Source organism: Epinephelus fuscoguttatus, linkage group LG12 (genome assembly GCF_011397635.1).
Source record: "Epinephelus fuscoguttatus linkage group LG12, E.fuscoguttatus.final_Chr_v1".
Classification (NCBI taxonomy): Eukaryota; Metazoa; Chordata; class Actinopteri; order Perciformes; family Serranidae; genus Epinephelus; species Epinephelus fuscoguttatus.
Window position 1 is genome coordinate 149,387 of NC_064763.1, and position 277,653 is coordinate 427,039.

General features: G+C 40.8%; 5 protein-coding genes and 7 long non-coding RNA genes across 21 annotated transcripts; 5 read left to right on the forward strand and 7 right to left on the reverse strand.

Annotated features, from left to right (window-relative positions):
* Positions 1 to 20,553: 20,553 nt before the first annotated feature.
* bhlha9 (basic helix-loop-helix family, member a9) lies at positions 20,554 to 21,420 on the reverse strand. Its single transcript, XM_049591610.1, has one exon. It carries the CDS (start codon positions 21,418 to 21,420, stop codon positions 20,554 to 20,556), a length of 867 nt encoding a protein of 288 aa, XP_049447567.1.
* Positions 21,421 to 46,946: 25,526 nt separating this feature from the next.
* On the reverse strand, positions 46,947 to 63,224 carry LOC125898042 (uncharacterized). Its single transcript, XR_007450564.1, has 5 exons — positions 61,994 to 63,224; positions 60,826 to 60,985; positions 52,414 to 52,594; positions 52,246 to 52,300; positions 46,947 to 51,865 (listed from the first exon to the last, which is right to left on the reverse strand). It is a non-coding gene; the product is annotated as an uncharacterized LOC125898042 (long non-coding RNA).
* Positions 63,225 to 70,747: 7,523 nt separating this feature from the next.
* Positions 70,748 to 163,279, reverse strand: acer3 (alkaline ceramidase 3). 4 transcript variants are annotated; one of them, XM_049591601.1, is made up of 12 exons: positions 161,793 to 161,931; positions 153,836 to 153,976; positions 109,494 to 109,604; positions 109,231 to 109,283; positions 108,915 to 108,967; positions 97,356 to 97,437; positions 97,210 to 97,245; positions 92,547 to 92,605; positions 92,305 to 92,406; positions 89,282 to 89,386; positions 89,145 to 89,190; positions 70,748 to 73,290 (listed from the first exon to the last, which is right to left on the reverse strand). In XM_049591601.1, the coding sequence occupies exons 1-12, from the start codon at positions 161,893 to 161,895 to the stop codon at positions 73,237 to 73,239; spliced, it is 945 nt and encodes a 314-aa protein (XP_049447558.1). In that variant the 5' UTR covers positions 161,896 to 161,931; the 3' UTR covers positions 70,748 to 73,236. The 4 variants fall into 4 exon arrangements, with proteins under 4 accessions (XP_049447558.1, XP_049447559.1, XP_049447562.1 ...); XM_049591602.1 differs by lacking the exon at positions 89,145 to 89,190; XM_049591605.1 differs by lacking the exons at positions 153,836 to 153,976; positions 161,793 to 161,931 and adding an exon at positions 162,969 to 163,279 and having other exon boundaries at positions 70,749 to 73,290.
* On the forward strand, positions 104,365 to 108,905 carry LOC125898031 (uncharacterized). Its single transcript, XM_049591642.1, has 4 exons — positions 104,365 to 104,632; positions 104,776 to 104,989; positions 105,096 to 105,248; positions 105,351 to 108,905. The coding sequence occupies exons 1-4, from the start codon at positions 104,544 to 104,546 to the stop codon at positions 105,498 to 105,500; spliced, it is 606 nt and encodes a 201-aa protein (XP_049447599.1). The 5' UTR covers positions 104,365 to 104,543; the 3' UTR covers positions 105,501 to 108,905.
* On the reverse strand, positions 115,742 to 120,706 carry LOC125898040 (uncharacterized). The gene is made up of 5 exons (XR_007450562.1): positions 120,084 to 120,706; positions 119,254 to 119,367; positions 118,132 to 118,218; positions 116,284 to 116,427; positions 115,742 to 116,023 (listed from the first exon to the last, which is right to left on the reverse strand). It is a non-coding gene; the product is annotated as an uncharacterized LOC125898040 (long non-coding RNA).
* Positions 123,571 to 124,611, forward strand: LOC125898041 (uncharacterized). Its single transcript, XR_007450563.1, has 3 exons — positions 123,571 to 123,775; positions 124,057 to 124,217; positions 124,479 to 124,611. It is a non-coding gene; the product is annotated as an uncharacterized LOC125898041 (long non-coding RNA).
* LOC125898044 (uncharacterized) lies at positions 125,721 to 126,219 on the forward strand. The gene is made up of 3 exons (XR_007450566.1): positions 125,721 to 125,760; positions 125,854 to 126,040; positions 126,141 to 126,219. It is a non-coding gene; the product is annotated as an uncharacterized LOC125898044 (long non-coding RNA).
* Positions 163,280 to 163,458: 179 nt separating the features above from the next.
* On the reverse strand, positions 163,459 to 179,223 carry LOC125898039 (uncharacterized). Its single transcript, XR_007450561.1, has 7 exons — positions 179,176 to 179,223; positions 175,241 to 175,295; positions 170,853 to 170,948; positions 166,202 to 166,220; positions 165,959 to 166,036; positions 165,687 to 165,842; positions 163,459 to 165,590 (listed from the first exon to the last, which is right to left on the reverse strand). It is a non-coding gene; the product is annotated as an uncharacterized LOC125898039 (long non-coding RNA).
* Positions 179,224 to 181,912: 2,689 nt separating this feature from the next.
* LOC125898037 (uncharacterized) lies at positions 181,913 to 183,950 on the reverse strand. Of its 2 annotated transcripts, none has more exons than XR_007450558.1 (3): positions 183,885 to 183,950; positions 183,446 to 183,525; positions 181,913 to 183,323 (listed from the first exon to the last, which is right to left on the reverse strand). It is a non-coding gene; the product is annotated as an uncharacterized LOC125898037 (long non-coding RNA). The 2 variants fall into 2 exon arrangements; XR_007450557.1 differs by having other exon boundaries at positions 183,446 to 183,530.
* Positions 183,951 to 225,632: 41,682 nt separating this feature from the next.
* Positions 225,633 to 227,937, forward strand: LOC125898015 (G2/M phase-specific E3 ubiquitin-protein ligase-like). Its single transcript, XM_049591618.1, has 5 exons — positions 225,633 to 225,658; positions 226,052 to 226,230; positions 226,331 to 226,503; positions 226,593 to 226,807; positions 227,262 to 227,937. The coding sequence occupies exons 2-5, from the start codon at positions 226,087 to 226,089 to the stop codon at positions 227,504 to 227,506; spliced, it is 777 nt and encodes a 258-aa protein (XP_049447575.1). The 5' UTR covers positions 225,633 to 225,658; positions 226,052 to 226,086; the 3' UTR covers positions 227,507 to 227,937.
* Positions 227,938 to 228,532: 595 nt separating this feature from the next.
* LOC125898034 (uncharacterized) lies at positions 228,533 to 232,873 on the reverse strand. Of its 3 annotated transcripts, XR_007450552.1 has the most exons (5): positions 232,485 to 232,873; positions 231,288 to 231,384; positions 230,840 to 231,076; positions 230,560 to 230,744; positions 228,533 to 229,805 (listed from the first exon to the last, which is right to left on the reverse strand). It is a non-coding gene; the product is annotated as an uncharacterized LOC125898034 (long non-coding RNA). The 3 variants fall into 3 exon arrangements; XR_007450553.1 differs by having other exon boundaries at positions 230,560 to 230,760; positions 231,288 to 232,873; XR_007450551.1 differs by having other exon boundaries at positions 231,288 to 232,872.
* A 19,630-nt stretch (positions 232,874 to 252,503) lies between these two features.
* Positions 252,504 to 261,539, forward strand: LOC125898013 (uncharacterized). 4 transcript variants are annotated; one of them, XM_049591613.1, is made up of 8 exons: positions 252,504 to 252,556; positions 255,776 to 255,900; positions 257,323 to 257,406; positions 257,769 to 257,933; positions 258,732 to 258,828; positions 258,936 to 259,051; positions 259,392 to 259,596; positions 261,017 to 261,539. In XM_049591613.1, the coding sequence occupies exons 2-8, from the start codon at positions 255,838 to 255,840 to the stop codon at positions 261,118 to 261,120; spliced, it is 834 nt and encodes a 277-aa protein (XP_049447570.1). In that variant the 5' UTR covers positions 252,504 to 252,556; positions 255,776 to 255,837; the 3' UTR covers positions 261,121 to 261,539. The 4 variants fall into 4 exon arrangements, with proteins under 4 accessions (XP_049447570.1, XP_049447569.1, XP_049447572.1 ...); XM_049591612.1 differs by lacking the exon at positions 252,504 to 252,556 and adding an exon at positions 254,898 to 255,224; XM_049591615.1 differs by lacking the exon at positions 252,504 to 252,556 and having other exon boundaries at positions 254,898 to 255,900; positions 259,476 to 259,596.
* Positions 261,540 to 277,653: the final 16,114 nt, after the last annotated feature.

The following is a 277,653-nucleotide window of genomic DNA, read 5'->3' on the forward strand; positions in this document are numbered from 1 at the left end:
ACTAAAAGTCACATCCCGCTGTTTTCTGGCCAACTAGTGATGGAAACCAGAGAAAACTGCCTTGCTACTGCAGAATTCACCAAATCACATGTTTCTGGCTTGGAAACTTGTTTCTGTGTGCTTCTGGTCAAAAGTAACAGCCTAAGTGACAACATGCTCTCAAAATGCTTTTCGGGCCCTGAAAACACTAAAAGTCACATCCCGCTGTTTTCTGGCCAACTAGTGATGGAAACCAGAGAAAACTGCCTTGCTACTGCAGAATTCACCAAATCACATGTTTCTGGCTTGGAAACTTGTTTCTGTGTGCTTCTGGTCAAAAGTAACAGCCTATGACAACATGCTCTCAAAATGCTTTTCGGGCCCTGAAAACACTAAAAGTGACATCCTGCTGTTTTCTGACCAACTACTGATGGAAACCAGAGAAAACTGCCTTGCTACAACAGAATTCACCAAACTACATGTTTCTGGCTTGGAAACTTGTTTCTGTGTGCTTCTGGTCAAAAGTAACAGCCTAAGTGACAACATGCTCTCAAAATGCTTTTCGGGCCCTGAAAACACTAAAAGTGACATCCCGCTGTTTTCTGGCGAACTAGTGATTGAAACCAGAGAAAACTGCCTTGCTACTGCAAAATTCACCAAACCACATGTTTCTGGCTTGAAACTTGTTTCTGTGTGCTTCTGGTCAAATGTAACAGCCTAAGTGACAACATGCTCTCAAAATGCTTTTCGGGCCCTGAAAACACTAAAAGTGACATCCTGCTGTTTTCGGACCAACTACTGATGGAAACCAGAGAAAACTGCCTTGCTACTGCAGAATTCACCAAACCACATGTTTCTGGCTTGGAAACTTATTTCTGTGTGCTTCTGGTCAAAAGTAACAGCCTAAGTGACAACATGCTCTCAAAATGCTTTCCGGGCCCTGAAAACACTAAAAGTGACATCCTGCTGTTTTCTGACCAACATCTGATGGAAACCAGAGAAAACTGCCTTGCTACTGCAGAATTCACCAAATCACATGTTTCTGGCTTGGAAACTTGTTTCTGTGTGCTTCTGGTCAAAAGTAACAGCCTAAGTGACAACATGCTCTCAAAATGCTTTTCGGGCCCTGAAAACACTAAAAGTGACATCCTGCTGTTTTCTGACCAACTACTGATGGAAACCAGGGAAAACTGCCTTGCTACTGCAGAATTCACCAAACCACATGTTTCTGGCTTGAAACTTGTTTCTGTGTGCTTCTGGTCAAAAGTAACAGCCTAAGTGACAACATGCTCTCAAAATGCTTTTCGGGCCCTGAAAACACTAAAAGTGACATCCTGCTGTTTTCTGACCAACTACTGATGGAAACCAGAGAAAACTGCCTTGCTACAACAGAATTCACCAAACTACATGTTTCTGGCTTGGAAACTTGTTTCTGTGTGCTTCTGGTCAAAAGTAACAGCCTAAGTGACAACATGCTCTCAAAATGCTTTTCGGGCCCTGAAAACACTAAAAGTGACATCCCGCTGTTTTCTGGCGAACTAGTGATTGAAACCAGAGAAAACTGCCTTGCTACTGCAAAATTCACCAAACCACATGTTTCTGGCTTGGAAACTTGTTTCTGTGTGCTTCTGGTCAAATGTAACAGCCTAAGTGACAACATGCTCTCAAAATGCTTTTCGGGCCCTGAAAACACTAAAAGTGACATCCTGCTGTTTTCGGACCAACTACTGATGGAAACCAGAGAAAACTGCCTTGCTACTGCAGAATTCACCAAACCACATGTTTCTGGCTTGGAAACTTATTTCTGTGTGCTTCTGGTCAAAAGTAACAGACTAAGTGACAACATGCTCTCAAAATGCTTTTCGGGCCCTGAAAACACTAAAAGTGACATCCTGCTGTTTTCTGACCAACATCTGATGGAAACCAGAGAAAACTGCCTTGCTACTGCAGAATTCACCAAATCACATGTTTCTGGCTTGGAAACTTGTTTCTGTGTGCTTCTGGTCAAAAGTAACAGCCTAAGTGACAACATGCTCTCAAAATGCTTTTCGGGCCCTGAAAACACTAAAAGTGACATCCTGCTGTTTTCTGACCAACTACTGATGGAAACCATGGAAAACTGCCTTGCTACTGCAGAATTCACCAAACCACATGTTTCTGGCTTGAAACTTGTTTCTGTGTGCTTCTGGTCAAAAGTAACAGCCTAAGTGACAACATGCTCTCAAAATGCTTTTCGGGCCCTGAAAACACTAAAAGTGACATCCTGCTGTTTTCTGACCAACTACTGATGGAAACCAGAGAAACGTGCCTTGCTACTGCAGAATTCACCAAACCACATGTTTCTGGCTTTGAAACTTGTTTCTGTGTGCTTCTGGTCAAAAGTAACAGCCTAAGTGACAACATGCTCTCAAAATGCTTTCCGGGCCCTGAAAACACTAAAACTGACATCCTGCTGTTTTCTGGCCAACTACTGATGGAAACCAGAGAAAACTGCCTTGCTACTGCAGAATTCACCAAACCACATTTTTCTGGCTTGGAAACTTGTTTCTGTGTGCTTCTGGTCAAAAGTAACAGCCTAAGTGACAACATGCTCTCAAAATGCTTTTCGGGCCCTGAAAACACTAAAAGTGACATCCCGCTGTTTTCTGGCCAACTAGTGATGGAAACCAGAGAAAACTGCTTTGCTACTACAGAATTCACCAAACCACATGTTTCTGGCTTGGAAACTTGTTTCTGTGTGCTTCTGGTCAAAAGTAACAGCCTAAGTGACAACATGCTCTCAAAATGCTTTTCGGGCCCTGAAAACACTAAAAGTGACATCCCGCTGTTTTCTGGCCAACTAGTGATGGAAACCAGAGAAAACTGCTTTGCTACTACAGAATTCACCAAACCACATGTTTCTGGCTTGGAAACTTGTTTCTGTGTGCTTCTGGTCAAAAGTAACAGCCTAAGTGACAACATGCTCTCAAAATGCTTTTCGGGCCCTGAAAACACTAAAAGTGACATCCTGCTGTTTTCTGACCAACTACTGATGGAAACCAGAGAAAACTGCCTTGCTACAACAGAATTCACCAAACCACATGTTTCTGGCTTGGAAACTTGTTTCTGTGTGCTTCTGGTCAAAAGTAACAGCCTAAGTGACAACATGCTCTCAAAATGCTTTTCGGGCCCTGAAAACACTAAAAGTGACATCCTGCTGTTTTCTGACCAACTACTGATGGAAACCAGAGAAAACTGCATTGCTACTGCAGAATTCACCAAACCACATGTTTCTGGCTTGGAAACTTGTTTCTGTGTGCTTCTGGTCAAAAGTAACAGCCTAAGTGACAACATGCTCTCAAAATGCTTTTCGGGCCCTGAAAACACTAAAAGTGACATCCTGCTGTTTTCTGACCAACATCTGATGGAAACCAGAGAAAACTGCATTGCTACTGCAGAATTCACCAAATCACATGTTTCTGGCTTGGAAACTTGTTTCTGTGTGCTTCTGGTCAAAAGTAACAGCCTAAGTGACAACATGCTCTCAAAATGCTTTTCGGGCCCTGAAAACACTAAAAGTGACATCCCGCTGTTTTCTGGCCAACTAGTGATGGAAACCAGAGAAAACTGCTTTGCTACTACAGAATTCACCAAACCACATGTTTCTGGCTTGGAAACTTGTTTCTGTGTGCTTCTGGTCAAAAGTAACAGTCTAAGTGACAACATGCTCTCAAAATGCTTTTCGGGCCCTGAAAACACTAAAAGTGACATCCTGCTGTTTTCTGACCAACATCTGATGGAAACCAGAGAAAACTGCCTTGCTACTGCAGAATTCACCAAACCACATGTTTCTGGCTTGGAAACTTGTTTCTGTGTGCTTCTGGTCAAAAGTAACAGCCTAAGTGACAACATGCTCTCAAAATGCTTTTCGGGCCCTGAAAACACTAAAAGTGACATCCTGCTGTTTTCTGACCAACTAGTGATGGAAACCAGAGACAACTGCCTTGCTACTGCAGAATTCACCAAACCACATGTTTCTGGCTTGGGAACTTGTTTCTGTGTGCTTCTGGTCAAAAGTAACAGCCTAAGTGACAACATGCTCTCAAAATGCTTTTCGGGCCCTGAAAACACTAAAAGTGGCATCCTGCTGTTTTCTGACCAACATCTGATGGAAACCAGAAAAAACTGCCTTGCTACTGCAGAATTCACCAAACCACATGTTTCTGGCTTGGAAACTTGTTTCTGTGTGCTTCTGGTCAAAAGTAACAGCCTAAGTGACAACATGCTCTCAAAATGCTTTTCGGGCCCTGAAAACACTAAAAGTGACATCCTGCTGTTTTCTGGCCAACTAGTGATGGAAACAGAGAAAACTGCCTTGCTTCAACAGAATTCACCAAACCCCATGTTTCTGGCTTGGAAACTTGTTTCTGTGTGCTTCTGGTCAAAAGTAACAGCCTAAGTGACAACATGCTCTCAAAATGCTTTTCGGGCCCTGAAAACACTAAAAGTGACATCATGCTGTTTTCTGACCAACTACTGATGGAAACCAGAGAAAACTGCCTTGCTACTGCAGAATTCACCAAACCACATGTTTCTGGCTTGGAAACTTGTTTCTGTGTGCTTCTGGTCAAAAGTAACAGCCTAAGTGACAACATGCTCTCAAAATGCTTTTCGGGCCCTGAAAACACTAAAAGTGGCATCCTGCTGTTTTCTGACCAACATCTGATGGAAACCAGAGAAAACTGCCTTGCTACAACAGAATTCACCAAACCACATGTTTCTGGCTTGGAAACTTGTTTCTGTGTGCTTCTGGTCAAAAGTAACAGCCTAAGTGACAACATGCTCTCAAAATGCTTTCCGGGCCCTGAAAACACTAAAAGTGACATCCTGCTGTTTTCTGACCAAAAAGTGATGGAAACCAGAGAAAACTGCCTTGCTACTGCAGAATTCACCAAATCACATGTTTCTGGCTTGGAAACTTGTTTCTGTGTGCTTCTGGTCAAAAGTAACAGCCTAAGTGACAACATGCTCTCAAAATGCTTTTCGGGCCCTGAAAACACTAAAAGTGACATCCTGCTGTTTTCTGACCAACTAGTGATGGAAACCAGAGACAACTGCTTTGATACTATAGAATTCACCAAACCACATGTTTCTGGCTTGGAAACTTGTTTCTGTGTGCTTCTGGTCAAAAGTAACAGTCTAAGTGACAACATGCTCTCAAAATGCTTTTCGGGCCCTGAAAACACTAAAAGTGACATCCTGCTGTTTTCTGACCAACTACTGATGGAAACCAGAGAAAACTGCCTTGCTACTGCAAAAATCACCAAACCACATGTTTCTGGCTTGGAAACTTGTTTCTGTGTGCTTCTGGTCAAAAGTAACAGCCTAAGTGACAACATGCTCTCAAAATGCTTTTCGGGCCCTGAAAACACTAAAAGTGACATCATGCTGTTTTCTGACCAACTAGTGATGGAAACCAGAGAAAACTGCCTTGCTACAACAGAATTCACCAAACCACATGTTTCTGGCTTGTAAACTTGTTTCTGTGTGCTTCTGGTCAAAAGTAACAGCCTAAGTGACAACATGCTCTCAAAATGCTTTTCGGGCCCTGAAAACACTAAAAGTGACATCCCGCTGTTTTCGGGCCAACTAGTGATGGAAACCAGAGAAAACTGCCTTGCTACTGCAAAATTCACCAAACCACATGTTTCTGGCTTTGAAACTTGTTTCTGTGTGCTTCTGGTCAAAAGTAACAGCCTAAGTGACAACATGCTCTCAAAATGCTTTTCGGGCCCTGAAAACACTAAAAGTGACATCCTGCTGTTTTCGGACCAACTAGTGATGGAAACCAGAGAAACATGCGTTGCTACAACAAAATTCACCAAACCACATGTTTCTGGCTTGGAAACTTGTTTCTGTGTGCTTCTGGTCAAAAGTAACAGCCTAAGTGACAACATGCTCTCAAAATGCTTTACGGGCCCTGAAAACACTAAAACTGACATCATGCTGTTTTCTGACCAACTACTGATGGAAACCAGAGAAAACTGCCTTGCTACTGCAGAATTCACCAAACCACATGTTTCTGGCTTGGAAACTTGTTTCTGTGTGCTTCTGGTCAAAAGTAACAGCCTAAGTGACAACATGCTCTCAAAATGCTGTTCGGGCCCTGAAAACACTAAAAGTGACATCCTGCTGTTTTCTGACCAACTACTGATGGAAACCAGAGAAAACTGCCTTGCTACTGCAAAATTCACCAAACCACATGTTTCTGGCTTGGAAACTTGTTTCTGTGTGCTTCTGGTCAAAAGTAACAGCCTAAGTGACAACATGCTCTCAAAATGCTTTCGGGCCCTGAAAACACTAAAAGTGACATCCTGCTGTTTTCTGACCAACTACTGATGGAAACCAGAGAAAACTGCCTTGCTACTGCAAAATTCACCAAACCACATGTTTCTGGCTTGGAAACTTGTTTCTGTGTGCTTCTGGTCAAAAGTAACAGCCTAAGTGACAACATGCTCTCAAAATGCTTTTCGGGCCCTGAAAACACTAAAAGTGACATCCTGTTTTCTGACCAACTACTGATGGAAACCAGAGAGAACTGCCTTGCTACTGCAAAATTCACCAAACCACATGTTTCTGGCTTGGAAACTTGTTTCTGTGTGCTTCTGGTCAAAAGTAACAGCCTAAGTGACAACATGCTCTCAAAATGCTTTCCGGGCCCTGAAAACACTAAAAGTGACATCCTGCTGTTTTCTGACCAACTACTGATGGAAACCAGAGAAAACTGCCTTGCTACTGCAGAATTCACCAAACCACATGTTTCTGTCTTGGAAACTTGTTTCTGTGTGCTTCTGGTCAAAAGTAACAGCCTAAGTGACAACATGCTCTCAAAATGCTTTTCGGTCCCTGAAAACACTAAAAGTGACATCCTGCTGTTTTCTGACCAACTACTGATGGAAACCAGAGAAAACTGCCTTGCTACTGCAAAATTCACCAAACCACATGTTTCTGGCTTGGAAACTTGTTTCTGTGTGCTTCTGGTCAAAAATAACAGCCTAAGTGACAACATGCTCTCAAAATGCTTTTCGGGCCCTGAAAACACTAAAAGTGACATCATGCTGTTTTCTGACCAACTACTGATGGAAACCACAGAAAACTGCCTTGCTACAACAGAATTCACCAAACCACATGTTTCTGGCTTGGAAACTTGTTTCTGTGTGCTTCTGGTCAAAAGTAACAGCCTAAGTGACAACATGCTCTCAAAATGCTTTTCGGGCCCTGAAAACACTAAAAGTGACATCCCGCTGTTTTCTGACCAACTACTGATGGAAACCAGAAAACTGCCTTGCTACTGCAAAATTCACCAAACCACATGTTTCTGGCTTGGAAACTTGTTTCTGTGTGCTTCTGGTCAAAAGTAACAGCCTAAGTGACAACATGCTCTCAAAATGCTTTTCGGGCCCTGAAAACACTAAAAGTGACATCCTGCTGTTTTCTGACCAACTACTGATGGAAACCAGGGAAAACTGCCTTGCTACTGCAGAATTCACCAAACCACATGTTTCTGTCTTGGAAACTTGTTTCTGTGTGCTTCTGGTCAAAAGTAACAGCCTAAGTGACAACATGCTCTCAAAATGCTTTTCGGGCCCTGAAAACACTAAAAGTGACATCCTGCTGTTTTCTGACCAACTACTGATGGAAACCAGAGAAAACTGCCTTGCTACTGCAGAATTCGCCAAAACACATGTTTCTGGCTTGGAAACTTGTTTCTGTGTGCTTCTGGTCAAAAGTAACAGCCTAAGTGACAACATGCTCTCAAAATGCTTTCCGGGCCCTGAAAACACTAAAAGTGACATCCTGCTGTTTTCTGACCAACTAGTGATGGAAACCAAAGAAAACTGCCTTGCTACTGCAGAATTCACCAAACCACATGTTTCTGGCTTGGAAACTTGTTTCTGTGTGCTTCTGGTCAAAAGTAACAGCCTAAGTGACAACATGCTCTCAAAATGCTTTTCGGGCCCTGAAAACACTAAAAGTGACATCCTGCTGTTTTCTGACCAACTAGTGATGGAAACCAAAGAAAACTGCCTTGCTACAACAGAATTCACCAAACCACATGTTTCTGGCTTGGAAACTTGTTTCTAAGTGCTTCAGATAGAAAACCATAGCGTAACTTACAACATCCACTCAAAACCCTTTTCTGATTTTGAAAACGTAAAATGTGACATTATCCTGTTTTCAGACCAACCACTGAATAAAACTATGGGAAACGGGCTTGCTATGAGAGGAGACTCCAAACCACATGTTTCTGGCTTGGAAACTTGTTTCTAAGTGTTTCTGATAGAAAGCCACAGCGTTACTTATAACATCTTCTCAAAACGTTTTTCTCGTCCTGAAAACCCAAAATGTGACATTATGCTGTGTCCAGACCAACCACTGAGGGAAAAAATACTTCAGTGGTTTGTTCTTACAGAAGCCTCCAAAACATGTGTTTCTGGCTTGAAACCTTGCCTCTAAGTGCTTCTGATCGAAAGCCGCCGCTTAACTTATAACACTCTACAAACACTTTTTTCATCCTGAAAACCCAAAATATGGCATTATGCTGTTTTCAGACCAACCACTGAGGGAAACTATAGGAAACTGGCTTGCTTCATGAGAAGACTCCAAATCATATGATTCCTTCTTGGAAACTTCTTTCTAAGTGCTTCTGATAGAAAGAAACAACGTAAGTTACAACATCCTCTCAAAATGCTTTTCTCGTCCTGAAAACGTAAAATGTGACATTATGCTGTTTTCAGACCAACTTCTGAGGGAAACTATAGGAAACTGGCTAGCTTCATGAGAAGACTCCAAACTACATGTTTCTGGCTTGGAAACTTTTTTCTAAGTGCTTCAGATCAAAAGCCTGTAAGTTATAACATCCTCTCATAACGCTTTCGTCCTCCATCATCCTCCGCTTATCCGGGTCGTGGGGGCAGCAGCCTCAGCAAAGATGACCAGACAGTTCTCTCCCCAGCCACTTTCGTCAGCTCTTCCGAGGGAAACCTGAGGCGTTCCCAGGCCAGCCGGGTAATGTAATCCCTCCAGCGCATCCTGGGGCGGCCCCGAGGTCTCCTCCGGGTTGGACATGCCCGAACCACTTCAACTGTTTCCTCTCGATGTGGAGGAGCAGCGGCAGCCCCTCCTGGATGTCCGAGCTCCTCACCCTATCTCTAAGGCTTTGCCCAGCCACCCTGTGGAGGCACCTCATTTCGGCTGCTTGTACTGGCGATCTCGTTCTTTCTGTCACTCGTGACCATAGGTGAGGATTGGAACGTAGATCGACTGGTAAATCGAGAGCTTCACTTACTGGCTAAGCTCCCTTTTCACCACAACAGACCGGTTAAGCGCCTGCATCATTGCTGACACCGCCCCAATCCGCCGTCAATCTCCCGCTCCATCCTTCCCTCACTCGTGAACAAGATCCCAAGATACTTAAACTCCTCCACCTGAGGCAGGACCTCCCCCGGACCTGGAGCGTGCAATCCACCCTTTTCTGGCTGAGGACCATGGCCTCAGACTTGGAGGTGCTAATTCTCATCCCAGCCGCTTCACACTCGACTGCAAACCATCCCAGCAAGAGCTGGAGGTCACTGTTCGATGGAGCTAGTAGAACCACATCATCCGCAAAAAGCAGGGACGAGATCCTCCCGTCACCGAACCTGACACCCTCCACCTCTCGGCTGCGCCTATAAATTCTGTCCGTGAAAGTTATGAAGAGAACCGGTGACAAAGGGCAGCCCTGGCAGAGTCCAACCCTCACCGGGAACAGGTCTGACTTACTGCTGGCCACGCGAACCAGACTTGTGCTCCTTCGGTACAGGGACTGGATGGCCCTTAGCAAGAGGCCACCAACCCAATACTCCAGGAGCACCCCCCACAGGATGCCCCTGGGGACACGGTCGTAAGCCTTCTCCAAATCCACAAAATACATGTGGACTGGTTGGGCAAACTCCCATGCCCCCTCCAGCACCCTGGCGAGGGTAAAGAGCTGGTCCATGGTTCCATGTCCGGGACGAAAACCACATTGCTCCTCCTCAATCTGAGGTTAAACTATCAACCTTACCGGGTAGGCTGAGGAGTGTGATCCCCCTGTAGTTGGAACACACCCTCTGGTCCCCTCTCTTGAAGATGGGGACCACCACCCCGGTCTGCCACTCCAGAGGCACTGTATCCGATGTCCACGCAATGTTGCACAGGCGTGTCAGCAAGGACAGCCCTACAACATCCAGAGCCTTGAGATATCCAGGGTGAATCTCATCCACCCCCGGGGCTCCACCGCCACGGATTTGCTTCACTACCACGGCAACTTCTGCCCCACAAATTGGACACGAGCCCCCTCCACCCCCGGCTCTGTTTCCTCATGGAATATGTGTTGGTGGGATTGAGGAGCTCCTCAAAGTATTCCTTCCACCACCCGACAATGTCCCCAGCTGATGTCAGCAGCTCCCTGCTCCCACTGTAAACAATGTGAGCAAGTTGCTACCTTCCCCCCCTGAGGCGCCGGACAGTTTGCCAGAACCTCTTTGGAGCCAATCGATAGTCTTTCTCCATGGCTTCACCAAACTCCTCCCACGCCCAAGTTTTTGCCTCTGCGACTGCCGCTGCTGCTACAAAGTTAATCTTTGACCCGCGAACTAGGCTGTCCTGGTGCCATGTGCACCGATGGACATCCTTATGTTCGAACATGGTGTTAGTTATGGCCAAACTGTGACCCGCACAGAAGTCCAATAACTGAACACCACTTGGGTTCAGATCGGGCAGGCCGTTCCTCCCAATCACGCCCCTCCAGGTCCTGCTGTCATTGCCAACATGAGCATTGAGTTCCCCCAGCAGAACAATGGAGTCCCAGGTCGGGGCACTGTCCAGCACCTGTCCCAGGGACTCCAAAAAGGATGGGTACTCTGGGTACGCTGTTCGGCGCATAAGCGCAGACAACAGTCAGGACCCGTTCCCCGACCCGAATGCGCAGGGAAGCAACCCTTTTGTCTACTGGGGTGAACCCCAATGTACAGGCAGAGTCTGGGGGCTATCAGAAAGGCCACCCAGCCCTCCGCCTCTCACCCAGAGCAACTCCAGCAATGGAGAGAGTCCAACCCCTCTCAAGGACTTGGGTTCCAGAGCCAAAACTATGTGTCGAGGTGAGGCGATATATATCTAGCCGGTAGCACTCAACCTCTTCCACAAGCTATGGCTCCTCACACGCCAAAGAGGTTACATTCCATGTCCCAAGAGCCAACTTCAGTAGCCAAGGAACGGACCACCAAGGTCCCCGCCTTGGTCTGCTGTCCAATCCACAAAGCACCGATCCCTTCTGGATCCCTCTACAGGTGGTGGGCCTGCAGGCCTGGCTCCAGGGCGGGGCCCCGGTAACGCTCCAGGCCGGGTAGATGAGTTCTTGCTGTTGTCCATCATGAAGGGTCTTTTGAACCATTCTTCGTCTGACCCTTCTCCCAGAACCAATCTGCCATGGGAAACCCTACCAAGGGCAAAATGCCCCCAATAGCACAGCTCCTAGGGTCATTAGGGCACTTAAACTCCTCCACCACGATAAGGTGACAGTTCTCAGAGGAGTTTTCTCATCCTGCAAACGCAAAATGGGATATTATGCTGTTTTCAGACCAACCACACAGGGAAACTATAGGAAACTGGCTGGCTCCTACAGAAGACTCCAAACCACATGTTTCTGGCCTGGAAACTTGTTTCTAAGTGCTTCTGATAGAAAGCCATAGCTTAATTTATAACATGCACTCAAAACACTAAATGTGACATTATGCTGCTTTCAGACCAACCACTGAGGGAAATCATAGGAAACTGGCTTGCTTTTCAAGAAGACCCCAAACCACATGTTTCTGGCCTGGAAACTTGTTTCTAAGTGCTTCTGATCAAATGCCCCGGCTTAAGTTATAACATACTATCAAAACACTTGTCTAGTCGTGAAAACGCTAAATGTGACTTTATGCTGTTTTCAGACCAACCACCGAGGGAGCCCATAGGAAACTGACTTGCCTTTCAAGAAGACCGCAAATCACATGTTTCTGGCTTGGAAATTTGTTTCTAAGTGCCTCTGTTGAAATGCATCATCTTAATTTATAACATGCTCTCAAAAAACATTTCTAGTCCTGAAAACACTAAATGTGTCGTTATGCTGTTTTCAGACCAACCACTGAGGGAAAAAATACTTCAGTGGTTTGTTCTTACAGAAGCCTCCAAAACATATGTTTCTGGCTTGAAACCTTCCCTCTAAGTGCTTCTGATTGAAAGCCGCACCTTAAGTTATAACACTCTCAAAACACTTTTTTCGTCCCGAAAACTGGCTTGCTTTTCAAAAAGAACGCAAATCACATTTCTGGCTTGGAAACTTGTCTCTAAGTGCTTTTGATCAAATGCCCCAGCTTCATTTATAACATGCTGTCAAAACACTTTTCTAGTCCTGAAGATACTAAATGTGATATTATGCTGTTTTTAGACCAACCACTGAGGGCAACCATAGGAAACTGGCTGGGTTTTTAAAAGACCCCAGACCACATGTTTATGGCCTGGAAACTTGTTTGTAAGTGCTTCTGATCAAATGCCACAGCTTAAGTTATAACATATTCTCAAAACATCTGCACAAGTGTTGCACATTTGAATGAAAACTCAGTGTGAATATTTTTTTTTATCTCTTCTTTCACTGGTACTCTGCCAAGCTGCAAAATACACAGACATAGTAGTACATCACTACATGTTTCTGTTTTTACACGGTCTCTTGCTTGGCACTATAGCACAATGTACGGGCTTGCCGTGTTTAGGTAATGCAAGATTACCGTGCAGGTAATCTGGTTGTTATTGGGGAGAATAAAGAAACGATTGCACGATCAAACTCGCACGAGTTACATACAATCACTCGCCTTTTCCTCTGAGTGCTGCTCAGTTTATTGTAATAACGTGTACGGCTGCTGTCACTGTCTACACTGCTCACCGACAGCAGCCTCACTGTCGCTCCACAAGCTTACTGTTAGCCTGCAGCCTGCAGCTCACACACAAGAGCCTCAAATGAACGAGATTGCTCTTTAACACAATGGCTCAAACCTTTCTGTCCTTAACCTGCAAGCTACAGTAAGCTTGTAGTAAGCTTGTAGCACGTTTCATAAGTTATCAGTCTTCTCTGCTCCTATCACCAAATCAATTTAGTCTCCTCAGTTAGCTCCTTAGCTATGTCACTAACAGTGGTAATGACAATGGCAACCATCGAACCACGTACCATCAGCTCATCTCTTAGCTTATTATCATTCGCCTTCCATCTCCGTAGTTAGTTAACTTTAGAAACATATTGTTCATATACAGCCAGAAAATGTTTGAGTGTTGACACAGCATACTTATCATGAGGTTACATCCATGGTCAAGTTGGGTTACAGCCAGCAACCATTGATCGCATACTGCCCAGCATAGAAGGTCCACCCACCTGGCTCTGTGATTGGATGGTAAAGCTATATTTCTGATTGGATAGTCAAATAATATGTAAATCTTAGTGTCCCAATTGGCTATTCACAGGGACGTGTCAAATGAAAGTTGAAACTATTTGTACTTGCAGATTTGATTTGTACCTGAAGGTTGATCCGTAACTGTGGGTTTTGACACACACAGCTTCAATTTTGTGTTTACTGTTTTGTACCTGTGAAACTTTTTTGTACCTGTGAAAATTTGATGTGTACCTGTGAAATTTTTTTTGTACCTGTGAAAATTTGATGCATAACTGTAAAAAAACATTTTGTACCTGTGAAAATTTGATCCGTAACTGTAAAAAAAAATTGTAACTGTAAAAATTTGATTCACAACTGCAAAATATTTTCATAATTGTGCAAATCTTTTTCATTTGTTCACAAAATGACATGCACAGCTACAGATGGAGTGTGTGGAGGTGTAACGGAGCAGTTTATGGTCAAACTGGGACTGCATCAAGGATCAGCTCTGAGCCCTTTCTTGTTTGCTATGGTGATGGACAGGTTGACAGATGAGGTTAGACAGGAATCTCCATGGACTATGATGTTTGCAGATGACATTGTGATCTGTAGTGAGAGCAGGGAGCAGGTAGAGGAAAATCTAGAGAGGTGGTGGTATGCCCTGTAGGTTAGCCGTAGCAAGACAGAATACATGTGTGTGAATGAGAAGGACCCAAGTGGAACGGTGAGGTTACAGGGAGTAGAAATAAAGAAGGTGGAGGATTTTAAGTACTTAAGTAAGCAGGTTGGAACGGGTGGAGAAAAATGTCAGGTGTAATGTGTGACAGAAGAGTGCTAGTAAGATTAAAAGGAAAGGTGTACAAGGCGGTGGTGAGACCAGTGATTGTTTGGTTTAGAGACAGTGACACTGAGGAAAAGACAGGAGGCAGAGCTGGAGGTAGCAGAGATGAAGATGTTGAGGTTCTCGTTGGGAGTGACGAGGATGAATAGGATCAGGAATGAGTACATCAGAGGGACAGCTCATGTTAGATGCTTTGGAGATAAAGTCAGAAAGGCCAGATTGAGATGGTTTGGACATGTTCAGAGGAGTGACAGTGAATATATCGGTAGAATTTAAATAAACACAAGAAGTTTGTGCTCTAGAGAAAGGATCAGCACTCAGTCAAAAACCTCCTAAGCCCTATGATAAGCTATTATGCGAAGGCTTAACTATACACATCAGTGAGCAGTGATAACTAACATGTCTTTGGGGTCATCGGGTGGGAATCTCCTTTCACCAGTGTTTCATCTAGTTGGTCCCACGATACCTCCAGGAGGCTAGACAGTGATCTCTGGCATCCCAGAGACACTCCCCTAATGCCAGGTCTCACTGCTCCCCGCACCAATCCAATAACCTCCTTTACCTTACTTACGCATGGCTTACTCAGCCCAAACAGCACTGCCACCTTCAACCAAACCCAGGCTCCGTACATGCGAGCGATCCGACCTTTCAGTTCTCTCCACAACAGATATTGGGATTTCATAAACTGACAATGGCCACATTAACCTAGGATATAGCCCAAATTGCAAACACCACAACTTCAACTTTCCTGGAAGTTCTGATTTATCTATTGTATCCAGTCCTTCCGCCACATCTTTTCTAAATTTTGCCACCTGTTCCTTATCATTCAACTCTACATTGTACCACCTACCTAAGCTCTTTACTGACTTTTCCCTAATTGTTGGGATTTCCTCATCATCTATGACAAACTTCCTATCAGTTAACTTCCCTCTACGTATCAAGATGCTTCTAGACTTACTAGGCTTGATCTTCATGCTGGCCCACTTGAGGTTCTTATTTACCTTCTCTAGTAGCCTCTTTGTACATGGCATTGTTGTGGTCACCAGTGTCATGTCATCCATGCAAGCCCTAACTTGGGGAAGATGCAACCCGTTCTGCCGTCTCTCCCCACCTACCACCCACTTAGAAGCCCTGATGATTACTTCCATTGCCATAGTAAATGCTAATGGAGAAATTGTACACCCTGCCATGATGCCTATTTCTAGCCTCTGCCAACCTGTTGCGAAACCTGCCGCACTTAGACACAACCTAATATCCTGAAAATATGCCTTCACTAAGTTAACAACTACCTGTGGCACTTTGACGTAGTCAAACGTACTCCAAATGAGGCTATGCAGTACTGAATCAAACACATTTGCAAGATCTAAAAATATCACATGCAGGTCCCTTTTCTTAATCTTCGCTGCCTGAATCTGGTGCCAGATCATGCTAGTATGCTCTTAACACCCTGCAAAACCTGGTATTCCTGCCTTCTGCACCATAGTATCTATTAAGCTATTCCTTTCTAACTAGCTAGCTAATCTCTACACTACTACACTAAAGAAAATCTTGCCTTCTACAATCAAGAGAGAAATCATCCGGAATTGGCTAAGGTCCACAGACTCCTCCTTAGGAATGAGGACACCCCCTGCCCTACGCCATGCTCTTGGGATAATTTGTTTCTCCCAAACTATTCTTAGCTGTTTCCACAAAAATTTAAGGATATCAGGTGCACTTTTATAAACATGGTAGGGGACTCCGTTAGGCCCTGGAGCCAAAGAAGCCTTTGCACGCCTAACGACCTCCAAGACTAGACAACATTGCATAAGAGCCTAAAACTTGAGCTGTTATATCACACATTTCTTTGTATCCTTACATAACACTGATACTGTGTGCATACATACTGTTGCTGTTTGATATTAATAATTATGAGATCCCCCGCACAACTGTCACATCTTAATAATAGACTGCAAAATAAATTGTCTTGAGTCTTTTATTTGTTTGCAGGTTATACTCAAGACTATAATCTTGCCATCAGTTATTGACTGATCATCTATGGAGCCCAGGTCCCTGATTTATTCAGTGGTTCAACATGCAGCAGAAGTCTGTTGTATTGTCTCCATCTAGTGTTCAGTAGTAAAACATACTGCTCTGTGAATCCAAACAAATCAATAAAACAAGCTGCATCTTGTCTCATCTGTTAAAAAGACAGAAAAAAACACTTTATTTGGAAGTGGGGCAAGACTTTTCTATTTAAAAAAAGAAAAAAACACTACTCTGATAAATAATGAAAAAAAAAAGTTAAATCCAGTATAAAATCAGAAAACCTGCAAGACAATATGAAGAAGTTAATATTTACAGCTTGTGAAAGAATCAAAGAGCTGTAGTGATGTGTGCCGACCCACAGCCTGTGAATGTTATGTGTTGACCCGAGGTTTGGGTGGGTCAGGTAAGCTTGTTAGAAAATATTGTGGGTCCCACGTGGTCGGACGGGTTATAGCAGCACTCTAAGCAAGTTATTAATAACTTGGAGAGACGTTGTGCAATCGACTAACTTCCACCTTTTTTCCCCTGTCTCTGTCTCTGTTTCTGTCTCTGTCTATATTCTCTGTCTCTCTCTCTTTCTCTCTTACAGGGAGTAGCTTGATCATCAGCACTGCGCTCAGGCTTTCCATTTTTTGGCTTTTGACAAGGAATATCTGTTGAAGTCTGACATATAAATCTCTCCAGTCATAATGTCCAATTAAATATTTCCCTCTGCAAATATGTAAGTCTAACACTGTCCTAACAGCAAGCGTCTCACACTGAATCTGTTAATGCACTTCTGTAACATCATGTAAACAAATTACTGTACCCATTCAGCTGTGTGCTTATATAAACAAACCATGTAGCTTATCAGCTGTATCACCATAGCTACCTCCTCCTGCTATCCTCCTACTTTTGAACTTGTTTAAAACAGAAAACACCCATCTTACATTGTGACATTTACTGGAAATATAGCCAAAGGCAAGAGTTTCATTAATGTTGGTCACTACCAGAAACTTTGAGCTCTGGTTTACAGGTTTGCGGGTCGGGTTAAGGTTCAGGGCGGTTGCCATAATGGGCTGTGTTGGTCAGGTTTTAATAAAAATCCTGGCCGTGCATTACTACTAGACTGTGACTCTATAGCTAAGACCAACTAGTCGCTTATCGTTCTGAATCAGTATTGCTTTTACTTGTAAATTAACTATGTGGATGTAATTCAGTGCCATCACCCCCTAAAAACTGATCAGTGATTGGGTCACTGATCAAATTAGTAACCTTCAGTGGAAACATATTCTGATCACACGGTAATGGTTTTGTTTTGTTTTGACAAGTTGTAGTTTTCATAAACTGATATGCGATTTTGCATAGATTAGCTACGTGACTTCAACTCAAATTAAAAGTATAATCTAAGCATTGTTTTTACTTTTTTTTTAATAAACCTGGGTGCCTTAACAGATGTTTAACTTAATTTAAAGTCCTGCCACAGTTGTATCTCAGACAGGAAGCAATAGTTCAGGTTTAATGTGGTTGTTTGTAAAAAGTCTGTCACATCATGTCCTCTGGCACCATCACTACCGTCACCTTCGCAAATGATGTCATAACAGCATTGCATGTGTGTGTGTGTGTGTGTGTGTGTGTGTGTGTGTGTGTGTGTGTGTGTGTGTGTGTGTGTGTGTGACTGACTCATCCCGATAAATCACGCAAACATACCCTGGTGTGTTGGAATCATTTCTATTATGTTTACTTGTTTTCTTTTTCCATCAGCTTGGCAGCAGAGGGTGTCAAGGAGGCAGGATAGTCTGAATAAAAGATGCATCATTGACAGGCTCATATCGCATATCGGAGGAGTAAAGTAAATCCTCTGGTGAGTCACAATTCAACATGAGAGTTGACTCGTTAAAGCGCTGTCATGCACAGAGACTGCACAAAGTTGTGGATTCTGCCTGTGTTGGTCAACACAGTCAACATATGTTCTGATTCATAAATTTCAGAGAGGTTGCAATTGATGATTATTTTCATGATCACATATTTTCACATATTTTCCTGATTATTGGATGAATCAATAATAATAAAAAATGTCCATCATGGTGTCACATAAAGATATCTTCTGACCAACAGTCCAGAATCACAAAGATATTCCCTTGAACACATATTAGAAAACAAAGCAGCCAATCCTTCATTTTCTATCAGAGGAGTTAACCAGTTAATGAGTTAATTGTTTCAGCTGTTTCACGATCCAAATGTTGAGACAGTAAAAATTCTGTAGTTGCTAACTTTTTTTCAAAGAAAACAAAGAGTCAGGCATTTTGCTATCTGATTTACTTGATTCAGAGTTCAGGTTTCTTTCTTTAAAGTAAACCAGGGATAGAACTAGAAACAAAGGTGGTCTCAGTAGAATGACATGATACATTCAGCCCACTTCACTCTGGAGTCCCTTGAGGACCCAGACATGCCGATATACTGGCACTGTGAGCTGAGATGTGTCTGCCAGAGAGGGAGGAGAAAGAGACATGCTGTCACAGGGTGCTGTCAGCCACACTCGTCTTTCACTGGTGAGTCAAGTTTTCTAATGATTCATGTCTGTAAAGAAGCTGAATGAAGGGCTCAAAGTGTAGTTACTGTCTTCCTTTTTCTTACCATATATCCTCCTCCTATCATTTCACTCCTTCTCTCCATTCATCTTTTTGTCCATATTCTCTTTCTTTCCTGCCTGCTAATTGTTGTACCACACCATTTATTTCTCCAGCAAGCCTGCAGTAGTTTTCCCCGGGCCAAGTCTTTTCAGCAGCATCTAGGGGCCCTTGTTGGGAGACCTCCAGGATGTTCAAAAAACACTCACACACCCATTTCCACCTGCGGGCCAATGCAGCCCGACAGGGGATTTTACCACACTGATGACGGGGCACAGTCTTCCTTCCTGAGCCCACATAAATCTGTCGGTGGCCCCTGTCCTATAGTCTAATATTAAAGCTATTTTCCATGACATGCTGCTTAGCAGGGGAGGAGGGTGCTGTTGTTGACTTAACATGAGCTGGTAAGGCCCGGAGGAAAAATTGTTGTTAGAATTTACTCATCTTGAGCTGCACATCAACCAACCGACCTATTACTGGTAATGATCTCACCTGCTGTTGTTGTAGAGGAATGGTTTTTAATGCAATGTACCTCTGTGTAGGTGGTAAAATATTCCAGAAAGGCTTTTAGTACAAGATGCAGGTCATGCACTTTCCCCGCATTGCTTATCAATTTTCTGGTTAACACGCTTACACTGTCAGTGTTGTCTCTCTCCCTGTTGACCCACACTTTTATTTTGCTATGTGTAAATAGCACCTTGACTTTTCTTCTCCCACAAAAAAAATGACAAGAATGGACTTGTAAGGATATTTTTCAACTGAGTGAAGGACCTCTGTCATCTCAGACTGAGAGTGGAAGAGGCTTCTGACCCTAGGCTATAATCACAAGCACACAAACAGACATGCATACACACATGGACATGTAGCCACACATATTTGTAAAGCAAAACATTGTGTTAGTGCTATATGATAGTCCAAGGCAATCACAACTAACAATGTTATGAAAGGACACATTACAATAATCATATCATATTAACATTTAATTCTGAAGTTTAAAAACATATGTACAAACTTCTTACAACTTTACAAAGAGCAATGACTTTGTATGCAATAAGAAAATAAATACATATGCAAACATTTAACTTTGGGTTCAAATCTTAGTCACAAGATGGTAGAAATAGCTGAAAGAAAACGTAATGTAAGGACAAGTTGCATCACAGTGTAGCACATATGTAAACTGCCCTGTCTTTTATGATCAGTCCACTAATGGCTCTTTATGCTCTTACTCGGCTGTAAGTATTTATGTTTCATATAGTACACATTTAGTAGTGTAAAATAAGCTCCAATATTTCAGCTCAATAATTATACATAATGCCAAACAATGACAACTAAACAAGTAGAACATAACTATGTGGGTGAATTATCAACAAGTAGACAGAGAAACATTAATATTTTAAAATGTAACATCAAAATACATTTCCAGCTAGGTAGCACGCTCTGCAGTGTTGATTGCCATTGCACTTTTATCTGTATCTGTTTATTACTTTATCATGACTTTCCTCAAAAATAAGAGAATGTTACTGCAATACTGAGTTGATTCCAACAGTAGAAACATAAAAACCCTTTCTTTCTGAGATTATTCAACAGTCCAGTGGTGTTCCAAGCAGTCTTGAGGATTCACAGTGGTGAATCTAACCCATTACAATATGTCAGAGCCCAGAGAGAGGCTGTGCTCTGGCTCTTGCAGGTAGCTCACCTGCCAGGGTATCCCCAGAGCTGGAGGAGGCTCCATCAAAGTGTCCATGTATTTCTGAGTGCAGGATGCCCACATCCCTGGCTGGTACCCCAACCCCTCACCCACCTGAGGGTATCGTAGAGGGCTGGGCGGATGGTCGTTGGGGCTGCTACAGTGTCCGTATGAGGCATATAGCTGTCCCTCAGTGGGGTAACAAGGGTAGTGTGGTGACGGAGGACATGATGACACAGTGTTATCCATGTTGATGTGTGGCTCTGTGGACACCTTGTGCATATGAGGCTGTTGTTGCGGCTGCATATGGTGAGAGAGGGACGCGTGCCAGGGGACATAACTTCGATGCTGCAGACAAGAAACTGTTACCCTGCGCTGTTCAAGCTGAGATGCTCCTGCTGCAGCTGGCCCCAGAGATGACCTGTTGCACTCCCAGTGAGCGCAGGGCTTGCTGGGAGGATTGGAGCTCAAAAAAACTGAGAGAGCAGATATGCGGTTGATGGCCCTCTGCAGTGTTGCGATCTTGGAGAGCCGTTTGCCGCTCAGGTCATGATTTAAAGCAACACGTAGAGCATTAAATGCCTGGTTGTAGTCCATTATGCGTTTTCGCTCACGGACATTTGCAGCCATTCTTCGAGCTTTTGAGCGGACGGGTCGATTGCGCTTCTTGGTCTGGCCTTCATTTGGGTCACTTGGACTGCTGGTTGAGCTTTCACTATCTTGGAAAGATGCCTTAGGACTTTCCTCCTCTTGGTCCAGCACACCAAGCTCCAGCTCTTCCTCAGAGAATTCTGATCCTGCAACACTGCTGCAGCTCATTGTGTCAATGACGTAGACACTGAACGAGCGTAAGCAAAATCTTCCTACTTGGAAGATGGTGTGTCTGCGAATAACTCGACACGCTCCCTGGGTGCGTGTTTTGTCCCTTGTTTTGCGGGGCTGTCGGTATTTGATGCTGTGCCGACAGCCCAGGTATTCGTCTCCTCTAACTCCTCTGGTGTCTTGTGATTACTTGTACCTCTTAAACACAGGTCAGCCTGCTTTTTAAAGCTCTCAAAGTCATGTGGTACAGTAACCTGTAAGGAGTGGTGCACTCTCTCTTCCACTCCAGGTTTATGGGTGCCCTCCAGGCAAATTGCACTGTCACCTCCTCCTGCTCTGACTCTCCCTCACATCTCTTACAGGAGTTTCAACACTTCATGTCAGTGTGAACATATGTAAAACATAACAATTATTTGGAAAGAAATTAACTTCACACTTCCTTTTACACTTTTACAGTGGATTTGATTCCAGTTCCCCATAATCCTAACTCCAGTTATATGTTTTTACTGGAGACTTTCCATGAAGCTGCAAAGTGCTGAAGAGCAAGGTTACTGCTGATCACTTGATCCAACTCTGGTCATTATAACACTGCATAATGCCATGGTTATTTCTTTCTCTTCACAGTACTATGTGTGCCATTTACTTTTTACCATCATAAGCAATGCAAGGAAATTCATCAAAATAGGAATTCCATAAATATGAGTCTCAGAAGTATTTATGACAAATTGTACATTTATCCAAGTGGCCTAATACATTATTCCCCTTCTTTCAGGTCTGGGAAGAGAGAACCTTTCTTAACTAGCATAGGGTAGATTTGTTTTACAATTAGTTGTCTCTAGAGTGGTGATTCTCTCTCTCTCTGTGTCTCTCTCTGCTCAGGTTTAAGAACCATGTAATTTAGAGTAACTTCCCTGGAACCCATCCCCATAAATCAGGCCTGAGCAGCACCTGAGGACAAGAGCAGAGCAAGCCTTAGACTTCAAAGAGAGGGAAAACAAGGGCAAATATTTTACAATTAGAACCTGCAATTGCTGCTGGTTAGGCTATCGATCGTTCATGATCTTTTGCTAGTGAAAATGTGGTTACATTTTGATGAAACCAAGACTTTTGCAATACTAAGATATTTTACAAATAGTTGGTATTACTTACCATGCAATGTGATGAGTTACATGTCATTTTCTAAACATCGGCCTACTAAATACAGAATCTCTCTTGTGTTTTATTTAAACATATTATTTCTCTTGACACAAAATGGTATGGAACTAAAGAGTGGAAAAGGGGCTTCTGGACAAGTGCAAAGCATCTGATAACCAAAGGGTAGGCCCTCAGTCTACCCTTTTGGTAGACTGAGGGCCAACTGGGAGTCGTTGAGAAGCATTGCTTCCTTCCTCTTCTTTTTATTGTACATGTTGTGGCTCTGAGACACCAACCAACAACTGCAGCCCAGAGTTTCAGCTTTTGATTGATTTAAGGTGGGAATGTTTAGTCTGGCCTGTTTACTGTTGTGTGTGGGAGATCAGCATGGATTGGGCTTGGATCATTTACTGTTTATAAAGTTATATAGTACCTCCTGAAGTGTTCATAGTTTGCTTTGCTGTAGAGTCAGTGCAGAATGAACATATTTTAATTATTTGTGGAGGATTTTCTATAATATTTGTAAAGATCTTTTTTTTTTCCTTTGAAACTTTAAGACCTGGCCCCTAAAGCCATTCATAAGTCAACATCACATTCCACCCTGTTCTGATGTCTCCTATTCTATCAAATCTAACTTAACAATAAAATCCACTAAAATCTGCTTTTATTAGTTTGAAGAGCAGAAGCACTATTATTTTTAAATGGTAGTCAATGAGCTCCAATTCTTACCTGTAAAGTGACATCTGAACAGTCTACGATTCAGTTTTCTTTTTCTTATAAAAACATTGTGTACATTGCAGATGAGATCTTAAAATCATTGTGTAACACTACAATTCATTCAAAAGTCAAACAGAGTGCAAGCCTTTGCATATCATATCATGAATTGTCTTACAGTGATTAAAACCTCATGGGCAGAGTGCACAAAAACATGAAGCTAAAGCACTTCACTCATTTTTTGTCTTTGTTTCTCTTCAAATCCTGTGGATTTGTAAATTAACCACTTAAACCACTGTACCTACCACACCCTTGAAATAACCCTGATGATTTTCTGCATACCTTTATGGCTAAAACTTTTTGAAATGTTCTGCCTATACCGTACAGTTCCAAGGGGTGTGTAGGCTTTATCGCAAGCTGTGATTTATGGCTTTACAAACATGTCAGATTTACTGCTGTGGTGTAAAGAGCATGAAGACTAGAGCCTTGGACTCTCCCTGTCCACTCATTTTTGACAGGTGATGAGACACCAGTAATTATTGGCCACCGGGAATAAATCACAAGATTTTATCACGCAGCTCACCATGCCCTTGATGGAATAACCATTTTCAAGCAAAGGGAACTTGTCCATTGCTGCTGGACGTAAGGTTTGTAAATCTCCTGTTCAAGCCCCCATAATGACTGGTTGTTAGCCGCTTGTTATTAGAGGTCTGTGTGCCAAATGTTATAGATGAAATTTCCAAAGGGGTAGTTAGAGGTAATAAGTGAGTAAGTCCGGGTTCGCTAACCTTGGCTTTGCGGTGGTATGTTAATACATGTTTTTGGTGTCTGCCCTGGAATTTTCTCACCTCAATAAAAAGCCTCCAGTCAAAAAAAAAAACAAAAAAAAACAAGGCTGGCAGTTACCTGCCACACCAATGGTCATAGCACAATCTTATGATAGGTAATGTTTGTTAAAATCAGTGTTATACTGCCAATCTGTGGTTGGTTCATGGCAGTTTTTATTTTATATTACTGTTTTTTTTTCCATACTCCTAATGTCTTTCATTGCAAAAACACCGCGTTGCTTCCATGCTCAAGGAAAGAACTTTGGGGGAAGGCAAATAAAAAAAACATTTAATTTTGTGAGAAAATTATCTGGGGCGGCACGGTGGTCTGGTGGTTAGCACTCTCGCCTCACAGCAAGAGGGTTGCCGGTTCGATCCCGGGCGTGGGAGCCCTTCTGTGCGGAGTTTGCATGTTCTCCCCGTGTCAGCGTGGGTTCTCTCCGGGCACTCCGGCTTCCTCCCACAGTCCAAAGACATGCAGATTGGGGACTAGGTTAATTGGTGACTCTAAATTGTCCGTAGGTGTGAATGTGAGTGTGAATGGTTGTTTGTCTCTATGTGTCAGCCCTGCGATAGTCTGGCGACCTGTCCAGGGTGTACCCTGCCTCTCGCCCGATGTAGCTGGGATAGGCTCCAGCCCCCCCGCGACTCTCAAGAGGATGAAGCGGTTAGAAGATGAATGAATGAATGAAAATGATCTGTTCTTTGTTCTTTGTAAATGACATGGTTCTGATTTTTACTTGATAAAGTATAAGGATTGATTTTTGCACAGATAACTCCTTAAATGCAGTTTATGTATATGTGTAAAAGTAGCAATATCTCTCAGTAAAAGTACTTTGTTAAAGGTAATAGCTAATATGAATTATTTTCTGTACTGCTGGGTACTTGAATCCATCATATAAGTTAATCATATGTTTTAAAAGTAAAATCTTGATTTGCAAAGTAGCCAGAAACTAATGCTATCAAATAAATAATGGAGTAAAAAATATGATTTTTGCTGATAAGATGTAGTGAATTACAGTACAAAGTAGCAGAAAACGAATATACTCAAGTGAAGTACAAACACCTCAAAATTGTTCTTAAGCACAATACTTGATTAAATGCATTTGCTTTCTACTACTTATCAAATGACAGATTTGGCATGTATTTTCTGTACCAAAGTTAATTTCACTGACAAGAACTATAATGAGATTATTTGTCAATTACCTTTTCTCCATGACAAAAATGAGACAATCCACGGCACGGTGGTCTGGTGGTTAGCACTCTCGCCTCACAGCAAGAGGGTTGCCGGTTCGATCCCGGGCGTGGGAGCCCTTCTGTGTGGAGTTTGCATGTTCTCCCCGTGTCAGCGTGGGTTCTCTCCGGGCACTCCGGCTTCCTCCCACAGTCCAAAGACATGCAGATTGGGGACTACAAGTACAAACACCTCAAAATTGTTCTTAAGCACAATACTTGATTAAATGCATTTGCTTTCTACTACTTATCAAATGACAGATTTGGCATGTATTTTCTGTACCAAAGTTAATTTCACTGACAAGAACTATAATGAGATTATTTGTCAATTACCTTTTCTCCATGACAAAAATGAGACAATCCTAGCTAAAAATAGACCTTGATAATAAAAACTAAAACAAAATCTATATTCTATTTTCGTTGACGAGACAAGATGTGACTCAAATGTCGGTGGTGGACTATCAGACACTGAAAGCCGAGAACAGCTGTGCTTGCAATTATATTCAAGGGCTGCATAAGCAACAGGCTGGAAACTCCAGTAAATAGTTTGCACCAGGATGTTTTGCTGGCCAGCAAAAACACTTATAGCGGTGCAACATACGCAGTTGGTGAGAGTTGTGAGCTGTAATTCAGTGGTAAATAATCAGCCATATGTGGATGATGGAGCTGCTGAATGGATTTCTGGAGTTTGGAAGTTGCAGTTATGTCTGTTAGCAGTTAGCTTGAGGTTTAGTTATCCGTGACTGCATCTGTGTTGTAAGTAAACAGTCTGAACTCAGATTAGTTTTCTCTAACAGAGATGAAAGTTCTGTTTTAATCACCAACTCTGTTAGTGGACATGCGTTTAAACCTCCAGACTAACATGCAGATGCAGATTAAGAAATAATTCAGGCTTTAATTACATTATTTTTCTGCTTCTTAACAGTGAGATCGAGTCAAGTTTACAGTAAACCTGGATATAAGTTATTTGTGGTTATTTACACTAAAATTATGTATAACAAAGCTTTGAAAGCGCAGGACCGGAGCTTTCCGATGATACCAAACACATCATTGTGCTGTCATCCCATCATGCTGTAAATACAGATCAAGTGTCTACAAAATAAAAACCTCACAAATTTCTATACTATCCATTATACAGATCTTGTTATCAGTCACTTCATATAGTAAGGAATAATATTATTATTATTATTCCTATTATCTTAGACATGAATATTGCATGTTTCTTTAAAAAAAAAAAAAAACACACATTTTTGACTTGTGAATGAGTCAATGGAATTTCTTGCAATAGTGAAAAAAATGCTGGCAATTATGTCCGCCTGGCACAAACCACATGTTTTGGAAAGCTGTGAAGTGACAGAATGTCCCACTATTATGGTTCTTATATTGTCAGATTCTCTTCATATATGGCAGAATATATCGACTAACAACTTGCTATGGTGAGATACATGTAAAAATGTAAGAATTTAGTAACATGGATTGTTTTTTTTTTCATTGATATAAAAATTAATATAAAATACAGGCACATAGAGGGACAACGAAGGCAAATCTGGGTGGCCCAGATTGTCCTGGAAAAAAAAATAGATATAGCATGTGTATGTAGCCTTTATAATGACTGTGATATGATCTTAAAAGTAAAGGCAGTAAAAATACTCCAAAAAGGCCTATGACCCCAAGGGTTAAACCTGTCAAAAACTGATTGAGAAATTACAGTTTGTAAATTTGTAATTAGCCTAACTGTATTAGTTTAAAGATAAAAAAAAAAGGCATAGAAAACATAATAACTAAAAGTTGGCTAAAATGTCATGAATTTTCATCAACTAAAACATTTTGAATTTTCATAAACTAAAACTATGGAGGACAAAAAAGACCAATATGTGACTAAAACCAATAAGCATTTTTGTCTCAACACAGTTTTTTGATGTGCTGGTTAACAACAGTGAGCTGGCCAGGGCATCTCTATCCATCTATCATTTTTTATTTTTGCTGCGGCCTTGTATGAGAGTGGAGGAAATGCTGAGCTCAGGGCTCTCTGAGGCACACCTCCCTCCATAGTAAATGAGCACAGTATAACCCGGACTCTAACAATCACCTGGCTGAACATTTACAAAAAGAACATTTGTCACTTGTATAGTCAGGTGTAGAATGAGCTGTTATCGTCTGTCAACATGTACTGCAGAGACAGGTAAATCACACTTTTAAAGTTTTGACGACATGGTGACAGAGTGTCTACATCAGAGATCTACAATACATTAAAAACAAAACGTCAAAACAGCCTCCTGACACAATTGTGAATCATTCTGTCTGAAATTACTGACGATTACACGTAGTTGGCCGCTGTTATCCCTTTATGTGTGCACAGCAGCTATAAAATCTTAGTTGTCAGGTTGAAACAGTGCCTCGGGTATTTTAGCATGCACAGCTCAACATCTGAAGTATTATTCACAGAATAGCTGTCACAGTATTGGCTATTAATCATAGGTGTGTTGACGTTTATTCTGTAGCATTAGAGATGTTCACAATAGTTTACTTCTCTGAGAACTTGAAAGCTTTGTGATTTATAAGGGAAAAATAGTAAAGTAGGTGGTTGCTTATAAAGAAGAGGATATTGTTATCAAGGCCAATACATGTTGCCATCTTTTTCATCAAGCTCTTAATCATACCAAAATACCCAATTGAACAATTAGTTCACTGATTAATTCAGTGAACTAATTAATTAATTAATAATTCTTACTTATTATTTATCAAGTTAATATTAATTGTCACGTGATTTCGTTTTAAGTTGACATGTTTGTTGAATGTTAACCCTGTCTTTATTGTACAAGACATATTTGTTTCAGTGAAGTCATAAAGGAAAGGAAAGCTTGCCATGTAGAGAAAACAACCCAGCACATTTATATCATAAAAATCCTGCACTCTCTAATTTAGCCATTACTATAACCTCCTTTCTTAGTGATTTATACCTTGTAAGAAAATCATGCAAACCTGTCAGTACTGATGTCATGACATGTTGTTACACATAGGAATGTCAGTACAATTCCTCCCCTGCCCTAAATACTTCAATCATGATATGAATCATTTGTTTTTACTAACAATATTTATGAAAGGATCAAATGCACTGCCAACTGAAGGCACTGCTGAAAAAGTAGTAAAGTATTGCACCTAGCAGTGAGGCATTAAGTTCTATAAACCATATGTCATTTCGACTCATGCTGAAGTTAACATAAAATGGCAAACAAATGCACCTAGTACAAAAAAGAACCCCCTCTGAAAAAAAGGCAGCAGTGTGTATTCATAGTGCATTCCTTCCAAAGAAAAGTCAGTCATTACGATGGCTGATCATTACAGGGTCCATTTGGAGTGTTAGAACATGTGGTCAAGGTTAACGGTCTGTTGGCAAGTTCCCACACAAATCACAGCAGTTAAAATGATGCCCTCTGGTCTTCCGGTTGAGCAGCCATGAGGTAGGCAGCATAATATCAGAGCTCCTGGATCATCAAGAAAAAAGCTGTATTTTTTCGAAAGACTGTTATAAATTAACAGAAGAAGTTAAAGAGGTGTTTATAATATGCCCAAACCAAAACAAAAAAAATGTTTCACAGACAAAGGAAAGGGTTCAAACAGCTGAGGAAGAGCCCGTTGAGGACGACACAGCTAGCCATCCTGACACGGGGGAGCTACAGGTGGATGCGGACATGGCTTTCGGTGTGAAAATGCAGACACTCTCCGAGAGATACGAGAGGCCATTAAGGCAACAAACAGCAGAGTTGACAAAGCCGAAATGCAAATTTCAGAGACAAAGGAAAGAGTGCAGGGGCTTGAGGAGGCTACAAGGGAACTCCTAAAGCTACAGGCTATGTTGGAAGATAAATGGATCAAGAGGGAAGAGCAAGACGGGAAAATATAAGAATTGCCTGTATAGAGGAAGGGTCGGAGAACAACTCCACATCGATGATAACGTTCATGGAAAATCTGCTGAGGGAAAAACTAAAGTTGCCTCACACTGACGACCTCAAGATTGAGCGTGTGCATCGCACACTGGGACCAAAACCACTGGCCGACTCTCCCCCAAGATCCATAGTTGTTAAGTTCTCCAGCAGCAAAACTAAAGAAGAAATCTTGAAATTGGTATGGCAGAAAAAGGGGTTTCTGTATCAGGAGAGAAGAGTTTTTGTGGCTCATGATTATGCACTGGAGGCGCCGGGAATACGCGGAGGCAAAGAAGGTGCTGGGGGAGAATAATATACAGTTCCAAACTCCTTTTCCAGCCAGAATGAGGGTGTTTTATGAGGGAGAGACATGCCTGTACAACTCGGCAGAGGAGGCTACGAAGGACATGGTGAAGAGAGGTCTGTCCATGACGATATTTAAACCACTGGCGAGCTGGGTTGACAGAGTTAAAAACGTGATGTGGCACAAAACCTAGTCCCCGAGAGGAGCAGAGCAGCAGCCAGCGGCTCCGCGGGATGGTTTTAAAAAGACTGGATGTTTTCAGACGGACTGACCGGTGAACTTGCTTTGTCTCCGCACGGATTCTCTACAGTAAGGAGGCATAGTAGTAGTGACTGTGGAAAAAACAATTAATAAACCACTGCCACGTGAGGCATTTGGGCTAGGTTAATGGCATTAATGATATGTATGATTGGGGAAGATCTGACTGAGCTAAAAGCATGGAACACTTTGAAAACTTAAGGGAGGGCCCTCCACCACAGCTGGGGACGCATGGAGGCTTTCCCTCCTGTATTAAGTTCACGTTTTTCTGGGACTGTTCTATTCCTGTTCTTTTTTGTGTTCATGTTTTTATAGAGTTCGAGTAGAGGGGGGAATTTATAATGGAAAGCCAAAAAGTTCCACTCAGGTTGGCTTCTTACAATGTGAAGGGTGTACTTAACCCAGTAAAAATAAGTAAAATTCTGGGCAAAATGAAAAAAGGCAAGGTAGATCTAATATTTCTGCAAAAGACCCATTTAACTGATTCCGATCATGCTAAACTTAAAAGGTAGGGCGTTAACCAGGTTTACTCAGCGTCCTATAAAACAGGACACAGAAGGGGGGTGGCAACACTGATATCAAAAAGAGTAATTTTTGAAAAGACAGCAGAAATCACGGACAAGGCAGGAAGGTACAATATGGTTGTTGGAAAACTAGAAGGATCAGAAACCACTCGCTTAAATGTATATACACCCAGTGGCGTTTTTACGTGTAAAAAAAAATGGTGGGGCACCAACCACTTAATGATACCAGGAAAACTACAGTGCTCTCTCTTGATACAGCATTGCATGCATGGCTCCATAAAACACTTTTTTAAGACAAAATGGCTTGCCTCTAGCAGGTCTTACATCTTGTACAGTGTGTGAGAGTGTGCGCGTGTGTGAGAGTGAGTGAGTGAGTGAGTGAGTGAGTGAGTGAGTGAGCTAAATTAAGAATGCAATATTCCATGTCATAAACTGACAAAACCAAGCTCAGAGCAAATGAGACAACAGGGAGGGAACAGCAAGGAGCTCAATGCCACTGAAGGCCACAACGAAGCACACAGGCAACTTTTAGGGATACAGATCCATTCTATGATAACAACCTTAGGACAACAACAACAACAACGACAACAACCCCATGACACTATTTACCATCTGCAACGATCCTGCACAACAATAGCGGATTACAATTACATTACATTAATTGCTGTAAATCTATGTGTTGTTACGTTTAAATAAAATAAATAAACATTAGCCTACCAATGCACACTCTGCTGACTCGTCATGGCCCCGCAGTGCTGTCTCACATTTTCCACATAGTTTAATACGTCTTATGATCCGACTGAGCATGTACCTGTTTTCCTCCACCTGTCTGTTATGCTGCTCAATGGAGCGCCTGTACGCACTGTCAATTTACGAAGCGACGTTTACTCTTCCAAGTAAGCCCAGTTTAACAGCATTATCCAGATGACTCCCGCTACTTTCGTGTTTTGCAGTCCTCTCAGAGAGATGTTTTAGGTCCTTGAAACCCGTCCTTGACCATGTACCATCTCCACCAAATAGCAGACAGGGGAAGCAGAAGAGCGCCTTCTTTTGTATGCTAACTGTTAGCCACTTTTTCCTCAAAAACCACTCCACGTTAAACCCATGGTTAAATTTACCGGCAGTCTGTGTGATGATAACATCCCTCGGCTGGTGGGCACCAAGTCGCTTTATCTCCAATTTTTCCTCCAAAGTAAGGCTGTCAAACCTCCGGTCCAGTAAACAGTCCACCTCGTTCATTTTAGTTAGCCACAGTTTTCCCTCTTCTTGCTGGCTGTAAATTTACGTTTACAAAAGTGTTTACGCCAGATGTCACAGACGGAGAGCCAATCAAATATGAAATGAAGCTGCCGTGGGGCATCGGGCTGACGAGCCCCACTGGTCAACAAATTTGTGTGATATAAATTAATAAAAACACTCTGACCATGCACATTCATGTTTTCCCATTTACAGTATGCTGCATCGAGAGCCAGGGGCATTCCCAGCAGTGCCCCACCTTCGCGCTTCAGTAGACATACTACAAACGCAAAATCAGGGGAACTGTGGTCTGAAAAAACAAGGCAGGGACCAATAAACATGAATTAAAATCCTAACACAAATTATATGCAATTTAGAAATATGCTATATTTGTATAAATTACAGAAAATAATAACCATTGATAATTAATATAATAACAGTCTGTCTGCACATTTTAACAAGTGGGGCTCTGCCCCACCTGCCCCTGATGACCAATCGCCACTGTATACACCTCCAGGTGTGACGTGGGGGTTCGATAGACAAATCCTTGATCTAATGATTACAAAAGCTCAGGGAATGGTGATTTGTGGTGGTGACTTTAATCTAAGACTGAACCTAAATTGGGATGTGTAAAGATTAACTCAGACTCAGAGCAACACAGTAGGCAAAAAGGTGAGACAGATGATAAGAGAGATGGGCATTTGTGACAAATGGAGGGAGTTCAATCCTACAACTAGAGACTACACATTTTATTCCTCACCACATAAAACTTATTCAAGGACTGGGACAATTGACTTGTTGGACCACAGTCCTGTTACCTAGATTTAAATTTAAAAATATAGTGAAAAAATACTTTTTCCTGGAGACTTAATGAAAATGAAGGAAATCCAGTTATACCTGTCAGAAAATGATAATGGGGAAGTGTCCCCACTTATGGTATGGGATGCAGGTCAGAGTCCTGCACGGGTCCAGTTTTCAAGATCTGCCCCGACCAGACCCGGCGACGTACAAACCCGCACCCGAACCGCAAACCCGCGCATCAGGCCAATTAGTACCGCAACCCGGTCCGACCCGTTGAAACACGACTCGCAGCCCGACCTGTAACCCTGATTTAAAGTAATCATTTTTGGTCATATTGGCTGAATATTGAACAGCATATTGCCACAGTTAAGGTGCCAGTAAGTAAACATTGACCTGAATGAAGCAGCTCTCACAATAAAAACCTGACTTCAACTCTATCATCAACCCTCTGTGTTCTTCTCCCATACGAGTGTAAAAGCACTCGTTTGTTACGTTTAATGCTTTTAAACTTTTAATCTATGTAAAGGAACTTTACATGTGTAATAATAGATTTACTTTCTGTCCAGAGCGACGTTCAGCAGTCACGAGCCATCACGTGTTTTTAGAATCCATTGAAGAGAGAAGTAATCCATCAGGGAAACACTTCAGAAACATTATAAAGTGATAGTTGTACTTTTAATCCACTTATTTCTCAAATATCTAAATAATTATTTACTGTTTTGGAAGCAGCGCTTGTTAGACGGTGGCAGCCATGTTGATTCTGTCGTCCAATCACAAATTGTGTCATTAGATGGTGAAACGCGTGTAAACAGCTGAACCAGTGACCGTTGCAAAATAGTGGAGGCGATCCTCAGAGAGTAAATAATGACCAAGATAGTTATCTGTAGTTTACCGAACTAATGACTGATGTGTTTATCTAAAACCCGCGATCCGACCCGCATGTTATTTTTTCCACCCAGATCCGAACCCGGGAAAAAACGTTTTTTAAAAACCACCTGCAAATCAGCTGTTTTTGCAGGTACCCGACCCAGTGCAGAACTCTGATGCAGGTAAGGCTGTTTTGAGAGGATATCATTGCGAAATTGGCACCTCAAAAGAGGCTCAGACAGGAAAAATTGGATAAACTAGAAAAGTTAGGAAATTTGGAAAAAAAAAAAAACATAAAAAAGATGCCCAATTGGACATTACTCAGAAAATGAGGGAAATTAAAAATCAGATCAAAGACATTTACTAGGCAGACATTCAGAAGAAACTAACCTTTTTGAAACAGAGGTATTACAAAGTAGGTAGTAAATCAGATAACATTCTGGCATACAAATTAAGAAAACAACAAGCAGAGAGGGTAGTACATAAAGTTAAGTTAAGTCATCTGTGAGGACCCTATTGTAATTGCGATGTTTATTATTATTAGGGCCCGAGCAACGACAAAGTCGTCCTTGAGGACCCTATTGTAATTGTGCTGTTTATTATTATAATTATAATTATTATTATTATTATTATTATTATTATTATTATTATCGTCATCATTATTATTTTCATTATTAGGGCCCGAGCAACGACAAAGTCGTCCTTGAGGACCCTATTGTAATTGCGCTGTTTATTATTATAATTATTATTATTATTATCGTCATCATTATTATTTTCATTATTAGGGCCCAAGCGACAACGAAGTTGTCTGTGAGGACACTATTGTAATCGTGCTGTTTATTAGGGCCCGGGCGACGACAAAGTCATCCGTGAGGACCCTATTGTATTTGCACTGTTTATTATTATTAGGGCCCAAGCGACATTGAAGTTGTCTGTGAGGACCCCATTGTAATCACGCTGTCTATTATTATTGTTATTATTATTATTAGGGACCTCGGCTGAAGGGCAAGGATACTATTGTTTTTGCTGTGTTTATTATTACAATTAGGGATCTGAGCCAAAGGACGAAGTCCCCATTGTTTCTGGTACATTTATTATTATTATTATTAGGGACCTCGGCTGAAGGGTGGTCAGAGTCGGGTCTGACAAATAATAATAATACTTTAAACTCAAAACAAACAGACCTTAAACCTGCACAACCACCCTTGCTTAAATGTGCATTCCAAAACACAATTCACAATTAAACATTTACAACACAACACCAGTTTCAGTTTTCTTTCTTGTATTTTATAGTTCATTGAATTGGGTGACAATCCATTCCATATAATCCAGTCCACGCACTCAATCCATCCAATTCAATCCATTCCCGTATCCCCCAGCATTGACAGAAAAGATAAATCCACTCCGGGTTTTACCACGGATCCCACCCTACAAGCAACAAGGAAAACAACAATTTGACAATCTAAGCATACAGAGAAATACATTAATAAATAATTGTTTAGACACTGTACCTCCCGTCAGTAGAGTCTTGGTTAGTCGGGGATGACATGGCAGTCACAGAGCTCGGTACTCTGTAGAGTTATTAAATCATATATTTACCGCGGGGCAACAGGCAAGTGAACGCTTGGCATGCTAAAGATGTTAAAGTGGCTGGCTCATACCGGGAGGTGACGATCGATGGATTAAACGGCATGTACTTCGGCAGCAGGTAAGAGTTGTCAGTGTGTGTCTGGTGTGTCTGTGTTTCTCCGCAGTAGTGAAACGTGAGGGATTGGGTCGTTTTGAATTTCTACGTGGGGTTGGTGGCATACGGTTATTGGATGAATGATGAGAGATGGGCATGAATGGCTGGATTTGTGAATGGAAAATGATGTCAAAACAGCTGGGTTGCCACACTCCTCCCCCCTTCGCGAAAGCTGACCAAAGGTAAGGCGCTGTGGTCATCCTGTCATAAGTTTAGCCTCTGAGATATATAAACAATTGAACACGAGTTACATTCCAAAACTTGTGTTAAGGGGGTCACTTTCAGAATCAGAGGAGCGGTCAGGATAATCATCCTCTTGTCCTCCTGCAGATCCATCCCTTCCAGCATGAGAAGCAGGACATGGGGTGTCTGACAACCCCAGGAAGTCCTCTTCATTAGAGTCCTCCAGAAAGATCTCTAAAACATGCTGGCGCTCCCGCTTCTCCAGCTCTTGAGCAGTGGGGTAGCAGGGCTTCAGCCATGAAATGTGGACAACCTTCAGGTCCTGCCCAGAATCCTCCAGAACCACTTGATAGTTCACTGGTCCTACCTGTTGCACCACTCGATAAGGCCCTTGCCATTTAGGGGCTAGCTTGGCAGTAAAGGATTTTTCGGCTTTGGAGAGGGGATGGGCTCGGACCCAAACTCAGTCTCATGGCTGAAACTCCATGTCTCGTCGGTTCTTGTCGTAGTTTCTTTTCTGCCTACATCGCGCAGAATCCATGTTCTTGTTGACAAAGGAACTCAGATCTTCCAGTTGGGTAACCTTGGCATAAGCAGGGGTGTCTGGAGCAGACTCTCGGGGTTGCAGCATGACATCCAGGGGTCCTCTCAGTGGGCGACTGAGATTCAGCTCTGCAGGAGAAACCCCAGTGGTCTCCTGGACGGCGGAGTTGATGGCAAAGCGGAACTCCGAGAGATACTTGTCCCAGTGCTTGTGCTGGTTCCCGACATAGGAGGCAATCATACAGTATGGTTTAAGGTACGGTTCACTCTCTCAGTAAGGTTGGTCTGGGGATGATAAGCCAATGTCATTTTGTGTCCCACATTCCAGGTTGTGCACACTGATTGGAAGACTGCTTGGGATATGGCTTCTGCTGTGGCCTTTCGCAAGGGGAATAACTCCACCCATTTGGAGTAATAGTCCACAAAAACCAAAAAGTTGCTTGGATTTGCTTGGAGCTCTTGTGAAATGGACCCATCAAGTCCATGCCCAGCATCTCCCAGGGGTGTTGGATCAGAGTTTGCTGCAGTTTGCCAGCCAGTCTGTGGTTTTCAGGTTTGTAGGCTTGACAAACTTGGCAGTTCTGCACATGATGCCATACATCCAGGCTCAGCTGTGGCCAGTAGACCAGGTATTGTAGTCTCCGGTAGGTTTTATGCCTCCCAAGATGACCAGAGCGAGGGTCCTGGTGAAAATACTCCAGAAGTTGCTCTCTGAAGCCGGGAGGTGTGTAGAGCTGGTAGACGGTTTTGTACGGTAGATGAGATCCTCCATTATGCAAAGGTGAATTCTTGCAGCCGGAGTGCCCACCAGAAGTTGCTCTCTGAAGCCGGGAGGTGTGTAGAGCTGGTAGACGGTTTTGTACGGTAGATGAGATCCTCCATTATGCAAAGGTGAATTCTTGCAGCCGGAGTGCCCACCAGATGAGCCGAGTGCTGGGTTTGGTGGTTTTAAAAACCCACAGGAGAGAGCGTGATTGGTAACCACTGTGAAGAGGCGTCCTTCCAGGTAAGTTCTCCACTTCTCCAGAGCCCACACCACAGCCAAGCATTCCAGTTCGGTGGCAGCATAATTCCTCTCAGCTGGATTTAGGTTGCGGCTGGCGAATGCGAGGACTTCGTCTGATCCTGGATCAGATTTCCGGACCAGCACTGCTCCAAGCCCCACTTCGCTGGCATCCGTGTAAACCACAAAAGGAGCATTGAAGTTTGGGTGTCCCAGGACAGATGGGTGGACCAGATGTGCTTTAAGGGTGTCAAATGCAACTTGGCAGGCAGGTGACCAGAGGAACCTGGCTCCTTTTTTCTTCAGGGCATTGAGTGGCTCTGTAATCCTTGAGAAGCTGGGGACGAACCGATGGTACCACCCTGCCATTCCAAGGAACCTCTGCACCACCTTCAGGTAGGAACCAGGAAGTTGACAAGGAAGTTGTCAACATGGACCCCAACAGCAGATACAAGGTGACCCAGAAATTTCAGTGATGTCCTGAACAGTTTGCTTTTTTCATGTTTACAGAGAGGCCAGCCCTGCGGAGCTTGTCCAGGACAGCTTGGACATCACTGAAATGCTGCTCCCAGGATGGGAAGAAGATGATGATGTCATCCAGATAGACAAAGCAGATGACCCCTTTCAGTTCGCCTAGGGCTCTGTCCATGAGCCTTTGGAATGTTGCTGGGGCGTTTTTCTGTCCAAAGGGCATGACTTTAAATTGATTCAGACCCAGAGGGCAGATGAAAGCTGTCATTTCCCGAACCTCAGGGTCCATTTGCACCTGCCAATACCCACTACTCAAATCCAAATCCAAGGAAGAGAAGACCACAGCACCTGCGAGGCTATCTAGTATTTCCTGGATGGTGGGAATGGGGTAGGCATCAGTGATGGTGTTCTCATTTACTTTCTGCTAGTCCACACAAAACCTTGGTTTTCCAATCTTCCGTGGAATCAACACTACCGGAGAAGCCCAAGCCGAGCAAGAAGGTTTGATGACATCATCCTTTAGTATGTCATCAAGGAGTTCCTTCATTACCTTCAGCTTTGGAGGGGAGACACAATAAGGTTTCTGTTGAATGGGAAGTGGATGAGTGAGATAGATTTGATGTTTCAACAGGTCAGTGCGTCCCACTTTTGTTGTGCAGACATCGGTGTTGTTGTGTAACAGGGTCTCTAGCCGGATTTTCCCTTGTCCCTCCAGATGAGACTCCTGGATGGCTTGCTGTAGCAATTGTTGGGGTCAACACATTAGGCTTCACACGGAGGTACCAAAAATGTTGGGAACATAAATTCAGGCTTCATACGGCGGCATCAAATATGTTGGGATTTAATTGGCTATCGGAAATAATTAATAATTATTATTAATAATTAATAATCATGTTAAATAATGTGACTTAATTAAAATTAAATCACCTCGTGGGGCACCATTCCCGTAAAGGGAAAAATGATAGCCAGTTAAAGATATCAGTCTCATAAAATAGGCTAAACTATTAATTTGGAGTTTGATTAATAATTAAATTAATGACAAACGGTAATTACGGTAATTAACGGTAATGCCTGAAGGATTTCGGAGTTCTTGACACAGCAGAGGTTGACTATTCATTCACTCTTGTGCAACATTAAACAGACAGCAGGCATGATTCCAAAGAATTATATTTATTCACAAACTAGCAAAGCAAACCAAAACACACAAATTCTAACTAACTATATACAAGCTTGGTGTGTATATGTGTGTGTGTGTGTGTGTGTGTGTGTGAGTGAGTGTGAGTGAGAGAGAGAGAGAGAGAGAGAGAGAGAAAGAAGAGAAGGACAAAGGCGGGTGTGGTGATCAAGGAGCCATTTGGCATACAAAACAAAATGGCTGACTACAGAGAACTACCAAAATGGCCGAATCAAGGCTTGCTTCAGTTTCGGGGGAGGTGTTTGTCTGACCGTGTGGTCAGGACAAAGACAAAGGAAAAGAAGCGGGAACTTTGAGATGCCTGGGTGTAGCTCTGGTGAAAGCCTATTTGTTAATGAGTCTGTTTCAATGTGACATATGTTGCAAATGGTCTGGATTAGTGCAGAGATTGTTTAGTTGTGTGCAAGAATCTGTTTGTGAACAGTATTATCAAACGAAACACTTAGCTTTGGCGAAGCCAACTAATCAATGACCTAACTGCAAACAATCACAACAATAACTCAATGAACAGCATCAAATCATATACCACAAGTTGAACAGTCTTGCTTAGCCTGTAAAGCTGTGATAAGCTATTGTATTCCCAGTTGTTACATTACCAATCCTTGAATGGATGGGAGAAAGAGTCACTTGGTGATGTGCTGCTTTGTTAGCCAGCAGAAGAAGGCTGGGAAGATGGTTCCAGGTGCAGTCTTTGTTGGGTCCTTTGTTCCAAAGGTGAAACTCTGAGGAAGCTGGTCGCTCAGGGTTTAGCAGAGTTAGACGCTGAGTGCTAACTCACTTAGTTCCTTGTTGCTGGAAAGCTAGTTGCAAACCTTGTGTTTGCAAGACAGTCCATGATCAATTGCCCTCCCTTTTGTGGTTTGGGCTATGGAGCGGGGGGGCTGGGCCTCTGTGCTGTTCCAGGCCCAGCCGGAAAGAGGTGTTAGTTGTTCAACAGCTGGAGAGCAAGAGAGAGATCTGTGGAAGGGAGCACAGATCTACAGATACCTGTGACATCAGAGTCACATGTCACTGTAAAGGCCCTGTCCAATCAAGTTTTGGGACTTGAGTCTCACTGAGGTGTGAGGTGAGATCTCCTGTGGAGATGAGTGTCACATAGCTCCCTTTGTTTGGAGAACAAAGAGCACGCAGAGGAAAAAGCCTTTAAATCAGATGATTTTACCAAATGATAATTTATCTGTGGTCCTGTGAATCCCAACACAATTGTGAGTCTTCCCCAGAGGTCAGAGGAGGGAATAGTGCATAGGCCGATGGAGCTTCCACTGAAAAAAAAGCAAAATAGTTGCCAGACTCCCCCTCCCTCAGCAGAGAGGCCTCTGTACAGAAGAAAAACCTTCTCTTGTCATCATCCCGGAACCCCCTGCCACATCAATCTGCATACCTGAGAAAAACACAAAATCCAAGCCAAGCAGAGCAGGAAATGCCAAAGCAGTGGAATCTAGCATGGCCACAGCCACCAGCCAAGTCTTCTGCTGCAAGGTCACCTCCAATTCCACCCATCCAAGAGGCTTCCTGGGCTCCCCATCAGCCAGATAGAGTGGATCACCTGTCCAAGGGCAAAGTCCGTCACCAAGAGCCTTGATGCTCTCCTATACCTGTTCACTGAGCAGTGTATAGACTCCCCATCTCCACCACGGCTTTGCCACTCCAGTTCCAAACAGCCACTACCACCTTTAACAATCGAGGCAAGGCCTTGCCACAGCTCCCTCCAGAGCCCCTGACCTCCCCCAGTCCCCTCACGAAAGAATGAGAGGGAACACATGACGCTAGCTGTACTGCCTGTTGCGTCAAGGTACTAACTGAAGGGCGGGTCTGCTCATCTGCAAAACGGGAGGACTGTGTATGTGGCTCTTGACTGCGGGGAGGTGGGCAGAACTGCTGAGAGTTGGAGGGTGCCTGTTGCTCCTGAGGGTGGGGCTGTTGAGGGCAGAAGGATGGCTGTTGCTGTTGAGGGTTGAGGGTGGCGTTGTCAAGGGCGGACGGATGGCTGTTGCTGTTGAGGGTGGGACAAATATGAAGACTGTGGTTGGGAGGACGGCTGATGCTGCTGAGAGTGTGACTGAGAAGAGGGCCTAACCTTCTTAGAGTGGTTGTAATTGGGACATGAGAATGGAGCATGACTGCCCTTACACCTCCAGCAGTAAGGATGAGCAGGCTCCAGAGTCACAGGAGGGGGGGAAGCCTGTGGGATGGGGGCAGGGTTTACCCCAGTTGGAGCCCTAGTGGTGGTAGGTTGGTACCGCCGGGGTGCCTCTGTCTGTTCTTCCTTCTCTCTGTCCTTTTCCAGCTGTTGTCCAAGCCTCACAAGCCTCACCAGAGCATCCACTGTATTTACTCTACCCTGTAGCTGGCTGGCCATACGAAGGTGGATGTTCCTGAGGATGAGCTTCATTACTGCATCCTCTGTGATGTCTGGCTTCCAGCGGTGGCACAAGGAACGGTACATATAAACAAAGTCCCGGGTACGCACTCTCTCTGCCAACTCATCCTCATAATCCTCCGAGAGGAAAGCAGCGAGGAAACTGTAGTCAAACTCCACCCAGGATCACGTATTGACACGAGTCACATCCCACCAGTCTCTTGCTGTACCATACAGCACATTCCTGAGTGTCACCATTAACTCCTCAGCCGTCAGTGGATTTATTGCCATAAAATCTTTGCATCTCTCCAAATACAACAAGGGATCTGGGTTGTCCTCCATCCTCCCAAATGTAGGAAACTGGAGTTTAATAGGACACTTAGCCATTAATCTGCCACTCAAGTCCGCTGCGATAGGGGAGTCATTTGGTGAAGATAACAGACTATCAGTGATTTGACCATGCATGGTTGACTGCAAGCGTTCTCACTGAGGCAGAGCAGCATTTTGTTGGGGGGTTATAGATTGGAGTGTGGCTTGAGCAGTACTCGGACCAGTCTGCACTGAAGCATCAGTCAGTGCTGACACACGGAGTGATTGAGTTGTCATCGTGGCCATATGACTTGCTATGTTTACCAGGCGTTGGGAGCACTGCAGAAATTCAGTTTGTAGGTGATCCATACTCTGAGTCATGGGACGCAAAACCTGTTTCACCTTCTTCAGCATCTCTGTATGATGATGTGTAAGCCTCTATTTGAGAGTGTCCGTGAATTGAGTCCGGAGATACTCTGTATGCTGCTGTATAGAGTTCTTCATTTCCTGCTGTCCATGCTCCTGCATCCCACTGAATGCCTGTTTAAGATCAGACAGGATGTCCAATATTTTTTGATTATGAGCTCGTTGCTCTACCTTAAACTGCATAAACATGCCCTCCATTCCCACTTGGTTCCTTTGAAGCTCATCCAATGTTTTCTGAATGTTCTTGTCAACCTGTGGCTGTATCAGTGGAAAATCTCCTGTGAGCTCCATGTCCAGGAGTGACATATTTGACTGAGCATTTACATGTCCAGGATATGAATCCACTTGTTGGCCAGCAGAAGGCGCAGATCCAAAGCTGACAGAGGGGAAAAGCTGCAATTGATCCTCCTGCCCTGTCCTCCCCCTGTCAGTAGGGGAAACAGGAACTTGCCCCTGTAGTGGCCTGGAGGCCAGCAGGTAGCAACCACACTAGCAACCACACTTGCTTAAATGAGCATTCCAAAACACAATTCACAATTAAACATTTACAACACAACACCAATTTCAGTTTTCTCGTATTTTATAGTTCATTGAATTGGGCAACAGTCCATTCCATAAAATCCAGTCCACGCACTCAATCCATCCAATTCAATCCATTCCCGTATCCCCCAGCATTGACAGAAAAGATAAATCCACTCTGGGTTTTACCACGGATCCCACCCTACAAGCAACCAGGAAAACAACAATTTGACAATCTAAGCATACAGAGAAATGCATTGATAAATAATTGTTCAAACGCTGTACCTCCCGTCAGTAGAGTCTGGGTTAGTCGGGGATGACACGGCAGTCACGGAGCTCGGTACACTGTGGACTTATTAAATCATATGTTTAGCGCGGGGCAACAGGCAAGTAAACGCTCGGCATGCTAAAGATGCTAAAGTGGCTGGCTCTTACTGTGAGGCGACAATCGATGGATTAAATGGCATGTACTTCGGCAGCAGGTAAGAATTGTCAGCGTGTGTATGGTGTGTCTGTGTTTCTCCGCAGTAGTGAAACGCGAGTGATTGGGTGGTTTTGAATTACTATGCGGGGTTGGTGGCGTTTGGTTATTGAATGAATGGAGATCAGAGATGGGCATGAACGGCTGGATTTGTAAATGGAAAATGACGTCAAAACAGCTGGGTCGCCACAAAGGTAATGTTGATTTCCTTTTAAAATGAAGCTGTAATGGTGCATTTACAATTTTACAATTAGGCCTATCTCTGCTATGAATAATTTCAGTATTGATTAGCATTCCAGTTATTTTCTATATCAAATGTTTGTCAATAAAATTATGTAAAATTCATATTACCTTTCCCCAATTCCAATCTGGCATCCACAAACATCTCACTTTGTCTGACTAAAGGTCCAAAACCATGATAAAGATTTAAGGAGGATATCCCCAAATCTGCGAAGGTAACTCCAACACTGATGCCTGAAACAATCAATCCATCATGAAATAGTTGTGGATTAATTATGTGTTTGACTTAATGATTTATTGACTAATCATTGCAGCTGTAGAATTCCTATAATGAGCTAGAAGAAGTTTTAAACATATATACCACAGAGTTGTCTCTTGCTAATTAGCTCATTGAGATAGAGCATAGTCTCTTATGCTAAGAGTGCTACTTTTTTTTTCATCTTCCTACACTCTGCTTGTTGCTCAGAATTGCCTAATTTTGCCTAAAATTGCCCGGCCCCGATCACTGATGCGCAGCAGCTATAATTATTTATTTATTTATTTATTTATTTATTTATTTATTTATTTATTTATTTTTAAACTTTGTTTATTAGAACACATCACATCATGTTACATAAAAATCTTGCATGGATAAATGTGTGATCATTTTTTGAACCAAACACACATATAGAACAGGCAAAAAGGAAGCAAAAGAGAAGAGAAAAAATAAAATTAAATAACAAATAAATAATAATAATAATAATAATAATAATAATAAAATAAAAAAACAATAAAATCTTTCAAAACATAACCCACCCACCCCAGTCTCCCACTCCAAGTTGGTCCACCCTTGTATGTACACCAAACAGCTTTGACCCATATATTGACAGTGTTGGAACAGTACAACTGGATAAGAAAATACTGATGTTTTGTTTTCCTAAGTAGTAGGGGTTATACCTACATTATCAAAATATGAGAGAAGAGGCTGCCATGTACCATAGAATTTCCCAGTTGACCCTCTAAGTGAAAATTTGACCTTTTCTAGCTTAAGGAATGACATTAAATCAGTCTGCCAAGATTGATTTCCTGGGGGTTTTGGCGATTTCCAGTGTTGAAGGATATATCTGCAGGCAATCAGAGAGGCAAATGCTAAGACATTTAATTTCTGTTTATTGGGTTAGGCTAACCCTCAGAGTGGTTTAGGGGAACTCCAAATATAGCAATAAGTGGACAGGGAGTTATATCTGTATCTAAAACTTCAGACATGATTTTGAAAAGTTCTTCCAGAATCCTGTTAACTTTGAGCATGACCAGAAGGTATGCGCTAGATCAGATGAGACAGAGGCACATCTATTACAGGTCTCACTGCTGCTGGGAAAAATCTTTGCTAGTTCGGCTTTGCTGAAGTGCATTCTGTGTATTGCTTTGAATTGTATTAAATTAAGACAGGCACAGGATGAGGAGTAACTCACTTGTAATTTGGCCCTTTCCCACCAGGGGTCTGGGAATTTAACTCCCAGCATTTTTCCACTCCTGTTTGGTTATGATCAGTGGAGAAGGGTTAGCTTGAAGGATACTTGTACACAACTTAGATATCATTCTTGTCTGGCTTTCTGGCTTATCCAGAATGTTTGGTAAGTCTGTGGGTAAACATGGGAATGTGCTGCAATGGTCTTCAACAAAACTGCGAACCTGGAGATAACGGAAGAAATTGCTACGAGGTAAGTCATGCTCATGGGACAGCCTTTCAAAATCAACAAATGTGCCATATAATAACAGATCTCTGAATGATGCGATACCTTTCTCCTTTCAAAGTGCAAAGGCAGAGTCCAGTTTAGAAGGAAAGAAAGTATGATTATTACATAATGGACCAAGGAGGATAAGATAGTTTAAAGTTTTTGTAGAATTCAGACGGCAGTCCATCAGGTCCTGGTGCTTTGCCATTGTTCATTTCCCTAATGCTGTTATTGGTTGATTTAGTGATGACTGTTTTGGTATGTCTATAGTTGGTATATCTATGCTGTCTAAAAGTGTATTCATATTTGAGTCTGTTGGGGGGGGGGTTCAGAAGTATAAAGGTTGGAGTAATATGATTTAAAAGCTGCATTGATCTTCAGGGGACATGTAGCCTTATCGTCATACTCATACAACATACCTTTGGATCTCAATATGGTTTGTTCTGCTTTCTCTGTAGAGGCAAGATTAAACTTAGTTTGGAGGTTAATTTTTTGTTAGTGTAGCTCAGGTGTGGGATTTATTGCATATTGCTTGTCAATTTCAGATACTTTATCAATTATGTCTGTTTGTGTCTTTCTGCGTAGCTTGTTAGAGTGAGAAGAGAAAGAAATAATTTGTCCTCTGATGGTAGCTATTAGGGTTTCCCAGAGTAATGATGGGATAGTCTCTTCTGAATAGTTAAAACTCAAAAAGTCTTTTATAGCTCGTGTTATGTAAGAACAGAAAGCATCATTTGACAGCAGTGATGTATTGAATCTCCATTGTGGATTACCTGCAGAGGGAGAATCAAATCTGAAATCTATTAACACAGGGGAGTGGTCTGATATGACTATTGCTGAGTATTCGATGGAGTGTATGGATGGTACTAATACTTGAGTAGACATGATGCACATGTGAGTAGAATGAGTAGGCTCTGGCATCCCTATGTATAAATCTCCAGGGATCACAGCTTCCATAGTCCTTCATAAATGATTGTAATGTAGTCGCCATTTTTGATAAATTTGTCACTTTAGGGCTTGAGCAACCTAACTGAGTGTTCATTATGCAATTTAGGTCCCCTCCAAAAATTTAATAATGTGTATCCATATTTGGGATAGTGGATAAGAGTGTAGCCATGAATTTGGCTTCATCAGAATTAGGAGCATACACACATGCTAATGTAACAGGTAAGTGGAACAGTCTGCATACACACATGCTAATGTAACAGGTAAGTGGAACAGTCTGCCTGAAACAATGATGAAGCGCCTGTTACGATCAGGTATTATGTTTTCTGGTATGAACTGAATCTTTTCAGAAATTAAAATAGCTGTCCCTCTGGCCTTTGAGTCAAGTAATGAATGAAATACCTGCCTTGTATGATCATTTATCTTAAGGTGTGTCTCCTGGAGGAAAACAATGTCAGCCCTGTGGAGTTTAAGATGTTGGAAAATTCTTGCTCTCTTAACAGGACCGTTTAACCCTCTCACATTCCATGAAATGAATTTGACCTGTAGCTTATCTATCCTACTATGAGTATTTATTTTACTCATATACTAATAATGTGCACATAACATCTGAAAATATGTGATAAATAGATAAAGATAGTATATGAAACCAGCTGTGCACATAACAATATGTACTCATAACACTTATATTCACGGAGTGAGACCAACATACCCCCCACCCACATTCCTCCCCAGAAAGAAAGGAAATAAAGAAAGAAAATAAATGAATGAATATGTAAATAAAAATGAAAATAAAAAAGATGACCAACTCAGCAGCAATAGAACAGTCTGCTGGTTTTCTAAAGCCTATGCTCGTCCTTCCGATGAAGTGAGCCGCAGGTTTACCACCCAATTACACTCCTAATGCTGTGGTCCCACCAAACGCGATGAACGCGATTTACTCGCACGAGTAAATGAAAATTCATCGCGCTACTCGCTTGAGTTTGGACGCTGGGCCATTATGTAAAATTCACATTATCACGTCAGATGCGCAAGTACGAGCCCGCCCATTTTCACTAGATAACAACAACATTACTCCCGCCATTTCTTTCTCTCATCGACCATGGCTGAGATCACCATGATCGCTGCACTTTACCTGCTCTGGAGGTCCCAAATTCGTCTGAGGGCCAAACGCCGCCGTCGGTTCTGGGTGCATGATACCCTGCGGAGGCGCACTGAGCTCGGCGAGTTCCACCGTCTCCTACAGGAGCTTTGCTTGGACGACGGTCGGTTCCAGCGGTACTTCAGGCTGACTGGGGCCCAGTTTGAGGACCTGTTGGCGAGGGTTGGCGCGAGGATCTAACGCCTGGATACCAACTACAGGCGCTCCATTCCAGCTGCAGAGAACCTGTCCATCTGTCTCCGGTGAGTTGCAGTTTATTGGTGTGTCAAAATCAATGAATATTCACTGTATCTAGCAAGACACTGACCGGGAAAGGACAGGGAGGTTTAGCTGCTGCTCTGCCGAGAACTGGTGCTTCATAGCCGGCCATAACTTGAGCTGTGAGCGCGCGTGTGTGTACAAAACTTTATTTATAATGTATGAATAAATTCTAGCTCTTGACCTGCTTGTCGTGTTTTTAAATAGAAAATTAGCTCTTGTTTTATCCACTGCAATAAAGCAATAGTGCAACCTCAGCATTTTCATATGTGTAGCCATATAAATAGAATATTATTTGTTGTGTGTCTTTTTGGTTGTGTTTTGTATTTTGAGTCTTGTGAGTATGAATGTAATGTGTTTGTGTATTTTCTGTATTGAAGTATTGTGAAATGATTTATGTACAGTAGCTAATGGGGATCTAAACTGCCACTTACAGTATCACTGCATTCGCTACAACTCAGCTAAATTAAATGTTTTCTATGGTGCAGATACCTGGTCACTGGTGACTCCTACAGAAACATCACCAACAGCTTCTGTGTTGGCGTCTCCAGTGAGGGAAGCACGTGAGGATTCAAGCCCATGACAACACGGGATCCCAGTTTTTTAATGACAAGGGGTCATTTTCCATTGTCCTCTTGGCTGTCGTGGATGCCAGGTATTGCTTCCGAGTGACTGATGTCGGGGTCTATGGGAGGATGAGCGATGGTGGCATCCTGGCCAAATCAGCCTTTGGTCAGGCACTTCGCTCTGGCACCCTCCATCTGCCTGCTGACCATCTCTTACCTGGAGCTGACCACAGAGGACCCCAGCCACACGTCTTTGTGGCTGATGAGGCTTTTCCACTCCGGAGAAACCTCATGAGGCCATTCCCTGGGCGCACCCTTCCTCGAGACCGTCGGCTGTTCAATTACCGTCTGTCCCGGGCACGGCTGGTGGTATCCACAACTTCCTGCGGAAGATGGCCCCTACGCCTGCGATGAGGGGCAGCATCCCAGTTGGTGACGTGGAGCCGCTGCCAGGTCTGGGCAGCAAACAACTTTGCAAGAGAGGCCATCAGGGTTCAGGAGACCTTCACAGCGTACTTCTCCACAGAGGGAACAGTCCCGTGGCAAGCCAACGTTTAGTACACAAGCACTCCTACAACGGCTCTATTAAGAGCCACACACCTACTATTGAGCAAACATCCTGCAGTATTACTATATTGACATTAAAACTGAAATAAAAATGAAATGAATGAATGTATATAAGCACCAAAAATAACATGCCTGTTCACGCATGCTAGGTTATCGATTGATATCATATTGTGAGATAATAAAGCTTTAATTTGGCATGTCTACACTGCAACATAATATAATAAACACCAAAATAAAAGCAGACATCACTGATATGCTGACTATCATATCAATGGTGCTATCTGGTATTATTGTAGACACAAATATACCATTTAAAATTTTAATTTAGAGAAGGACAACATGTCCATTTGATTTCTAGAACTGGTACTTTTTCTGTAGTAGCTGTGTATCCTGCACAATTCAATCATCCTACAGTATACATTATGCACTATATCCAGTGCAGATGTTGTGACTCAATATGACCACATTTAGCAGCAACCCAAACAAAACCACCTGTACACAGTAAGTAAATAATCAACAGCAATTTGGAACATGTCACATGTACTTACTATTTTATGTATTTAAATGTATATATTGTTTTACTGATGAGGTGAATAACAACAACAGTCTGTTAACTCTTCCTATATACATTTATTTTGTCTCCTTTTATAGATAGAACAGATTAGGGCTGCTCGATTATGGAAAAAATAATAATATTAGTAATAAAAAAAAACAAGACACAGAAAATGTGTGGAACATATGTACAATATATACAGTCGTTCGATGGAAGAGCCTCAGGGTTACCTGGGATTATTCCTCAAATGCCTGGTTTGTTCCCTGCAAAGATTGTTGCCCCAGTAGCTAATAAGCTATTCAACAGGCTCCAAATTAAGCAAAACAGTGCTAGATTCATAAATAAGTTTATGAATTTGGAATTTAACGTATTCCTTCCTTTGGGGCGACAATCTCTGAAGGGAAGGAACCAGGCTTTTGAGGAATAATTCATCCTCTGAGGAGGGAGGTTGAGGGGCAGGAGGAGTCCAACAGAGGGATTCAAGGAGAAGCCGCTCGATCTGTGCCTGCCTGTCTTGCTCATCCACCCCCCTGGCTCTCTTCCTTGTCCTCCTCGTCACTGTATAAAATGGACACATCATATTTTGTGAAACTACTGCATCCAATCAACGCAAAAGATGACAATATCCAAGTTAATATTTGTTAAACTATTGAAATCAGGAAACAGACAAAAAGACATGAGTCAAACATGAAAGGTAATCAATACAGTACTTGTCATAGTGTCACAGTACAGTTTTTTGTTTGATACATACAGTATATTAATTGTCTACGTCATTCTAACTTTCAGTGTCAATTACAGCACATACAACATTTAATGCACCCATTAATACATCATACAGTTCCACTCATAGTAATATCTAACCCTGTAACGCAGTGAGCCCTTAATGTACAGAAAGAAATGATCCCAGACTTACTAAAATGTACCTTATGTATTGTTCATTCTCGATATTGAGTATTCAAAGAAATCGGTTTCAGTCATAAATAAATTTAACCAATTCAGTAACTTCTAGTGTTTTTGTGTTCTTCAGTTGGGTTGTTCTATCCATTCTTCACATGTTTTGAATTGCAGGTTTGGTGTAGGTGAGAGTACATATTAGTTTGGGGTATTTTCACATTTTCTTTGTCAGTTTTTTAGTGCAGGCTGTGAAAAGCAATCTCTGTCTGTAATGTTACTGAGACATCTATACAAGCCAGTTATCCATTTATACAAAAAAACATTTTCAATACTGTACATGTGTGCGTCTTCATTTGTCAACAAACCTCCGATATCAATCCCTGATGGGCCTGCTGCTGTCTCTCCCTCGTTCTTCAGCTCGACTGGCCCTGCTCCAGACTCTGTCCACTCTGTCTCATAGTCTGTGGTCCTATCTTCCTGAACCCGACCCATGTTCCTGCTCGTCTCCCTCGGTGCAACAAAGGGGTCGAGGAAAGATAGGACCGCAAAGTATCTCCATTTCTTCCCTGTCCCTGCTGCTGCCCCACTCTTTTTCTCTGTCTCCTTCTTTCTTTCTTTTAAATAGGTGTCCCTGAGGCTCTTTCACTTTCTCCGGCAAACATCCACAAAAAAAACACACGTAAATTAACTGGTCAATCTAATAAGCCAGACAAGTAACTTTAACGTTATGCCGGGAAAGCCAGCTATGCTAAGTAGAGCTATGCTAGTGCTAACGATCATAGTACAGTACAACTGATAGCTGCAAACAAGCAACAGATATTTACAGAACTTACCAGGTAATCCAGCCTCCTCGCTCACCTTTACCCAGGCCTGCTCCTTCCTGTTCCTGTCCCTGTACAACACCACTGTGGTGTCGTACAGCTCGGGGTGTCCGCACACAGCAACTATTAATTTCTCCTCCATATTTGACTGGCACCAGGCAGGGCGCGAGAACGTCAGGACGTCAGTGACGTCGGGACAGTCTCAATGTTGATTGGCTTTCGCGGCACAGCGCCACGCGAATTCATGTCAAAAGTTCAATATTTTCAACTCGAGTGATGAGGCAATGGACGAAAATTTTGCGTCTATCGCGCCGTGCCTACACATCCATCGCGCCGCCCAGTGCGAATTCACGTCTAATCACGTCTAATTGCGTCTTTGCATTGACTTTGTATGTAATCTCGACGCGCGAATTTGCGAATTCGCGTTTGGTGGGAACACAGCATAACAATGCTGTACAATCTATTTTTCATATTATTCTAACATAGGAAGCAGCAGGAACCTGCTCCCATTATTGAAACCTTACATTGCAAGTGCATCTATGTTAAAACAATATATCAAGTTAAACTTCACTGTGTGCTTACCCAAGTTCACCTAAACAGATAAAGGATATTTGACACATAAGTTGCCTTTAAGTTTCTGTAGTCCAGAACACGGATCAGGCAATCTATTAATTATCTGAGATCTGCATCTTACAGCCCCCATCCTATAGTGTTAGAGTGTTAACATATCTCAAACTGTTCAGATGTGGTCGACATCAGTTAGTCCTGTTCTTCATCATTATTGGCTGGAAAGTTCCCTTTTATCTGTTCATAAAATGCTTCTGCCGCTGCAGGAGTGTCAAACAGATGTTTTTCGCCGTTGACGGTGATGCACAGGCGGGCCGGGTAGTGTAGGAAGAATGTGATTCCAGCGGCGTAGAGTTTAGCCTTGATGTCCTTAAATGTCGCTCGTTGCTTGGCCAGACTTGGCCAGCCACACGCTCATACTGGGGAAGAACAGGATCCTGTTGCCGTTGAACTGTATGCCTTCTCTCTGCGATCTTGCACAGCGAAGCACATGTTCCATGTCCTGATAACGGAACCTGACGAGGATGGCTCGTGGACATTGTCCCGCTGCTGGCTTTGGAGCTAGCATACGATGCACTCTGTCCAGCTCCGGTGGTTCAGGGAAAATGTAATTTCCAATAACTGTATGAAGAAGCTGTGAGATGAATTCCAACGGTGAGCTTCAGGTATGCCGGCGATTCTTAGGTTTTGCTGCCTGGAGCGATTCTCAAGGTCCTCCGCTTTGGATGCTAGCGCAGCATTTGCTTTCTCCAGCCGATCAACTCTTGCTGTTAGTTCAGCTAGCTCATCACTGTGGATGCTGAGTGTGTTTTCAATGGTCATTATCTTTTGGTGTTGAGAGTCCAGTGCAGCGCCAATAGTTTTTCAAGAGACGACTGTATCGGGGTGTCTGTGGCTTAGTGGTAGAGCAGGCGCTCCATGTACAAGGCTGTTGCCGCAGCGGCCCGGGTTAGACTCCAGCATAAGGTACAAGGCCAAACTGTGAGGGGACCATCTCTAGGGTGGACATCCCCTCTAGGATGTTGCACAGTAATGGGCAAGGGTGGATGTGGCTCAGTTTTGCTCCAGAGGTCATTTGTGTGAATCTGGTAGGGGTCCTGGAAGAGAAAAGACCACTCATCAACTCAGAGAAATGCAACATCATACATTCTGTAAAGATTTATTTTCACACACACAAATACTATAAAGATTTTCTTCCATATCACACATACTGTTCAGATTTTATTTCTTCCATATCTCCCATACTGTGAAGAAGATATTTTTTTCTTCCAAATCACACATACTGTTAAGATTTTTGGGTTAAAAATCACACATACTGTAAAGAGGATGTTATTCCTCACCATCTACCACATAGTTATAGGCTAAGGTCTGAATGGTATACATCATGTTATACTGAATGCATGAATTTTAAGGGTGTGTAAGTTAGCTGCCCTACCAGTATAAGCATGATACGGTGTGGACTTCACTCTAGTCTTACCCAAAGATTTGGCCTTCTTAACTATAAGGTCAGTCACGGCCTCTGCATGGACTCCCTTAGGGTAATGCACAAAGACTTTTAGTGAATATCATGCAGTTTGTTAAATCCAAAAGCATGACTGGGAAATTCATAAAATCAGAACTACACAAAAACGTAGGTATAGCAAACCTGGGTCCTTGGCCGATGCTACCTCTGTGGTTCGCTGGTGCAGGTGGGACTGTTGGAAGGCCAAGTTGGAGGTAATGTGCTGTTTGATATACGGTAATAAAGCTATCATATGGTTAACCCTTTGCACAGCTGCAGCTGTATGCTGTGACAGCAGGTGGTACTCATCTGCCTCCATGATAGTCTGAGAAACAATGAGAGATGGATTATTGACATTATATTTTCAAGTCATCTTAAATAAGAGCTGTTGTATGACAGATATGTAAACTTGCTGTCAGCTGGTTTGACTTCTTGTAAAGAGTCTGCAACCGCAGAAAAGTCAAAAATGAATGTGAAAGAAATTATTTATATTTAACATGACAATGATTTGAATATAACAGTGAGAGAAACATAATAAACATCTAATGAGTGGGGCTCCTCATTTCTCCTCATGGACAGGTACCATCTTGTCAGTTTTTTGTTTCATTGTTTTCCCCAGAAGTCTGTCTTTTTATATTATTTATTTAAGCAATACATTTACAAACTTTGAAGCAGTTGACAATTTTATATGTATACATATATATTATAAAGTAAATAAAAATAATAATACAATTATTTCAGGTCCATGCATGAGGTATAGTTCATGTGCACTGTTCACATTGTATAATGAAAAATCCCACTTTTGGGGGTATTTCCTATTTTATTGTCGTAAGACGTGTAATGCAATTCAGCGCGTCAAAGCATCCGCTTGTTCCTTTATCCAACTTGTACAATGAAAATTGAAAAAGGAAGTCGAGAGCCGGAAACAGCCTTCAAAGTAAAAGTTGCACGTTGTTTTGAAGCGTGTTGGCTGCAGTGGTCAATTTAAGGAGAGCGAAACGAAATAAATTCAACAACAAATAGCCTAAATAATTAACATCATTCATAACTGTTGTACAGTGATATTTCTGCCACTTTCTCAAAACTGAGAGAGATGATCACCGGGGATTTCCAAAGTAAACACACTGTGTTTGAGACGCACTGCTGCTGCAGTCATGAAGTAAGTCAAACTTTGTTGTTGTTGATCTTATCCACTAAACATCTCCAACCCAACACTGTTTAAATTGTTGACTTGCCAGCAGTGTAGCTAACTGCTAGCTACAGAAGATAACCAACGCTAACAATGCTAATTTGTTTGCAGGTAAACTAGTGAAGGGGCAAAAATCGGTGCCTGGAAGTGGGCCTGTAGGCTTCCGACCTTGTCCTCAACGATGCTTCTCAATTGTCCTCAGGTGCCAGTCTGGTACCTTGGATTCAACTAAACAGCACTCAAGAAAACACTGGAGACAGGCAGAGTCCGATGCAATCGAGTTTAATGTGTTCACAAGCCCAACACATACAACTCATCGAGTCAAGCCCCGGAGCTGGACTGAAAACCACTTCTCAGTGCATCTGCTTTTATACTGGTGGAGACTGGGCAGTGTCTCCACCTCTTTTTGCTAATCCATCCCACTTTAACCCAATTCTATTGGTGGATACCTTTTTCTTTTTGTCCAATCATGAGCAGGCCCGTTTTTAATGGTGTAATACTTTCGCTTTGAGCCTGGAATTCCCCAAGTTTTCCACCCTTAGCTCTGGATTCAGTTTCACTTTATTTTTAAAAAACATGTGAATTTTAGGGACTTTCTTTATGCAGCCCCTTGTGCCCTTATGTGCTCTCATGCAATATGAACCTTTAATGTGCACTAGATAATACAAACATTTGAATGTGTGTGTGCATTATCATTACACAAAGCATAATAGGTTACACTTGAATGCGTGTGTGCTTTAGTATATGGATACAATGTGTACTTATATTATGAATACTTTGACGTGTATATCAATATTTTAACACATATAGATGCACCACACTCAGTATTATAAGAACTTATGCGTTAAACATGGTTATATGATAGTCACATGGCTTTGTTTTCTTAATCACCTATGCAGTGTAATCATTCTACTTGATCAGGAATTGTCTTTTTACACTACACTAGCTAGCTGTTGTAGCTAATAAACAGCCGTTGTATGCTAACCTTAACTTACTCGTTTGTTATTATCAGCTGTTTTGCACCTCATTTGAACATTTGCTCAAAAGTCTGTGTGAAATGTCTACATTTATGGTGGACCTTACTGGTCATATAAGTAAGGACATAAGAGTGTTCTGATATGCATTTTTGATTTATTAAACTCTAGTGTGGTCTGTGTTCACAAATGTGTATATTACCAGCAATGTTTGTGCATGCAGAGTGCAAAGTAAAGAAATGTTCTAAATAATATAATGAATGTCATGTGTCCCTATAATTGTGCATATAACCCTGCACAATGTACAGCTCTGTCAAACAGATCTGTCATATTTTTCACATTAACCCTGCACAATTGTACAGCTCTGTCACCCATGGTAAAACAATAATATTCTGCATATTCTGTATATACTACACACACTGTTTCTTATTGTAAATTGTTTTTTTCTGTTTATCACCAGGGCAGCGGAGATATACATGTCCTCTGGGATCACAGAGTTCAGACAGTCGATGACTGAAAACAATTTGACACCAAATATTAGATATCATGACTAAAGTTTGTTTTAATTGGTCAAATGATCTTTGGTCCACTAAAATTGGGGGACTTTGGTAAAAACTAAAGCTACAATTAATACACTGTTCATCTGCGGATGTACAGTAAACATCATCAAAGTAAAGAGGAAAGATGAACCTCGGTCATATATTTTCTTTATGCAGTCTTTATGTAAAACATCTGTTTTAAACCTAACAAAACATTTTCTTTTATTACAGAGTTTCCAGAGGACCAGAGTAGAGAGCTTGTGAGGTACTAGGAGAGGCAGATGTGGAGGGAGTGTCACTCACCTCAGAAGGAGTTTCAACATGTCTGCTTTCTGAGTCCCAAACTGTACCTACTAAAAGTGGCTTTCACAGCGAAACACAGCTAGCTTTTCAGTGCAAAGGAAAGGACTAAGACACACATGGTGCTGGGTCTTTACAGATATTGAAAAAACTATAATAAATGAGTTTAGAACACAGCCTTGCTTAATTTTTCTGTAAGAAAGGATGCAGAGATCCAAAGAGGCACCACACAGTTTAATGCCAGATGTCTTATCAAAGCATGACAAGATATGTGATATCAGTACAAACAATTGTAAACAAGAAGTAAGAAATCCAAGGCACGTTTAGTTCTGAGTGTATTAAATACACATTAAGTAAGAGTACATTGATTCAGTTTTGTATTTAAGAACTGTCTTTTAATTTACTGTATGATTAGAAGAGATGGTTAATCTTTGTACAGTGCCCACATGAAACATGTAAAGTAGCTCATACTGGTCCCAGAAAATGAAGTCATTATAAATCACTGTGGTACTGTATTTGTTGTTTGTAGTCATCAGTGATGGTGTACACAACGTGGTCTAATTATGTCAGTTAAAAATGCAGCAATTCATGAAATAAAGTTAATTTTACTGGTGTATTGTACCGTCTCTTGCCATAGTTAAAAGCCTATTAAAATGCAAAATGTCTTGGTGCACCGGTGGCTGAGTGGTAGAGCAGGCGCCCCATGTACAAGGCTGTTGACGCAGCGACCCGGGTTCGACTCCAGCCTGTGGCCCTTTGCTGCATGTCACTCCCTCTCTCTCTCCCCCCTTCACACTTGTCTGTCCTATACATTAAAGGCTAAAAAGCCCCAAAAAATATCTTTAAAAAAAAAAAATGCAAAATGTCTTAAATAAGTGGAGGGTGTTATCAAATACCCACTAACTTAAAGAAATAGTGTGTTGTAGGATGTGTAGATTGTTATGAATAATGGGTGAATATTTTATTGGAATTTGACATTTTTACTGAGTTGACTCAGTCACATATTAAGGCATTTTAAGGAACTGAAGGTCATCAATTTACATTCTAATGTTTCATTTTGACGGGAGTCTTCTGAACACAGCACACAGAACAAGGCTAGGTCTTTAATTTTCAGTACAGTCATAGTGAGGTTGTTGGCCTGTTTAAGAATTCCTTGTATGACGTGTATACATACAATTCAGTGCAAGTTGCCAGAAGTAAGATCTATAGTATTTTAAATATATAACAATAAGTGATAAGATGCTAAAAAATTTGAACAATAAGTCGGTTACACAGCCTGTCCAGTGTCACCCTGTTCCCATCTCACTGCAGAGCAACCAGCTGAGTGTCTAAGTGCAGGTCAGTGAGGTTAGGACTCACAGCAAGTTTCACGCTATATAGTCATTTAAAATTGTCAATGCATTTTAGTTAATAAACAGATCAGTCAAGTTCTGGGTTTCATAAAACCATGTTTAATCCAGGAAAAATTCACAAAAGCCCTGCACAAATTCACATGCACAATGAAAACATTGTGCATTTGTAATACAACATTTCTAATTTAACATGTTTGTGCATTTGTAATGCAACATTTGCAATTGTAGTTTTAATGACTACCATAGTAATGGTAACAACATATGAACAACAAAAGGAAAAACAATCTATCACAGCTCAAGGCCTCCAACATGCCAGATGCCATCGAATGTGCCATCTGTGGCACATTCCCCCAATTTTAGTGGACCAAAGATCATTTGACCAATTAAAACAAACTTTAGTCATGATATCTAATATTTGGTGTCAAATTGTTTTCAGTCATCGACTGTCTGAACTCTGTTATCCCAGAGGACATGTCAATCAATTTCAATCAATCAATCAATTTTATTTATAAAGCCCAATATCACAAATCACAATTTGCCTCACAGGGCTTTACAGCATACGACATCCCTCTGTCCTTTGGATCTTCACAGCGGATAAGGACAAACTCCCCCAAAAAAAACCCTTTAACAGGGAAAAAAAATGGTAGAAACCTCAGGAAGATCAACTGAGGAGGGATCTCTCTTCCAGGATGGACAGATGTGCAATAGATGTCGTACAGAACAGATCAATATAACAAATTACATCAGTAATCCATATGACACAATGAGACAGAGAGAGAGAGAGAGAGAGAGAGAGAGAGAGAGAGACAGAGACAGAGCGAGATGCAGGACAGACGGTAATGACAGTAGCTTACAACAACATTAATGAAAGTAATAATATTATAATTAATAATAATATATTAATATCTGATAGTATACATGTGTGACAATAATCATATGTGTATAATAACAGTAGAAGTATGACTAATGATAACAGCAGCAGCAGGAGGCACCTGGCAGAACCACGGCAGCAACACAACCACACACGTCACACTATCCAGGCACCACTGCAATATGAGTTAACCTGAGAGACAGTGGAGCACAAAGGCTCCAGAGAAGAAGCCAAGTTAGTGACCTCCAGAATGGCCAAGTTAGCAAGATGCAGTAACAGGACACGAGAGAGAGAGAGAGAGAGAGAGAGAGAGAGAGAGAGAGAGAGAGAGAAGGAGAGAAGGTGCCTGGTGTATTATAGGGGGTCCTACGGCAGACTAGGCCTAAGTCAGCCTAACTAGGGGCTGGTACAAGGCAAGCCTGAGCCAGCCCTAACTATAAGCTTTATCAAAGAGGAAAGTCTTAAGTCTAGTCTTAAATGTGGAGACGGTGTCTGCCTCCCGGACCGTAACAGGAAGATGATTCCACAGGAGAGGAGCCTGATAGCTGAAGGCTCTGGCTCCTGATCTACTTTTGGAGACTTTAGGGACCACGAGTAACCCTGCATTCTCAGAGCGCAGAGTTCTGGTGGGATGATATGGCACTATGAGCTCTCTAAGATATGACAAAGCTTGACCATTTAGAGCTTTATAAGTTAACAGTAGGATTTTAAATTCAGTTCTGGATTTTACAGGGAGCCAGTGCAGAGAAGCTAAAACAGGAGAAATATGATCATGTTTCTTAGTTCCTGTTAGTACATGTTCTGCTGCATTCTGAATTAGCTGGACAGTTTTTAAGGACTTACTAGAGCTACCTGATAATAAAGAGTTACAGTAATCCAGCCTTGAGGTAACAAAAGCATGGACCAATTTTTCTGCATCTTTTCGGGTCAGGATAGGCCTAATTTTCACAATATTACGTCGATGAAAAAATGCAGTCCATGAGGTTTGTTTTAAATGAGAATTAAAAGACAAATCTTGATCAAATGTTACTCCGAGGTTTCTTACGGTTGGGCTAGAGGCCAGAGCAATGCCATCTAGAGAAACTATGTCATCAGATAAAGAGTCTCTGAGTTGTTTCAGGCCAAGAACAATAACTTCAGTTTTGTCTGAATTTAACATCAGGAAATTGGGGCTTATCCAGGTTTTTATGTCTTTAAGGCAGTTATGAAGTTTAATTAATTGATTACTTTCTTCTGGCTTCATAGATAAATACAACTGTGTATCATCCGCATAACAATGGAAATTTACAGAGTGATTTCTAATTCTAATGATGTTACCTAAAGGAAGCATATGTAGAGTAAATAAGATTGGTCCGAGCACAGAACCTTGCGGAACTCCAAAACAAACTTTAGTACGTAAGGATGACTCATTATGAATGTGAACAAACTGATCAGATAAATAAGATTTAAACCAGCTTAATACAGAACATTTTAGGCCAATTAAGTGTCTGTAGCAGAATTTGATGGTCAATTGTGTCAAACGCCGCACTAAGATCTAATAAAACAAGTACAGAGACGAGTCCTTTGTCTGAAGCAATCAGAAGGTCATTTGTAATTTTAACTAGTGCTGTTTCAGTGCTATGATGCACTCTAAATCCTGACTGAAATTCCTCATATAAATTATTATCATGGAGAAAATCACACAGCTGGTCTGCGACTACTTTCTCAAGGATCTTTGAAAGAAAGGGAAGATTAGATATTAGTCTATAGTTGGCTAACACCTCTGGATCCAGGTTGGGCTTTTTTAGGAGAGGTTTAATTATAGCTACCTTAAAAGACTGTGGTACATAGCCTGTTAATAAGGATATATTGATCATATCTAATATATGAGAGTTAACTAAAGGTAAGACCTCCTTAAGTAGCCTAGTTAGGAATACAAGGCTCAATAGAGCTCTGACTTTCAGTCAGCCTGGCTACAGTGCTGAAAAGAAACCTGGGGTTATTCTTGTTTTCTTCTATTAATGCTGAGTAATAGTTTGCTCTGGCATTGCGGAGGCCCCTCTTATATGTTTTGAGACTGTCTGCCCAGATTAAACAAGATTCTTCCAGTTTGGTTAATCACCAGTTCCTTTCAAATTTTCGCAATATGAGAAATATGAGTAATATGAGCGATTTGTTTTAACTTACGGGTTTGAGAGTTATACCAAGGAACGAACTTTCTTTGCTTCGCTAACTTCTTTTTAAGAGGAGCTACAGAGTCAAGTGTTGTTCGCAGCGAGCCTACGGCGCTATCGACAAGATGATCAATTTGGGAGAGGTTAAAGTCGGCACGGGAAACCTCTGTTACTGAAGGACTTGGCATTGAATTTAATGACGGAGTAATCATTTCCTTAAATTTTGCGACAGCACTATCTGATAAACATCTAGTATAGTAACTGTTGCTGAGTGGCGTGTAATCGAGTAAAAAGAAATCAAAAGTAATCGAATAATGATCCGATAGCGAGGGATTCTGTGGAAAGACTGTTAGGTTATCAATTTCAATAAAGTTGGATAAAGGAACAAGCGGACGCTTTGACACGCTGAATTGCATTACACGTCTTACGACAATGAAATAGGAAATACCCCCAAAAGTGGGATTTTTCATTATATAACACGAACAATGCACATGAATTATACTTCATGCATGGACCATTTTAGCAATTATTTTAAATACAATCATGTTTTGTTTGGAATAACATTGACCCCAACAAGTTAAACCTACAAAAATTGCAGAAAATCCGCAAACACATGAATTTTAGTTGGTTTCATTTTTAACAAAGATTAAATAAGGTGAGCACTTTAATTTATTGGGTTACAGTTGCAACATGCAGATTACTATCAGGTCATTCAAAACAACTGAAAACCATGGACACAACAAATGTCATACTTACTCTTAATCAGTATGGTTAATTGTAACTATTCAACTTTTAAATGAATGTAATAATTAGATTGTCATATTGTCAGATCTATTCTATTATTTTTCAAAAATACATGTAAACACAATATTACACTATTGTACTGGCAACATAAAGAAATAGACTTGGAGTTCTCTTTTTTGTGGAAATCAACATTCCAGATATCCATATCAATCTCAAAAGTAGAAAAAAAACAAAGAAAAAAATGGAAAAACAGTAAAATAATTTAATTGTTTGGTCTATAAAATGTAAGAAAATGGTATAAAATGTCAACCACTGTTTGCCATATCCCAAGATGCAGCCTAAAATGTCTTGTTTTGTCCCAAACAAATATCATTAAATATTACTGTTACATGTTGAAGTCCATGATCTCAACCAGATACTTCTCATCAACATACCATGGAAATGAACTGCATTTTCCGTATGTTTTTTCAGGTGCCTCTGGATCGCGCTCTCATTTTTGGTTTTAAATTTGGGGCAGAGAGGACACCCAAACTCGGATGGTGAAAAGGTTGTGTGCCCCAGACTGGCTTCGTCACTCAAAATAGAGGGGTGCATCTGAAAAAAGTCAATCAACATTGATATCTGGAAAACATACTGAACATCAACCATATTCTACCAATCTAAATGACTCATGGTGGAGGAGGCACTACAGCTATTTATGTATTCACATGTGTATGTGTATTAAGTGCTCTGATGCATTACTAAAACATAATACAAATGTATTTTTTGCAGGCACCCGGGGCTATGTATACGTTATTTATCTGACCCGGTAAACCCTAGTAATAGTCTCTGGCCAACATTAACACTGTTACAACAGACATTGATGAAAGGGAGCAGAACAGACCTTGAGCAGCTAACGTTAAGTTAATACCAATCATGCCCTCGTTTTTACACAACAAATGTAGCTAAACCCACCTTCCAGTGGTAGTAATTTGTGTGCATGCTGAGATTCCCCACATAGATGTCCCCCTAATGATTTGATAAATTATATCTTAGGCCCTTAATATACTTGCTGCAAACAATGCAAACGCATCATGGCTGCCACACGTGATCTGCATTCGTTTGACATGTCGAACGCACATCTCAACGCGAGGTACCGCAATGCGTGCGTGAAATGCAATATTCGTATAACTGCCAGAGGCGCTGGTGCGAATGCACACAGTGACACGACTGGATGATCAGACCAGACCCTTCCTCTTCTTCTCATGAGATTCTTCACGATTTCGTGATATTTCTGTTGTCTGCCCCAAGTGGTGACCGCCAGTAATGTGCATTTTGGCTGCACAGTGGTGCGTACACAACGCACCGTGTCTTTGCACAGACACACCGTGTTGTGTACGCGTACGTTTGATCAAGCAGCAAGTACATTACGGCCCTTAGAGAACATAACACAGATGTTAAAATATAATGAAGATGACGGCGCGTATAAACGCAGCGACTTGGTACTCTATGCTTGTGCTAGCTACTAGCTAGTATTGCCAGTGCTAAGTGCCGAACAGAATTTCATTGTACAATGACAACAAAATTGTCTAATTCTAATAATTAAAAGACTCATTCCCTTACCGTTCTTTCTTTCTTTTCTTTCTCTAGTCATGCATGTATTGTTCGCATTCTTCTCTTCGTCTTCTCCGTCGTCTTCTTCCTCTTCTGCGAATAATACACAGACCAACTTCCAGTTAGACTTCCGGTATGGATTGGATATATGGCGGCGCCTTTGTCCGCCATCTGTCTGCAGCTGGGTCCCTCTCGATCTTTTATGTAAAGAAAGGATGGGTAGCATGAGACAATGGTTAGCAAGAGACAATGTACTATGGTAACTTCAGCCCATTTGCCTTTTTGAGAACAAAATGTTTTGCCCTTTCTGGGGGTTTAAGTTGGAGGCAAAGCAAAAATTTTGCATCTCCTGCGGCAGGGGTGTCACATTTATCATGGAGGTCGCTTCAACCGACCTTGTTCCTGGCCCCTCTCATCTTGTGCCAAACGATAACATCATTTTTTGAGCTGTTTTTAATTCATTTAATTTAGGCACAGTAATGTGATTTTTTCTGTCAGCCAACATAGTGACAACACCTATACCCATAAACAGACCCTTTGATCAGTCTCTCTCTCCCTCTCTCTGTTTCTCTCTCTGTGTCAGTGAGTGATGGATGTGCTGCATCAAACTTAGCTCAGTTTATGAAATTCAGAGATCAAAAAGAGAAGGAGAGGAGAACTTTCGCCAAAACGGAAAACAAATCAACAAAAAAAATCAAGGTAAGTTCAAGTATAGCATTTTACTTTAAAAAAAAAAAAAAAAAAAAGATGTACAAACTCATACAAAAGTTATGAATCACGACAAGTGTGTTGGTGTCTTATCTGCTGAGACTCTGCCCTCTACCTGTATCTCTTCTCATTTTGCTGTGTGCGGGGTGTTTTTGGGCTGCAAACCTGTGGGCAGTAGGTATGAATCTCCCAGTCTATTAACTAGTGCAGGCTGTTCAAATATCACCACTTTGTCTCACCGTCTGTGTCTGATAATGATAGTGATAATGATTTCATGGTTCTATTTAAATTCATAAGTTTTGATTAGATTTGCGATTTGATGTTGATTTATTCAGGATACTTAAGTGAAAATACATGCTTTGCATATTTTTGTTAGAAACAACTGAGAAATCATGCATGACCGGCACAATTAATCGCAATTGCAATTTAATCACAATGTGGTCTACTGCAGTTTTCAAATCGCAGGATGGCTCAATAATCATAAAAGGAGAAAGGTTTTTTTTCCTTGCCATCATTGCCAAGGAGCTTGCTCATGAGGAACTGTTGGATCTAATTAAAGATATATATAAAATTGTGTTGACTTGGCTTGAAAAGTCAAGATACCACTTAAATTTAATATTGTTGTGCCACAGAGATGTCCTGCCTACAAATCATTGTACAGACTTCAGAAAATATCTTTGTTTGATACAGATCCCTGCTAAAATCACACTGTAATCATTTTAATATGAATGAAAAAAAGAATTAAAGCTGCAAGCAGCTGTGATTGGGCCCTCACTCCCCCGTGCAACCACGGGGGCCTGAGGCATTCGGGGGCTGTGGCGCTAAGCGAGAAGGGAGAAAAAACCTGGCAGGAGCAAAAAAACCCCACAATCTTTCGTTCATCCACGAGGTGTCGCTACGAGCGTAACCAGATGTGGGCAGGTGCCTTCAGGGGTGGACCCTCATCACACATGTGAAGTTTCGAGCAAATCGGACAATGTTAATGTCTAAAAGGGCATTTCCTGTTTCGACAAGATGGCAGCATGAGCAAGATTGCCTACGAGCATATGGAGGCGTTGAGGGTTGGGCTTATATCATGTACAGAAATTTTGAAGCAGTTCGTATGAATTATGTGGGAGAGAGAGCTGCTTGAATATGCGTGAAGATGGATCAAAAATGGCAGCACCATAGCAGCCGTGCCCTTTGACCTACAGACATGCAGAGCACAAGTTTTGATCAGCATGGTCTCTGGATGATCTGTAAAAAATTTGAAGTCGATTGGATGAAATTCCTAGGACTAGTTCGTTAAAATACAACATGTGGAAATCACGCCAAAATGAGAAGTCAAAATCAAAATGGCCGACTTCCTGTTTGGAGTAGACCATTGGTGCCAGAGACTTTTATGTGTGTCTGGACAACATAGACGTGTACCAATTTTCATGTTCCTACTTTCCTACTAGTTTTTGAAAATTTCAAGGGGGCACTATAGAGGCATTTTGTCCCTCCCATGGGCGACGCCCCTATCAGATGTAAGAGCTCGCCATTCTTGATCTGTGTATCAATTTTCATGAGGATATAAGGTCGCTGAAGCCATCAAAATGCCAAACATATTTAGTGGCGAGGGATCGATAGTCGCCACGCTGCCACATGGACACCATTACGCCGGATTTCCACTGGATGCGTGTCCGTTGCAGAATGGCAGTGCTGGTTATCCGCTGCATGCTCCGCCGTCCGTCAATACCCACCGGCTGCGTTTGCTGTACGGTGCGGTGCAGCTCCGCCGGAAGACATCTCGGTGCACTGCCATGATTAATATCTCCTCGTCCATGGTGTTCATGGGGTGAAATGACGTCTGAAAACTTCTGACCTGTTGATTTCAGGCCTGCCTCTGCCCATTATATAGTTTTTAAGGTGAAGTGCAGGGAAATATGATCCGCCGTGAACACTATGTACTTTATTTTGAAAATTAACCGGATGTTTTATTGTGTTTCTGTGTACAACTTCCTGCCCTGCATGATCTGCTCTGTGCTGAATTGCTGCATTGTGCTCCGGCGTAGAATAGAAGTCCTGCATATCTGTTGCGGAGGGCTCCGGAGTGCCGGAGCTGAGACGGAGCTGGAACACAGCACAGCTGCAGCTGGTGGAAACACACACACACACTGACTAGAATGGAATCCTATCGGCTCCGCTGCCATGCCGGAGTGCAGACACAACCAACACGCATCTGGTGGAAATTGGCCTTTAGACGTAGCTTCACAGCGTTCATAAGGTAGCTTCACCAACTTGTTCTGCATGCATTAGAAGTGGAATGAAGTTGATGCAGTCAAGTTTGTGGCATTAGTGCATGTTAAAGTAAAAACTGTTACCTGTTACCACCAGGGGGCGCTATGAGTAAGGTGGGATATAAACATATTCGGGCGTTTGGGGCAGCAAGTCCAGCAAGTGTTGAAGCTGCTCAGATTAAGTATGTGGGCGGGAGAGCCGTTCAAAATTCGATGGCAAGAAAAGGAAAAGTCGCCAGAATTTGTCACGCCCTAGTGGCCACACCCCTTAACATAGAGAAAAGCTTTTAATACTTTTTGATCAGCATGTTCTCAGGATGATCTGTAGCCAATTTGAAATTGATCGGACGAAATCCCTAGGAGGAGTTTGTTCAACTTTAAGTTGTGGAAATCGCCATAATGAAAAAATTCAAAACAAAATGGCCGACTTCCTGCTGGGATTTTACCATGAAGTCAAGAGACTTTTTTGTGCATCTCAGTATGATACATGTGCGTGGCAAATTTCGTTTGCCTACGACAAACTAACCCCAAGGGGAGGGGATTTTGGAAATTTGTAGGGGGCGCTATTTCGGCATTTCGCATCGACCTTGTACAACCACCCAAAAATATCGAATTTCAGATCCGGCCAGACGAATGTGGAAAGTCAGAAGCATTTTGAAATTTGGGAAAGGGGCGAAATTGGATACGAAATGCCATAATAATAATAATAATAATAATAATAATAATTAAAGCTGTAAGCAGCGATGAACGGGCCCTCGCACCTTCATGCAACTCGGGGGGGCTGGCAGGACGTCTTCTGATGTGTCAATTCATTTCTGTCAAAGTTAGACATCGCATGCAGGAGTGACTTGGCATATCCCTGGTACAGTGCTGGAATGACATATTTCACATTTTGTATCACTTCCTCTTTCCACTAGTTTGAGTTGGAGAGCACAGTAATTATACATCATGTTTTTATACATCAAATATACACCACAGCATTTAACTTTCAGATAAATCAAACAATAAGTGTTTGAGACCTACTTCCTGTAACCACTAGGTAGCACTATGAGTATCAGGAAATATGGTCATATAAATGTTTCCAGGGCAGAACTCATATGAATCATCTGAAGTTTGATGGAGATCAGAACATTTACGGCAACAATATAGCAATTTCCTGTTTCATGGCGAGACCTCAAAATTAAACCCTCTGCAGCACGTATTGACACTCATGATATGTCATGTTTGTGTACATCAAATACACACCACAGCACTGAAATTTCAGGTTAATCCAAAGATAAGTGTCTGGTAAAAAGTACTTCCTTTCACCACTAGGTGGCGCTATGACTATCATGGAATATTGTCATATAAATGTGTTCAGGGTGGGACAAATATGAATCATGTCAAGTTTGGTGGACAACGGACCATTTACTCCAAATTTATAGCAATTTCCTGTTTCATGGCGAGACATCAAAATTAAACCCTCTGTAGCGCACGTAGACACTAATGATATGTCATGTTTGTGAACATCAAATATAGACCACAGCACTGAAATTTCAGGTTAATCCAAAGATAAGTGTCTGATAAGAAGTACTTCCTTTCGACACTAGGTGGCGCTATGATTATCAGGCAATATGGTAATGAAAATGTGTTCAGGGCGGAACTAATATGAATCATGTCAGTTTTGGTGGAGCTTGGACCATTTATGCCAGAGCTACAGCAATTTCGTTTTTCATGGCGAGACCTCAAGATTCAGCGCTTGGAACCGGGCGCGCCATTCAACATTGGACAAATCTTGTGATAACTTTTGGTCACAACGTAGTCACGCTTACATACAGCAAGTTTGGAGCCAATCAGATTAAATCTGTAGGACAAGTTCGTTAATTTACAAGCTCTGGAAATGGGCAAAAATGCACAAAAGTGGCACAAGTAAATTCAAAATGGCAGACTTCCTGTTGGGTTTCGAGCATGGCTCCAAGAGACCAAGTTTGAAGTGGATCTGGTCAAGTCTGTAGGAGATGTACATTAAAGTCTGAAACATGACATTTCCCGTTGCCAGTAGGGGGCGCTATGTTTATCTCTAATTATTGACATGTAGATGTGTTCAGGGCGGGACTGTCATCAATCCTGTGAAGTCTGGGCAAGATTGGACCATGTATGCTGGAGTTATAAACTATTTCCTGTTTAGTGGCGAGACCCCTAACTTTGACACCATCCCACGGTCACACGCATTGACGAAAACTCAAGCTTTTGATAACTTTTCATCTTCAAGGTCTTGGGATGGGACAGACCAAGGTTTGAAGTCAATTGGATGAAATCTCTAGGACTAGTTCGTTCATTTATGACCCCTGGAAATGGCCAAAAATGCACCAAAATTGCACAGTAAATTCAAAATGGCTGACTTCCTGTTAGGTTCAGAGCATGCCTCCAAGAGGCTTTTTTGTACATCTCTGGGCGTTACATAAGCCTGCCGAGTTTCATACATGTAAGTTAAACTAGCTTCAGAGGCTGTTTCCTCAAACTTTTGTAGGGGGTGCTACTGAGCCATTTTTTGGAACCCGCACACAAGACCCTTAAAATATCAAATTTTTCACCAGTTCTGAGATGTGTGCAAAGTTTCATGAGTTTTCGGATATGTTAAGCCTCCCAAAAAGGCAATTCATTTGGAGGAATAATAATGTGTGTAAATATGTTCAAAATGTTGTTTTACTGAGATGTATGAAATCCAATATGGCCGCCACCTAGTGACGTCACAATATGCAAATTAGATGAGTTAATTTACTCCCATGACAAACTTTGGGTCATGATGAATAGTTTTCTCATTTACAGTATGCCTTTATCTCTCACCACTTTCAAGCCACAGCCTTTTGAAATGTTGAAATGAAAATGGAATATTTTCCTCAATAAACTCTGGCACTCTGGCACTGGCACCTAAAGGGTTAAAATGGAGACTGTGCCCCTGTCATGTCTGCATGTAAGATTTAGACACACACACGATGTTTCTGTGTTTGTGTGTAACAGCGGTTGCCATGGTGATGAAGTAGGCGCACCTGGCAGAAGAGCAGAGAGAGACAGACAGAACACAGAAAGACCTGTTTTAGTGGAGATTTAACTCCTCGAAGAAGTTCTTCCCATTCCCAAACCGTTGGTCCAATCATGAAAATAATGTGATGATGAGAGAGATAAAGTTATACAGAAGATCTGTTTAGTAGCAGTTGAGCTGACATGTGTGCGTCTTTAAAGCCGATACAATAAACGGTGTAGGAGGAGATGTTTTTTTAAGAGCATGTTTGAGGCGAAATCTTACTTTGAAAGGTCAAATAGCTCACTTCCTGTTGGAATTAGGTCATGGGTTTCAGCGCGTGATTTGGAAGTCAAACACACCAGTTTTGGTTTGATCTTGATATGACATTCCTACAGGCTGCAGTGGCCATTTTAGTGCACCTAGGTGGCGCTAGAGAGCCCATTTTGGCACTTTAGGGGTTAAAAATGTGTATTTGAAATTTCTGCTGCTGTAATCTGTCCTTTAAAGATTGTGAGACACACAGACAGAGCTGTGTGGCCGTGTCTGTGTGTGCAGCCATTGTCATGGCGATTACTGACTTGCCTGCAGGTGAGGGGCACACAGAGAGCTCATGAGAGCAGATCAGCAAAGGCTGTTTATAATGGGTCTGAACTCCTCGAACAAGTTCTTCCCATACCCAAACCGTTGGTCCAGTCAAGAAAATAAAGTGATTGTGAGAGACAGCCACTTCTCGTGAACGCACGTGTCGTGTTTTATATTTCTCGAGTCAAAAATGTGGTCAGAGGAGCGAGTTTAAAATGTGCTGCACCTAAGCTGTTTCCAGAAATCTCTCCTCTGAGTTTACATGGGAGTGAATGAGAAAAAAATCAGCGCTCCCTTCGCTTTGGAGCCACTCAGCAAAAATGTGTACGTGTGAGAGATTCCATGTCAACATATCTGTGAGCAGGACAAATTTTCCTACATTTTGTGGTATAAATTGTGTCTGTACAGTGAAAATTGTGGCCATGGCAGCGAGTTAAAGACAAAAGTTTTAGACAATTTTTAGAGCCTCTCCACTCTAGCTCACAGCACACCCATTATAAACTGACAATTTCTCCACTTTTGCTCATGGTACTTTGAGAGGCACAGATTTAAAAAACGGTAAAAGATATGAAAAAGATGAAAACATGAGTGAATAGATGAGACCTGTGGCAACATTTGAGAGTTGGAATGGAGTCTGTAGCACAAAGTATGGAGATGCTGTAAAGGCTAGAAAAAGCCCAAAGATTGGTCTCTTTCTCCCCCCTGCTGCCATTCATTTCCTATGGGACAGCTTTCGAAGATCGTCAGGACGTTTTTCTGACATCTCACCTTTGGGAGGCCATAAAATCCAAACTAATCGAGTAATGAAAAAGGTATAAATAAGATCTGATTAGAAGGAGTTGATCTGTCATCTGTGCAAGTTTGAAGCCGATAGGATAAACGGTGTATGACAAGAAGATTTTTTAGGAAAGGCAGTTTTAAGGCAAAATCTTACTTTGAAAGGGCAAATAGCTCACTTCCTGTTGGATTTAGGTCAGGGGTGTCAGTGCGTGATTTTTAGGTCTTCATGAGACGAACACGGCAGTTTTTGTTTCATGTTTCTACGACGTTCCTACAGGTTGTAGAGGCTATTTTTGTGTGCCTAGGTGGCGCTAGAGAGCCCATTTTGGCACTTTAGGGGTTAATTTCATGATTTTCTAAAATTTTTCACCGGTTCTGATGTGCGTGCCAATTTTGGTGAGTTTTTGCGCATGTTTAGGGGGTCAAATTCCAGTTCAAAGAGGCGGTGGGAGAAAGAAAGAATAAACGCACCAAAAACAATAGGGTCCTCGCTGACTGCTCTGTGAGCAGTCCTCTGCCTCTAGGCTCGGTCCCTAATAATAAAAAATCCTTGCATTTCAATAGGGTCCCCGCACCACTAGGTGCTCAGACCCTAATAATAATAATAATATTAATTCTTTCAGTTTCAATAGGGCCCTCGCCCTGCCTTCAGTCGGTGCTCGGGCCCTAATAATAAACGGAGCAGTTTCAATAGGGCCTTCGCCCGGCCTTTGGTCAGTGCTCAGGCCCTAATAATAATAATAATTATAAATCCTTGCATTTTAATAGGGTCCTTGCACCACTAGGTGCTCGGGCCCTAATAATAATAATTCCTTCAGTTTCAATAGGGCCTTCGCCCAGCCTTCGGTTGGTGCTCGGGCCCTAATAATAATAATAAACGCAGCGAAAACAAGAGGGACTTTGGCCAAGGTCCCTAATAATAATAAACACAGCAAAAACAATAGGGTCCTCGCCTTCGGGCTCGGTCCCTAATAATAAATGTACCAAAAATAATAGGGTCCTCAGCCGAGGTCCCTAATGATTACCTCCTGGTACAAAAAAACCTTTTGGTCTCTATATCTAATTTCAACTTTCATGACATTTATACAGGTTTGAACTTTTGTTTATATTTTATTGAGGCTTAAAGGTATGCATAATTAAGGGCAGGCCACTCTGAGTGACAGGCTGTCTGCTGATGGTGTTCTCACCACCCCTCACTCCTCCATAGAGCTAGCCTCTCGCCCAAATATGGTTACAAAATCCAAGATGGTGACAGCTGAAAAGCCAAACTCCAGGCTTCAAAACAGGAATCCACAAACGAATCGGTAACATCACATCAGCTACGTCCATTATTTTTAAGTCTATGTTACTGACACTGCAGCCTTTTTGATTTATTTAAATTGCATACATGTGTGCTATGGCACTTTCCAAGTGAGAGGCTAAGAAAAAGTTCTTAGGTAATCAAACTGTCTGACACATTTGCTTTTATTTGATTATGCAGGGCATCAGTAAAGACTGGCACATGAAGTTCAACAAAAATCACAGCGTTTGATAGACTTGATGATAGAGGCCAGAAGAGCAGAGTTTGCTCCTCTGGCCTCAACACATACATTTTTTTCACTTACAGCTACAGTTAACATCATTAGAACAACCTGTAACTAAAAACGTTGGACACATGAAATGAATAAGAGGCCAAAGAATCAGGTACCAGCTTTGCATTTAAAGCCGATAGTGTTTGTCCTGATGTCAAAACTGCTTGGAACCAGAGGACGGGCACACAAGGGACAGTTAAATGGTTTGTTTAGCATGCACATCAAGGCAACTTGGATCACTTGGACTACAACAATAAGGCACCCTCTTTGACAACTGCTCACCTTTACTGATGAGCAGCCATTTCAAGACAGTAATGTACATTAAAGATTCCACACAGACATTTGGACAATAGTTATTTTTCATACATTGTGCTTATGAATGTTTGTAACACTGGGTTCACATTGTTATACCCAAACATATAAGGGTTAGTCACACAGCATGTAAGCATAATAGAATATGAATGTATCATGTTGTCTGGAGATATCCCAGCACACAGCAGTTTAGGAGGCCACACAAATACAAATATCTCCATACAACAAAGATGTTGTGCATCTTCCAACAGTTACTTCAAGCTCCAGGTTCTATTGTTTCACTTCCATATCCATGATTTCACAGCAGCAAAATAAACATGTTAAATGCAAAGCCCTTCATTTCACACCACAGATGCAGTACATGAAAACTGAGTCAAAGATTCAAAGAGTTCTACAGTGGGTTTACAGTAGTTCCTCCATGTACAATGGAATGTTTGACAATGTCTGAAATAAGCTGGAAAAGTATGCCACCTAGTGGTTGGATCATAAACTGTTTTACAAAGATATTCCCCATCAGTGTGCATGTGTGCCGCTGGACTCTTCACCTGGATGCAATGATGTGAATAAATAGACCAGAAAAGGACTAATAAATAAGAGTGTAATACATTAAATGTAGTAGTATTGTTGGATATGTTTAAGTCTTCATTACCTGTAGATAAAACAATGTCAACACGTCTTTAATGAAGTACTTTTCTGACAAGAAGGGAAGGACCTTCACCTCCATTTCTTTTTTCTCACAGAACAGCAAGTCTTGAAGAGATTTGATGTTATGAAGGCAGGAGGCAGAAATGTTTGTGTCTGGTAGCCCATTTCCTGCAGCTCATGAAGATGCAATCATTCAGACATGTCCCATTTATTTGCTTGGTCCTTTGATTGAATATTAACAATTAGAAATAGGAAATCTTCCTCTTAAACAGGTTGTCTTTCTAGCTGGCTTCATTCGCTGGGTTTCAATTATCTGTAGTGGAGCTGATGCATTTCTATTGACGTTTCTGCACATTTACAGTATTTGATCAGACCATGCAGATGTTAGTCACACCCCAACAAACAGGTTTCTTAACACAACACACACCGCGGGAGGCTCATTGTGAGTCTTATACAACCCAGTACTCAACCCCTGTGGGCTTGAGGGGTGGCTGTAAAATTTTAGTCCTTCAGAGAGCACAAATTTGTGTGCAGTATCACTTTAAAGAATGTGAAAGTGTTTCACTGTCCGTAAATTCCGTATGATGATGTGTAACAAAACCATGAGAATTGCATCTCTTTCTTGAATACAACAAGAAAAGGCTTTAGCATGTCTCTCAAATTACATGACTGTTTTAAATCCCAGAACAACTTTGGCAAAGGAAAAAACAAAGGAATTTTCATTCCAGTCTTGGCATGTTTTGATAGGAAAATTTCAAGTAAAAATGAAGCCTGTGGCCAAGGAAATGAAGGAGGATCTCCTGGTCAAGACAGCTGAGCCACAATATCACAGTATCACTTTCCCTTTCAAGTTGGCAGTTTCTGTCCCAAAAACAAGACAATACTCCTTGAAATGGGATATGACAACACTATGTCATAAGTAGAGCTCCCTCGGCAACTTGTAAAACTACACATAAATAAGAATCTTAGTTGTATTTTAGTTCAGGAAGAGATTTGAATACCTACAGAAGAAGAATCATAACAAAAAAATATTCTGATGTAAATTTTGAATGACACTGTTTTCCCTTTTCCCAAACCGTAATTAAAATAACACCAAAACTCCCCTCAACATTTACCACTGCAGCAGATCACACGTAATGTTTGCATTGAAAATGAACAAGCAAATGAATTTATTACACCTGAATAAGATCACAGAACCCAGTTCTAACAAATAATGACTTATGAAAAAAAAATCCCAGCAGAAGCAAAGGGTCCCTGGGGTGGTACCTTGGGGTCTACCTGTCCCCTAGCTGTGTGGAGTTCTCAGCAGCGGGCACTGGCAGGTCCCTGTGCCGAAGGTGTCTGGATATGGCAGTCATCATTCTTCAGTTGATCCCCTTCCATTTCATTTCAACTTGTCTTCTGTGGTTCAATGTGCAACGTGGGCCAAACTCCACAAAGAAACTAGTTGGCATGAGACAGGACAAATAATTAAATGAATAGATGAACCCAATAATAAATTAATGCAATTAAATAAAAGCTGCTATATGGGGCGTCGGTGGCTTAGTGGATAGAGCAGGCGCCCCATGAACAAGGCTGTTGCCGAAGCGGCGCAGGTTTGACTCCAGCCTTTGGCCTTTTGCTGCATGTCATTCCTTCTCTCTACCTCCTTCACATGTAGCTGTCCTATCAATTAAAGGCAAAAACGACCAAAAAATATCTTTAAAAAAAATAATAATAAAATAAAAGCTGCAATATATACAATGGCTAAGGGCTAGAGCAGTGATATTGATGAAAAGATGTAGTGAGTCCCCAGGACCCACAGCTCGTCATTTTAGTGGGTCCAAGAAAAACTGATTTGGCCCCAAATAAAATTTGTGGTTTTTGACAATTTGGTTTTGGTCTAATGGCATATTGTTATAATTATGGTTATATTTATGTATGTTGGAAATGTATCTGGAAAAAAATCCCAAGTCTGAAAACTATATTTAGAAAAAAATACACAGAGTGTATATGTTGTTGTTTTTTTTTTTTGTTTTGTTTTGTTTTGTTTTTTTAAGGATTTTTTTTCTTTTTTTTTTGCATTTTTGCCTTTAATGCACAGGACAGGTAAGTATGAAAGGGGGAGAGAGAGGGGATTACATGCAGCAAAGGAGAAACATACAAACAAACATACAAAATCATTTCAGCACAATTAAACATACACAAAACAAAAAAAATGCACTTACACAATTGCACTACAATATATTCACCCATCGATTACTCTCCCTTTCATTTTATAATGTGTAAAATAGAGACATTTGAACAACGAATGTCACACTTCCTCATTTTTCCATTAAGATCTTCTGACAGCAATTTTCAGTTGTCCCAATAGTTAATAGTCTAGCCATGTAATAAAGGTACTTAAAGCAGTTCAGGTCTCCGTGATCTTATATATCTGATCCATTTTGACCACTATCTCTTAAATTTCTCCGATTGTAGTTTTAAAGCGAACGTCAGTCTCTCCATGATGTAGATTTCATGAACAGTTCTTTGCCAGTCTTCCAGTGTCGGTGCGTTGGGTTGTAGCCACTTCCTTGTTACAGCTTTCTTCACTCCAATCAATAATATCTTCATTAGATATTTGTCTGCTATTGATTGAGTATGCAATGCCATGGTACCAAAATACATTGAGCTGACATCAAATTGTATAGTAATTTGAAATATGTATTCCAGACAATTTTTATATATATATATATATATATATATATATACTTTATTAATCCCAGAGGGGAAATTCAATTTTTTACTCTGTTTGTCAATTACACACAGGTCCGAACACACACATGCACAAACTGGACCTACACATGCACTAAGTGGAGAGATGTCAGAGTGGGCTGCCCATGACAGGCGCTCCGAGCAGTTGGGGAGTTCGGTGCCTTGCTCAGGGGCACCTCGGCAGTGCCCAGGAGATGAACTGGCACCTCTCCAGCTACCAGTCCACGCTCCATATTTTGGTTCGGACAGGCAACCCTCCGGTTCCCAACCCAAGTCCATATGGACTGTGCTACTGCCGCCCCAATCATTAATGTCATGCCAGTAAGACAAAAGTTTCGGACAATCCCAAAATAAATGATAATGGTTGGCTGTATCCGAACCACACATCCTCCAATAATTTTTCCACTACCTTGATGTCTCTTCTGAGCAGGTGTTATAAAAAATCTCATGTTTTTCCATCCAAACTCCCGCCAGCTGTGTGAAGTTGTGGTTTTCCATTGTAATTTACAAATGTTTTCCCATTCATCCTCAGGTATGACCAGATCTCCCTCCCTTTCCCATCTACATTTAATATGCAGGGTGTTCGATTTTGAGGAGTATTGGAAACTTTTGTGTAATCTAGACATTAGTCTCTTTACAATTCCAGATTTGTAAGATGAAACAAAGACCTTCAGGATATCACTTCTCAAGTGCTCTGTCAAAATTGTATTTAATCGATGCCTTACTTGAAGGTATCTGAAAAAATCTTGCTTCTCTAAACCATATTCCCTTTTGAGATCATCAAAACTTTTCACAGACCCATTGTGTATGAAGCAGCAGTAAGCTGTAAGGCCCTTTTCCATCCATATTTTAAATATACTGTCTGTCCTATTTGGAATAAAATCTATGTCATATGTACACCAATGTAATACGTTTTCTGTACCCTTTAAATTGTATTTCCTAACTACTTTGTGCCAGGTTTTTAGTGTTGTTTTTATCCAGGGGTTACTTTTATTTGTAAGACTGTCTACAAGTTTTTTGTCTGCCATTGCTGCCTTTATAGGTGGACCCACAGATCCTCCATCTTCTATTTCCTTACACCTGGCCCTGAACTGCGGGTCACAGAGATACACCAAGGATCTTATTTGAGCCGCATAGTAGTAATCTTTTAAATATGGCAGTGCCATCCCCCCTTTGTCTTTTGATAACTGCATTACTATATATATATATATGTGTGTATATATATATATATATATATATATGTGTGTGTGTGTGTGTGTGTGTCTACATATATATATATATATATATATATATATATATATATATATGTATAAATATATTTACATATATTCTTGGTTTTTTACCCATCCAGATATATTGAGAAACTATTTTCTGCCATTCAATGAACTGTCGATCACTTATTTCAATTGGCAGTGATAGGAAGAGATACAGCAGGCGTGGCAAAATCACCATTTTGACCGATTCAATCCTTGAGGTTAGACTGAGAAAAGGTAAGTGATTCCATTTGGAGATGTCAGACTTAATTTTAAGGTTGAGAGGAATATAGTTGGCTTCAAATAATTTTGTAATGTCTTGGGTAAGATTAATTCCCAGATACTTCATTAATTTCTTGTTACAACTCAAGCTGTATTTAGTTACCAAATCATCTGGTGGGTTAAAATTAAAAATCATAGCCTGGGTTTTCTGGATATTTATCTTATAGCCTGATAATTGACCAAACATATCCATCAACGACATTAAAGTTGGTAGTCACTACTAGAAGACCAGGAATTTTAAGAGAGAGTGGAGATCCTTTTTGGAAATAAATGACTCTCCAGACACCTCTGCAACTTTACTCTGGCAAACTGGAAAAGCTGTTTTAAGGGGCAAAATAATTTCATACTCATCTTACAAAAAAACTAAAAGATACAGCATTGCAAATCGAAGTAGAAAAGAAAATTAAAGAACTTGAAAACACCCATGCAACTAATCCTACTGAAAGCATCTACTATGAACTACAAAATGGAACTGAATAAACTTAAATTTCTAATTGAAAGACTAAGGGCCCTAGTTTCGCAGACCAGGCTTCGCCAACTGGGTGTGGCCAGGCGGATTTTGCAAGTTTGGCACACCGTGCACCTGGTAACCATAGTAACACTATGGCGAACGGCACACCTGTAGCTGCTGCTGTACCCTTCGTAATTACGTTTGGTTATAAGAACTTCAAACAAGACGGCACCAACAAAAGAAGCGCAGATTGCAAAGTCTGCAGTATCAAAATTAAGGATGCTGGATAAACGACATCAAATTTTATCAGGCACCTGAAAACTCACCTGGAGAGGTCAGTCACATTAGCGCATATGCACGGTTAGCAAACATGTTTAGCTCAGCATCAGCTATGTAACATTAACCTAGATTGCTACTAGCTTTGGAACTGAATATTTGAAAAGATGAATGAATGTTAGTTTGCTTGTCACACTTGTTTGCATTGAGTGGTGTTGACGTGACGTAAAAAAAGGTTGGTAATGTTAATCATCTACGTTGCGCTGCCACCATCTACTAGCTAACGTTAAACGTAGAAAAATACATAGTTATACTGTCGGCCTACAGGCAGGTTACAGGTTTATTGTTGACCACGTAATGTTAATGTTACAGGTTTATCAGGTTACCATTACACTGGGTTTGAGAGAGAGGATAGAGGAATGTGTTAATTTATAGTAGACTTTCCATGTTGTTCATCTACAGGTTTTCTGAATTCAACAAAGTGAAAAAACTGGCCATACAGCCACGGCCATCCCAGACAGAAGGCCATTACTGAATCCATAATACAGGATCTCATCATTTCATGCAATCTGCCTCTGTCTTTGATTGACAAGCCTAGCTTCAAGAATTTCATGTCAGTGGTAGAGGAGAGATACTGCCCAGTAAGTGGAAGCACCGTAACCAGACGTCTGAGTGAGCTAGCAGCAGACAAAGAGTCCAAGATCAAATCCAAACTAGAATGACAGACAATGTGTCTGTGACTGTTGATATCTGGACTGACCGAAGCATGCGTGGCTTTTTAGGGGTAACAGCCCACTTCATGGAAATAGAGAAAAACAGCCCAAGCCTGCAGACAGTTCTCTTAAGTTGTGAACGATTCACAGGGTCACACACTGGAGAAAGAATAAGTGAGAAATTTGAGGAGATATGTGACAACTTCAATATAAAACACAAATTAGATAACATTATCTGTGACAATGCAGCAAATATGAGGAAAGCCTTCACAGTTTGTTTCCCCTCTGCAACAAGTGAGAGTGAAGATGGTGAAGACGACCTGGAAAACAGCAACTTATGGGAGGATATAACTGAGAATTTCCAGGACGATGTGGAATCTATCCAGAGCAGCTGCCGTCAACAGTGACTACAGTGCTTTGCACATTCATTACAGCTTGTTGTGCGAGATGGACTGAAGGACACAAAGACTCTGAACAGTGCAATGGCAAAAGTGACAAAATTCTGCAGTTTACTTCATTCCACTTGTGGGCTGAAAGAAGCATTTGAGGGAGAGTATGGAGCCCATCGAAGCATCCCCTTTGCTGTATCAACACAATGGAATACAACTCTCCGCCTTGTGGAGGCAATCACTGACCTGGATCTTCAAAGCCTAAATACTCTTCTGGAAGCCCAAGGACATAAAGGCCTGCGCTTATCAGCAAGAGAATGGAGTCAGCTGAAAGAGCTTGTGGAAATTTTGGCCCCATTTCTCAAGCAACAGACCTCACACAAGGGGAGAAAGTGGTGACTCTAAGTGCGGCTCTTCCTTGCGTTCTCTCACTCAACAGCCACCTCAACAGTATGCTGAATACAACTCGGCATCTGGCCGGTTTTGTGAAAGCTCTCCAGAAGTCACTGCAATGCCGTTTCCGGGGGATCTTTGCAAATGTCAGAATGGATGACTCAGTTCAACCCGCAGGAAATCTTCCATTTGGAGATATGGACACATTATCATCACATTATGCATAATTCATGGCTTGAAGTTTTCAGGCACCAAATTAATACTTAATTTAATACATTGTATACATTTCCTTCTCCTCCCAACTTTTCAGGCACTCAAATCTTTTCTCGCTTTCAATAACATCAGTAAAATCTCATTTAGACTTACTTATCGTTCATTAACTTAACCATCACCACTGTCAACGTCATAATATTGTAACTAACCATGATTTTTGTGCAACTTTTTCAGACCTTGTCTTGGCTGAGGCTCGGAAAGTCACCATACTTGCTGAAAGCAGTAGTGGAGAGGATGATAAGAATGAGCCACCTGCTAAAACTCCACGCCTTTTCACTGGCTACAGGAAGAAAAGCAACAAGAAGGATGACCATGTATCATCTGTCAAGGCTGAGCTCATTTGCTACATCCAGGTGTGCTCTGATGAAGAAGAAGCAGACTGCCTAGGTTTCTGGAAAAGGCATGCAAAGGTCTTCCCAAGGCTCTATCTTGTGGCTATGAGAGTGCTCGCTGTTCCTGCCACCAGTGCACCAGTGGAAAGGGTATTCAGTCATGGAGGCCTTATAATGCGCCCTCACCAAGCCAGGCTTAGTGCAAGGAAACTGTCCAGCTTGATCTTTTTGAAATGTAACCATTCTGTTGCATAACACTTTTCTAGGTCTTACAGTAGGCCACTGGAGGACAACTACAAGCTTGTTAATGTTTTGTGGCCCATACCCAGTGTATTGAGAGAAGAATAAGGTAAACCATTCTGATCTTATTGCAGGTTTGTTATTGTTACATATTTTGTTCTTGGCAAAACAACACAGGTGATTGTTTCCACAAAAAGGTTACTGTTTTGTTAGTAAAGGAGTCAAGATAGCCAATAACTCCAGTGATATTCCATATTTTGTTCCTTGAGTTTTACTTTTATGCAAGGAATCATTTTTGTCATACAAAGAAAGATGCCAATTTTCACAAATGGTAGATATCTCTTTTGGAACAGGTCATGTTTTAATATCACCAGTTTATAGACTTACAGTATATTTCAGATAATATTTCAGCAATAGTTTTGCTTTTTTTGTTAACAATTTTTTAGTTGCAAATGGCACAGAAGTAACATACAAATGTTTAAAGTACTTTTAAGTGTTTTGCTTACAAGTTGTTTGCACAGTGTGATGTTTTGCACTAATTGGAACGATGTTAATTACGTCTTTGACTGGGTGAGGTGTAATATTTTCTATGTTTGTTCTTATTATGGTCCCACTGAGCCTGCACAATAGTGGGTAAGATATACTGTAACTGTATGTTCATGTTGAAAGAATACAGTTTCTTTTAAAGGAAAGCTTTCATTGTGTTTTTTCTTCATATTGCATTGCAGTAGCTTGTTTAAAGTGATCATATAACAAACAACTAATCAGTACTGATACTGTATGCTAATAGATAAAGGAGTGATAATAATACAGTAAATGCTTTGAATTTCTTAGATATAGCTGTACAGTATTCATAGCAGACTGGATAGCAGCAGACGATAGAAGGCTCATTACAACCAGAAGAGACATGAGACTTTTATTTTTTAGAGACTTGAGACTTGACTTGGACTCGTGACCAAAGACTTGAGACTTGACCAAGTCTCACTCCACTTAGACTTGAGACTTGACTTGGACTCGTGACCAAAGACTTGAGACTTGACTTGGACTTGCAAAAAAAGACTTGTGAACATCTCTGCAAGGCACTAACAAACAGAACTGGAAAAAGTCATTCCCTCCATTATACACCCTGATCAAACTGCTTTTTATCAAAGGAAGGCAGTCATCCCATAACACTCAAAAATTGTTCAACTTAATGCAGCTTTCAAACAATAAGAAATCTGAAACCATAATCCTCTCATTAGATTCACAAAAGGCATTTGACAGAGTTAACTAGTGTTTCTTATTTGCAACATTACAGAAATTTGGGTTTGGAGAGTCATTTATCGACTGGATTAAGGCACTATACACCTCACCAACAGCAACCATCATAACTAATGGTCTAAACTCACAACAATTTAAACTTCATAACGGCACCAGACAGGGATGTCCACTCTCTCCATCACTCTTAGCAATTTTTTTAGAACCACTTGCAGCCAGCATACGACAAGATAATAACATCAAAGGTATTAGATCATTATCCACAGAACACAAAACAATCCTCTATGCTGATGATGTTTTGATCCTCCTCCAAGATCCCTTTTCATCATTACAAAAATGTATCTCAGTTATTAAATCATTCTCATCTCTCTCCAACTACTCTATCAACTTGTCAAAATCCACTGTTCTACCTCTCTGCATGGACCAAAGGGATGTGGCAGCCATAACCTCACAGTTTCATCTCCCCATAGGAAATATTAAATATTTACGAATTCACATATCCCCCAAGCTGTCAGAGCTGTTCAATCTAAATTACACACCATTACTCAAATCAATACAAAATGACCTCAATTGTTGGACAACACTACCCATTTTACTTTTAGAAAGAATTTCAACAATAAAAATGTCAGTCCTCCCAAAAATTTATTATTTATTTGCTATGATCCCTACCCTTCCAAATCTACCCTGGCTCAATTCTCTTAATACAGCAATATCACAGTTTTACTGGAAAAATAAAACACCTCGTATAAAGCTTAAAACATTACAGAAACCCAAAACTCAGGGAGGATTAGAAGCACCAAACTTTGAATTTTATCATCTGTCAAGTCAGTTAAAATACTTAAAACAATGGCTCACCCCTTCAGATTTTGATTCACACTGGTTAGAAACTGAGCAGGCACTATGTAACAATATAAATCTTTCAGATCTCCCATTCATCAGTCAAACAATTAAATATCACACCTATTTTTAAAGTATTTCCATAGCCTCAGCTCTGACAGCTTGGTGGAAAATCTTTTGCATTAAAAGCTCTACAGTTGCACCATCCATTCATTCACCATTATGGAACAACCCAGATTTTACAATAAATAGGAAACCATTAAACTTCACATAATGGAAAGATAAAGGTATCACACATCTCCACCATATAATTCAGGAATCTAAAATTATCAATTTTCAACAATTAATCCAGACATTCAGCATCAGTAATAGTCAATATCTCCAGTATTTACAGCTTAAGTCGACCATTCTCCCAAAACAATACAATCAGTACTCAGGATCAAACCACTATCACAGACAATTTTGTAAAGATTTATGGCTCTAACAAATCACTCACAAAGATATATACATTTCTAATCAATGCCGACACTTCTATTTCTCTCCCAGTTTCAAAGTGGGAACAGGCTCTCTCCATCTCTCCCAACTCAGACTTCTGCCACCAAATCTGCAAAAATAACTTCACTCATTGTAAAATCCCAAATCTACAGCTCATTCAATTCAAGATTAACCACAGGACACATTATACAGGAGAAAGGTTCCATAAAATGTGATTCAGTGTGATTCAGTACATCAGACCAATGCACTCATTGCACACAAAACACCACCAACAACTATATACACGCTTTCTGGTATTGCACATCAGTTTGGCAATTTTGGGTTCAAGTCACAGATCACTTATCACACACAACAGGCTGCCGCATCCCTCTATCCCCCCACCTCTAGATCTTAGGAGACATGTCAACTCTACAACTAAATAATCATATCAAAACTACACTGTTTACTGGGGTGCCGGTGGCTTAGTGGTAGAGCAGGCACACCCTGTACAAGGCTGTTGCCGCAGCGGCCCAGGTTCGACTCCAGTCTGTGGCCCTTTGCTGCATGTCACTCCCTCTCTCTCTCTCTCTCTCTCTCTCTCTCTCTCTCTCTCTCCCCCCTTCACGCTTGTCTGTCCTATACATTAAAGGCTAAAAAGCCCCCAAAAATATCTTTAAAAAACAAACAAACAAAAAAAAAACGACACTGTTCACAGCCCTAGCTGTCGCCAAGAAAACATTCCTCCTAAACTGGAAAACAATAAATCAACTGAACATAACCCACTGGAAGAACTTATTAATAGATCAAATTTTAATTGAAAAAATGTCTGCATCAGTTAATTACAACATACCGCATTTCAACAAAATTTGGTCCTCATTTATCAACAAATTGACCTCTATAGATGCCTGACTCCCTTTTCACAGCACTACGCAATCCATAGCATCTTTGGTACATGAACCTACACTGATTCCATTATTTCTAACATAAATAGATAATACATAATACAAAACATAACTACTCTATATATATGCTCACACACGCACACACACACACACACACACACACACACACACACAAGCACACACACACACACACACACACACACATCACTCTCTTCACATGCATACAGCCTAACACTTCACTAATAAGTTTTTCATTTTTTTTCTGTCATGAATATAATTTTGTCCTATTCCCTTCCTCCCTCTTTTATATTCGATGTTTTATATTACTGTTGCTTTGTTTGCTTTGTGTTTGTTTTGTCTGTTTGTTAACTTGCCTGTATATCTGATTTGTCTGTTTGTTTATTAATAAATTTAAAAAAAAGTTGATAGAGATGTGGATGGTTGTGATAAAAAAAATTAACACTATAAACAAGAAAAAGCCAGCAAAAGAAGAAGAAGAAGAAAAGCTTTTCTTTTCACACACTGAGGAAGACACTTGTCAATACTGGTCTGTGTGTTTAACGGTCTGTACCAGTGAGGTATTAAAAGTTGCCAACAAAGGACCCTGAGTGTTGCTGGCTTTTTCTTGTTTATACTGTTATTCTGTTGCCGAGCACCTCCAGACTTTTTTCTTCATTTTTGAGAGCGCGTGTTGTCTTTCTTCATTGAAAAAAAATTAACACGTCATCCGCGAAGAGAGATATTTTGTGTTCCTGTCCCGATTTATTTATACCCTTGATCTGCTTGTTTTGCCTGATATATTGACTGAGAGGTTCTATAAAGAGGGCAAAGAGAAGTGGAGAACAGGGGCAACCTTGTCTACAAGAACACTCCAAAAAAAAAAAAAAAAAAATTGAGAGGCTGCCATTTACTTTAATTCTTGCTGTTGGATTATTATACAGCTTTGAAAGCCTCGATAAGAGTGTGATGAAAACCAAATTTATCTAACACCTTATACAAAAAAGTCCATCTTACTGAGTCAAACGCCTTCTCTGCATCCAATCCTATTAACATAGCTTGTGTCCTGTTCTGCTGGATATGCCACATAATATGTAGCATCCTCCTCAAGCTGTCTTGGGTCTGTCTCTCATGGATAAATCCAGTCTGGTCCAAATGGATAAGAGATGGCAAGAGTTTTTCCAATTCTCCTAGCCAATATTGACATAAAAATGTTATAATCTAAATTTAACACTGAGATGCGTCGAAATTGTTTACAATCTAATGTATCTTTGCCTTCCTTTGGTATTACTGAGATTATAGCTTGCTTCCATGAGAGGGGAATCTTTCCCTTTCTGAGTGCTCCATTACATATCTGGCATAATTTTGGAATTAACTGTTCCTTGAAAGACTTGTACCATTCGGATGTGAAGCCGTCTGAGCCTGGACTCTTAGGTGGTTTGAGTCTTGATATTGCTGCGTTGACATCTATTTCAGTAATATCCACAGTCAGGACTTTATTTTGTTCTTGTGTGATTGTAGGAAGATTCAGAGATTTAAGAAAACTCTTTATCTCTTCGTTATCTAGCTTTGGTTGTGAATATAATTCCTTATAATAATTTTCAAAACTTTGTTGAATTTGGTCTAGTGTATGCTGCATTTTTTTAGTTTGAGGGCATCTTATCTTATTAATAGTGGCGTCTGCCTGTTGATTCCTTAGTTTATATGCTAATATTAATACAGTTTCTTTTTAATCTCTTCTGAGAATATCTCATCTATCTCGTTTTGCAGTTTTTTTAATTGATACGTCCTTGGTCCCTGGTCCAGTTTTATGGGCTTTTTGTAATTCTCTGAGTTTGGTATATAGAGAATTGAGCCTCCCCCTCCTACATTTTGGGATATTCAATAAACTTCAATTTCCATAGTGTAGATTTTGGGTTATTACCAATATTAATTGTAATTACTATTGGTGAATGATCAGATATATCAATTCCAGTTCCAATATCACAACTGAATTCTAAATCGTTCTCTCTTGAATGCAAAAAACTAGTCAATCCTTGAATAAGTAGATTGAGGTGCAGAAAATTAAGTGTAGTCATGGCCTGTTGGATTAAACTCCCTATCTTTAGTCTCTGAAATGTGTTCATATTGGACTTGATTTGAAATAAGGATGGCAGACCCTCTTCTATGTCCTGATTTATAGGATGAGTGAAATACATATTTGAAGCCTCCTCTTCTCAGTTTTGCATGTTCAGTTTCAGATAAATGTGTTTCCTGAAGGAATGCTACCTGAGCACCTTCCCTTCTCAGTTCTGACAATATCTTGCCTCTCTTAATTGGATTGTGTATTCCATTTACATTGAAGGAGACCATTTTCAAATTTAGATGGAGATTGTGTGACATCTCTATTCCTGCTCTGAACTGCAGCGAACACATGAACAAAACAACAACTTTAGCATAGGCTTTTATTTGAAAGTCTGTGTCACTGTCAAACAGCGGCAGGCAGATGGCAAGCAGCCAAGAGAAAGATGATGAGGATAACATTATTTACTCAGGAACAAATCAGTAGAGTGGAAGAATTTTGGATTTCGGAGAAAATACAGGACAACAGTTACCTGCCTGGACCAGCCTCTCACTCCACTAACCTCTTGCTTTAGCAACATTAGCACATTAGCAACATTACAATAGTTTTAACTAAGGGTGTCCCCGACTAAGAATTTTCATAGTCGAATCTGAATTGACAGATTTTTCATTTAGCCGACTAATCGTCGAATCATGTTATTTTCCCCCCCATTGATTAATGAGCTCATCTGCGTCAGTTTCCGCTCCAGAGAAAAGAGCTAAAACACCCAAATAAACGAATTTAATTCTTCAGCTGGCATAAGATAATAATAATTATAAAAGTAAAAGTAAAACAGTTTTCCTTATTTCTGACTTCAAGTTATTTCATTAATCAACTCAGGTTCATACAAGTTCATCCACACGGTCCGTGTGTCACCGCTCTCAATCCTCTGACAAAAGCAACCAAATAAAAAATCAGAGTCTATCAAGAAAACAATCAGCGGTGAAATTCGGTTCAAGACACTTAAGGTAAAAGAATAATCCTTCAAAAAAGTTTGATTTGAGAGCATATACCTCCTCCAAAGTGTTTGTTTATACGCTCCGCCACCGTTAATCATCACCACATGATTCCCAAGCGTGGCACCGCTGCTGCTCACCGCTCCCTCGGGAAATGCGGAGAACAAATTTCACATACTCAGGTGTGTGACAATCAGTGGGACTTTAACTTTAAATTACCGTAGGCCTCGATGCTGCTCTGATGGTCCTGCAGTGCACTCACTCACCTCAGTTTATTTGGATCAAGCAACTGGGTGATTTATTCATGTATAGTAATGATTATGCCCACTGATTAAATGCACGCGTCATTTTCAATTTTTTATTAACAGAAATTAGGCTGATGTTTTTATCAAAATAGGCTATATATCATGAATTATTTGAAAACAAATACATTCTATGTCAAATCAAGATGTTCAGCAGCAGTGAGCACCCCCATATAGTCAGAATGGTACAGTCTTGTTTCATAACCACATTTTGCGATGATTCGACGGCAAGACTGGCAGTCTAATCAGACTTCTCTGAATCGAATCACCGACTCATCGACTGTTCAGGGTCACCCCTAGTTTTAACAATGTTCGGCTGAAAAACTGTGCATGCAGGCTGTCTGGAGATGTAGTGACTTAAACCAATGGTGAGAATTTCTTAAGCTATGAGAAGAAGAAAAATGTACACTAGCCGCTAGGCTAATTTATGCAATGTAAACATGCTTAAGCTAATGATAGGTGATTAGCAAAAAACAATTGTTTTGTCCATGAACCCTGACAGTTATTACTGAGCGAATGTTATACTTTTGTTGAATGATCTTGTTGTTAATCTGTGATTTATGACTGGAGTTTTCCTTCAGGGCTTTAAGCCGCATATTCCTGACGTTTTATGAACAAGATGATGGTTTGGGTTAAAATGAAAATATTTCTTCCAGAATGGTCTCTCTGACAGAAAGCCCTGATGGTTGACTTATTCCATTTGCCTTTTTATTTGTGTCTGTGGAGTCAGTTTAAAGTGAACTTTACTGTTCTTATTTTTTATGTGTTTATGTGTTTTATGGCGAAAAGTAATAAAGAAATGGGTGACAGCGTCTTCTGTAACAGACTGTGTTAAATGGGCATCTAATATCACCTAATATCGATCGCAGACCCCTGAATCGCATTGAAATCATATTGCGGCATATTTTGTAATATTGAAAAGCATTGTACCATTGTCCAAAAAATCGATCTAATATCGTATCGTGATGAAACTGCTGATTTACCCCCCTACTGGGGACCTTCTCACCATGGCGCAGACACCGCTGCAGCACAGCTTCAGAGGCCGGTGAGAGAGATTCACTTTCACTGATTTCTGCGACATTAGAAATAATTTTAAAGTAAGTAAAGTCACATGATGCCACCATTTCTATTATTTCAACACAAATTTGTTGTTCACAATGTAGCATTATGAAGAAAAATAATGGGGTGCATCCCTCAGACGTATCAATAATGAGATTACTGCATCATTTTAGATTGTAATGTGTTAGGGACACAAGACAAGTACTTCACATACATCACTGCTAGACAGTCATGGGGGAATGTCACACATGTGCAAGTCAAAAGCAAGTCTCAAGTCTTTACATTCAAGTCTCAAGCAAGTACCAAGTTAGTTGTGGTGAGAATCAAGCATGTCAAGTCCCTGGTATAAGTCAAGCAAGTCAAGTCGAGTCATTGCTCAGGTCAAGCAAGTCACAAGTCAAGTCATATGTCACATACAGCAAACATCTCCTCACGATCCGGTAGCTACATGTCCTCTGACTATGCTGTGAAAAAGTCCGGTCTCTGTAGGCAGCCCAGGCTCCGCAAGTGGCAACAAAAACATTTGGATCCAGGCTGCACCAACCAGCCAGCGCGAGACCGGCTAAAGCAAGCACACACACATGAACGAGGAGCCCATGTCTCACGGCTTTGCGCAAGCGCGCACACGTGAACGCGGTGCCCAGAGAGGCAGTTAGAAGTTCAAACAAACAGAGTTCAAATAGTGCTCTACGCTAACCTTCTGCTCCTAGTGAAAAAATTTAGGAGCACAGAAAGAAATTTAGGAGCGCAGTGAAAATTTTAAATAACACATTTAATAGGAAAACAAGAAATCCATCATGTGTATGGTAAGGGCCCAACACACACACACAGGGCTACATTGGGCCTACTGACACAAAGGATGTCTTTAGTCCACTGGCTTCTGTAGTTGGGTCACCTGGCACGCTTAGCTGAGTTCATCAGATGAACTCAGCTAAATTTTAAAAATCTAATTCATGGTGAAGGGTCATGCATTTTCCACCACTCACTTCGAAAAGCTCATGGAAAAATATTTGTGGCTAGAGGCGGGAGCAAAATAAAATAAATAAATTAAATAAAAATCAACGAGCCACCCTCCTCCTCTGATAGGTTAAGAACAGTCCCTTCAGTGCGGTGAGGTTTGTGGACCGTTACCTGCCACAAAGAGAGAAATGTGAACGGCTCCTTTCTCCTCTCCTCTCCATGTCACATACCTGTGTGCCGCCACGGCTCGGCTGTTCGGGTATTTCTGGGCAGTCATGACACCAACGAAGAGGAAATTATTGGACCTGGAGCCAGGCTTCTTGGTGGCCAGTAAACCGTTATCTTGTGGTGGCCATAGTGCTCCGCCATATTCCTGTCTATGACCCCTGTTCAACCCACAACTTGCAGGATTCTGCTTGGACAGAACTATTTTTTAGTCGCAAACGCAAGTAAAATGCATAGAGCTCTGAATGAGGCTAAAAACAGAGTTCAAATGACGTTTTTCCAGACAACTTTTTATGTCAGGGCTTCAGGACACATGGATCACTACGGACGAGCAGTATGGAGATATTTTGTGGTTTCAATTATTTGTTTTTGGACGTTTGAATCTGGGGCACCGTAAGCCTCCATTAGGTGGAGTTTTGTTGCTACTTCCTCTCCCTTTGGATCTCCGCAAGTGTTGTGAGGACTCTCAAACTTCACCTGATCCTCCATCGGCATGAGGGTGAGTAGATAATGGGTGAATTTTCATGTTGGTTGCACTATCCCTTGAACAGGTGTGTAAACTAACTAGCAGCTATGGCTCGTTCATGACAGAGTCACGGAGGACGAGGGGCGAACTAGCTCTGTTGTGTTTGATAACATTGTTGAATGTAAACAGAAGTGAAGCCCAATGGTGCTTAGCGTGCCTTTAATATTGAATTAAAGCCAGGTCCTTTCGAGTCATCTGTCTCAAGTCAAAATCAAGTCTCAAGTCATCAATACAAAGTCAGTGTCAAGTCGAGTCTTTTATCAATGTTAGTCAAGCAAGTCTCAAATCATCATATTTGCGACTTAAGTCTGACTCGAGTCAAGTCATGTTACTCGAGTCCCCCATCTCTGCTGCTAGACATACCTTTACATTTGGTCTGTACTTGAGGTAGGTTGACCTGATCTGCTGGCTAGAAGAAGATATAAATGAGATTTCAATGCAAATAAACATGTCTCACCACAACAAAATCACTGTGGCTGTCTCCTGAAATGGCAGCTTACCTGAGAAGTATGTGCAGGTAGGATCCAAGGCCTGTAAAGATGTGCCACCAGGCATGGAACTGTGTGACTACTCCAACACCAGGGGGTAGTGTTTGCCTTCTGGCTCTGAATAACAAAGCAAACTAGAATTACTGTCCCGCGGTTGTATACCTCCATGCACCAGTCAAGTTTCTCTTACAGTTTACATCCATGTCTGTGAAAATACGGATGCTTCATACACGTCTTCCCCCCAACAGCACAAAAGATCTACACAGTCAGCACAGTTTCAAGGAGGACACCCAAAATGAGTGTCACCAGTATCTAATCAAATGTCTCCCCTTCTAATCCTGAGATACGACATTGAGTAATGGCCAAAAAAGTGTTTTTACAGAATATTATGATGTCACAGTGAAGCTGACCATTGACCTTTTGGATATAAATGTCATCACTTTATCATTTTATCCTATTGGACATTTGTGTGAATTTTTGTCATAATTAGCATAAGAATTAGAATTATAGCTGCTGCGCAGCAATGGTCAGGGCCGGGCAATTTTAGGCAAAATTAGGCAATTCTGAGCAACACACACACTAAAACAAAGCATATCACAACATAGAAGTTACATCATATAATAATTATGGCATGACCTTCAAGTTGTGGATGAGTGGCTGAAGTGATCAGACTCATAACAGACAAAGGAAAGAAAAAACTCAAGAACAAGAAAGTAGGAATAACATTAACTGCTAGCAATTATGAACAAACTGGCCTGATCTAGCTTAAAGCTAAACATTATCCATGGTGACAAAGATGAAAACATTTTTTAAAATGTAAAAGTAGCTATTGGATAGACTCTGCATATTGACTGATAGCTAAGCCAAATAAACAGGAAAAAGAGACAAGGGATAACAGGGGAAAGTGTTGATAAAGAGTATTTGTCTCTCTGCGAAACTGCCTGGATCATAATTATTTTAACCTTAGTAGTCTCTAATCCACATAGCATGATGCCTGAACATAGGACTTTCACATTAGAATGTCCGTTCTGCCTTAGCTGAGGCTTGACTCACAACTTCTGAGACTGAGGTCCATCTTCTATCTCACTGAGCTAATTGGCAAGTGACAGTTCATGTGTGGCTTCACAAATTGACTAAGTCAAGCATCAGGGTGCCAGACAGTAGCCATCCATGCTATAGAAAAGCAAATTTCAAAGTGAAAGTTCCAAAGCTGTAGCACATATGGTTGATTTGTTATGAATTTTCAAAGTTTTGAAATTTAGAGGTTTGCTGTAGCACCACCATCAGGACTATTGTCTTGTGTTTCCAGTTGAGGACATCTGGCATGAGACTGGACCTTTATGAAAAGTTTGGGTAGATTTCTCATATGGAAATGTTGCACGAGCTGAGACTTGAACTCACAATCTTCAACACCAAGAACCATCCTCTGTCTCACTGAGCTAATTGGCAAATGGAAATGTCACATGTAGCTTCACAAATTGACTAAGCCAGTCACCTGTGTGCAAGACAGCAGCTGTTAGTGTGTAAAGGCAGATTTCAAACGGCTGTCAAAAATTCAGTTATTAAGAAAAAAATCCGAAAATACACAAATTGCATCTAGACAGCATGGAGATGTTGGTAATTTGTTTTTAACAATGATTATTGGCTCCATAATCAAAACTGATGTTTAAAAATGCCATTTTTGCATTGACTCCAATTGTACGCATGAGAGCAAAATTCAAAATGCTGTAAAAAATTCAGTTTTCGAGATAAAATTCTGATATTTTCCAAACATCATCTACCGTGACTCCAAAATTGTGTCATTTTTTAATGAACATTGAAAATGTATTTAGCAAGAATTTGCAAGTATATGTTTACAATACTGTTTACAGTCAAACATTTTGATGCACTGTAGGCTCAATTTTCGATAAATCAAAAATCTGTGTGGGTAACTTTGTGTAGGACAGTCTGAAGATGCTCTGTAGCAAGTTTGGTGTCAATTGAACAAAAATTGTGGGAGGAGATAGGTTTAAGAAGTTTTACAGTTTTTGAAAAAAACTGAGTGATGTACTTCATAATTTGCAATAGGTTTAAATGTACAAAAGTTTCTTCAGTTACATTTTGGTGAAAGTTACAAATCTGTAGCACATATGGTTGATTTGTTGTGAATTTTCAAAATTTTGAACTTTAGTGGCTTGCTGTAGTGCCACCATCAGGACTATTGGCCTGTTTTGCAGCTGAGGCAATCTGGCATGGGACTGGACCTTTGTGCAAAGTTTGGAGATTTTTCGCGCATGGGAAGTAGGATTTCCTCGGAAGAAGAAGAAGAAGAAGAACATGCAGGATAACAATAGGGTCCTGGCAGCAGCCTAAGCTGCCTCTGACCTCTGACCACCAAATTTTATTCAGTCCATATGGACATTTGGGTTAACTTTGGAGAAATTCCCTCAAGGTGTTCTTGAGATATCACTTTCACAAGAATGAGACAGACACACTCACAGTGAACTTAACCTTAAACCTTTGACCATCTAAATCTAATCAGTTCATCGTTGAGTCCAAGTGGACATTTTATTTAAAGAAATTCCTTCAAGACATTTGTGCGATATCGGCTCATGAGAATGGGACAGCCATACGTATGTGAGGACGGATGAACAACCTGAAAACATAATGCCTCCAGCTAGAGCTATTTCCAGTAGAAATGTATCTCCAACAGTAAACGATTCTCTAAGAGATATTGCTAAGAAATTGTTCTGATAAATGTTTTATCTTAAACGTGAATCAAAACCTAAACAGGCATTTTAGATTAGTTGGTTGGTGTCTTATTCCACAGTAAATGAGCTGATACATTTTCAGGCACTGATATTACTGAGTTTTCCTGACTTCTCCTTGAGAATAGAAAAAATTATTTACATTATTGTTGTGATGTCACAACTGACACAGCTACTACTGACACAGCTACTATTAAAAGGACGATTATTAACTTTGCTCTGTGAATTCCAAAATTAAGCAAGTTAATATATAATATCCCTTATTGATTTTTCACAGCAAGTACTTACCTTAATATGTCACAGAAGATATTGTCAATGTTCCAAAGTAGGAACCCTAACATAAAGACTCCTAAGGAGGTGTAACACAGCGGTCTGAGCCATGGGTACACCCTAACATTGAAACAAAAACAACAAAGAAAACACTTCAGGAAGTTGTTACGTGACTCATTTTCTCAATCATTAAATATTAACCAAAAACACATTTGATATGCTTATGTTTTTAATGTTACCCGTCAACTTGGCAAACTTACCATGTAACAATGAAGACAGATCGCATCACTAGGCAAGCTACTAGAGCACCATACATGACCTAGAAGAGGACATGATTATTAATTTGGCTTTGATACACCACAAAGGCGTGTGGGCCAAGATAAATCAAACTTTTGTCTGTGTACAAATTTTCATCAACATTTTTTCTCTCTGGCAGCCAAAGCTGTACACTGAGATAAATGTTAACAGTCTGCTAGCATAGCTTTTCCAATACACACAATGTTGTCTCTAAAAACTTTTCCTATCCAACTTTTTTTTTCCTTTAGGTATTATAAGAATTTACACTTACGTGAGAGCTTTCACTATTACAGCTGTAGACTTTTAGACAGTTTACAGGATAAATGATTTCAACTATTCATCTTTTATCAGTATTATTTTATCATTTTATTTAGAATTTTTGATAATCCTTAAAATTAGGGAATTGGTTTAAAGCACAGGTACTGTTTGAAATACACGCAACTCCTGTCCACACCAAGGCCATAAGGGTTACAAATAGTCTTGGCTTCATTTATTAAAATATATATGTATATATACATATATAAGTTCATGGGTATGGGTACAGGTATGGGTAAGAATGAACTACATGTGGGTGGGCAGCAGATGAGAACAAAAATATTTTTCAGAATACAACAATTGAAAAAGATGTGCAGTATATGTGTGACATTTTGACATGCATCCCTATTATGAAGCTGCATCCTTTTATTTTGAAACTCAACAACACAAGTCAATCCTTTGACCCCGTTGTCACATTTGTCACCGATGTGGAGGACTCCAGTGATGAAACTTTGCAGCCCGAGGTTGAGGTGGCAGCCTACATCCAGTTCAAGACAACCAAGGAAGATCCTTTTGAGGTTTTATGGTGGCGGAAGGAGCATGCTAAAATGTTTCCTAACCTGGCAGTGATTAAATGTTTTCAATATCCCAGCATCAAGTGCAGCCAGTGAAAGAGACGTCCCCTCCTCTGGATTTGTAATTCAAGAACAGAGAACCGAGCTTAATGTGACTGATTGTAGTCTTTGTGTAACGGGTTGGTTTTGGTGTGGAACTTTACGGGTACGAGCGGGTGTGGGTTTTCAAAAATGGACCTGTGCAGGCCTCTGTTGGAAACCACTGTGCTGTATTACTGTAAAACACAAGTTTATATATGTTGGTTGTTACATTGCAAAAATTTGGAAAACCACCACGAATGCTATGTGCATTCACTACAATCCCTATTTAAAAGAAGTACAAAACTACTCATAATTAAAGTGGCCATTTGGACCACACTCTGTAAACTAAGCACAAAACGTAAGGAAATTTGTGTCTGGTAGATTATTTCTTTGTTGTCAAAATGCTTCTTGGCAATAAATCATATACTATTGGAAAGCCTGTTTATTTCCCTTTTAGATGGTGTGACATTTGTAAGGAGCATGCATTTGTGGGATGAGTCACAAAAAATCGCCAAATCTTCTCTGCCAATTCCAAACAGCTGTTTTTTTTTTTGCTGTTGCTATTGCCTCTTGTTTTGAGCCTCTGGTACCCCCAGGTGAACATGGGCCCTGCTACAGTGGCCAGTTGGTGTATGCTCCAAGAATCGGCATGCCCATTTGACTGATCTGGATAGGACCCGTGCAATAGGGCAACTTCAAGCTGGTGTTCTGCAAAACCAAGTTCCAGCATTATTTGGAGTAAGCCTTAGTACCATCTGCAAACTGAAGGCCAGGTTCCATATTAACAGGGGATGTCAGAGACAGGCTGCAAAGTGGGCGTCCCAAGAAGACGGCACCCTAAGAAGACTGTGTCCTCATCCTGTCAGCACTTAGGAACCATAGGCAGTCTTCTACAGATTTGCAGTCAAGGTTTGCAGGAAGACATGACTGACGGCTCTCTGCCCAGACAATCCAGAACAGACTGAACGCAGCCAATCTCTGGTCTCACAGGGCTGCCAGGAGGTCTGCCATGACTGGCCTTCACCATCAGGCCCGTTTGTGCTTGTGTCAGCGACACTTGCACTGGAACCTGAACATGTGGAGGAACGGTATGTTCAGCGATGAGTCCGGATTCTGCCTGCAGCAATTGGATCATAGGGTCAAAGTGTGGAGAAGAGGAGGAGAACGCTTTGCTGATTGCTGCACTGATAGAGTAACATGTTTTGGTGGAGGCAGTGTGATGGTGTGGGGCAACATCTCCCTCACTGGAATGAGGGAGGCTTGAGGCTTGTCATCAATGGAGGCAATCTCAAGGCAGAGATATCAAGATGATAGCCAGCAGTCCTGACCTCAATCCCATTGAACAGTTGTGGGATCAGCTTGGGCATGCTGTTCGTGCCAGAGTGACTAACACAACCACGTTGGCTGACTTGCGACAAATGCTGGCTGAGGATTAGGATAGCGTCCCAGAGCAGTGTGTGACCAGGCTGGTGACTAGCATGAGGTGGAGGTGGCAGGCTGTTGTGGCTGTGTATGGTTCTTGCACAGAATACTGAGGCTCCTGTTTGTTAAATGAATAAATTGTTAAATTGCCAATATGTCTTGTTTCTGCAGACTTTAATCATCTAATCCACCAAACAACACCAAACAAGAGTCAACAGCAAAAAAAGCCATTTGGCATTGGCAGAGATGATTTGGCAAATTTTTCATAGGCGCAACCTACATACTCAGCTCTGCTACTCATCCCACAAATGCATGTTCCTTACAAATGTGGCACCATTTAAAAGGGAAATAAACCGGCTTTCCAACAGCATTAGATTTATTGCCAAGAAGCACTGTTCCAACAAAGAAATAATCTACCAAACACAAATGTCCTTACTTTTTGTGCTTAGTTTACTCGTTCACTTTGCTCAGTTTTGCTGAGCCATCATAGAGCAGTGTGATCGGTAAACAGTCAGTTTACTAAAGCAAATTTGACACATTGTTCTGGCTGTTATAAAGAAACACATACACAATGTGAGACTCTACAAAACTACAGACAAAATCTGTATAACAGAAGTGGCTGTGCACATCTTTAAAGGTTTATATGCCTACTGTATATGGTTAGAGCTATGCAATTCTTCTTGGCAACAATCTTCACTAGTTTGATCCCACATTTATGGATTCAGCACAGCATAGTATATGGGTTTTTTAAATGCTACACGTTAATAAACACTTTAAAGTATACCATGCAGAAATTGTCGGCAACTGCTTGTAAATAGTATCGTCAGTGAAAGTGAACCCCACCTTTGTCCATCTGGTGTTTCATCTCCCAGCAAGCAATAGTCATGATTTAAATGTATTGGCTATATTTACCTCCGATTTAGTCTAGCTACATGTAACCCAAATCTAGCCAATTTAATTTTGAAATTGATTAAATGTAATTTTCACCATTGCAATCACGTATGGAGAGTCAACAGTAATTAAAATATATTTATCTCCATTTTTTGGACATGGTCTCTACATAGCCGTATAATTGATGACGTCTATACTTTGGCTATGGTTAGACGTCTACTAAATTTTCACTGACAGCCCAAATTCAGCTGTGATTTAGCCTAGACGTCAGGTCTTCATGTAGACGGCTATTAGACGCTTTTTAAACCCAAAAATGCTTGCTGGGCTTGCAACATTTGCATTTTTCAGTGTTGTATATGCAATTTTCGTAGCTTCCACTTGGATGCATGCTGCTTCACGTCTGGCACCTGGTCATTGCCTGTTTATTGAGTCCTGACCCAAGATTAGTGTCACCAAATAAGTATTTGACCAAATATTTCCCCTTCTGTTCCTGATAAATGAGGTTGAATAATGGCCAGAAAAGTGTTTTTGCAACATTATGATGTCACAGTGAAGTTGATCTTTAATCTTATAAAATGTCATCAATTCATTATTTTATCCTATCAGACATTAGAGTAGAGTTTTGTCATATTTAGCAAATAAATACTTGAATTATGGCCAAAAACATATTTTGTGAGGTCAGACTGACCTTGTCCTTTGACCTTCAACCAAAAAATTCTAATCAATTTATTCTTCCAAATGGACGTTTATGACAAATTTTTTTTTAAAAAAATTGACCTGAGGTGTTTTTGAGACATCGCATTCACAAGAGGCAGATGCAAGATCAGATTGACCTCGACATTTGACCACCAAAATTGAATCAGTTCATCATTGAGTCCTATTGGACATTTGTGCCAGATTTGAAGAAATTCGCTTGAGACGTGAGATATTGTGTTCACAAGGATGGACTGATGGACGTACAGATGACACAAATACATAATGCCTCCGTCCACGGCTATCGCTGACACGGAGGCATGATAAGAAAATCCAGGCAGAGGACAGAAACTCTGCAGATAAATACACAGCCACACACTAAGCGTGGGTCACAAGTGATATTTGAGAGGGATTACTACTGTATAAGTCTATAAATTGTTTTTTAGGAAATTCCTGCAGAGTATACCTTTAACTGATCATCATCAAACAGTAAAATAACATCAATGATGCAATATTTTGCATTTTCGCTTTGGTATGAAATGCTGCTTTATGTTTAACAAACAGCATCCACCAAAGTGAGAGACGTACTGTATGCTGCGTTGACAAGTCCAATGTTTACCCAAGGTAGTAATGACTTAAGGCAGGCTGAGCCCTAATAGCACACAATGAGAGATCTGAGCCAGTTGAGCATCATGCAGAGCTCTCTTACCTGGTGAAATACTGGCTCCTTCCACTGTAAGTATACCTGCAACATGAAATACAGGAACTACTCAAGAGAATATGATGCATGTTCTGATTTATTTACTTCATGGTTAAAACTAAATGATCACCATTGAAGTTAAAGTGGATACTCACCACAGTGACTGAGACACTAAAGATGAATAATAATGCAATAGGAAATAAGCTGATGCCCTTCTCTTGTTTGAAACACTCGTATCTGAAAAAGAAAGTGATTACGTGTTCAACTTGAATAACCATAAAGAAGAGAGAGCAAATAAGTTTGTCCAAGTGGAGAGACTATCTCTCAACTCTACATGTGCACAGAGACTAACCCCTATAGAGGAAGTTGATGTGGATATTCTTAATGACACATTACCTGTGGTGGTCGCTGAAAGACAAAGGCAAGAAAACCAAACACATCCAGCTACTCCTGTGGTACCATGAAATTTCAAATGTGATGTCACTACCACGCCATGCAGTGTTTCCCATACATTCATTTATTTGTGGCAGTGCGCCATGAATAAATTATCTCCGCCACATATAGATTTTTCTGCTTTTGGTGCTACCTGTTCGACCTCGGTCATAAACACATTATAATGGGACTCACTGTCTGTGAATGTAGCTTGTCGTTACAATTCCGGTGCAATAGGTGGCGGTATGCATCATAAACCAAAGAAGACGCACTTAACGCACCTGGTCTGCCAGAAGAAGAAGAAGAAGCAGACGTAGTAGCAGAACGCATCCAAAGGCGAAGGTAAGACCTCTCTGTACAAATATGTGGGCAAACAAGTCCAAAAGTGGTCCGAAAAACTCTAACTCATCATGTTATATTAGCCTGTGTCTGTATTAACATAGCTGGAAGCTCAAAATGAGCAGAGACATTAACTTACGCTGTTAGTAGTGTTAATGTTAGCCAACAGGCTAACCACTTCACACGTGTTGAGCTGCTGCCGCTTAAGGTTAGCCAGCGCTATACATAGAGCAGTTCTGTTCGTTAGTAATTAACTCTGACAATGGATGTTCACTCCTTCACACAGATAAGTATTGAAAAATATTTTCAGCGACAGAAAAGTCCTCATCCTGAAGAGGAGGTACAGTCCGGACCACAGGAAGTATTATCAAAACGGTGTAGACACTTAAGAAACACACATGGAAGAGTGAACAGACGTCCATCAGTGTGAAAATTAATTTGCTTCCAATATTTCCGGGCTTCAACTAGTGCCGCAGCTGTGGAAGCTGAGGCAGTAAGAGAGGGTCAGGAGGAAGGGATAGGAGCGGTAGGTACTCAGGGAGATGTAGGGAGGAAGAGGAGGAAGACAGCAGGCAGCATGCAGTAGTGCGAGCTAGGGCTGAGGCAACAGGTGAGACTCAGCAAACACAGGGAAATAAAGCAGGTGTTAGATCAACTAGGCTACTTAAGGAGGTCTTGCCTTTAGTTAACACTCATACATTAGATATGATTAATATATCCTAATTAACAGGCTATGTACCACAGTCGTTTAAGGTAGCTGTAATTAAACCTCTACTAAAAAAGCCCACCCTGGATCTAGAGGTGTTAGCCAACTATAGACCAATATCTAATCTTCCCTTTATGTCAAAGATCCTTGAGAAAGTAGTCGCAGACCAGCTGTGTGATTTTCTCCATGATAATAATTTATTTGAGGAATTTCAGTCAGGATTTAGAGTGCATCATAGCACTGAGACAGTACTAGTTAAAATTACAAATGACCCTCTGATTGCTTCAGACAAAGGACTTGTCTCTGTACTTGTTTTATTAGATCTTAGTGTGGCTTTGACACAATTGACCATCAAATTCTACTGCAGAGACTGGATCACTTAATTGGCCTAAAAGATTCTGCACTAAGCTGGTTTAAATCTTATTTATCTGATAGTTTTCAGTTTGTTCACGTTCATAATGAATCATCCTTACGTACCAAAGTTTGTTTTGGAGTTCTGCAAGGTTCTGTGCTCGGACCAATCCTATTTACTCTATATATGCTTCCTTTAGGTAACATCATTAGAAATCACTCTATAAATTTCTATTGTTATGCGGATGATACACAGTTGTATTTGTCTATGAAGCCAGAAGAAAGTAATCAATTAACTAAACTCCATAACTGCCTTAAAGACATAAAAACTTGGATGAGCACCAATTTCCTGATGTTAAATTCAGACAGAACTGAAGTTATTGTTCTTGGCCCCACACAACTCAGAGACTCTTTATCTGATGACATAGTTTCTCTAGATGGCATTGCTCTGGCCTCTAGCACTACCGTAAGAAACCTCGGAGTAATATTTGATCAAGATTTGTCTTTTAATTCTCATTTAAAACAAACCTCACGGACTGCATTTTTTCATCTGCGTAATATTGCAAAAATTAGGCCTATCCTGACCCAAAAAGATGCAGAAAAATTGGTCCACGCTTTTGTTACCTCTAGGCTGGATTACTGTAACTCTCTATTATCAGGTAGCTCTGGTAAGTCCTTAAAAACTCTCCAGCTAATTCAGAATGCAGCAGCACGTGTACAGGAACTAAGCAAGAGCAGGAAGCAGGAGCAGGAACTAAGAAACGAGATCATATTTCTCCTGTTTTAGCTTCTCTACATTGGCTCCCTGTAAAATCCAGAATTGAATTTAAAATCCTACTGTTAACTTATAAAGCTCTAAATGGTCAAGCTCCGTCATATCTTAGAGAGCTCATAGTGCCTTATTATCCCACCAGAACACTGCGCTCTGAGAATGCAGGGTTACTCGTGGTCCCTAAAGTCTCCAAAAGTAGATCAGGAGCCAGAGCGTTCAGCTATCAGGCTCCTCTCCTGTGGAATCATCTTCCTGTTACGGTCCGGGAGGCAGACACCGTCTCCACATTTAAGACTAGACTTAAGACTTTCCTCTTTGATAAAGCTTATAGTTAGGGCTGGCTCAGGCTTGCCCTGTACCAGCCCCTAGTTAGGCTGACTTAGGCCTAGTCTGCCGGAGGACCCCCCCATAATACACCAGGCACATTCTCTCCTTCTCTCTCTCATTCTATTACTGCATCTTGCTAACTCGGCCATTCTGGATGTCACTATCTCGGCTTCTTCTCCGGAGCCTTTGTGCTCCACTGTCTCTCAGATTAACTCATATCGCAGCGGTGCCTGGACAGCGTGACGTGTGTGGTTGTGTTGCTGCCATGGTCCTGCCAGATGCCTCCTGCTGCTGCTGCCATCATTAGTCATTAGTCATACTTCTACTGTTATTATACACATATGATTATTGTCACACATGTATACTGCCAGATATTAATACATACTTTCAACATATTGTACCACAGTAGCCAGAACTATAACTATAATATTATTACTTTCAATAATGGTGTTGTAAGCTACTGTCATTGCCTGCATCTCTCTCTCTCTCTCTCTCTCTCTCTCTCTGTCTCATTGTGTCATACAGATTACCGTTAATTTATTATGCTGATCTGTTCTGTACGACATCTATTGCATGTCTGTCCGTCCTGGAAGAGGGATCCCTCCTCAGTTGCTCTTCCTGAGGTTTCCACTGTTTTTTTTCCCTGTTAAAGGGGTTTTTTTGGTGGGAGTTTTTCCTTATTTGCTGCAAGGGTCATAAGGACAGAGGGATGTCGTATGCTGTAAAGCCCTGTGAGGCAAACTGTGATTTGTGATATTGGGCTTTATAAATAAAATTGATTGACTGAAATCAGAAATGCATCTTTCTCAGGAAAAGGGTCCTAATTTCTATTCCTCTGTGTCTTATAGAGATGACTGCATCAGCAAAACACAGAGTCACTGGTTTTGATCCAGAATGGCTGAAAATGCCCCAATTCAAGTCCTGGCTCTACGACACACAGCACAGTAAATTTAGTATCTGCATTATTTCTTCAATTACTGATAACCATGTTTTGTTTTTTGTTCTCTTTGTAATGTTATGATTGCTCTACATTTTAGGGATGTCTTGTTGATTGTGCAGACAGCACAAGCCCGCTGCTAGGAAAGGCCCAGAAAAGAGGGCCTTTGTTGAGTTTGGAGGAGGAGTATATAGAAAGGACTACTTAAAAAGGCACATCACCACAGAGCACGACCAGGAGAGTGTTAGATGCCAAGCATCTCTCGCATCTGGTAGGTTCCAATTTCAACATCAAATAATGCAATTATAATAAAATTTGAGTTTAACATTTTAAAACATTTAATCATTTACAGGCATCTCGGTGATGAATGTCTTTGAGCCCACAGTTGTTGTGGAGCATGAAGCGGTAATAGGTGGCTTCAAGTGCCTTTACTGGCTGATCAAAAATAAACTGGCCCGCCACACTAACTACCCCAAGCTTTTGAGCCTGGCTGAGCTTCTGGGGTGTGATTTTTTTAGGAAATTGAAGGTAAAGGTCACCAAGATATTTTTTAAAATAAAATCAGTCTTTACATTAATAAATAAAAATTACAAAACAAATTTTCTCTTTTTCCTAATGTCAAGATTGACCAGCGCAACAACTACAGATCTCATTGCATTATCGATGAAATGCTGGAGATCTTGGGAGAGGTTATTGAGGACCCAGTCCTCTCTGAAATCCAATCTTCAAAGGCAATTACCCTGGAGGTTGATGAGAGTACAGACGTCTCCACAGCCAGGCAGCTTGATGTGCATGTCCGGTATAGAAGTAGAATTTCATCAAAATCCCACAGATCCTGGGTCATAAATGTGAATACTAAATACTTGCTTTCTCTCAGTTACCTGGATAAAGAGGGGCATGTTTTCAATCAGTTCCTGGACCTGGTCGAAATTGCTGATGGCAAAGCAGACACGATTGTGACAGCCATAAAGACTGCAATCTGTAAGAAAAGCCTGCCAACAGAAAAACTTTATGGAGTGGGGACTGATAGAGCAGCTGTTGACAGGTATTATTATACATATCATGTAAAATTGTTTGTTATAACCTATGTTTGTTACTGATTAATTTTATTTTAAAAAACATTTTTTTTTAATTCAGGGTGTGTGAATGGTGTTGTGAAGCAACTTGCGGACAGCTACCCAAAGATCGTGGGTGTGGCTTGTGCAGCCCATAGATTAGCCCTTGCCTGCAAGGACTCATCCAACGATGTTAAGTAAATGGCCGCCTTCAGAGATCACCTGCAAGAGCTCCACTTATTCTTCTGCATGCTCCAGGCAGCGTCCATCACCCTGGGTGTTAGTGATTTAAAAATAAAGGTAATCGTAATTTGATACTGTAGTAGTTATCTTTTGTTTATTCATAATGTAGTCTGAGTGGGCGGAAGTTCGCTGCATAGATCAGCCTCTCATTGGGCGGAACGAGCCACCCGCTGAAGTCCCGCCCTACCACCTCCGGTTGCAGTTTTAAACACGTCCTTTACTACCTTTTGCGGTGTTTGATCTTGCGGGGATGTAGCCATTTTTCTGCCATGGTTTGCATCCTGTAGGCGATATTTTTGTGGGCGTGTTACACGAACACCTGTTTCCCCCTGGCAATATTTTTGCAAGCACACCGTTGCTGTGGCACCACCCAGAGCGACTGTGATTAGTTGAAAGAAATACAAGCATCCGGGGCGTTTTTTTCTCCAATCTTAAAGTGAGAGTCGGCCCAGCCAGACCTTTCTTTTCTTGAGAAAGGTCTGGTGAGCGAGACTATTCATAATGTAAAATGTGATACCATTATTATTATTTTTTGTTATTTTCTGTCTATCAGTAACTATATCCTCTCTTTGTTGCAACATTTCCAGGAAGTAAAAGACACATGTTGGCTGTCTCAGCACAAGGCAATTGAGAACTTGCAGAGAAACCTTACAGCAGTCCTGGCAGCCCTGGCAGAGGAGGCAGAAGTGCGTAGATGTCCGGTGGCAAACGGGCTCTACACCTTTTGTGCCACCTACAGATTAGAGGGTGACACGGGAGTGGATTTTCAGTCCCGTCCCATCCCACTCCCACAAAAATAACCCCATCCCATCCCATCCCATCCCGCTCCCGTGTTGTGTTTCAGTTACAGCAAAAAAATCTATAGTACATGGATCACACAATGCCTACCTTAGTTGAATATAAACCCAAATATGCCATCTAATGTTGTGTTTTGATGTTTATTGCCTAATTATTTTAACATTCACTCCACCTTGATGCTGTTCAGAATGACAAACACATTTGATTTCTGATGTGGTCAGACAACACGTCATAAGAACCAGTTCTGAGAGAGAAAAATGTAGTTAAAGTATTGCAGTAGAAGTAGTGTTTGGTTCCTCTGATTGATATTATTATATATGGCATCATTAGATTATAAATACTAAAGCATCAGTGTTAGAGCAGCATGTTACTGTTTTAACAGGTGTGCAGTCAAGTTGGTCGTATTCGCTCTTTTTGTTGAGATGGTTTTAGAACAAACCCGGCACACCAGCTCGTCCAAATTACTGGGCTGCCCTCTGTCATTTGGTTTAAATCCAAAACACACCCACACAGGGGCCGTGGCATTTGGTTTAGGAACAAGTTCCATGTCTTCCTCTTACGCACAACTCTCTGTTTTCTTCTTTGCTTCGTCTCCCCCTCACAAAGATCGCACTGTGTGTGTAGCCCATAGCCCCGCCTCCCCCACAGAGACAAAGACACTCGATGACAAGAGCTTTCCCTCCGTTCATTACACTAATGAACCAGTCACCTGGCTGCCAGACGATGCACAGAAGTGAACGCTCTTGTCGTCCAGTCTCTTTGGTGGAGAGAGATGAGGAAAACAAACACGCATGAATATGGCAATTAATCCCTTTTAATTTACCGTGCAATTAACCCACTTATCGCATATCGCGACAGGCCTAATTATGATTCCCAGTCCCACCTGCTCCTGTTGACTTTGTTTCCCATCCCGTCCCAATCACATCAAGAATAGTGAAACGGATTCGTGGGAATCCCACGGGAATCACATGACCTGTGGGACTCCCGGAAAAAGTCAGCCTCTACTACAGATTTGTGGCTGCTGTTTACCTACAGGCTGATGTTTTGCCCCACCTTGCAAGTCTGTCTGAAGGAAGATGACGTATTTCAAAAAGCAGACGTCAACTTCCTTCATATAAAGGAGATGGTATGCTGAATGTGCACATTTACTTGAAACAATTAGTGTGATAAAAGTCAGTGTGTTTTGATGCATTGAAATAGGGGTCCTTTCCATGTCTGACCAGTAACAGCAGCTATGTTTTTTTTTTTTTAGTTGTTTTTTTTTTTTTTCTTTATTTAGGTCCCTGTCACCATAAATACTCTGAGGAACATCAGAGAAGCTGGACAGACTCCACTCCCGGGATCATTCCTGTCCTAATTCTCTTGGGGCCTTTAACATTCGGCATGAGGAGGAGAGGAACAGGAGAGGACAGGGGCAAGGAGATGTCCAGGAAGCCCCAAGGGGGGAGCAGTGGGCCAGATTCCAGCAAGAGGTAAATAATGAGATAAAGTAATGATTTACCTCTTACATGATTTATATTTATATTCCTGATTCTATGGTCTGACCCTTAATGACTATATTAAAGGTGGCTGTAAGCTCATCTTCCTATGTTCATTGTCATCCACCCATACTAAGTGGCCTGGAAAAAAACTTTCACCTGAGGTTCCATGACCTGGACATACTTGGGGCTTTCAGTGTCTTCGGACCTAAATCGGCTGTTCTGCTAGATGACTCTGCAAACATTGCCAATCTGAAGATTCTTGCCAGAAAATTCTGCCCTGAGCAAGAGAATGAGGTCCTACAGGAGTGGACATCATTTAAGAACCATGTCCTTACTGGGGCATTCAAGGTGGGTGAATTAAAGTGATTTATAATTATAGGATTCATAGGATAGGATAGGATTCATAACACACTCACACTCACTAACTAACTAATCCCAAACCTGTTTTCTGAAGGACAAGAACCAGGCTGACATCCTTACTCTGCTGGCAAGTGAGTTCAATGAGTGGGATAATATCTACCCCTGCCTCAGCCTCCTCGCAGGCATTGCCTTGGTGATCCCCGTTTCAAGCATGAATTATGAAAGGGATTTTTCTACTCTTAATAGGGTAAGAGCATCACTTTGAGGAGCAAAACAAATACTTTCACATTTTCCTTATTGGTGCAGTTTATGACATGTAAAGTTTTTTTTTTTTTTGATGAATCCTTAGGTGAAAACAGACCTTAGAAACCACCTGCAAGGAGAACACCTGGCTGCCTGCCTGAGAATTTCGATCAATGGGCCTGACCTCGAGGACTTTCCATATGATAAGGCCTTAGAGTATTTTTTTTTAGGAAGCCCCGAAAAATTCATTCCCTGACAAAGGGTGCAAACTCTGCAGGAAGTAGGGAAACACAGGATTAACTGTAGGGAGTAAAACTGATGACTGCAGGCTATCTGCAAGCTATCTGTATATCTATTTATCTATATATCTATATGTGTATATATCTATATCTCTCTATATATATCTATATATCTGTATATGTATATCTCTATATCTGTATATCAATATATGTATATCTATATCTGTATCTGCCTGTATTCAATGAAAGTGTTGTAGTTCTATTCAAACTCCTCGTTTTTCTTGGTTGCACCGCCGCCACCACAAATAGATTCCTGTCCTGTGGGAAACACTGCCATGTACTCAGATAAAGGAACTATTCATAAATATTTCCTATGTACATTAGGGATAGGCACTAATTATGTTTTGTAAGAGAGAGTGATCGCATGAATTACTCAAGGGGGCATAATTTTCTTGTAGAGGGAAATCTATTTTTAGGTCACATTTTAAAAAGCATGGCAGCAGCAATAACAATGCACAGCACTGATTCTGATGCATCATGCTTATTTTCAATTAAAACAATTACAATTGCCATTTAAGATAAAGATATTTTTTACAACTAAACATTAAAAAAGCAGGGCTCGACAGTGCGAGCGTTTCACTTGCATTTGCGACTAAAAATAGGTGTGTGCGAACTGTAAAAAAATTTAGGGGCACATGTGCGCATAAAAAAATCTGCCGAAGCAGCCTATATTTTTGTCAATAAAAAAATATGATAACATAACCGCAAATGTTGGAGGAACTCCAGCTGCCTTCCCTCTTCTCCGTGTGACACGGTTATGGGCGGTTTTCCAAGCCACTGTCGACACAATGCACTCTTGCGCCGCGGTAGCACATACACAATGAATGGGTTCGTCGGTGGCTCTGTGTGAAAAGGGCTTAAGTCCCACTGTCGGCAGCGTGGAAATAAGTCAAAGTGTGGAGGAGATGGACCGGGTTAGGCGGCGGATCTCCAGGGAAGCCTGCTCCGTTCTCCCCGTAGTTCAAATAATTTCAACTCTGAGCACAGCACTCGGGCGGAAAATCAGAGCGATGCGCGACGCCCTCTCCATAGACAAACAATGGGACAGCCAGCGCAAAGCGGTTTTACAGCTGATCATGTGTAGAGGCCTTTAGGGACCGTTCGCCACGGTACCGCTGCTGGGCAGGGTGGAAATAAAGCCCTTTTCACACAGAGCGTGCAAAGCGCAGACCTCCGCCGACGAACCCATTCATAGTGTATGTGCTACCTTGGCGCAAGTGCGCACCACTCTGCCGAGCTGAGCGGCGCGCAAGAGGGCGCATGTCGCAGCGTCTGCGCGCTGTGACGACACCTCGGTGCCGCACGTCCAATAGCAGAGAAGAGCCTAGAGTAGACCTGGAAGCGGTCACCATGGAGCTGTAGCTCCTGAACGAGCCTGTACTCCCCCAAATCCTGTCCTCTGCGCCCTACCCCGCGGTGGGTGCCGCGAAAGCTCTGTGTGAAAGAGGCTTAAGTCCTGCAGAGTTTCAGAGGACCTGGAGAATGTTTTAGGATAGTAATAACATTATATAAGATAATCATATTGCAAAGATAATATATATAAGATAATAACATTAAAGACAAAATTAAATTGCAATACTTTTTCAAAACTTGATGATTTTACTATTCTGTACATTTTGTATACAAATTCATTAAATAATTTTGCTTGTAAATGTCTATTTGCATCACGTTTATTACGGAAAACACATTATTTGATCAATTTACATTGTGCCCCTAAAGTTCAAATTAGGAGCACATGTGCTCCTTGGGAAAAAAGTTAGCGTCAAGCCCTGAAAAGCATTAAATAATAGCCTGTGGAGAGCCTGGTGTGCCACCCACAGCTCCAGTGGAATCCAGGGTTTACATTGGACTTTGTATTTTGGAGGCCAATATGGCTGCTAATATGAAATAGACATATACATGAACATAAACATGTTCAGATGTAGGTACAGGATCTGTGAAGTGAGTTTAATCAGGATTGCTCAAAAAACTTGAGTTATGGCTTATTTCTCTCCAAGCCCTGCCTTTTGCTAAGTAATTTTGATAGATGGCTGCTTGTCGATGGTCGATCTTCCCCAGTTACAGCAGGATTTGTATCTCAGTCCTACAAGGCTGCAAACCAAGTTTGGTCTTCACAGAATCAAAATCCAGGAAAGTCTATTCATATTAGTGTTTTTCACATCATACAAATTGGCAAAGTATTCATCATGGTGTGACTCATGGCGTAAGCACCACGATCAGGCCGACTGGGATTGAAATTCTTGTAAAGTATTAGAACATAATTTCCAGTTATGGTGCCAAGTTTCCTTTCTTTAGGTTATGCTCAGTCACAGTAATTTGAGTAAAGGCATAATATAGCATATAATGCTAAGTAGGCCATGCCCACATGCACCAATCATCATGACACATTAGATCTTGGTTAATACTTCCCCTGAGAGTATGTGTACCGAAATTGAAATTCTATTCACCAGGTTTTGAGGTTTGTGGCAATTGTGGTGCCCCCTTTGGGTCAGGCTTACAATGCTTAAGTGCCTTTACTCCCCAACATGTACTGAAGGTATCTGCCAAGATTTATGTTAATTGGAAAAAACAATTAATGAGTTATGGCCAATTAACTTATAAGCCCTGCCCTTTCAAAGTTTTTTTTTTATTTTTATTTATGGTGACTGTGTTTTTTAACTGATCGTGCTCATTTATTGTACCAATGTGTATTGCAGTCCCACACGGCTGTATAAAAAATTTGGTGTCAATAGAGTCAAAATTAAGAAAAGTCTATTAATTTTTACTGTTTTTCACATTATGCAAATTAGTAAAAAAATCCATTATGGCAGACATTTATGGTCCAAAATGATTTGTTCTAGAGCACATTCAGTTGGATATGTTTGCCAAATTTCAGGTGGATCGGACTTACAGTGTGAGGGGCGTGGCCTTTCTAAAATCCCATTTTTGGTTGTTAATTACAGCACCACAACATGGCCCATTTGAGTCATATTTCTTGCAAGACATTTGCACATTATTTTCCAGTTATCAGACTAATTTCATCTTTCTAGCTCATTCCAGCTCCCAGCAATGTAACTCACAACGGAAAACAACTAATACTTTATCAGATTTAATTTTGTCTGAAGAGGTATTGAGACTAATCACATATTTGTCTCATCATGTCAATGTATGAAGAGTTTCTATAACTGATTCAAAAAATAAAAAATAAATTTAAAAATAAATTATATACAGCACACTCTAACAACTACAGGGTGATAATACTCTCTTTGAGTGTATCAATTGATCAGTAAGGTTAATGGCTCATTTTACAGCCACAGTCACACTGACTATGTTCTCAGTGACCATCGGTTACTGCTTCAACAACAATACATCCACAAAGTTGAGCAACTTACAGGCAGTAGACAAAGACGCATGTACTGTAAATCATCGGCAACTCGTCCAGTAACTGCAAATGAGAGTAAGAAGAAAACATAAATTAATACATAACTATAGGATTACATTGTTTAAGCATAATGTCACATTGCGTTAGACAGCAAATGTTCGACCTCTCAAATCCATATTGCCCAAGACAACAATGGGTCTGATTCATGCAGTTTCAGCAAGACATTGATATTCAGAAAAGATAACACTCAACTATCACCCCGTCATGATTCTGTAAGGGTACTTTTTGCTGACATATTAAGGTTTTCATGTAACACTGTAGCCCACCTGCATCTCATATAGCAGTGTCATGTGGAAGCACCAGGAACCAACACCAACAGCTGGGGGACACACAGGCAATCCCACCAAACATTAAAATTGAAAGTCAGGACATTCTCATGTGCATGCAACATGACTGATGGCATCAGCAGGATATATTGTACAATGGGAAAGTCCTCTGTCAACAGACACAATATGTAAACAAGAGTTGTGTTTGCTTCAGTATTGTCACTAATGTAAAGCTAGATACTTTATGGTTGCAACATACTAACCTGCAAGTCCGAGGAAAGAGCAGATATAGCGAAGCTCAAGGCCATCACGAATCGTCTGGATGGCCCCATAAATGGGAGGAAGAATCATGATCAGGTTGCTGACAGTGTTCCCTGTTCAAAAAGACAATAGAGACAAAGGAAAATATTTGCATTTTCTGAAGAAAGTGCATGTGAGAGCTGGAAGCTGTTAGCTGCTGCTGCACTTGCTCCCACCTGTGGCTGCTGCCAGCTGCAAGCTGCTGCTGTTACAACAATTTTTCAAATCTTTTAGGGCCAACTACAGGTGAAATCAAATGTATCTGTATCAAATGATACAGACTTGGTTAGCATCCCTATCTGTAGTTTACTAAATTTGGTTACCTTGGAATATTACATTTAAGAGATATGGCACTTATTACGTAGTGTGGTGGTGTTGATGATGGGGCTATTGGTGTATTGGTGACATCATTAAATATGTCATACACATGATCATGGAGAACTTGTTTACCACGTTTAATTCTATTTAAGTACACAGAGTTGTAAACCAAAAGAATCCAATTGTGATGTTACTGTAGCACCGTCTATGAGTAAAACTGTATGAAAATTTACACACTTGTACGATGTGCACAACATTGCCAAATTTGGTTGCAGTCTAATTTGGCATTGAAGAGTTTTGGCCCATTAAGTGCATCAGGCCACACCTACAAATGTTTGGTAATCAATTAAAGACAGATGGTAAGTGATACCCGAAACAAACTTATCAGTTTTGTTTGAGGTCATCTAAATATGCTGTGTACTGTGGTGTGATTGCTGCGAACTGATAAGATGCAGCTGCGGCTGATTGCATGCATTTGTCTGTGTGTCTGGGGAGCAATTTGTTGTATGTGTGGCTACGTTCATCCTGGAAGGGAGGGTATCGTTCGTGGCTGGTAGGGCCGCCGGCGACGAAGACAGCTGAGTAGGTTTAACCATTCCTGTGTTAGGAGGGGAGGCCTGCGCCTCCTTTAGATAGTTAGGGCTGGGTTGATAGGAGCATTAGCCGCCAAATGCTCTCCAGTTTAGCTGCCGCCTTCAGCACGCCGCTGCTGGCTTTTCCTGTTGCTCCTGCTTCACTGGGCATTTCTTCCTCTTCCTGATGTGCCGTCCGATGACACCGTGGTTCCCCCAGGGAGCTGGACGGTGCCACAAGCCTAGACATGGGGGGGGGGGGGAGGGGGTCTCAACGGCCACGCAAGTTACGTCTGTTTATTGTTATGAAAGGTTAATTTCTTATTATTAGGGGCCGGGCAGCCTAAGCTGCCAGGATCCTATTGTTATCCTGCATCTTCTTCTTCTTCTTCTTCTTCTTCATCCGAGGAAATCCTACTTCCCATGTGCGAAAAATCACCAAACTTTGCACAAAGGTCCAGTCCCATGCCAGATTGCCTCAGCTGCAAAAACAGGCCAATAGTCCTGATGGTGGCGCTACAGCAAGCCACTAAAGTTCAAAATTTTGAAAATTCACAACAAATCAACCATATGTGGTACAGATTTGCAACTTTCACCAAAATGTAGCCCCAATACTGAAGAAACTTTTGTATATTTAAACCTATTGCAAATTATGAAGTACATCACTCTGTTTTTTTCAAAAACTGTAAAACGTCTTAAACCTATCTCCTCTCACAATTTTTGCTCAATTGACACCAAACTTGCTACAGAGCATCTTCAGACTGTCCTACACAAACGATCCACACAGATTTTTGATTTATTGAAAATTGAGCCTATACTGCATCAAAATGTTTGACTGTAAATGGTATTGAAAATATATACTTGCAAATTCTTGCTAAATACATTTTCAATGTTCATTAAAAAAATGACAAAATTTTGGAGTCATGGTAGATGATATTTGGAAAATATCTCATATCATTTATCTCAAAAACTGAATTTTTAAACAGCATTTTGAATTTTGCTCTCATGCGAACAATTGGAGTCAATGCAAAAATGGCATTTTTAAACATCAGTTTTTCATTATGGAGCCAATAAATCATTGTTAAAAACAAATTAGCAACATCTCCATGCTGTCTAGATGCAATTTGTGTATTTACGGATTTTTGTCTTAATAACTGAATTTTTGACAGCCGTTTGAAATCTGCCTTTACACACTAACAGCTGCTGTCTTGCACACAGGTGACTGGCTTAGTCAATTTGTGAAGCTACATGTGACATTTCCATTTGCCAATTAGCTCAGTGAGACAGAGGATGGTTCTTGGTGTTGAAGATTGTGAGTTCAAGCCTCAGCTTGTGCAACATTTCCATATGAGAAATCTACCCAAACTTTTCATAAAGGTCCAGTACCATGCCAGATGTCCTCAACTGGAAACACAAGACAATAGTCCTGATGGTGGCGCTACAGCAAGCCTCTAAATTTCAAAACTTTGAAAATTCATAACAAAACAACCATATGTGCTACAGCTGTGGAACTTTCACTTTGAAATTTGCTTTTCCATGGCATGGATGGCTACTGTCTGGCACCCTGATGCTTGACTTAGTCAATTTGTGAAGCCCCAGATAAATTGTCACTTGCCAATTAACTCAGTGAGATAGAAGACGGACCTCAGTCTCAGAAGTTGTGAGTTCAAGCGTCAGCTAAGGCAGAATAATGTGAAAGTCCTATGTTCAGGCATCATGCTATGTGGATTAGAGACTGCTAAGGTTAAATTGTCTATGTAATGCAGTTCAGTAAAATGTCTTGGTCATTGTTCAATATACTACTTCTAAGCTCCAATCAAGTATTTCTTTCCAATAAATATGTGAGAGATGTTAGTCTGTTTTGTGTGTTAACGTGTCATTGTGGTTGTTTGTGCTGTTTTGAGACCAAAACAATATTTGCACAATGACTATGAGGGTCCAAAGGACAGAGGGATGTCGTATGCTGTAAAGCCCTGTGAGGCAAATTGTGATTTGTGATATTGGGCTTTATAAATAAAATTGATTGATTTAACTGAATTGATTGACATATTTCTGGCCTGGTCAGTTCATAGAGCCCTTTGGCTCAATTATGAGCCAGAAAGCTTACATTAACAAGTAAGATTCAAAGTTGATAACATTGTGTACAGTTGACAAACAGTATACTTGTACACTATTGTATAATAGTATACAATTGTATACTATATAATTGGACAGCATGTATAACTGGACAGCATGTATAATTGGACAGCATGTATAACAACAAAACTGGCTAGCTATCCAGCCACATCACTGTTCCCAAATCAGTATCAAGAAAGATTATCACAAACAAACAATATGTCATGTGTTATGTTACTGTCGGCCATAGCCTGAAGTCGTGAGGTGAATAATAAATAGGTTGTGAGAAGACTGCTTATGTGATACAAAGTATCAATAATTTTACGCACACAGCCTAGTGTTGGTGTCTGAAGCGCTTCAAGCAAATAAACTGAAGATGCAGTAACAATGATGGTGGTATTTCATTTACTGACTCACTGAGGTAATCAATGATGTTATCAGTGGTGTTACTGTCTGTCACTGACAGCAGTGTGTTCAGTGAGGTGCCGCTGTTGCATCCACCATTTTTCTCCTCTGTAAAGGGTCTTATTTTCCCATAATGCATTGTGCAGTAGGCTATCAAAGTCAGTAGGCTAGACTAGGCTAGGCTATCAGTAGGCTATCAAAGTCAGTCACCTAAAGGGAAGCTTTATGCAACAAGGATTAAAGTATCTATTGCAAGTCTGATTTAAAGTTCATTCATTCATCTTCTAGAGGGTCGCGGGGGGGCTGGAGCCTATCCCAGCTGACATCGGGCAAGAGGCAGGGTACACCCTGGACAGGTCGCCAGACTATCGCAGGGCTGACACATGGAGACAAACAACCATTCACGCTCACATTCACACCTATGGACAATTTAGAGTTACCAATTAACCTAGTCCCCACTCTGCATGTCTTTGGACTGTGGGAGGAAGCCAGAGTGCCCGGAGAGAACCCACATGGGGAGAACATGCAAACTCCGCACAGAAGGGCTCCCACGCCCGGGATCGAACCGGCAACCCTCTTGCTGTGAGGCGAGAGTGCTAACCACCACACCACCGTGCCGCCCTGATTTAAAGTTATATTTTGAAAAAGAATATGTCTGTATTTATGCAACTGGCCCCAGTACCACCACTGTGAGCTCCTGTTACCTGATTGGTGTATTACCTAAGGAAGGTAGGTGTCATGGCCCGTCAAGTTGCCTAGAATCATGTTAATTTGTCATCCCGGTGTTTCCTGTTTTATTTTAGTAACCATTGTCTCATCTCGTTTCAGCTCCCATGTCCTGTCAAGTTTCCCTCCTTTGTGATTCCTTGCACTGCTCTAATGTGTTTCACCTGTGTCTCATTGTCTTCATTGCCTTAGTTTAGTCCCTATCTTCCCCGTTTTGTTGCCAGATCATCTTTACCCGTGAGTAAAAGGTCTAGCATTTCCCTAGTGTGCCCTCTGTGTGTGTTTCTGACCATTTTTGCTTGTGACCACCCTTTTCACCTGTCCTTTTTGGATACTTTTGCCTGCGTGACTGACTTCCCGTGTACCGACCTTTGCCTCTTTAAAAATCCTGAACTTTCATCTGATTCTGTGAGTCTGCCTTGTGAGTCCATCTCCAGTTCGCACTTGATAGTAAGAGCTGAGAGACGTTGCTAGAAATGTTAAGCTGTAATACTGTCAAAGCTGGAAGTTGTAGATTTGTTAATTATAGGTTATTATTGGTAAATACGTAAGCATTACATCACATATTGAGACTGTAGCTGGGAACGGCTGCAGCTTTACAGCTATCAAGCCTTAAACAGCTTTAAGGTAACTCAGTGTTCCAACAAAAACCTTTGACTTTGTAGAAGAATTCGTGTTAAAGCAATGTTTAGAAAAAAAGCTAAACATAATATTGACACCAGCAGCCCAGAGAGATGTTTGAATATTTAAGATTTTAAAAAGCATAAAGGCATTTTGATGCAGGGCAGGAACGCTCAAACAGTCGCAGCACGCACATCTCTCCAAGCACCTGTTTTTCATGGCGCAATGTAGTGTTGGGTCGGTATGAGAAAAAAAACCTAAAACGGTCCGGTTTTTGTGAAAAACCACATCAAGTCGATAATATCGGATTTTCGCCACTTGGGGGCACAATTGACTCATTTAAAATAAAAAACGACCATCGGACAACAGAGTGACAGTAACACGTTTCTTTTAGTCCTTACAAATAAATTTGCAGGTTTAGCTTACTCAATCAGTGCAAACAAGGGTTGCCTAATTCGTTTGTCTCAAAGCCAAAGTGTTGCCATATTGGCGCATTCTTTGATTTCTTCAAGACTAAACTGTCCGCCATTACATACCCAGCCATCAAAGTGTCTCAAGATGTCTTAGTGACAGAAATCAAGACGTCTCAAGACATTTTTGTACATCAAGACGTCTTAAGACATCTTAAGACAAAAAATTGAAGACGCCACCCATGTCTCAAGACATGCCAGAGCAGCACATGGGATGCACCCAGACAGATTTTTGTGTCTTGAAGACACTGAGTGTCTTAAGACATCTTAAGACATATTTCCTTTGGCTTAAGACATTCCCATTTTAAGACGGCTTCAGATATTGGTATGCATGTCTCAAAGACATGGTCAAGCTATCTTGTTTCAACTGGAGTATTATGATGATAATATGATAATGGTCTATTTATATTTTACTGTAAAATCTTATATAATGTTATTGGAGTGTAAATGATAATTACTTATTTTTTCAATATTTAACTTGCATTATTTTTAATTTCCTTGAGAGCCCTGCGTAATGGGATTAATAAGGTAAAAACAAACAAACAATAACTGAATGAACAAGTTAAAAATGTAAAATACTGCTTCAAATGAAGAAGGATATGGTAATGTACTGTGATTTTTTTTTTATATAACAATTGTTTTCAACAGAAGATGAACATAAACAGGAGGTGAAATTAAGTTTATAAAAGTGTTTAATGAATAAATTATTGAATTAAATGAATATCATAGAAAAGTATCATAGAATAATCAATTTTAAATATACAATAACAATACATTTATACTGATCTATACAAAAATATGTAATAAATAAAGAATGATATAATATTTTATCATTCAATTGAATAAATATGAATTTAAATGAATTAATCTAGGGAATACAATGAACGATTCAAAATAAACCTTCAAACAAATTAAGAACATCAAAAAATTTAATAAAATACTATTTGCAGTTTGAACACACACGCACACTCACACACACACACACACACACACACACACACACACACCCTAGGCACTCTTCATGTCCTGGACTGCCTTAATGGCCTCGGCATTGGGGTCCTTTCCCCCCCTTAGGGCCTTGAGCCAAGCCTGCAGGTATGTTTTCACAGTGTCCCTGCAGGACTCATTCAGCACTCTCCCATTACCAAGGAGGTGGGCAAAGGCCAGGTTTGTGCCCCTCGTCACCAAGCGGTCCACATCGGCCTCCGTGTTTCCATTGTTATTTTCTTAACTGCCCGCCTCCGCAGTTCAAGAAACATGGTGTATCTGCAATTTCAAAAAATATTGCTATTTAAAATGGGAATGAATCAAGAGACATCAAAATATGTTGTCCCTGTCCCCACTTACTTATTGAAGAACCACTACTCTTCTGATAAATCTATGCATTGACAGTCTAGTAAAGTCTGTAGTCTGTTTTGTGGGTTACATACATAAGGGTACAGTAAGATGTAAATAGTGTGCACACAAAGCTGTGAAATTAGGCTACAGCACCTATGGACCAATACTACATTATTGACCTTTTATACCTGTAATTAATGAACCATTTGTTCACAGTCTTCATCTGAAGCCCCTCACTAACAGCTCAGACTTCTCCTCAGTGGAGGGGTATCTTTTCAGAAGAAAGAGAGCCTTGCTCTTCTCTAATGCCCTCTTCTGCTCCCCTTCATTGCCTGGAAAAACAAAATAAGTTAAAACGGTTTTCAACACCATATGCTCTCCTGCATCACAAAGAGATAGCATTATAGCTGGGATAGATGGAATGACAGGCGTTGTAACAGAGGTGGACTATCAGGTCTTCATAATGGGGCTGACATGGGGTCAGTGTTTCCGCTAACTTTTTGCTTTGGGAAGGGGGTGCCTGGGCTGAAATGAGCGTGGTCCATCGCTCAGGATCATGTATATTAATCAGTTTGGTTGTTTGTTTGTTTAGTCATTCATCTATCTGTCTATATTAATCATTTTTATTTATTCATTCATCTATCTATCTATCCAGTTGGTGTAGTCTGGTTTATTCTAGTGGGTATACTCTGACATACTCTGATGGATGTTTGTCTGCTTAGGGCCTCCATACACTAAAGACATGTTTGCCACATTTTTACCTTTACCTTTATACACCATCCAGTGAAAATAGCTCTGAGACCCACTTATGGGCCTCCACCCACAGGTTGAGAACCACTGCACTAGTAGATTGTATTTGAAGCTTGATCCTTCAAAGATTGTTCTTATATCATGGAAAATAAGTGATGCAGGATACCTCAGGATGAATTTATCATTTAGAAAACAGTGAGTGAGTGAAAACAGCGGCTCATAGCTGGATGTCTGGAGATTTTTCTTTCGATTTTTTTTTTTACCATAATGTCGGCAACACGCTCTCTCCTCCACTCTCTTGAGTGTGGGTGGGTCTGTACCGTGTGAGTGCAGGTGAGTATGTTGTGAGAGAGGAGCGAGGGGAGAGGAGAAATGCATTTGAAGGAATGTAATGAAACGATAGCGACGCATTAGACTCTAAAATTGCGCAAATTAAAGTTAGCTTTTTATTTGATAAAAAGAATACCTGTTATACGCCCTTTGATTGAAATAAAAATCAAATAATGGATTCTTTTTTTTTTCATTCCGCACTTGAATTTCTGGGTGGGGATCCTGTTGGGATGGCGGGGGTGTCCGTTGGGGGGCTGGGCGCTGTCCCAAATAAACTATATGGGAAACACTGGAGATGGTGGGGCCTAGGATGAAACTAAAGCCTGGTTTATGGTTTATACTTCTGCGGTGCGTTGACGCCATTGCTATGCCTTAGCTTGGCGTAGGATTTTGTCCCACTATACTTGTGCGTCCGGGTGCTGCGCATGAGCGGGAGACTAGAGAAGTGGATATTAAGGCAATATGCGACTCTCAGCTGTTCAAGTCAACAAGCTAGCGAGTTCAGGCTCTGATAGTAGCCTCGTTACAAGGAGTCTGAACTCGCTGAAGGAGAGGAGAGAGCTGTGTTTTTCCATGGCTTTGTTTTTCCACTAAACTTCGCTTTTCTGAAAAGTTAATGCACTAAAAAAATGTCTATGTAGCGTCCTCTTAAACTGTGGTATTATTCTAAGATGGGAGTTCTAGTATGCAGAGAAAATAGCCTGTTTATTTGGTACAATACTTCCCTGTTTGCGGCTGGTTCTGCGTCCAAAAGTTTGAGCAATTGTGTCTTACTGAGGGAGAGGAGATAGCTGTGTACTGCATCTAATTTACTAAGTAGCCATATGGAGTTCATACAACCCCACTTAAAAAAAAACTGAACTATCCCTTTAAGGTTGTGTGCCAGAGGGTTGGTAGTGATGGTGGAGCTGTCAATGGTGAGAGTCGAGGCATATATTCTTTTCTTTTTCACTTACTTGTCATCCTATTCCCAGCCATGAGGTGGCATGGGCATGAACATGCCACACAGGGACAGCATGCCCCATCTCCTCGTTCAGCTGACCCTGTGGTTCAAAATCATAGACATGAGTCTATAGCTATGACCGTATATCGATTCCATTTTCAAAATTAATGCACACCTCATAGTATCCCTTAAGCCCCCCACCTATTTTTCAACCTCCTGCGTGAAAATGACATACCCAAAATAAAAAGGGTATATCTTCACAAATACAAGGGCTGTAGGAATAATTTTTGTCACCTATGACAAAAACACCTAGACATGTGTTACAGAAGTGTCAGAATCAAGATATGTATAAGTGTGTCTGAGAAAATCCATTTGGAACACATCAGAAAATGTAAATTTTGGTTCTCGCCTAAAGAAAAGTGTTTCATTTTGAGTTAAAACCACCCCTGGAAACACAGCCAAATTCAAATAGGAATTGTTAATGTAACATCTCATAGGTAACTGTGCAAAGGTGAACCTAAAAAAAAGGGTGAACCTGAACAGTTGTAGAAAGGTTTTAGTAAAGGTATGCACGGGCGAAAACACAAATTTAGCCTTTTTTGGACATACATTTTTCACCCCAAAAAACGGGGGCTCTTACCTTACTGTGAGTAGGCAATATTCTATAATTCAGTTTACTAAAATATTGACCACAATAGCCCCCTTAACCCTCTTCGAATGTCATCAGGGTAAGTAGATAAAGGCTAATTTTTCATTTTTGGGTGAACTATCCCTTTAAGAACATATTAGTGAATGAGGCTCAATGTGTATCATTCAACTATATTGTGTTTATGCTGTGTAGGCTCCTGTGTAAACTCCATGCATAAGTCACTTTAAATATACAGTACATTGCCCATGTTGTATAACCATTGCACATAGGGCTATTGTATAAAACCAGTTATTTACCCTTTTAACCATCCCAGTCACCAGTCTACTTAGATATAGATCTATGATTATTTGCCTTGTATTGTAGCATACATACTGCTGCAAATACGCTCCAATAAAGGATAAACTGCAATATAATTTTAGCACTTCTGGTTGGAATTGTCTTGTTCTATGTAATGATAAAGTTAATCTATGTCTATCACTCACTCACCTCGAACAACTCTGCCTCTGTTGGTGCCAAATCTTGATAGATTTGGCACCAGGATTTGTCCCCTTGTCTCCTGGTGTCCTCTCGTCTCGTCTCCTCTCCTCCTGCCTTCTCCATCTAAATTACAAAGAATTTGAAAGAGTGAAGCAGGCAGCATGATCATGCTTTACTATTTTGTATGGCATTAAAGTCTGCTCTGGCTCAAATGAAGACTGCTCTGGTTCAGTAAGAAAAGCAAGCATAAAGTACCAAAGCTAGCCAAATGTTATCCTTGATACAACCTAGTTAACGTTGGCTACAATGCGTTAACGTTAGCTAGCTAGCCAATAACCGAATAATATAACCTCATAACCAAAAAGGGTGTATCGCTCATTTTCCATCAGACACAGTACACTGACGCTTTGGCTACATGTATTACAAACTTTGATTTTCGCCTTCACTGCTCGACGTTACGTTCCCAAGTCTCGACGGGGGCATTTTCATTAGCTTCGATAGCTCCCAGTCTCTTAGGATACGGCAATTTATTCGCGGGCTTTGGCCCGTGCCAACTCAGCCCGCGTGCAACAGTGTTGCAACCAACGGCGCCTGTCAACTCAGCTCGCGACAGTCAAGCACACATCAAGCCCAACTGTACGCAGTTTGACAGCGTAGCGAGCAGACTAACGTTACCGTGTCTATTTGGTCGTACAAATGTTGCGAATTCGCCCGATAACGACAACCTCATCCCCTAAGAGTCAGAGAAGATGCAGAAGGTAAGTTGTATCTATCTACCTTATTTAGTTATGAGCCAGGCGGGTTCCTTGTCTTAAGAGAAGTAAGCGTTAGCATCTTACCTTAGAACTAGTTTGTCGGACTTGCGAGTCCCACACACGCACCGACTCGTCATTTTGCTGCCAGAGTGAAAGCTTGCCCGAAGTTCCTCTTTACCGTTACTGAAAGGCGGGTTTGCAGGATGAGTGTGAGGCCAGTCGCCTGTAACGTTAGCCAACGTTAGCCTGGTGAGACTAGCTGTAGGATCACAGAAAGTCCGTTATTTGTGCTGGCCACTTTTTTCATCACTTTCGATTTCGCCCGACTTTTTCTTTACACATTTAACATATAATATATATAAGACCATATAATATTGTAACGCAGATGCATAAAGCTAATTTGCCTTTTGTTAAGCAGTAATGCAGTTCCTAGTACGTCAGTGTTTACAATGATGTGATAGGCTCCCAGGCGCAGTGATATGGTGTAACAGAATAAGAGTTAGCGTGTGTGTGAGAGAGTTGTCTGCTGTCTGCCGTAATGCATAGATGTAGAGTTGAACCTCCTCCGTCTGTGCCTGGGAGACACCAAAGACAGCCTGCCTTGGCCTGATATGCTAAGAAAGATTGTACAAAGTCAAACACAGTGTTGGTGAGTGTTGTACCCATAGACATATATACATAGACGCCGCATTGACTGCCGCTGCCTATTGGAGCCGACGTCCCAGCCGGCCGCCATCTTGGATGGGTCTCGCTTCGCCTCCACAGTGCATTCACTTCTATTGAGGAAGGATCTGTATGCACAAGTAAAATAGAATAACTCACTGAATTTTCAACTGATTTTCACGCGGTTTGGTTTGTTACAAACGGCACACATGTAGTTATGATACAGGATGCTTTACATTAAAAATGCGGATCTCATGATTTAATACTTTCTGCAGATAGCAACTTCATTTTTTTTAGGTCACAACACATTTCTTTCTTACATCTGTTTATATATATATATATATATATATATATATATATATATACATATAAATATATGGAGAGAGAGAGAGAGAGAGAGAGATGTATATACTGTATAAACACAATATACACAATACAAAACACAGTATAGCATATTATATATAGCACACCTTTGTGCACATATTCACTTTTCCACCAGCTGTGCTGCAAATATCCCCTGCTGCTCATCCTTCTGTATCTTTTTTCAAATTATCTTGACCACAGTCCAATTTTCATAGTTATAATACCAATACCAAAATTAATTTCAGTGTTTATGTAAATTTTGAAAACGTTTTTTTACTACTTTTGAGGGATCACAGCAGTCAGTGTAATAAGAATAAGAAGAACTTTATTAATCACCAAAGGAAATTTCAAAGAAGTCTGTAAGATCATCTTTTTAACAAAGTATTATGAAGTCTGATGGCTGTGGGTATAAAAGAGAGTGAGTGTGTGTGAGAAATAAACTCAACCAACAATCAAGCATTTTCTTTATTAAAATATATTAATAAATGTATTAATATGCTATACTATGTTTTATATTGGTATATTGTGTTTATACAGTATGTTTACACAGTATATATATATATATACAGTACAGGCCAAAAGTTTGGACACACCTTCTCATTCAATGCGTTTTCTTTATTTTCATGACTATTTACATTGTAGATTCTCACTGAAGGCATCAAAACTATGAATGAACACATGTGGAGTTATGTACTTCACAAAAAAAGGTGAAATAACTGAAAACATGTTTTATATTCTACTTTCTTCAAAATAGCCACCCTTTGCTCTGATTACTGCTTTGCACACTCTTGGCATTCTCTCCATGAGCTTCAAGAGGTAGTCACCTGAAATGGTTTTCCAACAGTCTTGAAGGAGTTCCCAGAGGTGTTTAGCACTTGTTGGCCCCTTTGCCTTCACTCTGCGGTCCAGCTCACCCCAAACCATCTCGACTGGGTTCAGGTCCGGTCACTGTGGAGGCCAGGTCATCTGCCGCAGCACTCCATCACTCTCCTTCTTGGTCAAATAGCCCTTACACAGCCTGGAGGTGTGTTTGGGGTCATTGTCCTGTTGAAAAATAAATGATCGTCCAACTAAACGCAAACCGGATGGGATGGCATGTCGCTGCAGGATGCTGTGGTAGCCATGCTGGTTCAGTGTGCCTTCAATTTTGAATAAATCCCCAACAGTGTCACCAGCAAAACACCCCCACACCATCACACCTCCTCCTCCATGCTTCACAGTGGGAACCAGGCATGTGGAATCCATCCGTTCACCTTTTCTGCGTCTCACAAAGACACGGCGGTTGGAACCAAAGATCTCAAATTTGGACTCATCAGACCAAAGCACAGATTTCCACTGGTCTAATGTCCATTCCTTGTGTTTCTTGGCCCAAACAAATCTCTTCTGCTTGTTGCCTCTCCTTAGCAGTGGTTTCCTAGCAGCTATTTGACCATGAAGGCCTGATTCGCGCAGTCTCCTCTTAACAGTTGTTCTAGAGATGGGTCTGCTGCTAGAACTCTGTGTGGCATTCATCTGGTCTCTGATCTGAGCTGCTGTTAACTTGCGATTTCTGAGGCTGGTGACTCGGATGAACTTATCCTCAGAAGCAGAGGTGACTCTTGGTCTTCCTTTCCTGGGTCGGTCCTCATGTGTGCCAGTTTCGTTGTAGTGCTTGATGGTTTTTGCGACTCCACTTGGGGACACATTTAAAGTTTTTGCAATTTTGCGGACTGACTGACCTTCATTTCTTAAAGTAATGATGGCCACTCGTTTTTCTTTATTTAGCTGATTGGTTCTTGCCATAATATGAATTTTAACAGTTGTCCAATAGGGCTGTCGGCTGTGTATTAACCTGACTTCTGCACAACACAACTGATGGTCCCAACCCCATTGATAAAGCAATTCCAAAAATTCCACTAATTAACCCTGATAAGGCACACCTGTGAAGTGGAAACCATTTCAGGTGACTACCTCTTGAAGCTCATGGAGAGAATGCCAAGAGTGTGCAAAGCAGTAATCAGAGCAAAGGGTGGCTATTTTGAAGAAAGTAGAATATAAAACATGTTTTCAGTTATTTCACCTTTTTTTGTGAAGTACATAACTCCACATGTGTTCATTCATAGTTTTGATGCCTTCAGTGAGAATCTACAATGTAAATAGTCATGAAAATAAAGAAAACGCATTGAATGAGAAGGTGTGTCCAAACTTTTGGCCTGTACTGTATATATATATATATATATATATATATATATATATATATATCTATATATCTATATATATATATATATATATATATATATCTCACTCTGGGTTTGAGGTGAATAAAAGAACTGTGTTGTGACCTAAATAACATGCTGTTGCTATCTGCAGGAAGTATTAAAGCATGAAATCCCACATTTTTGATGTACGAAAGCATCCTGTATCATAACTACATGTGTGCCGTTTGTAACAAACCAAACCGCGTGAAAATCAGTTGAAAATTCAGCGAGTTATTCTATTTTACTTGTGCATACAGCTCCTTCCTCAATAGAAGTGAATGCACTATGGAGGCGAAGCGAGACCCATCCAAGATGGCGGCCGGCTGGGACGCGCTCAGGCAGTCAATGCAGCGTCTATGTATATATGTCTATGGTTGTACCTGCCTTGAAGAAGTGCTCAGTAAACCGTTGAACTGAATTCCCTTGTCGTGACAATTCTTCCCCGCCTCCACTGATGGTAAAGAGTTTTAAGATCACGACAACATTTAACATGTAAAGTGTCCCAAAGGAACGGTAAGCAAAATCTTTTTTGCTCCATAAGACCGTTTTAAACCGTTATAAAAGATTGCACTGCTTGCGTTGTCATGGCAACATGTAAACAGTGCTCTTAGCAGTGCCTACAAAATATATGGAAATAATGACATAAAATGAAATGAAATTAGACTACTTTTTTTATCTATTTATTATTAAGGCTATTGTGTGCTGTGACTGATTTAGGCTACATTAATGTTATATGGAGAAAATAGAAAGCCTTTTTATTGCTCACAGACCGCTTTGCTTTTGTGTCTCTTAAGTTCACAATGAGGAGGACTCTGATGAAGGCAATGAGTTGCAAGACTATGCCTATGAAGAGGATGAAGAGCAGGACATGCCTCAGCCAGACGAGGACATCATGGACATAGATATTGAGGAAGCTCCTGAGCCAGAAGGCATTGATGATGCTGAAAATGAAATGGTAGGCTAATAACAAACCTAGATTTTGCTTTACACTTTTACTGCCATCTGTAGAGTCCAATTGATACACTGTGATAATGCATTGCTTTTTACTCTATGCGGTCTTAGGACTGTACAACTGAAGGTTAGGCTACTCACAAAATTACTATATGTCAAGAAAATAACACAACAATACATCATTGCCACATTAATTATTGCTGTAATGTTTATTAAGGGATATGTCATATGTTTATGTATGTTTGCTTATACCTTGCCTCTACAGGTGGATCTATATCCATTCAATTCCTTCACTGAGGCATCCCTGAGCCTGTTCTTTGAAACCTCTGGCATTTCAGAGAGCAATTTTTCTAGCTTACTAGAAATCCTGTCACACGACAGTTTCAAGAAGGAGGACGTCACCAAATGTCAGTGTTTTCAAGGTAGGCAAAGCAAAGTTGGATACCATGGCGCTCTAGCATCAGCTTTCCATTGGGCACTCACATAGGGTCCTGTTAATGACTGTAAGTAAAGAAATAGGCTTGTTTTAAGATACTGTACTCATGTAATTTGACTGTGTTCCCCATTTCAGAAGATAAGGAAAAACCTACCAAAGGTGCCTATTAGTGTACATGGTGATGATTCCCATTTCTACCACTTTAATATGGAGAAGACAGTGGACAACATCTTAAAAAACAATATGCACATGGCCAAAATGACATTTGTGCCAGTGACCGACTGCCACAGGGACGCCTTCAATTCAAGGCTCTTTCATCAGAGCAAGCTCTTTTGCATACAGTCTGTCAAGACAAATGTGGGCAAGGTAAACTAATTTTTTAAAAAGCGCACACCAAAAAAGATGCAGGTCATCATTTTATGTAGGCTGTTACTTTTTTCAGGTAACTGCACTTGACATCATCAGGATTAACACGGACCGGAGAGCACAACTTGCAAGAGTGGAGTCAATTGCTTTTGATAGCTCTAAAAGAAACCTGGTCCTTAGGTGCAGGCTGCTGTTCCGTGGCCTGGAGATGAGAAATCACCAGCAGTATCACCATATAACACCAGTCAGAGAACAAATTTTCATCTCTGACGCCATTGAGTCCATTACACTAGATGATGTGGTGAGAAAAATGCCACAGATCCAACAGTACACTGGCCACTACTTGTACAGCAGCCACTCTGCCACAGCTTTTGCAGAGCCAAGCGGCAGGTTCATCAGAGATGCATCAACTCTCCCTGCTCATTGCAGTGAGGGACAGCAACAAAGAGACCGTCCCACAGGTACAGTAGAACTTTTCATGGTCAATGGACATGAATAATATGTTCAATCAAAAGAGTGAGACTGATGTAGCTAAGATGAACATGAACATGTATGAAGTAGCCTAATTGTTTTTTTTCTTTAAGGAGTACCAGTGCTCCGCTGTACATCCATTTATATTTTGATGGGTTTGGGCTGTACAGGCGGAAGTACCATTCCACTAATGGGATGTACTTTTCCTTGGTAATTTGCCTCGTTCTGAGGGGCAAAAGGGAACACATGGGCATCATAGGCCTCGGAGAACCAGGTAGCATGGTCACTACATTTAGATACAAATAGTTAATTGTTTACATCATGGCCTATGTAGGATTTGATACAGTTTATCTTCTTTCCAAATCAGGAACATCATTTCAGCAGTGTATGGATGCCATTTCACCATACATAGAGAAACTGCAGGAAGGTTATTATGCTGACTGCCCTTACTATGGGGGTGAGGTGTTTGTTTGTGGAGGAATTGGCGAGATCAATGCAGACATGCCCCAGGCAAACCACTGTGCCAACTGTTTGTCATCCACTGCAAACAAAAGGTTAGATTAATTATTACTTCATAAGCTATTTGGTTTTACTGTTTATTGTGAAAAATCTTAAAAATGTATTCCTAATCCCTTTTCCTTTGCCCTCTCTGAGATGTAGGTTTTGCACGGTTGACAAGGCCGACCTCTCCAACCCACAGGTGGCCAGTGAAGCACCCGCAGGACAAAGGCCAACACAAACAACATTATCGCTGCCATGTCTGAAATGGGTGTTGTGGAGAGGAAACAACATGAAACAGAGACTGGGACCCTGTATAGCCCGAACAACCAGCTGTTCTCCGATGGCATTGTCATTGAACCACACATTCAGGTAAATGTTTTAATGTATCTGTAGCCACAATGAAGCTCTGAGCAACAATACCAATGGACTGAACATGTCCTGCTCTACCTTGTGTTGAAAGGATTGAAACAGGAAGCATGTATGATGAAAACCATGTAAAAACAATACTACGGTTGGCTTTGTATTTTGTTTAAGACAAGGATCGATCACTTCCACCTCGATGCTCTTGGTGTTGGAAGACTGCAAATAAGTCTGATTTGGGGCAACGTGAAGACACAAGTCCAACAGTTCCTCAGTGATCTGATTGTTGCAATCGACAGACCTCATTGGCTCAAGCAGGTAATAAAGTTATATAGATAACCAATGCATTTACTCAGGGACAGTCCACCCAAAGATGATGCTTTTGCATGTTCATTTTAAATTGATCTATCCTTTATAGCTTTTTGTGCTATGCAGAGATTAAATTAATTACACAACACATTATTCTTTTTAGCTCCCAGATCTTCATCACTTGGCATGTGCCACTGGCTGTGAGGTGCTCCATCTTATTCAGATGTGGACCATCATAACCAGAGATGTTTTGTGTTGCCCTGATGCATTTACAGCAGCCTCTGATGAATATATTGGCCTCAACAACTGCCGCCTTGTCACCAAAGCCAACATCTTGCTGAGTGGCTACTTGTCTTCAATCCGATCGGCAAGTCTAACTGACGAGGAAGCGAGGCAACTCCAGGTTCACATATGTGACCATCACAGACTATTTGAGAGGGTAATTTTGTACCTCCATTTTGTTTTGTCTCCAATGCTACTGTCGTTTAGACATTTAAGAACTTTTTATTTCCATATTTCTTTAAGATATGGAAGGCAGAGGTGGCAAACCGGGCTAACATCCATTGTGGCTATCACACTGGGGAGCAAATAGATGTACTGGGCCACCCCATGATTGGTGACTGCAACCGCTTTGAGCGATACCACCACAGGATCAAGGACATGGGTAAGTAAATTTCCCTGACATTTCATTTGCTAGGCCCTACAGGTGCTTGAAGCTCACTGTCTTGATATGCATGTTGTATTTCAGTTATCGCTCACAAGAATGGCGTCAGTATCGAAAAACAATGGTGAAGAGGATTGCAGTGTTGGATGCCCTTTGCACATTGTCAACACCAAATGATGGAGCAGCAGAAAATACATCTGTCCACGGGCTTCCAGGCTACGCCCCTGTTTACAGGCCATCGGGATCAGTCACACTGATATCTGCCGCTGAATTTCGGCAAAGACGTGGGCTTGGTAGGAAAATCTATTGCAAAATATGTTACTAAAATAAATTACTAAAATAATTGTATTGCTTGTTAACATATTCCTGCGTGTCAGTTCTACCAATAATGTCTAAAATGACAGTAACAAGATCCTTTACTTTATTCTAACTCTTTTCTTAACAGGGTTACAGCTTGGAAACCAAATGCCAGAGTTATCCCATCTGAAAGTGGCAAAAATGATGCGGCAGCCGGACCTCATGGAGAGGATGGGGGATAGAGTCCTGACATGGGAACAGATCTTCCTTGGACCCAAGGTATGATCCCTGTAGTTGATAATTCTCAGTCTAGTACACGAAAATGCATATTAATAAATGAGTACTATCTTCTTGTATGGAAGCATTCTTTGTATCATATGCTGTTATTTCCTAGGTTTGGATAAGGGGGAAGCCTGTCATCACCATCATTGACAACCCTCTTTCTGGGCAACCGGAGAGATGCATGAAACACCAGAGTGCTACACTGTCCCCACAAAAATACAAGTATGTTATCAATGTGTTTAATAGCGGTAGCAATGTATTGAATTGAGAAACTTGTATTCAATGTATTATTAGATTAGATTAGATTAGATAGTACTCTATTAATCCCTTTGGAAAATTCCTCAGGGAAATTAGAATTCCAATAGCTATTACAAAAGTAGATAAAAGATACATAAAAAGGATAGATATTAACAAAAATATAAATAAAAACAAATATAAACAAAATAAAATAAATAAAAATTATTAATAATATAGTAAAAGAAAAGAAATAAATGAAATATGGCTACTAGCTGGCTACTGGCTACCGGCCACTGCTCCTTCCGTCCTCTGTCCCTCCGCCACTCCTCCTCCCCCAGAACCAGGAGCCTCCCTTGAAAAGCTGATGAAACTGGCTCTTGGTAGCATTTTTTGAGGGAAAAAAACAGGCTGCCGGTAGCTTTGGAACTGCCTCCTGGTAGCGTTGATAGTTAAAGCAAATATCCATGGGCTATATAAAACAGAAGAAATGTCTTCATAAGAAGAGCAGAAAGGTCAAAAGATAGGAAAGTCTAAAATCTGTACAAAATTGTTTAAAAATTGGAGAAAAACTAAAAAACTGGAGAGCTATTGGCGAGGCAGCCATTTACATCCAGTGCCATGGCAACAACACAAATTATATTAAATTAATTCTAAATTATTTTATTATTTATATTATATATTATAATAAATTATATTATTAAATTATATTAAATTAAATTATAACAAATTATAGCACAGCATTTGTACCAGCAACACAATAGTATTGCATAGTGTTTCCCAGATGCTGTGCATCCTTTCATGGATTAGGCCCTTAGAAATTTATCTAAAGAAATGAAAATACCCCTTTTATAATAAACCTTTTTATATAAACCCAAGTGTGTTTAACATATATTATCTCATTCTCAGATTTGATATAAAGACTATCAAAGTTGGCTCATTTGTGGAGACAGCCCCTCTCAACCCAACCCATGTGAACGACAGGCAACCAGTGAAAATCACCGCCATATGGGCTACCATCTCAGGTAAAGTAGTCAAAAGATCTTGAATAAAATATGTAAAGAAGATTACAGAGGAACCAGGCAATGTGAACCCATAACATAATGCTTAATGCTATCGTGTTAGGTTAAGCAGTTATACTAAAGATATTGATGTAACCCATAGCTAAATGCATGATGTTTTTTTTCCTCAGATAATCCGCTGGTCCTGTTTGAGGACCATCTTCCTGCCACAACACAGAGAAGATCCCCTGACAGGTTGCAAAGAGTATCAAGAAGGAGGAAAACTACTCTTTCCGACAGCAGCCATCACTGACACCCTCCTGTTCCTCCACCACAAATGCTTCTGGGAACCAAATCAACACCTAGGGATCGGGACAAAGTCCACTGCCACCAATGGACAATACTGTCAGATTGTTGACAAAAATCATTCACAATCCCAGGAACAAATGGTACCTTAAGAACACATTCCTACACTCTCATACAGAGTAAACACTCCATCAGTACAGTGGGCGTTCATAGAATGTCTGGGGGCGCTAGAAGCAAAATCTTTAAATGGGGGGTGTTGAGGTGTTTTCTATGGGGGCATATGTCAATGTCAATTTCATCCTACAGATAACTCATTTTCATCATTTTATCATTAGACTTGCTTCACTATCATTTCAGTTTTTCAAATTATCATCCCCAAAAAGGCCTTCTCTCCTAAAAACAAGACATGCACACGAGAGTGATTAACAGCCTTTTCTTTTCTTTTCAGTCACGTGACTAGAATGCCCCTTTGAAGGGGGAAATAAGGTGAAGTGATGGCACATCATATTTAGCCTATGTGAGCTACTTCCATGTGGGCGTGGGGAAAATTGTGTGAAGCACTTTGTGCTGTTGTAGCCTGATACCAGTCCAAAATACAGATGTTTTTGTTGTGTCTGAATGAAGCGGAAAGACAGATGGAGAATTGGTCTTTTATGCGTACAATGTGGCTTTGAGATGTATGCGTCATATGATAAGGAAATGGAATCATGGGGGGGGTGGTAGGGTACCTGTATAAATGTAATCAATTTGTAAACATAATCATTCTGTACATACTATGTTTTATTATTAAATGCTGAGTATTTTCATATGGTTTTGCATTCTTTTTTGACATTTGTAATGAAAGTTTAACTGAAAGACAGTAATATTTCTAAGACATCTTGAGACATCTTAAGACATCTTCATATTTCCAAGACATCTTAAGACATCTCAAGACCCATGTCTATAGACACATCTTATAGACACGTCTTGACTTACCAAGACGTCTTAAGACATCTTAACAAATGTGTCTTAAGACACATCTTAAGACGTCTTGAGACACTTTGATGGCTGGGTATGTATCGACTCACTCACTGCGTCACTGTTAAACTCCAGGCAACAGTAGAGGCCTCGGCGCATGCGCACTTGCACCCCCTAGCTCAGTACCCACCCCACCCCCACCCTCCTCTCTCTCCTGCTCGCTGTGCGCTTGGCGAAGAGGCAGACACAGGTGCTCACAGACTCGGGCGTACTATACGCACAGCGGACTCCGCGAGGAATGCCCGCAGTCATTCGGGCTTCCATAGTCAAGCGCACTTCCGCGTTGTAGTTTCCTGTAAAAATGTCCGAGAAAAATCCCAGCAATGTGAAAAATACATGCCTAGCAGTCTTTTGTGTGACACTGGTGCACGGAGCGGAGTCCGTGCGGTCGTAAAATCTGAGCTTTGCACGCACAGGGCTTGTGGACGTCTGCTTTTAGTCCAGGCAGACCTCTGCGGAGTCCGCTCTGCGTACATTCCAGGCTGTAAAATGACGTATGCGGTCTGGTTGGTCTCAAAAAAAAAACAAAAAAACTCCGGTCCAAGACGGAGTACCGAACCTAATTGGTATTACCAAGAACCGACCCAACCCTAGCGCAATGGCTGCACACTGAGATAAATTGAGTTCAACTTCTGGAACACAGCAGTGCGCATCGCATATCATATGACAAGGATCAACCAATCCCAGTCAGCAGATATCTTTCCCATCATCCGTAAATATCAGTCTCTGATAAATATGGAGAAGAAGCTGATCATTTTAGTGCAGGGCTGCCAGAGCTTTACATCTGTCCCACGGACAATAGGCCTACACACAAACAGTGCCTGGAAGATCAGCTCTGCACTCAGGATTTCCGGTAAATAGGCCATTATATGGTTGAGGTTGCTTAGCATACTCGGATGCAACCTGACGCCACGCAGTTGAAAGCTGGCACAGAAAAGGCACAAGAGTTGCACCTAGCACTTGACCTTGCCTTTTCCAGGCGGTTAAAGACACAAAAAAAAGATATGTAAGAAGATATGAAGATTCTCTTCACTGGTCTACATCATAAAAAAAGTACAATATTTTAAAAATGACAAACAGTCATAGTCATATACTCTAATAATAAGTGGCTACAGATTTGGATGGATGATGAATGTTATTGGGTTAGAATGGACTAATATTTGGGTAGAGGACATTTGACGAAGTCACCTTAGGCTATAGGACACTGTGATGGGCATTTTTTGCTATTGTATGTGTTGTATGTTTTATAGACCAAGCAATTAAACTGGCAGATTAAGCAATACTGAAAATAATTGTTAGTTGTCACTCTAATTGTTTTACAGTATGTTCATGCACTATTTTGTAGTGCCCTGGTTGTACTGTTGTCATTTGTGAGAGATTGGTGTATTAATTTTGTCATTTTTGAAGAAAATGAACTGAACAAAAGTGTGACAAGAGCACTGCTGATTGGAAACCTGATAACAGCTAAGAAAACCTGGAGTGGGGACATGGGGATGGCCTCAACAACATCAAAGCCTTATCTGCAGAAGTGGCCTATGGTTGAGCGGGTCATAGTGTTTGTCTACGTAAACCTCTCCCCTAGGCTATTGCAGTGTTCTTGCTGTGCTGTTTTCAGGCCCATGGGGAACCTGATAAAACAGAGGTCAGCACTGATCCTGACTTTGGTCATTCTAGGTGTATGTAATGTAAAACATGTAAAACAATCTGCTCAAAAATTCTGCTTACTAGTATTTACATAACCAACATGACACTTTACCTTTATCTGCAGGTGTCCGATAAAAGCCAAAGGCCTTTCCAGGAGACTTCAGAGTGGCCATTTCAAAATGTGTGGACTTTGGTTACTGATAATAATGCACACATGCCACACATACTACAGCATGTGTTTTGCTTTTCACATATCAATGTGATTAGACACCATCTTTATGACCTCTCTCTTTGTCTGCATTCTCCCATCACCATGTGCTGATGTTTTAACAAAGAGAGATAACACATAAAAGCACACAACACATAATGATTTAATCCATGCTGGGGTCTCTTTTCTACATGAACAATGCCACATTCCAGCCATGGCAATCTGAATCAACATTTAAATGCCAAACAATTCTCCTACAGCAGAAAACAATGATGTCGCTAGGCCACCATGTGTCATTTATATAAATAGAAGCTTCAACTGAGTGTCCTTTATATAATACTATATATATTAGGCCTACACAACTTGCACTTCACAACTAATTGCCTAGAATTGGACTTTTTAGGACAATAAAATGTAGTGTATATCACTGCAAAAGCCTCTTAGTTAGCATGGATGAAATAAACAGAATATAAGAAGGCAGCAATACAACTGAACTCTGACCCACTTGGCTTCAGTTTACCTTGGACTAACTGTTGCATCACTGAGCACCGTGAGTACCACTGACAATAAGACAGCAACTGGAAGGCCCTCGATATACAATGAATAAATTGCACTCCAAAGATTTAAACTTCAATTGGGGTTTCCAAACATTTTTATCAGTGACCCTTTGCTGCATGTCGTCCCCCCACTCTCCCTCTCCCTCCCCATGTTACACTGTCCTGTCCATTAAAGGCAAAAAGCCCCCCATAAATGTAAAAAAAAAAAAAAACCCAAAAAAACCACACACAAAAAAAACCCTGTAATTTGTTAGACATTCCCGCTGCCATCTGAGTTCATCAGCTGAACTCAGATAAAACAGAGCTTATTGTCATTTGGTTCCAGCACATCACACAACAAATTCTGCCTTTCTGTCTGGTTTGACAGTAATTTAAGTTTTAGGTTAAGGTTAAGGAACCATGTCACAAAGTTTGTGCAACTGTGTTTCCATCATCTTAGAAATATTTAAAAAAAAAAAAAAAAAAAAGACCCATTTTAAAGTGCAACTTGCAGATTAAATTTTTTAAAAAATATATACATAACCTTGTCTGAAAATTACCATATGAGAAGTTAATTCAGAAAAGGTTATGTAAAGTGGCTCTTTTTAGCTTCTCTTCTAGAAACGCTTTTTTTTTCAGCATCGCCTAATACTACGTCACGAGAGGGACTCTGCCTCCTTGACCCTGCCTCTGTCCAATGTGCAGTAGTAGGTGGTAGTGAGTCTGAGCGGTAGTAAACTTGTAAGTTAGTATTTTTTTGGTTGTTAATAGTGCATTTCACCATTTGTGATTATGCCGAATTATTGTGTTTGTGCAGGTTGCACAAACTCGAGTATCTCAGGACATCGAGTCCACCGTTTTCCAGACAGAAAAAGGAGTGGAGTTAGTTTTCGTGCCTGGGTGTGTTTTGTGCAGGTGAAGAGGCGCGATTTCACGGCTTCATCTGTGACCAAAAAGGCGGTCGTGTGCAGCGCATATTTTGGACAGGAGGATTATGTTCCTGGCAGAGCCATCCCGCCCTCGCACATACCCCCGAGGCTAGGGTCTCCCAGGGAGGGCTCGGGAGGGAGGGAGACCCGAGCCTCGGGGGTATGTGCGGGGCCGCGAGCCTCGGGTCTCCCTCTCAGGGCGGGTGGGCTCTGCGGAGAGGGAGACCTCCGTGTTTGAGATGGGAGCAGGCGACGTGAGGGTTGATGGGCAGTGTGAGGCATGTTATGTCTGGTCTGGGGGTCAGATTCTCCACCAGAGCCCAGAAGGCATCCACCTCCCTATCGTACAAAAAATTATCAGGAAATCTTCGTATCTCTCTCTCTCTCTCTCTCTCTCTTCCTCTCTCCCCTGTGGACATCAGTACAACGTAATGCAAAGTTATAACATGCATAGCAAGATACGTCTGTTACAAGCTGATATTTGCACATTAGTTTCTGTTATGGGTAAGTAGCATTAGTTATCTAATACTGGCAGAACTATTGGTAGCTTTGTTATAACCTAATACGTGATGGCAAACTTAATGTTGTGATGTGAACACAGCGTTAGACATCATAGCTGTCGTTAGCAAACGCTAGTCGCTACATTTTCAACCTCTTCAGTCTTAAAACTAGTACTGGGATCCATGTTTATTAATGTTACACTCAATCGCACTAGGCCGGACTCCCTTACGCTACGTCACTTCCGGTTAGTGGGTTTTTAGATGCGGAAGCAAAATTCTTTCACAAAAACGACCCCAAAAGTCACTGTAGTGTGTATATGTTTTTGTTTGTTGTTTTAATCGAGTTTCTACATAATTTTCCTACACATTTATTCACCATGGTCTCCAACCTGCAAGTTGGGCTTTAACTTTTAAAGACACACAGACAATTTCACATGCCTTCATCTCTTCATGCCTGGATTACTGCAACAGCCTCTTTTCTTGTCTGAATCAAAAATCTATTAATCAACTCCAGAGTGTACATAATTCAGCTGTCAGCTGCTTCACTACCTCAGCGACTTCTGCCCCAGAAATTGGACGACCCGGCCCCGAGACCCCAGCTCTGTTTCCTCACTGGAATACATGTTGGTGGGATTGATTTGATTTCCTCAAAGTATTCCTTCCACCGCCCGACAATGTCCCCAGTTGACGTCAGCAGCTGCCCTCGGGACGCGGTCGAAGCTCTCCTGGAGGTGGGAGTTGAAGATCATCTGGACAGGTTCTTCCGTCAGGCGTTCCCAGGCAGACCCTCACTGTTCGTTTGGGCCTGCCAGGTCTGCGCGGCATCCTCCCCTGCCATCTGATCCAACTCACCACCAGGTGGTGATCAGTTGACAGCTCTGCTTCTCTCTTCACCCGAGTGTCCAGAATATACAGCTGCAGGTCAAATGATACGACCAAGAACACAAAATTGAATCCACAAAGTATCTCCATACTGCTCATCCGTAGTGATCCAAGTGTGCTGCAGCCCCAACATAAGAAGTTGTTTCGAGAAACGTCATATGAACTCTGTTTTTAGCCTCACTGTAGCCTGTAGCTCTGAATGCTTCTCTGTGCTCCACGTTCTCGTGTGCGCACTCAGGGTGATCAGTGATGCATGGTCTCTGAAGAGCAGCAGTCTCATCAGTACTGATGTCCAGATTCTCAAGTGCAGGCATCGCCAATTCCCAGTCTGAGCAGCTAAGACTTTCCTCATCCGTTGGCATTGCTTTGCATTTGAAACAACGACACCACCAGGTTTCCAGTGCTCGACTCCGGTATTCTGTGGCTGGCTGAGGGTTAGGCTCATAAGCTGCGGTGGCTGCTTCGTCCAGTAGCCTGAGTTCCGTCTGTATACTCGTGCTCAAACAAATACGGCTCAACAAAGAAATGCTGTTCCTCCTGTCCTGTCCTTTGCTAAAAGACCATAGTGCAAATTATCTTTTAGCTCTGTGGTTACAGTTGTCTCCCCCTGCGGTGCACGTGTCACGTGATGTAAACACGGGCGAGCAAATCTCATGCTTTCACTGGTCTCGCACAGGGGCACACACGTGAACGCGGAGCACAGAGAACCAGTCAGAGCTACAGGCTACAGTGAGGCTAAAAACAGAGTTCATATGACGCTTTTTCGAAACAACTTTTTATGTCGCAGCTGCAGCACACTTGGATCACTATGGATGAGCAGTATGGAGATACTTTGTGGATTCAATTCTGTGTTCTTGGACGTTAGTCTGGGGTGCCGTCTGCCATTAGGTGTGCTAGCCACTGCCCCCGCCGAACTCCACAAGGGATGTGAGGACTCTAAAACTTCACCAGGGCCTCCATCGGCATATGGGTGAGTAGATAATGGCTGAATTTTCATTTTTGGGTGCACTATTTCTTTAACTGAATTGACCGCTACTCTTTCTACCCTTCCCTCCATGTGTGTCTGCATGCTGGCCTGGTGGATTGACAGTAAGTGCTGGAGCGGATCACTGGAATGGACTGCTTGAATCGCGGAGCCCTGGGCTGGCTGGAAAACCTGGATCGGACTACCTGAAAAACTGGATCGGAGTTCTGGGATAGGCATTTTTCCATGCAGTCCAATCCGATGCACGTTTTTGCTAATATCGGTGGCCGATACTGATCCGAATATCGGATCGGGACATCCCTACATTTAAAACCACTCCATGATCCGTCTGTGGATCCTGAAGAAGAGCGAACAGCGAAAGAATACAGCCCTGAGGGGAACCACTGTTAGAAGTGATGGGGGTAGATGTGTGGTCATTAACGAAGACACGCTGCACTCTGTCTGTTAAAAAGTTTAAAAGCAACAATAAGATCTGATGTAGTGCAGGCTCCATCAGTGAATTCTTTTAAAATCAAACTAGATAAATTCTGGTCAAATAAGGATTTTTTTTTATAATTATAAAGTATGGATATGATTTTTGTGGATTTGGATTATTTTTGAGATAATGTGAGATTATCTTGGATATACTGTTATATGTATTAAGTGATATGTATGTATTATTGAGGTTTTTAACTGTATATTGTGTTTTGTTTTTCTTGTATGGCTGATAGTATTTTGAGTCTGATGTAGAGGATTTATATCCTGTATCAGATGTATTTTCATTAAATTTTCATTAAGCATAAAATCATCATAAAATAAGAGGTTCGCTGTTCAATTAAAATATGGGGCTGCATCTTATTAAAAGCGGAAGAAATATCGGCAAATAAAAGACTCACGTGGGTTTGGGTTTTTCCAGATGCTTTAGTGCTCTGTCTAAAATGAAAAGTTTTGCGTCATCAACACCTTTACCAGCTTGATAAGCAAACTGCAGTGGATCCAGTCTGCCATCAATTAAGGAGACTACTTTTTCTTTTACGATTTTTCAAAGATCAAAGTCCAGCTGGAGGTGTCCCGGCACCAGAACACGCTGGAGGGATTACACATCTCGTCTGGCCTGGGAACGCCTTGGGGTCCCCCAGGAGGAGCTGGAAAGCACTACCAGGGAGAGGGATGTCTGGGGTGCTTTGCTCGGCCTGCTGCCCCCGCGACCCGGCCCCGGATAAGCAGATGAAAATGGATGGATGGATGGATGGATGGATGGATGGAAATTGAGCAATTTTGCTCAGGTTCGGGCCCACTTGAGATGCTGCTGTGTTGTGCCATGGCCTATTCACTAGGGTTGGGTACAGAAACCCGGTACTTTTTGTACTTGGTACCAATTCACGTCGGTACTACCGACTACCGATTCACTTTAAATGAATCGTGTCAAATTTCGGTACCTGAGGTGGAGGCAGAGCGAGAGCGCATGACTCGCACCTCAGACTCAGCAACAATGGCGACAAAAAAAATGTGTAGACAAAAGTTAACGTGCAGCACTGTTCCTAAATGTTCTCAATAAAATGTTGACTTTAACCCTATGGGCCTGAACGACGCATAGTGCGTCAAACCCGTTCTTCTCTAGGGTTGCAAAGGGGCGGAAAATTTCCGGTAAATTTCCGGAAAGTTTCCGGTAAATTTCCATGGGAAGTTAAGCTTGGGAATTTCGGAAATATTCCATATTGAAAACTTTCCATGGGAATAATGGGAATTATGGGAATTAATGGGAATTAATGGGAATTTAGGGGAACTAACTGGGAATATATTATATCCAAGCATAAATATAAACAGAAGTCATAAGAAAACATCCATACAAAATGTTTTCAATAGATATTTCAACAGATTTATTTGTAAGTAGAACAGAACACATTTTAATTACTTGTTTCATGGATGAACAAAAACAGGAATGTTGGATTCAATGTTACCCATCTCCCAACCCCACTCATTCAAAAATGCACCCCCCCCAACCAAAAATCTCCACAAAGTCCCATTCAAAATGTTAAATGAAAAAAGCCACTCTCCCTCCAAAACGTCCCATTAAATCATGCAAATCTTCCTTCAAGCAATCCTCTGCATTTTTGCTCAGTCAATAGGCTCTTCCTGGGCCTCATCAACATCCAACAACATGTCCACTTCCTCAACATCCAACTCTGAGTCTTCCTCTTCAGTGTCACTTTCCAGCCTTGTTGAGGATGGCTCTGTGTCAGGCTCAAAGAGCCCTAGGTTTGCCCGAATGCCAACCAGCTTTTCCACTCTCACACTTGTGAGCCTGTTGCGAACCTTTGTGTGGGTGTTGCCAAACAGTGACCAGTTGCGCTCGGAGGCGGCTGATGATGGTGGGATTTGGAGGATGATGGAAGCTACAGGTGCAAGGGCCTCAGATCCACATAGTCCCTTCCACCAGGTGGCTGCAGATATGTGCTGGCATGACTGCCATATTCCATCCCCTTTCCAAAGGCCTTGCTTTGTTTGATACTTTGCCAAACTGCCTAGAACTTTGCCTTTATCGAGACCCAGGTGGTCAGCCATGGCTGTAATGACCATGTAGGCACCGTTAATCTCTTCCCCAGAAAGTATGCCCTTGTCATATTTTGGGTCCAGCATGTACGCTGCTGCATGCACCGGCTTCATGCAGACCTCCCTCCGCTTTTCCAATGACTTGACCACAGCAGTTTCCTCTGCTTTCAGTAGTAGGGAAGTGGGCAGGACTGTCAATCCATCCATCAAACCATCAATTTTGAAAATTCCCAGTTTATTCCCGTTTATTCCCATAAATTCCCATGGAAAGTTTCCATTTTTGAAAATTCCCGGAATTTTGCAACCCTATTCTCTGTGGATTTCTTCCGCGACCGTGCGTCATAGCGAGAAGCCACGCCTATCACATGAAACAATGGAACTGTAGCTTTCCGACAAGGTAATCCAGTGGTTTCACAGCGAAAAAAATTGATAAAGTTACAATAAAATGATGTCTACAGCTTTGCACACACATTACTTTTGGATGGATTACTCGCGAACACCGGCTCGCACAGAAATGCCACACATATCACATGAAAGCGCAGGACCAGAGCTTTTCCAGATACCACGCATTTCATTGTGCTGTCATCCCATCACACCATAAATCCAGATCAATTGTCTACAAAATAAAAACCTGACGAATTTCTTTACAATCCATTATACATATCTTGTTATCAGTTGCTTAGGCTTGCGTGTGTTTCTCCCTGTCTAGCCACATTTGTAGTCCGGCTTTCAAGATGCAAATATCTCCATATTGTCCAGTTGACACTCCATCAAGCTTTGTATGACAAGACAAGCGCACTTCACCTTTGCGCACCCAGACAACTGCAGCCTAATTATGCATGCTGACAGGGCAGTAGTCACCATATACATTGAGGGGGACACGTGCCCCCCCACCAATGCCCAAAATGTCCCCCCAGTATAAAACTGAAACTGAAAAACAAATATTATCTTGGAGGACATCATTGCACTTTGTTGACTATTTTTCTATAATCTTAGATGTAAATATTGCATGTTTCTTTCAGATAAAATACATTTATGAATGTATTTGAAAAAATACTGGCAATTATGTCCGCCTGGCACAAACCACGTTTTGGACAGCTGTGAAGTGACAGAATGTCCCATCATCATGGTTCTTATATTGCCAGATTCCAGAGAGTCTCCCCTCTTCATATATGGCAGAATATGTCAACTTCCTACTTGCTATGGTGAGATACATGTAAAAATGTAAGAATTTAGGCACACAGATTTGTTTTTTCATTGATATAAACATGAATATAAAATACAGGCACACAGAAGGAAATGGAATGATGGCAAATCTGGTTACCCCAGATTGTCCTGAAAAAAAAAAACAAGATATAGCATGTGTATGTAGCCTTTATAATGACTGTGATATGAGCTTAAAAGTAAAGGCAGTAAAAATACCCCAAAAAGGCCTAGGGTCCATAGGGTTAAAAAGTACCGAAATAAGGTACCGTTTGGTACCGATACCAAATTCCAGATACCGGTACCGGTACCGTATCGGTTCAATTATGAATGGTACCCAACCCTACTATTCACATGCTGGAATTTATCATTTACGTGACAACACCTGAACGCAACACAGGCTGAGTGTGTGTACAGTGCCGTGCTGCGCTGCTGTGCGAGAGCCGTGTTTGACTGTGCGTAACAGCAGTCTGTTGGTCATTTACACACTGTCCATAACAATAACTGTGTCAGACCAGTGCCCCCCTAATATAATGTAGGGGAACCATTGAATCAAGCTAGAAGACCTATGATACCATTTATTATTATATTGTAATCGCAATCGCGATATTGTCCATCAAAATTGCAATTGCACATTTTTATCAAATCATGCAGCACCACTAATATATTGCACAAACCTTTGATGGAAACATGATTATCATGTCCAACAGCTCTAAAATCAGTAATGTGTTCATATCTTGTGTCTATTTTTGGAATTAAGTTGTTTGAATGGGACAACAGGTTTTGGGTGAATGGGAAAGCATAGTTTTGGGTGATAGGAACAGTGCTATAAGACTTTGCCAATAAAGAAAATGATCAACCATGCAATAGAGAACCATTGTGTATGCAATGCATGCTCTAGTTTAGTGCTTCCCAATCTCTTCATGTGCGCAGAATCCTAATCAACCATAAAATAAATAAATAAATAAATATATATCTATATATATCTATATATATATTTATATATAGATATATATACAGTACAGGCCAAAAGTTTGGACACACCTTCTCATTCAATGCGTTTTCTTTATTTTCATGACTATTTACATTGTAGATTCTCACTGAAGGCATCAAAACTATGAATGAACACATGTGGAGTTATGTACTTAACAAAAAAAGGTGAAATAACTGAAAACATGTTTTATATTCTAGTTTCTTCAAAATAGCCACCCTTTGCTCTGATTACTGCTTTGCACACTCTTGGCATTCTCTCCATGAGCTTCAAGAGGTAGTCACCTGAAATGGTTTCCACTTCACAGGTGTGCCTTATCAGGGTTAATTAGTGGAATTTCTTGCTTTATCAATGGGGTTGGGACCATCAGTTGTGTTGTGCAGAAGTCAGGTTAATACACAGCCGACAGCCCTATTGGACAACTGTTAAAATTCATATTATGGCAAGAACCAATCAGCTAACTAAAGAAAAACGAATGGCCATCATTACTTTAAGAAATGAAGGTCAGTCAGTCCGGAAAATTGCAAAAACTTTAAATGTGTCCCCAAGTGGAGTCGCAAAACCATCAAGCGCTACAACAAAACTGGCACACATGAGGACCGACCCAGGAAAGGAAGACCAACAGTCACCTCTGCTTCTGAGGATAAGTTCATCCGAGTCACCAGCCTCAGAAATCGCAAGTTAACAGCAGCTCAGATCAGAGACCAGATGAATGCCACACAGAGTTCTAGCAGCAGACCCATCTCTAGAACAACTGTTCAGAGGAGACTGCGCGAATCAGGCCTTCATGGTCAAATAGCTGCTAGGAAACCACTGCTAAGGAGAGGCAACAAGCAGAAGAGATTTGTTTGGGCCAAGAAACACAAGGAATGGACATTAGACCAGTGGAAATCTGTGCTTTGGTCTGATGAGTCCAAATTTGAGATCTTTGGTTCTTCGTCTTTGTGAGACGAAAAGGTGAACGGATGGATTTCACATGCCTGGTTCCCACTGTGAAGCATGGAGGAGGAGGTGTGATGGTGTGGGGGTGTTTTGCTGGTGACACTGTTGGGGATTTATTCAAAATTGAAGGCACACTGAACCAGCATGGCTACCACAGCATCCTGCAGCGACATGCCATCCCATCCGGTTTGCGTTTAGTTGGACGATCATTTATTTTTCAACAGGACAATGACCCCAAACACACCTCCAGGCTGTGTAAGGGCTATTTGACCAAGAAGGAGAGTGATGGAGTGCTGCGGCAGATGATCTGGCCTCCACAGTCACCGGACCTGAACCCAATCGAGATGGTTTGGGGTGAGCTGGACCGCAGAGTGAAGGCAAAGGGCCAACAAGTGCTAAACACCTCTGGGAACTCCTTCAAGACTGTTGGAAAACCATTTCAGGTGACTACCTCTTGAAGCTCATCGAGAGAATGCCAAGAGTGTGCAAAGCAGTAATCAGAGCAAAGGGTGGCTATTTTGAAGAAACTAGAATATAAAACATATTTTCAGTTATTTCACCTTTTTTGTTAAGTACATAACTCCACATGTGTTCATTCATAGTTTTGATGCCTTCAGTGAGAATCTACAATGTAAATAGTCATGAAAATAAAGAAAACGCATTGAATGAGAAGGTGTGTCCAAACTTTTGGCCTGTACTGTATATATATACATATACATATATATATATATATGGATTAGCTTGCTTTTGCTAGGTGTGTTTTATTTTTTTTGTGCATCATTGTTGCTAGCTGGACTAGCCAGCTAACAAAAAGCACCAAGTTTACACTAATACACAATTCAACCCAACCCTTACTAATCCTGACTATGCATTGTTTTAACCTCAGTTAATTTTTTTTTTTTTTTAAATCAAGCATTTTTGTTAAACCCGATCAAATGTATTCAATAGATTTCAGACTTAAATATTTTTTTTAAATCTAAGTCAAATGTGTTCAATGAAATTTGTAGGGCTGTAGTCAACCAAAGAAAATCTTGGTCCACTGAAGTCATACATATACATCTTCAACTAATCCATTAGTCTTGAGAAAAAAAAATCTGCACGTTATTTTTACTTCTGTGGTGGTGTGTCTGTGTCACTCTGCAGTTACACCTCCAAAACACTTGTCGGCGGTGGAGGACTCTGTTAAGTGCTGTAAAGTTGACTTGATTCAAAACACACATTAAATATGGCTTAATAGAGACAATTTCAAACACACGTAGGTAAATTGGCTTCACTATAAATCGCAGCATTGAAAAACACTGGTCTTTATCTCAATCAATCAATCAGTCAATCAATCAATTTTATTTATAAAGCCCAATATCACAAATCACAATTTGCCTCACAGGGCTTTACAGCATACGACATCCCTCTGTCCTTAGGACGCTCACAGCGGACACATCTGGACAAATTTCCCCCACCAGTACAACATGCTAACATTATTAGCACAAGCCTAAGGCATTTCACATTGTATAAATTATTATACAGTACAGGCCAAAAGTTTGGACACACCTTCTCATTCAATGCGTTTTCTTTATTTTCATGACTATTTACATTGTAGATTCTCACTGAAGGCATCAAAACTATGAATGAACACATGTGGAGTTATGTACTTAACAAAAAAGGTGAAATAACTGAAAACATGTTTTATATTCTAGTTTCTTCAAAATAGCCACCCTTTGCTCTGATTACTGCTTTGCACACTCTTGGCATTCTCTCCATGAGCTTCAAGAGGTAGTCACCTGAAATGGTTTCCACTTCACAGGTGTGCCTTATCAGGGTTAATTAGTGGAATTTCTTGCTTTATCAATGGGGTTGGGACCATCAGTTGTGTTGTGCAGAAGTCAGGTTAATACACAGCCGACAGCCCTATTGGACAACTGTTAAAATTCATATTATGGCAAGAACCAATCAGCTAACTAAAGAAAAACGAATGGCCATCATTACTTTAAGAAATGAAGGTCAGTCAGTCCGGAAAATTGCAAAAACTTTAAATGTGTCCCCAAGTGGAGTCGCAAAAACCATCAAGCGCTACAACAAAACTGGCACACATGAGGACCGACCCAGGAAAGGAAGACCAACAGTCACCTCTGCTTCTGAGGATAAGTTCATCCGAGTCACCAGCCTCAGAAATCGCAAGTTAACAGCAGCTCAGATCAGAGACCAGATGAATGCCACACAGAGTTCTAGCAGCAGACCCATCTCTAGAACAACTGTTCAGAGGAGACTGCGCGAATCAGGCCTTCATGGTCAAATAGCTGCTAGGAAACCACTGCTAAGGAGAGGCAACAAGCAGAAGAGATTTGTTTGGGCCAAGAAACACAAGGAATGGACATTAGACCAGTGGAAATCTGTGCTTTGGTCTGATGAGTCCAAATTTGAGATCTTTGGTTCTTCGTCTTTGTGAGACGCAGAAAAGGTGAACGGATGGATTTCACATGCCTGGTTCCCACTGTGAAGCATGGAGGAGGAGGTGTGATGGTGTGGGGGTGTTTTGCTGGTGACACTGTTGGGGATTTATTCAAAATTGAAGGCACACTGAACCAGCATGGCTACCACAGCATCCTGCAGCGACATGCCATCCCATCCGGTTTGCGTTTAGTTGGACGATCATTTATTTTTCAACAGGACAATGACCCCAAACACACCTCCAGGCTGTGTAAGGGCTATTTGACCAAGAAGGAGAGTGATGGAGTGCTGCGGCAGATGATCTGGCCTCCACAGTCACCGGACCTGAACCCAATCGAGATGGTTTGGGGTGAGCTGGACCGCAGAGTGAAGGCAAAGGGGCCAACAAGTGCTAAACACCTCTGGGAACTCCTTCAAGACTGTTGGAAAACCATTTCAGGTGACTACCTCTTGAAGCTCATCGAGAGAATGCCAAGAGTGTGCAAAGCAGTAATCAGAGCAAAGGGTGGCTATTTTGAAGAAACTAGAATATAAAACATATTTTCAGTTATTTCACCTTTTTTTGTTAAGTACATAACTCCACATGTGTTCATTCATAGTTTTGATGCCTTCAGTGAGAATCTACAATGTAAATAGTCATGAAAATAAAGAAAACGCATTGAATGAGAAGGTGTGTCCAAACTTTTGGCCTGTACTGTATATATATACATATACATATATATATATATATGGATTAGCTTGCTTTTGCTAGGTGTGTTTTTTTATTTTTTTTGTGCATCATTGTTGCTAGCTGGACTAGCCAGCTAACAAAAAGCACCAAGTTTACACTAATACACAATTCAACCCAACCCTTACTAATCCTGACTATGCATTGTTTTAACCTCAGTTAATTTTTTTTTAAATCAAGCATTTTTGTTAAACCCGATCAAATGTATTCAATAGATTTCAGACTTAAATATTTTTTAAATCTAAGTCAAATGTGTTCAATGAAATTTGTAGGGCTGTAGTCAACCAAAGAAAATCTTGGTCCACTGAAGTCATACATATACATCTTCAACTAATCCATTAGTCTTGAGAAAAAAAAATCTGCACGTTATTTTTACTTCTGTGGTGGTGTGTCTGTGTCACTCTGCAGTTACACCTCCAAAACACTTGTCGGCGGTGGAGGACTCTGTTAAGTGCTGTAAAGTTGACTTGATTCAAAACACACATTAAATATGGCTTAATAGAGACAATTTCAAACACACGTAGGTAAATTGGCTTCACTATAAATCGCAGCATTGAAAAACACTGGTCTTTATCTCAATCAATCAATCAGTCAATCAATCAATTTTATTTATAAAGCCCAATATCACAAATCACAATTTGCCTCACAGGGCTTTACAGCATACGACATCCCTCTGTCCTTAGGACGCTCACAGCGGACACATCTGGACAAATTTCCCCCACCAGTACAACATGCTAACATTATTAGCACAAGCCTAAGGCATTTCACATTGTATAAATTAGCCTAGCGGCTAGCGATCTTTCCCTCTTCTCATATAAAACCAGGGACAACAGCAACATTTAACAAAGGCAACAGCACACAATTTGGCTCAATTACAACTCACAAGATACACCGACAAACACACCGACTGTCACACTAAACACGTTTTCCAAACAAATACAACATGCTAACATTATTAGCGCCAGCCTATGGCATTTTACATTGTATAAATTAGCCTAGCGACGGGTGAAGTTTTCCTCGGTTCAAATGAAGCCAGGATAAATCCCAAAGTATAAATCCCTAAAGGATATATCACAAAGAAGACTTAAAATGCTATTTTAGTGGAGGCTTTACTGTCTTCGCAATTTATTGTTTCTTATCTGTGAAATACAAGTAAATACAAGCTTTGTTACCACTGAGGGAAAAGGTGTCAGTATACAGAAACTGACAGTAGATCTGCGTCATGGCGATGCTGAGCGTTAGGGTGGGGGAGTTCAAAAATGTGTAAACAAAGGGGGTGTTTTCAAAACACCCCCTTTGTTTACACACAGGAAATAATTTCCACAGGAAATAATGGATTAACCCTGGAAAGCTACTGATGTAGCACTTTCCTCCTTATGAAAGAAGCTAGGCAATTATTCGACCAATGAGAATTTGGTCAGATGAGAACATATCAACCAAATAATCGATTGGTTGACCAGGAGACTACAGCCCTAGAAATCTGGTGAGAGAGAATTAAGAAAGGATATGGAAGGGAGGAGGTTATTGTGACAGGGAGGACTATGGGTGGGTTAAAAATATCGACATTTAGATATTGAATCTATATTCATGTGTTATCAAACCCGTTCGTTTTTTTGTTTGGTTTGGCCCGTTAGTCTCTCGTGGTTTAGTGCTTAGCGCAACATTATTGCAGTCAGATGATCAGATCTCGCGAGATCCAGGCCATGTGCTTCAGAATGAAGAACCAACATGGCGGAAGCGGACGCTCAGCTGATGTCACCGTCACATTTAAAAGCCAATGTCTAGCGGCACTATGGCTTCAAAAAGAAAGAAAACTGTGAAGAACTGGACAAAAACAACGCTGTGTGCAAAATGTGCAAAGTGGAAGTGAACTACAACGGCAACACAACAAATCTCCGGAGCCATTTCAATCAATCAATCAATCAATTTTATTTATACAGCCCAATATCACAAATCACAATTTGCCTCACAGGGCTTTACAGCATACGACATCCCTCTGTCCTTATGACCCTCGCAGCGGATAAGGAAAAACTCCCCAAAAAAACCCTTTAACGGGGAAAAAAAACGGTAGAAACCTCAGGAAGAGCAACTGAGGAGGGATCCCTCTTCCAGGACAGACAGACATGCAATAGATGTCGTACAGAACAGATCAGCATAGTAAATTAACAGTCATCCGTATGACACAATGAGACAGAGAGAGAGAGAGAGAGAGAGAGAGAGAGAGAGAGATGCAGGTAATGACAGTAGCTTACAACACCATTATTGAAAGTAATAATATTATAGTTATAGTTCTGGCTACTGTGGTACAATATGTTGAAAGTATGTATTAATATCTGGCAGTATACATGTGTGACAATAGTCGTGTATAATAACAGTAGAAGTATGACTAATGACTAATAATGGCAGCAGCAGCTGCAGGAGGCATCTGGCAGGACCACGGCAGCAGCACAACCACACACGTCACACTATCCAGGCACCGCTGCAATATGAGTTAATCTGAGAGACAGTGGAGCACAAAGGCTCCGGAGATGAAGCCGAGTTAGTGACCTCCAGAATGGCCGAGTTAGCAAGATGCAGTAATAGAATACCAGAGAGAGAGAGAGAGAGAGAGAGAGAGAGAGAGAAGAAGAAGAAAAGGTGCCCGATGTATTATAGGGGGTCCTCCGGCAGACTAGGCCTAAGTCAGCCTAACTAGGGGCTGGTACAGGGCAAGCCTGAGCCAGCCCTAACTATAAGCTTTATCAAAGAGGAAAGTCTGAAGTCTAGTCTTAAATGTGGAGACGGTGTCTGCCTCCCGGACTGTAACAGGAAGATGATTCCACAGGAGAGGAGCCTGATAGCTAAAGGCTCTGGCTCCTGATCTACTTTTGCAGACTTTAGGGACCACGAGTAACCCTGCGTTCTCAGAGCGCAGTGTTCTGGTGGGATAATAAGGCACTATGAGCTCTCTAAGACATGACGGAGCTTGACCATTTAGAGCTTTATAAGTTAACAGTAGGATTTTAAATTCAATTCTGGATTTTACAGGGAGCCAGTGCAGAGAAGCTAAAACAGGAGAAATATGATCTCGTTTCTTAGTTCCTGTTAGTACACGTGCTGCTGCATTCTGAATTAGCTGGAGAGTTTTTAAGGACTTACTAGAGCTACCTGATAACAGAGAGTTACAGTAATCCAGCCTAGAGGTAACAAAAGCGTGGACCAATTTTTCTGCATCTTTTCGGGTCAGGATAGGCCTAATTTTCGCAATATTACGCAGATGAAAAAATGCAGTCCGTGAGGTTTGTTTTAAATGAGAATTAAAAGACAAATCTTGATCAAATATTACTCCGAGATTTCTTACGATAGTGCTAGAGGCCAGAGCAATGCCATCAAGAGAAACTATGTCATTAGATAAAGAGTCTCTGAGTTGTTTGGGGCCGAGAACAATAACTTCAGTTTTGTCTGAATTTAACATCAGGAAATTGGTGCTCATCCAAGTTTTTATGTCCTTAAGGCAATTATGGAGTTTAGTTAATTGATTACTTTCTTCTGGCTTCATCGATAAATACAACTGAGTATCATCCGCATAACAATGGAAATTTATAGAGTGATTTCTAATGATGTTACCTAAAGGAAGCATATATAGAGTAAATAGGATTGGCCCGAGCACAGAACCTTGCGGAACTCCAAAACAAACTGGTACGTAAGGACGATTCATTATGAATGTGAACAAACTGAAAACGATCAGATAAATAACATTTAAACCAACTTCGTGCAGAACCTTTTAGGCCAATTAAGTGATCCAGTCTCTGCAGTAGAATTTGGTGGTCAATTGTGTCAAACGCCGCACTAAGATCTAATAAAACAAGTACAGAGACAAGTCCTTTGTCCGAAGCAATCAGAAGGTCATTTGTAATTTTAACTAGTGCTGTCTCAGTGCTATGATGCACTCTAAATCCTGACTGAAATTCCTCAAATAAATTATTATCATGGAGAAAATCACACAGCTGGTCTGCAACTACTTTCTCAAGGATCTTTGACATAAAGGGAAGATTAGATATTGGTCTATAGTTGGCTAACACCTCTGGATCCAGGGTGGGCTTTTTTAGTAGAGGTTTAATTACAGCTACCTTAAAAGACTGTGGTACATAGCCTGTTAATAAGGATATATTGATCATATCTAATATATGAGTGTTAACTAAAGGAAAGACCTCCTTAAGTAGCCTAGTTGGGATGGGGTCTAAGAGACACGTTGATGATTTGGATGAAGAAATCACTACAGTCAATTCTTGAAGAGAAATTGGGGAGGAGCAATCTAAATATATATTAGGTTTTACAGCTGTGTTTGAGGTTAGATAGGTACTATCTGAGGACAGGAGGTCATGAATTTTGCCTCTAATAGTTAGAAGTTTGTCATTAAAAAAGCTCATAAAATCATTACTGCTAAGGGCTAAAGGAATACAAGGCTCAATAGAGCTTTGACTCTCAGTCAGCCTGGCTACAGTGCTGAAAAGAAACCTGGGGTTGTTCTTATTGTCTTCTATTAATGCTGAGTAATAGTTTGCTCTGGCATTGCGGAGGCCCCTCTTATAAGTTTTGAGACTGTCTGTCCAGATTAAACGAGATTCTTCCAGTTTGGTTAATCGCCTATTCCTTTCAAACTTTCGCGATATTTGTTTTAACTTACGGGTTTGAGAGTTATACCAAGGTAATTTTCTTTGCTTTTTTAACTTCTTTTTAAGAGGAGCTACAGAGTCAAGTGTTGTTCGCAGCGAACCTAAGGCGCTATCGACAAAATGATCAAAGTCGGTACGGGAAACCTCTGTTACTGAGGGACTTGGTATTGAATTTAATGACGGAGTAATCTTTTCCTTAAATTTTGCGAAAGCACTATCTGATAAACATCTAGTATAGTAACTGTTGCTGAGTGACGTGTGATCGAGTAAAAAGAAATCAAAAGTAATCAGATAATGATCCGATAGCGAGGGATTCTGTGGAAAGACTTTTAGGTTATCAATTTCAATTCCATATGTCAGAACTAGATTGAGGGTATGGTTAAAACAATGAGTGGGTTCATGTACACCCTGACTGAAGCCAATGGAGTCTAATAATGAGATAAACGCGGTTGCCAGGGAGTCATTATCAACGTCGACATGAATGTTAAAATCGCCTACAATAATAACTTTATCTGATTTAAGAGCTAAACTGGATAAAAGACTGGGTAAAAGACTAAGAACAAGGCTTTCAAATGAATTATAATCTAGTTTAGGTTTGGGGCTGATTAACAGACTAGAGTTAAAAATGGCTGCAACTCCCCCTCCTCGGCTGCTGCCTCGAGGAATGTGGGTATTACTATGACTGGGAGGAGTGGATTCATTTAGACTGACATATTCATCTTGACACAGCCAGGTTTCAGTGAGACTGAGTAAATCAATATGATTATCTGATATTAATTCGTTTACTAACACTGCTTTAGACGATAGAGACCTGAAATTTAACAGTCCGCATTTAATTCTCCTGTTTTGTCTTTCTGTCACAGAAGAGGTTTTAATTTTTATGAGGTTGTTATGCACAACTCCTCTTTGTTTAATTTTAGATTTAAATAATTTAGGTGGTCGGGGGACAGACACCGTTTGTATAAAACTATGAAAACTATGACTGGGTAACTGAACTAGAAGCTCAGAGAAGCGTGTAGGACTGCGTCTCCGAGTCCTGGTCTCAACTCTGGGTTGTCAGGGATTTAAATTACTAATAAAGTTTGCCAGGTTTCTAGAAATGAGAGCAGCTCCATCCAAAGTGGGATGAATGCCGTCTCTCCTCATAAGACCAGGTTTTCCCCAGAAAGTTTGCCAATTATTAACGAAACCCACATCGTTTGCTGGACACCACCTGGACAGCCAGTGATTAAATGATGACATGCGGCTAAACATGTCATCACTGGTCAGATGTGGGAGGGGTCCAGAGAAAACTACGGAGTCCGACATCGTTTTTGCATATTCACACACCGAGGCAATATTAATTTTAGTGACCTCCGATTGGCGTAACCGGGTGTCATTGCGCGTGAATAACAATCTTACTGAATCTACGCTTTAGCTTTAGCCAGCAGTTTTAAATTTGATTCAATGTCGCCCGCTCTGGCCCCAGGGATACATTTGACTATGGTCGCTGGTGTTGCTAACTTCACGTTCCTCAGAATAGAGCTGCCAATAACCAGAGTTTTATCCTCAGCGGGTGTGTCGCTGAGTGGGGAAAAGTGGTTGGAAACGTGAACAGGCTGGTGGTGAGCCATGGGCTTCGGCTTGGAGCTGTGCTTCTGGCGAACCGTAACCCAACCTCCCGGCTGAACGGGAGTTACCGGAGGACAGTTAGCAGAGGCTAAGGCTATGCTATGTGGCTCCACACCGGCTACAGGGGGCTGGCTAACTACCACAGCTACTGAATGGTTTTCCATGGTGCGGAGCCGCGCTTCCAATTCACTAAGCCTCGCCTCCAACGCAGCAAATAAGCTACACTTATTACAATTACCACTGTCGCTAAAGGAGGCAGAGGCATAACTGAACATTTGGCACACCGAGCAAGAGAGAGCAGAGGGAGAAGCCATCGCTAACTGTAAAGCTAATGTAGCTACCAAGACTGGTAACGTGCAAACAACAGCTAAGAGATTAGCGAGAAAGTCGTAGAAAGGAGGAGAGCTATAACGTTAAGTGCTTAAACAGAACCAGTGTGGGTTAAGACTTGAAGTAGACGTTAAAGCAACGTTAAAGCAACTGAAGTGAGAAAGCAGGCTAGTAGAATCCACCAGAGCAGTACAGAGACGCTGTCACAGAAACACCAGAAATGACACAACTCGCTTACCGCAATACGTCAGCACATCAACCCAATTTGACAAGGCATCACCCAGAGCATACTCAACAACAACCAGGAAACAAGTCACTGCAACAACCCTCGCTGGAGAAAGCATTTGGGACGAAGTTTCAGTCCACGTCTCCACATGCAGAGAAAATCGCTTCAGCTCTGGCAACTTTTATCTGCAAGGATCTCCGACCATACAGCTAGTCGAAAATGTAGGCTTCAGACATCTCGTCAAGACACTGGAACCATGCTATGCGATACCGACATGGAAACAACTGAGGCAAGTGACAATCCCAAAGAGGTACACAGAGCTTAAAAACAACATCGCAACTGCACTGAAATCAGCAGAGAGAGTTGCTATCACTTGCGAAAGCTGGACAAGCAGAGCTATGGATTCCTACTTGACCATCACTTCTCATTACATCAACAGTGACTGGTGCCTCATGTCCCATGTTTTACAAACGCAGGTGATTGAAGCCAGCCACACCGTGAGTCATCTTGTTGAGCTGTTGACCGAGGCTCTTCGAGAGAGGGAGCTAAAGGACAAAGACCCAGTCATCGTTACAGACAACGCGGCCAACATGGTCCGGGCAGTGGCCTTGATGGAGTTGCATGTTGGCTGTTTCGCCCACACGCTGAACTTAGCCTAACAAGTAGCAGTCAGAATAACCTCTGTTGCCCGACTGCTTGGCCGAGTGAGGCGGATTACAGCCTTGTTCCATCGGAGCACAACGGCAAGCAACATGCTTAAGAGAAGCAAAAGATTCTGGAGCTGCCTCAACACAAGTTGGTGATCGACGTGGTGACCCGCTGGAACACTTCTTGGAGCAACAACCAGCGATCACAGGTGAATACCATTAGGGGCGCATATGCGTGTGCTGACCCTAGGCACTCTTATGGCTAGGTAGCTTGGCTGGCTAGGTAGCTTGACTGGCTGGCTGGCTGGCTAGGTAGCTTGGATGGCTAGGTAGCTTGGCTGGCTAGGTAGTTTGGCTGGCTGTCTAGGTGCTAGCTTGGCTAGCTAGTTAGCTTGGCTGGTTAGGTAGCTTGGATGGGTGGGCGGAGCTTGGCTGTGTGGGCGATGTGTGTCTGACTGCAGGGTGTCCTGCATGGCGGTGTAGGCCTGGTCTCATCTCAGACCGACAGAAAGACAGACAGACAGACAGACAGATATAATATGTTTAATGATGTTTGTCTGTCTATGTCCCAGTGCCAAAGATGAATTTCAATTTAATATTAATTGGACAATAAAGTTTTTCTTATCTTATCACAGCAACTCTGCTCTCATCTGAGGTGTGCAGGAACAAACGAGACCTCTGCACCCTGACAGAGGCTGACGTGACAGTGGCAGAAAATATTGTGAAAGCTCTCCAGCCACTGAAGGTATCACTCTTGTCTTATTCTTATGTTTTGTATTTTCTCATTGTTGTTTCTTTTGTTGTTTGTCTTATCATAGCTCATCCTTTACTGCAGCACTTTGAGATCTGTTTCAGATATAAAGTGCTATACACAAATATAATGTATTATCATTATTATTATTATTATTATTATTACTGAAGGCAGCCACACTGGTCATGTCCGAAGAGATGACCCCAACACTCTCCGTCATTGCAACCCTGCACACACAGCTGTTGGATGAGATGATCAGTGTCCCCAACGACTCACCCGTGATTAAGGACCTCAAGACTGCCGTGCACGACAACTTGGATTCAAGGTATGCTTACTTAACGTGTGTGTGTGTGTGTGTGTGTGTGTGTGTGTGTGTCTCTGTCTGTGTGTGTGTGTGTGTGTGTGTGTGTGTGTGTGTGTCTCCGTGTTAGGGAGGGGGTGGCTAGCTTGTAGCTTGATGGGTTGAGTAGCAGACTAATACATTGGTTGTCTGTACAAAATTCAATCTAATGGGTTTCCAGCAAAGACAAATTTATAACCCCTAGGGTGTGCTCGGTTATTTTGCATTATAAAATAGTTAAAATACACTGGGGTGTGTCTGTGCATGTAAGTGTACTGTATACACACTGTATACCTGTATCTATGCAAAGCCAATGCAATGAATCAATGCTGCTGTTTCTGTACAGCAGGAAGACAGCTCCCTTGCTGCTGATCCTCCTCCAACAAAGAGGTCCAAGGAGCCTTCTTCTGCACTGATGTCTCTCCTGGATCCAGCCTACAAGCCAAAAGAACCAGCGGTACCAGTGAGAAGTGCACCTGAGAAGGCACAGGATGAAGTCAAAGGATACAGAGAAGTAGATCCTCTCCCACTCTCTGAAAATCCACTGAGCTGGTGGATGAAGCATGAGGCGAGTCACCCTCTTTTAGCTCACCAAGGGAAGCGTTTGTGTGCCTGGGACCAGTGTCCCTTCTGAGAGGGTATTCTTAACCATTGGTGACATTGTCACAGCAAAAAGGAGCTGCCTCACTCCAGAACATGCCGATCAGCTGCTTTTCTTGCAGAGAAATCTTACGGTCCCCAGCAAATAGTGAGGAAGCAGTCATGAAGGGGCCTTGTGTCATGGACTTTAGTTGGGTTTAGATTGTCCAGATGTTTTAGACAGCCACTTTTCTTTTCTTTTAAAATGCACTTTAGTTCAGAGGTGGGTTTTTTCAATTCCTATTCAAATTGCACCAAAGCTTTGTGAGACAATCAATGCAGTGACTGTATGTTTTCATGAGCTACACTTCAGTATTACCTTTTATCTATATGTTTAGCGTCCATGGATGTGGGACTGCTCTGGTTGGTCTGGTCTGGGTCTAGCCTGGTCTGGTCTGGGTCTGGGTCTGGTCTGGGTCTGGTCTGGTCTTGTCTGGGTCTGGGTCTGGTCTTGTCTGGTCGGGTCTGGGTCTTGTCTGATCTAGGTCTGGTCAAAGCTCTGGACTGGGTCTGGGTCTGTGTCTGGCCTGGTCTGGGTCTGGTCTGGGTCTAGTGATTGTTTACATTTTCTATTATTATTGTTTACATTGGTTGGCTGCTGGTGATCTGAGTGAGCAAGAGTCTCACTGCCACACACTGGTAATACTAATAGGTAGGGATGCACCGAATATTCGGTAACCGAATATATTCGGCTGAATATTGCAAAAAAATATTCGGTAGAAGTAGTAGTAGTATTATTCGGTGGAATAAGTTAAAAGCAAGGCCGAATAATAGTGGCGTGTTTTGATAACGCAATCAAACAGCGTCCGTAAAATGTCGGCAGTGTGACGATCCGCCCATCACGGCACTCGCATTTGCGACTAAAAATAGTTTTGAGCGAGCAAAATAGGCTTAAATCATTCAGCACGCTGTGCGAGCAGCCTCCAGATTTCGACCACCAGCAGAAACGAAAGGCGAATCCCATCGGTTGTGGGTTGAATGGGGGTCACAGACACAGACAGTAATGTTTTCCTGTCAAATACGGCGGCCATTGGCTTACCGCGACGAAGAAGTCGGCTCCAATAATATCCTCTTCTTGGTGTCATGACTGCCCTAAAGTACCTGAACAGCCGAACCAGCCGAACACAGGTATGTGATGTGTCAGAGGAGAAACGAGCCGTTCACGGCCCACAAACCTCACCGCACTTTAGGTACTGTTCGTTAACAACAACAACAACATTCGGTATTCGGTACTCGGTATTCGGCCAAGCGTTTAATATTATTCGGCTTCGGCCACAAATTTTCATTTCGGTGCATCCCTACTAATAGGTGTTAACTAGGTTGAGAATGTGCATTGCATGCACCATGAGCCAGATGTACAGACCTAAAATCTGTTTGCACTGCAATGTTTGAAAATTGGAAATGTTCATATTACTTGTATTTTTTTATTTTATTTACAAAGCAAAACACCGTTTACAACATGCTGCTGTTCAATATTTGTTTGTGGAAGTTTAAATGGAGACGAAGTTGCACTTTTGTGTTGTTGAATGACTGTCGGTCATCATGTATAGACAAAAAGTACATGATGTTGTGTAAGTATTTGTTAAATGGTCAGTTCTTAATGTAAATATTAATATTTAATTATGCACCATGTTAGAGGGTTCCTTTTACGATTGAATTTACAGCATTAGTTCTTTGAGAATCTCTTCCATTACCAAAGCAAAATTGGTACTGTAACTATAATATCGATATCACATCGTATCACATCGTATCGAAAATCATATTGACTTGGGACCTTGTGTATCAGAATCGGATCGGATCGGGAGGTCAATAGCGATACCCAGCCCTAGTGAGGACAGACAGCTTTATCTTGAATTGTGGATGGACTTCAGAAATACAGTTGAACAGAAATGTACATGGAATCCTAATTCATCATGATGAACAGGAAAAGAAAAATGTCCATCCATTTTCATCCGCTTATCCGGGGCCGGGTCGCGGGGGCAGCAGGCCGAGTAAAGCACCCCAGACATCCCTCTCCCCAGCAACACTGTCCAACTCCTCCTGGGGGACCCCAAGGTGTTCCCAGACGAGACGAGACATGTCATCCCTCCAGCGTGTTCTGGGTCTACCCTGGGGCCTCCTACCAGTGGGACGTGCCAAGGACACCTCGAGCACCTCAACCGACCCCTTTCAACCCAAAGGAGCAGCGGCTTCTATTCCGAGCTCCTTCTGGATGTCCGAGCTCCTCACCCTTTTTCTAAGGCTGAGCCCAGCCACCCCACGGAGAAAACTCAATTCCACCGCTTGTATCTGCAATCTCATTCTTTCGGTCACTACCCAGAGCTCATGACCATAGGTGAGGGTTGGAACGGAGATGGACCAGTAAATCGAAAGCGTCACCTTGCAGCTCAGCTCCCTCTTCACCATGACGGACCAGTGCAGCGCCCGCATCACTGCAGAAGCCACACCGACCAGCCGATCCATCTCACGCTCCACTCTACCCTCACTATAAAACAATAACATATCATCTCGCGATAAACATGCGTCGTCGATAGAAAAAAACATTCAATATACCATTCAATAATGTTACTGTATTCTGTCGGGAAAAAACACGAGGAAAGCCGCGCAAGTTACCCTCGGAGATGGGCTGTGCAAGGTTGGTTGCATGAACACACTCACTTGCTCCCTGGTAACCTAGCAACAGTGTCACGCAAACAGCTAACAATGTCAGGTTTGCCAGGTCTGCTTGTAAGCCATTTTGGGCTTGTTTTTTTGTAAAGCCGCTTACAAATATTGTTAGTCTGCAGTTTTTTGGGCTTGTTTCTAAAGTGGAGTTGGTTATTTGGGCTTGCTCTCTAAACATCGCCTTTCTCAATAACTTATTTAAACTCAAATAAAATATATGTATGTGAAATATGTACTCATCATTCAGATCTTGTTCAGCATACCAGCACTGTCAGTGAAAGTAAAATGGCTCATTATATGCAACTTCTTTACTTTCATTTTCATTCATTCATTTATTCTTTCCACGTTTTTGGTCAGCTAGTTGGTTTGGTAGAGTTCAAGGGCAGTAAATATAATGTATTTCTAAAGTAATTTTGGCTGCTGGTCCTGGTTGCTTGTTTCTCTCCCAAGATCTGGCAACTCTGAACACAACACAGTGTGGAGTGAGTAGCAAGAATGAGTGCGGATAGCGAGGAAATGGTCCAGAAGTAGTTAATACCATTGTGTACGTTCATTTATTTCAGTGTTTTCTAATGGTTGTGTTGACATTACATTTTACTCCGTGTGCCTTGACTGATAACTGTGATTGAAATCAGAAGAAAGCTGAGTTTAAAATAAATGTCTTAAAATTGATTTATTTTCTCCTGGTCCTTATTTTAAATAGGTTATAAAAAAATATTGATAATTATCGTTATCGATCAATATGAACCAGCTATATCTGTTCGGATCGCACCTGTTTTTTCCTTTCCCTCCTCTCTTTCCCCCGTTCTGTGAGTGTGAGCAGGTGAGGCAAGGTGCTGCAATCATCTCCACACCTGCAGTCTTTCAGCAATCAACCCGGAGGATATGAGACCAGCTCTTCTCTTCAGTAGTCGCCAGTTCGTTGCATAACCTACTGTGGTAAAGTTCTTGTCCCCTGTCTTGCACCAGTTTTGTGCGTATTTGGTCTTTGCCGTTTTTACCTTGCTCCTGACTCCAATTTCCTCTGTTTCCAGCCAACATCTCTCTGGGACTTCTGCTGCTGACTTGCCTTGCGTGCCGCTGCTTTTTGCCTGCTGCTGTCAAGCCTCAAGCTGCATCCTCCTCTGCCTGCTCCACTCCTCAGCTAACATCCGATCCTGGATTTCCCTCACCCTGCCTCGGTCCAGCTTCGTCCTCTCCCCGGTCCTCCTTATCAGTGGTACCCACCAGTTGCTACTCACTGCCCACGTGGTCCAACGCCTTCCATGCAAAAGACTCGAGTTTGAATCCCACTCCGGCCTATAACGATAACTCACTTGATTGTGAAGAATAAACCTTTTGAACTGAGCTCAGCTGTTGTCTGCATTTTGGAGTCCACCTGTCGTTCTTAATTTAACAATATTGTGATATACTTTTCAGCCATATCGCCCACCCCTAATTCCACATTCCCAAAGCCAGTCCGCAACACCAGGGATCAGCACGCCAGGCGCCCCGCCCCTGCCTGCCACCTGGCACACAATGCACTTGCCCCTGATTTCTGTCCCTGCGGGTGGTGGACCCACAGTAGAGCTTAGATAGGGCCAAAAAAATCCAGCCCGACCCCACCTGAGCCCGTGCATGTTCTGTCCGAGCCCGGCCTGGCCCTTTAACTGTAATTAAGAGCCCGAGCCCGGTTTAAACCCAACACTTTTTTTTTAAGGATACGAATGTGGACATTGAAGGCTGACTCTCGTCTTTCTTTCCATGCCAAGCCTTTGTCATGTGCCTCTTAAGTGTCCCCGTCTTTTTGCTGTTATATACCAGTATCGTGCTGCATTTGGTACACTCAACAAAGCCGACACACACGTTGTCACCGTTGACTCACACGTGCGCAGCCAGTGGCGCCGTCAAGGGGTTATAAGTAGTTGGTTCCATAGCGTAGGTCTATTATGAGGAGCCCTACCCGTCCGAGCCCGAGGATAGTGGCGGGAAATTACAGGTCGGGTCTGGGTCGGGTTCGGCCTCGGGCAGAGAATCTAAGCTCTAACCCACAGGGCAACGGCTCCATGTAATCCCTTCAGGCTGAGCCCTAAGGCCCGACTACCAGAAGCTCGCTGGCGAGCTCCGCCCCGGGTCTGGCTCCAGGAGGGGGCCCCAGTGTCCCCATACCGGGCAAGGAGCTCACCTCCTGAAAAGTCCATGTCATCGAGGTCTTTGAATCGCTCTTAGTCTGGTCCCTCCCCTGGGACCACTTTGCCTTTGGACACCCTACCCAGGGCTATTAGCCCTGGACAACACAGCTCCCAGGTTCAAAGGGACACACAAACCCCTCCACAATGTTAAGATTAAGGTGCTGGTGGTGGTCTTGGAGAGAAGAAAAATGAGCATGTGAAATTATATCAAAGTATGAAATAAACTAGGGATGCACCGAATATTCAGTGACCAAATATATTTGGCCAAATATTGCAAAAAAACACACATTCGGTATTCAGTGGAATAAGTTAAAAGCAAGGCCGAATAATAGCGGCGTGTTTTGATAATGCAATCAAACAGCATGCCGTGACGGGCTGAATATAATGTCGACAGTGTGGCGATCCGCCCGTCTCCACACTCACATTTGCGACTAAAAATAGTTCTGAGCGAGCAAAATAGACTTAAATCATTCAGCACGCTGTGCGAGCAGCCTACAGATTTCAACCACCAACAGAAACGAAAGGCGAATCCCATTGGTTGTGGGTTGAACGGGGGTCACAGACAGACAGTAATGTATTCCTGTCCTCCCATAATATCCTGTTCTTGGCGTGTGGACTGCCCTAAAGTACCTGAACAGCCGAGCCAGCCAAACACAGGTATGTGACATGTCAGAGGAGAAACGAGCCGTTCACAGCTCACAAACCTCACCGCACTTTAGGGACTGTTCTTTACTTATGAAGGGGAGGGGGGTGGCTGGTTGATTCTTATTTTATTTATTTATTTTATTTTGATCCCCCTATGTTCATCACTCATTGATGCTGTTTTTGAAGTATGAATAAGTCAGTAAGTAATTTATTCCATTGAAATATCATTGATGTATTACAGAAAAGTGATTTATCTTTTTATAAATGACAAAAGGCACATTTGCCTCATTTTCGCTGTGGTATCGTGATACTACTCAGAACCATGATATTTTCATTGGTATCGTACAGTGGGATCCAATTTTGGTACTGTGACAACACTAATCTGGAGGGGGTTCATCTGCAAAAACTCATGAAAAACTAAACAACGATATTCGGTACTCGGTATTCGGCCAAGCGTTTAATATTATTCAGCTTCGGCTTCGGCCACAAATTTTCATTTCAGTGCATCCCTAAAATAAACTGTGCAAAAATATGCTTACACTAGAAATCAGGGATAAGATATCCTGTCCCAGTCACCAAAAGCTCCTGTCCCAAAGGTCCTGTCCAGGGACATAAATAAAGAAAGTGCAGGCAATGCAGTTGCACTGGGGCCCATGGGGTTGGGGGGCCTGTAGAGAGAGCAGTTGGAGGGCATGCTTTCTCTAGGGCAGAGAATAGGCCCATTCAAGTGATTCAACTTGCCACCTCAGAAATACCCCTTTGTTCGAAGAAGAACACGCATTAAAATACAAATGCGGTCATCTGTTTTACACCCTCAAGAAGGCAAACCAATCTCTGTCTATGTTTCTTTTTTTTTTCATTTCTGAAATAGTCAGTAGCATTCTATAACAAAATTATATGTTCAACTATTTTAAAAATCAATTCATTGATTCATTTCTTATTTTATTTGGTATTTTTGTCATATAGATTTGCAGCGATTTTTGGTAATTTGTATGTTGATTTTGTTCAACGTCAAGTCTATACTTGATTATGTAAAGATATGATCAAATATACAGTAGCTGTTTCGACACAAAATCTGGCACTGGGGCCCATCATAATAGCGTGCACTGGGGCCTATCCTAACTACTGTATGCTACTGGTCTTGTCCCTATCACCCAAATGTTTTCTATTTGTCTTTCCCAGACAAATAGATAGGTAACATCATCAGTATTACATATATCATTTGTTAGGCTATTTTTCTATTTTAGGCTAGAAAGCTTACAGATGGAGGATATTCAAAAACTGTCCCAATTACCCTTAATTCACCCCCTATGAATTCTGCAAAGTAGGATATTATAGAATTTCTTGCTGAATTACGTGTTGGTGTGGCAGCCATTAACTGAAAAAGACTGTCCTTTGAAAAGCTAATTAATACCATGCACAGGAAAGAGGGCTGGACTACAAATCCTCTGAATTCATTCCCCAAATTACTTTCTTGGGCTTAAATTGCCTGCACAGTGATGAGTTACCTTCATGAAAGCCTGTTTACAGTTTTTGAACACTGACACTAACTGTGTTTAAAATCTAGATAATGGTTCCTGAGGAACCAGTTTGTTATAGTTAGACTAAGCAATGAGGCGCCTTGGTAGTCTAGAGGAGACGTTTCATCAAGTTTCAAGTGAATGACGTTAATGCACCTTGCGAGGGGAAACATTCATAACCACATACTACAGTCGAGCTGAAATACAAGTAAGTGCCGGACTGAAATTAAAATGTGATGTGTCTATGGGCTGACACTGTACCGAACGAAACAAAAACCTTCAGTAAAGCTATGCAAAACAGCCTGACTGGAGCATTATCTCCGCGGCACACAGCTTTTCTTTTTCCTCATTACAGCTCTACATGGTAAAATCCCGTGCGAGCTAGCTAACAAGTAGCATACTGACAGACCGTAAATTCATAAAACCCGAGCAAACAAGGTAACGTTAACAGAAACATATTCTACGATTGTTACAGCCGCTGCTCCCACGTCATGTTTACGTTATTCAGGGGCGACTGTAAATCCACAGAATGGCTGTCCTCCCCCAAAGTCTCCTCAAACCAGCCACGAATGTCACACTTTCCACTATGAGCGATTAAATGTATTCACTTACAGAATTCCGCGATGTAAAAAGAGACGACATAATTTTCTTCGCACCAGTCCAGCGTTGAGGTCGGCCGCCCCCAGTATCCTTGCCTTTCTGCCGACGGAGCCATGATGGAAGAGGAGGAGGCTGTGTGGGTAGGCTACTAACGGATAGTCCCATCACAGCACGAGCTCTCCTCGAGCCCTCCTCCTCACGAGCCATAGGAAGTCCAGGTACTGTTGATCAACTCAGTTACTACTACTACTACTACTAATAATAATAATAATAATAATAACAACAACAATGATAATAATAATGCATTGTATTTATAGGCACCTTTCAGTGGCGGTTATAGGCCAGTTTAAATGGGGGGGCCAAGCTCGGGCCAGTCCTTTTGATACAGGGGCACATAGTAGTAGGGTCAAAGTCTAAGTCTGAACAATAAGAGATTGTGATGATAAAAACTGATAAAAACACTAGTGGTATGTTATGGTTACACTTAAAATATGGCTAAGGATTAGTGGTTAAACATTTCAGTAATCAAAAAAAAATTACTAACGTACTGATCTGCCTCTGGAGGGCTATTTTATCATTTTAAATCATGTGCAGACAAAATATTCTTTTAAACTCTCTCACTCACAAACACAGTTACAGATTGGCAAAACAATACAAAATACGCAATACAAAAAGAAAACAAAAGGTAAGACTCAAATCAAGTCTACACAATACAGAGATTGTGATGATAAAATTACTGATCACTAGTGGTATGTTATGGTTACCCTGAATCAGAGCATTTAATTTTACGCGACTTCGAAAAGATTTCAAAAGCCCTCTGGTAGTTGAATGCCTCTTACTAACCAACCCATGAGTCGTTGCGCGATACAGCTGGAGGGGGTGCTATTATCATTCAAGTCAATGTAAGCTGCTCCACCAACCGTGGCCTAGAAGTGGCTCGGCGCTCCGCCCCGCTAAAAATACGTTCCGGGTCCATTTCTGATGGACGCTGCACAACGGCACATCAATTTGCGCAGACCAAATGAGTCAAACAGGAAGTCAGGCGCAGAAAAGACGAGAGTATCCAGTCAATTTTCAAAATAAAACGCCCATGAAAACTCCGGATCGTATTTCACATCGCTACATCAACATGATGTGACATGTAACTACCGTGAGCCAAATGAGAAAGAAGAATTTTTCAGAGCTTACTTCAGTGGTGCTGTCTGTTGCCGTGCAGTTTCAGAGTTGTCTTAAATACAGCCACACAATACTCTGCCGATGTTTTCCGGGTGTTTTCAAGAATGCTTCACAGTGGGATCAAGTGGATATCGGTATTCCTCAGTATTCCGTTTAGAAATGCGTTCTGCTCTATCAACTCAAGCTCACGCTAGCGCTAGGAGAGCAACGTCTGTGGTGAGGCCGGGGAGGGTGAGAGGGAGGAAGAGGGGAGCCAAAGAATTCTCAGTGGGCGCTCCAGCCGGTGCGCTACAGAAGGACGTTCATTTACCAGAGGCATTTTATATCTGGCCGATTTTTGGAGACTTTAAGTGGTCAGACCAGCAACCTTTTGAGACGATTTAGTTCCGCGTTCCGCGTTGCACCTCTGACTCTTCGGCGGGGGGGTCCACGGGGGGGGGGGGGGGTTAAAATGTATCGATAGATCATGAAGTCAAACAATTGAGTAATATATGTACGTTTATTGTAACTAATAACTCAACAAAAATCATTACTATGAAAATTAGGTTTAAAATCATCACCACAAAGTCATAATCAGTGCAAGTCTCGATATGTGTAAAATGAAATAAAATTGAAGTAGATTATTGGCGCATTATTTTGAGCACATTTAGGCTAAATCTTTTACTTGATACTTCTGCTCAATTGTGACCTGAAATCATCTGTATGTTGCCTACTAATTCTACTTATTGTGCCAAAATCTTAAATTTCTACATTAGTTGTTTTTCTGAGTGTTTTTAGGGCAATTTATTGAAAAATTAAAAATTTAAATAATACAAACACAAAATAAAACTTTTATAAGCAATAAAAAAACAGGATCCTCAGCAACATATGAACAACAATTGAGCAACTCAGATAATATCGTTCATGTTCAACAGGTGTGAGAAGAAGTTAAAAACGTTTCTGGTCCTACCCCCTCTTATTTCTATATATTAATCACAGAAAATGAAAGTTTAATTTACAGCCATCAGTGTCCATGATATTTATCTCGGTTGAACAAATCAACCTGTTTGGATAGAACAAGAACAAAATAATCAGAACAGATGTACCAAGCCCATCAAACAACGCACAAACAAGAAATAACCGTAGAGAAAACCACTGGCCCAGCTCATAACCATTCAATGGTTTGTTTCTGAAGAGTGTTTCTTAAGTTTGGATAAAATCTCACATTACATTTTGCATTTGTTCTTAATGGTGTTTGTTTGAATAAACAGGTAACTCTCAAATTGTGTTTGTATTCTCTCAGCTGGAACAACCCCTGGATACTACTAGGCAACTATTGATTTGTTGCTCTGAACATAATTTGAATAGTTTTAAAATCATCAAATCTAGAAATGTTAGTGTTTTTAGATTGATAGATAATGGATCTGTTGGCTCTCTGTAAGCGGTTTTATGAATAATTCATACAGCTCTTTTTTGGAGGATGAAGATTGGATGTGTATTTGTTTTGTATGTGTTCCCCCTTACTTCCACACAGTAGGTCATGTACTGTAGTATGAAGGGGCAGCATAAATAAAACACAAAACACCATCACATGGAGCCGTCCGCATCGGGAGGCGGCAACCCGGCCACCCTCCACTCCACTGGGGGAGAGCGGACCCCAAGCCAGCGCCACAGAACCAGCGTGGCGCACACGGCTCCCACTGAGGAAACACTTGAGTTAAGAACTAAACTATGATCAATGACACAAAATATTAAGATGTAGGCCTAACATAAAATAAATTCGTTATTAAATAAATTAAAACATGTTGCCCACAGTAGATAAAAGTAGAGCATGCTAAAAGTAAATACAATAATAGGCTAAATACTATCTAAGCATTAATAAAGTGTCTAAACAATAATACATTGTATCTAAGTTATCTATTAGGCTACCATTCCACTCTGTAAATAGATTTTAAAATTTCAATATAATTTTAATATTATTTTTGCTTATTTCATTATTGTTAATATTGGTTTACTTTTTAGTAGTATTGTCTTGTCTGCGGATGACTTATTCAAGTTCAAGTTTTACTAATGTCCCAAAGGGCAATTTAGGTTGCAGCAGCAGGAAAAGCACAAAATACACAAGACATACAAGAGATACAGACAGGTAGTGCAGGTAGCATGCACACAGACTACTGACACAGACAGCAATCACTGAGCAACAGAACTAAAGCAGGACTAAAATTGCGAAAAATTAAATTCTGGGCACACAGTGTGCAATAAAGTGTGCGAGTGACAGTAAGGTGCACATGTCCCATAAGTGCAATCCCTCTAAGGGGAGATAAAGGCCCAATCCCAATTCCTATTTTAACCCTCAATCTTAATTTTCAAGCTCAACCCTCAATCTCACTAACCCTCAAAACCCTGTGTTAAGGGCTATCTTGTGACTTTAAAATGGGACACCCCTCAAAGGCAAATATGTCTTAAGACTGTGGGGGTCAGCAATACGCCAAAACTCCGTCCAGTCTGTCAATTCAAAGAAGAAGAAATATACGTCATCAGTAGTTGTCGCCCATTCGTTGAGGTGGGGGGACCATCAGCGAAGGCAGAGGTTGAGGGATCATCGGTTGAGGGATCACCAGCAGAGGTTGAGGTGGAGGGACCACTAACAATCACCTGGAAAAAAAAGAGCCGGGTGACATGGCCATGAGTCTCATACAATTATGTTACAAAAAACATGACATGTCATTGTTGCTAGTCTTCAAAACTTACCTCAAGAATAGCAGTAGAGTCCCCATCTGCTGGAGTGAATGACGCCACCACCAGAGGAGGGCCAATTGATGGCCGACCACCCAAAACATTATGCATATTCTGATAATATTTCCAGTTAGATGCAGTTCCCGACCCAGTCTTGGGATTATTCAGTTCCTGAAACACACACACACACACACACACACACACACACACTTTATTACTCAATATTACAAATACTGACAAGAACTAACAATAGATTTTAATGATGAGATAAGGGTTTTTCACATCACCTTGTATCATGTTTTCAGGTTCTCCCATTTTTTTGATGTTCTACTATTCCGTCCAAGCCAGCCTCTTTGATGAATTGCCTGTGTAATAAAAAAAAGTCAAAGGTTATGACTGAATGGTGAAAAATATGTATTAGGTCATACATTGTTTATGAAATGTTCATATTGAAACAGAATGCTTGATCATTAAGGGAACAGTTGCCGTTTTGACTGAGAATTATGTTATGAACAGTTCACAATACTCACTCCCATAGTTTTTTGGGCCCTGAAATGGAACAGAGATAACAGCATTACTTTCTCTTATTTTTTTGATATTCGTTAAGTTATTAGTTCCTGCAGTATTGTAAGTATTATCACAATGACTACTGTAGTCATCCAGCAGAACTAGTGAGGCTGTTTACACGGTCACACTTCTGTGACTGTGTTATCTGGTGACTTTCATCCACGTTAACGTTTCACTCTTTGGGTTATAAGTTGATATTCAACCAAATAACCTGTACCACAACAACTGACGTAACTTATTCAGCGGAAAGTCACCAGATAATACGATCACTAACGTTAACCTGCAGCTGTAATGTTACCAGCTGCAGACTCTACGGCCACAGGAGATGACACCGTCCGGTCATCTTACAAAAATGTCGATGCAAACATTTCATGTATATTAAAACAGCTTAACAACTACATTATCACTGAGATTAATTACTTTTTGTAACTGAATGACAGCATCACTTGGTTATCAGAGAACCGGGGTTACGTGCGGGGCATGTAAGCCGTGGCCCGCGACGGCTTTGTTAGCTAGCCAAAAAATGTGTGTGTTATGCTACAAAGAGGTCTATAGTCCATAAAATTACGTTAAACTAAGATAATGCAATGGTTATCATAATTTTAAAACAACTATTAACAAGGAAATAACTCTGCTTCCATATGTTTGTCGCCGCCATCTTGCACTGACTGAATCGTCTGTACTCGGCCGGGTTCGACTGGGCTCAGCAAATGATACGCAAAGGATTTTGGGATAGCACTCACCACCAAGGGTGGTCCTGGAAAATCTTAAAAGTGAGGGCCATACAGCCCTTATTCTCGATCCTCAACTCAACACTCTGAGAATCCGGACAGCACTAGCACTTGTGGGAGCGCGGATTTTTAAGACTGAGGGTTAAGATTTAGGGTTAAGATTAGGGATGCACCGAAATGAAAATTTGTGGCCGAAGCCGAAGCCGAATAATATTAAACGCTTGGCTGAATACCAAGTACCGAATACCGAATATTGTTGTTTAGTTTTTCAGTAGTTTTGACCCCCGTTCAACCCACAACCAATGGGATTCGCCTTTCGTGTCTGCTGGTGGTCGAAATCTGGACGCTGTTTGATTGCGTTATCAAAACACGCCACTATTATTCGGCCTTGCTTTTAACTTATTCCACCGAATACCGAATGTGTGTTTTTTTGCAATATTCGGCCGAATATATTCGGTTACCGAATATTCGGTGCATCCCTAGTTAAGATAGGAATTGGGTAAAGTGCGCAAATGACACATTAACTGCACAAAAATTACAGTGTCAAGTGCGATCTGTTGAAGAGGAGATCCAACAGTACAATGTTAAAAAATAGGAAACAGCAATGCATACATTCATCATTTTAGTAACTATCTACAGTAAAAAAAGAAAAAAACAAGCAAATAAACAAACAAAAATCATTTTATACACTGGGCTTTCAAAGTGGTCTGTGAAACTAGACCTGGCATGGCTTGTGTCCAAAAAATGAAAAAAATCAAAACTTTGTCGTAGAGCTAAGCCAAATACATCATTGGAAAAGGTCTCAACCTGGAGAGTAACATATGAGCCATGAAACCTTATTCATAAATTACACTACTGTATCAATGCTCATTTTCATTTAAGTCCATGGCAAACAAATAAAACACAAAAAAAACAGCTTGAACTTGTGTTCTTGACAAACAGAGCAGGCATAAGGATTGTGTCCTGAGATTGTGACAGTGTCAAAGCATACAATCCACAAAAGAAAACAGGCAAAAAAAAAGGCAAACAATAGAAACAAATAAACAGACAAGGTAGTCTAGAAAAACTAGCCCCTTATCTTCCCTTCTCTGTAACTCTCCCCATTTACCTAACCTTCTCCCATTTCCCTATACTCTACTCTTATTCACTCATTCACTCATTGGATGATACGTACAACGATGTATAAATCTGTATTACAGTTCAAGTCCTTCTACATTCGAGGTATGCTATGAGGGGTTGCCAAATCTTATTATACTGTCCAAGTCTGTCTTTTAAAACATACCTTATCTTTTTCAAATGTAATGTATTGGCTATATCATGCAGCCACAGTTTGGAGGTGGGGACGTTTGTTTCTTTCCATGACATAAGTAATAATTTTTTGCTGTAATGAGTTTCTGATACACCTAGAATAATCAATAAAGGTTCTGGCTCTAAATGGATATTAATGATTTCTGAGATAATGTTGAAGATATTGGTCCAGAAAGGTGCAATTTTAAGGCATGTTACGAAGCTATGCAAATGAGTTACGTCTGAGGTCTGACATTTATCACACGTGGGTGATACATTCGGATATATATTGTGCAATTTTACCTTTGAGTAATGGAGTCTACATAGTGTTTTGTATTGTATAAGACAGTGTCTGGCATTGTTTGAGCATTTGTGTATATGTTCGAAGCTTTCTTCCCATAGGTCTTCTGAAATCTGTATTCCCATTTCGTTTTCTCAGTTGGTCCTGAACCTTTCAGAAGATGGAGAGGATACTGATAGTAGAATGTCATATAGGTAGGAGATGAAGTGGTCTTGATACGGAGACGTTTGGAGCCTATGGCTTATGCTGACGAATTTTCGGTTTCGAATCCAATTAAATATTTTCGCACATAATCCCTAATTTGTAAATACCTGAAAAAGTTGCTGTTTGAGAGTTTATATTTCTTTTGTAGCTGTGTGAAGGAGGCGAACGTGCCCTCAATATATAGATCTTTGACGCGATGGATTCCTGCGTCACTCCAAGTCCAAAAAGCTCTATCCAAATTGGATGGGACGAATGTGGGATTTCTTGCTATAGGGAGAGCAAGAGACCGAAATGGGATTTGATCTGTTTCCATATACGTATTAAGTTGTGTATGATAGGGTTACAGTTGTAGATGGATTTATTGATTGGAGTGGGGGCTAGGAGTATCGCTTCTATGGTATCTAGCCAGAAAGCAAAGGACCTGATGGCGGAAGTCCAGTAGTATAACATGAAATTTGGGAGGGCTAATCCTCCCTTCAATTTAGGTTTGTGGAGATGTTTTCTGTTTATTTTATGAGATTTGTAATTCCATAAGAAAGTATTATTATTGAATATATTTTCTTAAAAAATGTCTTTGTCAGGACAACAGGGATGTTTTGTATAAGATACACTGTAAAAAAAAAATATATATATATAAGAAACGGTAAATGACTGGCAGCTCTGCAGAAAAATACCGTTATTTTACAGATTTTTCCTCAATTATTACAATCAAACACCTTCAATAAAGTGATCATTCTAAAATTTCTGCAGGAAAATACTGTTATTTTACAGATTTTTACTACATTATTATGATCAAACACTTTCAATAAAGTGATAATTCTAAAGTTTCTGCAGAAAAATACTGTTATTTTACAGATTTTTACGAAATTATTATAATCAAACACCTTCAATAAAGTGATAATTTAAAATTTTCTGCAGAAAATACCGTTATTTTACAGATTTTTACTAAATTATTACAATCAAACAGCTTCAATAAAGTGATAATTATAAAGTTTTTGCACAAAAATACCTTTATTTTACAGATTTTTACAAAATTATTACAATCAAACACTTTCAATAAAGTGACAATTCTAAAATTTCTGCAGAAAAATACTGTCATTTTACAGATTTTTACTAAATTATTATGATTAAACACATTCAATAAACCCCAAAACACCTTTTAAATACAGTCAAATGACTGGCAGCAATGGCTGCCAAACAAAAACTGTAAAATGAAAGTAAAATATCCTAAAAAACCTTACATTTACAGACATTTTCATTAAAGGTTCTGCAGAAAATTCCATAATTTGACAGATTTTTCCTAAATTATTACAATCAAACGCCTTCAATAAAGTGTCAACACATGCTCAAGATTGTAAAATAACAAAGTAAGATGTCTGAATACACTGCATAAAAAATATTAAAATCATCTGTAACTTGCAGTGTTTGTTTAAATGTAAAATAATGTTTAAAAAAAACTGTAGAAGTACAAACTCCAATATTTAATGATTTAGTTTTTTGTAGAATTACAGTTTTAAAGTAATATATTTAATATTTTAACTAATGTACTGATTAATAGCAGACGTTTTTTTCCAATCCTCACAAAATATAATCTTTAAGATTATTGTGAAATATCCTCAACTGAAAATATACTTAAGAAATACAAAGTAGATACATCTAAAGATTTTCAGTTTCAATTAAAGTGGGGAGGGGAAACATAATTACAAATAAAATACAAACCACAACTGATTCTAAAACTGTTTATTTAATGTATTCAGATGTAAATTTACAATATCAACCAATTATTCACACAGTTCTTCAGAGCCCCCCAGGAGGTACTGAAAAACTAAAAATTATATTTCTCCATGTCTCTATTTTGTCTGTTAGCATTACTATGAGTTCATAATTTCACCTTTGAAACAGGTGGAGAGTCATTGACAGGGTGGTGGTCTGCTGTTTTTAGCTTGTTTTTTTCCAGTTCAGTTTTCTATTATTTTCTACAATATTCTCCTGACCCCTGGGGGTTCTGTAAACTCTGGTAATATTTGTTGACAAGCATCTTTTAATTTAGAATCTTACCTATACAGTACATTAAGTAAAAACAAAACATACCACAAAAGGTCAATGAGTCTGTACCAGAAGTGACAGTGGCAGATAATGAAGAATCCTCCTCCAAATTGGCAGCAATCAGTTGGATCTTTTGTGCATCTGCAAGGAAAAAGGGGAAAAAAGGACACAATAAGATTCGCTGAGAAGTCCTTCCTGTAAAAAGTAGGATTTCGTTTTTTACCATTTCTTTTAACATGCTTAGAGAAATATTTCACTTTACATGAAAATACAGTCAGTATTTACTCACTCTCATACTGTTAAAAGGTTCTAGTCCAAAAAACACTTCACAACTGTAGCATTTTCCCAAACAATTGCATTAAACAGTGACTACATTTCAAACGTGAAAAACATTTTTAAAATGCCTCCAGGTCTGGTCTGGTGTCATCCAAATCTCCCAAAGCCCCAACATGCAGAGTTGACTTATTTACACCATGTTTTCAGGCTGGAATTCTCAGGTTCTTAGCTCTGAGTCATGTTCAAGCACACCTACAGTTCACACCCACAGGTCAGACATGTGAACATAGCTCCCATCTAAGGATTTCAACTAAAAACATGATGTAAATTATGACTTTTCAAGTCAACTTTGGGGCTTTGGGAGACTTGGGTTACACCAGATGAGCAGTATGGAGGCATTTTACGTGTTTTTTAGTCGTTTTGTAATGTTTTCAACAAAGACGCTGTTGATGTCAATTCTTAGGGAGGAGACTGCAGGCTGTTTTTATGTGAAACTCATGTTTTTGAATTGAAAAAATTCACTCGTCCTTGTATTGGCATGAGGGTGAGTAGATAATGACTAAATTATCATTCAAAGTGAACTATTCTTTTTTTAAAAATCATTTACATTTTCTATATGAGACATTCTGGCAATGTAAACAGAGTACTGTCTGCTTTTAGATTGCTAATCAGTAAATGTTTACCAATTTAAACATGCAATTTAGAGGCATTCAGATGGTAGTAGGCACAGCAGGAAAAACACAGATAATCCAGTGCGGACTACATGAGGTGCCGAAAAAACTAGCAGCAGCCTGTGCTAAAAAAGTTCATCCAGAGTCCACTTTTGCCAGAGCGCAGCCTGACGCTGCAGTAAGGTGACACAATGCCTGCTACCATCTGAATTCGCCCTTATTCATGTCACGTCATCAGGTAAAGGTGTTATACTGCATAAGTTGATTAAGAGTAAAGGTCATATAACTATGTTTTATGTATAAGTTCCTATAAAACTGTTTGTTATGCATTTATGTGTGATAAAACACTGTCATACAAGTCTATGTATTCATAACACAAGGTTATGTATTCACATTGAAGAGCACACATACACCACACCATGTACTGTTTAATAATAACACACACACACTCTTGAACGTTTGTATTGCATGAGGCACACTCTAAGAGTTCACAGAGTTCACACTGCATTAAAGCACAGGGGATTGTATAGAGAAAATCCCCAGGTTTTATATGTTTTTAAAAAATAAAGTGAAACCAAGCTCAAATCTAATGGTGGGAGAATTTGGGGATTTCCAGGCCCAGGGATTACACCATTAGGTCATGTTTGGACAAGGGCCCAAGGGGCCTGCCACCAATATGTTTGGACCAGATGGAAAAGGACTAAAAAGAAAAAAGACCTGCCACCAATAGATTTGAACGCAGGTGGGAAGGATTAAAGGAAAAGGGTGGAGATTCTGTCGAATCTTCACCAGCATAAGAGGGAGAGCACAGAAACTGAAACTTCAGTCTTGCTCCGGAGCCTGACTCAATGAGTTGTATGTGTTGAAGCTTGTGAGCACATTAAACTCAATTGCACCTGATTCTACCTGACTCCAGTGTTTCTCTAAGTGTTTGCCAATTGAACCTAAACTACTAAAATCAACTCAAAGGACCATGGACCGTGGAACGCATCTGAACAAGGGGGGGGCATAATTTCAAGTCACGCGGAGGGGGTGGGGGGCATATGCATTGAAACAGACAATATTACTCTGACGTTGCAGAGCACTTTTTTTATTCCGACGCCACACAGTTACATCTACAGTACACGCATGAACACGAACACATGCTTGCTTAGATTAACCCCTCTGATCCCACTCTAACATTCACACACAACAGGCCAAGCCTATTTATACATAAACGCACAGATGAGGCCACAGTGGAAGCTGGAGTAATTTGATCATTTTGTTTTTTCTGTTTACTTGAAGAAAATCAGATATCGACTTCTGTCTCTTCATTTTCCCAGATGCAGCCAGCGCAGGTGCCCGCCATTAGCTCGTGACGCTCATGCATGACGTATTGATAAACAATGCACTTGATAGGCACACTAATATCAAATCAATATGCAGCAGTCAGTGGGAGTTTTTTTTTTTTTATCGGCAGCAGTTGGTGAGAGTGAGTGAAGGTGTGTGGTGACTTGGCTCGTAAAAACACAGATAGGCTACAACTTAGGCTTTTATTCATATAAAATAGTTTGTATGAATAGAGCCCTGCGTGGGACTGTTTTCTTCATCACGCTCCTGCCCGCTCCGCTGAATTTCTGACCATTACCGCCCGTAATTGCAACGTGTGTGTTACACTCCTGCCCGCTCCCACAAAACTCTGAGAATTTATGCCCGCACAATAATAGAGATGCATTGATTTTGTGTCTTCTCCCATCCCGCAGGAGAAAACACGTCATTTTATAGGCTATTAATAAAGAGATTCATGGGGTTGTTTGTTTCGTTCCTCTGGCCTGCATGTCTTTTGACGCACTGGTCAAGAATAGCGCTCCTATTTCGTTGTTTTCATTTCGTTTTTAATGAAATAAAGGCTGTTTCATATTCTATTCTCCTCCTCTGTATTTATTTAGGCTATTTTTCTACCTTTATATAATCACGCAGTGATTGAGGTTAAGGCAAGCCCGTCGCCAGGATGAAGTTACTGAGGGAGCGGTTAAAAATTACGAGGGGGCAAATCTTTATTATGCAACATAGGTTCACACAGTGAGTTATAAAGAGCACGCAGACGTGCGTAATAGTTGCTTGTAATGAGAGCTCGTCGACGGTGAAACACAATAAACTGCACGTCTTCTTTCATGTTTGTCTCATGACAGATGGAGCTGACAGACATACAGACAGACAGACAGGTGGAGCAAGCGGCTAGGCTACATCTTCTTATTATTAGTTTTCTTCTTCTTCTTCTACTGTTTAATGGCGGTTGGCAAACAGCGACTTGGCCCATTACCGCCACCAACTGGTGGAGTGTGGATCAAAATGACTATTACTACTTGCGTTGGGTCCCGCCAGGTCCCAACGCAGCCCTTTATGTCAGAGTACAAAAGTTACCTGGGCCATTCCCCCCCCCCGGCCCCCCCGGTTCCGCGGTCTACACAGAGGACGATCTGCAAGAGAAGTAGAGGACGAGGTCGGGTGCCACCTGGCCCAATTCCAGGCACTGATTTTCGCTTCTACACTCTCTTAGCGCTCCCATCAGAAAAATGTGAAATAACAAAATAAGGAAGACGTGGATTCACAACACATTTCACAGGTGTATCATCATAAGGTAAAAACAGATATACCTAAAAACAAAAGATCCCAATTGTTACACCAAAATAAAACCACCATCTAATAATTTTCTTTCCCTCAGTGTTCTCCTGAGAATTGAATAAAGGACTGATGATGATGACTATATGTCTTTGAAAATGGTCTATTCCCCTTTCAGTGTGCCAAGTTTGAGGAAGGAAGACAAAAATAAAAGTTAGCTCTTCTTGCAAATGTACTTTTATGAGATCATCAACCCCCTAAACCACTTTTTTTCAGCTGAAAACTATCTGGGTATTTAGCAATGTTTCCAAATTATCCAGAGGTAAGCAGGTAGCACACACAGATCTTCAGAAAAGGTAGACACATCTCGATTTCACCAGTTTATTTGGCCATGTCAACTAAACATGCTAACGCATGAAATGCTCTGATGAAGGCCACCAGGCCGAAACGTTAGCATGTTTAGTTGACATGGCCAAATAAACTGGTGAAATCGAGATGTGTCTACCTTTTCTGAAGATCTGTGTGTGCTACCTGCTTACCTCTGGATAATTTGGATGCAACTGTAGTTTTGGTTTAGTACCACACACCAGTAGTGAGAGAGCACATCTTAACAAAGACCTACTACTATTTAGCAATGTTGCTAATTGATTCAGGTCTAAATCTTGACATTTTAGTGCAAATAGTTTAAAATCTGTATGTGGAGTTCCCTCCACAGGTTGAAACCCAGCTATTACATTTGAATTTTATCTGGAGGCAGAAGATGTATTGAGAGGTGCCTCACAGTGTACCCCACACTCAATAAAAATCATAATTAATAATAGTATGTAATCACAATTTAAGCTTTGGAATAGTGGTCATATCTTACATACTGCAGTTGATACTTACCAGTGATGGACTAGGGTGCCTGTTCTCACCTGTAAACCCTGCTCCAATGCTTGTCCTAAAAAATACAAGCAAGTTTCTCATCATTAGCAGTCATCAGTGTTGGAGGTGAGAATGTAAAATGTACTCATAATGAATCAGGCAGTTGCACATACATAACAAGGCTGTGTCAAATACTGTATTATCTCTTTGTAACTTTCTCCAAGACAAGCACAAGCAGTATCATATGGAGCTGCAACAATATGAGTCAACACAGAGCTGGCAAGTTCAGCGCGCAGGCTGCGCGGAGGAATACATGACGTGAGTCAGTTAGTTCCAGATAAACTTTTTTCCGACCAATTAATGCACTGGAAAAAATAGTATTTATGGCGTACACTTAAAGTGTGGTATTATTTTGAGATGGGAGTTCTTGTAGAGAGCAATCTACTACATCTAATCTAATATACTTAGAGGCTATTTGTACATCATACAACCCCACTTTAAAAAACTGAACTATCAGTTTAAGCCCAGGAAAGCGATATTATGATCTACAAAATCTGACAATATAACAATATCTCATATCACAATAAGATCTAATATCGGTACATTGTCCAGCCCTATTGGAACAGAACTTGAATGAAGAAAATGTATGATTGAAAAAAAATATTTTCACTTATTTTAAAGGCTTAAAGGGATGCATAACAATGCCATTTTCATTATAGCTTATAATCATAAATAATAATGAGCAAATAAAAAATCTGAGTGACATCCCTCAAGGCAGTTTTGCCGGTTTTATTGGAGGTATTAAGAAGTAATAAAAGAGCTGATACCACAATACATTTTTTCATTTCAACAATGCATATTGTCACATTTTGATATCATGATGTATTGTATTACAATGCATTGTTCCTCAGTGAAAATATTCTGTATATAGCCTACACTTCAACTGATACTGATTTTTTTAAAGTGACTAAAATAAATTTGTTGCTGACCCCATCCACAGCAGTACATGGCTATGGAGATATATTTGTGTCTTTATTACATGCGAGAAAATGATATGAGAGGGGAAAAAAATGTTTGAGAGAAAAAAAATATTTGAGAGAAAAAGTTTTCACACTGATAGCAAAAAATAATAATATTTGAGAGTAAAAAAAGTTTTGAGAGAAAGTATTTTGTCATAGAATATATAAAAAAAAATTGATATTTAAAAAATGATGTCCAAGAAAAAAACTCTCTCAAAAACCTTTTTTTTACTCTCAAATATTATTTTTTTGCTATCGGTGTGAAAACATTTTCTCTCAAAAATAAAATTGTTTCTCTCAAAACATTTTTCTTCTCTCTCTCAAAACCTAAGAGGCCATTTACACGTTGCCGGCTATTTTCATAAACGGACATTTCACCGTCTCCGTTTTCAAAAAGATCTTCGTTTACACTTACCCGTGTATAAGAGCATGCCAAACCTGTAGGTGGCAGTGTAACGAGAAGCTCAAGCCTTCCATGTATCCATTGTCACCATAGCAACATAGGTCGCACTTTTGACACAGGCGCAAGTTACGGCGCATACTGTGACATCGGCTGCCTATAACTCCGTTTATCTCCGTTTATCTCAGTTTACATGCAAACGCACAACCGGAGTTTTCCAAAATCTCCACTCTGGCCGGAGTTTTTAGAAAGACTCGTTTTCAGAGGAGAAATCTCCGTTTGCGTGTAAACGAAGGGCACAAACGAAGGAAGATGTCTCCGTTTATCAAAATCACCGTGTACGTGTAAACGGCCTCTCAGTCTTTGCTCTCGTGTCAGGATTTTGCTCTCACTGTGAAAATAATGTCATGGGCGGGGCCACGTTCCTATTGGCCAGTCTCAATCGAATTGACAGCCTGGTGAGGATCGTCTTGGGTGTCAAATTCAACTGAATCCTTCATCCACCATGGTGGATTCACCGGCACAGATGTGCTGCGTTATTCGGGAGCGGAGACTCCAATGTTTGGGTAAGATGGTGACACACACAACTGATGGGAAGCTAGCTGAGCAAGTAGGTTATCAAAATCATTCCTATAATGAATCCCTCTTCTCACCTAACGTTATTTTACCGAGATTGTGTTATTAACTGCACTAGCCAACTAGTGTTAACTTTACATCTAGCTAGGTTATTCCATTAACGTTACTTTACTACGGTGCTTTTCTCTCCAACATTCCATGTGTGGCAGGGTGAGCGCTGCTACACCTCCGCCCTTAATTGGCATCAGCTGGGCCTAATTTCCAGTTGTCAGAGCCTAATTGTGCAGTGGTGGCACCTGCGTTATTTGGTCTTCCCCTCACGGGCGCGCTCACTTCTACCTGGCGTTTACCTGGCAAGGGCTGTGTGTCGTGCTCCGGTTTCTGTACCCAAACTTGGGACTCATAAGGTAGGCATGGGTGCTGTAATGTTTGTGTACTGTTAATGCGTATTATGGTGTCACAGCTGCCGTGACTCTTCGCTTTACAGCGGCGTCGGCCGTTCCTGTTGTGTGCAGCTTCGGAGGGGACTTTGAAAAGCGTGGTGTCTGCTCTTCCTCTTTGCGAGACGGTGACTGGGTTTGAGCTGTGCGCTGTGCGTTAAGCTCCCTTCGCTCCGGTAAACTCGCTCAGTTTTTTTTTATTTCTACTTCTGCTAGTTGTGTTAACTTTATGTTAACAGGTTGTCCTGCTCTCTGTCCTGCTGTAGCCAAGGCCACAGCTTGTGGCTTCTTCTCCTCCTCTGCGTACTGTGTGGGGCTGCACTCCGTAGCCCGGTGACGTGGGCCGTCAGCTGGGCATCCTGAAGGACGGCTATCCACGGCCTCCAGCCCCGGTGCGGCCGCTCCGTTTTCCACTGCTATTCTGCCGGTTTTCCACAGACGGATTAAAGCACACTGTACCGCGGCTGTGCATTCATGCGACCTCTGTTATATTTGGAAGTCCGTCTCCTGTCCCCATATTTACCAGTGTACGAATCTGTGTGACCTTCTGTTGTTAAGAGTAGTGTACAGGTTTGAGTGTATTCCCTGGGGTGCAATTCCACAGGTGGTGTTGTCGGTTCATTTCCCTCTCCTCTCCATTTGGCCACACATGCATAACGTTAATGTATGCATATCCGCTCCCAAATAACGCAGCACATCTATGCCGGTGAATCCACCATGGTGGATGAATGATTAAGTTGAATTTGACACTCAAGACGATCCTCCCCCGGCTGTCAATTCGATTGAGACTGGCCAATAGGAACGTGGCCCCGCCCATGACATTATTTTCACAGTGAGCAAAATCCTGACACGAGAGCAAAGACTTAGATTTTGAGAGAGAGAGAAGAATAATGTTTTGAGAGAAACATTCTTATTTTTGAGAGAAAATGTTTTCACACTGATAGCAAAAAATAATATTTGAGAGTAAAAAAAGGTTTTTGAGGTTTTTTTTCTTAGAAATCATTTTTTAAATCTCAAATTATTTTTTTTATATTCTGTGACAAAATACTTTCTCAAAACTTTTTATTACCCTCAAATAATATTATTTTTTGCTATCAGTGTGAAAACTTTTTCTGTCAAACATTTTTTCCCTCTCATATCATTTATATTCTCACATGTAATAAAGACACAAATATATCTCCATACATGGCTTAGCTTCTGTGGTATTCCTGCCCATTTTTGCAAATTGGGAGCATCCTAACCCAAATCTACTGCAGAAAAGGGAACTGTCCCTTTAAACTCAAGAACAGTAGATGAGTAAAATATTGTCTTCAGGGTTTGGAGCCAGACTGGTGCCTTGGTGTGGATTATGCATATTCTGCCTGCCTCTATGTTCAGGTTTCATCTCACAAAAAGATAATTGTCAATTCTTGGGAAAACAATTAAAAATTAAACATGTGCTGACAAACTGGCAGTAATATGGCCACTAGTGTGCACAATATCCATTCACTGTCTTTATGTCAGGATAACATGAATACTCACTGACTCTGAAGATGTTGTGGCAGGAGCTTTTTCATTCCCAAAATTTCTGGATCATGAGGGGAAAATACACACAGATACACAAACATTATCAACCATTGGCTTACTGTTGGAGACATGGGCATGCAAAGTACTACTCAACAGCTTCACAGAAAACATTCTCACTGTGACTGATCTGAACTTGCTTTCATAAAACAAATCCAATACTGTATGTCTTGCCTCTGTTTGTCCATCTGTCCCTGGGTTTAATTATGCACCCCACCATCCAGTGATATCTTGTCACTCCTGGTTATTCAGCCTTCTCGTGATCTCACAGGTGATGCACTGCAAGGGGTCCTTTACTGTGTGAAATACAGTTTGGACACAGTGAAGAATATGGTAAATGGACTGTACTTATATAACGCCTTTCTAGTCTTATCAACCACTCAAAGTGCTCTAAATTCATGTCTATCATTTACCCATTCACACAGATTCATACACTCATAGCGGGTCTAGGGGTGCCAACCAGTTCATCAGGAGGATCTATGATCTAGGATTTTAATGCACTTCGCAGAGGCAGACAACATTATTTATTTAACTGATAATTAGCCGTGTAATAAGCGGGACAATGTATAATGAGCCGGTGGAGAGAGAGTACATAGTACTCCGCTGCGCGTCGGGGTTCTATTCCCCTGTCGGGAGTTATTTTCCCAGTATTCACCGGCTCAGTATACATTATCCCTTACACAGTACATATATGTAGTTACTCTCTCTCTGTTTTGATGAAATTCTTGTTGTGTCTATATCAACCCCCTAACGTTACGGTTTAAGCTTACATCTCAAATTCGTTCACCAACAGTGCTGAACGTTACGTTATAACCTTAGCTGAGCCGTAATTTGGTTAACTTAACTCAGCAACAACCAACTGTAACGTAACGTAATGTTAACGTCATTACAAAGAATTGCTGCCTACAAACAGAACAAGCAAAGCCTCCGGACTAAGTAAGAGCAAGACAGAAAGACAGATGAACCATTTAAAATTAAATGCAACATTGCCGTTGATCGTGAAATTTGATAGAGATACTGGCATGTCCATCATAGTGGCATGTGAAGGACAGAGATTTAACGTTTGTGGACCCTGACCACTGCTGGTTGGGACGTTGCAGGACGACAAACTGTTGCTCCATTCTCGTTTCTCCTAGACTGACGGAGCCCAATAAGCCTACAGGCTGCTTTCACAGCGATGCCCTGTCACAGACATGATCTGGCGTGTCTCCAGCCCGGCGTCTATGGCAAGCCGTTTTAAAATTTAATCACTAAGTCCGACTATCCGGAATTACCATTATAGATATCTATAACGTCATTTTGACTAGTAGTAATGTCATTGTGACTAGTATGAATTTTAATTTAAGATATCTATAACGTCATTCTGACTAGTCAAAACTAAATTACAGATATCTGTAATTAGAGTTTTGACTAGTCAAAATCTAATTACAGATATATTGAATAGGAGTTTTGACTAGGCAAAATTATGTTGCAGATTATGGCAAGCCGTTTTAACATTTAATGACTAAGTCCGACTATCTGGAATTACCATTATAGATATCTGTAACGTCATTCTGACTATAGTCAAAACTGAATTACAGATATCTGTAATGTCATTCTGACTAATCAAAACTCTAATTACAGATATCTGTAATTCAGTTTTGACTAGTAAGATTCAAACTATTTTTGCCATTCATGTGTATGGGGTTTGTCATTATAGATATCTACAATTACATTATGACTATAATTCCAGTTTGAGATATCTACAACGTCATTTTGACTAGTCATAATTCAGTTGTAGATATCTACAACGTCATTTTGACTAGTCATAATTCAGTTACGGATATCTACAACGTCATTTTGACTAGTCATAATTCAGTTGCGGATATCTATAACGTCACTTTGACTAGTCATAATTCGGTTACAGATATCTACAACGTCATTTTGGCTAGTCATAATTCAGTTGCGGATATCTATAACGTCATTTTGACTAGTCATAATTCGGTTACAGATATCTACAACGTCATTTCAATTTCAATTCAAGATATCTAGAAAGGACCATGTAGATATCTTCAATTGATGATAATTAAAGATATCTTGAACTTGAATTATGACTAGTCAAAATTAAATTGTAGATATCTCAAACTGGAATTACAGATATCCACAATTCAGTTGCAGATATCCACAATAACAATTGCAGATATCCGCAACTACATTGGAGATATCTATAATGACAAACCCCATACACATGAATGGCAAAAATAGTTTGAATCTTACTAGTCAAAACTGAATTACAGATATCTGTAATTAGAGTTTTGACTAGGCAAAATCTAATTACAGATATCTTGAATAAGAGTTTTGACTAGGCAAAATTATGTTACAGATATCAGTAGGCCTAATGAATATCCAGTCTAGCGATTAAATGTTAAAACGGCTTGCCATAGGTATCTGAGAGTCGACCCACAGCCGTGCTCCGGAGGCTGTGGTTCGTGTAAATCCGCGACAGACCCACCTTAAAGAAACAATAATAAACACACTTAATGAGGGCAGAAGAGGGGTTAGGCATAATACATAGGGCTACATTATTAGAATTGTACAGACCTCTTCACTGATTTTTTTTTAGCATGTCTCCCAGGTAGTGGACACCCATCGGCTCCCTGGAGTACCACACATCAGATGCCACGGTGATGGAGCGCTTTGAGTGCAGATAAAAAGATTTTGCGTTAGGGGGACATTTAGAGATGTACTTCTTGAAACTTTTTACTGGGCACAGGGGATCCCCGGGCCTTACGAACATAAAACCTCTTAGGTTTTGCTTGTGTGCGTCGTTTGGATCTTTATGATTTTTAGTGTCAGGATTATGCGCTAGGCTGACGTATTCAACGCCATCCTCGTCTCTGGATGCTGAAAGATGTCATGGTCAGCTCACGGTTCCCCTCCCTGCCACGCTGAGCCAAACACAGCTGGATGTCAAACCACTCCTTTCTGACGAGGCCGAGGGGCGTATCGGGAGACAGCGCAGATGAACATCTGGGCCCAGTATTTCAAAGTGATCTGATAGGATTATCCTGGCCGGATTGGATTAAATCCTGATCTGATCTGAAAACTGGGTATTTCAACACAGATCAAGAGGATCCTGATCCTGAGGATCAGGATTCAGTTCTGGTAATCCAATCCTCCCTTTAATCCAGATAAAGGCTGCATTTGGGTATTTCAAAAGTTAAGGCAGAGATCTGGATCAATTTAATACCAGATTTCAGGATTATTTGGATCCCACCTCAGGGGTGGATTTGACAAAGCCTCAGCTCCACTTCTCCTAGATATTGATACTCAAGATGTTCATTACACTTCATCTAAATTAGTGTTTTAGTTGTAAGTAATGTCAAGCATAGAAAAACTATTGTTTGGCCATACTACCTGAAACTGCTGTAAATAAGAGTAACAAATACAGACCTATTTCTCAATGTCTAGTTTCACCTAACATTGTAACCTGTTTGTACCAAAACATCCAACATATGTTTGTGGTCAGACAAAGGCAAGGAAATGCAGTGCAAAGCAAATTTATTTGTATTGCACATTTTCTTTTATATAGAGTGCAAGAAATAATACAGGGATCAACATAATAAACACATGGCAATTCAAACAAAGTACTAAAAAAGCAATTAGAAACAAATGATGTGTGCACTTGCATTTTTCCAATGTTACATCACATGTTTGAGGGGGGAAAAGTAATAGCTCAACTATGTCCTGCAAGACATTGCTGTATGTCTCACTTCACATATGTCCTCACTTCACAGGATAATCACATTTAAGCACGTTCAATGTATATTTTCATGCTGCTGATTTAATGAAGGCACATTTTACTTGATTTAGATAAGCTTGAAAATGCACCTTGTAAATGCCTGGGAAGTGCTTGACTGTGATTTAATGACATGCAGCAATGTATTTCAGAAAGTGTTTGTGTGTACAAACGTATTATTTTACTTCATCAAATCAGATGCTATAGTGCTATATGTTTAGTGGGAGCCTTCTACAAAAGGGGATACATTTCCAGGGATTTCCAGCACTCGACCTGTTGTCTTGATTAGCAGTGGCATTGCAGAGTGGTCCATGGGTGTGAGTGTATTCTGAAAGTAGAAGTAGAGTGTGTATGAGCATATCTTTATCACTGTCAGGAATCCACAATAGTCAGAGAAATTGTTTAAGTAACGTTACTGAAAAGCATATCACCAGCATTACTGTAGCATACCCAAACTCAATCCTCTGACACTTCTGAATGAACCGCATCATTCATAGTAGTACTGTGTGTTTTTCCAATACTGCAGCAGTCTGCTCTGCACACAAAAATAAAAAGGTCTGCTGCGTTGGCAATAACATAACGTTAAACTCGGAACAGGTTGGTGTTTAAAGACTTGATATATGATGTACTTCTGGTTAATTACCTTTTGAATTAAACCGTAGACCTCAAAATACATCAACAAAGTCAGCTACCTCGCTAGCCTGCTAGCTACTTAACATGCAAGTCAATGGAGCCGCGTTAGCTACCGTTAACATGACCTCGGCTCAATTAGGGTTCGGTACGCCCACGTTTTAAGTAGGTGACAATTCAAATAGCTGGCTCACATGAGATGGTGAGTGGCCTTCGTATGCTCTTAAAAACGCTACACATTAGACAACGGTATACTTACATTTTGATGCGAAAGCTGTGCTACCAACTGCTCCTTTCGTGAAGTGTTCCGCCGTGGAGACAGAGCACAGCGGGTCATAATCTGAAAGCCACGCCCCCAAAGGGGAAACGTTTCAGATCCGGGGGCGGAGTCGTGAGATTTGGAAATCCGTATCCAGTCAGATTGGGATCAAAGTGATCCACCCTGCCAGTGTTTTGAAATACCCAGACAAAGTCAGCAGGATCACCTTGATCCCTGACTGAGAAAAGGAGGATTTCATTATCCGGATTATTCTGATCTGGATTACAAATTTTGAAATACTGGGCCCTGATTATCTCAAGGTCCGACTCAGGGATACGAGGATGGTGGAAGCTTGTGTCTTTCCCACTCTTTCTCTAACGCTTCAGTATCGCCTTAAAAACCGCATTACTGCTCTTGAACACAGTGTCGCTGATGATGTTGACGTCTCTTAAGTGGCGATTAATGCCGGCTCTCAAACTCCTCAAACTGGCAACACTGTATTCTCCTCCTTCCTTAGTCGACTGGAAAGACGCATAAAACAGTCGCAAAATGTCATTGAGAGTAGTGGCAGTGTAGCTCTCAAAGTTGATGTCCATGTTTTTCTGAGCCAGGAAGTCTCTTAATGTTTTAACTGCCCATTTCGTGGTTTTCTTTGTGTTTACCTCGTCCTTGTCATCCTCTAAATTGTTCAGTTCCTCCGGTGTCACCTTCTTGTGTCGCATCTCCTTCTTCTTATAGCCTATTCTCTTCTCTCTTTCTCTTCTGCTGCATCCCAGTCTTCAAAATTATCAAATTCACCAAATAGGTTAAAGGAAACTATAAAATCACTCATGTCTTGTCTACTGTCTTGCCGTTGTGATAAATAAACTGTGAAATAACGTATGTTAATGTATGTTCTGAGTTTCTGTTGCCACGGTTACCAACTAGCGTTTGAGCCAGCACAATAATTTAGAACAGTCAGGCTATTTGACCGGAAATTCTTTATAGGTGTCCTACAACACTTTTTAACGGACACCCTGCAGCCAATCAGAATCGAGTATTCATCCAGACCATGGTATAAATTAGGTTATCAACTTACAGGGAATGGTTTCTTACCTGATGTCGCCAGAATAATAGTAATAACGTGAAGTTCATGTAGTTAGAAGACTAAACAGATCCCGCCGGACCCTTCCGTTGTCTCCATATTCCAGTTTTTTTTTTTGTTCTACGTTAACAATGACAAGCCACGACTCACTAAATAAGATAGCAGGTGTAAAATAAGCCAGTTATTAATCTAGGTAACGTTATTCGATGGGCAGTCAGTCGCGCCGATGTCCCGCAGCAGTCATTCAAACTGACGTAATTTCAAATTAAGGTGCGCAGAGTTGTCATTGGACAGTTCTTCTTCTTCTTCTTCTTCTTCTTCTTTGTCTTCTTCTTCTTCTTATTATTATTATTTGGTGTTTAAGGGCGGTTGGCATTTAAATTTTTGCATTACTGTATAGCCAAGGGTTTGTATCTGCCTTGGTGAAACTGTAAAATAATAAACACGAAGGCTCCAGTAACTTAAGGACGACTTCTCCCTTTTTCCCCAGTAGCCCCCCCCCCCCCCCCCCCCAATAAATACATTAAATAACGTTTCCCTTATATTTGATTGATTGTAAATGTTTTTTTCCATTGCAGTGTATGAATACAATTTTTTATTAGTTCTGTCCAGTGATCTAAGACAGATTAAAATATACTGCTATCCTCTATTAAATTAAACCTCTGTCCTTCTCTGTTGAATGAATGTATATGATGTTTCGTTTGTCAATTATTATGGAGATCTTTCCAAGCTTTCTATCGTTTGTATGGGTTGCTGTGGATGCTGTGTCACCACCCGGAAATATTTTCCTCACTCTGTTAATGTTTTCTTTTAATGATATCTTTAACATTTCTCAACAAAAATACATGAACGTGTCCTTGACAAATCAACAAAACCATAGGTTGTATATGTCACCTTCGATTCTGAGAAATAACATTTTTTGTCAATTTTTGGGCATGTGGGCTGAAACACACCCGAAGTAGAAGCTTATCGCAGATAGATGTTTTCTACACCCTAATATCACAACCCTAACCCTAACTTAGACTTAGACTTCTTTATTGTCCATCAAACTTAACATAAAATGGAAATTTGTCTTTGACAGTGGCATAAAAAACACACAACACAGATGACACTATGCATAATAAATACATATAAATAAGAATAAATATAAGTAAAATAGACTATGAAATCAGTCCAGTTTGCTCCAGAGAGGAGTTACAAGATAGATGGGCATGAATAAAAATGCATAAAGTGCCTATACAAAACTAACTGCATAGTAAAATTATCTGGGCAGTTTTTTGTTAAGGATGGTCACGGTTGATGGAATGAATGACCACTTGTAGCCATTGTCCCTTGATAGTGGGACTGCAAGTCTCCGGCCTGATGGCGGAAGCTGGAAAGCAAAGTGGAGGGGATGAGTGGGATCTTGATAAACCTGTAATGCCTTTTTAATTAAAATCTGTGAGTACAAGTGCAGGAGTTGATGTTGTTTATGTTCAATGATCTTTCCGGCCTGGTTGACGGTTTGTGCCAGTGTGTTCTTCTGTTTGACAGGGAGGTGCCCATACCATGACACGATGTTGAATGTCAGCACACTCTCGGTCAGTGATTTGTAGACCATGGACATTGTGCACTGGCTGGAGTTGAAACTCCTGAGTTTCCTCAGAAGAGCCAGGCGCTGTCTCTCTTTCTTGTACACATAGTCCACATGGTTTTGGAAATTTAATTGGTTGTCTATTATTGTCCCGAGGTATCTGAATTGGGTGACCTGCTCCACTTCCTGACCCTTCATGCTGATTGGCTTGAAGGCGGGCACAGGGTCTTTATTGCCTCCTCTTTTGCTGCTTCCCAGCCACATCTCCTTGGTCTTGGTGATATTGAGATCGAGGAAGCTGCTGTCAAACCATGTAGCCAGGGTGTTGATATACTGCAGGTAGGGAGAGCTGTTTTTAGCGGGTTGTCTTCAGCAGCAAAATGTAGTTAATGTATTAACGCAAAAAGAAGTGACTGATATATTATTATATATGACATCATTGGATTATTAATACTGAAGCATCAGTGTTAGAGCAGCATGTTACTGTTGTAGCTGCTGGAAGTGGAGGTAGTTTACACTGCTTTATATACAGTGAGCTAGTTTAGTCCAGTTAATAGGAGAGGAAACTAGACATAATACATCTTTTTGATACACAAATGTCTGGACTTTTCCTCTAATCTATGTTTTTTGGTGAAATATTGGATCATTTGAACATTAATTGAAATGAAACCATAGACGTGAAATGTGACCCCGACTACACGCTGCTTTTTGTAAGACGTCAAAAGACAAAAAGGTTGGAAACCACAGTTTTCATCTTTAACTAGATTCATTAGCATGTATGTATTTTTACTCAATATGACATCACTGATTGACCGGCCAAGGTTGCAACATGCCTGAAAATGTCAACCTCAAGAGCATAGTAACTTTGGGGATACACTTGAGGTTCGTTCCTTCTCTCCTGCTCCCCATGCTGCCTGTGTGTGTATTAGGAAGGCAGTCTTGCTGGGCAGAAACTAACAGAGGATTAAAATGCTATTTTCTGACTTTTTTCACTCACATAAACACACATCCTGTCCAAAGGGCGCTGCCCAGAAGGAGCCCAGCCACACACCAAAACAATAAGAAAATACAGATACGCAGACCACCACACTCTTCTATTGGGTCATAAGTGATGATTGAGAGGAATTATATTTGTATAAGTCTATATGTTTTATTTTGAAAATCCTGCATACTCTACCTTTATTTACATCATGTTTGATGTAATGAAAAAAAGTTTGCAAATTTTGAGTACACATAAATATAAAACTAATGAAATTTTCCTTAAAATTACAGAGCAAAACATAAGATTGTTCGTGTGGACATAAACCTCTATATAACGAGCTAATTTAATTACAGAAATTGAATGTAAAAGTACATATAAATAAACTAAAATCTACCATTAATTTACAGAGAAAAACATTAGATTGTTAGTACAGAAATAAACTTTAATATAACGAGCTACATGTTTAATTACAGAGATTGAATGTAAAATTACATATAAATATAAAACTAAATTCATCGTTAATTTACAGAGAAAAACATTTGATTGTTAGTATAAAAATAAACCTTAATATAACGAGCTACATGTTTAATTACAGACATTGAATGTAAAAGTACATATAAATGTTAAAATAACAAGATTTACCATTAAATTACAGAGAAAAACATTAGATTGTTAGTATAGAAAAAAGCCTTAATATAACAAGCAACATGTTTAATTACAGAGACTGAATGTAAAAGTACATATGAATATAAAAAAAAGATTTACTATTAATTTACAGAGAAAAACTTTAGATTGTTAGTATAGAACTAAACCTTAATATAATGTTCTACATGTTTAATTACAGACAATTATTGTCATTTTACATAAATTTGACTGTAATTTAAGATAGCAGAAAGATGATGTATAATTAATACAGTACATTTTCTGTAAAAAAATGAGAAATAAACATAGTTTGTCATTAATACTTTAAAAAAACAGGTGGGTTCTTAAATTACAGATAATGTCTGTAATTTAACATTTTACATTAATTTTTTGTATACTATTTTTAAAAAACAGAAAACTACTGTAAAAATTTAAAGTTATTTACCGTAAAATTTGTTTTTTTTTTTTTTTTACAGTGTGGTATTTGAGGTAAGAAAATCATCTTAATGGAGTTAACTCTGCCGATTAGGGAGATAGGAAGTGTTTTCCAAAGTTGAATTTTACTCTGTAATTTATCTACCAAGGGTGGAAAGTTGACCTGAAAAAGAGAGGTATGCTGTCTCATGACCTAGATTTCTAAATAGGTCAATTTTTCTTTAGATATCCTGAATGGAAAGTGATCTAAAGTATTTTGAGGAACAGAGAGGGTTGCCATTATAATATAATAATATACTTTTATTCCAATTAATTCTGTATCCCGAGAATGTGCCAAATAAGTTAATTTTTCCTAAGATTGTTGGTATGGTGGTTTGGGGTTTTGTAACGTACAGGAGAATGTCATCAGTGTATAATGAAATTTTGTTTGATGTCTCTTTCGTTTCGTGACCATAAATTTGGGGGTCTAATCAAATATTTTGGGCGAGTGGTTCTATGGCTAATGTAAATATTAACGTTGACAGAGGGCAGTCTTGCCTCGTCCCTCTGAATAATTTAAAGGGAGGGGATAGTGTCTGGTTTGTGAGTATTTGTGCCATTGGATTCGTATAAAGAAGTTTAATCCATGCTAGGAAGTTGTTCCCAAAATTATCTCTGAAGGACTTCAAATAAATATGACCTTTCAGTCTGGTCATATGCTTTTTCAGCATCGAGTGACAGTATGACCAGATCTTCACTTCCCTCCCTTTTGTATACAAAATATTAAAAAGGCGTCTCACATTGAAAATGGAGCCTCTATTGGGTATGAAGCCCGTTTGATCTGCATGGACTAGTTTGCTTATTACGGGATTTAATCTATTGGCTAAAATTTTTGTGAACAGCTTTCCATCTAAGTTCAGTAGGGATATAGGGCGGTATGAGCCTACTTCCTGTGCATCTTTCCCTTTCTTATAGATCACTGTAATTGTGGCTTCAGTTAAGGTAGGTGGTAGAGTGCGATCTAATTGGGCTTGTGTATAAATCCTGTGTAGGTATGGTGAGAGTATGGTGCTGAATTTCTTGTATAGTTCGATTGGAAACCCATCTGGCCCTGGGGTCTTTCCACTCTTGAGCAATATGATGGCCTTTTGGATTTCTGTGACACTAAGCTCAGCACTGAGATTTTTACATTCTTCTTCACTGAATTTAGGAAGATCACATTTGTCAAGAAATTCCCTCATAGTAGAAGAATCTGCAGTGTTCTTTGATGTGTATAGATTAGAGTAAAATTGTAAGAACCTATTATTTATGTCTTTGGGATTCGTCAACATAGCGCCATTGTTACTTTTAATTTTATGTATTGTTCGGTTATCTCTATTTTCCTAAGGTGCTGTGCCAGTAATTTGTGTGGTTTATCTCCGAATTCAAAGTATTTTTGTTTAGTGTATAGAAATGCTTTGCTTATTTTGGTAGAAAGTAGTTGATTATACTCATACTTCAAATTTGCTATTCTTCTGTTTAAGTCCGAGGAAGGAGTGAGGGCGTTTTCCCTATCTAGTTGTTGGATGTGTCTTTCCAATTCCTCTATTTTTGATCTATTATTCCGTTTTCTTGCACCTTCAAATGATATCACACAGCCCCTAAGATATGCTTTGAAAGCCTCCCACAAAGTGGAGGGGGACGTCTCCGGGTTGTCTTTTGTTTAAAAATATTGTTTTATTTGAGTCTTCAAATATTCACAGAAATTACTTTCAGTTTGTAATTGGGGGTTTAATCTCCAGAATCTACGTGATGTCGTAATGTCTTCTAAATATAGTGAAAAGGTGAGGGGGCTATGATCTGAAATTCCGATATTATGATATTTAGTATTTGTTGTGAAGGGCATCAATTTGGCATCAACTAGGAAATAATCAATTCTGCTATATGAATTATGTACTGAGGAATAGAATGAATAATCTCTGCCGGAGGGGTTCATGGACCACCATATGTCTAAAATATTTGAATTTTTGAGGAATGTGTTTAGGAATTCACTCGAGTTACTTTTTGGGATTATTCTGGTTGAGGATCTGTCCAAGTACGGGTGAAGAGTAGTATTAAAGTCTCCTCCTCTTACCCAATTGGTTTGGGATATATCTGGTATTAATGCAAAGACCTTCTGGAAAAACGATGGGCTATCTATATTTGGAGCATATAAATTTACTAGAGTCAGAGAAGTGTTGTGTATCTCCCCTATTATCACTAGATATCGTCCCTCCTTGTTTTTTTTGTGTGAAAGGTAGTCCCTTTCTTATTAGTATTACAGCACCTCTTGTTTTCATGGAAAAAGTTGAGTGATATATGTCCTTTATCCATCCTGTTCTGAGTCTATTGTGGGAATCATTTTTTAAATGTGTTTCTTGTAGAAACATTATATCTGAGTTCAATGATTTTAAATGGGCCAGAACCTTGCCACTTTTGACTGGGTTATTGAGTCCTCTAGTATTCCAGCTCATAAATGTTAAACCTCTCTTGCCACCTCTAGAATGATCACTTATACTGTTTTGCATCTGTGTTCTGTATCATATTGAGTTCTTCGATCGTTCTGGATCAGATAAGTTAAAAACCCACCCCTCCCCAACTAAATTCCCTATCCTTGCACAAATAACAATAGTAGCAAAGCGAACAGCAGTAACGGACAAAATAACATCTCTAAAAAAGTACAGTGCGAATTCACTATCAGAAAAAAAACTAAACCTAAACTCCAGTATCTACTTCTTCAGCTCAAGCAGCTCGACAGTTTTAGTATGGGTAACAAAAACAGTTGTGTACAGCATTTTTATATCCCAGATTGGTTTGACGTGTTTAGAGAATGATTAAAAAACAAAACAAATGGTAGGCTAGGTTTTAGTATATTCTACATCCACATGTAAGGACAGGGCAAACCTTGGTTCAAAACCTCATGTTGTTAAACATGTTGTAGGGTGCTCAAACCTTCAAATAAGTACATGTGAAAATGAAACAAAACACATTGTTAAACATATTGTTGAATGACTAACCTTCTATATAGTTAATGTTAAAATGAAACCAAATAAAATAACAGTGGCTTTCCAAATAAAGGTGAGGCAACATTGTCCTGGAAAATTTTGAATATAAGCAGTTGTAACAAAAAGATTAAAAAAAAAAAATAAAAATAATAATAATAATAATAATAAAATACAAAGATAAAAATGGGTGGCATGGTGGTATGGTGGTTAGCACTCTCGCCTCACAGCAAGAGGGTTGCCGGTTCGATCCCAGGTGTGGGAGCCCTTCTGTGTGGAGTTTGCATGTTCTCCCCGTGTCAGTGTGGGTTCTCTCCGGGCACTCCGGCTTCCTCCCACAGTCCAAAGACATGCAGGTTGGGGACTAGGTTAATTGGTAACTCTAAATTGTCCATAGGTGTGAATGTGAGCGTGAATGGTTGTTTGTCTCTATGTGTCAGCCCTGCAATAGTCTGGCGACCTGTCCAGGGTGTACCCTGCCTCTCGCCCGATGTCAGCTGGGATAGGCTCCAGCCCCCCCGCGACCCTCAAGAGGATGAAGCGGTTAGAAGATGAATGAATGAATGAATGAATGAAAAATAAAAATAAATAGTGCCACCTGTAATGACATATATTAAAGCATATTTCCAGTTTAAAATAACAGTCAGTAATTTTACATCAGCTTCCGTCGGTATGTTACATATTAATATTAGTACAGTTATTAGGGACCGAGCCTAGAGGCAGAGGACTGCTCAAGGAGCAGGCGAGGACCCTCCCTATAGTTTTTGCCGCATTTTTTCTCACTGAGTCTCGCCAAAGGGGACTATTGTTTTGCTGTGTTTGCGGGGACCAAGCCTAGAGGACTGCTCAGGAGCAGTCCTCGCCAAAGCGAGAGACCCTCTTGTTTTTGCTGTGTTTATAAGTGACCGGGCACCAGTGGACTACTCACAAAGCAGTCCTTCGCCGAGACCCCCTATAGTTTTGCGCATTTATTCTCACTGACCAGTCCTTTTGTTGTGTTTATTCTTTATTCTTTTGTCAGGCCGAAGGCAGAGGACTGCTCACAGAGCAGTCCTCACCTTGGAGTGCGTTTATTTTAGGCAGGCCTAGAGGCAGAGGACTGCTCAAAGCAGGGCAGTCTCTCGCCCTCTTGTTTTGCGTACGGCGTTTATGAGTGACCGGGCCCAACAGTAGTGGACTATTCACAAAGAAGTCACGCCTAGGACCCTCCTGATAGTTTTGCCCAGTTTTTCCTGACCAAACTGCCTTTCGCCAAAAAATCACTTTATTTTGCTGTGTTTATTGTGACCAGGCCTAAGGCAGAGGACTGCTCACAGATCAGTCCTTCAGAACCCTGTGTTTGCTGTGTTTATTATTATTCTTTATTCTTTATTCTTTCTTCCGCCGCCTCTTTGAACTGGAATTTGACCCCTAAACATGCTCAAAACTCACCAAAATTGTACGCACATCAGAACCGGTGAAAAATTTTATAAAATGGTGACATTAACCCCTAAAGTGCCAAAATGGGCTCTCTAGCGCCACCTAGGCACACAAAAATGGCACGCCTGTAGGAACGTCGTAGAAACATGAAACCAAAGTGGCGTGTTCGTTTCATCAAGACCTAAAAATCACGCGCTGACACTGACCTAAATCCAACAGGAAGTGACATATTTGCCCTTTCAAAGTAAGATTTTGCCTTAAAACTGCCTTTCCTAAAAATCATCTTCTCTTTATCCTGCTTACAGATTACAGATCAACTCCTTCTAATCAAAAGTTGTGCGTAACTTTTCATTACTCGCTGCGTTTGGATTTTGTGGCCTCCATAAGGTGAGATGTCAGAAAAACGTCTGACGATCTTCCAAAGCTGTCCCATAGGAAATGAATGGCAGCGGGGAAAAAGAGACCAATCTTCGGGCTTTTCTAGCATTTACAGCGTCTCCATACTTTGTGCTACAGACTCCATTCCAACTCTCAAATGTTGCCACAGGTCTCATCTATTCACTCATCTTTTCATCTTTTCATATCTTTTACCGTTTTTGATCTGTGCCTCTCAAAGTACCATGAGCAAAGTGGAGAAATTCTCACTTTACAATGAGTGTGTATTGCATGGAATGCTGTGAGCTAGAGTGGAGAGGGCTCTAAAAATCGTCTAAAACTTTTGTCTTTAACTCGCTGCCATGGCCACAATTTTCACTGTACAGACACAATTTATACCACAAAACGTAGGAAAATTTGTCCTGCTCGCAGATATGTTGACATGGAATCTCTCACACGTACACATTTTTGCTGAGTGGCTCCAAAGCGAAGGGAGCGCCGATTTTTTTCTCATTCACTCCCATGTAAACTCAGAGGAGAAATTTCTGGAAACAGCTTAGGTGCAACACATTTTAAACTCGCTCCCCTGACCACATTTTTGACTCAAGAAATATAAAACGCGGCACGTGCGTTCACGAGAAGTGGCTGTCTCTCACAATCACTTTATTTTCTTGATTGGACCAACGGTTTGGGTATGGGAGGGACTTGTTTGAGGAGTTCAAACCCATATTAAACAGCCTTTGGTGAGCTGCTCTCCTGAGCTGTCTGTGTGTGCCACAGGTGCTGACAAGTCATTAATCGCCATGACAACGGCTGCACGCCATGACAACGGCGAGGACCCTCCCTATAGTTTTTGCCGCATTTTTTCTCACTGACCAGTCCTTGCCGAAGGCGAGGACACTATTGTTTTTGCTGTGTTTATTATTATTATTATTATTATTATTATTATTATTCTTTATTCTTTATTCTTTATTCTTTCTTCCGCCGCCTCTTTGAACTGGAATTTGACCCCCTAAACATGCTCACAAACTCACCAAAATTGGCACGCACATCAGAACTGGTGAAAAAATTTATAAAATGGTGACATTAACTCCTAAAGTGCCAAAATGGGCTCTCTAGCGCCACCTAGGCACACAAAAATGGCCGCCACGGCCTGTAGGAACGTCGTAGAAACATGAAACCAAAAGTGGCGTGTTCGTCTCATCAAGACCTAAAAATCACGCGCTGACACCCCTGACCTCAGTCCAACAGGAAGTGACGTATTTGCCCTTTCAAAGTAAGATTTTGCCTTAAAACTGCCTTTCCTAAAAAAATCATCTTCTCATACAGCGTTTATCCTATCGACTTCAAACTTGCACAGATTACAGATCAACTCCTTCTAATCAAAAGTTGTGCGTAACTTTTTCATTACTCGCTTAGTTTGGATTTTGTGGCCTCCATAAGGTGAGATGTCAGAAAAACGTCCTGACGATCTTCCAAAGCTGTCCCATAGGAAATGAATGGCAGCAGGGGGGAGAAAGAGACCAATCTTCGGGCTTTTCTAGCATTTACAGCGTCTCCATACTTTGTGCTACAGACTCCATTCCAACTCTCAAATGTTGCCACAGGTCTCATCTATTCACTCATGTTTTCATCTTTTTCATATCTTTTATCATTTTTGATCGGTGCCTCTCAAAGTACCATGAGCAAAAGTGGAGAAATTCTCACTTTACAATGGGTGTGTATTGCACGGAATGCTGTGAGCTAGAGTGGAGAGGGCTCTAAAAATCGTCTAAAACTTTTGTCTTTAACTCGCTGCCATGGCCACAATTTTCACTGTACAGACACAATTTATACCACAAAACGTAGGAAAATTTGTCCTGCTCGCAGATATGTTGACATGGAATCTCTCCCACGTACACATTTTTGCTGAGCAGCTCCAAAGCGAAGGGAGCGCCCATTATTTTCTCATTCACTCCCATGTAAAGTCTGACGAGAAATTTCTGGAAACAGCTTAGGTGCAACGCATTTTAAACTCGCTCCCCTGACCACATTTTTGACTCGAGAAATATAAAACGCGACACGTGCGCACGAAGTGGCTGTCTCTCAAAATCACTTTATTTTCTTGATTGGACCAACGGTTTGGGCATGCGAAGCATTTGTTCGAGGAGTTAAAACCCATTATAAACAGCCTTTGGTGAGCTGCTCTCCTTAGCTGTCTGTGTGTGCCACAGGCGCAGGCAAGTCATTAATCGCCATGACAACGGCTGCACACACAGACACAGGGCTCTCTGTCTGTGTGTCTCACATTCTTTAAAGGACAGATTACAGCAGCAGAAACTTCATTTGAAACAGCAAATACACATTATTAACCCCTACAGTGCCAAAATGGGCTCTCTAGCGCCACCTAGACACACTAAAATGGCCACTACAGCCCGTGGGAATGTCGTATCAAGATCAAACCAAAACTGGTGTGTTTGACTTACAAATCACGCATTGACACCCATGACCTGATTCCAACAGGAAGTGAGCTATTTGACCTTTCAAAGTAAGATTTCGCCTCAAACGTGGTCTCAAGAAAACACATCTCCTCCTACACTGTTTATTTTATCAGTTTTAAAGATGCACACATGCCACCTCAACTGCTACTAAACAGATCTTCTGTATAACTTTATCTCTCTCATCATCACATTATTTTCATGATTGGACCAACAGTTTGGACCAACATTTACACAGTAGATTTATTTTGTTTTGTGTTGTCTTTGTCGTCTCTTCCTCAAAATAAAGGAAGAGGAATCTGATGGGAAGAAATTCGCTCATCTAATTTGCATAATGTAACATCACTTGTACATACCTACAGCTACAGAAAGCATTCAAACATCAAAACGTTCAGCTCTGTAAGGATTTTCTGATGTTTGTGGCAATATGTTTGATATTTCTAAATAATTCACAGTAACGACATAAGCTGGGGGCGGAAATGGGCGCGAGTGCGAGGTCCCGCCAAACGCTGCTTGCAGCTTTAATTTGGGACCGAGCCCTAAGGCAGAGTCCTCGCCAAAGGCGAGGACCCTATTGTTTTTGCTGTGTTTATTATTATTATTATTCTTTATTCTTTATTCTTTATTCTTTCTTCCGCCGCCTCTTTGAACTGGAATTTGACCCCCTAAACATGCTCAAAAACTCACCAAAATTGGCACGCACATCAGAACCGGTGAAAAATTTTTATAAAATGGTGACATTAACCCCTAAAGTGCCAAAATGGGCTCTCTAGCGCCACCTAGGCACACAAAAATGGCCGCCACGGCCTGTAGGAACGTCGTAGAAACATGAAACCAAAAGTGGCGTGTTCGTCTCATCAAGACCTAAAAATCACGCGCTGACACCTGACCTAAATCCAACAGGAAGTGACATATTTGCCCTTTCAAAGTAAGATTTTGCCTTAAAACTGCCTTTCCTAAAAAAATCATCTTCTCATACAGCGTTTATCCTATCGACTTCAAACTTGCACAGATTACAGATCAACTCCTTCTAATCAAAAGTTGTGCGTAACTTTTTCATTACTCGCTTCGCGTTTGGATTTTGTGGCCTCCATAAGGTGAGATGTCAGAAAAACGTCTGACGATCTTCCAAAGCTGTCCCATAGGAAATGAATGGCAGCAGGGGAGAAAGAGGCCAATCTTCGGGCTTTTTCTAGCATTTACAGCGTCTCCATACTTTGTGCTACAGACTCCATTCCAACTCTCAAATGTTGCCACAGGTCTCATCTATTCACTCATGTTTTCATCTTTTTCATATCTTTTACCGTTTTTGATCGGTGCCTCTCAAAGTACCATGAGCAAAAGTGGAGAAATTCTCAGTTTACAATGGGTGTGTATTGCTCGGAATGCTGTGAGCTAGAGTGGAGAGGGCTCTAAAAATCGTCTAAAACTTTTGTCTTTAACTCGCTGCCATGGCCACAATTTTCACTGTACAGACACAATTTATACCACAAAACGTAGGAAAATTTGTCCAGCTCACAGATATGTTGACATGGAATCTCTCACACGTACACATTTTTGCTGAGTGGCTCCAAAGCGAAGGGAGCGCCCATTATTTTCTCATTCACTCCCATGTAAAGTCTGACGAGAAATTTCTGGAAACAGCTTAGGTGCAACACATTTTAAACTCGCTCCCCTGACCACATTTTTGACTCGAGAAATATAAAACGCGACACGTGTGTTCACGAGACGTGGCTGTCTCTCAAAATCACTTTATTTTCTTGCTTGGACCAACGGTTTGGGCATGCGTAGCATTTGTTCAAGGAGTTAAAACCCATTATAAACAGCCTTTGGTGAGCTGCTCTCCTTAGCTGTCTGTGTGTGCCACAGGTGCAGACAAGTCATTAATCGCCATGACAACGGCTGCACACACAGACACAGCCACAGGGATCTCTCTGTCTGTGTGTCTCACAATCTTTAAAGGACAGATTACAGCAGCAGAAACTTCATTTGAAACAGCAAATACACATTATTAACCCCTACAGTGCCAACATGGGCTCTCTAGCGCCACCTAGACACACTAAAATGGCCACTACAGCCCGTAGGAATGTCGTATCAAGATCAAACCAAAACTGGTGTGTTTGACTTACAAATCACGCATTGACACCCAGGACCTGATTCCAAAAGGAAGTGAGCTATTTGACCTTTCAAAGTAAGATTCCGCCTCAAACGTGGTCTCAAGAAAACACATCTCCTCCTACACCGTTTATTTTATCAGTTTTAAAGATGCACACATGCCACCTCAACTGCTACTAAACAGATCTTCTGTATAACTTTATCTCTCTCATCATCACATTATTTTCATGATTGGACCAACAGTTTGGACCAACATTTACACAGTAGATTTATTTTGTTTTGTGTTGTTTTTGTCGTCTCTTCCTCAAAATAAAGGACGAGGAATCTGATGGGAAGAAATTCGCTCATCTAATTTGCATAATGTGACATCACTTGTACATACCTACAGCTACAGAAAGCATTCAAACATCAAAACGTTCAGCTCTGTAAGGATTTTCTGATGTTTGTGGCAATATGTTTGATATTTCTAAATAATTTACAGTAACGACATAAGCTGGGGGCGGAAACGGGCGCGAGTGCGAGGTCCCGCCAAACGCTGCTTGCAGCTTTAATATTAGTTTTGTGTGTGTTAACCTAGGTGACTAGGTCTTGCTATATTCTACATCCAAGTGTGAGGGCAGGCCAAACCTCATTCCAGCTCCTCACATTGTTAAACATATTGTAGTATGACTAAGCCTTTATATCATTAAATGTGAAAGTAAAACCAAATAAAATAGCCTTACAGTATTTTTAAATAAAGGTGAGGAACAGTGTCCTGGAAATAATGAAAATATTGACTATCAGCAGTTTGTGAAAACAAAACCAGAATAAAAATAAAAGTGGCTTTTTAAATTAAAGTGAGGAAGCATTGTCCTGGAAATATTAAGAATTTTAAATATGCGGGATGTAACAAAACAAACTAAGTAATAAACAGTGCCACCTGTACTGACATACATTAAAGCAAATTTCTAGTTTAAAATAACAGTCAGAGTTTCAATGTCAGCTTCCATCAGCATGCCACACAGTTATGTTAGTTTTAGTCTACATTACTAACATCATTGAGGTCAATGTCATTCCTGGTGTGGTTACTGTAAGTAACTTTATTAATGTCTGAGTCACAAAGCGGCTTGGAAAGTTGTGGGGATGAGAAATATGGTTTTCAGTTTGTACATGAGTGTTCAGGAGCAATCTTACCATATGCGTTGTCGTCTTGAAGCTAATGTTTACAGTCTCGAGAGGATTAGCTTAGCTTGTTAGCCGTCTGCTAACATTAGCCTCTGACATTAAGAGTCCCACACATTAAAGAGTTGTCCATTATTACGTTGTGCTATCAGATTGTGTTCCGAAGAGACGTTCAGCATAGTCCTGGGCTTTCTTGGGATCCTTGAACAAGGCCTGTTCTCCATTGTAGGTCACCAGGATTCTCCCCATGTACAGTAGGCTGTACTTGATGCCAGGTCGGCCTCGTAATATTTCTCTGGTTCTGCAGAAGAGCGCTCTCCGTTTTGCGACGGTTGGCGGGTAATCAGGGAAGATTTGTATCCTCTTGCCTTGGTATCGGAGGTTCTTCATCGCCGCTGCTTAGCGCATGATATCTTCCAGTGTGTGGTAGTAGTGTAGGCGGAGGACGAAGGGCTGGGGTGGTTCTTCGGGTCCTGGCCGTTGTCAGAGGGTCCAATGGGCTCTATCGATGAGCAGTTTCTCCTCCAGAGAAAGTCTCTCCTGCAGCAGTTGGGCAATAAAGTCTCTTGGTCTGGGCCCTTCTTTCCCTTCGGGAATCCCCGTTAGTCTGATATTGTGCCGTCTTGAACGTCCCTCTAGATCCTCGCATTTTTGAGTGAGTTTCTCCACTTCTGAGTTGAGATGAGTTACCTGGTGTTGCAGCGTGCTAACGTTATCAGAGTGAAAAGTGGTGGATTTCTCTATCTCCTGTATAGTGTTGCCGTGGGCCATCAGCGTTGTCTCGAGTGTTACAATGGACATTTGTAGGTCCACTTTAGCTGCAGCTATTTCTTCTCTCAAGTCTGTATATGCTTTTGATACAGCTGTCGATGGTCACACATATGTCACTCTTGATTTGGGTTATTTCACCTCGTAACGCTGTGATGGTGGTTAGCACTGCGCTGATGGGCGGGTCCTCCTCCTCACTCATCTCATTCGGGATCTCCTGGCCAGGTGAGCGTGGGGCTTGGTCCGAGCTGTCAGGGCCCTGTCCGTTTCGCTCGTCTTTCTTGTTTTTAGTCCTCCTCATGTCGATTTCCCCTCTCTCTACACCGTGTCCAACTTGTTCTTAAAGTTAGTTGAGTTTTAAAAGTACTCTGGGAAAGAGTTTAACTGTGTTTTTGTATATTTCAACTATTAGTTTGTCGGAGCTACCAGGCAGTGTGTCTTACTCCTTCATCGCTCGTGTAGTCACCATCAGTATGAAGATTCTAAATGGCTCCTGCTTTGAACCATTGACCTTTGAACCTTGATCTCAGTGCATGTTTGAAGGCATATAACTCAGCAACAAAAGGGGGTACACTGCAAAAACTCAAAATCTTACCAAGAATATTTGTCTTACTTCTAGTCAAAATGTCTCATTTCTAGTCAAAAAAATCTCATTACACTTAAAATAAGACTCATCACCTAAAAAGTTACTTGTTTTTAGGCAATTTTCACTTGTTTCAAGTAAATTTTCACTTGAAATAAGTAGAAAAATCTGTCAGTGGAGCAAGTTTTTTTTTCTTATTACAAGCAAAAAATCTCATTACACTTAAAATAAGACTCATCACCTAAAAAAGTGAAAATTGACTTGGGACTCCGGTTGTAGAGTTCTCAAGTAGTGTCGTAAAAAAGTAAATCTACTGAATATGTCGAATACCTAGTACAACCGAACTATCATATTATTATTATTATTATTATTATTATTGTTGGTGGGAAATTATAACACAGGAATATATTTGCCGTTTTAATATCAAGAACACTTTAGTGTTTTTGTGTGTATACAGGACATTGTTGAATCAGGGAATCTGTGTGTCCACCACGACAATGGATCCTAATTGACTTTACATTGGCATTGTTTCCGTGGAATCGTCATGTAATTTCAACCCATTACGTGCTGCCACCACAGAATGCGGTGTTAAGAGGTCGTGGTCATTTCACGTATTTCTGTGAGATCAGGTTGGGTAGTCCAGCTCCTCCAGGATGGCACATCCATACATGCGGCCCTAAAATGGTTTGCTGTGTCTCCCAGCATATTCATTACACGACGAGAGCTGGACAGGGCCTCTAAAAGGGCATCAACCCAGCAGCAGGACCAGTATCTGCTTCTTGTGCGAGGAGGAACAGAAGAAGCATTGCAAGAGCCCCTCAGAATGACCCCCAACAGGCTACTGGTATGCGTGTTTCTGACCAAACTGTCAGAAACGGACTCTGTGAGGGTGACATGAGGGCCTGACGTCCTCCAGTGGGACCTGTGCTCACAGCCCAGCACAATGCAGCTCGACTTGCATTCGCCAGAGAACACCAGAATTGGCAGGTCTGCCATTTGTGCCCCGTTCTCTTCACAGATGAGAGCAGGTTCATACTGAGCACATGTGACAAGAGTGAAAGAGTCTGGAGATGCCATGGTGAATGTTGTGCTGCCTTTAACATCATCCAGCATGATTGGTTTGGTGGTGTGTCAGTGATGGTCTGGGGAGGCATACCATTGGAGGGTCACACAGATCTCCATGTCATAGCCATAGCCATTGACTGGCTCTCTCATTCCCCTGACCTAAATCCAATTGAGCACCAATGGGACATTATGTAATGATGCATTCAACACCGTTAAGTACTGCCACAGACTGTCCAGGAGCTCACTGATGCCCTGATCCAGGTTGGGGAGGAGATCCATCAGGACATCATCCCTAAATTCATCAGGAGCATGCCCAGATGTTGTGGGGAGTGCATACAGGCATGCAGGGGCCATACACACTAGTGAGTCACATTATGAGTTGCTGTGATAAAATTCATGCAAAGTGGATCAGCCTGAGATTTTAATTTTTTACTTTGATTATTGGTGTGATTTTGAATCCAGCCCTCAGTGAGTTGATGATTTTGGTTTCCATTGTTATGTCATTTCGTTCTCAACAAATTATACAATGTACTTCAGTAAAGATTTTCAATTTGAATAATTTGTCCATCAAGATCTGGTATGTGATTTAAGTGTTCCCCTAATTTTTTGAGCAGTGTATCAGGATTAAGTCAGGTAATGTAGGACACCAGATAAAACGGGACATATAAGGTTTTACATCTTGGACTCTCTAAATATTAGCAGCCAGTTACCAAACATCATTGCATTAAAAATCATTTTTATTGGTCTGAGATAACTAGTAGGCCTATGGACACACCAAAGGTTAAAGGGACAATGTGTAACATTTTCAGTTTTTTATTGGCAAAAATCAATATCTGCATTCATAAATATGTCATCATTGGTGTACTATTACCACCACCAATAATCTAACTTAATCTCGTAAAAAGGAGAATTTCGGATTTGTTTGTACATTGTGCGGGTAAGTCGTCTGGGGGGGTTCCATAACGTTTTGCCATCTTGAGAATACATCCGCCAGCAAGGGACATACAGCCCTGCCTTCTGTGTTTTTGTGAAGATCCAGGCCAGCGCTGCGTGACTGAGAAGCCGAAGGAGAGGAGCAAGAGGCGCTTTGCTACTACCCCTGTATTACTGCAGCAAAACAAAGTCCCACTCTTTGAGCATAATGCAAGATCATGCATATGCAGCATCACGGGAGATAGAATCCTCGTTGCTGAGAAAGCGCAAAAGGGAATCAAAAAAGCAATGTGACTGGCGAATTAAAAAAACGAGGGTCAACATCGGGGTAGCCTTTCCCACGTGGAAAGAGCTGCTGAAGGAGAAAGGTAATGCAATCACAGCTAACAGCACTAACAGCTAACAGCGGCGCTGGCTGCTAACAATGCTGCGCTGTTAGCTGCTGTTAGCCGCTGTTAGCGGTGCAGTGATGGGAGGAGAGCACAGCTGCCAACTCTCACGCATTGGTCGTGAGACACACGCATTTGATTGGCTTCACACGCTATCACGCCACACCCCTGATTTCTCACGCTCAGTGTCCGTCTGAGCCAAAACAAAAGAAGTCCCTGTTTCAATGCGCAATACACCTCCCGAATGCTACGTTGGATGTTGGTGGCGCTGTGGCCCAATTGACACCCGAAATCCAAGCAGTCGTCCTGAATCCTGAATCCTGCCCTGATTGTCCCGAAAATTACACGGAGGTTGCCGGGGAGGTCAGATACTTGCGTACTAGGGCAGACAGCTTTTCATAGGTTCCTGTGTGAGCAGACCACCACTGCTGGGCTCTGCTCTGTAGCGCTGCAGCTCTCCCACAAGCACAAAGAAGCCCAATCGTACGCCTACAGACGGACTTTATAAAAGGGAACTCTGTGGCATACAGAAACAGTAAAGTTAGAGATTAAAAATGAGATTAACGCGATCAAAAACATAGCGCATTAAATATGGCTGTAATTAATTATTCGCAATTAATGCGATAATTTTACACCCCTAGGAAAATGGTATATTAAAAAAAAAACAAAAAAAAAAAAAAACCTTTTTGCTGTATGGTAATGACGCTGAATGGGCCATACAAAAAATTGCAGTGTATGTGGCAAAATTTCGGTTGGCCCCACCAAATCTCACTCCCAGGTTTTTTGAAAAGTTGGCAGCCCTGGAGGAGAGGCATGAGGTGTGTGAGGCTGAACCACTTGTCAGTTGTCAAAAGACAAGACATGATTGGTTTGTTTTGATTTACACCTGCCCCAACAGTCCTACGTTGTAAACACGGCCAGCATGGTGAGGGGGGGGGGGGTTGTCAACTCACATCACGTGTGTCTGCGTAGGAGCCTGAATGAATACTCCATGAAGTATCGGATGACACGTTTCATCAATGTTATCATAGCTTTCTGGTACACAGCGGCTACCATTGTTGCAATGCACGTTTGAAACAGTGAGGCGCTAGAGTGCGCTATCCGTTTGAATAGAATATATGATTTCAACATTAGATGGGAGCAGAGGCGTCGCTAGGAGTTGAAAACTCCTGGGGTTTTAGCCCTGAAATGGGAACAGTTTTTTACTGTGGGGGTCTGGGGGTTTCTCCCACAGGGAAAAATTTGGAATAATTACCTATTAAACACGTGATTTTAACTCGTCTTCTATTATTGGATTGCTCAACCTATTAAACCCAAAAGTCCCCCGTGAGGGACTTTGAGAACAACTTTGCAAACACAGTGTGAAACAATGCACTAATCACGAAGAATATAGTGATGTTGCACGTCAAATTAAACAGCAGAACCTGGGCTACTAGGCTGTATAAACCCTTTTTACACGCCCCAAATACAGCTCAAACAACAACTAAATGAATAACAACAAATCAAACTCCATGCAGCACCGATGTGCCGACCCACTCGACATATTTTGGGCTCTAATTCGACACCAAGCTATACAAAACACACCACAGACCAGAGTCCTGCACTGGGTCGGATACCCGCGAAAACAGCTGATTTGCGGGTGATTTTTAAAAAAAAACATTTTTTCCCGGGTTTGGATCTGGAAAAAATAACATGCGGGTCGGATCGCGGGTTTTAGATAAACACATCAGTCACTAATTCGGTAAACTACAGATAACTATCTTGGTCATTATTTACTCTCTGAGGATCGCCTCCGCTATTTCGCAACGGTCATTGGTTCAGCTGTTTACACACGTTTCACCATCTAATAACACAATTTGTGATTGGACGATAGAATCAACATGGCTGCCACCGTCTAACAAGCGCCATTTCCAAAATAGTAAATAATTATTTAGGTATTTGAGAAATAAGTGGATAAAACGTACAACTATCACTTTATAATGTTTCTGAAGTATTTCCCTGATGGATTACTTCTCTCCTCGATGGATTCTAAAACCACGTGACGGCTCATAACTGCTGAATGTCGCTCTGGACAGAAAGTAAGTCTATTATTACACAAGTAAAGTTCCTTTACATAGATTAAAAGTTTAAAAGCATTAAACGTAACAAACGAGTGCTTTTACACATGTATGGGAGAAGAACACAGAGGGCTGATGATGGAGCTGAAGTCAGGTTTTTATTGTGAGAGCTGCTTCATTCAGGTCGTTGTTTACTTACTGGCACCTTAACTGTGGCGATATGCTGTTCAATATTCAGCCAATATGACCCAAAATGATTACTTTAGCGTTTGCGGTTCGGGTGCGGGTTTGTATGTCGCCGGGTCGGGTCGGGGTGGATCTTGAAAACTGGACCCGTGCAGGACTCTGCCGCAGACACCTCAAATGAAAGCAGAGACTCCGCTGTTTCCACACATATGCGCCAAAGCACTCTACACCAAAGCATCAGAGAGATAGGGGCCAAAGAACGATGATGACTCTCCTACTTGCTCTCCTGCTACCTTTTTGTTTTTAACAAAAAAATTGTCTAATATCCATACTTACAACAAGACTAAGTAAAACGCGGCGACTCAGTGCTGGCCACCAGTATGCACAATAAATACAATTGTAATACAGAGTAGCCTCCTGACTTGACTTGAAAATTGTAACAAGTTATCATTCTGACTGCCCATATAATATGCCATGTAAACTGGTGTGACAGTGAGTGCTGTGCTGCGTGCGCTGCTGTCTGTTGTGTACCGTGCCGTGGACTTTAAGTTGGAAACACGATGCTTTATTAGTTAAAAAAAAAACAAAAACAAAAAAGCGGAGGCTTAAAAGATCAGGGGCTGAGCCCCAAAGATCCAGGCTATAGCCAGGAATGCCCAGGTCTAACGATGTCCATGGATGGGAGAAATTCTTACTGTGGCTTTAAAAAAATCACTGATCCCACAACACTTCTTGTATAAAAGAGAAATAGGAAAAATATTTAAATATTGAGATTGTAGAAGAGCAATGGAATCATAGTTTGAAACAGATTCATGAATGTGCTATTCATGTCAGACATTGTTTAATGCAATTTACAATAGTATATAGGTTGCATATTTCCCAATCTAAGGTAAATAAGTTTTTCCCCTCTGTTTCATCTCTTTGCAACAAGTGTCAGTCTAATGAAGCCTTTCTACTACACAATATGTTCTAAGGTTCAGAAGTACTGGTGCAACATTTTACGTACATTTTTTTTTTCTTTTAGAAATTCTTGATTCAAGTATTAATCCTGAGCCACAAACAATTATTTCTAATATTTCAGAGGCATCTGTCAACCTCACATTAGCTCAAAGACAACTATTATAAATCAACTATTTCCTCATGTTAGCTAAGAAATGCTTGCTGACGATGTAGAAGGGTAAAAACTAGGGATGTCCCGATCCGATATTCGGAATCATCGGTATCAGCCGCCGTTATTAGCAAAAAATGTGCATCGGCATCGGATCGGACTGCATGGAAAAATGCAGATCCCAGAACTCCGATCCAGTTTTTCACGGAGACCGATCCAGGTTTTCCAGCCAGCCCAGATTCAAGCAGTCTATTCCAGTGATCCGCTCCAGCACTTAGTATCAATATACCAGGCCAGCATGCAGACACACACAGAGGGAAGGGTAGGAAGAGTAGCGGTCAATTTAGTTAACTGACTATTTGTTTTCTGCTCTGGTTTTTTGAGAGTGATATTTTTATTTGGTTTACACTCTTACTGTTTAAGTAAAGAGCACTGATGGCATTATTTTGGGCACAATTAGTGAAATTGGAGCCATGGATGGACTATTGCTTGTTTAAACAGTTGTACAATATTGTGTGTGTTTTTTTTGTCCCCTCTGTTGGTCCCAGGAAACAGCAGCATTGTTTGTTAAATGTCAACAATGTCTTGTGGTGTTAATCTACTTTCTATTTATTAGGGGGCCAAAGCACAAGTGTGTGTAGTCTTGCTGCTATTTTAATTTCAATGTTAGACATTTTAAAGATTTCTTGTGTTGATTTATTTTCTAAGGGGCCAAAGCAGCCAAAGTAAATCAGCTATATTTTTTTATTTAATGTTAATGTTCAAGTTTAAAGTTTGTTTATTTAACCCTGTTAACAATAAATGGGTCAGTTTCTCATACCAACTGTTGTGGATCATTCTAACTAACCGGATTAAGTAGTTGTTCTTGTTAGAGTAATATCGCTTGATCAAACTTTTTCTAACATGACTGACAACAAAATAAGTGAATATGTATAATACGCGCTTGGATCCTATCGGTATCGGTATCGGCCAAAACTCAAGGCTGTAATATCGGTATCGGATCGGAAGTGAAAAAGCTGGACGGGACATCCCTAGTAAAAACATCCCTAATGTGAAAATATGTGATATTAGAAATGAGCTGGTGAACTTATTTGATGCCATCTGGCAACCTTTCATTTAATATCTAGAGAGTATAACAATGTAGCTAATGCCATTTGCAGATTGATTTTTGTTACCAGCTTAATGTAGGACCCTTCCATTTTGGTTTTGAGTGTCTAGGTTGGGTGCTTTATCTTTCTCTTTTTACTTTTTCTTTCTTTTTTTCTATTGAGTTATTTTTTCATAAATTTTAACAAAGACCAGTATCAGTTTTGTAAATGCACTAATTATCTTCTACTGCAGCTAAAACAGTAAGGGTATAACAACAACAAAAAATGGTTGGAGGATGCTGCATTGCAATAAATGTTTGACTTATAATCCAAATATTTTCATAGTACATTTTTCTTTTTATGGGAAAGGGTTTTGAGTGAGTACTTAATGCATTCAGCTAAAATGGGACATTTTTTCTGAACTGAAACCAGCAGGTTTTTAGGCTAGTAGGTGCAGATATTCTTAGCATTTTGTATCTTCTAAAAATGTTAAAGATAGTGCAATGAGTCCATGCCAGCCGGAACAGCCCAGAATTAGCCATCATTGTTACGTGCATGCATGTCCATGGCAGACAATATGGCACCAAGGAAACAAGCAGCTGAAGAAGAGGGAGAGCACGGTAGAAAAGATGGACAATCTTTGTTAATGAATAACCACAGGTTACATAATTTATTTGCTAAATTAATGACTGAACTGATTAATGGATGTAGCCATTTAAAACACAAACAACCATTACTGTTTGATTTTTTTTTTTTTTTACCTTACCAGCTGTCCCATTTTACCTGAATTTTATCCCATATCAATCACATTTTATCATCAGAGTGAGGCAGGGGCTTTCAATGTGTTTGAAAGTCCAAATTTTCTACATTATTTCACTTGGCAACATATTTTCTTTATAGAAATATAACAGATAACCATAACAAGTAAAGAAAAAAGCAGGATTATTTATGCACACAACACACCCCTCAAATAGCCTATTACATTACAAAGTGAAAAAAAAACCTAAAAAAAAAAACCTAAACCTGTGTACATGATAGTATTTAGCAAGCCGCAGCAATCAATAAATAAAATAATTTGCGTTTAGTGCTTTATTGCTACATCAGCAATAATTTGACAGAGTTTTCATGCAGCAGAGACACAGTGGAACACAAGACTACAAGCATACATCTCAATACAGTCAAGATAAACAATGATACAAGCAAAACAGGACGTACAATGTTTAAACAACATACCAACAGATACAGTGAACTTGTTGAATAGTAAATAGAAGGATGGCTCTAGGGTAAGCACTGACTCTGGAGTTTCTCCACTCCATTGCACAAAGCCTGCTCTGTTTTAGGGAGGTTAGATACATGACGGTATATATCATACCAGACAGTCAGCTCCTCTATGTCTCTACAGCAGGCTGAGTCATTATCAAACAGCTTCAGTCTCTATGAGTCTTTCTTTTAGTATTGCAGTTCAAGTAAATCATTGCAATAACCAAGTTTAAGATGGTGATGCCATAGTGTTAACAGCATGAATTCTAGGTTAATAAGCACTTAAAAACACACCTACTTTTATTACATACATGACTCAACCATGTACCACTGTACAATTCAAGATCATTTAAAGTTACAGGTGAAGACATTACTTACATTACAATTATCTTAAACTCATATTAATATACTTTTTACCAAATACATTGGCAGTGTTGGGCAGTAGCGTCACTACAGTAGCGGACGTTTGTAGTTTAACTACATTTCTCAGTAGCTTGGTGGTAGTGTCACTGTTTTCTGAATCAAGTAACTTCTCAGTAGTTAAGCTCTTTTATTGATCACTTAGCGCGGTAGCGTCCACACAAGCTACATTTACATTTTACTTAAATTCCACATAACACTGTTACCTGGGGCACAAATGTAGAGAGCGCAGGCAGTGCAGTTGCACTTGGGCCTGTGGAGTTGGGGAGTAGGCTTGTGCCGGTTTGAAAATTTTCCAACCAGTTTGATTTAAAGCCAAATATCTAACCGAACCGATATATCGAATTATATACCTAATTTTACCACTGGGGGTCACATTTGAGCTATTGTTCCCAATAAAAGCAATTGTATCTGTCTGCAGCCTGCAAGAGAGGGGTGTAACCGGTAGGGGGCGTGGTGTGTAGTTATGTCACTGATACACGTCACGCCCACTGTACGTGCTTCTTAAAGGGATATGAGCCCAAATAGGTACTAATACAGTTTGACCACGGTCCAGCTGCACAAACGTCAATGTTTTTGCTTACGCATTCTTTGCCCTATAATAAATGTATTCAAAAGCGTACAAATATTATTATTATTATTATTATTATTTTTTAACTGGTAAACGAGTAAAAAGACAGAATATTATGCAAATGAAAGTAGCGAAATACAATTATTATTTAATTTTTAATATTTAATATTATTTAATATATATATTTAATATATTTAATATTATTTTAGACTCAGAAAAATTTATTGTCCATTCATCTTACATGTGAGCTGATCGTCGAATATTGTTATTATTACTATATACAGACTGTATGTAATTATCTTTTGTACATTATTAATATATTTTAAGGATAAGCTACATAACTAATGCGTAAAATGGCAGGTCATTATGCCAAAGTAGTAAATTACAAGAGCTTACATGAGAACATGAGAATGAGTTGAGAAGATGAGAATTACTATACTATATGATATGTTATGTTTTTTATCTGTTTTGGACCCCAGGAAGACTAGCTCGTCACCTAGGTGGCAGCTAATGGGGATCCTTTTAATAAATAAAATAAATAAATAAAATATACGGGCGGCACGGTGGTGTGGTGATTAGCACTCTCGCCTCACAGCAAGAGGGTTGCCGGTTCGATCTCGGGCGTGGGAGCCCTTCTGTGCGGAGTTTGCATGTTCCCCCCGTGTCAGCGTGGGTTCTCTCCGGGCACTCCGGCTTCCTCCCACAGTCCAAAGACATGCAGGTTGGGGAGTAGGTTAATTGGTAACTCTAAATTGTCCATAGGTGTGAATGTGAGCGTGAATGGTTGTCTGTCTCTATGTGTCAGCCCTGCAATAGTCTGGCGACCTGTCCAGGGTGTACCCTGCCTCTCACCTGATGTCAGCTGGGATAGGCTCCAGCCCCCCGGCGACCCTCAAGAGGATGAAGCGGTTAGAAGATGAATGACTGAATGAAATAAAATATACCTCATTGTAGATGAAAATGTGTATATTCCATTACACATTGTATGTCTATCATCAATTCTTTATATATTAATCTTACCATGGTTCATATTGTGGGCCCCTTTTGAACCTGGCCACAGCCTCTGGCACTGTCAAGGTGTACTTTTCAACCAGGGTGTAGACTGTCACCTAGACAGGATGATTGAAAATTTTAACTATTAGAGGAAAAATTCATGACCTCCTGTCCTCAGATAGTACCTATCTAACCTCAAACACAGCCATAAGACCTAATATATATTTAGATTGCTTCTCCCCAATTTCTCTTCAAGAATTGACCGCAGTGATTTCTTCATCTAAATCATCAACGTGTCTCTTAGATCCCATCCCAACTAGGCTACTTAAGGAGGTCTTACCTTCAGTTAACACTCATACATTAGATATGATCCATTTATCCTTATTAACAGGCTGTGTACCAGTCTTTTAAGGTAGCTGTAATTACACTGCAAAAACTCAAAATCTTACCAAGAATATTTGTCTTATTTCTAGTCAAAATGTCTCATTTCTAGTCAAAAAAAATCTCATTACACTTAAAATAAGACTCATCACCTAAAAAGTTACTTGTTTTTAGGCAATTTTCACTTGTTTCAAGTAAATTTTCACTTGAAATGAGTAGAAAAATCTGTCAGTGGAGCTGACAGATTATTGCTTGTAATAAGAAAATTGCTTGTAATAAGAAAAAAAAAACTTGCTCCACTGACAGACACCTTCACTCCTTCTCTCTCTCTCGTGTCCTATTACTGCATCTCGCTAACTCGGCCATTCTGGATGTCACTAACTCGGCTTCTTCTCTGGAGCCTTTGTGCTCCACTGTCTCGCAGGTTAACTCATATTGCAGCGGTACCTGGATAGTGTGATGTGTGTGGTTGTACTGCTGCTGTGGTCCTGCCAGATGCCTCCTGCTGCTGCTGTTATCATTAGTCATACTTCTACTGTTATTATACACACATGATTATTGTCACATATGTGTACTATCAGATATTAATATATACTTTCAACATATTGTACCACAGTAGCCAGAACTATAATTATAATATTATTACTTTCATTAATGTTGTTGTAAGCTACTGTCATTACCGTCTGTCCTGCATCTCTCTATGTCTGTCTCTGTCTCTGTCTCTCTCTTTCTGTCTCATTGTGTCATACGGATTACTGTTAATTTATTATGCTGATCTGTTCTGTACGACATCTATTACACGTCTGTCCGTCCTGGAAGAGGGATCCTTCCTCAGTTGCTCTTTCTGAGGTTTCTACCGTTTCTTTCCCCCCGTTAAAGGGTTTTTTTGGGGGAGTTTTTCCTTATCCGCTGTGAGGGTCCTAAGGACAGAGGGATGTCGTATGCTGTAAAGCCCTGTGAGGCAAATTGTGATTTGTGATATTGTTTAAGTTTAAGTTTATTTACTTTATTAATCCCCCTGAGGGGAAATTCAATGTTTTGGGCTTTATAAATAAAATTGATTGAAAATTGATATATTTTCACTCTCATATTTATATATTTGAACACACACACTGATACATTTTTCTCTCATATTTATATATTTTATGCACACATTCATACACTTTGCTCTCATGCACATGCAATCATGTGTACATTTAATACTATAAGTAATATATGTATGTAAAAGGAAAATATATGTGTGTGAGAAAGAAAATATATGTACGCAAGAGAAGAATGTATGTGTGTGAGAGAGAGTATAGTGGAAACAGAAGGAGTATAGTGGAAACGGAAGGCAGTCCATGTATCGTCTACATACTCCGGTACAGTAGGTGGCGGTATACACCTAATGAGCAATGGTTGCAACGCGCCATAAAACCAAACGAAGAAGAAGAATTTATCGCGCTGTGATTGGCTGAGAAGCTCAAGTCAAGCAGAGTCATGTTCAGGTCAGGTCACAGTCAGCATGGAGGGGGGAGATGAGACGCGGGCACTTCAGCAAGCTATTGGGGTATTAAGAAATATTTTGTCATCCACTGAAACGGTCACATCCTTGTCCTTGTCTCTTGTACGGCAGAGGACAGGTTCAGCTGCACCTAACGTTACTCACAGCACGGTGGAAAGTGAGATGCAAGAACTTTTCAGACCAGGCAATTCCCAAGTCCCTTCAGCAATCCAAGCGGCAGTTAACGTGACACAAGGCCAAACCGGAGGACTGCAGCGGCCGTCATTAGATTCGTTCGAGATGAGCCAGTCCTGCGCAGATTCGATCACCAGCGATCGGAGCACAATGCATGCCGGTTAGTTTTGTGTCCGACTTCATCCCGATTTGCTCTGACGTATTACAGAAGTGGACGGCGATAAAGCCACGAGAGCGAGGCGGCCGCAGTTTGTAGAGCCAGGCGCTGCAGTTGCTCTCCACCGACTGCATCGCCTGGCTCTCACCTGATCTAACAGCTGATTGGTTCAGATGTCGACTCAACAACCCAGACAGCACGCATACGTCTCGCCGACGTCGGCCTCAGATCGTGCGTCGGCATTCTACTCCTAACGGCTGTTGATGCGTCTGAGAAGCATTGGCCCATAGCAGGGACATGGTTTGCCAGAGGGCGGGTTTATGTGCTCTATTTCAAAGTCGGAGATAGGTTGGCTGTGGATCGGCCCATTGCAATTCATCCAATTGGGACCAATGGAACAAAGAGCCGGCGTTGAAGACGGAGGACACAGCCTCTCGTCGGTGTCAACTGGTCTTCAGGTAAGCCCACTTTAAGCTCACATAAAAATAGTTATTTTGTGAATATGACATTCAATAAAGTTGCTAGTTGCTAAGTCCCGACCGGGTGTGCTGGTGAAGGTAAAGAGGTCAGACACCGACTCCTAACAAGCTTGCTAGCTAGCTAGCGATTAGTAAACGCCATTGCTAGGTAGTAATAAGTCTTTCCAACACATGAACAATCCCCTTCTGGATAATAAATTAATGTTGAATTCGGGAAAGGGTCAGGTAACATTAGTTAGCTGTTAGTATCCGGCTTCGGTGTTTGTACAGCTGCGGAGCTAGTGGTTAACCGCAGCTGACGAAGGGAAGCGCTGGGTTTGTGCCTTTATTTAACATGGCCCGGTATAATAGTTTCTCATGGTTCGGTACTGGTTATGGGTTATTGTTGGTGTGTTCGTACTTGAAGTAAAGCTAATATCCGCCTCAGGGTGTGTTTTAGTGCACCGTCACTGGAAAGCGCAAGAGACTCCAGTTGTTTCTGTCATGACCCTCCATTTTACAGTCCCCCCTCCCTTCTCTGTACATCTGTGCGTTCATGAAGTCGAATCCAAACAGAATCGTGACTCGCGATGTTTATTTGCCTAAAAGTTCCACTCTGCCTCCGCCTCTCCTCCAGAGCGGTCTGGAGTTCGGCAGCTATGTGCAATCAAGCTCGGGCTGTGTGTGTGTGTGTGTGTGTGTGTTTTCTGGCTCCTATTTGCTACCAGCTGAGTACACCGGGTGCATTTATTGATTGGTTAACGATCACAAATCGCCATGAATTCAAGCATGTTATGAATTCACTTAATACAATAACTTTTGTCTCTACCATCTGAATGTGACACATAACACGCTGTCTGCCACCAGCTTTGCGTGGAAATAGTTCAAAATATTAAACAATGAAGATGCAAACTGTGCGCTGCGCTGGATGGATAAAATCCGCTGGATTTATATTTGCTGCAACTTCTAGAATCTCAGATAAAATCCCAGGTGAAGCTCGGAGCTTCAAGATCACTGGATTTATACTTAATCCAAAACCTATCGGGATGAAATACTGCATGTGATGGATTTACCATGAGCTGGCTGTGGCACAAAGTGAACCTCACTGAATAAAGACGCCAAATTCTCCAGGGAATGCATACAATTTTATTTTATGTTCATAATAATGTTGATTAATATTGCAATGGTGATCTTCTTCCTCAATAATAATTATTAATATCAGCAGAAAATACACTTAAGTGTTGAGGTTGGGAACATACATACATAGCCTACATCGGGATAGAGCGCCTCTGTTTCCAGGATAGAAAATGTAATTTTCGGGAAAATATTAATCCACACAGCTCCAAAAGGCTATTTATGGACTCTGTCAAACTACGAAGTACGAAATTGTGCAAAAATAACTACAGAAAATAACCATAAAACAGTACCGAACAAACAAACCAATGAACATAGTCGGGATCAGCACCTTGGACAGCGCATTAGCACCTTGGAAAGTACCACGGCCGCGAGTCTAATAGATAGGGTGGAAATCTAATTTTACAGACTAACTTTAAAAGATGTCACCATTATTATTCTAATGAGCTATGTGTCTGTGGATATTAATTGAATAAAATACTGAAATATTAATGAGAGTTTTTTTGATATTTATTTTAGGTAAATTAATTATTTTATTAATCAAATGATTAAAAATAATCCTCCGATTAGTTGATCAAATAATTAAAAAAAAATCATAAGGTGCAGCTCTATTCATGTGTGTCTTTGATCTTCTGAGTGGCTCCCTGTGGCTTTGACAAAAAATTATATGGAAATGACAAACACTGTCCACTTCCACCATCCTCGGGCTGTCAAACTGCCGTCCTGTCCTGCCAGTGAGGTGTGTGGATTCCCGGGAAATGTAATCAAGACCATTTCCGAAAATGTTTTATTTATTTATCTTTTTAAACACAGAACACATTAAAATATATTCAGAAAAAAATGTAGGGCAACAGTTTACTGTCATAAAACATGCAGCAGATATGTGTGTGCGTGTTGTGCGCCGGTAAAACACAGACTATTAATTAACACAAAGCGCATATTCTAAATGACTGATCTTACTAGCCTACTATTTATTGCTTTGTTCTTACGCGAGGCTCGCTCTGGCAGCCTCGGCTCGCACCAGCGGAGGAACCGCAGAATACAGAAGTGTGGATTAGTAAAGTGTCCTTTAAACATATTTTCTATCAGCAATTAAGTGTAAATATGTTAACGGCGTGCACGTGTGTGTCTCGCACACAGCTGAGGCGCACACACATCACAGTCGCAAAACACCTTCATATATGTTGATCAGTCGTGTGCGCGCGTCTTTAAACTTAATCTCACTAATAAGGAAAAAATGAATTATTATTAGAATTGTAAAGCCCGATAAATCTCTAAGTGCGCGCAGGATGGAATCATAGCTGTCAGATCGTCTTAGATCAGCCAGCATGACAACTGGAACAGCTGTAGTGTTTGTGTCTGTGTGTTTATCGGGATCCAGAAAAAACAAGGATTAAACAATTATGATTTCTAACATACAAAAGATGTTATATCTGACCCCACGAGACCGGCACGACCCGGGGAGAAAAAGGTCTGTGTGCTTCTGTCAGAGCTGGTTGGATATACCAGAGCGTAATTTTGTGCACTTTCTCTGTTTCCTCCACCCACAATAGTGTTTGCGGGACAGAGGAGCGAGGATGGGGACTTGTTATAAGGATGAGGAGCACGGACTGGACACGTAACTGCTCCTCAATCCACAATGAATAACCCGGGCTCCCCTGCAGACTGCGTCTCCCAGCAATCCAGACCCTGCTGCCTGTGTTCGTCTCCCGACCTGCCATATGTTTTCTGTTCTGTTTATCCTTTTTGTGCTGGGGCTCTTTTGGATATGCTGCTGGAAATAAATTTATGATCACAAACTTGAATCGTACCTGTCTCTTTATTTTATCCACACACAATATTACAAAGCTATTTAGTGGTCAAGCATAGCATATTGTTTTTTTGTTATGATATTGCCATATTCCTATCACATTTTAAGTAAATACATGTTAATTTCGACTATGGATATGGAGATATTTATACTAATTGAATGATCCGACCTAAATAAAGGTCGTATAAAAGCTGTAGAGGGGCTGCGCTGAGCATCTTTGATTCATCGTCCAAACATCGTCTGGAGGGCATTTTTTACCAAATGCCGATGTCTCGGCGACGTCTTCCCAATGAGCAAACGCTCTCCATAATACGTCTTGCCGATGCAACTTTATTCATCGTGCCGACGTCGGCGAGACGTATACGTGCTGTCTGGGAAGATGACGTTTTAGATAAACTACTCATTTTTGTTGAATTTTAGAGATTAAGATTGTATTTGTCTGATGTGAAGGTTTATTTTGTGAACAGAAAACATGTGTGTCTGATGGTGAAAACAAACTGATATATGGGTCTGATCACTTTTTTAATGAACTGGCATCATTCCAGACAGGATGTTAGTGTGTCTGTGACTTCCTGCATGGAATGAAGGCTGCTGGAAACTGTCGGGAAACTGTCCGACTTCACCGCAGCTTTTTGTCACTGCCCCCAGCTGTGGCCGCCTGCTCTCGTCTACTTTCCAGGCGAGGCGCAGTTCATCTCGAAGGAGCTTATTGCGATATCAGACTCGGCAACACTTTGGCAAGTGGAACTCTCGGTCAAGGAAAAGGTGAGAACAATGTAGCGTTAACGTTAGATGGTAACTTCTCAATTTACTAACATTAAATCCTAAATGTAATGTTACTTCTGCTTATTTAGCGACACACTTTGGCAACACAGTCAAAGCTGGTTAGTTAACTAACGCTAGTGTTTATAAAAACAACAACAACATGTCAGTAGTCTAAACAGTACAGGCAAATAAAAGTTATTTAAATACAGAAAATATCGGAGCCTGTTTTGAACTCGTGAACAGTTTTATGAAAGGGATAAATGTACATTAGCTAACTAGAGAAAATGTCCGCTAGCCGTGATGCTAACTTTCACCATGTTCTACTCAGTTCGGGCACTGACAAACCTATTTCAGATCCATTTTATAAAAAATCCCCAACACTTACGTTGTCTAGTTTTAGACTGCCAACGTTTTTAGCACAAGTCAGCGAGATTGTACATAGCAAAAATAAATGACATCACCCGGAAAAATTCAGGTGTACATTTTAGTTTGTGTGGCGCTAATGCTAATGCTAATGCTGCTAACGTTAGTTCACACAGGTAGAGGGAAGATCTTTCAGCAATCACAAGTTAAGTCAATCTGTATCAAAATATTATATGTCAGAACTTATGTTAAATGCAACATAGACTACAACTAGCCTTTTTCTTTCCATAATATGTACTGGCTTGGCTTGACTCCATTACAACGGGGCTAAGTTACTCGCTTGAAGGTGTGTATTTAACTGATGATGAGCTTGTCTTGAGTAAGAGCAGCGCTGTTTACTGCAAGCAGTGATCAAATAAGCGGCTGTGAAACGGTGAATATATTGTTTTGAGTGTCACAATCTCCGCGAAATGACTCGTTTCACAAACAGAATTTAGTTAGCCGGTGAGTCCCTGAATTAGCGACAGTAAACTTTGATAAACGCATTCAATTTCCTGTACATTCTTCACAATTAAAACCCCCGTTATTTTGTTATTTAAAGATTTTTAATATGAAGCCGCAAAAGCAGGAAATGGTGTGTTTTCATCAGCAGGAACTTAACACGGCTCTGATACGGCTGAAAGGAAACGGTAAAATAAAGCAGAAATCTGAAAGTACAAACGGACGCAGGAGAGAAACTAAACTTCAAGTCACAGAGATTGAGTTAGAAGCTACAAAAGCACACAGAGACTTTTAAAAACGTCTTCCTCTCTGGTCTCCAGCACAGACATGAGCAACTACAGATCACTGTCACATTATTTAGCCCTAAGTGACAGTAACATTAGCAACCTTCTTAAGATATTGACATTAACCGATCCACAGTCCTAGATGGTGCCATCAGAGGTTTTAAACGAGGGACCTGTGATCCATGTCACAGTATTTCTGTCAGGTTTTCTGATGATATGGGAGTACCTGAAGAGGCTGTGGACTTAGGTGGACCAAGAAGAGAATTTCTAAGACTGTTAATGGAAGCTTTGCCCCTTTGTCCAATGTTTGAGGGAGAAGGTGGCAAAATGAACTTGGCTTTTGACAGTACTGGTATGTATTAATTGTAATCTCATAATTTTATTTATTGAAATCACTACATTTTATATGACGGTACAGGTATTTGTCAAGTCTTTGTACACATGCACTGTCAAATAAATGATTTTATTTTATTTTCTCTAGCCATGAGAGAGGACAGGTACTTCATTGCAGGCAGGGCCATTGCAGTAAGCCTTGTACACGGCGGTCCACCCGCCAGCTTTCTGTCCCCAACTCTTTTCTCTTGCCTTGTTGATGGCCCAGAATTGGCTAAGCCAGTTTTTGAAGATATTGCAGATATTGACCTGCGTGAAAAAATTAAAAGGGTAATTTTTCTTATGAGTTTTAGAATATGTTGTGGTGTATGTGTATCTGTATCAGCACTAGTGACTTGTTTAGAGGGGAAGATGTTTAATTACAGCCCTTTCAAATTTTGTTTGTTGTATCTATTGGAAGGTCACAGAATGTAAATCATTTGAAGATCTGCTAGCAACAACAGAGCCACTTGAGGAGTGTTTGGCCAATGCTGGCTGCTTGAGGCCACCGCGGAGGTTGGAAGACAAGAATCTGCTTGTAGATGACATCCTGATGTTCCAAGTGATACACCCGAGTGCGTGGTCCTTTTGAGAGGTAAATTTTTATCCAGCTTTTTTGCCCCTACAATAAAGAACTGAAACTCATGAAGACTGCCTTGTGTTAAAGGGGCAAAAAGCGAAATCATTTCACCGCTAGGTTTGCTGTTGTGCACTGCCTGTAGACCAAAACAAAGTGTGTCATGAGCCACTCCTATGGCAAGCCATTTTAACATTTAATCACTAAGTCCGATTATCTGGAATTACCATTATAGATATCTATAACGTCACTTTGACTAGTAGTAATGTCATTGCGACTAGTATGAATTTTAATTTAAGATATCTATAACGTCATTCTGACTAGTCAAAACTGAATTAGAGATATCTGTAACGTCATTTTGACTAGTCAAAACTGAATGACATATCTATAACGTCATTCTGACTAGTCAAAACTGAATTACAGATATCTGTAACGTCATTCTGACTAGTCAAAACTGAATTACAGATATCTGACGTCATTCTGACTAGTCAAAACTGAATTACAGATATCTATAATGTCATAATGTCAGCCTCCACTTCACCCAGCTTTACTCAGCTGCCCGATAAACCCGCTGCTTCTTCCCACTTTAACCTGAAGCGATGTTTTATCTAGAAAGGACCATGTAAATATCTTCAATTGATGATAATTAAAGATATCTTGAACTTGAATTATGACGAATCAAAATTAAATTGTAGATATCTCAAACTGAAATTACAGATATCCACAATTCAGTTGCAGATATCCGCAATAACAATTGCAGATATCCGCAACTACATTGGAGATATCTATAATGACAAACCCCATACACAAGAATGGCAAAAATAGTTTGAATCTTACTAGTCAAAACTGAATTACAGATATCTGTAATTAGAGGTTTGACTAGGCAAAATCTAATTAGGGATATCTTGAATAAGAGTTTTGACTAGGCAAAATTATGTTGCAGATATCAGTAATGAATATCCAGTCTAGTGATTAAATGTTAAAACGGCTTGCCATACACTCCTCCCTCTATGGCAAGCCATTTTAACATTTAATCGCTAGACTGGATATTCATTACTGATATCTGCAACATAATTTTGCCTAGTCAGAACTCTTATTCAAGATATCTGTAATTAGATTTCGCCTAGTCAAAACTCTAATTACAGATATCTGTAATTCAGTTTTGACTAGTAAGATTCAAACTACTTTTGCCATTCATGTGTATGGGGTTTGTCATTATAGATATCTCCAATGTAGTTGCGGATATCTACAATTGTTATTTCGGATATCTGCAACTGAATTGTGGATATCTGTAATTCCAGTTTGAGATATCTACAATTTAATTTTGACTAGTCATAATTCAAGTTCAAGATATCTTTAATTATCAACAATTGAAGATATCTACATGGTCCTTTCTAGATATCTTGAATTGAGTTTCAGATAGTCAGAATGACGTTGTAGATATCTTGAATTCGAATTATGACTAGTCAAAATGACGTTGTAGATATCTGTAACTGAATTATGACTAGTCAGAATGACGTTGTAGATATCTGTAACTGAATTATGACTAGTCAAAATGACGTCATAGATATCCGCATCTGAATTATGACTAGTCGAAATGACGTTATAGATATCTGCAACTGAATTATGACTAGTCAAAATGACGTTGTAGATATCTACAACTTCATTTTCACTAGTCAAAATGACGTTGTATATATCCGCAACTGAATTATGACTAGTCAAAATGACGTTGTAGATATCTCAAACTGGAATTATAGATAGTCATAATGTAATTGTAGATATCTATTATCAAGTTATTGATATCTTGAAATCAATTTAGATTAGAGATATCTCAAATTGCAGATATCTTTAACGCCCATTCCGCCTAGTCAAAACATAATTAGAGATATCTTGAATTACAGTTTTGACTAGGCAAAATGACATCACAGATATCTGTAATTATGTCAGAATCAGTGCTGCGCGCCAATACGCCGCTGCTACGGCAAGTGGAAAGCGGGAGCGATTTTCTCATCAAGCCATACCACCATGTCGGAGCAGCTAGAGGAGGCAGAAACTCTTGTTTTTGACAGAGTTTTTAACGCTGCAGCCCGTGCACGACAGGAGCTATCAGCGAGAGATGGTTTACTGTCTATAACAAGACGACTATTTCGCCGTCAACTACAACGAATTCAGGGTAAGTCTGAACAGGTAGTTTTAAGGCTGCCACTGTGGGTTAGCACTATGTTAGCTAGCGTAAAAGTTGGCTCTGTAGTCACACTAATTAGACTTTTCACATGTTCTCATGCCACACGTCCATTACCGAAAAACTAATTTATAAGTGACAATGTCACGACACGAACCGAGGACACCAACCGAGCATGGTCATGGCAGGTACACAAAGCAGCGATTCATTCAGATGGTCCGGAGGAAAGTGGGAAATATGGATTATATGAGGCTATAAGTTATGTATTATATTGTAATTTACTCCCATGGATGTGTGACAAGTAACATTAGTATGTAACAGACAGAATTGACTAGTTCATTTTCGTTTAAGAAAAATTTATATGAATTCATTTAGTTTCATCCTTGCCCTATTGCAGTTGTTGGGGTGCTTTTCTGAAAATATGTTGTTTCATTTTTTATTTTGAATGCGTGGCGTTCCTTCTCCCGTTCCTATTCCCCTTGGATTGAGCTCTATCAGCGACTCTTCTGGCAGTAGTATAGAGTTACTATGTTTACGGGGACGCTCTGCATAGCTCCGAAATTCTTGTGATTCTCAGTAACAGAGTTGCCAGCTTTTACTCAAACTAATTTTTGGATGAGTAACTGTAAAGTGGATGAGTAACTGTAAAGTTACTCAAGTAATGTGCAATTATTCTGAGTTCTGTCCCCTTCTGGTTAGTGACTGGTGGAAATGTTTTAGCTAGGTCTGACTGTTGACACAGTTGTGTATCTGATTTCAGGGGGATCTAGTGGACGCAGGGCAAACCCTTTTTGGCAGACAAACCTTTTCCTCCTGTCAGGGCCAGATATTGAGGTTCTACCCCCCAGTTCAGAACTTGCTGAACTCTCCAAACTTGGATTAGGTAAGTCTGAGATTTAAGTGCATACAAATTGAGTGTTACTTGCTTTCAATCCTTCTAAAATATGACACAAAGACATTGGGCGAGGTTTATCTGTTTCTTGTAAAGAAAACCATGTAATGAACTGCTCTACTACATTAATCTGAGCCTGAAAGTGGTCCCTTTGGCTGCTTAGTGGCTCTGTATAGGAAAATGTTTGACTTTGTTGGATACATTTAGCATTAGCTTTTAAAATGTCGAAGAGCTGTTTTACTCTCTCTCTCTCTCTGTATTTTCATATAATTTTCCATGTCACACCTAGGAGTAGGACCTAGGAGTGTAAGGTGAGCTTAATTTTAAAGCTGTAGAATTACTACAAACAAATTCTCTTAGGTTAATGGTAGTCATATACTGTGAACAGGCTTAGGTTGATGATTATATTTATGATTATAGCTGAAAATATGACAGACAGTTTGGATCCTTTTTATTGTCAAACTTATTTTCTTTGAAACAGGCTTCTCAAACATTCAAGGCATCTGAGTAGTTTGGAGAGATCTTGCATATACAGTACCAGCTATGAATGTACGACTTTGCCACTAGAAACATGACGCTGATGTTTGCATTTCCATTTTTAGGACAACCTGTGCATGAATCCACAGAGGCTGGACAAACAAGGTCAAAGATTGAGTTAAACTGGAGTTTATCTGAATTGAATAACTTTGTTTGCCAAAGCTACCCTCTTGTCAGTTTAAATTTGGTAGGCTTTGAATTGGCAAGGACGGGCAAAGGACGCAAGATCCAGAAATTACAAGTCAGTTCTGTGAGGGAGCTCAAACAAGCAGTTGGCAAAAGTAGAGTTTACATTCTACCACGGGCTGCCATATTGCAGGTATGGAATTATATACACAGGGATTTATATCATGTGTCATAGAAGTGTCCTCTGTAATGTTTTTAGGTGAAGTTAAAAATCTCCCTGTCTACCCTCAGTTAACATCACCACCCTCTGCCAGGTCCCAGAATTCATCCCCACCACTCTCCACAGTTCCAGCAGTAGATGAGACCTCACAAATGGCTGAAGAGAATGTAGTTTCAGATCAGGTAAAACTGATTACGATCCAAGTATTGTAGTTATATGCAGTGTTAAGTAGCACATATAAATTTTCAGTTAAGTTGGGGATATTGGAAAAGGGCATACAATACTTTACCACTAAGATAAATAGCATTATAAATCGAGCATCCAAGAGACATTATTTTGAAAGATATTACTGCTGTATGTTTATATTTCTCTTCCTGAAGCTGACATAATTTGTTTTCTGTGTACTGCCAGGTGACACCTACATCCTCTGCCATATCCCAGAGTTCATTCCCACCACTCTCAACTGCCCCAGTACAAGATGGGACCATCCTTGTGGCTGAGAGTACCCAAGCTCAAAATGTAGTTTCAGATCAGGTCAATCATTCTGTCAATTTATATCTTAGAATTTTATTATTATTTTTGTCTTTTATTTTCTTTTTATTTTAATGTGTGTCGACCATTTTATGGTGATTTATGAGGAATGTCATTTTGGATGATTTAGGCTCTTCAAGAATGGCGAGCAATACGTGCCCAGCAAGACCAAGAATATAATGAAACCTTGTTGGAGGACCAGGAAAAGGTAATATTCTCAAAGTGTTTTTGTTTATGTTTTACACGCTCATACAAAAAGCATTGTGAGAGACATTTTTGTGAAATATGTCATGTTTGTTTTTGGTAAAACTCTCGCCACTTGGGGGAGCAGGTGTGCTGACAATTAGGCAGTGAGGGGAAGTGATTTAATCAAGGTGCAACTTTACACAGGTGTTGCTGTGTGGAAGCAAAAAGTTTTTTGACCGTGCTCAAGGCAATGTGGAAGAGGAAAAGTCTGATTTTTGGTTTGTTATTTTGTTTATGTTAGTAAAAATGGACTACACAGCGGATTGCAAGTAATAAATCCAGTTACCATTGAAACTAATGGACATTTGTCTTTTGTTACACACGCGTCTTAAAATAGTCTCACAGCAACCGTGGTGGTGGCCTTTTTTTGATAGGCAAAGGGTCACTACAAGCATAAACACTTGTTTTTTATATGTTCTTTTTTTTAACAGGAGATGAAGAAACGGGCTTATCAGGCCTTTGAGGAAAGACGTCAAAAGGTTTGTTTTTGTAGTGTTAGCTTGTTTTAGTTATCAACTGTTTTCTAATGAGAGGAATCACATTTCAGGCTATTCAAGCAAGACGTCAGCGAATGGCTGCCTGTGAGGAACCCTCAGATGGGGTGTCGTTAAAATTTAAATATCCCAATGGATATGTCAACATGAGGAAATTCTGCTTGTCTGAGACAATTCAGGTGGGGTGTTCAGCTTCACAAAATATTAAGGGTCTTCTCAGTGGTTCGGGCAGTTGTAACACCTGACTGGTATAACACTGTGCCTCATTTTTTTATTAGGTTTTGTTTGACTTTGTTGGTCAACATGAAATGGCCAGTGAAATCTTTAAGGTGCAGGAAGCCACATCATCAAGATCAATTGAGAGCAATTCCTCTGGGTCAATAATGGATCATGACCTAAAAGCATCCTCAACTCTATATGTACTTTGGCTTTCAAATCAGGATGTACAGGTAAATGTATGTTGCATATCTTACGTCCTGTCTCAATGGAATCTGTGTTTGGTTCATGCAAGCTCATCTATTGTGCATGTTTGTCTTCAAATAAGGAAATTATCTCAGGTCAGCAAAATGATGGAGCTTATGCCCTACACCATGCATCTCCTGGTCAGCCACTGCTGTCTGTGCCCTCCACCCAGCCTTCGCTGTCTGTTTCCTTCACCCAGCCTTCGCTGTCTGTGCCCTCCACTCAACCACCACTCACTCTGTGCTCCACCCAACCACCACTGTCTGTGCCCTCCACTCAACCACCACTCAACCTGTTCTCATACACAACAGACATCCAAATGCTTGATGATGGACCACTCACTCCATCTGCCCAGGATGTAGTCATTATTGTTGATGAACAAGAGGAGCCAGTTTCACAAAATCTGTCACCTGTATCACAACATCAACTGGGAGGACCTGTGGATGAGTATGTTTTTCTCATTAACCCTGCCTGCCTTTATTTTGTTTTGTTTGTCTGTGTGTACATTTCTCTTAATCTATATCACACAAAGGACTCACTCTGTTTTAGAACTGTTTTAAAATGTGGTACATTTGGCATATGAATAAAATGCATTAACTTTTTTGGTTGTAGGACTGATCTTCAAAACATATTGACAAAACTGGTCAGCAAAATTGATGAAAGCTTCTGTCCAACCAGCAACCAAATAAATGTGTGCAGGAATAATGTCTTGCTGTGTAGCCTGCGAGCATTCAAACGTAGGAACTTCAACCCTGAAGCAAAATTGGACGTTGTGTTTGTGGATGAAGATGGCAATGGTGAAGGGGCAGTTGACGAAGGTGGCCCAACAAGAGAGTACCTAAGGCTGCTGATGAGGGCCATCCACCAGTCAAACATCTTTGAGGGCCACGAAAGATCGGCAGTTATCTCTTGATACTCAAGGTAAGTAAGCCCACATTCTCATGACTGTCCTTTGGGTCCTTGCAAGTTTATACATGGAAACAAATTTTTAAGAAACGCTATCCCTGAACTCTTTCTCCTGCCTGATTTGCCAGGTATTATCTTGTGTTATCATTGTCTGGGTATCATCTTACTTGTATCTGTTATTTTTGTTTAATAATTATTTTGCCTTGAACTCTTTATTCTGTTTTTTACCTGGATTCTTCATTGATTCATGTTTTAAATTGACCTTTTACTTTTTTTGAAATGTGCTATAACAATTTATCATCTGTTGTAGCACTAATGTCAGTCATTACAATTTTAAGACATTACATTTTTAAGGCATTACATTTTTAAGAAAAGAACAACAATTTACAGCTTTTTCTTTCATTTTAGCTTTACAGACTAATCTATACACATGGGTGGCAAAAATGATAGCTGTGTGCGTCGTTCATGGAGGAGTTGGACCACATTTCTTCTCTGAAAGGCTTTTCCAGCAGATTTGTGGGATACCAACATCCCCCACCATTGTAGATGAAGTTTGTGACCATACCTTCAGGCAACAGTTAATCAGAGTAAGCAGGAGCTTATTTTACATTGAATTTACAGTCTGATGTGACACAGCCCTCAAGTTGCTTTCTATTAAATTTCTAATAAGAAATAAACTCTTTTTAGATACAGGAAGCGACAACGGTCCAAGAGGCAAACAATGCCATTGCAGAAGCAGCAGACAGTCTCAGCATTATAGGTTCCTTGAGACATGTCTCCAACCTGAAGGAGAAGGACTCCCTTGTCCAGTCTGCTGCAGACTTTTTTGTCAATGGAAGGATGCAGACTGCCCTGGACCAGTAAGCATTTTCCCATCCTGTCTTTGGTCAGATTAGTGAGACTGTCATTAGCCCGGGAAAAGTCACAAATGATGTAACATGTTTTACAGGTTTGTCGAGGGGTTTAGAACCCTAGGATTACTGGAGGAGCTTAGAGAGAATCCAGCAGTGTTCCACAGCATGTTCGTCAGTGAGGAGAGGCCACTGCAGGCGAAGGACCTCTTCTCTCTATTTGGAGTTGACTACTCTGTGCAGGGCAGCAACAACAGAGCCAAAGAAAACAGCACAATATGCTACTGGCGTGACTGGCTCATTGATGTCGAAGGTATACTATTTATGGCATCAGTTATAACTTCACTTTCACTTTCAGTTTATATCTTTTATTTATGAATGGTACTGCATATCAGTCCAGGTATTATATATGTAAATTTGTAGAAGATGGATGTAAAGTGTTTTTTCTTCTGTTAAAATTGATGGAGACATCCAACTGGTAAAATTAGCTGACATTGCATCAAATTACATGTTCACATTATTGCACTGGAAAGATGACAATGTCTTTAACCCTCAGGGACTGTATTCCAGCTGCATCAAGGAGTGAAAGGCATTACATACTGTTAGCTGTTTAGGTAGAATTAAACAAGTACTAACAAGAACTACTTAAATTTGTTTTATTTTTTAAAATACTTGTGAAACAATTTCCAATTTTGTCATTCATACCTATACAAGGTTAGTTTGTATATGTATATACCATATATTTTTCACCACTTTCTGTCTTACAGAAGGAGAATGCAGTCCAATCACACTTGAGAAGGTACTGGAGTTTAGCTCTGGAGCCTCAACGGTGCCTCCACTCGGATTTCCACACCGTCCACAAATTCACTTCATCCACGAGGCCAACAGAGTGTTTCCAGAGGCCAACACCTGCCTCCTAATCCTCCGCTTGCCCATACATAGTGATTATGAGGACTTCAGGAAATACATGAAGGAGGGCATTCTGCAGGCCCCTACTTTTGGTGTTGTGTGAACAGTCTCTGAAAGCAACAGTTCACCTACAACATGTGTCTATGCATTTGTTTTTCTTGCTACTGTTCCACTGTCACATGTGACACAAATAACTTCAAATACTGTTCCACCAAAAAAACTGTTGCTGTGCAGAGTTTTGCGATGTTTGTCAAAGTTTTAAATATGATTTCAAACAGGCATTTTATAATGTTTACAACGTTGACCATGTTTACATGAGGTACAACTTGTTGAGAGTTAAAATTAAGTGTAGAACTGAACTGAAATAAATGGATTGTTTAAACCTAGACCTGGGGTGTCAAACTCATTTTCACTGAAGGCCACATCAGCATTATGGTTGCCCTCAAGGGCCAGTTGTAACTGTAAGATGGTATAAATGTAACTACTCCTTAACATATTTTTAAGTAACTGTCTCTGTATTTGATTATTTTTTCAATACATGATTTACAAAAATAGTATATGTATTTATGTAGATGTAAAATATACGTAAGCACACTGCTTTTTGACTCACCGGCCAAGTTGACTGGTAGATAAAAAAAATCCACTGGCCAAGCATATTTTTCATTGGCCAGATGCATATTGGGTGAATTTAGTATTTAATTATTAATAAATGCTGCAGTAAAACAACTTGAAAATGAGGTATTTGAAGACTTGTACAAATTTGTTCATTTTGATAAGATTTTTTTATAGAACTTTAAAAATCTGCCTATGTAGAAATGACTGGGATATTATTCTTATTTTAGCATTAAAAATTATGTAATTAAAGAACAAGAAAGTAATGTTAGATGTAGACAGATGTATGCAACAAAGGGAAATAAGAAAAAATAGAAACTATGACTTTACGATGTGCACTTGAATGCACCATGAAGTCTGTCAGTGCCATGCCACCTGGGCATTTTACCGTACAAAGTCATAAATTTTACGCGGGTCACGTAAATGCACCATGAATTCCCTGTATGTGGGACAAACACAGACAGCAGAGGACAGAGATAGGCCTACAACTGACACCAAAACGCAGCAGAGACTCACAGAGTTTTTAAATTGATTTATTCGCCAAACAGAAAACTGACCCACTTTTGGCGCTTGGGGGGTGTTAATTTTGAACCCTGCATCCAACTAATGAGAGATGGTTTGAAACATTTGGCTGCATGGAACACATACACCTGTAAACAAACTGAATACACTGCTACACATAAAAAGTAGTATATTGTATGTAATTAACTCAAAATAACAACTTTATGGTCAATGTATGCTTTAAAGCAGCATAGACTTTTATTTTAAGACAATCATATACAGCTTACATAAGCTCTGGGGGCCACATAAAATGACGTGGCGACCAGTATTCGGCCTGTGGGCCTTGAGTTTGACATATGTGACCTAGACCATTGCATTTGTTCTATACAATGTTGAAAAATGATGTTTCTCAAAGCTCAAGATGGTGTCCTCAAATGTCTTGTTTTGTCCACAAACCAAAGATATTCAGTTTACTGTCACAGAGGACATCAGACATGTTATATGGCATCCCCATTTGAAAAATGAGTTAAAAGTCTTAGGTTGCCATAACATTTGAAATTTCTGCACAGCATGTCAGGTACTTCATCTTCAAATCAGAAATGTGATCAATGGCATGAGAGATTGACTCCTGTTGCTGCTGACTGAGATTGATTCGAGACTGCTCTACAATTACAGCTGGAAGATCATCATCAGTAGCAGGTAAAGAGTCAATTCCATGCTGTGCCAGAACTGCCTCCAAATGGTGTGGGCTGTAGGGATTTTCCCCGAACACACTGTTGGTCGCTGCACTGTCTCTTGCCATATTTGAGAGCATGCCTTCCGTCCATATTTGAGATGGTGTTCGGTTGTTTTCCGTGCGCAAAGCATGGTTGTTCCAGGCCTCCCTAAAGCGCTCCAGACTTTTTTGAATCTCAGGAAGAAAAACCATGCTGAGTGAAAGCTTGTGAATGTCATTACTGGGATCCAGAAGATGTGAGTCTTCAAGAGAGTAGAATGTACTGTAAAAAGACTGCAACACATGCAAAAACACATCCCTCCAAAGACGCTCAATTCTCTGGTTGTGGATTGATTCTCCAGTGATGAAACTCCGGCGCTCGATGCCCCGCACAAGGTTCATGAATAAAGCCACCTGCAGGTTCTCACCACCATAATCCGATCATACTCTAGAGGGTAGTCCATAATGGCATGTGGCTTTAAGAAACTGAGACAGTACAGTGGTGGCACGGTTGTTTGTGTTGCAGTTCAGATAAGTGATCAGCCGAGAGTGTCCATGAACTGCAAAGCCCCATCTAAAATGGTGAATACAAAGACAAAACAAATGCTTTTGGTTCATAAACAAGTAACTATTACAGTGAGAAACAGAATTATCAAGAAATTAATAACAACACAAAAAAGACCAATGAAATGGTTAGAAGGTGTTATGACCATACAGTGTTAAATGTCAAATGTAATTTTTAATGACATAGCAGAAGAAATATTTGAGTTGCAGCTTTCATTAGTAAGACTCAAATGAAACAGGCTATCAGGATTGTACATGTTTATACTACAGCTTTAATAATAGCCTGTTTCTGTGATGTTTATGTATTCATTGTGGATAGATAGTTTTTATGCTGCAAATGTTTTTAAAAAGCCATCATTTAGGCAGCCTGTGAGAGAAAGTGAGAACACTCTGCTTTTGTGTTGTCCCCTTTCCCCAAATTATCACAATTATAAAACAGTGCTGCCATTCCAAATGAGTAGAATTGTGTGTGTTTGTCCTACCAAGAATGGCAGCTCTCTCCAAATTCACATGCAAGAATTCTAAATATTATCTTTTATAACCTATAATGGAATTGAATATTTGTTTGTTGGTTTTCTTGAGAATGAATGAAATAACATTAAGGAAGAGATAGTCTGCTTTATATTTATCAGCTGATTGCTTTCCCATATAATCTTTTAATGTGTGCCGCATGGCCAAATGTTGACTACCTGACCCATAGCTGTGACTACATCATTACAGTAGTCACAGATAATGGTTAAATATCAATTTCATGATGAATTCACCTTATGAGGCATATGTTCCTATCTATATGCCACAGGCTATTGGGGTAAGGTGCATGATACACCCGTCTTGCCACAGTGCTGCTCCACCTCCGAGTAGCAGCTGCTGGGTTTATGTGGGCCAACATCTCACGCACCCTTCGTCGTGGAAGCAGCAATCCATCTGCACGTAGCAAGCCTCTCATCATCTGAAATTGTAGTAATCTTAATTACTAAAAGAATACAAATTAATGTTTTGGAGCAATAAAACTGTAAAATACAATAAACCATCAATTAGGCCTACCTCATATCCAGAGTTTGGATACAGGCCCTGAAGTCGATCTTACGTGACGTTCAAGTTCTTCATCATCTATCACAGAAAATCTTCTCCTCACTGGTATCCCAAGCAATTTTGTCCTCTTGTAAAGAAATGATGAGGAGCATCCCAAAATTTTGGCAATTCGTTTCACTGTGTTGCCTTGCTTCATGAGGAAGTCAATTTGGTCCCTGGTGACATGAATGGCTGGTCGCCCTCGCCGTCCTGAAACCAAGGAAAAATAGTGTTCACGACAAATGAGATTCAATCGAGGTTATTTCACAGAAAATAGCTACAGTTTTAACTCGAACCAAGTCTCTCTCTCTCTCTCTCTCTCTCTCTCTCACACACACGCACAGTTTAAGCAATTCCTTCTCATTAACATTAAATGTTACATATGTTTGTAAGTAAATGTTTGTAAGTAAAATAAACCCACCTGAATTAATGCGATGGGCCGAAAACCCGACATATTCTGCTGCTACTCCAGCACGCGTTATCCGTGTTCTGACACCATCCAGACTTCGTCGTAGCTCCTCAAGCGTGTGTGGAGACAAAACAATTGCAATACGCTGTAAATTTATATTACAACTGTCGAGTGAACGAAGCTCTCGTTCGCCACAAATCCCTTGATGATAAGCTCTTTCAATTTCATGGCATTTTCTAACTATCTTGTCCACAACTGCAACAGCCATTGCCTCTAAGTCTTAAAATCTGGTTTAAAAATGGGAAGCCAATGGCAAGCCTCGCATGAGGAACGTCAAGTGTTGACGTTTGAGATATCTCCAACTATTATTTTGACTAGTCAAAACTGCATTACAGATATCTACAATTGTCATTTACGATGTGTGACGAGTTGACTATCGTTTTGAGTGACATCATTGCTGATATCTGTAATTAGATTTTGCCTAGTCAAAACTGAATTACAGATATCTGTAATTCAGTTTTGACTAGTCAAAATGACGTTACAGATATCTTAAATTAAAATTTATACTAGTCACAATGACGTTACAGATATCTTAAATTAAAATTTATACTAGTCACAATGACATTACTACTAGTCAAAATGACGTTATAGATATCTATAATGGTAATTCCGGATAGTCAGACTTAGCGATTAAATGTTAAAACGGCTTGCCATACTCCCTCTACCTCTGCTCTGCTCTCCACCACCCCCACCCCCACCCCTCATCTAGCAGTTAGCGATGTTCAGCCTGTCGGGCTGCTCAAGCTCCTGACATTAACCCATCCCGGTGTTTCCTCTGCAGCCTCCACTTCACCCAGCTTTACTCAGCTGCCCGATAAACCCGCTGCTTCTTCCCACTTTAACCTGAAGCGATGTTTTAGCCTAGTGGGCAGCCCGCGAGCCAGCTGCCCGCTAGGTTAAAACATCGCTCTCACTCACGGAGAAGAGGAAGAACGTTAGCGTTAGCTCCCGGTGTTAGCACTAGCCGAGTCGGCTGCCACCGGCTACTAGAGTAACTTACAGCTATGGAGCGCTTCTACCAGCTCCTCTAGTCACTGAGCCTCGCCTCCATCTCAGCAAATATATTACAAAAATGTAGCCTCGCGAGGAGGCTACATTTTACAATGCTAATTGAAAATGTTAGCTGGGCTGCCGGACTAACTTACTCACTTAACACAACCGTAACGCCTGACCCACTGCTGGGACCGAGCCGCTAATAACTCAAGCTCCAGATATTAACCCATCCCGGTGTTTCCTCCGCAGCCTCCACTTCACCCAGCTTCACTCAGCTGCCCGATAAACCCGCTGCTTCTTCCCACATTAACCTGAATAACAAACCAGGGCTCGGTGCTCCGGTTGGATCCAAACAGAGAGCCGGGGCTAGTTGGGAAGCTAGCGGAGGCTAACTGGCTGTGCTTCCCTCCGGTCACGCCCAGCTAGCTCCGGATTGTTATTGAGGTTAAAGCGGGAGAGGCAGCGGACCTGTGGGGCAGCTGAGTGAAGTGGAGCCTGAGGAGGAAGCACCGATTAGCCCGGTTTCTTCTTCTTCTTCTTCTTCTTTCTTTTTATGGCGGTTGGCAAACAACTTTTCAGGTGCATTACCGCCACCTTCTGGACTGGAGTGTGGAACAGAATATACTATGTATTAAATTTTTTTAACAAGCCCTGTTGCTTCCAAATACCTAAAAATCTCTCCAAATACAACATCCCCTGAGTTTCTCCTCAATATATCTGCTACATTAAATGGTATCTTATTTCTCTTAAATGCTGCTTTGAGTGTGTTTCTCTCTGTTTGGTAGTTTGGACACTGGAAGAGGATATGTTCTACAGTTTCTCCTGACTCACAATGTTCACAATTTCCTGTTTCATGTTTCTGTATTATGAATAATGTGCTATTTAACCCCGTATGACCAAGTCTCATGCGTGTTATGATGTCTTCTTCTTTGCTGCTCCTATGACATTCTCTCATTTCTCCAACATTCCTTTGTATATTGTAAAAATGTCAACCTCTGCTCTCTCTGTCCCATTGCTTCTGCTATTTCTTCTTCATCTCTGATTTTACTATACTTTTAATCTCGGCTTTACTGTATGTTATAACCATTGATATTTGTTCTTTTCTTGTTGCACTCTTGGCATACTTATCGGCCAGTTCATTCCCCTCAAATCCTATATGTGCTGAAACCCAAATGAACTTGATCTCTACTCCTGCTCTCTTTATTCCCTGTAATATATGTGCTATCTCGAATATTATATCTTGTCTTATATCTGACTGAATCTGTTTTATACTGACCAATGCACTACTGGAATCTGATGCTATAAGCACTTTACCTGGTCTGACTTCATGTACCCAGTTCAATGCCATATGAATGGCCAATAGCTCTCCTGTGTATATTGCTAAATCATCATTGACTCTTTTATTCAATACAATATTTAAATCTGGAACAACAAATGCTATTCCTACTCTGTTTTATCCTGATTTGGATGCATCTGTATATACTTTAATAAACTGACTGTATTTTCTATTTATATATTTGTTCACTTCACTCACACTTTTCCCTTTTTCTTTCTTTAGTAATCTCAAATCGATAATTGCCTCTTCCAGTGTCCAAGGTGGGACAATAGAAAGTGGAACTGTTTTACTCATATTTTTTATCAGCTATCCTACTTTCTTTAACTCGGTTTTCAATTGTCCATCCAAAACTTTGTACCTTTCTTCTTTCTTTCTCTTGACATGGCTTTAAAATATTCTGAGCTGGATGGTTTTCTCCATGTCCCCTTAAATGTGCCCAATATATCAATGATATTTGCTCTCTTCTGATTTCTAGAGGCATTTCACCCATCTCTACTTGCAAGGCTGACACTGGAGTGGTTTTCTTTGCACCACAACACACTCTTAGTGCTTGATACTGTATGCTATCCAGTTTTTTAAACATTGTTTTTGATGCAGATTCATATACTATACAACCATAATCTAATACTGACCTGATTAAACCAATATATACCGTTTTCAATAATGCTCTATGTGCTCCCCAATCTCCTCCTTTCAAACACCTAATAATATTCAATATCTTTTTATTGATTTATTTTATTTTAATATCTGTCAACTTTTACCCCATCTCTGAATGCCTGCAGGCGCTTAATTTCTTTAATTGATCCTCCCTTAATCATTTTTTTTAACTCCTCCAGGTTTTCTCCCAAGGGTATTCCTGAAATCACTCCTTTGGCGCCGCTCCCCCTTCCAACTACTTTCCTCTCAGCAACTTATTTTTCACATACCCTTTGTAGCTTGAGCGCCTTATCCCTTTGTCCTGCATTCTTGCATTTCAAAAACAGGCTGCCGTCTCTTAAGACTTTCGCTACTTCAATATCTCCATGTGCTTTCCTCAAACAATTCGTCAGCGTGATCGGACTCACCGATGATATCTCTTGTCCTGTCTTGAATTTCATAATTACTTTAAACTCCTCTATCATGTGTTTTTTTCCGCATATCATTTCTTTCCTCATCATCAGTAAGAGGGCGTTTACTAGATGTCATTTTCATACTACTGCTCTCCTTTCCACCTGTCTTCCTCTGACTCTGAACTGTTTTCCATATCTCCATATCCTCCTCATCAGACCCGCCACCACTACTACTTGCCATTCTGCTCCAGTCACAGTCCAGATTATGCCAAAAACCACAGATCTTTTCCGGCGTTGCTGTCAACAAACACAGATTTTTCGCCTAGTTTCGCCAAAACTCTCCTTGCCTCCGCTCCGCTTGGCCACAGAAATAACGTTACTCCCTTTCCTCTCTCCTAGCCCCGGTTTCATTCTGCTCTCTGCCATTTCATTTTGAAAATATAAGATAAGATAAGATAAGATAAGATACACCTTTATTGATCCCACAATTGAGAAATTCCAGTGTTACAGCAGTCAAGGGGAAAGAGTCAGATTAAAGATTTCAAAATTTAAAAACGTAAAACAAACTAGGCATGCAAAAAGAGTACAAAAATACAAGAAACAGCAATAAATAATAATAATAATGAGCAGTGAATAAAAAGTGAGCAATGGATTAAAGTGAACATATTTAGAGCAAAGTGAATATTGTATGTGCAAATAAACAACAACATGGGGGAGTTATGCTTATTATGGTGTCCATAAGGTGCGCTGCCATTGCTCACTGGCTGTAGCCTTTTATAGGGAGGGAGGGCCAAGGGCTCCAAGAGGAGGAGGAGGGGGGGTGGGGATTCACATGAATGTACATGAACGCGCAGCCGGACCAGCTTGTAAACAAGGGGCTAGAGATCAACACAGAGAGAGGGTGTGTGAGGTCATGCTATACTCCAGATGAAATTACACCTCTAGTTCTTCACATGGCAATTTTTTAATTCCTTCAATCTAGAAATGATGAATTTCGCTTATTGCTCCTTTAAGGGTTTTTTGAAGGCCATTTCTGTTTAAGTGTATAGTGTGCTAGGCCATGCCTACCCTCCACATGAATTGGCCAAGTCCAAAAACTGAAACAGATTTGTGTATCAGAACTTTGTTTTTTCTTCTTTCCTCTCCTATTAATCATTTCACGACCCCTCAGATTTATTTGCTGACCCTTTGGAGGGGCCAGACCCCTAGGTTGGGAACCATTAGACTAAACTAGCTACTGTATATAAAGTAGTTGAAACTAGCTCCGCCTCCAGCAGCTCCAACAGTAACACATGCTGCTCTAACACTGATGCTTCACTATTAATAATCTAATGATGTCATATATAATAATATATCAGTACTGCATATAGCATATAGCAATACTGCATACTACATCAAGCTCATAATACTTACTTACTACTTTAGTAGGATTTGGAGTGTTTTTACAATGCTGTATTGGTATACTTTAACTTAAGAAAAGGTCTTGGCACTTCTTCAACCACTGGTTACCAAGTATCTTGAAAAATATGAATTTGACATACATACTTTCCTGTTGTAACTAACCTGAAGTACAAGATATTTGATTTGATTCATTCATCTGCTACATGTGAAGATGTTAAAACAATTTTTTTTTTGTTAAAACTGAAGTCACCAACCAAAACACTTTAAAGAGTGTGATTTTTACTCAGATTTCGGGATGGACTGAGGACACTTGGTGTGCTGGACAAAATCCAAGCTCACCCAGAGAGTTTTCGCCCCCTTCTATGCTGGTCTCCTACAACCCTCACAGATGACCTGGTTGACAGCCTCTTCACCATCTGCCTATCTCCAGTTGGCAGCAACAGAAGGCGTGCTGAAGAAGTTGTTGTTCCTTTCTGGAGAGACTACCTAACAGATGCACAAGGTTAATGTCGAAGTGATGTAAGTGTTTCTTGTCTTACTTTAATAATATACTGCATCTTGTCACTGTATATCACTTAAGAGTAGGCCTAGTGATGCGTGCAGTGTGTTTTTTTTATTTTCTTTATTTTAATCTAATTTCCAATGTATTGCTTTCTCTAGATCAAGAGGGAACGCACAAGCTGGGGACAATTCTCGCCTTTGCTACTGGAGCCAATACTGTTCCACCAATTGGCTTCTCTCCACAACCTCCAGTTGAATTTCTTCACCAAGAGCATGACACAGGAACCATCTCCAAACTGCCCATTGCAAACACCTGCATCAATTGTTTAAAATTACCACTGCACATATCTTACAGGGACTTTCAGGAAAACATGGACTTTGCATTGGGCAATACCCATCGTTTTGGCATAGTTTAATTCATAGGCAAGCCTTCTTCTCAGTATTCTGTCAAGGTCAAGTTCACACTCAGATAATTCCAAAACAGTTCCTGACAGATGTTTTTGGTGTGGATATCATTCCACATTGTTTTGTTTGAAAAATAAATAGTGTTGCATCTTTGTTAAAATAAAAAGGTGCTAACATTTTCTTTAGTACAGTTCAGATTTTCAGAAAGTTCAGTGAAGGCAAAAGCTGACTTCTAATGAGAAACTTAATGTGATGTAATCTTAAAATTGTTGTGGAACTTAGCTCTGTAGTTTAGCTAGGAACTAAACTGAATTTACTGTTGCTTATTTTTACTGATAAGTAAACACAATGTTGTTCACCACTCCCTGCCTGTTTTTGATCATCAGTGTACTGATTTACTCGTACTCGTACTCATCGTCCTCCGCTTATCCGGGTCTGGGTCGCGGGGGCAGCAGCCTCAGCAAAGAAGCCCAGACAGTCCTCTCCCCAGCCACTTCCGTCAGCTCTTCCGCGGGAACCCCAAGGCGTTCCCAGGCCAGCCGGGTGATGTAGTCCCTCCAGCATGTTCTGGGGTGGCCCTGAGGTCTCCTCCCGGTTGGACATGCCTGAAACACCTCCCAAGGGAGGCGTCCGGAAGGCATCCTTACCAGATGCCCGAACCACCTCAACTGGCTCCTCTCGATGTGGAGGAGCAGCGGCTCTACTCCGAGTCCCTCCTGGATGTCTGAGCTCCTCACCCTATCCCTAAGGCTGAGCCCAGCCACCCTGCGGAGGAAACTCATTTCAGCCGCTTGTACTCTCGATCTCATTCTTTCAGTCACTACCCAGAGCTCGTGACCATAGGTGAGGGTTGGAACGTAGATCGACCGGTAAATCAAGAGCTTCGCTTTCTGGCTGAGCTCCCTCTTCACCACAACAGACCGGTTAAGCGCCTGCATCACTGCTGACGCCGCCCCAATCCGCCTGTCAGTCTCCCGCTCCATCCTCCCCTCACTCGTGAACAAGATCCCGAGATACTTAAACTCCTCCACCTGAGGAAGGACCTCCCCCCTGACCTGGAGTGGGCAATCCACCCTTTTCCGGCTGAGGACCATGGCCTCAGACTTGGAGGTGCTGATTCTCATCCCAGCCGCTTCACACTCGGCTGCAAGCCGCCCCAGCAAAAGCTGGAGGTCACTGTTCGATGGAGCTAGGAGGACCACGTCATCCGCAAAAAGCAGGGACGATGTCCTCCTATCACTGAACCTGACACCCTCCTCCACTCGGCTGCGCCTAGAAATTCTGTCCATAAAAGTTATGAACAGAACCGGTGACAAAGGGCAGCCCTGGCGGAGTCCAACCCTCCGACTTACTGCCAGCCACGTGGACCAGACTCATGCTCCTTCGGTACAGGGACTGGATGGCCCTTAGCAAGGGGCCACCAACCCCATACTCCCGGAGCACCCCCCACAGGATGCCCCTGGGGACACGGTCGTAAGCCTTCTCCAAATCCACAAAACACATGTGGACTGCTTGGGCAAACTCCCATGCCCCCTCCAGAACCACATTGTTCCTCCTCAATCTGAGGTTCAACTATCGACCGGACCCTCTTCTCCAGCACCCTGGAGTAGACCTTACCGGGTAGGCTGAGGAGTGTGATCCCCCTGTAGTTGGAACACACCCTCTGGTCCCCTTTCTTGAAAATGGGGACCACCACCTCGGTCTGCCACTCCAGAGGCACTGCCCCCGATGTCCACGCAATGTTGCAGAGGCGTGTCAGCCAGGACAGCCCTACAACATCCAGAGCCTTGAGATATCCAGGACGAATCTCATCCACCCCCGGGGCTCCGCCACCTCAGAGTTGTTTCACTACCTCAGCAACTTCTGCCCCAGAAATTGGACGACCCGCCCCCGAGACCCCCGTCTCGGTTTCCTCACTGGAATACGTGTTGGTGGGATTGAGGAGCTCCTCAAAGTATTCCTTTCACCGCCCGACAATGTCCCCAGTTGACGTCAGCAGCTCCCCGCCCCCACTGTAAACAGTGTGAGCAAGTTGCCGCCTTCCCCCCCTGAGGCGCCGGACGGTTTGCCAGAACCTCTTTGGAGCCGATCGACAGTCTTCCTCCATGGCCTCACCGAACTCCTCCCACGCCCGAGTTTTTGCCTCCATGACTGCCGCCGCTGTGCTCCGTTTGGCCCGCCGGTACCCATCAGCTGCTTCCGGAGACCCACAGACCAACCATGCCCTGTAGGCCTCCTCCTTCAGCCTGACGGCTCCCCTCACCTCTGGTGTCCACCAGCGGGTTCGGGGATTACCGCCGCGACTGGCCCCAGCGGCCTTGCGGCCATAGCTCACAACTGCCGCCTCAACAATGGCAGAGCGGAACAAGGCCCATTTGGACTCAATGTCCCCCTCTGCCCTTGGGACGCGGTTGAAGCTCTCCCGGAGGTGGGAGTTGAAGATCATCTGGACAGGTTCTTCCACCAGGCGTTCCCAGCAGACCCTCACTGTTCGTTTGGGCCTGCCAGGTCTGCGCGGCGTCTTCCCCCACCATCTGATCCAACTCACCACCAGGTGGTGATCAGTTGACAGCTCTGCTCCTCTCTTCACCCGAGTGTCCAGAACATATGGTCACAGGTCAAATGATACAACTACAAAGTCGATCATTGACCTGCGACCTAGGCTGTCCTGGCTGTCCTGTACTGATTTAATACTTTTCATTTTCTCATTACTTTGTATTTCAGTAACGACATTTATCTGTGATCTGAGGGTAAGTCATATGGAAGTGGAGCAGGTTACCTTTGGCATATTTGTACAAAAACAAAGGAAAGTTCTATTGTAAGTGGATGATTTGTAATGATTTTCTTCTAGCACCACAATAAGGCCCTGATTTACACATGTAAACATGTAATGGAAAGATAGGTTCTAAGACAAATTAAATGTCCGGGTGGTTTAGACAATTCTGAATTGAGTCTTGATTGTTTTGTTTTTAAATCAAGATGTAAAATTGTTTCTGTTTTAACATACACAACTTAAGTATGTTTTTTCAGTGGGTGAGTGTATGTATGTGTAATGTGAAAATATTTTTAATGCTTTTGTCCGCTTCTGTCTCTGGTTTGCTGCCTTTGTGTTGCTTCTTATGCTCCTTGTCTCACAGGTTCCAATGATGCTGTATTAATGTTGATGTTAGTTTTAGTCATTCTATTCAACAAAGGACGACATGTTAAAATACGTAACAGTTCAGTCAATTTATTGACTCCAGAGCCAAAACCTTAAATAAAATGTGCTTTCACACAAGTTCCATAATTTTTGGGTAACAATTTATTTGAACATTTAAAGAAACATGGCTGTAAAATGTAAACAGAGGTTTGAGCTCAGAATAACATTGATAAAGGTCTTAACATCCCATACACAACAAAGATCCACAAAATGAAAGAAATTGCAACAATGAACTTAAAAATATGCCAGTATTTTTAGGTGTAATGCTGTACAAAGATTGGTAGTGTGTTTTGATTTCCATTACACAACTGCAGGAAGTAAATATCCTGTGTGGACCGTTTCTATTTTTGTTAATGTGCTCTTATTTTTCAAATCAGAAATATCTGAGGGGTTTTGTTTCCTTTAATGTACTCAATATGGCTATGATTTTAGGAATGCCTCTCTTGAAGAAAATGCACAAGGTTGCAAAACAAATCAATACCATGATTTCCATCATCTTCAAATGGATCAAAAGTCTGCTGAACTGCATCCATTGTTGTGTCACTGATGGAAATGTTAATTGATGGAACAACAACATTATTTCTCGATAACTCTGAGAGCGATCTGTTAGCATCAATACCAAAGCCACTGTATATGTCACAAATACCATTCATACTTGGGTTATGTATTCCTGCATTGTTGACTATGCCCCTTTGCCACAACTGGAGAGGAGTTAGCCCCCCTTGTGTTGAAAGTCCATGGTTATTCCACTGGTTCTGAAATTCAGTGGCAGCTCTCTGAATTCGTGGCAAATAAATATAATGAAGACAAAATAAATGGAGCTCATTAAGTGAATCTAAAACATCGTGCTCCTCCATAAAGTTGAAAAGATTAACAAAATGAAATGACACTACTTGATTTAGCTCTGCCCATAATCTTTCAATTCTTTGATTATGCACTGACCTGCCAGAAATAATACTACGTCTGTTCAGTCCTCTCCTGTAGAGCATGAAATGGGCAACACCAGTGTTTTCCATTCCATGATCGCATCTAACCCTGGACGGTATTCCAAAGTTCTAAACACCAGCAATGAATAGAGACAAAACACTAGAGTCTCTGTTGTTGTCTAGACAAGCAAGGTAGATGATGGTTCGACTAAAACCATCGACACAGCCATGGAACACCATCCTCCACCTCACAAGTTTGTGGTTTCCGTCGATGTGCCTGAGAGAAATTGAAATCACAGTAAATTGTGTGGAAAAAAACAGTGGTGTAAGAAGTATTCAGATCCTTTACTCAAGTAAAAGTACAAATACAGCAATGTAAATATACTTTTAAGTAAAAGTCCTGCATGAAAGATTATAAGTAAAAGTATATAAGTATTGTGAGCTTGCTGTAGTTAAAGTATTGCAGTAAAAGTAGTGTTTGGTTCCTCTGACTGATAAATTATTATATATGACTAGATTATTAATAGTGAAGCATCAGTGTTCAATTTCATTTAACAATATGTTGTATTTTAAAAGCTTGTTATATTATCAATTGGGTCAATATGTTTCTGAAAAGGAAGTAAATCTGTCAAATAAATGTAGTGGAGTAAAAAGTACAATATTTCCCTCTGAAATGTAGTGGAGTGGAAGTATAAAGTAGCATTCAATGAAATACTCAAGTGAAATACAAGTACCTCAAAGTTTAGTAAATATACTTACTGGTAGTTACTTTCCACCACTGGGGCAAAGTATAACAAGGCCAAGGCTATGCATGAATAATTCAATACTAAAAGAAAATTCTTATTAATGAGCTGTTTTACTTCTGATGTATGACTTATACTTGTAATCAAGTGTTTTTACACTTATTTTAATTTTAATAAAGTACTTCTTGCACCATGTCCAAGTGGATTCTAGGAAACTGATACTGACTTTTTTTTAAAGATATTTTTAGGGGCATTTCTTGCCTTTAATTGATAGGATAGTGAAGTGTGAAAGGGGGAGAGAGAGAGAGGGAGAGGCATGCAGCAAAGAGCCACAGGCTGAAATCAAACCTGGGCCACTGCGGCAACAGCCTTGTACATGGGGCACCTGCTCTACCACTAAGCCACTGACGCCCCTAAACTGATACTGACTTTGTGCTACTTGATTTACTCTAAGTTGTATTGTTGGGAATTTACTTACCATAATTGATTAGGGGTTGCAACACTGTAAACTCGACGTATTGCATGGCGTCTCCTGAAGGACCATGCCATAGGGTCAATTTCTTGCAGACTCTGTCTAACACGCCACCTTTGAATGCGTAGTCCACGTGACCTCAAGCTCCCATGCACATAACGTTCACCTGCATTTGTGGTATACTGAAGAATTTCACCAACAACTCTGTTCAGGTTGTCATTTGATAGTGTTGCATATGTTAGTGGCTGAACACCAAGCTGCTGTCTGTGCCTGTAGAGAGTCTGGCGGCTTACCCCCAAGCATGTTGCAATGCTTTGCCACTTCATTCCAAGGGATACTAAATGAGAGATTTGCTCTTGTGAAATGCTGTATCTAGGTCTGCCTTGATGTCCAGTCATGACAGGTGGAGGCAACAGAGCATAACTGTCGTCAGCCCTGGTTCTTTGTCTGGTTTCATGAGCAGTCAGCAAACACTGAAGACATCCATACAAGGACTCTAATGTATTGACTGCTTCTCTGTTTCTTGAATCTTCAACAAATCTTGAGATTGACAGAAATCCAGATAAGGTTTGAATGTGATCACAAAGTTCTCCATACAGCCTTTCATGAACAAAAGAATCTGTAGTTTCTCCATGCAGTTGTTCAATACATTGTAAGACATTTTTTTAAAAAAATGTCTAATATCATCTTCATTGCTACTTACTCCAAAAATGCAAAACTGCACCAGATAAGAAAACAGGATAACTTTGAATACCATCATTGTAAATTTCTGCTATTTAACATCAAGTTAGGATAAGCTGAGTAAGTCTTGCACATGTATTTCCTGGTTTAAGAGTGACTTCCTGCTTAAGGAGGAACTTCCTGTATCAGTGAAAGTAAAGTGTATATATATGTGAGAGTGAAAATATATGTATGTAAAAGAAAAGTGAAAATATATGTATTTGAAAAGGAGAATGTATGTGTGTGAGAGTGAAAATATATGTATGTGAAAAAAGAGTGAAAATATATGTATGTGAAAGGAGAATGTATGTGTGTGAGAGAGAAAATATATGTATGTGTAAGTAGAATGTGTGTGTGAGTGTAAATATATGTATGTGTAAGGAGAATGTATGTGTGTGTGAGTGTAAATATATGTATGTGAAAGAAAAGTGAAAATATATGTATGTGAAAGGAGAATGTATGTGTGTGAGAGAGAAAATATATGTATGTGTAAGGAGAATGTATGTGTGTGAGAGTGTAAATATATGTATGTGAAAGAAGAGTGAAAATATATGTATGTGAAAGGAGAATGTATGTGTGAGGGAGAAAATATATGTATGTGTAAGGAGAATGTTTGTTTGTGAGAGGGCCAGAATGAATTAGGTCTTGTACGGCCCCTCATATTTTTATTTTGTACCAACACAGAATATAATGTTTTGTTTTGGGTTTTTTTCAAACAATTTCAATTCAATTTTCAATTTTATTTATAAAAAAACACAGAACATTAATTTCAATTTTAAAATTACAACAATATTTAGGAAGTAGAACAAGGCATGCTTTCCGGCCACCACATGGCGCTATTTTCACCGTCTCATTAGAAATTGGAATTGCTGCTGAGGCTGTCAGACGACAGACTTTTATTATTTTATCCACTCTGCTTTAACTGATCACCATCATCTGATTCGTTCATAACTTTTTGAGTTATTTTGCAGACAAACAAACAGACCAACGCCGGCGAAAACATAACCTCCTTGGCGGAGGTAATTATCTCTTCATGCTGAGATACTTACCTCAAGATGTTTCCTTGCTGAAGTGCTCCCATTCATCCAGTGTACAAGGTCATCACTATGAAGCTGGCACACCCACTGTGCCTCTTTTACCACTTCCTGTAATTTCAAAATTAAATTTTCACTAATAATCTTAAAAACTGTAGGTCAGTAATTCTTGGATGGCTTCTCACTAACCTCCAGCAACTCTGGGTTGTCCTCACATTCATTAATCTAAATAGACATAACATTCCATGATAAACATTATTATCATATAATGAACGCACTCTACATGGAATGATAAAGTCACATTAATTACACACTTACGAAGTCTGTTTGATGGACAACACGAGGCTTTTGAGAGAAGCAGTGCTCTTCCATTGTTGTAAGGTTTTTGCCCACATCTAATGGGTCCTGCTGACAACAGGAGCAAGAGTTTGACCTTTACGTTAGTTCATGGCCACTATTACTGAAACTTGAAAAACCAAAATGACAGTACAAACGTCCTTCACTAGGTATTTATTATAACGTGCATCTCGGGTTGTCATTGCCTCTTGGGATATTGGTGACAGCAGTGTCCTTCTGACAAAAGCCTTAATTACACATGCATGTAAAGTAATTGTATCATATCAGTCAGGAATGATTGTGATGTCACATATTCTGTCACTTCATTAGACTTTTTTATCCATTTTAGTCTAAAGACAGGTGAAAGAAGCCATGTGTTTGCCCTCTTCTGTGAAATGGGCAAACCTTCTTCCATGTCTGAAGAAACATTCATTCATTCATTCATCTTCTAACCGCTTCATCCTCTTGAGGGTCGCGGGGGTGCTGGAGCCTATCCCAACTGACATCGGGCGAGAGGCAGGGTACACCCTGGACAGGTCGCCAGACTATCGCAGGGCTGACACATAGAGACAAACAACCATTCATTGTTCATGGTATAGGTTAAAATGAAAAAGAAAGTGACAAACAAAAAGCCGTGAGCCTGCTCCGCCTGCCGCCAGCCGGTCGTGGCGCACCATATGCCCGCCGCGAGTCGTTCAGCACCGCGGACAGTCAGACTAATGGGATGTCGAACCAATGGGCTGTCATCATCAAGCTAACCAAACTTGGCAAGTCAGGGGAATGTGACTGCCTTTAAAAATAGAACAACAATGTAGGCAAACATGCAAAAAAGTTTTCCTGAGATTTTACAACTGTAGGTATAAAAGGAGAAGAAGAAAATTGTGAGTTAACATATTTTCTTGGTAAGTGCCAAAGACAATAATAAATGTAAATAAATCTCAGTTGTAAAATCACAGACCTTAGTCAAGGAAATGTCTTTGACTAAATGAAAGTACACTGCATGGTTTTTGCCTTAAGCAACTGTGATAACTGTAATGTCCAAAGCCCTGTTTTTTCATGTGATATTGATAGACATTGAACAGAATTTCTTTCTGCATTGGCTTCATAACCTGGAGAATAAAGGAATTACAGGGAGGTTATGAACAGACTCAAAGTCTTGAAGAAATGTTGTCATTACAAAGCAAGAAAAAAAGGCATATGAATAGTAGGAAATAAGAAGGGGCATTTGAAGAGCATATGGAGGGTGGAAAAAATGACAGCAAATTATGGTGTACATACATTTCATAACCACGTGAAGTTCCAGTAATAACAATAATTTCTATTTCAATCCTACAGCGGAACACAACATTACTGTGCCATAAAGTGAAGGAAAGCCCTGAGTGAGCCTGTGGAGGACAGTTCTTGACCATGTTACAATGAACAACTTCACGAATATAAGCTTAAATACACAAAAGTGAACTTACACACAAAAGGAAATGCCCAGGAACCCAAAAAGGAATGACAATGGCATCCATTTCTTGTGAGTTTACCTAAACAAAAAGCACATTTACATATCCATTTCTGTTATCTTTTTATACATGGCAAAATGGCAAAAAAAGTTAAATGAGTATATTGTTCTTGCGTGTTGAACATTTCTCAATACCAGGGGTAGACTGATGAGTGCCCATTTTCCATGTCAACATAACATGACCAATCTATTATCTGTATGGTCAGGTGTTGCTTGTGTGTATAAAAGACCTACATAGTCAAAGTAGCTTGAGTAAAATGTGGGTGGCATATGTCATTACTAGTTATTCTTAACTAAGAATTCAAATGCAGATCTGTCCCCTTTATCTGCTATGTTTCTCTTTGATTTCCAGTAGGCTGTATTGGTCCTGCATTGGTAGATTCCTTTGATACAGTTGTTTGTGATGAACATACCAGTTGTTGTTGCTCTGGGTGGTCTCCTAATGTCCAGGAGGTTCGACATGGTGGGAGGTTGCAGGTCTGTGTTATAGCCTCACAATACAATCCACAGCCAAGGCTGTCCTCATTCTTTGCTGCAAGACAGTGTTCATCACCCACAGAGCTTATTTTACAGTGCGCAAAACAGTATTTAAACCGTGTGGCTTCCAAAAATCAAAGCAATACCTTGATATTCCTGTGCCCCTTGTGACTTGGAAGTTCTCGACACCTCAGAGGCAAGGGCGGCAGCAGAGACAGAGGTGGCTGCAGAGGCACAGGCGGCAGCAGAGACAGAGGAGGCTGCCGATACAGGTGCAGCAGCAGAGACAGAGGAGGCTGCAGAGGCACTGGGGGGAGGAGACACGCTGGCAGCTGCATTGACACCTCAAAGGGCATTAACCCGCTTATACCATGGTCACTTACCAAAGAAATGAATATTAAATCAATTATTTATGCTTTAATGTGTTTTACAGTTCAAGTCATGAGTTTTTCACAAGCCACAGCTGAGCGGACTATTTAATCTCTGTAGTTCACAGGCGTTGCCATGGAAACCCGCTGTGGCAGGTCCATGTCATTGGTCCGACAGCCCATTGGTTCGACATCCCATTAGTCTGACTGTCCACGGTGCTAAACGGCTTGCGGCGGGCGTATGGTGCACCGCGACTGGCTCTGGGTCAGCTGGGAAAGGCTTGAGGCAGAGCAGGCTCACGGTTTATGTGTTTGTCACTGTCTTTTTCATTTTAACCCACACCATGATCTTTTCCTGACCCTAACCAAGTGGTTTTTGTGCCTAAACCTAACCAGACCTTAACCACAGGGCATCATGATGATTTCAGAACGGACTTCGGAACAATGGGTTTAATATATTCGGAACAATGGGATGTCGAACCAATGGGCTGTCGGACCAATGGGCAGTTCCCATGGCCGCAGCGTAGAGAGCATAGCGACACTGATCAGTGAAGGGAAGTGAGATGATGGCTAAACGTTACGTGATATTATTCAGAAGATGATTATTTCAGAAAGCCAGTGCACTTCTTAACGCTTGTGTGTTACAGACTCTGGTGGTCAGAGGATGATGTGCAAAAAAAAAAAAAAACTTGAGATATTACTTTCATGATTCATTGCCATTCATTTATAGGCTAGGCCCAAGAAAATTTGTTTCAAATAATTAACATCCAAATAGCAGGCTAGTCAAAATCGTTTTTAATTGCAACAAATAATTCATAAGCATATAGTAGTTGAGATTAAATAGTATATACATGTAGCGGATAATTGCGCTCGTCAAATGTAGCGGATAATTGCGCTCGTTAGCCAATTGTCAATAAGCTGTTAATGTTAGCCAGTTGGGCTAACCAATACACTATGGCTATGGGCTAAGAAATCTGCTCAGAAGTTTAGGTGCGGCTGCGGGAGCTGGTGGTCAGCAACCAATAAGGACACCGAAGGCAGTTAATTTATGCAGGTACCTTGTATTGTAAAGTAAATGACAACCCAAAATATTTACAACAACAAATGGTGAGAAAAGAAAAATAAAAAAAACCCACAAAATATGTACAAACTGCAGTTATGGCAACCGGTTAGAATGTTATTTAAGTGCACTTTAAATATGGCGCAGTTTGGTTCAGGATAACACAACAGCATACAAAAAATTCATAATGCGAAAATAAATATAACCCCAAAGTTGCTTCACACAATCTACACACTGTCACAATCCACGAGAGTCTGAGTGAGCGCTCATAGAAATTTTCCATTGGTTATTGTCCATTAGGAGGAGAGGGGATGTGCGTGGAGTTGTGGCAGTTTAATGAGAATTGCGGGGGGGCAGGCTGTGACAGCCTCCTACCAGAGCAGCAGGGCTGTGATGCTGTAGTGCTATGAGGTTGTAGGCTCCCAGCCGTAGTTTCAGTAGCTCGCCATCTTTCAGCTCCAAAAGGAGACACCTGGCCTGCATCAAGATAACAGGTCCAGTCAAATCAGCGTGTCATGGCAATTAGCTGTATTAACTTTTACCTCATTTATCCCTTTGTGTACACAAAAAAAAAATTAACAATCATAACATACAAAATACAAACCATAAAACATCCAAAATGCTTTCAAAGTTTTCCATGTTTTAGCTTCATCCTAAGTACTACAGGTTAGCATATAGCTTGCACACACTAACACAATACAAATGAACAGCAATGTATTCACTGTGGGCATGTAGAAACCTAGCTTGTGCCACAGCCGAAATACATGCACCAACCCACAAGATAATGCTAGCCTACTTATACAACATAGCAGACACATAAATTACGAACGGCCGCTGCTACGGCCGATGCTAATGCTAATGCCAACGGTACTAGCATAACATCTTAACCATACAACCCAGGTAAAAAAGTAATATACTTTAATGTACTAAAAATGTACTTAATTTTCTGAAAGTACATTTCTAGCACATTTTGACTTTATGTGTTAAAATAAAGTAAACCAAAAATATATTATAAATGTATTAATTACAAATATATTATTTCCTCAGTAGTACTTCAGTTTACTTAGATAAAGTACACTATTTAGTACTAATACTTAAATTCATATTAAGTATATTCATATAAAATATACTAACACTGAAATCTATATAAGTGTTTGATTAGTATATTTATTTATTATGTACTTCGAATGCGTTAAATATAAGTTTAATGTCAGTGTATTTGCATCTACTTTTATCAAGTGCACTTTTAGCACCCTTTCAATAAGTTCACTTTTATAACACTTTTTTTCATATCATTGTTAGCACAGCAGTGTTAAAGTGCACTTAAAATAAGTATATTAATAATTGAATACTACTTCAGTGGTAAATTAGTGTATTCTTCATAAGTACACTATAAACCAGAACAAATTCATCAGTATGTAGCCATTTCTTTTAGTGTGCTAAGATCAGTTTAAAAGAATGTACAATAACAGTTAATTTCTGCAGCTGACCTTTTCTCTTCAACCTTTTAAAATAATGTATTTTACCAGCAAAATGCAACAATGCTGTTATGTAACAATACCTTTTCTAATTGAAAAAATATCCTTACTTTTCTATTTCAATTTTAAAATGTTAGCAATTAGTGTTATAAAGTATTTGGATTACTTCAACACCACCGTTGTTTTTATGCAATATTTAAAAATCCATCCATTCTCCAAATTTAATGGTGAATTTTGAATAAACATGAACATCAACAACAGAGCACCTTTCAATTGACCATGTGCTTTTATGTAATGCAGTATTCACCAGTATTTCTAATAAAAAAACAGTACAACCTTGTGTATTTCTTATCATCACATGGAAAGTACTTATTCCAAAGCTTGGATTGTTTCACTTACATTTGACAGCAATCAGAAAACACATTACACTTATGAACATATTAAGATGTGTAGATAACAGGAAATTTGCTTTGCTGCTTGACAGAAAAATGAATCTTTTGAAAGTCTTTGATTTTGCATGAAAACAGTCTGTTAAAGTTCAACATTTTGAGGCCAGGTACAGTGCCTTGCAAAAGTATTCACCCCTACGATTTTGTTTGTATTTTGTTATACCACAACTGTTATAGTATAACTGTTTAACAGCACAGTCTTTGTGTGTGCTTGCCCATGTGCCTTATCATTTTTACAGATTTAATACTCTGAAGTTGCCATTTTTGGACATTGTCCACTAGTTTTAAGGCACACCAAGAATACACACTGATATGTAATCCCTATTTCTTACAATTTGGCAGTGGCTTCAGCATTTTTTCTCAAACTTCCCCAGTAACTATTTAATCTCTCTCTACATTATTTGGTAGAGGAATAACATATTGTTTGTCTCTTGATTGGATCAAAACACATTTCCTGTGGAACAGGTCAGTGGGCACCGCATAAACATTCCTAGATTCTGACACCTCAGACATAAAAGTGGAAGCAATGTTCAGTTGACTATCCTTGCAGAGCTGTCCATCAGTCTTCACAAGCTCCTTTACCAATATACAGTGCAATGACAAATCGCCTGCTCTGAATACTGACATGCAAAGAATTCTACATAATTTTCCATCCTGTAACTCCACTGTTGAGTTGATCCTTTTTTTTAGACTTCTGTTACTGCTGGAATGATACAGTACACCTTTTACAATGAAACGGTGATAACAAACACAGTGTTCGACTGTAACACTTAGCAAGTCTTTGATAGCAAGTTTTTCTAATGCTGACAGTTTGTGATGACAGGGATTACCAAAAACCCTGACATTTTCATCCAGGCTAGATGAATTAGAACTTGATACATTGCTGTTTAGGAGATGTGAAAAAATGCATTTCACCCCTTCGTTAGCATCTACCATGTACTTTTCGGCTTTTTGTGTTAGACTCCTCCAGCAAAGAAATCTTTTAACTATTTGCTCTGGAACATGTGTTGTCCCATGGAAGTACTGTAACAAAGTGCCATTAAATGATTCGAAGGAAAAAGTTGATGTGGCCCACAAAGGGCCCCAGTTCCTAACACTTGCAGCATGGTTTGTCAGAAGATGGACATTAAATGTCATATTTGCTGCACCATATAACTTCTCAAACTGCAGTGAGAACTTCTTGAGAGCTCTTTCAGCTACTTCAATATCACAGCGTTTCACCTTTTCTCCCAAAAGAATGTGCATTGCGAACACAAACAGAAAAAGGTGGTTCCAGAACTTCTTTAGTAAGACCCCATTCAGTAAAGGCAGGGCATAGAATAACAGGAATGACCTCCACTCTGACGCTTTCCAATATTTTCTGTCTGCCACAGATCGTGGTACTCTTGTTATCTCAACAGGGGGTTGAATTGCAATGAGCTCTTTGTCAATGCGGTCTGATTTTGCTCCTAAGTACCACTCTTTGTCATGATTTCTTGAGTCAAACCACAGTTTTGCTAATTGTCTTGTCACACCAAGGCAGACACAATGCTGATACTCTGGAACAAATCCATTTATCATTTGAAACTTTGTGAGTTTCATTAATGGTGAAGGTCCTTTTACTCCCATTACAGGACTGTCTGGTGTTGCAGCCATTGCGTGATCAAAATGCTTAGCTTCAGTTCTAAGATGTGGTTTTGGGCCTTTGTTTGTGTAAGGACCACCACCAACATGGTAACAAAAATCACATCCATAAAAGCCATTAAACTGTTTGGTGTTTCTTAGAAGTGGGCGAGCAACTGAATCTGAACTGCATATCAGAGCATACACTTTGGAGACATGTTGCACATTTGCTGAGTCCTTCCATTTAATGCCATTTTGTTCTAAAATTTGCAGTTCATTAACAAATGGCTTCAAAAATGTTAAGAAGTTTGGCTTCTTCTCGCCAAACCAGAGACAAGGAAGACAGATATTTGCCTTGCGTTCTTTAGGTTCGAGTTCTATAACCTGGCACTGAATGGGCCAGATTTGATACTTTGAACTCCTGAAAACTGGAATTCCATCACAGTTCCAAATTAAAGTTATGTCATCCTCACCTAATTCACCTGATTCTTTGAGTTTCTGGTACTCTTCTCCACACTGTATATCTGAAATGACATCTGCACATTGCCAGTCTTTTTTTAAACTTTGGTTTCGTTCAAGCAATGTTTTGATTTGTGAAGCCAAACTAAGCACTAGAAAGAAACACCCACTTTTGAGACAGCTCTCTGAATCAGTTACTGCATTACAAGCACCACACTGTAGTTCACTGGTATTATTTACCCCTAAGTAGTTTTCACATGCTGGACAGTAAAAATGGGGGACATAATTTCCATATTGTCCATAAGCTTTATGAAAAAGGTATGTGGTTACTGGTACCATTCCAGGGAAATGTTCATTGACAATCTTCAGTAGATGTTCCAGTGCCACACCTGTCACATTGTGCCTTAGTACATAAGACATCAGTAAGATTAAACTTTGTCCCTTTGTCAGTGGAGCTCCAGGATACGCTGGATCATCTCCATCCAACAAAAATGTCTCTGCCTGTGAAGACATAAAAAAAGACAAGATAGAAAACTGTTACATTCATCTGCATTAAAAGAGATTGCTTACAGATTTACAGAAAAAACATACTGTACAATAATACATGTTAATAACCTGTTGGTTTGGTGTCTCTTGCTGATCAGGTGGAGTAGCAGGCACATTGCATCCTGGTTGCTTCTCTAACATGTCCTAGCAAAATATAAATGTAAGCATAAATATTTTCATTTTCATTTCTTTTATAGTTTTGACATATAAAACAATACTAGTGCTCCAAAAGATAAGTGGTAACTACTACAAGTCATCTGGTAGTATTTACATTTAGAGAATTTACCATGTTGCCTTCTGGGGTTGTTAGCAGAGAGTTATGCAAATGGAATACACACTAGCTTCATATAAAACTGATGTGATTTCAGGGGAAAGGATGAATGTAGTGCCTATATTCAGTAAATATACAAAATGTGTAGCTCCTTGCCCAAACCTAGAAAACAAATGAACTCTATTAACAAATCAGAAACAAGAATACTGAAAAGCACTAATCCTTGGGTGGATGCAAGACAGGGCATCTGTTTCTATCAAGACAGTGAGTTCAAACATTAAGCCAAAACTGCATAATAATGCTTAATAAAAAACAAAATTGTTGTATTGGCGGAATAAAACATCAGATTTAAGTCACATTAAGCAAATTAAGCCACATTTGCATTATATGTGCAGTGAAGATGGAACAGATGGATAATATCCAGGAAAATGGTGACTACAGCTTCACATACTGAAGAACTGTATTAATTAAGGGAAGGTATATGTCACAGCCATCAAGTGCCAATGTAGGCTATAAGTCAGCCACCTGTTAGGAACTTTGTTAGCCTCATGTGGAACTACTAATTTGCTTGAATTACAATGTAAATTAAACATGAATGAATAATGCAATCATACTTTGAAATAGTTATATGTAGTTATAATTCTGTGACCAAATGAGACCTTGCTGGTGTTCACTTTCAATACATGTTTATTATCGGTAGCCTATATTACTATTTTAAGACGTCGGTTTAAAAAAATAAAAACTACTCTATTCACATTTTCTGTATCGATTAAAGGGGTTGTTTTTAGCATAAAAATGAAACTAGTAACTTGTAACTATAGTACCTGTGCTTCTGGTCCGTTTTGCATATCTTGTTGATCCCCACAAAATTGAAAAGTGCAGTGTGAGTAGGTGGAGGGTGGCAATTCTAGCACTGGGTGGGTCTTTCTGGAGACTCCCTCTCCGGCAGGCTGCATATAATGAAGATATAATACATGGAAATTCTCAAGTGAAGTATTAATGACAATACTATATGTTTGTGTCTCATTTTAAGGAAATACACTGTAGGGGCTAGGACAATCATTATTTTCATCACGTTTAATTTAATTGAAATGACAATTATACAGAAACTATACATATAGTATAACACAGCAATTAATATCAACAATTTCAATTGCTGGTATTTTAATACCTCTGATGAATCTCTGTTTGGTCTGTCCTGAAGCTGTTGCTCTCTTATTGGACTGACAAGATGCTTTCCTCTCAAACATTCTAAAGATGACTGACCGCTTGGTCCTTCTGCAACAAGGCCCTCATTGGGAACATTCTGATCATGAGACAGCACATAGATTTATTTAACTATCATACTGTAAACATTTAGGGTATGATAAACATTACAAATAAAATTATGGATGAATAAAAGCTTTAGAGGAAAGTAATATGTATTTTGTGAACCCCTTAATTTTATTTCAGAATGGAAGCATAAAACATAGTAATGATCACTGTTTTTACCTGTTTGTTAGTTGTGGGATTGTCTCCTGGATATTCCTCCAGAGAATATGTTCGTTCACCGTTATTTGAAAGTGGAATCTGGGAAGTGCAGTTGGAATGTCAACTTGCATGTAACACTATCTGCAATTCATATTGTTGCGAATGAAAAAAATGGTCTACCTCTTTCAAGACCTCTCTATTGTTAGTTGTACAGGATGCACTGAGGTATTTCTTGTAACTCCCTCTGCAGTTTAAAGTATTCTGCAATGAACAAGAAGGTCCTTGCATTTAAAATTAAGAATTATTAATCTTATTCTATAATCACTGCTGTTGTTGATAATAAAATAAATGTGAAAGCTCAAATACCTCTTTCTCTTTTGCTAGCCGTCTGTATTTGGCTGCCTTTGAAGGTTGGCTCGACTCATTCAGCAGATATTCTTTGTAATGTCTTTTGGGTGCCATGTCTGCGAGCGGTTTTACAGTTTTTCCCTAAGCCCAGTAAAATACATCCATGGGTAAAGTAAAGTGCAGAGGGCGCGCGCAGTGTCCTGGATAAAACGTCATTGTAACATTACTGATACGTGCGCATGCGTGCAAGGACATTACTACGGTGGCCGAGAGGGACCGTACATTACGGTGTACACAGACTTTTTTAAAATTTAATTACTCTTTTTTTTTTTTTTTTTTTTGCAAGAACGTAGAGTCTGCGTCTGACAGACAATTTTCAATGTCAAAATTGAAAATTTGCATGTGGTGGACATTTTTCAAATTGACCCTGAAGTACTCCTGGCGCTGTGCTGCCGCTGATTGGTTACCCCCGAATGCAACCTGCTTGAATGTAGATGCTGAGGGAAGCGTTGTTGCAGTTGAGTTACAATGGCGCAGTTCAAGTTCGGGATGTTTTATTTTAGGGACAACACAATTCACGTCGAAAGTACTGACATTGTGACACCTCAGTACAGACAGCAGCTCGTTCAGGTATTAAAACGGCCGGACCTCTCCAGTGAAGAAGGATGGATACAAGTGTGCTGGGGCACCAGGAAAGCACCTAAAAACGAGGTGGCCGCAAAACTGCTCTTACTCGGAGGTTTGTATTGCTCGTGCATGGTGTGAAATATCTTTTGAATAAATATTCTTTCTACTAATGACTAAGATAAGAGGCAAACTTATCATTCACAAGCTGCATTAGCTAACTAGCTAGCTAGCTGTTAGCAGCAGACGGCAGCTAATGCTAGCATAAATGGTGCTAACTTAGTGCAACTTCAGATGAGATTTTGTGTGAACATTTGTGAGCGTGCTGTGTGGAGAATGTTTAGCAAAAATTGCCCACTGTAAAGAAAATAACAAGAAAAAAATTGTACAAATTTGTTATGCTAGCACTTGCCAGCCACTACTGTTAGTGATGATTTGATAAAGAATTTGCCAGTGGCTCATGCTAATGAATGTTAATGTTAACCTTGTATGTAATTTAATTTTTATGTAACTATGTTTATAAAAAGACTTAAAGTGACTTGTTGTGTATAATATTAGATTGACTGTGGTGCATTTCACGAGACATACAAAATATCTAAAATATTGAGCAAAAGAGGGAAAAAACATGGTTTTGACAGTTTGTCTGATGTATGGTTGTGGTTACAGACAACTACAAGGAGTTGATGGGAAAAAAAGAAGCCTTCCTCAAGGATGAGGACATCTAGCACATGGCAGTTGCAAGGAGAAGGACCACACCTTGTACCACAACACATGATGGAAGCAAACCAAAGGTTATTTTTGTTGCTTGTGTTGGTAGTTTCTTTAGAAAACACACATTAATTAATAGTTATAGGCTATTGTGTTGCAACTAGGGATGCCACAATACCACTAATTTTATAGATAGTTCTGATGGCATTCAAATTTGTCTATAACAAAGTCGATAACAGTGTTGCCAACTATTTTCAGTGGGAAGTAGCTAAAGCCTGCAGGAAAAGTCCTGGATGTCGCTAGATAACGTCACGTGCTAATTTGCATATATATGATGGCATGACTTTATTACATATATACAAAATAAAAAAAATATTTTAAATTAAGTTAAACTAAACTGACTGACCAGCGTTTATTTCAAGAGGCTCCTCAATGTGCATCCAAATCTGCCTCTAATATTAAAAAACTGTTTATACAGGCTGTTGCATCGACTGTAACTGAAGTATCATGAACAGAGAGATGATCATGCACTGGAATAAATTCACTGTTGTTAACTTTGTCTATTTTGACAAAACAAAATCAAACTCAAATAGTTAAGTTAAATCATTTAGAATTAAAACGATGGGGATCAGTGATTAGTCTTTAGGCATGCACATTCATAGTTCATCCCACTGTGTGGCTGCTGATTGGTCCACTGAACGTGTTGCTGCTGCTCTGTCCCACCCACTGGACAGTCCACCCAGAGAGCTACATTAACACTCATTCACTGAGAAATACTGGCGACTCCCTTCAAGAAAAGTAGTTAAGGTCTGTCCAAAAAGTCGCTAGATATGACGCGAGTCGCTTTAAAAAAAAACAAAAAAAAAAACGCTAAAGGGTTCTGAAAAGTAGCTAAATCTAGCGACAAAGTCACCAAGTTGGCAACACTGGTCGATACTACTGCAAAAACATCCTCATCATCCTGATAACATGAAAATAGAATATATCAATTATTTAGTAAAAGTCACAATATGTTGCTAACACACCGTGCACATATATTTTGATATACTGCAGTGACAAGACAGTTTGCAGCTTCATCACTTGTCACTACATGTTTATTAATGACCTGTTGCTGCACTAGCACTTACCACAGCGATTGTTTTTCCTTTTGCCCTCCCTCCTCTCTTTGCATTTCACATCAGATTAAAACACCTGTATGTTCAAAATGCTGCTCCAATTCGTATCATACTTACCAAAGTCTTGATTCACTGAAATCCCTATTTGTAGGTTGGTTATGCTTTTAATATCTTGTCTCATCTTTTTTATGAAAAATGATATGAAGTGAATGTCACCCACTGAATTATTTTTAATTGTAACACATAAAATCGTTAATGAATTTATGACACTGTAATACTATGATGTTTTTTAGTTGAAATGTTTTTCTAAAAAAATCTCTTCACCAGAAAGCATCTATGGTGTAGTTCATATGTTGTTGTCATGTAATACATTCTTTCTCTTCGGTACAGAAAAAAAGAATTACTGCAACTTCCAGTCTCACTTCAGATGAAGATGAAACACAGATTGACCCATCACAAGTTCTTCAAACAAATGTAAGTATTTACGGGAATAAGGGAATATTGTGGGAGGATAAGACGTATTTTTCATTATAAGTGGCTTTAGGTTTGACAGCAGTGCAGTTGCAGAAGTGGATGGTGGCACTCCAGCTGTGTTAGTTTTGAAATACTGACTGTTTAGTAAGTACAAAAACTACTACAACACATGACAAATTGTATGATATGAAAAGATAAAATTGTGAGTAGTGAATACTGTTCCTCTGGTGAAATATGATCTGACAATACCTTAATAAGCTGTACAGTAGGTGATAGATTCTACAAACATCTACAAAGATGGATATTTACCCCTCTCTTGCCTTTGCAGTTTAACATTTTACTTTTTCTGCCCTTTGTTTAAGAAGCCGAAGATGACAAAGGCTGCAAGAGACAGAGCCCTTTCCCAACTGAAATCCTCGCTGCTGAGAAGAAATCCAACAACCTCCACCCCCTTGACAAGTGAAGACGATACAGACATAGACACCAATGTGGACTTATTTGACCCACCTCAGGCTTCGGGATCAACTGTAAGTATTTACAAAACACAAGAAATAAAAGTAGAATTAGGGCCCTATTGTTTCCGCGATGGGCGGCACGGTGGTGTGGTGGTTAGCACTCTCGCCTCACAGCAAGAGGGTTGCCGGTTCGATCCCGGGCATGGGAGCCCTTCTGTGTGGAGTTTGCATGTTCTCCCCGTGTCAGCGTGGGTTCTCTCCGGGCACTCCAGCTTCCTCCCACAGTCCAAAGACATGCAGATTGGGGACTAGGTTAACTGATAACTCTAAATTGTCCGTAGGTGTGAATGTGAGCGTGAATGGTTGTTTGTCTCTATGTGTCAGCCCTGCGATAGTCTGGTGACCTGTCCAGGGTGAACCCTGTCTCTCGCCCGATGTCAGCTGGGATAGGCTCCAGCCCCCCCACGACCCTCAAGAGGATGAAGCGGTTAGAAGATGAATGAATGAATGTTTCCGCGATCACAGAATCTCGGACGTAATCGCGGAATTGAGCAATAAAAACGGAATCTACTTTTTAACACGGAATATCACGGAAAATGACATAATTTGACTGAAATGCTGTTATTGTGAGGAAGAGGAATGTAAACCCAGGGGGAATTTTACTAGAGGGACGCTAATCTGCGTGACACAGCCCTGAAATTCACCTGCGCCCCCTCCCGCTTTAAAACAATCTATGTTTCAAAACATGCGAGCATGGCGAAGCGGCTTCACAATAATCCGCCTTCGCTTGCAAGAAAATTTAAGAAACACGACACTACACTCCAGGTGAGTCATACTAACATAGCATTGTTGACATTTTCATTTATGCAGGACCTCTGCCAAGGGGAAAGTGAAGAGGAGAGTGTCCTGATGGATCAGCCCAGATCCAGTGTTGACATGCAACAGGAAGTGATGGATGCTCTGAAAGGTATTCATACAAAGAAGAATTGCTTATGTTTTTTATGTCAGTAATTGTATCGATAGGAGCCTTATCTCTCATATATCTGTGACTTGTGTTTTTTTTCCTTAATGCAGAAATACCAGCCTTAGTCAAGTGTGTCAGAGATCTTATTACAACCATGAAGAGAATGCCACCTGTCATGGACACTGACAGTACAAGTTCTGGTTCTTCCAGTCCAGCTCCAGAAATGGTATGTTTTGCATTTATACACGTTTTGTAAATACTGCCTTTTTATTACAGTAAACATTTCATCCAAAATTGTTGTAAACTACATGACTGTTAGCAGTTTTGTCTCTGTAGTCTCGACCCACATTTTGCACGTACTGTATTTGATAGAAACTGTTTTTTCCATTTCAGCATGCAGTTGTTCAGAAATTATACTTTAATTCATTGAAGACCACTTGCAGAAATTACAACTTAACTAATATTTGGCATTCAATAGTTCGGCTTTGTCTTTTAAGAAATGCATTCCAGCAACGTATTCCTAATACCATTTCTAATAATTGACTAACTCTATTTCCTGGACACAGATTTCCCTGGGCAACACGGGGGTGCAGGTCAGCAAAATCTGTTTCCAAAGACTAAACCGAACAAGAATGTCCCTGTTCACACAGGACTTAGCTGTGCTGATCTTTGGGCGGGATGTTTTGGCATCCTCGACTCTCACAGGAAAACCAGGGCCTACTGGAACAGCGAAAGAGCAGCTAAATCCGGAAAAGCTGAGTGCCCTTGTTGGTAAGTATTGGTTAAGTCTATTTTTCCTTGTTATCATTTGTTTGTATGCCTCTACCCTTGCCTTGGCCATAGCCAGAAGCAACATGTTTCAGATTGCCCTCATGTATGACTGGGTTAACTACAACAAACTGGTTTTAAATGTATCCAAAACCAACTGTATGGTAATTGGCTCATACCACAGCATTAGCAAAAAACCTCAGTTAAATCTGAAAATCAAAGAAGTATGCATTAATCAAGTACAGGAGACCAAGCTGCTGGGAGTTGTCATTGATGACAAACTTACATGGAAAACACATATAAACAAAATGGTTAATAAAATGGGAAGTGGCATATCTGTCATTAAAAGATGCAAAGCATATTTAACACCAAAATCAACTAAATTAATAATGCAGGCTTTAATTCTGTCAAATCTTGATTACTGCCCTGTGGTCTGGTCAAACGCCATGGCAGAGACAATTAACAAACTTCAAAAAGTGCAAAATAGAGCAGCTCGCATTGTCCTTGGTTGTGATCTCAGAACAAATGTAATTAAAATGCATAGAAATCTAGGTTGGTTGATGGTAGGTGACAGATTGCTCCACTTGTTACTGATATTTATAAGAAATGTATCCATATCCAAAACACCACATGTTCTACATAAAGAACTACAGTATAGTTCAGATAAGCATAACTATACAACGAGACATGCAGCTAGTGGAAAGTCTTCACTACCAAAAATAAAGACAAATTATGGTAAAAGAACAGTGATGTACAGAACCATGCATGCTTGGAACCTACTCCCAAAAAACTTTGAACAAATAAGCAGTATAAAAAAATTCAAACTGTTAGTGAAAAAAACATCTGGCAAATGGATACATATAGAAGTGATGGAATTATTGTTTATTATTAATAATGTAATGCTTTAGGTATATTGAGTAAAGTTTTTCAGTGGGGAATGATGACTGCTGAGTGCTACATATGGATATAAATTATGAAAATACATAGAATACCTTGAAATATATATAGATATATGGATAAGAAAACTGGAAAGATTTTGAACCTTTGTTGTAAATGTTATTTCATTCTTATTTTTCTTATGTTTTTTATTTTGATATTTTAATTTATTTTATATGTATGTGTGTACACGTGTATGAGTATGTATGTGTATACAGTATATGGATGTAGATATTCATTCTTTGTTTTTGTTTCATTATTCAATGTCAACTTTTTAGTTTGCTTTTAACTTTTGTGTACTGTACATTATATCGGGGACCCCAGGAAGAATAGCTGCGTTTTTTTTTCTGCAGCTAATGGGGATCCAAATAAAACAATAAACAATAAAACAATAAACAATGTATGTATGCCCCCTTCTTGCTAATGTGATAACTCTGAAAAAGCATGATTTGTAACACCATTTTATTTGTCCTTTTCTATTTTACAGATACAGTTATTGCTGAATTTCCAGGAACAAATGTGTCTGATGTGAGGGCAGTGATTCGGAGAAAATGTAACAATGAGAATTTTGTGAGCAAAAAGAAACAGTAAGCAGTAACATCAGTAACTGTTTGTAATCATTTTTGTTTGTTTGTTTTTTGGTGGACATACATTTTGAGTTTAAACAAACTGTGTCAATGCTTCACATGTAAAAGTTTCAAAAGTCAGTTTAATGTTCATCCCTGTCATTACTAGCTTCTCTGCGGTGCACAGTTAGCAGGGTAGTGCTAGCACAGCTATTGTTTCTTTTTCTTTTATTATTGTTTTTTAGTTAACTTGTTAAAGAGTATGACTGAAAAGAATTCTCTGGGGTCAGATGATCCAAATTTGAATAAAAATGTTACGATGAAGAGAAACTGTTTGAAAATGTTGTTTAAGATGTTGTTAAAGATGTACTTAAATGTACTTTATTATGCACATTTTCCCTGTAATGCCGTGCATGTTAAAAATAAACTTAAATTCTACCTCAAGTATGTTCTAATTATTTTTTATGTTTACTTAAAAGTAATTTGAAATTCAAATTAATTATAAAAAAAATACTTTCTATGTACTGTTGAAGTGTACTTTAATGAAATACATCTAGTATACTTTCTGCACACATAATTAGTGTACTCACAGTATGTTATTTTCGATGTGCTAACAATGTACTTAGTACACTAATGATATATCATGAGTGCTACTTTAGACATACTAAAGTACAACTTAGTGTACTTATCTGTACTATTTTGAGACACCATTAAGATGAACTATAATATACTTAAGTACAACTTTTTAATTTTTATTTAATTTTTGTAAATATATTTAAAATGCAATGGCAACACATTAAGATTAAATTAGAAATACATTTCCAGTATATTCTAAATTTATTAATAGTAATCTGAAAAGTGGATTAAAGTATACTGTAATTCGAACTAAAGAACATTATAAATAAGTACAGTATTAGTAGAGAAAAGTGTACTTAAGTATATTTAAGTTGATCTTAATGGTGTCTCAAAATAGTACAGTCAAGTACACTAAGTTGTATTTTAGTATATCTTAAGTACCAATAATGAAATATCATTAGTATACTAAGTACGTTTTTAGTACTCGAAAATAACACACTTTGAGTACAATAATTTTGTGCTTATGAAGTACACTAAGTGTGCTTAAATTTAGTATGTTAAAGTATACTTTTTTTCCGCCTGGGAACACTCACCAGTTCCTTTGTTAACCCACACACGACGGCGGAGGCACACACTCCCGGCGGCCCGGTTGTCGGATCTAAAAGGTTACAATATACTAAGCATGCTGAGTAAAACAATCGAAATAGCGAGTGTCCTTAAAAGACAAGGTGGTGAACGAACCTGCACACAGCTGCTGACCGGCTCTCCCCGCAACTCTGAGTGGGAGATCCGCCGCAGCTGCTACAAATTTCGCTCTGAGTGCCGTGATTGATTGGCCGCGGTCACATGACCGGGTGACGTGAGGAGGTGACGTTGACGTGTCCGGAGTGCAACAATATTATTCAGGCAGACTTATTTAACCTGGGTTACATACACATTAACAAATTAACGATTGTTTCCTGTTTAAAATTAAATGCTACATTTGTCATGATCCTCATCATGGCAGCCCCTCCTTCTCCATTATGTGTGTGTTGTCATTCCCAGTCTGTATTATTCCTCCTGTTTCTCTCCCCCGTCTGTTCTGTGTGTGTGCATGTGGGTGTGGTCTCCTTCCACAGGCAGCACCAGGTGAATCCACTCCAGTAATCAACCTCTCCATAAAGCCTCTGGATTCCCTCCTACTCGTCGCCAGATCGTTTCATCAGTCTACGTGGTAGTTTGCATCCTGGTTCCTCTGTGTCTTTGCCGTTGTGCTTTATTATTAGCTTGTGTAGCTAATGCCTCTGTGTTCCTTCCACCTCAACTCAGATTGCCGTGCTTGCCTCGTGATCTCGTGTGTGCTTCTTCCCTGCCTGCCTGTGGACTTGCCTGCCCGTCACCTGCTCTCCTGTGTTTCCCCTTTGAGTGAGTACGCTCGAGAAGACGGACCCCAGCGCGCCGTGCCGCAGCACCGCCATTACCACGTGACAGACGCCACATCAAAGACACTCTCACTCTCCACCTCACTGGTGACTTCACGAGCCACGTCTGGATCCTGGGACTACGCACCACCCCTCCCTCTTGCACTTGCCAGCATATTTAATATTAAAGACTTGTTATTCACTGTTAATCTGTTGTCTGAGTCGTGCATTTGGGTCCAGGCTTTGAACAAACCTTAACAACATTACCATTAATAGTGAAATTTGAAAGTGATATGGGTATGTCCATCATAGTGGCATTTGAAGGACGGAGACTGACAGATTGAGCACTGCTTGTTAGGACATTTGGAGATGACAAGATGTTGCTCCAGGCTCGTCTCTCCTGCGCTGACGGAGCCCAATAAGGCTGTGTTCAGGCGAATCTGATTCAAATCTGATTCTTTCTAAGATCCGATTTTTAGGGCTGACTGTCTACACTATCTTTAGCAAGTGTCCAAATCGGATTTGGCTCTGTTCAGACTGGGCCACATTATTATCCAATCTGACAGGTTGCTGTGGCAACGACATCAGAGCGGAGGCATCATCTAGCGTGAATTGTGTGATGTCATATAATTGTGACAGCAACAACAAACAGGAAGATGATGGAGGCAGGTCACCTCAGTTTATTGGCCTTATCACTGTCCAGTCAAGGTGCAGAACAACTCAGACGCACCAGAAAATTTCAGCGCCGGAGGAGGCTGGTAGGCCTTTATATAGCAACGCTTTGTGCTGCATTCACTGCAGGCATTACGCCAGGGCCACACCGCCCGCGGAAGCGCCGCGAATAGCCTCGAAGCGCCGAGAAGAGAAGGCAGTTTCTTTTCGGCGCCCATGTTAACCGACTGTGTCGTCCACACTGGCCGCGCCGGGAAGCTCCGCGGCAGGCTCACGATTTGCAGCGATCAGTTCGGCGTCTGGTCTATTTTCTGCGCGAGCCGCGAGCGAATCTGACAAGCCAGGCACTGAAAAACAAGAGCTGGGAGCAGAATCGCTTGTCGACAGCATGGAGAAATGCGCGTCTGATGTGAACGGAGGTGCTCCGGCGCGCGCGAGAATTTTGGTGCGCTGCGCTTCCGCGGGCAGTGTGGCCCTGGCGTTACCGTACAGCGACAAGTGTGGTGCCACCCGAAGAGCTACGCTATGACTGGTGGGAAAATGTAGTGCTCGGCAGTTTTGATGACGACCAATGGCTTGCTAACTTCAGAATGTGCCGAGCAACGTTTGATATGCTGATTGATCGCCTACAACCAAGGCTCACACGTCTGGACACGCACTTCAGGCAGGCAATACCGGTGGAGAAACGTGTGGCAGTTGCCATGTGGTGGCTAGCCACGGGGTCAGGTTACCGCACCGTTGTGCACCTTTTTGGCATCGGTAAGGCAACGGTGTGTGTGATCGTCCGTGAGGTGTGTACCACCTGCAGCGCATTGTCCGGGGCTTCCTAACGCGATGGGGCTACCCTCGCTGCGGGGGAAGCATTGATGGGACGCACATCCCGGTGATAGCACCCCAACACAACCACACTGAATACTTTAACCGAAAAGGGTGGCATTCGGTTATCCTTCAAGCAGTGTGTGATTATCAGTTCAGGTAACAGTTATTGTTTTGCTACTACTGAGCAATAGGATGCCTCTGGCCTGGGAGTAGGATGCTACTCCCAGGGCAGAGGCGACCAGAAGTGGGTGAATGATCTGAATCTGTTCTTCAATAGATTTGATCAGTCTGGCCCTCCCCTGGCCCAGACATCATGGCTGCAACCCCTCTCATCCTCACCTTCACCTTCACCCCCACCTACACTCCTGGCACACTGCTTCGACACGTCACCTGCTCCCCGAACATCTCACCACCCCCACACCCCTCCCCCCTACCCCAAGCACACAGCCCCCCTGCCCCCCCTTGTCCTTCACTACCTGTCAGGTGAGAGATCAGCTGAGGAAGATAAAGACCAGGAAGGCTGCGGGTCCAGATGGCATCGGCTCCAGGCTCCTGAAGTCCTGCGCTGACCAACTGTGCAGGATAGTTGAAACCATCTTCAACCTGAGCCTGAGGCTGGGGAGAGTACCACAGCTGTGGAAGACATCCTGCATGGTGCCTGTGCCCAAGACTCCGCACCCCAAGGACTTCAGCAGCTTCAGACCAGTGGTATTAACATCGCACCTCATGAAGACTCTGGAGGGCCTGGTCCTGTCTCGTCTCCGCCCCGCAGTAGGCCCTTCAATGGACCCACTGTACAAGAAAGGCCAAAGCAGACTCTACCTGCTGAGGCGGCTCAGGTCTTTTGGAGTGCAGGGGGCGCTCCTGAAGACCTTCTTTGACACTGTGGTGGCATCAGCCATCTTTTACGGAGTAGTCTGCTGGGGCAGCAGCGTCTCGGCTGCAGATAGGAAGAGACTGGACAAGCTGATCAAGAAGGCCAGCTCTGTCCTGGGATGCTCTCTGGACTCTGTGCAGGTGGTGGGAGAAAGGAGGATGACAGCCAAGCTGTCATCGCTGAGGACTAACAACTCCCATCCTCTGCAGGAGGAGATAAAAGCTCTGGAGAGCTCCTTCAGCGATAGACTGATTCACCCAAAGTGTGTGAAGGAACGCTATCGCAGGTCCTTCCTACCTGCTGCTGTCAGGCTACATAACCAGCACTGCTCACAGTAGACTGCACCATGGACACTTTATTGACACTATGGACACTTTATGGACACCACAGCTGTCTGCTGTTTTGCACATACAATCACTTGCACTAGATGTGCTCCCTTTATCCACTGCTCATTTTCATTCACTGCTGCTCATTATTATCCACTTCTTATTATTTTCATTATTATTAGTATTATTATTATTATTGTTATTGTTATTTAGTGCTGTCTCTTGTATTTTTGTACTTATTTGCATACCTAGTTATTTAAGTTTTTTTTAAGTTTTTATTTTGAAATCTTTAATCTGACTCTTTCTCCTTGACTGTTGTAACACTGGAATTTCTCAATTATGGGATCAGTTAAGGTGTATGTTATCTTATCTTATCTTATCTTATCTTATCTTCTTAATCTGAAAAAATGTCATATTCATAGCTACTTTTGAAAAAGGTCCATGCTCATCACTGCTGGCACATCACTGCAAAAAATCAAAATCTTAAAAAGAATATTTGTCTTATTTCTAGTCAAAATGTCTTATTTCTAGTCAAAACATATCTAATTACATTCAAGATAAGACTCATCACCTAAAACGTAAATTGTTTTTAGACAATTTTAACTTGTTTCAAGCTAATTTTCACTTGACATAAATACAAACATTTGTCAATGTAATAAGAAAAAAAAACTTACTCCATTGACAAATTTGTCTATTATTTCAGTGAAAATTGTCTAAAAACAAGTTACTTTTTAGGTGATGAATCTTATCTTCAGCATAATTAGATTTGTTTCGACTAGAAATAAGACAAATATTCTTGGTTTTGAGTTTTTGCTGAGAAAACATAGCCTAATGAAGCATTTGAAATGGAAGCCTTTTACTGTCATTATCCATCTGTAGTTTGCAGCTGACTATATGAATTAAAGTTATTATTATTATTATTATTATTATTATTATTATTACATTTTCCTCTATCCATGGTACTTTATCATTGCCACAGGTTCACAAACATCAATGTGGGATATCCAGGGAGTGTTCATCACTGCAGGGTGTTGCGGAACTCTGACCTTTACAGAAGAGGTGAAGCGGGAACTCTCTTCCCACAAGTAAGTGTTAATGCTGTTTCTTGGTAAACATAATTTATGTGGAGCAGTCACAGTAGGCATCAATTTCCAAAATAATCATTTCCCTGCCATATTTTTCTATCACCTTAGGACACTGAAGTCATTTGTGGCACAGCAGTGCCCATCATGCTTCTCAGTGATCCAGCCTATCCTCTGTGTAGCTGGATCATGAAGGGATACCCAGAGGGTGGGCTGTCAGAGGACCAATGCCACTTCAACTACTGTCTTAGCAGAGCCAGAATGACGATCAAGTGTTCATTCGGAAGACTTAAGAGCAGATGGCGGTGCTTGAGCAAGCAGCTGGAGGTGGACGTCATGAATGCGCTTAATGTCATCACAGGTACCTACTGATAACTTACTGTATATGTCATTCTTTTCATTAGTCTTTCTTATTCTTAGCATATAGGAGCAAGCAGAGGAGGAGGTAAAGAAGGAGAGGAGGAGGTAGAGGGGGAGAAGAGGAGGTAGAGAGAGAGGAGGAGGTAGAGAAGGAGAGGAGGAGGTAAAGAGGGAGAGGAGAAGGTAGAGAAGGAGAGGAGGAGGTAGAGAGAGAGAGGAGGAGGTAGAGAAGGAGAGGACGTAGAGAAAGAGAGGAGGAGGTTAGAGAAGGAGGGGGAAGGTAGAGAGCGAGAGAAGGAGGTAGAGAAGGAGAGGAGGAGGTAGAGAGGGAGAGGAGGATGGAGAGAGGGAGAGGAGGAGGTAGAGAAGGGTTAGGTTTAAGAAGACTTTGGTCGATGCCAAAGATTGGTCTGTCTTGTTGCTTTGCTCTAAATAAATTTACTTTATATTCTTTTACCTGGAGACGGGAGTGCCTCAGTATTTTCCTTGGTTGTCTGCATTTTTCACAAACAGCAAGACCTCCTTGGTTTTTGTTTCATATCAATTAACCTACTGTACTGAAGAACACCTGTCTAGTCAGAACCTTTTTATCCAAGTAGCGCTTTCTTTTTTAAAATAAAAAGGTTTCTGTGTGCTGCACAACATATGTGAGGTCCAAGGAGACACTTGTGAAGACCAGGACTTGGACAACCAGGAGGATGCAACGCTGACAACCTTGTCGGGCCACAGAGAGTGAGGGAAGCACTTACACGCTATTTCCGTGACATGTCTAACTAGGGTTATTTTATGAGGACTACAGACACCATGGCTTCAGTCATGTAAATATGTTCCTGCATTATTTTCACCTTTACAAATACCCACTTGAGAGGAACAGACAAGCTTTTTTTTTACTTTGTCTTTATTAAAGTGCAACTTGAACATTTAAAGTGTATTCAAAGTTAAGTTTCCCTACTGTTCAGTGGCAGTGTAAACCTTTTTTTCTGTCAACAAAATGTGACATTTGTAAAATCACAAAATGTAATAAAATACTTGAATAAATGTTTTAGTATCCTTGAACACTGTTTGCAATCCAAACAAACTTAAAACTGTTTGCTTCACTTTAAAACTTCAACTGAAAAACCAGAAACTGCCTCGTTGTTTGGCTGACCTATATTTGACTATCATGAGGAAAAATAGGTTGTTCGTCTAGGAGGTCTCCCAAATAAGATGTGTAGCTCGTGGAATTAGATGCCACACACGACACATTTACTTCAAGGGTTCTTTGAGCGCCACATTTATTTCTGACCACATTTGCAACAGGTCATTCTTTAACAGAGTGTCTCAACTTCTCAGTCCAGGGGAGCAAACGGCTCGTTTGTGGCTGACTTATAATGAAAATGAATAGAAAGAAAGAAATAATAAAAAAAACAAAACAAAATAAAATACGGCAGTGGACTGGCTAATTACAGAAAATATGAAATAACATCTGTTAAATACATATTTTACACCATAAACCGCAACTGTAAATGCGCAAAATTAACCAAGAAATGTACAACATATTTTTCATAGGACATGTACATTCCAACAAGCTTCACCAAACACACGTGGGACTTCCCGGAGATTGCTCTACTCCACACACGGTCAACTACCTTAAAACAGAGTTAAAACAATAGTGTAAACCCTGTACATTTCCCTAGTAACAAAGTGAAATCACATAGTGCGGCTTTGTGCGCGCCGAAATTACCATGTACTCGAGAACACCGTGGTCGACGACCAGCCTTAAAAATGCCAGGACACAAACTCCAGTAGTGCCTAAATCAAACCATCTTGTTAAAATATCAACATATATTGTCTTTTCACATGTTTGTACATGGATATTTTACAAGATATATGTCTATTTACCTACTACTTTACATGATGGGACCGTCCACTCTGCACATTTCCGGGTTGTCCGCACGTAAAACAGGAAAAACAACTCTGGCGCCCATGGGGGGTAACAATAATACTACCACCTACTGCCGCCTTGTGGCTTAAGTTGGCAATAACAAGTGAGCCTGTGCCAGTGCACTTACAATCTGTTGTTACTCACTTTTAAAGGACATTACACCAAAAGGAAAACAACAAAGAACACATGTACTAACACTAAATTAACTAGGGGAATTATATCAACCCTAAAAGGAGAATAATACTGGATTTTACCACCCGGTTACAGATGTTTGGGCATTCACACTCATACTTGCACGGGCTGCTAGGGTATGTAGAGGCTGAGGCCTTGTTTAGATGACAACAGTTTCTCTAAAAATGGAAAAGTCTGTCCTTTGCATTTTAAAAAACTTCTGTGTTTATATGACAACGTTACTGAAACAATCTCCGTTCACACGGAGCCGCAAAATCTACTGGAAATGCTGTAGTATGCATGCCAGGCCAATGGGTGACAGTGTAAATTTGCAAAGCAACACCACGGCATGATGCCATGCGCCTGCGTGTCGCGTAGAGTGACGTAGAGACGTAAAGACGTAGAGTAGCATAGAGACGTAGAGAGACGTTACGGGCAGTCAAAACCAATCTGAGTGTTTGGAGCTGTTCAGACTCAGACACATCTGTCCAAATGCGATTTGAAACTACAACCCAAAGGTGGTTTCGATCTGGTTTGCAAAAATCGGATTTCATGTCATTTATGACTGTTCAGACTTCATAAGAGCCATCTGGTTCCAATCTAGATTGGCTAAAAATTGGATTTTGGCTGGCAGTCTGAACAAGGCCTAAGCCTGCCGGCTGCTGTCACACCAATGTCCCGTGACGGTCATGATCTAATGAGTTTCCAGGCCGGTGTCAGAGAGCCGACCTACAGCTGTGCTCCGGAGGCTGTGATTGGTGTAGACCCGCGACTCCTTGTGCCGTTTCTCCCTTTTCTTTTCATTCTCTAACCTCTCTTCTTCTGCATCCCAGTCATCAAAATGATCAAATTCACCAAATAAATTAAATGAAACGATAAAATCACTCATGATGCCCGTTGTAATCCATTGCCTCTGCTCTGAGTCTCCGTTGCTATGGTTACAAACTAGCAGTTGATCCAGCGCAATAATTTAGAACCTGTCATCAGGCAATTTGACCGGAACGTCTTTTTAGCTGTCCTGTAACACCTTTTAACGGACACTCTGCAGCAAATCAGAGTATTCACCCAGACCATGGTATAATGTATTGGTAATGTCAAAAGAACGGAATAAAACTTACCTGGCATACTAAAAACACCCTTCTTGTGTAGATCACTTATCACAACAGGCGAATGGACCCCACAATTTACACATGAGTAGTTGTAGTCCTGAGCTGTCATTGCCTCAAAGTGTAGATAACCATGTAGAATGGAGTCATGGTTTGGATACTTCTTCTTGTTTGTCTGTTCAAGGATGTCCAAAGCCCTTCCAAATGCAGTATGACTCTGTGGAAACATTTGAAAGAAAATCATGGTAGACAATTTGAATATGACTGACTACAATAACTCGCATTTTAGGATAAATAGCTTAACATGGTAAACAACTAGTAAATAAATTATCAGTTAATTTAAACAGGACATAGAAATTAAAACAAAATAAATGAAGAATACTTGCACAGACTGTCTCAAGAAGAGGCAAAGATGCAACGTTAGTAGTATGTGGTGATCATAGTTGTGCAGCCCCTCAGTCCACTCCTGGTACCGGTAGAATGCCCCACATATCCCACACCTCTTGCAATATGTGGACACATCTGTAAGAAAGAAAAGTAATACAGTATTGTGTTAGAAAAACAAAATGTAGTAAGGCGAGTTTAATGTTTCACAATTTCACTAGATGCAAGAAACATCCTCATGATATTTCATATCTGTGATTATACTTGATTTTGCAAATATTATGTTTTTCTTAAAAATACAGACCTTCTGCTACGCCTGTGAACATGACAATCTTGGCTTTCTACTGTGTCTCTGTTTGGTGGAGAACTGACATCGTTTGGCAATAATGTTGGTAATTTCTTGTTCTTCAGTAAATAAAGAACCATTCCCATCAGACCATTTCCTTCAGGCGGATATACAGATGTTGTATTGTGCCCAGTGCTGTGTCCATCTTCAGGTCCATCTTTTTCAAACACATCAAATACATCAGAATCTGTTGTTCTGACTTTTTGAAAAAGTTCTGGATGCATTTGGTTGAAATGCCATTTCACTATCGACTTATATGGACATGTGTTCTTTTGTTTCGCACAAGGGAAGTGCCAAGTGTTTCTTCTCTTGTCGAAATACACCACTACTCTCCCTAACCGAGAGTAATATGACATGCCTGTGTCTTTTACAGACACATACAGTTTGGATGCTCTATTGTCTAGTGTAATCTCTTCACTGAGAGGACATCCCTCGGACTCAGCTGCTTGTTTTTGGGCGAGACAGGGCTTCTTCATGTTTTCGGAAATCACCTTTTTTCAACTATATCTGTCAGGACTTCTTCTTCAAGGGTTATATACGATTCTGACGACATGGGACAAAAATATATGGATTTCAGATGCATGCATTGAAATCCCATTATGCCACTTCTTCTTGCGAACTCCCCCGCCTGTCTGCATTGCTCCACCTCACATAATACTTTATGTTTGTCTCCCCATGTACATTTTTGAATGTGAATTGGTGCAATGGGCCCAGAAAGGTTCTTTAGACAGTGAATATCCCATTCTTTCTGTCTATGCATCGGGATGGAAGATGGTGACTTGATCTTATGTCAATACTTGTGTGACGTCTTTGAATGTGTACTTTTATGGTTTTTTTTTATTAACAATCAAATTACAAAATGTACATGTGGTTTTCTGGGGCCTTGATTTGAGTACTTTTAGATTGCTGATATTAGGAAGAGTAAAGATTGCTGGGTAGGAGGTTTTGCTGGCTGCATAGACACTGGAGGATGGAGACCCACTGGCAGCAGCAAGGGCTGGCAGCAGCAGGGGCATGCACAAACAGAGGCCTCAGAGACGCTGGAGGGTGGAGACCCACTGGCAGCTGCAGAGGCACGAGGGGCAGCAGAGGTGGAGGATGCTGCAGAGGCACGAGGAGCAGCACAGATAGTGGAGGAGGCTGCAGAGGCACGAGGGGCAGCAGAGGTGGAGGAGGCTGCAGAAGCACGAGGGGTAGCAGAGGTGGAGGAGGCTGCAGAGGCACGAGGGGCAGCAGAGACAGTGGAGGGTGGAGACCCAATGGCAGCTGCAGAAACAGGGGAGACTGTAGACATGGAGGAGGCTGCAGTATTGATGGAAGATAGAGAGACAAAGCAAACATATTTCAAATGAAAACTGTGAGAAATTAAGTTACATGTAAATGTTTAAAATAAAAAATATCTAAATAAAAGAATACCTAAAGCAAAGACATTGCTGCAGGTTTGAACATGGCTAATGAAGAAGCTTTGTCTTGTGACTGTACGGCCACAATGGCAGCAATGGTAGTGTGGAGTTTTCACACAGCCTCGCAGGCACCTGTACATTTTAAAACCTGCAAACAAACAGAAATTACATGAACAAACAATTAGTGCTAAAATGAAAATCTTATATGATGTTCACTATTACAACATTTATGCACACATTAGTATAAATTCCTTACCTTACATAAAGAACAAATTTCAAATTTCACAACACCTGCATAGACTCTAGATTTGAAATTAAAACATACCTCCATGTCGAACAGCTGCCTTTTCGTGTGTTTGCATATGCGCCGCAATATTTGCGTACTCTCCAGTTTTGAGACAGACAACACATTGGTGTGTTTTGTCTTCAACAGACTTTGTCGGCAGAAGTATTCTTTTGTCATCCACGCAGATGGTTGGATGGAGCTGAAAGCAAATATAAAAGTGTTTTTTTGTTTGTGCACACAACACAGTTTCATCAAAAACACAAGGGTCATACAACCTCACGGTCCAGTATATGGCCAATAATTTCAGTTACTCTGACAAGAAACCCGTTGTTGATGGCACATGGTTAAACACTCGGTAGAAACCCATACACATGGCCTTCACTGCACTGCATTTGTTCACTTTATACATAATATTTAGTATGCTGGTAGAGTGGCTGTTGTTTAATCATCTTTGTTATCACAGCCATGTCTTTGCTATGGCCTGTTTATCTATTCAAGGTCATGTGCATTCATTAAGTAACTTTAACTTTTGTGACTGTAGGAACTATGTGTAGGTTTGTGTTTGACTGTAAATTTAAACAACAACCTCAAACAAACTAATCATGGTACAACACAAATGCTTGTGGACAAGCTCTCCATAATACTGATATGGCGCATTCATGTCACAGTCGAGCTGGTAATCATAATCAAAGTTACCGGTATGATGTCATTAAGTTGCTGCACTAGACCACGCTGAAAATAATGTTTTTGAATTAGCGGGTTAATATTACAGCAGAGTCACAATTTCCAAGTTATTTCTGGCTACATTACAACAGCCACAATTTCTAGCTTAGATTTATCTACTTGGGTCAACATTTTAGGATAATTTAGAATAGAAATATATACAGTACAGGCCAAAAGTTTGGACACACCTTCTCATTCAATGCGTTTTCTTTATTTTCATGACTATTTACATTGTAGATTCTCACTGAAGGCATCAAAACTATGAATGAACACATGTGGAGTTATGTACTTAACAAAAAAAGGTGAAATAACTGAAAACATGTTTTATATTCTAGTTTCTTCAAAATAGCCACCCTTTGCTCTGATTACTGCTTTGCACACTCTTGGCATTCTCTCCATGAGCTTCAAGAGGTAGTCACCTGAAATGGTTTCCACTTCACAGGTGTGCCTTATCAGGGTTAATTAGTGGAATTTCTTGCTTTATCAATGGGGTTGGGACCATCAGTCGTGTTGTGCAGAAGTCAGGTTAATACACAGCCGACAGCCCTATTGGACAACTGTTAAAATTCATATTATGGCAAGAACCAAACAGCTAACTAAAGAAAAACGAGTGGCCATCATTACTTTAAGAAATGAAGGTCAGTCAGTCTGGAAAATTGCAAAAACTTTCAATGTGTCCCCAAGTGGAGTCGCAAAAACCATCAAGCGCTACAACGAAACTGGCACACATGAGGACCGACCCAGGAAAGGAAGACCAAGAGTCACCTCTGCTTCTGAGGATAAGTTCATCCGAGTCACCAGCCTCAGAAATCGTAAGTTAACAGCAGCTCAGATCAGAGACCAGATGAATGCCACACAGAGTTCTAGCAGCAGACCCATTTCTAGAACAACTGTTAAGAGGAGACTACGCGAATCAGGCCTTCATGGTCAAATAGCTACTAGGAAACCACTGCTAAGGAGAGGCAACAAGCAGAAGAGATTTGTTTGGGCCAAGAAACACAAGGAATGGACATTAGACCAGTGGAAATCTGTGCTTTGGTCTGATGAGTCCAAATTTGAGATCTTTGGTTCCAACCACCGTGTCTTTGTGAGACGCAGAAAAGGTGAACGGATGGATTCCACATGCCAGGTTACGCCCCTCTCTTGCAGGCCGCAGACAGAGCCCTCTCAATAAAAGCCCATTATCGGTGTAATGCGCTTTCAATCCACTAGGTGGCGGTAATGCTGTATTAACTGCCAATACACACAAGGTTATACAAGAAGAGGCAGAAGGACCAAGAAGTTACTAGGGCAACAAACTGAATGATTGCTGACCAGGGGTGGACTGGCCATCTGGAGGTTCTGGAGAATCACAGAACGGCCGGTACTCCAGGACGGCCGGCGGCCGCCACGTAGTCATCACTGTTTTGTTTTTGTTTTTTTTCTCCCTGATAATCTACTGTTCCACGTCCAGTCTGCTAGGTGGCAGCCTTTAAAATGGATGCCAGCCGGCCCATAGATATCTATGAGCTGGCCAGCCGGCAATCAAATTGAAGAAGAAGGAAGCGCATACCGTATGCGCACCGGTTGTTGTGGGCTGGGCTGAGTCAAAGTCCAGGGCTGCTTTTTAGTTCCAGTCCACCCCTGCTGCTGACTCCCTTGCACTTTTCCCTGCCCCCAATGAAATTTGATCTCTCGCAGCGGCAGCAGACAGCTGAGCGGAGCTGAGTCCCTCTGCAGCCTCTGAGACAAACTAAACAAAACACTTGTAGGCTCCTCCACTTCATTTATGAACAAACATAAACCATTTCAAGTTGTCATGATGCATGTTACAATGCAAGATAAGTTGAATATAGTCCCTTGACACGCCGCTGATGTGAAAAGCTTTTTTTAATTTTTTTTCGGTTTATCCGGTTGGCGTGAATTAAACCGGATGGCGCTCTTAAACTGGACCAAACCAGTTAAACCGGAAATTGGCACAAGCCTAGTAGTCGCAGACCAGCTGTGATAATGATGATAATAATTTTTTTGAGGAATTTCAGGATTTAGAGTGCACCATAGCACTGAGACAGCACTAGTTAAAATTACAAATGATCTTCTGATTATTTCAGACAAAGGACTCTGTACTTGTTTTATTAGATCCTAGTGTGGCATTTGACACAACTGACTATCAAATTCTGCTACAGAGACTGGAATATTTAATTGGCCTAAAAGGTTCTGCACTAAGCTGGTTTAAATCTTATTTATCTGACTGTTTTCATGTTTATGCTGAATGTACGTACTAAAGTTTGTTTTGGAGTTCCACAAGGTTCTGTGCTCGGACCAATCCTATTCACTCTATATATGCTTCCTTTAGGTAACATCATTAGAACATCTGTAATTTTCCATTGTTATGTGGATGATACACAATTGTTTTTATCGATAAAGCCAGAAGAAAGTGATCAATTAGGAAGCACTTGCTGTGGTTTTGGCGCTGTCCAGAAGAGCAAGAGATACGGCGATAGAAATACCGGCAGATGACTTGAATAAAGACACTGGTATGACCACTTTACTTGGGAAACTGGACACTTTGTTTCTCAAAGAAGAAAAAGATCAGGCCTATGAAGCTTACACAAACAATTTCGGCATGCTTCTGCTGACAACCTACAGAAGCTTCTAAAGAGTTCAGGCAATAACGACACAGAATGTGACACCATCCTACAGAAAATTGTGAATGAATGTGAAATATGTCAAAGATACAGTAAAACTACACTAAAGCCCGCTGTTGGTCTACCATCAGCATCGCAGTACAACAAGATGGCAGCTGTAGATCTGCATGAGCTTGAACCAGATGTGTGGTATCTCCACATTATTGACCAGTTCACAAGGTTTAGTGCTGGCAGTATTCTGACCACAAAGAAATCCTCTGAGATAGTGAAACACTTTGTCCATGACTGGATTAGTGTGCATGGCCCACCACAGAGACTGTTCACTGACAATGGGGGAGAGTTTAACAATGACAAGTTGAGAGATATGGCAGAAAATTTCAACATAGAAATAAAGACAACAGGTTCTGCTTCCGGTTTGTGAAAGATGGCAGCTTAGGCTGAGACCTCCCGACTAAAACGAAGTAATTACGCCCCAAAGTCAAACTCTAGAAGTGATACACTACACGTGAAATAGATGGAAAGCGGGCGAGAATGGCGTCATATTTTTTTCAAAAGTGTAATTTAAAACAGCTTTGTGATTAAGTTAGTTTAAACACAAGTTGAAAGATTTAGATGTATTGTGGGATTAATTTTTAAATTAAGAAACTATGCTAAAAAAAATAGTGTCCCTTGTTTTCATGTCACTACCGAAACACAAGAGTTTTAATGCTCTGGTTGAGTCTGGATTTTAGCCACACCCCTGAATTTCTGAGAAGGTGGGTAGTACTGCACCCCCGTCCCACATGGCTGCATGGTGAGTCGCTGACTCCCATCATTTTTTAAATAAATGTCTTCCAAATTCTGAAAATCAGTGTGTAACTTTTAAAACCGTCAAAATAGCTAGGATTGTCACTACCGAAACAGTCACTACCGAAACCTATGGTAAAGTTTCAGTAGTGACATGATCATTTCGGTAGTGACAGAATGGAATGGTCAGTAGTTAAACCCTATAATTTTGTGGTCCAAAGTCTTGCTCTTCTCTGCTCTACTCTACCCTGGTCTACTCTACTCTGCTTTACTCTATACTCTACTCTTCTCTACTCTACTGTGCTTTACTCTATTCTGCACTACTCTGCTCTACTCTACTTTACTCTGCTCTACTATACTCTTCTCTACTATGCTCTACTCTACTCTATTCTGCTCTACTCTACTATACTATACTTTGCTCTGCTCTACTCTACTCTATTCTGCTCTGCTCTACTCTGGTCTACTCTACTATATACTGCTCTACTTTGCTCTACTCTACTATACTCTGCTCTGCTATACTCTATACTCTGTTCTACTCTGCTCTACTTTGCTCTACTCTGCTCTGTTCTACTCTGCTCTACTTTGCTCTACTCTGCTCTGTTCTACTCTGCTCTACTTTGCTTTACTCTGCTGTTTTCTACTCTGCTCTACTTTGCACTGCTCTGCCACAACCCTATACTCTGCTCTGCT

Excerpts from the sequence above, each read along its gene's own strand:
- bhlha9 (XM_049591610.1), bottom strand. The coding sequence starts at position 21,420 with ATGAGCTGCAGCAGTGTTGCAGGATCAGAATTCTCTGAGGAAGAGCTG.
- LOC125898031 (XM_049591642.1), top strand. The coding sequence starts at position 104,544 with ATGAGGAGGAGAGGAACAGGAGAGGACAGGGGCAAGGAGATGTCCAGG. Across the intron at positions 104,990-105,095 it reads TCCTTACTGGGGCATTCAAG|GACAAGAACCAGGCTGACAT; the intron begins GTGGGTGAATTA and ends TGTTTTCTGAAG. Across the intron at positions 105,249-105,350 it reads ATTTTTCTACTCTTAATAGG|GTGAAAACAGACCTTAGAAA; the intron begins GTAAGAGCATCA and ends ATGAATCCTTAG.
- acer3 (XM_049591601.1), bottom strand. The coding sequence starts at position 161,895 with ATGGCTCCGTCGGCAGAAAGGCAAGGATACTGGGGGCGGCCGACCTCA. Across the intron at positions 153,977-161,792 it reads TTTTTACATCGCGGAATTCT|GCTGGATCCAGGAGAGACAT; the intron begins GTAAGTGAATAC and ends TTTGGCTTGTAG. Across the intron at positions 89,191-89,281 it reads TACCTGCACATACTTCTCAG|CCAGCAGATCAGGTCAACCT; the intron begins GTAAGCTGCCAT and ends ATCTTCTTCTAG.
- LOC125898015 (XM_049591618.1), top strand. The coding sequence starts at position 226,087 with ATGATAGCTGTGTGCGTCGTTCATGGAGGAGTTGGACCACATTTCTTC. Across the intron at positions 226,231-226,330 it reads TCAGGCAACAGTTAATCAGA|ATACAGGAAGCGACAACGGT; the intron begins GTAAGCAGGAGC and ends AACTCTTTTTAG. Across the intron at positions 226,808-227,261 it reads CTGGCTCATTGATGTCGAAG|AAGGAGAATGCAGTCCAATC; the intron begins GTATACTATTTA and ends TCTGTCTTACAG.
- LOC125898013 (XM_049591613.1), top strand. The coding sequence starts at position 255,838 with ATGGCAGTTGCAAGGAGAAGGACCACACCTTGTACCACAACACATGAT. Across the intron at positions 257,934-258,731 it reads CTCAGGCTTCGGGATCAACT|GACCTCTGCCAAGGGGAAAG; the intron begins GTAAGTATTTAC and ends TCATTTATGCAG. Across the intron at positions 259,597-261,016 it reads AAAGCTGAGTGCCCTTGTTG|ATACAGTTATTGCTGAATTT; the intron begins GTAAGTATTGGT and ends TCTATTTTACAG.